This window comes from Malaclemys terrapin, chromosome 17 (genome assembly GCF_027887155.1).
Source record: "Malaclemys terrapin pileata isolate rMalTer1 chromosome 17, rMalTer1.hap1, whole genome shotgun sequence".
NCBI lineage: Eukaryota > Metazoa > Chordata > Testudines > Emydidae > Malaclemys > Malaclemys terrapin.
In genome coordinates this window covers 2573345-2824642 of record NC_071521.1, presented here as the reverse complement: position 1 = coordinate 2824642, position 251298 = coordinate 2573345, and the positions used below count along the sequence as shown (strand labels likewise).

The 251298-nt window shown below is 44.2% G+C and overlaps 2 protein-coding genes across 3 annotated transcripts; one reads left to right on the top strand and one right to left on the bottom strand.

Moving 5' to 3' along the window:
• Positions 1-21290: 21290 nt before the first annotated feature.
• NR6A1 (nuclear receptor subfamily 6 group A member 1) lies at positions 21291-201866 on the bottom strand. Of its 2 annotated transcripts, none has more exons than XM_054007629.1 (11): positions 201764-201866; positions 167849-167890; positions 159823-159882; positions 52845-53075; positions 43674-43729; positions 37562-37719; positions 36376-36603; positions 35414-35668; positions 28494-28615; positions 25750-25902; positions 21291-24680 (listed from the first exon to the last, which is right to left on the bottom strand). In XM_054007629.1, the coding sequence occupies exons 1-11, from the start codon at positions 201834-201836 to the stop codon at positions 24592-24594; spliced, it is 1467 nt and encodes a 488-aa protein (XP_053863604.1). In that variant the 5' UTR covers positions 201837-201866; the 3' UTR covers positions 21291-24591. The 2 variants fall into 2 exon arrangements, with proteins under 2 accessions (XP_053863604.1, XP_053863605.1); XM_054007630.1 differs by having other exon boundaries at positions 36376-36600.
• Positions 201867-213865: 11999 nt separating this feature from the next.
• Positions 213866-245561, top strand: OLFML2A (olfactomedin like 2A). Its single transcript, XM_054007340.1, has 8 exons — positions 213866-214045; positions 232416-232679; positions 234366-234473; positions 235846-236031; positions 236523-236787; positions 238155-238430; positions 238950-239135; positions 241376-245561. Exons 1-8 carry the CDS (start codon positions 213977-213979, stop codon positions 241975-241977), a joined length of 1956 nt encoding a protein of 651 aa, XP_053863315.1. The 5' UTR covers positions 213866-213976; the 3' UTR covers positions 241978-245561.
• Positions 245562-251298: the final 5737 nt, after the last annotated feature.

The window sequence follows — 251298 nt, the reverse complement described above, 5'->3', positions numbered from 1 at the left end:
TCCCCGCACCAGCCCCACGCTCTGCCCCCACACGGCCAGCAGAGAGTTTGCAGTTATCAGACTGAAGCCCAGGAAAGGCAAGGATGGGTCAGGTCCCTTTAACACTGACCCTGCGTGGGCAGGGGCAGCAGGAGACAAAAGGTGGGGGAGCTCAGGGCAGGGGGAACAAGGAGGCCAAGCACTGGCAGTGGGAGATTATGGGGGCAGAGTCTCTGGTAACCAACCTCTCTCTACCCAGAGGGGAGCTGAACACACCAGTAGCTGGCCTCAGTTCCACCCCAGCCCTATGGAAAAGGATGGGATGGGGTGGAGGCTGCTTGGTTTCTTCTCAGTGGCAGCCCTATGAGCTCCATTCCATTGGCCAGGGGGCAAGGGGAGTGCTAGAGAGACAGGCTGGGGCAGGGTTAGGGTCCCTTAGTCTCTTTGCCTGTGCTCCCTATCTGGGCCATGAGGGTAACCACGCTGCCCTGCCACACAGCAGGTGTGTGGATAAACACAGGAACCACCTTGAGGTGCTCACACACCATGCTGAAAGGAGCTAGAGAAGAACGTTAGCTAGCTACCACCTCTGACCTCCTGCCCGAGAACCCGCCGAGACAGGCTCCAAACACAACTCGTCTTCCCCACATGGCTCAGGCACCCAATATGCATCTTTAGGTGCCCTTGGTTCTGGCAGTGCCTGTCCTGGCCTCCCTCCTCCTCTGGGCTGTGAGCAGCCTGTGGCCCTGCTGCAAACAGCCTCAGAGCCAGGAGTCACTTTTCCCTTTGATCCCAACACTCAGTGGAGCTTCCAATGGAAAGGGTCAGTCCTGGTGGGCTAGAGACCCTGGGTGGGAGAAAACACATCCACCTCTCCATGGAAGGCTGGGGGATGCTGCTGGGTGTTTCTGAGCAGTCCACGGCAGGCCAGGCCAGCTGGAACATGGTCTCCCTGCTGGTGCATAGCCTTGATGCTAAGCAAAGCATATCTCCTTCTCGGACTTTATCTCCATCCACTAGTTATTCTCCAGCAGGGCCAGGCCTCTTGCCTCTGGCACGTTCCTGGAGCGTGCCTGCAGCAGGTGTGGCCGACACTACTGTTTGCCAGTTATCTCTGCCTCTACTGTCAGACCCCCAAAGTCCCTGACTCCCAGGCCCTCTGCTGATAATACATGAGCTGCAATAACTTCGCTGATAGCACTCCAGATGACATAACCTTGTTCCTTACATTCTTCCAATGCCACACAAGCCTTCCACTCCGTGGCTGCAGATAGGGCCCTCCGCATCTCCTCGCTTGCAGATGGTGCTCGGACAGTGCTCAGAACTGCTGGTGGTCTTTCCCCGGAGGAGCTCGGGCATATCAGTCACATAGTTCTGTATAATTGGGACTTGGATGCAGCCTCACTTCGTGTGTCCTCTTGGCAGTTGCCAACAGCATGAAGCACTCCCAGGTCAAACTGACAGCCTTTTGTTTACTACTCCTGCTTATGTGCCTCATTTTCTTCAAGGATAAAAGCTCTTTATAGGAATCTTCATTGTGATGAGGTTGGCGGAGGAAAAGGTTTCTCTCCAGCATTCTGTTCCTCTTTCACAGCTGATTAGCTGGGTCAGAATATGCAGCGAGCGGCTGGCGCGTTGCAATTCAGACTCTGCTCAGGGGGTAGCGGGAGTCACGAGCAGTGGCTCTTCCAGCTCAGTGTGACACCTGCCACACCAGGCAGAGAGGCACAGAGTCCCGCATCTCCCTGGCAAACAGGAGCAGCGCTGGGGTGTGCGCCAGGGACAGGCAGGGCCCCTCCGCACACGAGCTGGTTACCGGTGGGTAACTGGACACGATATTCAGCATTACTGCTCACTGCCAGGGAAGTTACAAACGAACAGTAACCAAGGGGTAGTGGAAGGGGCCCAGCCCGGAAGGAAAGCGGCCCAGGAGGGAGTGGACCACATCAGTGCAGTGCAATGCTTTACCACCACAATGCTGGCTTTGAGTCAGAGCTGCAGACTTCCCCCCACGTGCTGCCAGCTTTGCCATATGTCACTGGCTGGTGTCGTCAGACGGCAATCAGCCTGAAGCCGAGAAGCGGCTCCGTGGGTATTATCTCAGCAAACTGGCTCAGCCGACCATCGGCCTGAAGACCGGTCTCTAATGTCTTGTGCTGCACACGTGCCCTGGGCCTGCAAGATCAAGGGAGCTTTTTTCTGCCTCCTGCATCAGTGGATGCAATAAAGCTCCTGCCGTGAGGATTCTGTCGCTGCTCAGGGCAGAGGGGCACCCAGCGCACGCTCCCAGCCCGGTGCCCGTTCTGCGGGATGGATAGGAGACAGCAGTTGTGATCGGCCTCCCACGTGCCCTGGTATAAACCAGGAGCAAACAAGCGTTTGCACTGTTGGGACTCTTGCTTAGGAATAGATCGGAATCTCTAGTGTTTGCTCATTGCCCTCGTGGACAGAAATTGCTTTAGTTTGTCTCTCTCCAAGTATCAATCCGGCCCCATTGCTGCAGAATCTCAGCGAACTCATCTGCCCAATAAATCTGCCGTGGATCAGCTCTGAGCTCCCACAGCAGGAGGGAATAGGCACCTTTCAGGTGGTCACGTTTGACCCTAGGACACCCCTGATGCAGTTTCTGAGAGCAACCCGCCAAACCCCAAAGACAGAGGGAGCGACCGTGTCAGCTCAAGACAGGGGACAGAGCAATGATGCCACAGAATAAGTGACCAGCGAGGGAAGAGCGCTGGCCCTTTAAGTGTATTCTCTTCCCTCCTCCAAGATCCCTGCTGTAGAACCAGAGGCTCTCTACGGAGCAGACCCTACGCTGGGAGCTGGGAGCGCAGGGTTTGGAAGGAAGAGACTGTTAGGAATCATTAATGGAATTCAATGTGTGCACCCTGGAAACCGACCCCCGGGGATGGGGTTGTTGAACGTGATAAAGACAGACAGGGTAAGGGGCATTAGAAATGAGGGGGCCGGGAAGCAGGGAGCTCTGCCCCAGCTGAATGTGCCCCTTTACAGACCCATGGCATTACGCAGGCACCAGTCGCTGATCCGAGAGATCAGCCCGGGAACGGATCCCTCGGGTGCTGATCACCAGGCCCTGGCGACGGGCTAGATGTGCTGAGCTGGCATTTTTAAAGGAGCCGAAGGGAGGTGGGTGCCCAGATGCAACGAGACGTGTGCTCCTGTCGCCCTGCAGCTGCTTGGGGAATCCCAGCCATCGAGTCCACGAGGCGCAGGATAGCGCCCCCGGCGCCCTTCCAACCTTACAAACGCTAGCAGCAGCCTGAGCCAGGCAGGCCGGGCCGATTCCCCTGGGACAAACCGGCCCGGGGACGGCGCAGGTCCCCTGCTCCTATGGGTGCTGGGAAGGAGATGTTTAGTCTTTAGTTCAGGTTTAGACCTGTACTCTCTCGGGTTAGAATGCACTGGCCAGCTGGGGAGGGGCTGGATCTTAGACGGGGGTAACGCGTGACCCCTCTGGCCAAATGCACCCCATGGAGTCCCACAAGACAGCCGACAGCCACCTGCACCCTTACTTGGGAGGTGCAGCACGTGAGAACTACAGTTCCCAGCATGCACTTGCGCATCTTGCCCCAGAGGCTCGCTTTCATATAAAAGAAGCAATGCATGCTGGGAGCTGTAGCCTCCACATGGTGCATCCCTAATAAAGAAAGGGGGCTTTAACCCACTATATTTAATGCAGAGCCAGTAACATCTGCCACTGTCAACAGGTCCCTGTGCTGGGTAAAGTCTGGGCACATCAATGCTGAGTTTTTGCCATCTCTCATTTGTAGGTTCCCTTTGAGTCACAGCCACTGCCCATGGGGGTCTGACCTTTCTGCTCGCTACTGTTTCCTAGAAGCCCCAGAAAAGGACTTCCCTGAGCAAAAGGCCCTGCTCAGCTCCTGGTGCGGCTCCCTGTCCTCCTTCCTTCAGACACACCCCTCAGTTCCCAGGGCCGCTTCGCCCAGGCAGGAGCCAGGCGTCCCCCCACAGGCTGGAGCTGCTGCAGCTGCTTCCGAGTCTCTGAAGACCCAGGATCTGCCTGGATGTTGCCGACTTGCCGGTGAACCGGGTGGCTCCTGAGGGTGCCCTCTGCTGGACTTACCTTTGTTTCCATTAGAAGCAGGGCTACACATGGGAATCCACACAATGGCCTTCGAGTCCCACCCTCTAACCCGGCACCCCAGAGACTCCTGCTAACTGCTGCACATTGCTGCTAAAGCACCACATTTCCCTTCTTACCACGGGGATTCGCCAGCACGTTTGGGTGTAAATCTACAAGTTACCGAACCAGCATCACCGTTGTAGTACCGAGTGTGAGTGACATCGTTCTTCTCTGCCCCAGAAACACACTTCTAAGCAGCCTTCCCCTGGACCGTCCCCAGGCGAGGGGTTTGGCAGCGACCAGCACTTTGTACGGCATGGCTGGAGGGTCCCGCCAATGGATCCCATCTGTGACTGGGAGGGCGCAGTACAATGATTGGGAAACAAAGTCAGGCCAAGCCCTGAATTGCTGCAAAACACCACCTGTCCCCGAGACACGCCCAACCCTGAGCCCAGCAAGGAGGATGAAGTAGGAGAGGGAGAGCAATCTAGTTAGAGACGGGCACTGGGAGCCAGGACTCCTGGGTTCCGTTCCTGAACCTATCGCTAGTTTGCTGGGGGCCTCCTGCTAGTCCCCAATGCGCTGCTCTCTCGCAATGGAGGGGTGGCAGCCTGGGCCCATCGCCTGGGAGTCATATGGCTTCGTCCATGTTTGGGGGGTGCTTGTGAATCCCTCACTGAACAGAGCAGGCTAAGAGCCAAGGACAGTCCGGCTGTCAGGCAGGGCTTCGGTTCTCACGAGAGGTTTGTCGTCGCTGTGCTGTCGGAGAGCTGGCAATTCCTCGGGAAAGTGCATTCAACAGCAATCACCTGCCAGCACCACCAGCCCTCCTGGAGAAGCCCCAGGGCACGCAAGAGCTCCAGCTCACTGGCTACTGAGACTAGGGAGCCGGTTAGTGACCGGCCTGATTTTCTGCTGACACGGCGAAGGGGAGGCAGGCTCATCTCCCACCAAGTCACTCCAAGGAGAAGGCCGGGAACCCGTTTGCATGAGTGACTAGCCTACTTCAACACACAATGCAAAGGACATAACAAAGGAGCAGGCTCCATCTCCCACCATTAATCCAACTGCACTAGGTTCTAGACGACAATTAGTTCAGGGAACCGGACAGCAAGAGGATCAGGAGCCATTCGCCTCTGAGTCGCCAGGTCACACCAAGCCTGGGTTGGGAGTGAACCATCTGGCTGTGTGGTGGCCTGTGCAGAATCAGCCCAGTTTCTCACCATGACTCAGCAGAGACCCAGGCTGTTACAAACCTCCGATTGCACTGAGCACCGGTGCTAAACCCTGCTGTGTCCTGCAGCCCTCGAGGTGCTGTGTGAGCACATTCAAGTCTCTAGGGTACGAAATGGCTCCTGGACATGGCCCATCCAGCCATTATGTGGTCTAGGTGTCAAACATCAAAATGACCACTCAGGGACTTCCAAAGGGATGTCTGGGCAACACTCCCACAAGCACCGGGGAAGAACATCTCCCCAGGGATTTCACACAGGAATAGCTGGGCAGAACTCTCCAGCCAGTCATTGGCCCTCTGCTGGAAGGCTCCACACAGGCAGTAAATTGCAGGCAGCTGAGCCAGGTATGAATGATACAGGCTGACCGGCCACAGACTTCCCTCGGACTCAAGCTTGTCCCCAGGGCCACCAGGACAGGCCATTTCACCGCGGGGCATGACTCGGTGAGTCCAGCCTCACTTCGCTGCGCAGGAGGCTGCTGGCTCCCAGGCACTCTCAAGTGGTGGGATGGGCTGGTGCACACCCTCCGAGAGGGGCTTTTCTAAGAAAGGAAGGCAGCCTATCCTTGGAAGTTACTCCATGAAGGTCAAAGAGTACGACTATGATAGAACAGCCTGACAACCACAGCGCCGAGTCCTTGGGCCTCATAATGTATGTTCTGTGCAATGTTGACACTGGTGATCCACCAAAGATCAGGTTAACACGGCTGACGTTAGTGACAGCATGATTTGTTCAGCGCCGTCTCTGAATTCATAGACCAGCTGGCCTTCGGTGATAAACTATTGCACCGCACACACAATGCAATGGCCGCTGTCACCAGCCCGAGTGAAGAGATGAAAGGCCAGTGGAGTGCTAATCAAAACACAGTGGTCAGGAGAGGTTGAACTGAAAATTAAAATGTGCTGGTACTTTTCCCCGCTCCAATTCCGGTTTTCAAATAGCCCTTTGTGTCGACTCAATATTAACACCACGCAGCCATCACCAGCCCAAGCCAGCGGCCAGGCTCTCAGCGCACTCTACCTTCATTTTAAGGTAGGGACAAACCCATCCTTCTAGATGAATGAAGTGTCGTTAGCCACCCCCTGAGCGTCAGACCCTCCCTAACACTGACCTTCAGCACCCCACTGTGGGAATAAATCCACAACGGTGGCATGTTGTCAAACAAGTCGAGCTGTGTCTCGAAGGAGGAGAAATGCTGCAGAGCCTGGAAGAATTAACACAGTAGAAACAGCAGGAAAAAGGAGGCTGCTAAGGACACAAGCAAAGATGCAGATTCTTTCACTGTTTGGGTTGAAAGAAAATGAACATTTCAATTGCAAGCAAAGAAGGGGAGAGATTTGAACTGCCTGGAGTCCCAAAGGTCCTGGGCTGCGTTCCGTGCAGGGTGCTGCCGTGTAGCAGCAGCTCCGGGGCCTGGAGACCCAGCGAGGTGGCCGTGCTAGGTGCAGATGCGTCTGGAGAAGCCCAGGCTGGTGCAGTGCACCCCCTCCAGGAACACCCTGAACTCAGCGGGGAGGGCTATGGGTTCTTTGAAGCCCTTGTCACACTGGAGCTAGTAACTTACAGTCCATCCTAAGAGGAGAAAAACACATTGGCCCCAACCCCCAGTCCCACCACCCCTCAGCCCTGAGCACAGAGCTCCCCAGCCTTTCAAATTACCCGCAGTCCCCGAACAGCCTGGGGCTTTCTCAGGCAGCGTTCCAGGTTGGTAAAGACCCTCCCCCCCAACTCACTGACAGTCACTCCCTCCTCCGCCTGGTGAACCATGGTGCCCCATTCTCTGAGCCAGCCTGCACTAGCATGAACTGCTCACGCGTCTGCCATGTCCCTGCCCTGAGGGTTAACAGATCTCATCTCTAAACCCCCTGCCATTGCTTCACTCCTCCTGCAGGCTCCCCCATGGGGGAGGGAATTCTGCCCAGCCACTAGGGGAAACCTAAGCACAAACCCTGCTGGGGAAGTGCGATCTGGCCTGTAATCCTCACAACCCACCAGCATAGCCTGGAGGCAGCCAGCATGCACTAGCTCCGCCCTGGAGCCCTGGCCAAGCAGCAAGAGTGCCAGCCACTGAGCCGTCCCAACCCGCAGCACCTTGGACAGGGGGCTCAAACCCCCAGCCTCCAGGCTGAAGCTGCCCCGCTTTGGGTAATTTACCCAGCCCCTGGAGACGCTCATGTTCTGCAGTCTCAGCTTTGAGATGTTTTGCAGTGGGTCTGCCTGAGTCTGCAGAGAGCCTGAGCCCGCAACCTGCAGTGGTGGGTTCCTCCGGCCCCTATTAATCTTACTGGGTGTCCACACAAAGGGTCCAGGAAGGACTGAGAGCTGGGAGCTCCTGCCATGCAGGGAAGGAGAGAGGAGGCTGGGGAAGGCTGAAACACAAAGGACAGAAACAGGGCTGGCCTCAAAAGGGAGTGAGTTCTCCCATCGAGCAATGCTGAACACGGCAGGGCTGGGATGAACAAACGAAGGAAGAGAGCAAAGGTTAGCTACTACGGAAGGGCTTCAACCTAGCTATGAGCAGCTTCAACCTTTGTGCAAATCTCACACTGCTGGCAGCGGGAGAGGGACTTTGTACCAGACCCTGGTTACCGATGGAATCTGGCCTTCTCCATCAAGTGAGACACTTAAAAGGCCACTCAGCCAAGTGCAGGTCCGGCCTGGCCCCGCTTAGCTGAAAAGATCTCCGCTTGAGGCAGGCTGGTGCCAGGAGAGTCTCCCATTGCCAACATGGGGTGTGCTCACAGGGAAATGACATTATACACAAGGAAGGCAGGATTCCCAGTGGTTAGAGCACTAACCTAGGACGTGAGACCTGGGCTCAACCCCTGCTTGTCCACAAACCTCCTGAGTGACCCTGGCAAGTCAGTTAGCCCCTCCGCGGCGCTGCTCCCACCTGGGCAATTTGGAGAATAGCCCTGCCCTGACTCAGGGGCTGTGTGAGGGAAACGCAGTAATCATGGAGAGGCACTCAGCTACTACGGGCTAATGCCACACACCTGCCGCAGCGAGATCCTGGCTCAGCTCCCGGCGACAGTTACCAAAGGGGCCGGGGCAGCAGGGGACAGCACTGGCTGCTGTGGACAGAGCAGCACAGACCCTGGGGAGGCTCAGAGGAGGGCTGGGGCACTCTCCACAGAAGCCACGCCCACTTCACCCAGCTGTGCCACGAGCAGCTGGTCCCCAAAGTGCTGGGTGATCTCAGCACAAGCCTGCTGCGAGCGAGGGCCCCAGAGATCGGCCCGTAGCCATCGCAGACAGACAGCTCTATCTATCCGTCAGGCCAGACCACTGCCTGAAGTAATAGGGGGGCAATTCCCAGCCCGACTCTTCATGTCAGGGAGTTTTTCCTAGTGTCCAGCCTAATGTCCCCTTTCCCAAGGCCAACCCCTCTTCCTGGGAGGCTCCTTCCCACACTGCCCCACGTGCTGGGCAGGTCGAAGAGACAAGGCCCAGCTCTCCAGCAGTGCTCGCAGACGTGCCAGGCCCTGGGCTCGAACAGCAGGTGGCTGCTGACCTGCAGTGTTTGGAGATCACCCCAGGGTTGGGTCTCTGCCAGGCCGGGCCCGGCTGACGGATGGGGTGGGCTGGGTGAATCAGGCCTGGCTGCCGCCCCCAGTATCACACTTTGACTTGCCAGGATTTTCCCCATTCCACTGTGGTTCCCGGAGGGGTCAACAGGGAGGCTGGACAGGAGCCCTTCTGCCTAGTGGGGTGGGGCAAGAGACACAGACACTTTGCCCCCCCCCAAAGCAGGGGCTGAGCTCTGAAGGAGCCACCTTGGTCAGACCCAGCCGCTCTGGCAGAATTTCCTGCACCAGAGCAGGGGCCACGTGGACATGAGGCACCTGCCCCCCAGGCTCCGCTCTCCCAGCCAGCAGCTCCCACAGGGGCTCAGGGACCACGGGCCCAGGGCAATGCTGCGGCTGTAGCTCCCAACACACCAGCGAACGCTGCATCCCACGTGCACTGGGCGACGGCACCACGCCGCTGAGCACTTCAACAGCATCGGTCCAGGCCTATGCCCTGGCCCTGGAGCTCGGCGATGAGACGGGCAGGCTGGGGCTGTGCTGGGGGCTTTGCTGGCGGGAGCACTCTGCTGAGACCCCCACAGATTTGGGGCCAGCCCCCGGCCTGGGGGGAAATAGCTGGACACGCTGGGGACCAGGAGAAACAGGAAAGGGGGAGACAGGAGGGGCTGTTGCTGCAGCAAAGCATTTCATGTGGCTCCTGTTGCCAAGGGAACGGTTTCTGTGACACCACCAGCCACATCTGGCTCCCTTGAATTCCTGTTCTCTGCAGGCTCCTGCGTCAGGAGGGAAAGAGTCGAACCCCAGGGAGGCAGGGAACCAGCCAGGGCAGGTGTGGCGCCCGCGAGTTGGACGCATGGGCTGATCCGGGGCGGTGGAACTCCGGACCAGACAAACCAGGGGAGGGCTTGGCGCATAGGACAGGGACAGAGCACAAAGGAAAATCCTCAGATCCCCGATGGTCTGCTGAAGGGAGCGCATCTCCTCACAGGCCAGGGAGATCCACCAGAGGGCAGGCAGGGAGTCGGGACTCAAGGGCCCTCGTCCTGGCTCTGCGCTGATTCACTTTGTGATTTTAGCGAGTCCCATCACCTCTCAGTTCCGCCTGACGAGCTAGTCACACTGTCGCACTGCACGGGAGCATCCCCAGGCTGAATCATCAGCTGCAAACCACTGGGCTGCTCAGATGGAAGTGCAGGAAGCCCAGAGTGCACCTGCAACATCCCAGGGACGAGGCAGAGCCCCTGGCGGTTCTGGGGGCTGTGTGGTTCTACCCAGAGAGCATGCAGATCTAGAGGCAGAGCAGGTTAGAACAGCCGCTAGGGAATCTCACCATTAGCTCTCTCGGGAACATCCAGATCAGGAAGTTGAAAATATTTAACGCCCCTGGACTGGATCCTTTCCTTCCCCACCCTGCCTGCATTCTCAATCCCCTCCGAAGAGGACGTCGAGCCAAGCCCTAGACTTGCGGATACTGGATTGGGGATGTGAACGAGACCCAGTGGGAGCCAAGACACAAAAGCTCTTTCCAACAACCCATCGGGCCTGGTGCACGATCGGAACAAGACTGCGGGTGAAGCTGAGCTTCTCCCGTCCTGACGGATACTCTGGCGTGTTATTCCCGGAAACGAAGGGCTCCAGTGCCGCGTAGGAATTACCACGGCAGCCGGCTGTGAAGTCCGGCCCAGGGGAGAGCAGGCCCAGGCTCCTACTTCGGCACACTGCCCTTCGATCCTTTGGTTCAGACTGAGTTTTGCGACATGCTCTCCTCTCCCCCCCTTCCAAAGCTAATCCGTGGCAGCAGGCAGCATCCCCGAGCGGAGAATACGAACAGGAAAGAGCCCGGTGGGAGCGAGCAGCCGCAGGGTGAAGGGACCCGAGTCACCAAGGGCACAGCCACACTGCAAAACGCAGCCCCGTGGCAGCCAGGAGTCTCAGAGCCCAGCTCGGCTGACTCAGGCTCTCATAATAGCAGTGTAGACATTCCCACTTGGGGTGGAGCCCAGGCGCCAAGACCCTCCCCCGTTGCCGGGATCTGATTGGAATGAACTAACAGTGCCTCTTCTTACCAGGAGACAAACTCCTCCCTCTCTCTCCAAAGCACAGTTGCTTGCGGGTTATTTGGTTTGTTTGGGCTTTCCTTGCCTACTTTGCAGCAGCTATGAAGCCAAGAGAAGGAAGGCAGAGAGGAACATGGCAGCCCTCGCTGAAAGAGGTGAATTTTAAAATCCTGAACAGCTGGGTCACCAAAGTCTTGGGACAGACCTGGAGAGAATTTTGAGGCTGCCTTTGAGAGCTAGATTTCCCATCCAAGCCCAATAGCTCTCATTGCTACATAGGGTTCAAATGGAGATAAAGCGATGTACTAATATCATATCGACAGCTCAGAGCAACAGATCCTCGAACACTTTTTCAAAGCACAGTGAACCATCCTCTCCACTTTAGAAATGGAGAAACAGTCCAAGGAAGGTGAAGTGACTCACCAAGGCCGAAACGCAGTCAGAGCGTGCTCAGGCCACCGGACCACAGGTCCTGCCACACACAACGTGTAATACAAGTCAATTTATTATTTGCCAAAACAGCAGGTGCCTCCAGCTTATGCTCTTGGGACAGGGACTTTGGGGGGCACTTTTCACCTACTCTCCAGTGCTGTGGACTGGCCATTATGAAAAATATCACATTTAAGGGACAATCTCCCTATAAATGAAACATGTTAAGAACAAAGTCTTCAGTACAACTAGGCAACCAAGTGCCATTTTTATCAAGCTGGTGATTCACAGGCAACAAAAGAGACGAAAACAGCACCTGAGTGCGGGGGGAGCAGCTGCTCATTTGGGGAGCATTGCTACCTTTACGTGGTTCACAATACCATTGTGACAGTGCAGTTGTTTACCACTGAATGGACCCTAATGTACGCACTCCAATATTTATAGAAACAAACATACAAAACACCTCTTCGTCTTTTAGCACTTGTCTGGCTCAGTGGCACGAAAGATCTTTAATTGATTTCTGCAGTTTCTCGCCAAAGCACATTGGTCAAGGTTTTTTGGTGTGTGTGTTTGTTGAGATTTCATTTCTTGCTTTGCAGCAGCTATTAAGGCAAGAATCTTCTCTTGCTGGTTTTAAGAATCTCTTTTCATTGTACCCAACAATGGGGATGATTGCTTATTTAAACTGTTACATGTTCTGAACCCCTCGCAATGAAAACACACAAATCTGTCATTGGTGAGCCAGTGCAGAGAGGACAAAGGAATTCATAACAAGCTGCAGTAATTACAATGCAGAAGATCCGATTTAAGAGGGAAAGTTGTTTTCTCTGAACCTGCTTTCTACACCCGGCTCAACAGGAGAAAGTGCATTTGTGAAGACAATACGGCCTTCTGCATTCATTACTTGGCAGAATCTGAGAGGCCACTAGTATTTGTTCTCTCCTATTCACACCTCTCCTGCTCCCCCAGGCTCCTCCCCATCCCAGTAACCTGCTCCCCCCCCATCCCAGTCACCCACCCGCTCCAAGGCTTTCACAAATCCCACAGCAGTAAAGCTACTGTCACTCTCCTGTTCCAACACACACAGAATTCAGTCTCAGACTGGCCCCTCCCCAGGGGCTGGCAGTTCAGTGGGGCTGTTTAAATTGTAAGCTCCTCAGGGCAGGGGACACTGCTGTCTGTGCGCGGTATGGCATTGAGTCACTTGGGGTGAGACAAGGAGGAGCGACTGCTTTTCCCAGACCCAGGAACCACAGAAATGGCCATTTCCTGCATTATCCTTTAGGACCTTATTGAGTGAAGTATCTTTGGGATCCATTGTATTAAATGAAGGGTCATGACTTATTGTGGGCTGGGACTGTATGTAACCTCGAGGGAAATGTGACAGATGAGGGACTATACTGAACAATGTGCCAGGCAAGAATGGGCTTTTGGAACAAAACGTGGTAAGTGGTTTTCCTGGGGAATCTCTAGGGGGAGGTGAATGCAAATTCCCCCCCTCTGGTTATGCAAAAACCCAGCCTTTGGAAGCTACACCCTGAGAGGTGGGCCATTGTCTGTGATCACCTGTTACATGAGGTTAAGATCAAAGGCTCAAGCTCTATAAAGGAAAGAGAAATATTATTGGTTCTGGTTCTGAATTTGGGACGGTTATGAACTTGTCACCATGGGGAAAACCCAGTTGTGGGTTTTGTAGAACTGCCATGTACTAGAGCCCAGTGCTGGGCTGGGGTGAACTCTGGTAAGCTCGATAGCATAAGAGTAGGGTTTTTTTTATTGGTTTTAATGTTTTCTCTGTAATGCTTTCACTTGAAGAATAAATGTGCTTGCTTTTAAAGAGCTGTGTGGTAAGTTGTTATAGCTTCTGGAGACAAAGCAAAGGGCAGATGCTGGCCCGCTTAGGCAGTCTGGTTTGCAGGCATATCAAAGTATAGGCAAGGAACTGTGCGGACTGGAAAACCTCGGTTGGGAAAGAGGGACGTAGGTCTCTGCCTGAGAGGTGACAGATGGGGAACCAGGAACTGAGAGCAGGTGCCCTTGGTGGCCCACGAAGGGGAAATACAGAGGCAGTTAACCTGAACCATGAACAGCATGAACATTTCAACTACTGGCCTCATCACAAGTAGGAAGGAGAGAAGCAGGGCAGAGGCTCAGCATCACATACTTGCAAAGTAAATGTGCCTAAGTCCAGCATTTGACCTTGTTACCATGAAAGAGTCCCTTTAAAGGCAAGTGATGAGAAAGAACAGGATGGAGGAGGTCAGTGAAAGGAAACACCAGACTCCCAACCTGTGCAGAACAATTCACATTTATTAGTTCAAACAGCTAACACTTGCTAAACATGCGTTTAACACTTATTGGTCACATTTCCACAGGTAGTCAAGTCACAGAGCAGAGCAGCAGAGCAGAGACAGGTGAGACATGAGCAGCCTGCATGTCGGCCCACCAGTGGGTGAAGGGCAGGCCCCACGGCACAGGCAGGACACACCAGGAGAAACATTCATTTGGTCATAGTGTAGTGACAAGAAATAGCCCCTGAGATGGGAAGTGTGCCAGCCCCCCGAGGTGCAGCTGGGATCCATGGGGGAAGAAGGCAGGGACCAGCCATGCTAACCTGTCTATACTCCAGCTCCGAGCATGTTAAACATAACAGCTAAATGCTCACTATTAGTTATGTTGAGGTGACATCCTGCTTCCCTGATTTATGCAAGGGATCATGGGAAAAAGGAGTTGTTTTGCTGTGCTTGACTGAATGAAAACACATCCCCTATAGCACATCTATTGACAGGGCCCAGTCCCAATGTGAGGGGAAGGCACATTGACTACAGATATGCCACGTGGAACAGGTGAGACAAAGGGCCAATGCAATAGGGAGGGCTTCTGGACTGATTTTCTTCTTAAGTTGTAAATGTCTGTAACATAGAACATGTGCACAAGGACCCTGAGGAAATCCCTGGCTACCAATGTAACGCATACATGTCATGCATCTGTTCAGTGCCCGTTGTGCGGCTCTGTTCTAGGGCTTTCGAGATGCCTGTGACAGTCAGAGGAAATTCAATTTAGTTGGTGAAAGCTGCATTTTGCATTAACAGGCTCATGCTTGGTGTGTTAAACCAAACTAGAGGGAGATGTTGGGCAAGGGCTGTAGCCAGCACTTGCAAAGCACAGCAACCGACCCGGAGAGGCCTGGGCACCTTCTGGAGGAAAGTGCAGAGCTTTGGGTTTTCTTGGTCTCTTGCTGTCTGGGGACACGTGGCGATTTGCACCAGTGCAGCCAGCTGGGGACTGTGCCTGCGTGCTAGAGGTTCGCACTGGTGCACTGACATGGCTGACTGACACCATGGGAAATCCTGAAGGTGGCCATGGCCTAAGTGAAACTCTCTGAAGTTCCAGCAAAACCTGACGCCGGTAGGCGTCTCCACCTTGGTGGTGCTTGGAGTTCCAGTTCTGATCAACAGAATCACAAAACGTCACCCGCACATTCAAACGCCGCTGCAGCAACGGTTAAAGGACCAACAACCCAACAACTAAATCGAAACAGCAACCAAACCCAAGACATTTACACTCCACATTTTTCATCAGAAACATGTAAACAGAAAGAGGAGCAGTGTTTTGTTTTTCACACAATCCCTTTGAGATGATAAACAGGATGTCACACAAGAGGTAGTTTTGTCATGGAAATTGAGTCAATAATGTTATTAACTATTACAAGACATTTTATAAAATGAAAGAAAACAATGAATCACAAAAGGCTTTGCTGAGGCTGATCGGCATGTGGTTTGGTTGGTTTATTTCTGCCTTTGGTGGTGTTTCTTCCACCCAACAAGGTTGCTTCTTTCATGCACTTGTTAGAGGTCAGTGCACAGTCAGACTTTTCTTCTCCCAGTGAAAAAATACCTATCGTAGGCGAACAGCTCAGAGCATGGACAGTCCAAGCTCAGGCTTCCAGGTACTGGCACACCCGGCTGCTGACTGTTGTCGGATTCTGTCATTCCGCCCGTCTGACAGCTTATCTGTATGGACCCCCACTGCCCAGAGCACAAGCCTGCTGCGCACAAAGTTTGTGTACAGACCATGCTGTTGTGCACTGAAAGTTCCCTAATTTACTTTGACCTACTGCTGTTTCAACCATCAGTAGGGAAAGTGCACCAGGGACCTTTCAGTGAGCAGGGACAGCTAGTCAGTGCACAGCAGGATGGTGTGCTGTAGATTTATATGAAGCGTCCATATTGACGAGCCCTGAGACGACCTGTGGTGATTATATCATGGAATAGGGCTGGTTTGGATAGTCTCTCAGTACAATTCTCAAGCACTTTGAATGCACCTAGTCCCTAGGAGGTCTGCAGTGAGAAAGCTGTACTTTACAAAGAGCATGACTGCAGAGCCCTCAGGGTGCCATCGCCGAGCCCAGCATTGTAAGGCGTGGCCATGAGCACCCAGATTTTTATTCTCTTCCGTATTTATTAAGTTTTTAAAATGATGTTTTTGCAGGAGAAAGCACAAGCTGTTTGTAAAGTGCTTTGAAGAGGGAAATGTAGCAGTGCCCAGTGTTCCTACAGCTCTGGGACCCCTGTGTTCACCCAGCCCAGCGTGCCGGGAGCTCTCTGAGCACCAGGGGGGGTTTTCTCAGAACATGATTATGTTCTCACTAGGGCTTCTTGATTAATCGGTTAACTCACATGATTAACTCAAAAAAATTAATCATGATTAATCGCAGTTTTAATCGCACTGTTAAACAATAGAAACCCAATTGAAATTTATTACATATTTTAGATGTTTTTCTACATTTTCATATATATTGTATTCTTTGTTGCAGCTGAAATCAAAGGGCACATTATTTTTGATTACAAGTATTTGCACTGTAAAAATGACAAATAGTATTTTTCAATTCATCTCATACAAGTACTGTAGTGCGATCTCTGTCATGAAAGTGCAACTTACAAATGTAGATTTTTTTTGTTACATAACTGCACTCAAGAAACAAAACAATATAAAACTTCAGATCCTATAAGTCCACTCAGTCCTACTTCTTGTTCAGCCAATCGCTCAGACAAACAAGTTTTCTTTACATTTACGGGAGATACTGATGCCCTCTTATTTACAATGTCACCAGAGGGTGAGAACCTGCATTCACATGGCACTTTTGTAGCCAGCATTGCAAGGTATTTACGTGCCAGATATGCTAAACATTCATATGCCCCTTCATGCTTCGGCCACCATTCCAGAGGATATGTTTCTATGCTGATGACACTCGTTAAAAAAATAATGTATTAATTAAATTTGTGACTGAACTCCTTGGGGGAGAACTGTACATCTCCTGCTCTGTTTTACCCGCATTCTGCCATATATTTCATGTTATAACAGTCTCGGATGATGACCCAACACATGTTCATTTTAAGAACACTTTCACAGAAGACTTGACAAAACGCAAAGAAGGTACCAATGTGAGACTTCTGAAGTGCCTTCCAAAATCTGAGAGATGAGATGTGGAGCATGCTTTCAGAAGTCTTAAAAGAGCAACACTCCAATGCAGAAGTTACAGAACCCGAACCACCAAAAAAGAAAATCAACCTTCTGCTGGTGGCATCTGACTCAGATGGGGAAAATGAACATGCATCGGTCCACACTGCTTTGGATGGTTATCGAGCAGAACCTGTCACCAGCACGGACGCATGTCCCCTGGAACGGTGGTTGAAGCATGAAGGGACACATGAATCTTTAGCGCATCTGGCATGTAAATATCTTGCAACGCCAGCTGCAACAGTGCCATGAGAACGCCTGTTCTCACTGTCAGGTGACATTGTAACCAAGAAGAGGGCAGCATTATCTCCTGCAAATGTAACCAAACTTGTTTGTCTGAGCAATTGGCTGAACAAGAAGTAGGACTGAGTGGACTTGTAGGCTCTAAGGTTTTATATTGTTTTATTTTTGAGTGCAGTTTTTTTGTACATAATTCTACATTTGTAAGTTCAACTTTCATGATAAAGAAATTGCACTACAGTACTTGTATCAGGTGAACTGAAAAATACTATTTCTTTTATTTTTTTACAGTGCAAATATTTGTAATGAAAAATTATAAAGTGAGCACGGTACACTTTGTATTCTGTGTTGTAAATGAAATCAATATATTTGAAAATGTAGAAAACATCAAAAATATTTAAATGTTACTCTATTATTAACAGTGTTCACTATTAATTTTTTTAATCGCTTGACAGCCCTAGGTGTCACATTAAAGATACCCATCAAGATTGGCAGATGGTACTGCTGGGTACATTGGGGTTGAGGAGGGCAGGGCATTTCTATATTTTATTATTTTTGTTAAGTTTAGTGAAGCCTTAATGGGGTGAGGGGTGTATTACAGGCCACCTCCAGGCCACACCATGATTTCCCCTGCAGTTTGCAACCATCTTGGACATTTTCTCCTGTCAACACATCAGTATTCTCTCACCAGTTTGCCCTGACAGACTGACAATGCTAATGATTATAATCCATGCAGTCACAGCATCTGACCTGATGTAACTCAGGGTGTCTTCATACAGATTTGCAATAGCTCAGAACAGGCAATGTGGATCTGAAGGAAATTGTTACTTGTTGTTACTGACTGTACACAAACCACTGATGTAAAAACTCCCCACAAACAAAGCCAGACTTTTCTTCCTAAAATCCAGATGTGGAGATGCTTACTCAGATCATAATGGGCTTCCAAACAGGTCATGAAAGAAGCTACTGTTGCAACATCAAGATTAGGGTTTCAGTGGGTCACATTTAAATACATATCCCTGAGCTTCTGTGCGCGTCGCAAGCAACGCACTGAGAACCCAAAGAAACGCCACAGCTTGACGCTGACATCTTATGTATTGTCATCTTTGATTTACACATCATCTAAAACTTACAAATTAGCTTCATACTTAAACTACTTCCCCAAGTTCCCCCCTTCTCCTGCCTTTTATGTGGCAGGGATGATTGCCGCGTCTTATCCTGAGAAATATAGAAATAACATCATCACAGACACCGAGCTTCATAGCTTCAAACCAAAACCAAGGAAGAACCACCAATTGTGATAGCACATTCACAGGAGGGATTTTTGTTGTTGTTTTCCTTTTAAAAAGTATTAAAGATAAAAGAAATTCAAGTTTTTTAAAAAAAAGATTGGTTTGAAGGACTGGACTTTTAAAACCAATAAGCAGAAATGACTTCATCACTGCTTTGTGCTGAAGTCTGAAGAGTTTGTTCATACCAGCACACAGATCCTATAATGCAGCAACATAACGGAGTATGGGACATACAGGGCAGACAACAAGCAAGACTTGAGCAGTCTCCAATCTTCCTACTCAGGAGAAGGAAAAATCCTGTTTGTTGTGAACCTTCTCATTTATGTTAGCAGGTTCTCTGGGTCAGCCCAGTGCTCAGGCACACATATTCAGTAGGGACACAGGAACAGATCAGGCAGAGTTAGCCCCCACAGCCCTTTGCCCACTTCTTGATCTGAGCCTCTCTGAGGGGTTACCTCCAACCTCCTATACCTCAATTTTGCAGCCGTGTTTGCACTTTTGGCCTCCAACAAGAAGCAAAAGCACCACAACATTGGGAAGAGGCTCCCCTGGGGCACTGAGCTGGCTGGAAGCAGGAAGTGAATCTTGCTAGATTCAAGAGTGGCCAATAAATATCTGAACTGACAAACCTGACACAGTAGGGCCATTTTCATGTCAGTGAGGAGGGCATTCAGCTTGTAAACTGTCATATACACACAGCAACATTGAGCATTTAACCCGCAAGAGCTGCATCTGGAAAAGACCTTTTAATTGATAAGTTTTCAAAATGTGTGGTCTGCTCTTTGGTCTTTATGCCTACGCAACTGTGGATAAGAAAGTTCAGTAACTGAAGACATGGAAAAGTGGACCGCTACACTAGCCATTGAAAAGCAAGCGTTATTCTACAGTATTGTCTAAAGGCTTTAGGAGTGAGATGGAAAGGGTTAAAGCAGCCCAGATATTAACATTCAAAGAGTGGCAACTGTGCTTGTGAAATTAATATTTGTAATAAAGACTTCAGCTTCTTCCTAACACATGGTACCTACGAGGTGCTCATCTTTCATCCCTTCGGGCGGTTGGGCACAGCTTAGGAAGAGGCGTTTCATCTCTTCACACAGTGTATGCCCTGTTGGGGCTGCACGGGTAGCTTCCCGGAATGTACTGTGGTTTGTAATGGCCCATGGAAGGTTCTGGTCTTCCCCACAGACAATTCAATACACGAACCTGACAAGCAGCAGGAAATGAGAGCAGGAAAATGCTGTGCTTTGTGGCCTATGCCCCAACCTGAGAAACGAGACTTTTTGATGCACAGACAGTTCTAGATGTTTAGTGTCACGCGCACAGACAACAAAGAACTGAATGCGTTATACATGGCTGTAAGCAGAGGTGACACAGGGGGAGGGTCATGCAGGGTCATGTGCTCTCCCCTCTCCCCCTCCCGATTTGCTCCTTGGCTTGTACTGAGCATGCTCACACGGACTGAGCATGCTCAGTAACACTGCTGAAGCTGCTGCCCTCACTCTGGCCCCCCACTATCGGCAGCCATAGGGTCATCTCTGGTTGTAAATTTGCCTCCTTGAATTGGTGCTGTTGAGTGTAAACCTGATTGGGTTCTCACCAAGGGGGAGGGGCCTAAGTCCCTGGTGTTTATGGAATTAACAATTTATAGATATAACTGGCTTTGAGCTTCTTGCTGGCATGACACACTTGGCTTGTGAGTTATGTCCCCTTCTAGTTGCTGGTCCCCACAGAGGATAAAAGCCTACTACTGCTAAAGCTAATGGAGTAAAAATTTACTCTTTCAGCTCAAGTTGTGCTTCTATGGCCTTATTCACAGCCCTGAGGGCCAATGGAAAGATTCCAACTGACTTCAGCGGGCTTTTAATCATGGCCTGTGGTGTCAGGTCACTGGCATTTAAGTCCAGTACCTTCAGCACTGAAAGCAGTGGCCTTGCCACTTGAGCTAACGGAGTAACACCATTCACTGATAGTAGCAGTTTCTTGGCAATGCAGTAATTAGCAAGAGATGATACTCAAAACCTACAGAGTTTCCTGGAGCAGATTACAATTTTAAATGTGTTCATTTGTGAACTGAGCCCCCTCTGAATATATGAGCATATGCACTTCAAATTTGTATCCAAAAATCTGTTTGGATTAAAAAAAACTCTTCAGATTTACATTTGCACAAATACTATGAGGGAAAGGATGGGGTCAATTGAGTTATCTTTCAAACCGGAGATAAATATTGACTTGTCTTTGCAGAAAATTCCACCAAAAATGATTATTGTTGATGGAGTCTTCTATGACAGAAGGCCAGATAAGCAACAGCAGATACCAAAGATAATCCCCACCCAACTAGCATTAAGCACAAATAAAATATGGTTCCCTGTAAACCGAATGTTATGTGAAGATTGGGACAAACAATTCCAACTTTTGTAGGATGTCCTTCAAACCAAATTCACAAATACATCTAGTGACTGACCTAATGTCGCTACATTTCTAGCTACATTTCTATCTTCTCATCATAATACCTGAGTTTGCAATGCAACACATTCACTTTACCCTGTTTAAAAAACACAAGTCATTAGAGGACTTGGTGCAGAAGACATTAATGACTGTCCAGCGAGTTAGGTTCTGGTTCGGTATGTTAGTCTCGTTCTTGCTTGTGAATTTAACACAGCTTTTATGCTCACTGCGATACAAGGGGGTTTGTTCACAGATACTGCTGCCAATCAACATTTATCAAAATGGTTTACACAGTTGCAAGTAGTAGCACATCCCCTCCCTCCACCCCCATCAAGTTTATTAAATATTTGCTTGCGCAGCATTTTCCTGGGGAGTCAATTTTGGGCCGAGTACAAAATAGATGTTTTTGTCAGGTGTTTTTGGCAAAAACAAGTTTTCTAATTTTAGCATAGAGATCTTCTAATTAAAACAAACTCTTATTCATCAATAATTAATCATCTAATAACTGTGGAATAAGATTACTTCTGTGCAGTTAAACTATTCCTGAAATGTGTAAGCAAGCCAGAAAATAACCCGTAATACAAGTATCATGTGGAATTATTTGAAAATGAAAGTTAAAGCTGGCAATACTTCCTAGCTTAGAAACAAACAGATACACTAAAATCTTCCCAGGTATACTTGAGGTATATACTGTATGCAGAAGGCTTTCCTGAGAAATATGTGCTTGTCTCATTTTATAAACAGAACGCAAATGAGATTCATGAAACTAACTTTGGATTCGTCAAGCGACATAAAAGTGGAATTCTGCTGATCCCAGCAGCTGTTACCCGTAACATCTTATTTTAGGAAAGTGTACATCAGCAGCTAGTGGACTACCTAAAGCAAGGGAAAAAAGTCAAGTGGGAAGATTCACAAAGCAGAATTAAAGAGAGCAACACTGCCTTTGGTCTACAAGGTTAGTCAACAGCTTGTCTCTGCTGAGATGGTTTTGGATGGAGTAGTCTTCATCTCTTGCAGGCAGGACCCATTTGCACTTATTGTACAGAGTAACTGTTGACTAACCTAGAGATGTGCCAAGCTAGCAAGTTCCAATGGCTGTTGGGCTGCTATTACGCTAGTCTGTAGGTAGCATTTGGGGTGGGACTGAATGATATGCTTCTGCTGTTCCTCAATTCATTTCTACCCACTAGCAGGTACAGTACTTCAGTGGCAAGCAGGTGCTTGTTCAGACCACATATTTAATTTGTGCCATATACTATGATGGGTCATGACTGGACAGAGGATGGCAAGGATGTAAGGATGTTTTCTCCCACCCCAGAAGAGCAGAAGTTGTTTCCTGAAGAACTCAAGGTAGTTTAAAAATAGCAGGTTCTTTAACATTCAAAAATGTCTCAATCAGCCTAATGTAACCACTCAAAACAGATTCACAACTAAGGGTCCCAGCAGAAAATTCAGCAAAGGAAACATGGCTGCCTGTTAGAATGAGTGAGATTTCATAAATCTATGAATGATGGAAACAGGGAAAGAAACTCGACCCCAGCTAGCAATCATGTGGATACAGGAAGTCAAGGAGGACACTGAGGCTTAATGGACAGTAATACATGTTAATCAAACAGCAGCAATTAAAGTATTTTTGATGTAATGCAAGTGACTGAAGTTACTGGGTGGAACATCTAAATTCTGTGAGATTTAGAACTAAGTAATATAGATGAATTGTACTAAGAGCCAAGTTTTCCTACTACACTCCCCTCCAAGCAGTAAAATGGTACATGCAGGACTTGGTTAATACCCATATGTTCTCCAAGGTTCAACAGACACCCAATAGCAGAGGATACTGAAATCTCTTCTCAGAAGTCATATTTATTTTATCCACAGGAGGGATAGAAGCTGCTGGGTTTGAAGTGTTCGCTGATGTGAATTGCTTGTAACTACTGTAGTAGGAAATCCTCTTCACTGGAGTAATTTAAAAACTAGGCCAGATCTAGCCATGGAGAACATATATTGCCCTGGCTTCTCAGAATGCTTTTCCAGTTTGTGATTCTAAGAGATAGCATTTAGCCAATAATTAAATGATCTGCAGCCTGCCTGTCGTGAGGGAATAATCATGCATCAGTTGGAGAGAGAGAGAACACAATTCTGCATTGCCCAGGGAAGGGGAATATGGGCTAGGGGCCTTTCTCAGCCTTGGAATGCTGCAATTCTCTTGTGACAGAATTTCAGGGGGACCCAATTTACACCATGAGAGTTTCATTTGAAAACTGATGAAGACTTTTTTTTTGGTCAACTAGTAGACTTCATTTCTCCCTCTGATTCCAGGGAAACTCCATTTTGAAATCTCTAGATTCCTGGCTTCCATTTTTGAATAAGCAAGAGTCACTCCACCACTAGCTGACAGCTGCAGGTCACGTAGCACTAGGAATTGGCAGGAAAAAGAGGGTGGTAAACAACAAATGACAGATCATAACACTGAGGTAAATAATGGTCAAATGGAATGACTGACATGTGACCGTTAGCAAAGTAGGGTATAAAAGTCAGTGGCAGTTGAGAGGTTGAGAAGGCAGTGAGCAGAGAAGGCAGAGGAAGGCGCAAAAGAGGTGAGGGTGGGACGAGGAGAAGCAGCAGTGAGCAGTGGGAGAAGAGAAGGATGCAGCAGAGGAGTGGGAGAAAGAAAACAGGAAAAGATACTGTGCCGTCAGCTGAGTAAGTTTGTCAGACAGAGTAACGGGTATAGTTATAGCATAGCATAGTATAGTGTTTGCATATGTGTGTGTGTGTGTGTGGGGGGGGGGGTTAATACAGATGTATTGACTGTGTGTGTTGACTGTGAAAGGGATTTATACGTGTAAAAACTAATGGACATCTAAAAATGGCTGTTAGCTATCTATGACAGACTGACCATCTGAAGCAGGGAGCATCCACTCAGTATCATGTCAAGCTATAAGGCAATGTGGTTTGAGGTGCTCTTTAACTTGTTATAAAAGGGATTTGTGTTTAGATTGTTACTGTGTCAAGAAATTGTTCAATAAAAGGTGCCTTGTTTTGGAATACTGCTTGTGTCAATAATTTATCCATGGCTGTATCTGTGTCCTCCAAGTATTCCTTTAGCCACCCTGGAGACCCACACTTAATGAGAACAGATTGGTTATAACAATAAACAGGTTGGCTATTCTGGGGGTACCCAAATTCTGGTTTTGGTGTACCACCTTCTCCCTCACTTATCTTTTTTGAAGCTTGGCACTTCTCTAATGCCCACACTCCTCCAATGCACTCCAGCATTTGGGATGCTAACAGCTCTCCCAGTGGAGTGAGGCAGTTTGCTCTCCAGGCAAACACTTTGGATATGAATCATGGAATGATCAGTACATGAACAGCATCTTCTCATTGAGGTAGTCTTAGTCATATCGGCCCCCAGCCCCCCAAATACAAAAGAACTAATCCTAACAAACACTGTAACATTAAACATCTTCACATTCTGTAAACTGCAAGAGAATGCATCTGCTGCATTCATACAGAACCATGTGCACTGTGTTGAAGATCATACATTCAACTCTGTCGTGAAATAAATATATAGGAAAAGAGTTTAAAAACAAAAAAACGAACAAAAAAAGATTCTTGCTACAATGACAGGGCTACCTGACGCCCTGTCTCAGCAGCTCCCTACTGCCTTGATCATGGTTTTCCCTCCCCCCTCTCTTCACATGTGAGCCAGTTCCCCACCAGAAGCACCAGAGTAAGGCATGGGTTCAGGGCAATGAAGGCTCACTCTTTGCTCACGCTTGTCTTGCAGGAATGCAGAACGGCTTTAAAAAGGAGGGGCAGCTGCTCCAGAGGAACATTCACCATTTTTCCTGTTAAGAAAGAATCAGAATTAGCTGCCATTCCTGAGCCAGATTTCAGAAATGCTCATCTCCAACAAGCTGGTGACACTGGAGATGGTTTCACCTTGAACCTTTAGAGAAACAGTAAATCACCCAATTCCTACATTAGACATTTGATATTCTTTTGGAAACAACAGGATGTGTTATATAGTGGAACAGAAGCTAAGTGCGTTGGCGAAGTCAGATGAAAATGATTTCCCCATAATGGGGGCATATTTTTAGAAGATGGGAAAGACTACATCCCACCTCTGTCAACCTCCCCTGTCAATCACAGTGACTAGATTGTGTGGGATGTGTCCACTGGTCCCATTGGACAATTCTGCTTGGTATGACAGAGGAAGGTGAAACACACAAATCCAAATCAACATGCCCTAGGGAAGAACATTTCTTCCCAATCCCAAATAACCTGTGTCCATTATCTTAACATTTAGGTACAAATGTCTGATGTTCTCATGAAGATCCTGGAATAATTCCTCTAGAGCCAATTAATGATGCATTGAGATGGAAAATTCACATGCAGATTTCAGTAACCCAAATTCCAGGGAAGTTCAGATCTGGGGACCTTGGTTCAAGCCTATCTAGGCTTTTATATTGTGATCTTCACCATGGTATGCAAGTGCCATCTCTAGACTCAGTGCAAGCTCCTGCCTGGGAGGCCTTTACCATCTACAGATCAGGGTTATTTCTGCAGCAGAGAAAACACTTCAGAGTTGGGTCTGAAATTAAGACCCTAAGGAGGTTTCGATCAAGATACTAAGTAGAGCTCATTATTTGTGAAAAAAGAATATGCCTTCTTACCAGATGCCAGGCTTCCAAGGCTCAAATAGAAAAGGTCCCACACAGACCCAGCTTTATTACACTGGGTAAGATGAAGGGGGTTTATCCTGGCAGAGAAAGGCTCAAATAGAACAGGTCCCACACTGGCACTGCTGTCCAGCCAAGTAGATAGGAGTTTAATTATAAAAAGAAGAAAGTCTCCTTTAAAGGAGATTTAATGATTCACACAGGGGCCAGCTGGGAGAAGAGATCAAAAAGTTACCTGCAATGTATCGTATCTCTGGCAAACACATCATTAGATCCGGAAACCTGTTTGGCTGATGTGGGTACTTGTATTCTGTAAAATCCTGGCACACGTACCAATACCGTTTATTCAATTGCTCCAGTTGGGATGTATTAGCCAGGCCCCTAATGTCTGAGTGAAAAGAGAAAAACGAAGTGACTGGGAATAGCTGTAATACTAGAACAAAACCAGAGTCATATTTTTCCTCATCACTATTCGAGTCAGCAACTGTAAAATGGAAGGACAAATCCATTTATAAAACTCAGTCTAACAACATCTACCAAAATTATACAATGCTATTGAGCAGAGACTTCAAGTTTATAGTCACCACAGGATTAAAATTTCACCCTCCTCCTTCAGAACATACTGTAATGAATATCTCCTACATATACACACTTCAGATTAGATGTGAGGGTACAAGATCTTCCTTTCATAAGGGACACGGATGAGAACATATAATGTCCTAAGTTGCTCATGCTCAGAGATCATGAACCTTTCAGAAGATAACAGCTCTAGCAACCTTAAATCTCTACTTTCTTTTTATAAAGTAGCTATATGTCAAGGCTTTCAGGCCTAACACAGGGTGCAACATAATATTTTCCATAGAAAGAAGCATGTTGATTCTAGTTACATCATCTCAGCTCTATGGGAAGTGCTCAGATCAGTAATTCAGGGTGTCGTCTGTTTAGGAATTATGCCATGTGAGCTTTATAAACTTGCCAAGCTTTTATTTTAAAATTTAGCTTTTCCAAATGTTTAGCAATGTACACAAAGAAAAAGGGAGATATTTCGATGCTAGCAAAATGATTTGAGAAAGTCCCTTTGAATGTATTTCAGCGTGATCAATGACATTTAGATCCTACTTGATGTCATGGGAGGGGATCCAATAAATTAAGAGTAGGCAAAATATGCAACTCTTCTGAGGCTCAGTATTGTTCTTCAGAAATACTATACAAGGGAAGGAGCATTTATTTGCTGTCCAAAAGCTGACCTTTACAAATAATTTTCAGGTATTCCACATAAAAAAATTGCAAACTCCAACTAAAAATAAAAGAAGACAGGAAGTTAATGAAAATACATTTTGGAAAACAATGGAGACAGCTAAAGAAGTCTATCATCCAGTGTCAGGAAACTGTCCAGGGAAGCAAACCGGAATCTGTGCCGGGGCGCACACTGAAGTGTCAGCACAAAACACTTGGTATAACCAGGGGGAGGAGAGAGATTTCAGCATATCCTTGCAAAGTAGAACATTTCCCTGTGGTACAGAAAACTCCCAGTGGTACTTGTTTATTGAACTGCTTTTGAAACTCACCTATTAGACTAGTGCCATTCAATAGCTTTTTTCATTTATGCACAAGCAATACAGAAAACAGTGGTAACATGCGTCATAGATGTGCAATAACATCATACACACTAGTACTGACATGGGAATCACACCACGGTGTTAGACTGGAGTGACCCATACACAAGTGTTACTGAAGAAAGTGAACCTTCCAAATCCTTTCAGCATGGTAGAGACTCAGAGAAAAGACCAGTAACTTCCCACCTTGGACTACCATTGCAGAATCAATTTGCATGTTATTTCTATGCTGACTTCATGAATTTTGAAGTGTTAGGAGTCTCATAACAGAATTGACTGACAGCTCTAAAATGTTGTGCTTGACCACAAATGGAGTCAGTCCCGTATTAGGCAGCATGCATTACCTGAAAATATTACTGCATTAAGCACCATATTAAAGGACAAAATGCATGTTCTCACTGTCTTAAAAAATGTCAGATAAAGGTATTAGGTGAAGGGAAACATCCTGATGAAGAATCCAGGAAACAATGCCAGTGAGGTTAGCCAACATTTAGCGCACAAAGGTTTACAAAGTTAACAGCTTAAATTGGAAAAAAATGATGCAAATTAGTTGTCTTGATTGCTGCCTGTCAGAAAACGCCTAGAGCAGCGATACCCAGACTGAGGCTCGCAAGCGGCTCTCTAATGCATCTTCTGCGGCTCTTTGCAGCACATGATACTAAAACACTGTGTGATTTAATTATTACCCCATCTAAGTTATTAACCAATCTGGATGCTTTTACTATGTTATTAGCCAATTGTAATTGATAAAATGATACTTGGTCAGTCATTTTACTGGGAGAATAAAATTAAATTACACACACACAGGGAATTCACACGACTGTGGCTCTTTCGGGTAATGTTGATCATTAATTTGGCTCCTGAACCACTGAGGTCTGAGTGTCACTGGCCTAGACCCTTCCACCATGAGCAGCAGTATTTTCAGATGACATGCGCTTGTGCATGGTGAGAAGTTTGCCACAACAGCTGGTAGGTAATCAGTCATTCAGGCCTTATCTAGAAAGATTTCATCAGTCACTCTGCTCTGTTCTTATTCTGCTGCTAGTAAAGTAGGTACGTATTTAAAGTGACGCACATACTGTCCTTGGTGTCTACGATTAAAGGCATTAAAAATTGATTAAGCAAAGTGAATCCTTCACTTCCTCTACAATTGCTTCATTTAGGTGTCTGAAATAGCACACACTGCATATGGCTGTAACTGCACAATGGCAAAAACAAAACCTTTTAATACTCAGGCGTCTATTTCAGTTTGGATTTAGGACCCCTTCTCTCTCTCCCCATCATCCAAAGGAAGCAAAGATTGACAAGATTATTGACTAGCCATTTACTCCAGTGGGACTAATCCCCTTCTTCCACCACTCACCTTGATTGAGGAAGTTAATGGCTTTCATACATGCATACTCCTCATTGCTGACCTTCAATTGGTTAAATTTGCGGTAGAGGTAGATCAGCCGTTCCATCACCTCCATTCCCTCTTCACTGAATCTGAAGGAAAGGGAGACAGATGCACACAACAGGGTACTCAAAGAGGAGAGGCCCTTTGCAATTAAACAGTAGGGAGCTTAGTGACTTACTAAAACTCCATGGCGTTTAAATGGAGGGAGGGATAGCTCAGTGGTTTGAGCACTGGCCTGCAAACCCCAGGGTTGTGAGTTCAATCCTTGAGGGGGCCATTTAGGGAACTGGGGTAAAAATCTGTCTGGAGCTGGGTCCTGCTTTGAGCAGCACGTTGGACTAGATGACCTTCTGAGGTCCCTTCCAACCCTGATATTCTATGAAAAGACCTTAATGCCTCACATTATAATTCAGAGACCCAGATGCTTCAGGTCTGTTGGCACTATTCACGAGAAGCAAAACTGGTAACAAGGTGATTCAGAACATCATATTTGCCAGTTACATCAGACCTTTAAGGAAAATGGGGATTTCACGGGTGCACATCGGCATAGCTGCTTGTGAACAAGTGATGCATGGTCATGGTATGACTGGGAGAAACAGGTATTAGAAGTTCCTGGCTCTGCCAATGATTTCTTGCATGGCCCTGGACAAGTTACTAATCCTCTCTCTCTCTCTCAATTTCCCCATATTTAAATGAAGATGTTATTTCCCCACCTCACAGGCTTGTTGTGAGGCTTAATTCACTGGTTTGTGAAATGGAATGATCCTTACACAGAAAGCTCTAGGGTTGTGCGAAGTATTATTACACACTCAGTAATAGTTACACTATATTTTATGACCCATCAGCTGTGCAGGTCCATCAAGGAAGTTTGGCGAAATCTATACGACTTCCAGCTACATTATAGTTATTCACTATTACAGGGTGTCCATTATAAAATGCAGGCTACAGGGCAAAGGAAGGGTTGAAAACAGGCACAGGAAAACCTCAAAAGATTTAGTGGTTCCTTTCAGCTGATCTTTCTCAGAAGCTCTTCTTTAGAAATCAGTCTAGAAATTTGGAATGAAGAGACTGTCCCTCCTGTCCTGCTGCTCATCTTGGAGCAGACTCAGCAAAATCAGGCTTGCCCTGCCAGGTTCAGTATGTGCTAAGTACCTGATGGTTGGTCCTGGACCCCCTAGGCCTTCACGCTGGATCCAGGGCACTCATTTCTCACATTACACAGCGCTCTGCCTGCTTCAACACAGCCACTCGTTCTTAAGGCTTTATACTGAAGAAAAAAAAATCACACCATCCTCCTCCACTCACCTTCCCAGCACTTCCCCAGTTCTCTCTCTCAGCTCCAGCCCTCTTTTAGCTGCCATGAGCCCTCCCCAGCTTGAACTTTTCTCCTAGCCAGGCAGTGCTATAGGAATAGGGTGTTCGAACATCTCACCTGAGATTTTCACCAGTCACACAATGTGGTCATGTCACGACTACAGGTGATATAAAAGTGATTTGTTTGTCCCATTTGGACATAGGTTTCCTCCCCCATTTCCATCAGCATGGCTGTACCCCACCATGTCAGAATGAAACTGCACATGGAAGGCACATGGATATGTGCTGATGAGCAAAGCTTCAGATGTGAGCTCTAAACTAACAGGTGAGCAGGAGATTACATGCAAACGTGGGAGTCTGATGCACGAGAGACAGAACGTCCAAGCCACTTTAGAGTCAGGAGGAGGAGCTGAACTCTTTCCAAGAAAACAAACACACACAGTGCGGGTAGCTTGCTTACAACAAGCTGCAGATCTCTCTCTGAGCTAGGACACTTGCCCAAAGAACTTGCTAATGGGGTGGGACATGTAATAGTAGGTTGGGAAGGGCTCACAACAGTCCAGTGACTGCAGTCTCTTAAGAACTATGGGAATGAGCTCAATGGAAACTCTGTAGTGAAGAGTCCTAGTCCTGTAGGGAATCCTAGATTTCTGCAGGAGGAGTCTGAGAAGACCCCTGCTTGCAGGTCACTGGATCACAGGACAGTAGACAAAAAGATGGCATAAGTGACATTTGTGAGACTCTGAAGGTACAAAGTGCACATTTCAGAGTGTTCTAATTGTGCAAATGGCCAGGAGCCATTCCTGCTACATGTGGTTTAAAGCAATAAAGGCTAGTTTGGCAGAAATTGGACATTGCATAAATCTTCAGCAGTGAGACAGAAGTGTTCAGGAAAGCTTCAGCTGTGTGTTCTGGCATTACACAGTACACAATCAGAGCACAGCCAGAAAGCCGTCTCTGAACAAAAACAGAACAAAAATAAAACTCCTTTCACTGAATATCATCTTATTTTGGCACGTGTATTTGTTTACTTCAAAGTTATTTGTAAAATGCATGGTGGAGTTTGGCCTCACAGAAGAGAAAACAAGCTGTCTGAACTTTAGGTCAGTTCTTCAGGGAAGTAATATTGCAAGTGATGAAAGCCTTGTCGGCTAATCTAAAGTTGTACAATTTTCTTGCTCTCAACTTGACATTAAAAATCCTGCAGGTGCAAGATTGCAAAGCTCAAGAAGTTAATGAGCACAGAGACCACTCACAATCCTCTGCTGGGTCTAATTGTTTTTTGAGAATGCACATTTTTACCAACCACTCGTCACTTCCATAAATCCAGGAGAGCTCTTCTCTCATGCTTGCAGTAGAAATGGCTTGGTTTTCTGTGCATACATTCCTCCCTTTTTCAAACAAAGCTGTTCTGTTTTGCACAGCCCTATTCCTTCTGGAGCACTGACTCCTCCACACACAGTCTGCCTCTCAGCTTTTACACCAGTCTAATTTCTGGCTATGTATTATCAGGAGTAACAGTAAAAAGTTCAAGCTGCCATGCATTTTATTTGCATTTTTACTAGACTCCGGAGATTTAAACATTAGATCTAGAAAACAGACCATTTTGCCAGCAGTTTAAAACAGAATTAAAACATGAAAAAGTTGATCATATTTATTCATTTTTCATCTACTTATATACTGGCAGTCAGGGTTATGACCAGGAACAGAAATAAACTACAACCTTCTAAGTGCCAGGGTATCTTAGGTCAGCATATTGTTTTAAGTTGTCTAACAGACAACCTGAATCTCAGACTGCAACAGCCATTCCTGAATATTGGAGAATCATTACAGTGAGCTGCTCTACCATGAAAAGAGCCAAACAAAACCCTCTGTTACACCCAGATCATCCCAGTGAACTCACTGGGGTTACATCATGCTTTTATCTGAGGGGGTCATGCAGATCTATGTTTCAACAAAGAATGGTCTTAAAAGCAAAGACATCAGTGACTGCTTCAGAAGAGATGGCCTCTGGTGTTACTTGCTGGAGATGCAATAAACTCTGTGTTTGTACCACCGAAGGAGAGCTGGTTGACAGAAATGACCATTACAAAGCCAACATTAACTTGGAGCAGTACATGCTCATTAGGGCAGCGCTGAGCTGGCCAGTGGCTGGTGCAGCAATCCAGCTTACTATCAAACCTGTGAAATCCCAGAGTCCAGGCAGAGGTTGATTAGAGGAAGAAACACCAGACGTTTGATTTAATATTAAACATAAAAAATGAAAAGGCAAGGCACGGTTTTGGGGGAGAGAAAACATCTAGAGCTTCTTTTTTGCTCCCCAGTTGTTAATGAGCCATGGAGGTGCCAGCCAGGGGCACTTGGCTCTCACAGAAGATAGGACGACAGGAGTGCACTCCCAGGAGCGCATGGGAGAGAGCTGCTAAGACTTTCACTCCAATACAACAGCTTCGTATTATTACTACTGCCCTGCTATACACGGATATTTAAACTATAAATAAAATGCTCTGAAATAAGAGGACTGCATGACTGAATGGGCCCCCAGCTGTGCACCACACACAACATTCTTCCTTCCTCCCAAATGGCCTGGTAAAGTTACATTTCCACTTTTTTGCTAACATCAATTAGTGATACTTTAAATGCTGAATCAGTACCTGAGGTTAAAGGAACCATTCCACTGTCAAAACACATCTATTATTTTAACCCCCTGGATAAATACACAGATCTTCTCTAAAGCATCCCTGAGGCTGGCAGGCTAGAAATTGCCAGTGTCGGAAGGGTTAAGAAGACTCCTTTATTATCTCTTTCATTTCGGGTCTGCCTCATATTTTACACACATGTCAACTTTTGGGGCCTTGAGAGGGAGAGCTTGAGCATAAGCAAACCTGCGCACAGGAGTAAGTGCTTGGCTCTCGCAGAGAGACTCCTCATTGAAGCTGTACTCATTGCACTGTGAATGTCTCTATTAGATCACGGATTATTTATAAAATGACACTCGAGATTTACCATCCTATAATTACCATGGCACAACAACCAGCTCCAGCAAGGGCAGAGCCAGAGGAGGTCAAATATTAACAGGGAGGCTGGGCAGCCAGTTAAGTAAATCCTGCAAATGTTCTGTCACAAGGCTGTCAGTCTCTCTGCTATCCAAACAAGAATCCGTCTGGGACTTGGACTACAGAAGAAAGAAAACTGACCATGATGATGAATTAAGGCAGGTCATCACTTGGAGCATCAGATAGTGCTGTTTCCTCCGCAGTGTCAGCTAAGTTGCAACATCATTAAATTTATGTAATCAAAAACAATGAAATAGCAATTAATAACGTAATATTGTGGAAACAAGGTCACTAGCTGTGTGATCAAGTTCTTCATTCTGCTTCTAACTGGGAAGCTTTGCGAACAAGCTTTTGTCATTTTGTATCTTGTGGTTATTTACAATATTTATATAGTATTTCTTTGAGCCTGAGTAATTGCTCACATAAAGGGGCTCTCCTCTCAATCCTAGGGTGAAGAAAGGAAGAATTTCTATGGGAAAACTGGCCTTGACACTAGGTTATCACACTCTGCTTTTCTTCAGAATGCTGGGAAAACTGTCTTGTCCGAGAGAGATCTTCAGTAGTTAAAAGGAACGACACTGGCGAAGCTAGAACTAGAGGGTACAGCTGCTCAGTCTTGGGCCATATATTCTTTTTTGTGCTACGTGCAGGGATTACTCCTAATTTGTGCCCCTCTTCCTCACCCTCACCACACAGGTTCTGCACGTGCTACAGTGCGTCTGGCAAGGCCCCAGGAGCAAGCTTTTGTTGGTTGGTTGGGTTAAAACATCTAAAAATGGATCATTTTACCCCAAATTTTTGTTTAACGTTCACTGCTCTTTAATTTCATTGGGTTTTAATATCAACCCTGAGGAAACAATTAATAAAAAGCAATCTATTTGAAATAATGCACTGAAGCATTTGAGAGAGTTTCAGAAGAATGCTTAAGAAATCTGCCATATTCCAGTCGGGGGCAAACTTCTGTGAACTATATACGCTCAGACGGATGTGAAGAAAATGAAACCAGCCATTTCAATGACAAAAGTAAACTGAAGTCACGGGATCTCTCACTCTGATAAATCTCACAGGACCTGCCCTTTCTCCTGTCTCGGGTTTCAAAAGGATATTTCAAATTGAGAATTATTTAAGGCCTTGTCTACACAGTTTGAGCACTGAGGTAAGTAAATTAGCACAGAAGTTCTGTGTAGACTAGCTCTAGATGAGTCATCTTACAGGGAGACAAGTTTAAACCCTACCCTTACGTTTTATACAAATAAAAATAGGAGGCTTGCGAGAGGTATAAATCCTCATTTAAAAAAATACAATTCTATTTAAATGAAGAGATTTTTGAACATATCCCTGCATACAGGGAAATCCAAACATAACAGCCATGTGGCAAGAGCATGGGCCATGATTTTCAAAAGTGATGGCAAAGCTGATTGAAATTTTGAGTTTTGAGGAAAAACTATGAAAAACGTCTAGTCTAGTGACTTGTGATTTCGGGTGCCTAATGTGAGATACTTTGGGCACTCAAAACTGAAAGTGAAATGGACTAGTTTCATTTCACAGTCCCAAAGTGAAAAGAAGTGTAAACAAACAGCATAAGTGGTGCTGGTAGGTTGTAAGATCCAAAGAGCATCATGTGTGCTAGGAATGCAGATGAGGCATATTTCACATATCTGGGGTCTGCTTTTCCGAAGCGCTGAGTCTCCATATCTCCAGTGGAAATCAATGAGAACTGTGGGGGCTCAGCACCTCTGAAACCCAAGCCTATGCTATGAATCTCAAAAGGGCCCTTTAACACAAGATCTATATCCCCATTCATAATTCTTCACACCAACTAAGGCTTTGTGGGATTTCACTGTTGCAATGTAACTGACTTTCGATTTCAAGCTCCCATTTATGCCGGTCACCCTTGAGATTAGAGCTGAAATGACATCCCTCAGCAAGCCAGTCTGAATGGAGCACATTGAGACGCCAACCAGTGCACAAGGGTTTCCAGAGGGAGTCTATTTCTATTACAGTTTTGAGTAATCTCCCACCTCCCCAAACAGACTTTAGAAGGTTTCAAATATCTAAATAGCTTTCATGGGCTGGAGGGGGCTAAGAACAGCAGAGGGGCTAGCGCTGCAGGCAGAACAAAGGGATGCACCTTACTCCTTGGGAGTGGCAGGCATCACTCCCTAGGCAACCCTTTGGCAGCTGATTGACAAGATCCAGAGGGTGTTCCACACAACCAACCCCACACAGGGATTTTGAGATGGGTAGAAAGGGAAGATACCCCCCTTCTGCCCACATGCTCCCCACCAAAAATGTTTCATCTTCTCTTGAACAATGATCCCTACACGTACATATGAAAGATTTCAGAGTGATTTACAAGGGTGGGGACTATAATCTCTTCATACCAAGAGGGAAAGTGAGATGCCAGCTGAGAGACTTGTCCATGGATGAACAGTCAGTGGCAGAGCCAGGAACAGACCTCGTCCCCCCATTACCAGATACTGCTACAGCCCCAGAAGATTTAACCCACCACCTCACCTGTGCAGCTCATCGTCAGAGGGAGAGTACTTGGAGGTTACATCAGCAAGGTCACCAAAGATCTGTTTACTGTAAACGGTTAGTGAGGACAGCAGAATCAGCTCCTGCCATGTGGAACTTAGCAGGCAAGTATAGTCCTTGATTGAGAGTTCACAGAAGAATGGCAGCTTCTTTATCCAAGCAATCTGCCTGAAAAGCAACTCATCTGCCAGACGACACAGCAACGCAAACAGCTCTGCCTGAGTCACTTTATACCTGCAGGCACAGTTAATAGGAAAACATAAAAACGGATTAAAAACATTGGAACACAAGGCACCAGAATAACCAGATAAAATTTGTATGTGTCTTGATTCCTGGTGACCACAGTGTCACCCAGTGGTGAGAACAGAGACTGACTGCTGGCTTTTCTGCTCCTGAGCCCGCAGACAGGAGGCGATGAAAGGTACCATCCCTGCACCTGTGTTTCTCCCCGGAGACGAATGCCATCCCTGAAGATGCTGATTGAACTTAACTAGCAATCTTCTCATTCTACCAGCAGCTCTGCTCTCAGGAAGCCTCCTGCAGTCCGGGACACCAGACAGCTTAACAGGCTGCTGCTGCTTCCCAGTTACAAGGAAAGCAGATGTATTATGCAAAAACCAGAAAAGTGATTTCACTTGTGAAATAGATCCTCTCAGCCATCAGACATTAGCATCACAGTCTCAGCTGTAGCCCTTGGGTGACATTCTTTGGCTGCTGGCTTCAGAATCAGGCATAGTTTATTTAATTACCTATACACATGCAAAATTAACAGATCTGTAAATACAATGTTATGAATTTAAATACTCAAAAGTTATTCCCCCAATAACACGAATTTACACAGGTTCCACATGCTGTGCATGTGCAGAGACAGTACACACAGTATCGGCATTACAATGGAGTGGCTCAGGGCAGCCTCACTCCACCAAATCATGTGCACTTACCCATCTTCAATAAGCATTGGAGTGCCAAGTGGTTCCAGGTCCTCAGCTGACACTAGCTGATTGATGAGACTATGTGACTGGGGATCTAGGCTTCGGGTCTGTGGGGGCATCAGAGCTGAGTGAGCAGAGTAGTTAAAAAGGTGCGGTAGGTACTGATAGTGCGTGGACACTGGAGTCCCAATATATTGATCCCTGAGTGCAGTGAATCCATTCAGCTCCACAGACCTACTGAAAAGGGAAGATCTATTTAATGGACTGGACAAACTCCATCTAATTCATTACAATCTTTCATCCAGCTCAGGGACAGATGGAAATAAGAATGCTTCATAGAAAAGAAAAGGGATGAAAAATCTCTTCTGGTTAAATTCTGTGGTGAAAGCAATCACGAGCATGCAGACCAGCTGCTCCATACTTGCATCATGTCCAGCCTGACCTCCAGGCTAATTCCATTGAATGTGACTTTCTAGAAACGCTGCTGCTTAGAAAGCATTCTTAGACTAAATCACATAGCCAAGGTTGATGCTAAGCATTTCCATCTCTACCTACTGAGAGGCCCAGAATTTAGGTTTGTGAATAAAAAGGTTTACAAAACCTATGAATAAAAATATTTTCATTTACATTTTTAAAACAACTGATAATAGAAGTGTGTGTATGCATGGGGAGGGAGGGGGGCATTGGTTTGACATTTAAACATTCTTTCCAGTGTTTGCAACCCAAGTACTGAAACACTGTGCTAGGGGACACAAACCTAAGAGTAACACAAACTATAAAGTAATTAGAAAATCAAATATGCTGATTAGCTCATTTTCAACATACAAACAAAATAAAATGAAAGTGAGCAGACACCATTACTAGGGAAAGGTAAATTATGTGTATAAAATGTTCAGATTTTCATAATCTGAAGTGGTATTAAAACAGATTAAGATATCTGCTTTAAAGGTAAGACCTTTAACCAAACATTCCTTTGCCACTCTTTCATGAGAATTTTATCTCCAATCACACTGGATTGATCTAACACAGTGTATATGTCTCTAGCTAAAATATGTTCACGAAGAGGTCAGCATTTGCAAGATGTGTTTGAGTTACACACGCAAAATGCTTATTTTCACTTTTGGCCCAAAATGTAGCCCTCAGGGAAATAAAGGCAGTTACATTCATCTGAAACTCTTTCAATGGAAACTCCCACCTTGAAGACGGAGTAGAAACAGGTGATGGCTGGTTGCTCTCAGAAACGCCATTCCCAGGAGAACTATGGTCACTGTCTCCATTGTTACTCCAAGAGATGTTTGCCTCCCCCTCAAATTCTTGTCCAGACATAATTCTTTCAATCTCCTCCTCTGATATCTTTTGGGTAAAAATTATTACATTTAGTGATAAAATTATTCCAGCCAAGTACATAACTAAGCAAGACTGAGTTGCACATACCACTGGAGCTACATGTACTGCTACTTTAGCATGGAAAAATTACTAAAACCTAGAATTTTTTGAGAGGGGTCTTTTATATGGATGGAACATTCAAATATACTTCCATGCTTTTTTTATTGTTTTTCTACTTTTTACTAATGAGAGATTTGCTTTTTAAATAAGGATTACAGAATTATCTGACTGCCCAGAGTCATAACAGTACAAGCCAAGTGAAGTCAATGTGGTTCTACTTAGGGGAGGAAGATGGTATAAATGAGGCCAGAATGAGAGCTTAAGGCAGAAAGAGAAAGAAAAAGCTACTGACCTTATAGTAACTGGAGTTCTTTGAGATGTGTGGTCCCTATCTGTATTCCACGGAGTATGCATGTGCTCCACGTGCCAGGAACTGGAGAATTTAGAAAGCAGCATCCATTGGTTCACACATGTGCCCCGGCTCACCTCATGCCTCTGACAGAGGAGATAAAGTGCAGGGCAGACCAACCACCTCTCCAGACCAACCACCTTTTTCTTCTCCACTGCAAATCAGAGAAGATCCGAAGCAGAGGGGAAGGAGGGCAGGTAGTGGAATAGAGATAGGGACCACACATCTCGAAGAAGCTCCAGTTACTGTAAGGTCAGTAACTCTCTTTTCTTCAAGTGCTGGTCCCTATGTGCATTCCATTGTGGGTGATTGACAAGCAGTACTCAAATAGGAGAAGAGTGCTAGGTCATAGATGGCAGAGCCAAATGAAGGACTGCTGTTCCAAAAGATGCAATCAGCAAAGGAGTTCTGCACCAAGAGACAATGTCAAGCAAATGTGTGGACTGAGCTCCATGTAGCTGCTTTCCAAATATTAAATAGAGGCACCTCTTGAAGTGACACCATAGATGTGGCTTGTGCTCTTACCCCATGAGGGGAAGATTAAACACCTGATAGAGCAAAATACAGCCAGAGATCCATTTTGAGATTCTTTGAGAGGATACAGCCTGACCCCTGACCCTTTCTGCTATGGGATTTCTTGATTGTTTCCCTGCTCTGCATGTAAAAAGCTAAGGCTCGCTGAATGTGAAGGGAATGCTGTCTTTCTCCTGAGGATGCGTGAGATTTTAAGACGACCACACGTAAGTAGATACACTGGTTCAGGTGAAATGCAGAGACTACTCTGGGAATGAATTTAGGGTGTAGACATAATGAAACTCTGTTCTTATGAAATACAGAATAAGGAGGACCTGCCATCAATACCCCAAGCTCATCAACCCTCCTGGCTGAGGTGATCGCTACGAGGAATGCAACCTTCATGAATAGGACAGACACGGGGCAAGAAGCTAATAGTTCGAAACGAGGCTTAGTTTAGAGAACAAGGTTCAAGCCCATTGAGCAGTAGGCCTTTTTTTCTTCAATAGGCAGAAAGGTTGACTGACTGACTAGCAGATTCTGGAAAGGCCTAGAGGGTGTGCAAAGATCAAGTAGCCCCGTGAAGGCGGATGGTATACACGGATTGCTGACAAGCAGACCCATAACGAATTGACAGGCAAACCTGCTGTCTTCAAGGAAAAAATATAGTCCAGAATGAATGGAATATCTGTGGCTTCTGGAGAAATAGGCCTGATGCGCCCAGATAAACGCTTCCCTTTGACTAGGTAACATTTTCTAGTGGAATCCTTCCTATGAGAAAAGACATTCTGCACAGCTTCAGAACATGATTGCTCTAAGGACGATGCCCAAACAAAAACGAGGCTCTGAGATGAAGCAGCCATTGCCTGGAATGCCAGATATCGCCATGCCCCTGAGTCAGGAGACTAGAACGTGTAGGAATGTGATCGGTGCCCAAAATGACATGGGTAGGAACCAAAACCATCTGAGCCAGTTGAGGGCAATGAGATTAACTCATGCCCTTTCATGCCAAACCTTGTGCAAAACTCGAGGCAAAGGAGTGGTGGTGGAGGGAAGGCATGGTTCAGATCATCTGACTAGGGAAGGAGTAGAGTGTTGCCCTGTGAGTAGCAACCCAGGGCTCCGCTAGAACAGTATATGTTGCACTTTCTACTTTGTTGGGGAGGAACAGGTCCCTGGTGGGATCCCCTTTAGAGCAAAAAGATTGTTTACCACAGAGCCATGAAGCTCCCACTTGTGATCAACTGCAAGTTGTCGCTGAGAGAGTCCACTAGCACATTCTGGTTTCCTGGGAGGTAGACACTGACAGGGTAATCTGATTGCCAATGCACCAGTTCCACAGAGTGACCACTTCTGCACATGGCAGGGGGGAGGGAGCAGGTGAAGCTTGCTCCTTGTTTGTTGATGTAAAAGCCGGTTGTGATGTTGTCTGACACTGAGCGCATGGTGACCTTGAACAAATGGGGGAAAGGTTTTGCAAGCCCTTCGAACTGCTTGTAGCTCTAGAACATTGATGTGCATCCGGACTCTCGAGCTGTCCAGATGCCTTGTTCTGTATGGTGTCCACGTGGACTCTCCAACCCAACAGGGATGCATTGATGATGACTGTCCTGTCTGGTGCAGAGGCTACTGCTGATTGAAGAACAGTCCTGGCAACCATTTTGCTTTCCTCTATGAGAGCCTGGAAATGAGCTCTGTCAATGGAGTCTGAGTTTTGACTAGTTCAGGAAGTCATACTTAGCCAACAGTGCTTGGGAGCTGGCTATTCTGAACTGGAGGCTAGGAGAAGAAAATACTTTCCCCTTCCCAATAAGCTGAGATGCTTGCCCTGTTTATCAATCAGGGTAGATTGAGGGTGTTACTGCCTAGAACTCTCTACAGCCATTTGGACCCCCCAAAATTAGGAGTAGAATGAAAGAACAGAAATTCCATCACCTTGGCTGGGACAGAGTACCATTTCTCTGCCCTCTTGGGCATGGAGGTGCAGGACGCTGGGGTTTGCCAGACCCCCCCTAGCTAGCTCCAGGATAGTTTTATTAACGAGGAGCACTATTCTACTGGAGACAGAGGACTGAAGGGTGCTTGTGTTGAGGCTCCTGAACCTCCTCAAGAGGAATCTGCAGCTCCCGTGCAATTTTACAAAGGAGTTTCTGGAAATGCTTAGAGTCATTGGAGGAGGCTGGAGACATTGAAGTCACTACCTCATTTGGCGATGAAGACGGCAATCTCATCTGATCTTGTAGAACTGCTGGATCCAGTGTGTACTTCTCTTCCTCAGTAGAATCTGGGGGCAGCTCCAGATGTCCCCTCAAAGGGGAGGGAAGGGGTGACTCTCCAGGAAACCAGACTGACTCTGTGAGATGGTACTGGTCCCATGGCCCCCAGCATGGCCAAAAGGATGGGTCAAATGGGGGTTGTGGTTGTCCCTAATGCATCAATGGCATAATGAGGCAGAGGTTGGTCCCAAGCTGTTCCAGGAAGGTGTTTTGGAGGAGGACGACAATGATTCATCTCCCCACAAGGAAAAAATGACTTTAGTTCCAACACATTTGCCATTGGAAGGAAATCACAGCCCAAAGATGGACAGGGAAACAAACTCCTTCAAAAGGCCGGCTCCCCTGGTGGAGTCATAACCTCTCTCTTAAGAGAGGGAACCAAAGGAGTGGGAGATTCAGGGTCTGGGAGAGCGAAGATGTCGTCAGAAGCAGCATAGGTCTCGTCTCTTACCAAGGAGAGAAGAGTCCTGTTTGCCTGAACCACCAGAGCCACAGTAGAGACAGCATGCCAAAGCCATTAAAGTCAGATGGAACCATGTATGACCAATGCTCTCGGTCTTCATTGGTGCCGGGGGAAACTCAGGGCTTGTGCTCGGGAAATACTGGTACACCTGATCATGATGTGATGTCAATGAAGCTCTAGACTTGTGGGCTGCCTTATCATGCCTCAGACTTAGTATGTACTACGTTCTCTTGGGCTGAGTTAGTGCTCAGTTTAGGGAGGGCCACATACGACTTCTTTGAAGTGGATTTGGAGGAAGACTTAGCCTCCTGCTTATGAGAATGCACCCTGCTCTCCCAACAAGACCCCACTGAGGGATCTGTGGGGGTAGACTCCTTTGCTCCTGATTTAGACCTCATGGACGTAGGCATGCTGCTTGCTGAGTCAAGCCAATATACGGGGAGAGGGAGGAGTCCCCCAGCCACAGTCTGATAGTGGCCTCATGGGCTTTCCATTAGGTGTTTCCTAAGGGGAAGTTCCACCCTTTCAGGATATGGCTGGAGAACAAACAGCAGATACTGCACCTTGCTGCAATGTGGGCTTCCACGAGGCAGTACAAGCAGCATTGTTGGTCATCACTGACAGAGGAGGATCACAGGCAGGAAGCAGAAATTTTGAAGCCCATAGTCCTGGGCACAGTCCAGTACCCAAAGAAAGTCTGGGGAAGGGGTGGTGCTCCCCAGGTCAGAGAGACTGGCTAACTATAAAACACTAAAATGGAGAGATAAAAACTTCAAAACCCTCGAATACTAAAACTATTTAGAGATATCTAAATATACTTTCACAGCTAAAGAAAAAAGCTGAAGCATCAGAAACAGGAGATTCCAGCCCGGATCAGGCCGTGGTGAGAAGGAACCGGAGAGGCAGTCAATCTGCCCTACCTTTATCTCCTCAGTTGGAGGCGCAAGGTAATCCAGGGTGCATGTGCGGAACAATGGACACTGCTTTCAAAATTCTCCAGCTTCAGGCATACCCACTGCATACACACAGTGAAATGCTCATCGGACTAGCACTTGAAGAGCAATTACTAGACCTGGACTGTTTTGCTCCCTTACAGCCCACAGCATTTCCCTACAGACACATGCAGTTAAATCAGAGAGGTGATGAGCTCAGGCAGTGAAATTTGGAATTAATGTTCCAGATGCAGCAGAAGCAGCAGCTGGGCTGGGATCAGTATTATTCAGATATTTCTCTCTCCTTTTTTTCGTATGCAGCCCGTATTTCCTTTCCTTCACGTCCACTCCAGTTTTGTGCTAAAGGGAGTAGAGATTTTCATAGATGCACAGCCATGGACAATGTCATGTCAGGCTCTATCTGTTTTATTAAAATAAATAGTATTTTTAAGATTGCCCTTTTCCAGCCTGCAGCAAGAAAAGCTATCATTCCTCACTTGGTCAGCAGAAGCTATTGTGCCAAATTACCTAGCATTTTATAAGACATCTCCAGACATGCTGCCCCATCAATCAAAACGACATTTATTGGGTGCCCCACTTGCAACAACTTAAGAAATTGTGGTATGGACACTGCAAGATTTACTGGGAGCTTTGCAGGGATTGAAGTGTTTGTCCTGACTTACAAAGGACAGAAGGTTTCCTATAGTCTGATGAAGTAGTTTAGAGATTACATGAATAAAATGACAGCCAGCTGATAACCTATAACCCACTGGGGCTGTGTCTTGTCTCTCTACGGCCAGGCAAGATCTGGGCTTTCTTGACAAATCTGCTGCCTAAATGGAATGCATCCTTAATGACACGGGGCTGGCTGGAAGATTGTCCCCAAATTAATTCAGGCCTAAATCTTGGGCCTTGTTGCTGCCAGGGCATAGAGCCTCGAGATACTAAGTAACCTCCCTGGGTTCTGCAGTGCAGAAGCCAACACGGATCCGAAAGAGAAATATCCAGCACATTCAAGGCAGTCCTAAACGTCTACACAGCCACCCAACTCCACCCCCTCCTGGGGTGCGTTGTTCATGACTCTGCCTCATGCGGCAGTTAGGAGCAGCGGAAATGATGTCCAGGGAAGCTCTGAGCACATGCAGCCTCCCTGCAAGACAGCGACATTTTCCCCCCTTCGAAGACAGTGACTGGTTCACCTTCCCCATTTACAGAAGTAGCATGATGGTGTCTGTGTACAAATGTGCTCTGGTGTCACGTGATTAAAGGCTAATAAACAGTACAGAAGCTGAAGAGCACTGCATTAGGGAAAGTGAAAATACGCTTACCTGAACAGGTCCAATACTTTTGTTCCTGCCTCCTGGCATGCCATCTTCTCTGATTGCTGAAAGGAAAGAGCAAAACACTGGTTAGGAACACCACTATTCTTTCACTTTCTGGAGTACTATTACACAGAGAACACCTGGCCTGCGGGAAATTGCCTGCTGCCTGCTGTCTACAGAGACACTGAATTGGAGTTTTATTTTGTTAAATAAGGCAGCTTATGTATATTTCCCCCAGGGGGAAGGGAGAGGCTGTATAGTATGCACTGAGATTCCCACTTGCAATGAGAATCATAAAAATACTTACTTGGCTGACGGGACAATCAGAGTTTTAAGTAATATTTATATAGCCATTGCAGAGCCTCGAGTGAAAGGTGACGTAGAAATGCAAAGTACCAGATCATCACCAACTGCCTGAAAACTCAAGAAATGATAAAGGGAAAGCACAAGCACCCCACTGTACCACTAATGAGAACTGTGCACAAAACCAATAGCAAACACCTCTTTGGATTAAACCAGGGGCCTGTCAGAGTGTTAACTGATTCCCTCTAGTGTTGAGGCTGCAGACAGCACAAAAGAAAAGACGCTATTGCACAGGGTAAGGTCTCCTCGAGACACCATAGAGCATGGAAAGGATACACTTTACATACAAGTTACCTGTATGTGAAGCAGTGACTTGAAATCCTGGCTGTTTGACTAGTTAAGCAGTTTTGTTCTGAAAGGAGGAAGCCCTTTGGAAGGCTTCTAAATAGTGAGGTGGCATTTCTTAAAGGCTCAAACCATTTATAGAAAGTCTCAACTGTATTCAAATTTAGAGCTAGTTCCACCTCTATTTGGCGTTTTCTCTATTCTCCCACAACCCCACTTTCTTCTATTACCAGGGAAATCCTGCACGGGAAAAAGACCATTGTGCCCAAGGATTTCAACTGCTCCTGCTGCTTATTCTTCCAGATGAAACCCCTCTTAACTTTGTGAAATTGTGATCCAATAACCCCTTAATGCTGGCAAGGAGGTTCCAGGAATGCCCCGATTCTGGTAGGTATATTCTGGTTTACCACAGAATGTCACGTGGGCTCTTTAGTGAAAGCCTGGGACATGCTGGTCATTAGTATCACACTGAAATGTACGTACTGACATAGTATGGAGTTACATATATAGACAGAAAAGAGGCTCCTAGAGCCCATACAAAGGTCTGAGTCTCCAGCAGAGGCGAAAAACAGACAAGAGGTGTTTATTCACCTGTCGCTCTGTTAGCATGCGAATTAAGCACTGCAAGCTAACATTCATTTACCTACAAAGTCAATGGAGAGATGTGAAATCAACAGGGAAGCAGCTCACAGGGAAAAAGCCAGGGGTGGTTATCCTGTCTCTGAGGACAGACAGTGAACATTGGGGAATACAAGTAGAAGACAAAAAGGGGCATCCCCATATCCTGCATGTAGGAAGCAAATGGACAGTGTGTTTACATTCTTGAAAATGAAATCTCAGCCAGTCTTGATTGAAACACTACGAGGCACTTTGGGGGTGAGATAAATGTTTTTAGCTAGGAGGTTAGACTGTTAGTTAACTTTAGTCTCTATAAAGCATGCTATGATTTTGTTTTATATGTAACCACCATTTGTTTCCACTATTCATACTTACTATCACTTGAATCTTGACTTTTTGATAATAAACATTCTTGTTTTCACTATAAACATATCTCAGTGCTGAGATCAAGGTGCTTATCCTGAGTCAACTCATACAAGCTGGTGCGTACACCATGGGCGTAGTTTGGGGAGATGGGAGGGGCATTGTCCCCCAAACTGCAAGCTTCAGGCAGGCGTGACATTTACCCACACATGAGCAGCCCTGTTGGCCTGACTGGTGCTGCCCCCCCCAAATACAGAAGTCAAACTACACCTATGGTGCACTGTACACTGTTCTTTGGGGCAGCAGATCTGGAATTTCTGTGAGTGTTCAGTGGATAAGTCGCTGACCATTACAGGGAAATGCTTCAAAGGGACTCAAGGACTGGGGTGCACATATTGTAAGGCAAAGTAAGAGCTGGCATAGCCCAGAGGAGTGTGCTTGAGTGACTAACAGGTGGCTCTGTAAAGGAGCGGACAGCCAGTTAAGCATAAGCAAGATTCCCTCAGGCTGGAGGGAGGAGGGGTAAACAAGAGGACTCTTAGTCCTGAGTATCCTGAGAATCGTCACATAGGTCACAATCCCTTTCCTGGCCACCCACCGTAGACACAGGTGGATGTGGAAGACGACTCATCCCAGCTACAAAGCAACCTCTTGCTGCTGTGGGGTGCCCTCACTCTCCCTCTGCAGGGGCTGATGAATGACTCACGCAGCCGTGCACACTAAGGGGGCAGGAGTAAAAAAAAAAAAAAAAAAAAAGACAAACTTCAGCCCCAGTACGAATAATCCCAGTGAAGCCTAGTGATGAGTCACTGTTTCAACAGAGGTTCTCCAACATTTTCATTCTTCAGAGCACTTTGTAGGTGCGATGCCTTCAAGGTACGTTTACCTTGCAGCTCAGAGCGCGCCTCGCAGCCAGGGCCGAGAGACTCTCACCTACGGGGCTTGAGCAAGCGAGCTAAGAACAAGAGTGCGGAAGTTGAGGCTCGGAATCCAGCTTGAGCTGTCAAGCCTACCTGACTCCCAAGGCTGGACAGGCCAACCTGCAGCCTGAACCATAAGGCAAGGGAGAAGCCACCACAGCCAAAGCTGTGCAGAGAAAACTGCATCACCTCTGGTCTGGCAGTCTGCGGACTGGCACGCAGGTAAGGAGGCAGCAGCAGCATTCTTCGTTAGCCTCAGGAGAGAGAAGATTCCATCCACAGCCCCATAAAACCAGGCGGAGTTAATGAAATACAGGGTGCCTGAAGGATGCCTGGGAGCTGGCATCACACACATGGGGTCTGTGTTTTGCAGCATGCTGTGTCACTCCAGCACTGCCCACCTCCCTGCTGAACTGGTTTGACAAGCTGCCAGCCACCCTCCAAAATAGGTATGTGGAACCAGAAGAGCAACTACCTCCTACAACCTCCTCTACTCTTGAGCCTACTCTGTCTACCTGCAGTTGAATTGTAATGCTTACCCTGAACACTCGGTCACTAAACTGGATTTTCTCTTCCTTTTGTTTGCTTATCTAGTTTTCATAGCAAAGGTGTAATCCAGATGAGGGCTCTAGCTGATGCCACCACACTACTTGGTATTCCTTTAGGACACTGGTGATTTTTTCCCCAGCACTTGGAGTTTGGGTATAACACCATTATATATATTTTTTTCTGCCAGGCCAGCACTGTGTGGTCACCATGTTCAGAGAAGATGCCCAGGAGTCTGTTGTACTTTAAGCAGAGAAAATCTTAAACTGAGTTCTTCATTCAAATTTTGTCTGCTTCATCTGGTACGCACTCTGTGATCTTGTTCAGCCTTCTTTTACAGTTTTTGAGAAGCACTAAAATTCAAACATTAAGTCATCTCTACGATTACAGGACTACTCCCAGGCTGCAGATCTGGAAATGGGTATCCATGCTTGTATCAGCCCACAGCAAGAGAATTGTGGAGCTGTGCACACTGACAGAGTGCTGCAGACATTTCAGCTGGTGCAGAACCCGACTGCCAGATTTACACGATCTGAACATATTTCATTCATTTCCAAACCTTTGCATTTGTTCTTGGTTTAAACAAGAGACATTTTAACTTAGAAGAGCTGCTAAATCAAGCCCTTGTGATACTTTGTACTTACCAACACTACTTTATTCAGACATCTGCAGAGATGCTGCACATCTGGCAGCAGCAGTCCTTTTTGCTGGTCAGCACCCCGATATTGGACTCCCCCTTTCCTTACGCAATAGTAATTACAAGGTGCTTTGCCTGCCTCAAGGTGGTTTTTTTTTTAATCATGGTTGGAAACGTCATTTATTTAGTATGTTTTTAAGTGGGATTTTTAACAGAGATTGTTGTTACTCCGTGTGAAGTGCTCCCAGTTCTGTAACTAGCCTATGCCTGTAGAAGTGATGTTTGGTGATGGTTCACATGTTGGGAACAGTTCTGTTAACCTGTGTAACATTTCTTTCATGACTTACATGCTAGAAAATACACAGTGCTAAAACAGGCTGCTCTCCAAGCATTCCTGCACTCCCTGCCTTGGTTACGAGGCACTGTCAAAGGCTCTTGAGGAGAGAAATGGCAAGTTGCAAGCTGAACACATAAGAACATAAGAACGGCCGTACTGGGTCAGACCAAAGGTCCATCCAGCCCAGTATCCTGTCTACCGACAGTGGCCAATGGCAGGTGCCCCAGAAGGAGCAAACTTAACAGGTAATGATCAAGTGAATGCCGAGGGGCCTGCCGACCCTACAAAAATATACAGTTAAACATGGTTGTGAAATATATTTGTGGTCCAATCATACTATAACTTCTTTTCTGGCCAGTGAGGACAGAAAACCCCCACAATGGAATTATGCTTTAACCTGGGTTTCTACAGGGGTAAAAGGATGAGCAACTTTCCTGTCCACCCAACAGCCATATTATAACACAGCTGAGCCACAGTTAGCTATGAACACGGTGATTTGATAAGTTACACAGGCCTGGTTTGAAATACCCTCCCCCCACCCCCCAAGTTTAATTAATTTATTTTTTTAAACACACAACTGAAAAGCCATCCAGCCGGGAGTGTCGTAAACAGCTATAAATAATGTTGTTACCAGTCACCCTCTTTTTACCATTCTAAGAGAACATCTGGTTTTCATCTGCAGAAAAAGCCCTGACTATTTGACTTTGCTCTTCAATGAGATTAATTAATGGAGTTTCCCAGGAGAAGGAAGGAAAGAAAGGAAAACTAGTCTGTATTTCAATGTGGTATGCCTGAGCAGTGGCCAGGAGATGTCGCTGTTTCCTTCTGAATGAACAGCAGCTAAAGCCTTCAAATATTGAGACTTACCATTTAGAATAAAACCCTGAAGGACATCGATCAGTACCTTTGTGCAGATCACAAATGAAGGCAACTACGCCCACATAATGCCACAACAGGAAAACCTTCTGTCTGTGTAAATAACAACTCTGCCCATAATCTAATGAGTGGAAAAAGTATCTAAATAGAAGGGCCTATTACAAGGATGACAGTTATAAGGCCGGGCGGGGGAGGTGGGGGTGGAAATGAGAAAATCCAATAATTAAACTGGAGAAAGGGGAAAAAAATCATCAAGGGAATAGAATAAGTACATGCAACAAACACAAAAAGCCACATGGGCCATGATCAAAGTGCTTCAAATTCTAACTCTCTCGGAAGACCTTTCTACAGGTCATACTTTGTAAAGATTGTTTTTAGATGCTTTCTGAACCAGAAAAAACACACATGAATTCTTGTAATAAAAATATTTTCAAATATAGAATCCTTGGAACATAAATGATAAGTTTACATTAGATAATTTATAACATAGGCAAACGCTCCCAGTCTTTGTAACCTCCAGTGCATAATATGGGACACTCAACAGCCCAGTCACACCTTGGGTGTCTCCCTATATACAAAGGCAGATAAAAGGATTCCTGGAATTTACTGGAGCCCACTGAAAACTGGGACTCCATCGCCTATTGCAGGGCCGAGACTTGGAATGAAGTGAGTCCAGGGAAAGGGGAGCTAAGAGGAATGAGGCCTGCATCACTTCACAGTAATCCCCCATCGGCCGCTCAAGGAGCAACGGAGGTTTAAACTTTTGAGGGTCGATATTTAAACAGAAGATTACTGTATAGTTTTGATGATGTCTTTGACAACTGCTAGGGGAAGGTGGTGCATTTCTGGTGTGGCAAGGGCCTCTCACTGATAGACTCAGCATTATAACATCTATGAGAAGGTAGGAGGCAAAGCACACCAACCAGGAGAGTAAACTAACCATTTCTCCAACCCTGGGGAGTTTTGATCATCCAGAACATAAAATTCTCCAAGTTTAAATTTAGCCAGGACTAACCTTTGTTCCTACTGAGCAAAATGCCCTGGGATCTTTTATGAGCACAAATGGTCAGGGCATAATTTTTTTCCATCTCATCTCAAACACCATTTACTGTAATAGGGGTTTCACTATAAAACAGTATTTGTGGAACTCTGGGTTTAGTGACTGTATAACATTCTGTATGAACATCTAAGAATGAATTTGGTGAGTGGCTTTCACATTAGTGATAAAGTCTTAGGAGAATTACTAGCTGGGTTTAAAAGAAACGACATTTCTGCTTCTGAATCCAGGAAGCAGCCTTTCCCACAATGACTACTCACTTGCCTTCTGAGGCCTAATACCCTCTATGCATATCAAAGGAGCAAGCCTGAACAATCACTATATTACAGCTTCACCCAGTTCTACTCAATTTCCTGTTTGTTGTTGCAAAGTTAAAAAAAATCTGCTTTTAAAATTTAGGAGGCCACATTCCCAAGATTTAAATGGTCAAAACGATGTGTCAGTGAACACCAACATTGCATACCGAAATCAAACTAGGAAGGTTAGTTTTTAAAAATCAGTTCTTTATTCTTGGAAAGAGTAAAAACAATCCTTTTCAAGTTAAAACAGGGATTTGATGGGCTAATTAACCACATCAAAACTTCTTTACAAGAGCACTTTTCTATTTAAATTAAAAGCCAGCATCATATGTGCCCTATATTACAAAAACCCTGCCTGGCCCAGTCAACCACACACCAGTCACCTCCTGATCAAAATGACAACCATAGTATCTGATGCTGAATGGCATTTTAGAACAGTTGCTTCTATCAGTGTTCAGCTGAAAGGAAATACAGTACAACAAAGATTTACTTCAGGCCTTTTCATAGACAATGTCTAAAGTGAATATTCCATTATAAAACTGTTGCCCATAACTCCTCTCCCTCCACTGACTGTCAGTTTTTGGACCGTAATTTCTGTGACCATTCCACGATTATTTTAATAGCTATATGATGCAAATGCAGTAAAAGCTACCATACGAGCTAAAACAAATGGATTTTCTCCTCAGTAGTAGAGGGGCAATCACATCAGACTAAATAAGAAGCTAATGTGACAGGTTTTCAAACTGATCAGCGTGGTTCCACACTTTATCTACACCAGGAGATTATAGACAGAGCTCCCCAAATTGGAAGTGCAGAGCTCCTACTCTGCATCACCCTTCCTGGTGAAACTGTACCTGGCAGAAAAGAGGCAAACTATTCATGAACTATTACGACACAAGAGCCACCTCATGAAGAAAGTTTTAAGTGTAAAAGGGCAAATTCTTAGGGGGACGATTAAGGAAAGGTCTAACTGTGGCGTGTGATTACAACATCAGGCACTCCTGATGTCCGTGAAATCTTTTACTGTCCCTAACTTTCAAGGCCTTTCTGTAGTCTCTAGGGATTTTTTAACTGGCTATTTAAAGCTGTTTCAAGGAGGAGTAATCCAGCAAATGGTAACTATAGTAAAAGTCCCTTCCCCTGCCCTTTCCAAAAACATTTGTCCTTGCTAGAACGCCATGTTTGGTTACGTTTTAAAATCAATCTTAGCAAAAGTCACTTTTCTAATTCTAGTAATGGAGGCACAAACACTGGTTTCCTTAGCACGGCATAAACGAGCTGGCACGTATTTCAAAAGTGAAAGATAACATGCAAGGAGGGTGCTGCACTGTTACCCTCATTGAGTAGCTGATCATGGTGAACAATTTTAAATTCCCATTTTTAAAATGGTGTCAGCTCTCAATTCCCTCCCTCCTCCCCCATTGTAACTCAACAGTGTTTTGACAGAACTGTTTTGGAGCAAGCCCACACAGGCCTTGTCTACACTAGCCTCTCTTCCCTAAAGTTTAAGGCAGGAGATGAGTACTGTATTCCCACAGAAAGCAAAAAAGACATTTAAGCAGAGCCCTGCAAATCCGCAGATATCCGCAGATCATTTTTGTGGATAGTAGATCGGATGCAGATACAGCTGCAAAGGACTCTACTCACCGGCGGCGCCTGGCCTGCAGTGTCCAGCTCGGGCAGCCGGGGGGGCATAGCGTGCTCAGGGCCAGCAGCCAGTGGCACCCACTCGCTGCGCCGCTTCCTATCCAGCACCTCGGGCCCCGCCAGCGTCCCCACCATAACATGGCCCAGCAGCACTGGCTGCGCTCCCAGTCCTGGGTCCGGCCTGCCAGCTCCTGGGCAGCAGGGCCCGCCCCTGACCATGGGGATTGGAGTGGGCAGGGCTCCGGCTCCCCACCCCTCCGCCCCACTGTGATGCAACACAGAGCGCTGCCGCCGTGTGCCATCACTCGTGAGCCCCCAGGAGCAGCATGCGATGCAACGCCCCTTCCCTCTGCCCCCACCATGCCTTCTCCTCGAGATCCTGCCCCTTACCCCCAGTCTCCACCCTTGCGCTGCCTCTTCCCCCGGCACCCCACTCGCTCCCTTGCCCTACCCCCAGCCCTTGGGAGATGGCTTGCTGCTGTGGATGCAGATACAGGTAAAAGACAGCTAGCAGACTGAGGGTCGGATCGCAGGCTGACCCTGGAGGGTGCGGATCCTGCGCAGGGCTCTACATTTAAGTAGGGAGGAAATTCACTGGAGCTGGATTAACCCTCTCTACCCGTAGAACACAAAAGCATGCCTATATTTGCCTAGGCAATCACAAGTTTCTCACCCTCTGAGTGGTCAAATAAGATAATATTCTCTCAAAAATTTACCTCTAAAATGAGAAGAAGGTTTGAAAACTTTCACCCCAGAAGATTCGGGGAACATTATAAACCCCTGAAAACTGGGAGTTAAAATGAAAGTGCCTCCTCAATCAGACACCAGTGTGTAGTGTCACTAGCAATGATAAAATGATACATCAGTGTCAAAAGCAGGTCTGTTGAGTGGTTTGACAGGTACTGTTCACATCCAGCACAGATTCCCAGAGCACGGCAAACACTGTTGGTAAACTGAACCAATACTGACTTTTGCACCAAACCAAAATAATGAGTGAAGGGGACATCCAGTCCCCTATGGGAGCACAGAGAGATATTCTTGTTAGTTTTTAACTGACTGTTTAAAGAAACCCTCAAAACAACATTTTGGTTATCGAAAACTCAACCAAAAGAAGAAATCTTTCTACCCTCTCACAGAAAGAGGTGGCTTCTGTCACACAGAGAAACTGGCTGCAATGTTCTGCCCTGTGTGTGCACACTAAACAATGAAAGAAGCTTAATTCTCTTTACCTTTCCTATTCATCCCCATCTGGAGGCACTTGAGCAGCCTGCAATACTGGCATCTGTTTCGCTGTTTGCGTGACATGACACAGTTCTTGTCTCGACTGCATCTGTAAACCCGCTTGTTGCAAATGCTCCTTTTGAAAAACCCTTTGCAGCCTTCACAGGAGATGATACCATAGTGCAGACCTGTAGCTCTGTCTCCACAGATAAGGCAGGTTCGCTGATCAACCCGGTCATCTGGAAGAAAAAGAACAACACTTTGTAGTCAGAAAATGGCATGCCTGAAAAAATAAATGATCTAAAACCTTCCTTATTCAGTGAGATATGCGTGCCTCCACCCTCACCCCCCATGCCTACAACAATGAAAATCAGATCACCATACACCCACAGAGCAGAGCCTTGTGACGCTCCTGGCCTACAGACACACCGCATACTCCTGACAGCACGAAGGCAGCCCTTAGCACCAGTGAGATGCTACAGACTATGGCTGAAGTGTGCATGGGAAAGACATCCCAGCTCAATCTCAGAAATGGCCTAATTTCAAATTAAATATTTAAGAAGATTTTAGCAGAAGTATGTTGATACTGAAGACCTTTAACAAGAAAGGATGAGCATCTAATGGTTTGAAATCCAAGCAACAGATTGTCCTTGGGTAGCCACAGCATTATACTGTAACATTATCGCCCCTAAGAAAGGTGTGGCAAGATTAGATCTATAAAACATGGTGTCTCCTGTAAGGAACTGACAGTCTTCCACTGCAGACTTAAGCATCACACAAGGATCTGAGAGGGGAGTGCCAAACCTGCTTCTTGAAAAAAAATCAAATCAAACAAAAAACAAACAAAACCACACTACAAGAGAGAAATAGGGCAAAGAGACACACTACCTGCTCTTTTGCACTCCCCCTTCCATGTACCACTTACAGACACTCGGTTATTTCCCCTAACCCTGCCATCTGCTACCCACTAATAAATAAGTGACTTAAAAAGTGGCCAAGAGAGATTGCATCACATTTACATCATCAGAATCCAGCACCATGATAATACCATAGCAGAGAGAGATGCTGGCCTCCTTCTCAAGTAACGCAAAGGAAGGAGTTGAAATGAGTAGTGAAGGTTTCTTAACTGTACTAATATTATCTCCACCCAGAGCACAATAATCCAAGAGCTAGGCTTCTCTTCAGTTTCAGTTTCCAAGGGGCAACAGAATAACAGATTACGAGAAGTGATTCATTACCAGCTAATACTTGGGTTTCTCCTTCCACTCCCAGGCCTGAAATCTTCAGTAACATGTTAAATCTCGACTTTCCAGGAATCCCATTTGCAACCATAATAAACAAATAAAGCATTTTATTTCAATTTCAATTTTAGATTATTTCAGGGGAGATCAAGACCAAGAATTCTAATATGATCTGGTGGTGAGAAGGAGGAAGTAATACAGAGCAAAGTCTAAGATTCCCACAGAAGTGCCCCATTCGCCCAGTAAGTTAATTTAACAAAAAAATTATACAAATGTAAGGGGAAGGCTGGCACCTTACTGAAACTTAGTGTGTTTTTTGGTTGGCCCTCTCCCAGTACCAAAAGAAAGGGGAAGGGCCAATGAGCTATCAAGACCCTGAGTCTGACAGTCCCCAGGCCAATGGGGAAAGGCCAACACTCAGGCCAGCAGCCTGACTGACAAGACAGGCAGGCCAATGAGGGAGCCTGGAGCTGCCTGGCCAGAAGGGCTGAGCTAAGGGGAGAGCAGAGCCAGCGAGAACCAGAGGAACAGTCCAGGGAGCTGAGCTGGAGGCTGAGTAACAGCAGCGCTGAAGCACAGTGGAGCTGGAGCAGTCCAGAGCCAGATGCAGTGAGCAGCTGGGAAGCACAAGGGGGACCCTGGCAGAGGGCCGGCCCAGTGCCGGGAGGAGCTGCCAGCCAAGAGGTCTTGCAGGCCGGACCTGGAGAGGGATCCTAACTAGGGCCCTACCAAATTCACGGTCCATTTTGGTCAATTTCATGGTCATAGGATTTTTAAAATTCTAAATTTCATGATTTCAGCTATTTAAATCTGAAATTTCAGTGTTATAATTGTAGGGGTCCTGACCCAAAGAGGAGTGGGGGGGGGTCGCAAGGTTATTGTAGGGGGGTCGTGGTACTGCTACCCTTACTTCTGTGCTGCTGCTGGCAGTGGCGCTGCCTTCAGAGCTGGGCAGCTAGAGAGCAGCGGCTGCTGGTCCAGAGTCCAGCTCTGAGCAGAGCCGGCGCCAGCAGCGGCGGCACAGAAGTAAGGACGGCCTGGTATGGTATTGCCACTGCCACCCTTACTTCTGCGCTGCCGCCTGCAGAGCTGGGCCCTTCACTCTCCGGCTGCCCAGCACTGAAGGCTGGAGCACAGCAGTAAGGACGGCATGGTATGGTATTGCCACCTTTACTTCTGCGCTGCTGCTGATGGGTGCTACCTTCAGAGCTGTCAAGTATCAGGGGGTAGCCGTGTTAGTCTGTATCTACAGAAACAACAAAGAGTCTGGTGGCACCTTAAAGACTAACAGATTTATTTGGGCATAAGCTTGCATCCGAAGAAGTGAGGTTTTTACTCACGAAAGCTTATGCCCAAATAAATCTGTTAGTCTTTAAGGTGCCACCAGACTCTTTGTTCTTCAGAGCTGGGCACTCGGCCAACAGCCACTGCTCTTCAGCTACCCAGCTCTGAAGTCAGTGCAGAAGTAAGGGTAGCAATACCGCGACACTCCTAAAATAACTTTTTGATGACCCCTGCAACTCCCTTTTGGGTCAGGACCCCCAAATTGAGAAATGCTGGTCTCCCCCCATGAAATCTGTATTGTATAGGGAAAAGCACACAAAAGACCAGGTTTCACGGGGGGAGACCAGATTTCAGTCTGTGATGTGGTTTTCATGGCCGTGAATTTGGTAGGGCCTTAATCATAACCCCAACGGAGGAGCTGACGCTGGGGGGAAGGGTCCTGCCACTAGAGCCTGAGGATGTTTGACCTGCAGGGTCCCTGCAGCCAGAGCCGACCCTTGGGTACGGTGAATTGGGGCGACCGCCCCGGGCCCCACGCGTTGGGGGGGGGCCCTGCGGGCGGGGAGGGGAGGGGAGGTGGGAAGGCGAGTGGGGTAGGGAGACAAACGGCATGCAAGGTGGGCGGGGGGGGGGAAGAAGGAGCCCACCTACCAGAACCTCCCACTCCCCCAGCAGATCCCACTGATCAGCGCCTCCCCCTCCCTCCCAGCCCCTACTGCCTGCTGTGGATCAGCTGTTACGTGGCATCAGGAAGTGCTGGGGGCGAGGAGTCAGGGTCAAGCTCGCTTGGAGGAGGTGGAGGAACTGGGCAGGGAAGAGGCGAGGTGGTGTGGGGCTTTGGGGGGAGGGAGGGAGGGCGGGGCCTGGGTGGAGCCAAGGGGAGCACCCCCTGGCAGTTAGGTCCCGAGTTTCTAATGTCTCGGGCCCCGCACCACCCTAGGGACGGTCCTGCCTGCAGCACTGTGAGGAACAGACACTGAACTTCCCCTATGCTCCAGACAGGTCTGGTTTTGGTTTCCCCATGCCCACAGAGTGGGATTACTGGTTTTCTTTAACCTTACCCTTTTTTCCTTATTTTTTCAATTGATTGCTGTTTAATAAATTGTATTGCCTTTGAACTACACCTCTACCCCAATATAATGCTGTCCTCGGGAGCCAAAAAAGTTTTACCGCGTTATAGGTGAAACCTCGTTATATCAAACTTGCTTTGATCCACTGGAGTGCGCAGCCCTGCCCCCCCAGAGCACTGCTTTACTGCGTTATATACGAATTTGTGTTATATCAGGTCGCATTATATCGGGGTAGAGGTGTATATGCAATGATCAGTGGGTCAGGGAAGCGTCTAGAGTGGAGAGAGTACCCTGGACTGGGGACATCCGAGCCCCTGTTCTAAGTGACCACAACAAGATTAGGTGTCGAGCCCCCCAGGAATCCTGGGCCCAGCCTTGTCGGGTTTACAAGGACACTGCCACACAGGAGAGTGGAAGGGGAGTCCTCAAGGTCAGGCAGACCTCTGGGTAAAGAGAGTGGGAATGGGGACTCAGACCCTTCCACTAGCCAATTCCACCAGGCTAATGTATAAGCCAGGAAAGTTCCCCACAATAGTGGGACAATTCCCCCGCTTACACGAGGGCTTGTAAAATAAATTGCAGTTTGGATCCTGGAAAGTGATTATTTTACATTGCAATAACTGTCCTTCTTTATAATACCCTAATCATGTCACAAAAATGTAATTTTTCTTTATTCCACACACTCAACATTACTGCAGAATTTAAACCACCATACTTCAGTGTCAAAATGAGAGACTTCATGGCTTCCCGTGATCCCATTTCATGTGTTTCTTTTAACTGTAGTTAATAAAGAACAGAGTTGAGATCAAAGGCTTGAGTGACACATTTCCTTACTAATGTGGTCCATGGATATTGTATTACCTCCAAGATCCATATTTTATTTCCAATTTTATCTTTGTTTAAATTAAAACTTTCTGCTCAATATCGGATATTAACAGTAAATGTGTGCCACATATTAGAAAAATGCCAATAACTGTCCAAAGCTTGGAGGAAAACACAAGTTTATAACAGATTAATTCTGACAATGATGGATTTCAGATTCTCATGCAGACTCAAGGCACGACACTGGGGAGCATTAGCACATCAATTGAAATACTATGCTGTGTCTTTTACTTCTCCTACAGATTGCTCCTCCTCTGAGGTACTGTCCTAGTAGCACTACGAGGGCAGCAGCACTACCCCTTAGTTCAACAGTAGTGTAAGAGGAGAGGACAGCACTCGGAAAAGCGATACAGCACAGACTGAGTGCAAACGGCAGCGCTACTGTGCACAGGGCAACCAGTGTATGCAGAACCATGCCTGGGGTGGAGTGGGTAGCTTGGTAAGCATGACAGGCTTGCTTCAGTGCTCAGGTTTCCATATGGCAGAAATAAATCAGTGTGACTGAGTTGGAGGTGGCTGGCAGAAGCCAAATTGGACTTCCACATGGAAAGCTTTGCTCTAAGTCAACTGACATGATCAGAGAGCGAAAGCAGAGAAAATTTGGCCAACAGATACACATTGATCTCTCTGCTATATAAACACGAATGGTTATAGCTTGTGTTTTGTTCAGGCAGGTATGAGACACCAGAAAGATGGGGTTGTCTCTCTGTTTTACCCCAGGAGTATCAGCAAAAGCTTTGCTGTGCAACTGACACACAAGAATCCAAATGAACATTATACAAATGATGATAAGGATAAGACACAAAGAAAAAAATCCAGTCAATTCCCTTTACAAATCTTAATGAGAGCCTTTTGGATGAAAAAAATGTAAATTGTACTACTCCCAGCAATAGGAGCTGTCATATTAAATTTGGTGTCTTAAGACGGTAATATTCCCACTGAGACAGAATAGGGCTGATGCATGGCTCAGGAAGGATCGCAGTGGGCATGTAGTAATTTTCATAGACAGAAATGTCAAACTGAAAGGAAAATAAAGTAAATGATGGCTAAAGCAACTGACTTTGTTAACCTAGATGTATTCTCATTATCTCGTATCTACACAGTTAGACCTAAATCTTGCTTCACATTAGAAGTCGGTTGTACTTAAAATAATTCCATCAACTTGTATGTAAAGCCTTTTTCTGCAGAAGGTCCCTACCAGGGCCAAATATGCTTTAACTCTTGTCATCCCATGCAAATCATGTACACAACAGATTTTTAACCATACAATTTTTTCTTGTTATACACAAACTGAATTTAAAACAGATGTTATTCAAGTATGTTCAGAGAGGAAGTACAGAGTTGAACTGGAGTATGTTTAAACTGTTACCGTTTTCAAATTATAATTTAATCACACCAACCTTCAGTTTGAGCAAGTGTAAAATATTCAGAGCAAACCTTTTTCCCCACTGAATTAGAGAAATATAGTCTCCTGTAAGTAGGAGCCTTTTCACATAAAAAGTCCCCATCTCTTCAATTGTGTTGCTAAGGCCCTGAAATTAAAGACTCAAATGGGGGTGGCTCAACTGGAATTGAAAACAGGTGCAAGTGAAATTTGTTTTCTAAATAGTGTTTACAGTGAATAAAGGAATAGGATTTGCCATTTCATTGTACATAACAGCAAACAAGCATGTTTTGTGACCACACCTCCAGTTCAGGAAGGGCAGCTCCAAGAATGAAAGGTAACAGGGGACACATTTTAAAATGTTTCCCACCAGGAACATACTGTAACTCAGCCTGGGTTTAGTTTCGTCTTGATAATCAGCTTAGCACTGTGCACAGGAGACCAGGCATCGGAGCTCACTTATACACAGATTCTATCAGCATCCAAAGCAATCGCCCGTTATATTTTTGATCCTCATAAGGTGGATACTGCCAGTTCTTCCTGAGCCAAACGTGGATCACTAAGGAACAGAGGCCACACACACATACATTTCATTTTGTTTTTACAAAAAGTCCCAGCAGTGTCTATTCATTCTCTTGCTGCTGCTTCGTTCAAATAAATTATCTTAGTCCCAAAGTCTTTCTGCTTTCCTTTAAGTGTTTACATATTACAAGAGGATCTTTGCCTGTAAACCCCCTCACTTAATTTTAATTAGTGAATGGAAAAACAAATGTAAGATGGATGTTTGTCCTGCCTTTTGAACTACTTACATTTCTGGGTGTCCAACTGAGATTATTTGATGGCCCCTTTGCTGAAATCATGGGAAAAAAGTGTGGTCAATGAGTATTAAACATTGCTGAACTCTAACCACTGCTCCCACAGTCTAACCCCATAACTGCTGAAGCCGTATTTGTCACAGCCAGTCCTGAGTATGCTTCCGGGGGAGGGGGGGAATCATTTGCAATCTATCCCAATTTGGGTCCTGTAAATCCCTCATTAATCCAGCTTCCAGCTGTTGTAATTCAGCATCTCCAGTAGGCACAGAATTCAGCAGCTGGGCTTTTCAGCACACACTTGTGAGTGCAACTGGCTCAGGTTAGTTTAGGAGTTTGATCTTTGCAAGATTCCATCCTCTCTCATTTCATTGGCATTAGCTCACTCCTCTCCTTCCATCTTCCAATGGCCTTTGTGTGTTCCACATGTACTGACTATATTCCATGCTCCTCAGCTGGGGAATTGGATTCTTTTTATTCAGAATATACAGCGCTACGATATCAGGGTCAGATCTGAAGGATCAAGTTAAAAGCTGCTTGTTTGATTTGGCTTCTATTCCACCATAGATCCCAAGGCCAGAAGGGACCACTGTGATCATCTAGTCTGACTTCCAGTATAACACAGGCCGGAGACCTGCCCCAAATCATTCCCATGGGAGATCTTTTAGAAAAACATCTCATCTTGATTTTAAAATCGTCAGTGATGGAGAATCCACCATTACTCTGGGTAAATTGTTACAATGGTTAATTACGTTCACTGTTAAAGATTTATGACTTATTTCCTGTCTGAATTTGTCTAGCTTCAGATTCCAGACATTGGATTGAGTTAGACCTTTCTCTGCTAGACTGAAGAGCCCATTACTATATATTTGTTCCCCCTGTAGGCACTTACAGACTAATCAAGTCACCCCTTGACACCTTTTGAAGTGTTACTAATAGAATAACTAATAGTTAATGTGTACAGTGGGATTGAGATCCAGCACATGGTATTCAGAGTAATTTCCACCTGGAGAATACCTAGAAATTGGGAGTATTTCGGGAGGGACTGGGGCCCTCAACTCCAACTGGTGAGATAGCGGAGAAGGGACTGGCGGCTTGGGCATTTGTGGACAAATAGGAGTCTGCCACACTGAAAAGGTTAGACCAATGGCCATAAACTATTAGCAGAGATAGTAGTGATGCCTACAGTTAAGATTGCCTAAAACTCTATTATAAGCCAGTTCTCAGTTGCTTATTCATTTAACCAAACTAACTGTTCGGACTGAAATTTTCCATGCTTGACCCCTGCCTTAAGCTGATTTTCTTTTTATTTCAACCAAAATGGCTCAGCTGTTTCCGAGTACAATGCTAGTGAAAAATAAGTTGTTCTGCCAGAGCTATAGTTTTTCCAACAGTTTCTTTGAAGAGCTCTATCTCCCCCAGGGTTTGAAAGAGGAACTTTAAATTTGTTGGGAGGATTGTCCTTGAGTCAGAGAAATGTCTTTTGTCCTCCCCATGAAAATCCACCCAATTTTGACCAAGATATAAGCCTCTGAAAGCTGCGATTTGCAGATGCTCAGTAGATTTTGTTAGACTCTCTGCCAACACCTGTGAACATTCCATTCACTAGGATGACCATATTTTCCCAACGGGAAAATGGGACACCAAATGGGTCAGCCCAAGACCCCCTGCGCTCCTGTGCGGGGCCAGCCCAAGTCTTCACTGCCTCCCGCTTGTGCCGGCCTGAGGTCTCCCCACCCCTGCCAGTGCGGGGCCAGCCAGAGTCCCCACTCTCACCTGCGCACAGGGTCAGCCCTAGCCCTCCTGCCCCAGGCTGGCCCGAGGTCCCCCCTCTCCCTCCAGCACGCAGGGCCAGTCCGAGACCCCCTGCCATCCTCCCAGAGTCCCCCTCCCCTCAGTGGCCTCCCACACCACATGCAGGGTTGGTTCTAGCCCCCCTGCCACACTCTCGTACCTGGGGCTGGCAGGCCTGAGTTGCTCTCCCTAGCCTTCCCTCCAGTGCAGCGGCTCGCCCCCACCCTTCCCCAATAGGGATCACATCCAACTCATAGGCGTGCGCAGCCCATTTCATTAGGGTGTGCACCCAGGGAGCCCTGTCCTAGCCCCGCCCCCATCCACTCCCTCCTACTTCCCGCTCCCTGACTTTCCCCCTCAGAACCCCCAACCCCCCCTGCTCCTTGTCCCCTGACTACCCCCCTAGCACCTTACCCCCTACCTGTCCCCTGACTGCCCCGACCCTTATCCATACCCCCACCCCCAGACAGACCCCTGGGACTCCCACGCCTATCCACCCTGTGACAGGACCCCCAGAACTCCCAACCCATATAAACCCCCCGCTCCCTACCTGCCCGCCCCAACCCCTCTCCACACCCCTGCCTCCTGACAGCCCCCCCCAGAACTCCCGACTCATCCAACCCCCCCTGCTCCCTGACTGCCCTCTCCAGAGACCCCACCCCACCCATTACTAAATATTGGTAAACATCGATTTCACTATACAGAGACAAACCAAGGAAAAATATTTCTATTGACAATAACTGAAATTTACACGTGGGCAATTGACTGGATTTTTTTCTTTGTGTCTTAACCTTATCATTTGTATAATGTTCATTTGGATTCTTGTGTGTCAGTTGCACAGCAAAGCTTTTGCTGAAATTTACACGTGGGCAAGGTAAGAAAAATACTGCTTCAGAATTTAAGAGTTTGATTTAAGGATATTTACTTTGCCAACATCACATGTCAAAATATCCAATTTCTGCTTTAACTTTTTGAATCTCAACATCTACTGTTAAATAGTTATTGTTTGATGCCCTCCCTTAATTCTTCAAGTATGAAAATTTAAATAAATAAAAAAAAATCAATATTATCCATTGAAATTATAAAAAAATAAAGCCCAATTCTGCCAAGGCTATTTATGATATAGTCTTCATTAAAGTGATCAAATTACTGTTCTACGAGACAGACCGTGAGTGAGGCAGAGGAACTCAGGTGCAGAAGGACTTTCTCTTCTCTTTAAAACCACTGGACTTGGATCTAGGTCCAGAGTTCCATTCCTGGCTCTGCCACATATTTCCTAGGTAACGGTGGGGAAGATCATATCGCATATGCACAAAGGTGCTAATCAAGGTTGCAGGAGCAACCTTATTTCTGGCATTTCTCAACTCCAATGCACGACTTTGCAACCTTAACATTCTTTTAATGTATTTTTTTTAACTGTCATATATACGTATTGATTTAAAATCAGATTAAGGTATTGAGCAGTATTTATTTATATTGTGGTAGCACCTAAGAGCCCTAGTCATGAACTAGGACCCAACTGGACTAGGTGCTGTACAAAAACAGAACAAAGAGGCAGGGCCTGCCCCAAAGAGCTTCAGTTTAAGTAGAGATAGTTAACAGTGGTGGGAACCAGGATCCTAGGGCAGCCAAGGTGTTACTGTTTTTCTCAGGAGGGGAAGGGGAAACAGAATGGCCTCGGTGCCACCTTCCCCTCTCCCCCGGTCAAGTTGGAAGGTGAAGCCAGGGAGCAGAGCTGCTGAGGCTACTGCCCCCTTCCTCAGAGAAGACAGCAAGCTGGGAAATGGAGTAACCTTAGGGCTGTTGCTCCTGTAAGTTGTGTCGGGGGGGGGGGGGGGGGAGAAGAGAGAACAGAAACAAAGTGGCCTAGATAGCAAGATTCTATTTCAGCAGGACCAGAGGCGCCCAGGAGCCATTACTGCTTTCAAGATGGGATCAGAGCAGCTGGAGCCGTAAGGTAGGGGGAGCCAGCATGACACGGCAAGTGGGTGAATATGAGTGCATGTGCTGGTGGGCTCATGCAGGTGGTTGGCTAAGACAGTGGATGAGGATGGATGGCAGAAAGTGAGTGGGGGAATAAACTAAAAGTGGGGGAAGGGTGAGAAGTGGAGCAGAGAAGGGAGAATAAAGGAGAGAGAAAATATAGGGAAAGAGGCAGAACAAAAGGGCGGGGAAGAAAGGCTGTAAAGGGATGAAGAGAACAGGAGGAGGAGGACAGGAGGGAATGGCGTGCACTCCAAACAATGCAGAAAAACAATCCAGCACGATGCATGCTAAGAAAGGAAGCATAGCCAAGGCAAGAAGGGCAGAGAAGACGCAACAAATGGGAGAGGATGTAAATGCGGAACTGTACTTTATTTATCCGCCAACGAGCCACACAGAAACGTCAATGCCTTGAAATTACCAAGATGTGGTTTTGGGGCCATGGTAATCACAGAGATTTTTCTTCTGTGCTAATGGTTTTGGTCCTTGGACGAGTTGTTACTGAACAAGTTTTTCAAGCCCTGCCTAAGGGCTGGTCTACACTGGGGGGGGGGGGAGGGGGAATCGATCCAAGATACGCAGCTTCAGCTACATGAATAGCGTAGCTGAAATCGAAATATCTTGGATTGAATTACCTGGGGTCCACATGGCGTGGGATCGACGGCTGCGGCTCCCCTGTCGACTGCGCTACTGCCGCTCGCTCTGATGGAGTTCCGGAGTCGACGGTGAGCGCCTTCGGGGATCGATATATCACGTCTTAACGAGATGCGATATATCGATCCCGGATAAATCGATTGCTACTCACCAATACGGCGGGTAGTGAAGACATACCTTAAGGCAGACAGAGGAAGTGCACCAACCACCCTTCTTCATGGGATCCTGACTCCACATCCCCCTCTTCTTCTGGCCCCAGGCACAAGGCGATGGATCAGGACTGAACCCTGGTCACCAAGACCACAGTATTATACTGTAAGGCAGTACCTCAAGAGACCACCTACCTAACTTTATTTTACACCACTCTGGACTCTTAGAATACAGAGGATTTTGAAAGTTTTTAGCACAGATTACAAACAGGAAACACTGTCCAAGTCAGAGAACACACTGAAAGAGGTGAATACGCTAATTCAGTTGCTTGACCATTCCTAAGCCAACAGCTTTTCATCAGATGCAACAGAATTGTGAGAAAGTGCTTCATATGGCTGTAAGCTAAGGACAGGGGGAGTGTGGCAATGCTCTAAGAGCTCAATAGTAAGAGAGGGGAGGCACAAACAGAACTTTGGAATGCTATCGAACTAGAGAGAAGAATGAAATCGTCTAAGACATTGCTCTAAAAAGAGGCTCTGTTTCTTTAGCAGATTTTTTTTTTGAGTAGTTCAATTTTGATAAAGAACACAACTAAACCTGCCAAAAAAAACAGAGGCAGGCATTAGAGCTAGGACAGCCATTATTCAGGGGTCTCAAACAAATTTTTTTGCTGGCCTCAGAGTGCGGCCACCAACTCTTGCTGGTGGCCGCTCTGACAATTTCTCCTAAAATACTTAATTTTAGAAAAAACAGATAAATATGCACATATACATGTCCAAATCATTGTAATTTATTAATGTAGAGGGTTTTTTGCAAACTCAATGATAAAAATAATGTACAATTGTTTCTATTCTTTACTGGATCTAAACCGAATAGAAACACAAATAAGATGCTTTGCACATTGTTGTCTTTTGTTGTTTCTTTTGCTTTTCGGTTGCTTTTAAAAAAAAAAAACTTGCTAGGCAGTAAGTCTGCTGTTGCAAAAAGTAATATTTGTATGTTGTTAATATCACTTTTCACAGCAGACGTCTGAGCTGGGAGGCTGTGAAAAGTGATATTAAACATATAAATATCAATTTTCACAGCAGACCTACTCAGCCCTAGCAATCCAGGAGACAAATTAAGCCATGAATGGGGAGGCAGGTGGGGAGGCAGAGGGGGCCGCAGGGGATGGCTGGGGGGGCCGGGGAGGCAGCGGGGGTGGGGGGTGAGCCAAGGGCCGGCATCCATAGCCAAGGTCCAGGGCCAGAGCCCGAAGCCCCACAACTGGGACCTGCTGCCTGCCACTCCAGGGCTGAAGCCCAAAGCCAGAGCCAGACTGCATCCAAGAAGGTGGCTGGCTCCAGAGGAGGGCAGGGCCCAATCCCTGCTGGTGGCCCTGGGGGAGGAGCCACTGCTTTGCCCCCCTTCTTCTCCCAGTCACTGCCCAGGAGGCTGTGGCCACAAGAAAAGCCCCTGGTGGCTGCGTTTGAGACTCACTGCATTACTTCATCATGAAGTAAGTAAAAATATACTGCACAGCTATAATAAAAAAGGAGCAAATCCCACTCCTGGAAAACTAAAATCTATATTTTCCATCAAGGAAACAGGCAGCTACCATAAGAAATTTAAAAGGGAGGAGTTGGTTTTTATTTGCAGTAAACAGCAAAATTGACCACATCTACTAGGATATGATTTGTAACATAGGGACTTGGGAATCTTAGGCTACATTCGAACAAGGCCCACCTGAACTGCTTGTATTAAGTGTCTGCCAACAACATGTTCTGCTTTGGTGGCTTTTGGTAATTTACCCAGTTTTTCCATTAAAACCCCATTTTCAGGGTTTCTCTCGGTCAGTAAAATTTACTCACAGATTAAACCAGACCATACCAGCTCCCTCTTGTCTTTTGGTATCCAAATGGCTTTTATCTGTTCCACATGTGCAGACTACATCTTGTCAAGGAGATTTGCAAATCATGACCCTCAGCCTTGGAATTTGATTCTTTTTATTCTGAATAAACAGGGCTATGGTATCACTGTCATAACTTAAGGTTCAACTTAAAAGCTGCTTGTTTGATTAGCTTTTTTAAAATGCTGCCTGGACAGTAATTGCATTTTTAAAAATTGAACGCTGACAGCATAATTCAACCACCCAGAATACGTCACCCTGACTGCCAGGTATGCTATGCTTGGAACCAGGGAGTGTATAGGCAGAAGGCTTTTTTGTTTTTACCATTCTTTCAAAAGGTTCGTTTCATTTGTAAGCTACACAAGAGCAGCAATGATGATGATGGGTTACTGGATATGGACATTCCAGTGTTTTCAGAAACGCTAGGGGCCAGATGCTGGGGTGCAGGTTAACTGCACAGAGCATAGGTCAGGGTTAGTGTGCACAGAACCCCTTTGCAGTCCCCTGATCCTGCTGCTCCTCCGGGCCGGGCGACTCGCCCTGCACCGCGGCAAGACATTTTGAGGACTGCTCTAGTTTACACTAGGCTGCTTTTCAGCCACTTTTATGGCTCAAAACTCACACCCGAATCAGTGTGGTGCAGAGGTCTTCTTTCCTGGTCCCCCTCCTCTCACCACAAGGAATGACCAAGGCCTTGCAGGATCTGGCCCTCAGGTGGTATGGATTGCTGAAGACCCAGTGTATCAAACAAGCAGCAGCAAGACAACCGGAGTCCTGTTGTTCTCATTTGGATGCTGGTAGGTGTCTTCTGGTGGCATGATGGTGTTCGAACTGGCAGATTTTGGAGCAGCTGGAGGCAAGTGTCACCATGGACTCCTGTTCAACCCTGAGAACTACCTAAATACATAGGTAAAAATACCTCGCTTGTTACTACCACCGAACAGATGGGATCAATGAAAATAATTGTATCCCAGATGGAAAGAGGTGATGCAATGTACACAATTCCAGTGCCAATCACATGAATGTGATCCAGCAAAACACTAGGGATACCATGACATGAGATTCTCACCAAATTTCATAACATCCCACATGAGACGCAGTCCCAGAGGCTAATGCCGTGGGACAAGGATGGAGCTTCAGCCCTTCTTGATTTAAGGTACTTATGTTTGGTCAGTCTCTTAATGCTGCTTATGGGCACACTGAAGTCAAATAACGTATATGCACACACTGATTTGGGGGAGAGGGGTTGTGGTGAATATGACCAACTTAGGCCTCAGGAGTTGTCAGAGGACGTTAAAGGCTAAGAGATCAATCCTGGAGTTCAGTAATAGGCTCATACTTTTTGATTTGACACAAAGCAAACTCTAGATCTCCCCAAGAGTTGCTGAAGTAGATTCTGTGAGTCCATGTAAAACAGAGCAGTGTCTTGTATCCCATCCCATAATATGCACCACAGAATCCTTGTGAAAGTTATTTGCTGTGCCTGCAAACAGAAAAATTCGGAGGTGGAGAGGGGACATGAGCTTAACAGGACTAGCTAACACAGACTGAAGTCACAGCAACTTTTGTCAATACCAAGAGAAACTAGATCACATCATGAAAAATATTAGGATCAGAAGTAAAATCAGTTTTCAGTTACACCGGAAGAGTAAAAAACCTAAGCGAACTGAACTTCTCGGGGTACTCTGTTCACAGTCCTAGATCTTATGGTAAGTAACCTTTGATTTCTTTCGCACTATTTAAAAAAAAAAAAAGTCACTGCTGCACTCTATGTGTGTCTCCATTGCTGTGATTTTACTGCAATTGTTACAAATCTCTAAAAATAAAGGGGTGGATAATGGAACCACTGGCACCTTTAACTGCAGCAGCGTTCATGGGTCTCATTATCACTCCAACAAGACATTCCCATTTTTACAAGACAGACAACTTTAGACATGTTCTTAAAGATGACAGCTGAAGGAATGCTGGTGCAGATCACAGACCACACTCCTAATCTAGTTGAGCATCTTGCTAAAGAGAAGCTACTAAACATGACTTTGTTGTCATGAATTGCATAATCTCTACTTTAGTTATCTGATAAACAGGGAAGGGGATTAACATTGGCTAGAAAAGGGTCCTCTATCTGTGGGGGTTAGCTCAATCTTTGCCTAACTCCACCCCACCCCCATCACCACCCCCATAAATCCTTAGCTGATGGAGAGATCCCATGGTTACAATGAATAGCTACATTCTGCAGACCTTCCCATAGTGAGAATGCCACTAGGCATGCAGTGCTGCTACCGAGGCAGGCTGAGGACACAATCAAGGATCTATAAAACTATTGGTTAGTGCACATTGTGAGAAGCAGGAGCCACAAATTAACACCACTCTGGCAAACTAGAACACCAATATATGGTGCCACAATTTGTAGCATTTTCATAAAAGATTACAGTCGACTCTCATTAGGCTCTCTCATCACACAGTAAAGATTTAAATGAGGGCTCATTTCCAGTCTCATCTTTTTTGTTGCTGCCATTGAAAGAATGGGGGTGTCACCTAGTCAGTGAAGGAAGTGTGGATGATTAAAGCAACCAAGAATCAGGATCCTTCCCTAAGAATAACCCTTCTAGGGTGGAAATGGATAGCAGTGAGGTAGTGTGAATGACCCTGTTGCCACAATAACCTCAGTATGCACATGCCTGATTGCATTAAATGTTAAGTAATTGGTTACAGTTCCAGAATAAAATCCACTATGTGCACAGTGCATGCAATGGCTCCCCAAGTAATCCAGTCTGCAGGAACTTAGGAAGGCCCAAGTGACACCAACGGTTTATACTAAACTATATTACTCTGAAACCAAATTGATAGTTTACAAGCCAATTAATAACCTCCAAAAACCAGCAATATTTTGATGGTTTTAAAAATCCTGCCGGGATTCTGACTGGCCTCTAGACAATCCACTGAGGCCCATGGGTTTGCTGATTCCTGACCTTTGCTATTTTTCACCCTAATTAATGCAAGATTCTTGTATATGTGAACATCAGAATGACCATGGCAGAATTAGCAATGACCTTTCAATTTACCCATGCTTTTCAATTGTGTAAAACATTGGGACTGCTTCATACTGTCCCTCAACCTTGAAATTTGAACAGAATTTCAGATCACATAAAAGTTTATCATAACTTTTAGAGGAAATACAAGAGATTTTGTTACTGCTTACACCCATTAAGAGTCTTTCAGTTTTATAGAGCTGTGTGAGATATAATGTTGATTAAAAAGACAGTGTCAATTGTAGTTTTACATTTTTATCTGGGGGGAGGTGAGAAATTAAGAAGCATTTTTCTGTTCAATTTTCTTGAAGTGTCTTATGCTTAAAGAACTCATATGGGATGCTCTAGCTTTGTTCTCCCAGGCTATTGTAGCAGCGCTAAGTCAAACAGTTGCTGCTACAACAAAAGCACTCACAAAAATCTCAACCTCATCTTGAACCCTGAAGATTTTTATGGCTACTCCCTCACTAAACCCTCCCCCTAAACCACATTAAAGGACCCATTGTTTTCAAAGGTCATGGTAGGTTTCATACCAAATTTTAATACAATAAAAATTCTACGAGAATATTATAATGTTTTACATAGGTGTCATAAGACAGTGTGAGAAAGCAGAAGGAACCTCAACTTGCTTGGTTTTACAGTTTGCATTATAAAAAGCTAATAGAATCAGTATCTTTTAAGATATTCTTATCACATTTCTTAATAGTTGTTTTTCCTAGTAAGATCAGACAGCACTGTGGATGATTTTTAAATGAAGTTGATCTAAGAATGGCCAAAAGAAAATGCTGATACATGTACATAAGCATAAAGAGTAACTCAGATGTAAGTGTATATAAGGAAATCACAAATGTGAACAAGATTATAAAGATACAAAATGTGATTTTTTTAGTAAGTCACATGTTCATCTATAAGCAAACATATCTTGTTTTATTATTACCTGTGACCTGTATTATTCACAACATGAATAAAAGTTGCATATGGGCTACAAAGAATATGTATGGCTTGTTTTTGTTTTCCCAGCATGTCAGTACCATACCATTCCAGGAGCAAAATCTGGATGCTATTATTGTCCAAGCAGAGTTTTCTTATTTGCTGTTCAAAAGTATCATCTAATTTTTTATTTTTATCTAACGAGTATTCTTTTAGTCATTTACTTTTGTTTTGTAGTTTGGTTACAACCACCTCTCTCAACTCACTACAAAGGATTTAGCTTGGAAATAAAAACTAGAGTCTACACAATTACCTTATATTATCAGTGACAATTAGTGCTTCACAGTATGGCAGGCACAAAAACCTGATCTCTGAGAGCAAGGGAAAGAATTGACCCTCCTCCCTAAATACCCAAACCAGAAAGTGATAGAATGAAACATTTTACTGGAATGAAAGAGGGAAAATATACAAAGTAACCAGTTTCAAGACATCTTGTTTATACAGTACAATTTACTGTGAATGCAATTTTCTAATTATGGAGGCTTGTATCTATAAAGATTACAGACATGACGCACCTTAAAAATCACAATTTATAAATAGATTTAGCACATTTTTAACTACATATTATTTTCTCTACTTCTGGTTTAAACTAATCTCAAAATAGCGCACCCTCAAGTATTTGTTTAGCCATGTTTAAATTTCAAGAGCCAATAACAGCTGTTTGGGGGAGAGATCTCACACATGTGTTACTTAAATCTTAACAAAATCTTGCTCCCTTCACACCATCAGCGATGTCTCAAACACCAACAAGAAGGCATCAAGGAAAGATTTTTTTTTTTCCTTCTTTTGCTTGTCTTCACAAATACCTTATTTGGGCTCAAAGCAATTACATTTTATAGTCAAACATTAGTATCAAGAAAAAGGAATTCTTGGTAAACTCAAAATTTCAAGGATTAGAATAATTCCCTTCCCATAACTCTGAATTGTTGCATTGTTCAAATAAGATTACAAAGCTTTAATTAAACCCCCAAATAAATAAATTTGCTTAAGGGGGCTTTATTTAAATTGAAAATCAATGAACACATGCCTTTTTTCTTAAATAATTTTTTTTGCTCTTCCCGAGAAAGGCTCAGTATGTGAAGAATGCATCTATCTTAAAAGGGTGCACAATGGACCAAGGTCTGTCTCTCATACCCTGTTATTGATCTTTACAGATGCTGGAGATTCCCAACCCCCCATTCTGAAGGATAGCTTAAGAAATAAGACTTCCTGCCTAGCGACTGACAGGGCTGAAAGACCAGATTGTGTTGCTCTATGGATCAGGCCTGCCATAGTGAAAGCCTGAATAGAATTAACCCTCTGTGAACTAAAACAAAAACATTTGTATGCCCAGCTGTGATAGAGGTTAATTTAAATGGACAGGGCCCCTAAAGTCTTAAAAAAGACCGCTTACAATCTAATACTCTTTACTGTAAAAAGTGTTAGTCTTACAAAAATACAGAATTTAGTCTTAATTTCAGAGGTATTGGTTAGAATATTTAAAGAAAAACATAAAAGGAAAATACCATTTCTTTGCCACTGTAAATACATAATAGTTTTGTTAATTTTCTCCAGTTATTAGAAACCACTCAAACCAAAAATGATGCCATATCATATTGCTTTTGTTTCTTCAGAGGAAAAATTATATCCTCTGATCATTTGGTATAAAAAAAATAAAGAGGACAAAGGAATCTCTGCTGGGTTCTTTTTTTTTCCTTTTATAAAGTCCAGATAGTGTATTTGATATAAAAACACAACTTTCTCTTGCAAAGCTCAAGGACTGTTCACCATCAGCAAATCAAAAAAGTAATTTATAAAATGCAATTTCTTGAGTGCTGGCTCTCATTAGCTGCCTTACCCTCTCACACAGCTGTTGCACACACAAGTGAGGAAACCATTTATCCTGCAGTTTCATTTGATCAGGCCACTCATATATGTCAAGTAAATATATGCACCAAACATTATTGGCAAACAGTGCAAGTTCTAAACAAACTGTACACAATTCACCTGCAAAGCAAAAAGAACATTCAGAGCAGGAAAGAGTACACTGCTCCAAAACATAATCCATAAGAATTCTACAGGATCTTCAGTGACTCATAGCACATTTATCTTAAGTTAAAAGACATGTTTAACATTTAATTTTATATAAATAAAATTAGAACACTGATCAGAGCCAAATGTTTTACAAAGAGCTTTGAACAAATGCTAGCCCCTAGAATTCTTGTGAAATTTGCCAAAATGACACAGACATGTGCTTCACCTTTTGAGGGTGAAGCTGTATTTTGCAGATGTTATAATACCCACAAGATTCCAAGTAAGATTTTCCATGAGTAGATGTTTTACATTGTTTACTCCTTTCATCAGATTTAATAACTAAACAATTTCTCTGTCCTGATAAAGTCTTTAAACTTTTTTCATGAGCACTCAGTGGAAATTCAGTAGAAGGTTATGTTTTGGATTAAAATTTGACAGACGACGTTTCTTTAGGTTTAGAAATTCTGAAACAGTGAAACAAAAAACTGGCAAAGGCCCATGGGAAACATTTCTCATGGATGCAGTCTATTACCTAAAGGTGTAATTTGCAAGAGTAATAAAGAATTAAAAGGTGAAAAGATTAAAAACCCAGAGGAACTTCAGCCACAATGATTTTAAAAAACAAATACACTATTCTAATACAAAGTACTTTTTTTTTTAAAGTAAGACTAAATCTATTTAAAGAGACTAATCAGTGGAAACGTTGCCAGTGTTTTTAAGCATAGAAAAAGCTGTAAAATAAATATCTGTGAACTAGTATTAGTCCCAGGAGAGATGAAACTGTTATCAAGAGTCCACATAACCCTGATACTATCAATAATTAACAATACTAAATAAAGCATTTCCAGATGGTCAAATGGATTAGGGAATTTAAAATATAAACAAATTAAGTCGCAGAACAAATAGAATACAATTTAAAAAAAATTAAATAATCTGCAATTCAATTAAGCATTTAAGATTTGTGTATAAAACATAAAAGCATTCAATTACACTTTTTAAAAGTGTGGGTTTTTTTAAATAATGAAAACTCTCTGCAACAAACCTTAGTGGCAGGCTTCAAACTGCACACAAAAAGCAGTTGCTGCTCTTGCTAACTCTCCTCCCCTTGAGGCTACTGTTTGCTATAAACCTTCATAATATTTCCCTAATACTGAGATCGTGCTCCCAAAGTTATGAACCAACTCCTTTACCTTCCCATGTATCCATTTCATGCTTCTCCAAGTTTGCTGGGAAGTTCTGTAGCAGCCATGAAGAAATATATTACAAAACAGTCACCAGCCTGATGGTGAAACCTCACGATCCTTATTGCCAATTTCTCTCTAAGCTTTGGATACAACAGTCATCCTCACAGGTCAGTTTACAAGCTGGTCATGTGATTAGAAAGTTCAAGCCCTAAGGTCACAACTTGCATGGACTCCGTTTATTACCAAAGGTTATCTAAGTGGAACTGATAGCCTTATTTTCTTCAGTTAACAATGCTGCCTCACACATATCTCTGAAAACTAGTAGGGTAACATTTGCTCAAAACATCCCTTAGCCCTGACATCTTGGAGATGTAATATGTGAACTGATGGTATCTAATTAAAAAACCATCATTAAGTGATGTGATCATTCCAAAGCATTTCTCATCTTTACAGAAGCATTCTATTTTATTACATAAAACCTGACTGATCCAGGCCTAAAAGCCTCACAGGAGTTGCAGTTATCAAGAAAAGAAACTCTCCTGAAATCATTATATCTGTATTTGTGATAATGACAATAGCAAGCCTTTCCAAGAGAAAAATGAAAAAAAATGTTGTTGCTGGCCTAAAGGCTATTTAATTATTACCTAAAAAGACCCTCTGAACTGATAAGTCCTTAAAAGCACCACAGAACCAGGATAAAACAATCAGGCCTCCACAAAACTACTCCAAACAAAAGACGATATGCAAAAGTCAGTTATTAAAATATATTTGTTAGAAACGTCAATCCACTGAAAAGCACAATCTTAGCGTCATACATTACCTTCCATAAAGTATGAATCTTGCTTCCTTCGCTCCCCCACCCCACCCCAAAGACCGGCAGCTTTTAGAAAAGCATCATGCCACTGCTCTCCAGATTAGAGAGCCATGTCAACAATGCAACAGAGAGCAGCCCATCTCCCTGACATTGCACTGGAGAAAGCCAGGCAGGATCTTTATGCTAATGAGCTGTGATGTCACAGATAAGAGCCTTTCAACATTCAGTTAACAAGAACTTGAAATAAAAATGCATTCAAGATGAAATAGCTTCTGAAAGCCCAACAACACGTCAGGAGCTGGAGGGTCCAATTCAGATCATCTTCAGGTTCGAGAGCCCCTTCTCCCTCCCAAGAGCCTAGCCTTTTTTCTGGATAAGCCAAAACTCCTGAAACATTCCACACCAGCAGGACCCTCATTAAAGGGTGGGATAGTGATTTATCACAAGGTGGCCATGTGATTGGATGGCAAATATTTGCTAAGCCCCATCACTGGTGACTTTCCCTGACCAATGGGGCCAGGAGCTCCAGCTCCAGCTCGTTTTACAGGATGGGGCTCTGCAGCTCAGACAGAAAACAGCAACCAGAGCATGGAAGGAGAGGCTGCAATATCGCCACAAGTAACTTCTTCCCCAAACACCCAATTAGTGCCCAGTGAATTCATCGATGAGCCGGACTCTGAATTAAGGTTTTGTAAATGTTATTACAATGATCACAGGCTGAATGGGGAAAAATATTAGAAGTACAAAAATATAGAAGTAAAAGAACTTGAAAAGTTAAGTTTCAGAGTAACAGCCGTGTTAGTCTGTATCCGCAAAAAGAAGAACAGGAGTACTTGTGGCACCTTAGTCTTTGTTAGTCTCTAAGGTGCCACAAGTACTCCTGTTCTTCTTTTTGAAAAGTTAACTATCCGCTCCTTTCATTTGGAGCCAGGCAAGTTATCAGAACTTAATATCCATTCACTAAAGCGGTTTTCCTCATGTATTATTCTTTGTGAAGTCTCTATGAAATGTGGATTATTTTGTGAGCTGTCAGGATGCACCTTGAGACAGCAATGAAAGAACCTTCAGGGTTTCAAAGCTTAAGGACAGTTCTAAAAGACCTTTTCCTGCACTGAGAATTATTGGTATGCTTAGGAAATTATCTTTTTTATGTATTCATTACCAGCAGGAAAAACAGACTGGTAACTCCTGTGAAAACTTTCCTTAACTTGAAATAAGAGATTATATAATTATGATCTTGCTTTTTTACTTTTTATTTAATCATTTTTAACATACTTTCCATACTAGTATTAACAAATGTTATTCCTAATCTGTACCTACTACCTTTAAAAGACTCAATACTGTAAACACAAAGGTAATGCAGCTACCTCTGTGGTGGAGCAAAGTAGTTAACCAGCGAACAGCATGCTGTTCAAAATTGGGAGGGGAAAGTTTTGGTTAAGGACCCTAGGGTGAATACGGATGTGTCCGAGGAACACACCCCTCTGGTGGTTTAAGGTCTTTTCTGAAGGAACCACAACACAGGAAACTTCGTGGAATGCTCGTTACCCACCTCAGAAGTTTAAGAGGCCTGAATAGATCATGACAGAATTTAAGCCTCTGATTCCAGAGTCTGGCTGTTCCAAACTTAATGCTTAACCCACCAAACCATCTCCTCCAAAACTCAGGAGCACATATGATTTGGTGGTAGAGTACAGAGACTTCCTGAAGTTGTATAGAACACGGGGGGGGGGGGGGGGGGGGGGGGGGGGGGGAGAAGCCACACACAACACAGTACACTTTATATTCTTATAAAAAACAACAACAGGAATTCCCAGACTGGAACAGATATGTGGTGTCCATCTAGTCCAGCCTTCTGTCTCCCACTGTAGAGGTACCAGATGTGTCAAAGGAAGGTGCAAGAAACCCTGCAATAGGCAGATATAGGATCACCTGCCCCTCATGAGAGTTGCATCCTAATTCCTCATAGATAGAAATAGGTTTAAACCCTACAGCATGATGTTTTAGATCCTTTCCAAACTCTTCTAGCATGAACTATTGTGACTCCAGGTATTTTAATTCATAGAAAAGTCCAACTCCTCTTTAAATCTTGCTGAGCTCTTGGCTTTGTCACAGGAAGTTATTGAGGCTATGAGATCCACGGTCTAATTGTGCATTGTGTGGAAATGCATTTCCTTTTATCACTTTTGAATTTTCTGCATTCCTTCTCTGCACCATTCATTATTTTATATACATTTTATCATGTCACCCTCTTAATTGTCTCTTTTTCAAGGTAAAAAATCCCAGTATTTTCAATCTCTTTTCACATACGTTTTTCCAGGTGGCTAATCATTCTCATTGTCTGTCTCTGAATTTCTCTAATTCTGCCATAGCCTTTTTGAGGAGGTGTGGCCAGGCCTGAGCACAATATTCCAGATAGTGGAAGCTATGATTTATACAATGACAGTTCTCTGTATTTTTCACCGTCCCATTCCATATGCATACTAATCTTTTGTTTGATTCTTTTGACCACAGTTGCACACTAATCTTTCCACAGTGATGTCAGCCCCAAGCCTATGTAAGAAACTGAGTCATATGGACAAAGGCTCTACCTACATTCTGTAGAAATGATCAGTTCTACACAGCACTCTGTGCTAAAACACACGGACTCAGCCCCTCTTCTTCAATCTTAATGTTGGCAAGCAGAATAGAGCAGCCGAGAGAGGCAGGAAATACCCCAATTTCATATTTAATAGGAAGTTGTTAGTAACTAGAGCTCACAAGACTTCCAGTTCCTGCCTTGCCAGGGACATTCACCACTGATACTGTGCGAAGGAAAGTAGCCTGAAGGTGACTGATCTCATTGCCTTGTAATTATTTCAGAACTCACACTTTGAATCAAAATAACATCTCTCTTTGATGTAGCCGTATTCATTAAATCGACCACAATCAAGTCAAAGTTTTTTAATTGATGTACGCAACTGAATTAAAATGGTATTTTCAGCTGAAGTGCCTTAGAAGAGCCATTGTCCGAGCTGCACAAAACCTGCCCACAGTTACCGCTTCTCCATTTCATAAACACTGAATTCATCCAGGGCCAATAAGAATGTTCTATATTTATAGCCGTTAGTCATTTTCAAGAGTACATTATAAAACAGTTTCTTACTGTCACAATTAGATCTTGTATTACTGAAATTTAAATTCACCAATTTTCTGTTTTCAGGCTATTTAACAAGTTGGGATTTGGATTTAACATAAGGACTTCGGCATTTTAGCATAAGTCTATTTGTTTACCAGTGACCACACAATAGCTGATTCGATGCTTTGTACCTAGAGTAACATGAAAAAATAAATAGGTTTTGGGACTCTGCAGAAAGGAAAAGAACAGCAGGTAATGGCATATGGAAACTGAACCCCAAGAAAAAAGGTGTGTGCTTTTCTTTCTTCTGTTCAGAAGCACATTCTGATTGGGAACTTTGAATATGTCACAGCAGCATTTCAGTAGGAACATGAAAAGAAAAAAGACATTATGTAAAAAGCAGCAATAGACCAGGTTGTGTAAGAAGTTTATACGTGTGTCTCCAGTATTAGAGAAGCTGTTGCAATCACACCTGGGGGAAGTGGGATTATACTGGTCCTTAATTATTTTTCTAGTAATGCTGGACAGAATTTTTTCCTTGAAACAGACCAAAAATGCCAAATCAAAACATTATTAAAAATGAGTATTTCAATAAGAAATCCACTATGAAAATGATTTTTAAATATTGAACACTGGGAAAAATCCAAAAAATTGTTTTGAAGAATTCTAAATCTTCATTTCACAATTCAGAAATGTCGTTTCAGAAATCATTTTTTTCATTTTTATATTGTTTTTACTATTTTCACATTATTTCTTAACATTGCAGTAGAAGTCATGTATATTATGCATGACTTCTACTAACAATTTAATTTTTTTTTAAATAAAATTTCAAACTAAAATTTTGGAATTTCAAAAACAAATTTCAAAATAATCAAAATTTTGGAAATTCTGTTTTATAAGAAATGTAGAAAATGTTTGTTTCTGTTCTGAATCAGAATGAAAAAAATTGAAATGTAAAAAATTCCTACAAAACATATTTCTGAGTTTGGCCAGACTTCACAGCCATATAGGTGAGGCCCCCCACTATAAACCTCTGAATTCATGCTATCCAAATCAGGCAGCAGCCAAAAAACAAGCAGTTTGTATGATGAGTAAGCAACAAACAATACATGAAGGGTAATATGGTTAGGTGGTGATAGAAACATGCAAGACAAGAGGTCAATGACAGACAGGAAAGCAATCACAGGACTTTAAAAACACATTCCCCACACCACGAAGCACAGTAATGAACCTGACTAATGGAATACAGTCTCCCAAAGGAAGTCATGGAAATACCATAGCTAGAATGGATTTAGAACTACACCGGACATAGCCCTGGAGCGAACAGTCCTGCAACAGAGAAATGGGGGACCCTGGGCTCTCTTTCCCTTCTCTCGAATTTCTATATTTCTTTGTTCAGGAAAAGAGGAACTCTGCACTTACTTATCTATCCCTCCCAAGGTAGTTTAGCAAGTTTATCTACCTCCCTAACTGCCAAGCAGGGCCAGCTCCAGGCACCAGCGCAACAAGCAGGTGCTTGGGGCAGCCAACGGAAAGGGGCAGCACGTCTGGCTCTTCGGCGACGGATCCCTCAGTCCCTCTCGGAGGGAAGGACCTGCCGCCGAAGAATGAAGTGGCGGCGGTAGAGCTGCCACTGAAGTGCCGTCGATTGCGGCTTTTTTTCACCCCGCCGCTTGGGGCGGCAAAAACGTTGGAGCCGGCCCTGCTGCTAAGCTAAGACTAGGGAAGGGTAACTAGCCCAAGAAGCAGACAATAAAGACTTCCAAAGTACTCACAACCCACTTCCTCTGTGCATGCACAGATCTCAGTTTGCTAACAGCAGGTCTCTCACACTGGGCAACATCGAACCCTCAGAACATGTAAAAATTGCAGGACTCTAATTGTTCTGTAAAACGTGAGGCTGGAATGTAGATGGATAGTGGGCAGGAGAAGACTATAGGAATGGGAGGTTTGTTCCATTAGAACAGGGCTAGTGAACAGGCAAAGGTTCTGGCTGGTTCCTAAATTGTCTCACAAAGCCAATGCAAATCAAAAATCCCAATACTATAACTGATGGCTTACATTTTAAAGCAACACCAGCTCATAACAGCAAAAGCCAGATGTGCTGGTTAAAAACTGGCCTGGGTACAATCCTATCTGCAAGCAACTGATTTATTATCCTGACAGCACAGCTATAACCTGCAGGCAAGAGGAAGAGCAGGAGAAAACAGAGTTCTATGAGTATTTAGGGAAGGCTGGCAAGGCCTCCAACAGACAGTGGGTAGAAAAAGCCACCCAAGATTTCTTCAGGCAGCCACCCCATCCCACTTTCACCATGCTTCTCCTTCACCTTACCAACAGGACACACTGCAAATGCAGGCTGACTTTGGCATGAGCGTAGCAATCGACTAGTATGAGTGTACCAGGAAGGGAAAATGTACCCCCCATCCTCAATATATTACAATATCATTAAAACTTTACACTACCACCAAATGATAAAGGGAAAAGCCAGCTGTGCTGGCTAAGTCAGGCTTTTGGCAATACTGTCTGCAATGATTGTCCTCGTACTGACGGCCCAGCATTTTCCTTCTGGCCTAAGTCTGTAGTGGAAGACGACACCATATGGACAAGTTAGAAGAGATGAGAGGTCATGAGAGTTGTAGGTGGAAACTAAAGTGGAGACAGTTGTGCAGAGCATTAAAAGATAGCTTGCAAACAATGAGTGCATTTGTACCTTTTTTCATTTCTTTGTACATCATGAAGTAGGCCTGAAAGATGGAGTGAGGGTGTGTTTTCAGGGTTTTTATTTATTTGGTTTTTACAATACAGAGTATAGATGTTTCTTACCTACCTGTTTTTCTTGGAAGAAATCTCTAAGGATGACTGGAGAACTAGCAGGTTTATGACCATTCAAATAAAACTGACTGATTGAGGGGAAGTTATCTTTATTCAGATTGTTTAAAGCTCTTTATATTTTTAACTGGTAAAGATTCAAGGCTCCTGCCTCTTTAATTTGGAGCTGAGAAGAACTCCAAAATAATGAGTAAGCACCTACCCCATGACCATACCAAAAAAAAAAAAAAATTAAAAGATTTGGAGGGCAATCTTAGGAATATTTAAGGATCTCTCTCAGGGGTGGGCACACTATGGCCCGGGGGCCACATCCGGCCCTCCAGACGTTTCAATCCGGCCCTCGAGCTCCCGTCAGTTTGCCCCACTCCGGTGCTCCAGCTGGGGGCTTGCCCCACTCCTCACGTGCTGTGGCTCCGCGTGGCTCACAGAAGCAGTGGCATGTCACTCCTCCAGCTCCTATGCATAGGGGCAGCCAGGGGGTTCCACAAGCTGCACCTGCCCCAAGCCAGGAATAATGACCAATGGGATCTGCAGGAGCATCGCCTGCAGATGGGGCAATGCGCCAAGCCGCCTGGCTGCGCCTCTGCATGGAGCCAGAGGGGGAACATGCCGCTGCTTCTGGGAGCTGCTTGAGGTAAGCACCGCCTGGAGCCTGCACCCCTGACCCCCTCCCCCAGCCCTGATCCCCCTTCCTCCTTCCGAACCCCTTGGTCCCAGCCCGGAGCACCCTCCTGTATCCCCAACCTTTCAACAAATACAAAATGTGCACCTGCACCAATGCAGACCTCAGCTCCCACTCCCCCTTTCCCAGAGTCTTCTCAGGCTCACACTGTGCCCTAGCAAGGCCCTGGAGCCTCTACTGCCCCAACCCCACTCCAGCAGCTGCTCCTGTCTTGAGCTGACCCCGGCAGGGCCTGACTACAAGGTGGGGGGAGGTTCAGGTCAAGTATAAAAAGAACTCTACATTCTTGGGCACAGGTTGGAGTGCAAGGGTCTAATTCTGAGGAAGGACAACTTGGCAGCTGGTTTTATGCTGTGGTGTCTTTCCTGGGCCTGCAGGTGCCGCTGTGCATCGGACGAGGGCTGTTAACAGCCACATTATAATAACCGCACCCTTTCCCCACTGAGTGGCCAGGAAGCAGCTGCCTGGACTGGAGCTGAGCACGGAGCAAGCTGGGCCCCCATTCCAGGCCTGCGTTGGGCTGGCTGGTGCCATGTGGTTCATATCCCAAGTCATCAGTGGGACCCACCGCCATCCCCCCTTCGACCGCAACTGTTTGCGGGGGATTAGCAAGATGGTCCCATGGCAGGGGTAGAGGATGAGGGGACAGCAGACCAGGCCAGGTTTATCCCAGGGTGGGTAGTGGGCAGCAGGCCCAGGGTGTGTCTCAGTAATGACCAGGAAGGTGAACCAAATCCCAAGGCAGGGATCTGGGGTTGGCCTGCTTAGGCTGTCGCAGCTACTTCCTGTCCAGCCGGTGCAGAGAGGGGGCAGTATTGACAATGCAATGATTTGGAGTCCTGGCCCAGTCTTCCCCAGTGACCTTCTGCAGGCCTGGGGGGACATACCACAGCATAAAGCTGGTTGCCAAGTTGGCCCCCCAACCCACTAGACCTTTGCAATCCAACCAGAATAAATATTGGGGTCAGGTCAGGTATGAAAACCACTGTGTACTCTCAGGCTCAGGTCAGGGTCAGACTTCCTGTGGTGTAGAGGAGTTTGGATCAGGCTTTAAAATCAGGCCCAAGCAGACTTCTAGTCTCCAGCCTGCAGGGCACAGAGCTTCCCCTGGATTCCTACCTCCGTTAATTCCCCTTTCCCGTGCTGTAGTGAGGTAATTATTGTTGAGCTCTGGGCATCTGCCTCTGCTGCATCATACCTGTTCTGGGTCTCTCGGTCTTAGCACATATGCTGCTATTGGGTCACTGGTGCTGCAGGTGGCTACAACAGTCTAGTGGCCAAAGCAGGAGCTGCAGACAACTCAGGCAAAATTCCTAGCCTGCCAGTGTTTTCCACTGAGAGTCCCAATTCCCTCAAAACTGGCCCCAAATCCTGACACTCATCAATATCACACGTGTTAGCAACATTGAAAACTAGACCACACAGACTATCAGTATAATCCCAGCTCAAACCATCTGCCTGCCTGCTCTGGAAAAGGCTGACAGCAGTTAGTCTGATGGAAGAGAGGCAAGCAGCGCTCCGGAGAACATTTAGATTTTCATATAATAGAATTATAGAAACGTAGGACGCGAAGAGACCTCAATAGGTCATCTAGTCCAGTCCCCTGCACTGAGGCAGGACTAAGTATTCTCTCCCTCCCAGTGAAGAAGCCTGGAGTGTGCGGCACAAACAGGCATACTGCATATCCAACAGCCCCATCCATTCTTTTCAGAGATGGGGGAGGGTTCTGGGGCATTTCACGACCTCACCAGACTCTGCTGAAGTGAACAACCTGAGCTATCAAAATGGTCAATTTTAATATTTTGGCTACTGAGGCTTCTCATGTCTACAAGTGTAACCTACTAATTCAGTCTGGCCTCTAGGTCAGCAAGAGCCAGGAAGCTGCCTTGCTATACCCAAGAGTTGGAACCTCATTGTTTTTAGATCAGTGCTTCATTCTGCACTGAATTAGTACAAGGAAACACTGGCAGGGTGCAGCGAGCATGCTCTTATCATACAGTGGGCTACTTCCCAAATATGGAGGGTTTTGAGCTTTCCAAATCCTTTTAAACACGGCTCACATACCAAAATGCAAGGTATTATGAAGAACGAAACTTCAGAGACATAGTACTTATGCTAACACATTGAAAAAACTCATTTGACTATTGTTAGTGTCTTTGCCCATTATCGGTCTTTTGGGGCCAGAAGCGCGTTAATTTCAAGGGCTGTTCACATGGCAGTGCAGTTTGACTTTCACCAACACACTCTTCTCAATTCAGAGAGAGGATTTAAAGACAGATTAATATACATTATGACTAACTGTTTAGCACACAAAAAAATGCACTGGTACATTCAATAAGATACGAAAACTTTTATGTGGAGTTTAATTTCCCTGGTGTTGGTAGGTTTTCAACATCCAGTATTATTTGAATGAAGTTTTTAGTGGCTTGGATTGTGTAAAAAAAAAATTAATCAAGATGAAAAAGAAAACATTGAACGGAATGCAAGCTGATTCTATACAGAGAGCTCCAAACACAAACGCCTATCAATATGTGTATTTCAGAGTTACACACACTTCTTGAGAACTGTCTGACAGCTTTGAGACCTGTCCTTGTCTCTTATCGGAAAGTGTATTTAAAATGGTTAGCTGATTGTGTCTGATGTTAAATCATCCACATTCAAGCAACTATGAAATAGTTATACCTATTAAAATGGGTAGGAAAGGCCATGTGCAATATCCAGTTTTTAAACTTTCTCAGTTGATTTTTTTTAAAAATCTCCAGTACACCCTAATAGTCAAAACGTCATTTAAAAATAAAACCGCTCCCCTATTTTAGGATCATGGTAGCTCCACTGAACAGGTCTCTAATTCCTCCAACCCCAATCATTTCATAATCCTTCACAGCGCTAATGAAGCTTTGCTCATTTTCATAACAATGCAACACACTGTTATGCAGCCTCTGTCTGAGGCACAAACACCTTTGTGGAATGAATGGAGTCGAGGTTGTGGATTACAATACTGAGGACATTTGAATGTTTAAAGCAACTTAAAATGTGAATTTGTTCCACACACTTCAACTTGATTTTTAAAAAACAGGGGGAAAGTATGGCCAGGGCCAAACCAAACACTGAAATACTTTTGTTTACAGCTACAAAAGTATATATAAAGAAATGTCAGGTTCTTGACTTTGCTTTTATATCTCTTTACCAATGCAGATACGTCCACTAACAATGGATACATAAAGGCAAGAATCAGAGGTTCGGAAATGACCACGGCACTTTCCAAACACAAACAGAATGCAACAGCTACTGAATGCTACACAGTTAAAGGAAAAATGTGGCCTAAAAGTCTGATAAATACGTGAAGACGAATGTACATTGGGGCACTCTGTGATGCGGTATGCAGGGATTTATCTACCTGTGTGACTACCCTTGGTGTGTTAGGCCTGGCAAGTGACAATGCAGAATCTAGGCATTGCTTCCTGGTGTTATTTCAACTGAGTCTTACCTGCCAGGGTACTGGGAGTTTGTATGGACAGGTATGAGTTTGAAAAATGGAGGGTTACAGACTGCCAATTAATTCTCTAAAATGTGTAGTAAAAACCTCAAAAATCAATTAAAACCAATATAAATAACTACTTCTGTAACCAAAAATTAATGCAACAGATTGGTAACTTGTAGAATGACAGAAAAATATGGAGAAGAGTAGTAAGCCATTAAAATGCCTTACAAAAAAGCAAGTGTGGGGCATGTACCCTTCAAGGCAAAGGCCATCATTCATTCCAGCCTCCGATCCACAACTCTAGCCATTCTTGTCTGGATATGATCATTGTGACATGCCAGTGGAGCATTGCAAACGGTTCCCGTTTGGATCAGACTATAGCAGCTTTTGTTGGCCTGAAGGAGAACAAGTTGTTTTCAAATTTAAAAAGTATGCTAACCTGGTGAGCACATCATATGCCAATTTCTTGCTCTTGTCCAGTATCAATCCATCTGGTATTTCTGGTAGAGTTAGAGTGAGGAGTTATAACCTAATCGACAACTTGCACAAGTGCTTTATTATACTAAAGTATTTGCAATTCTGTCAGACAAGAGTTTGTAAATCCACAGCTAACATGTTTCAGTGACAGTGATCCTGACAGGGTCACATCTACATTACTGGGTAAGTTACAGCTCTCATCTGATGCAATGGAAAACAGTTCAGTTCCAATGAAATATACATTGTATCCATTTTCCATATACAACTCCCTTGTCCCCCATTCTTTATGGGCACATTCCTTTGTTTTAATCATTGATAAAGAAGAGATTATTGTTTACATTTGAAAAACTGGATTACAAAACTTGGAAAGATCTATAAAGAATGTTAACTAAACACCAGCTTAGTAACTAATCTGCTCTTTTCACTATTAATGCATTGAGAATTAATTAAGTTAATTAACTTGGCAAAAAACCCCATCTGATGTACATGAAGTTAAGACTCTGCCTTCTTAATTAATTTAATGGGGTGTGATAAGTATTTCAGTGCCACTGGTTTGATCAGGGACACGTAGCGGAAGCTATCTCCATAAGAAGGAAGAAACGCAGAGGTGAGGTTAAGCGCTGTTTGAAGAGGTTACTTTTAGAGGAAAGGAAGAAAACAAATGGAATTTTAGGAGTGAGCTGTATATGGTTTTACTGCCTCAGTGAGTAAGTACAAGAAAAGAGATTTGCAAGGATTACATTGCTGTCAGACGATCCGGTTCTTTTCCGTATCTTAATAAAAAGGGCTTTATTTGATGTCAGGACTTTAGTCTAAACCAAAGTTTTTAGAGACTTATTTCTGAAGTTTAGTATTCTGGCTCTCTAAGCTTGGCAATTAGAGGAAGTCATAGAAAACTGGTAGGGTAGGTTCAGGTCATTCTAAAAGAAATTCTGAAGTCTTTGAGCCAGATCCTCATCCCTGATTAAAAAAGCGTATGTTCTGTACTTGCACTTGCATGCAGAGTGCTCCATTTTCCCAGCTAAGCTAAGACACGAAGCAGCCAAGATTGAATTTGAATTGTCCATTCCTCAGACATGAATTTAAGCGTTTCGTTTTCATAACGTGGCCTAACTGGAGTAGCTAAATGAACAAACTCTTATGGAATTAACAATGCGCTAATAATGCTTTGCTACAGAATATTCCATCCTGAAGGAGCATATGACAAGTATAAACTGATATAGAAACACACAGAAATCACTTTATCCACAACTCAGATGCAGCCATTCTTGGTCAAAACACGAGAAACGTGCAATAGTGCAGAAGAGTTAGTCAGGAAGCAAAAAATATCTTTTGCATTTGATGCTGCTAGGGGAATTTTGTTAATTTCCATTTTTTAAATTGCTAAACAGAAAACTGGAAGAGTTACTTTGGGGTCTATTGTGTAACTAACCATACGAATTATACTTGGCTTGCTGCTGTTGCTGGTCTTTTTACTGTTGCTCTGTCTATTATTATTAATGTAACTCTTGAGGATTTCTCCCGATAGCCAGCTGTGTAAGTAAAACAAGCATTTAGGTTAGCATCTCTGGCAGAGCAGCAATTGCAGCACCTTCAAGAGCTGCCCCTTTCCTTCACACGTCAGTCAAAAGTCAAAGCAAGAGAGACACAGGCTGCGGCACTGGGAGATGAGACCTTCAACCAGTAAAAAGGCAAATCCTGTAATGGCACCAAACAGGGATGTCCAGTCACCCACTCAGCTGCTTGAGATAAAAAAGGCCTGGGATAGATGCCCACTGAAATGACACGCGTTATGAAAAAGCACATAGCTTGTGGGGGCGGGGAAGGAAACAGCAATTAGAGCCATCTGGAACAACAACAAGGAAATCTACTTAGGCAGTGGGACAGTAGTTTTATCCCAGGAATAAGTCTCTTGGAAACACGAATAAATGGGACCCAATCCTGGCAAAAGTTCATCGATTTCACTGGTGCAAGCTCATGACCAAAAAATTTACTTGATTGTTTTCCCTCCCAACTATATTCTGCAGATATTTGCACAAACCACTCAGAGGGAAATCCTGTAGAAGAAAATTGAGGTTTTATACATCTTCCCAGCAACAGATCTGAAACAGATATAAAAGGTTATATGGAGTAACCATTAATCCAGCTGGTTATAGTCAGAGCTTTCACAGACTACAACCCTTATTACAGGAAGGGAGTCAGTTGCGGAGAGCAAAATAAAAAACTCATTTCAGAGCTTAAATGACAACCAGAGAAACAGACCAACATAGCAGCCAGCTCCCTGCTCTGGATTAGTTTGCTAGTCCTGGTCTCTCAGCTCCCCAGGGCAGCAGGAATCAAGACTGCTTGTGGAGTGAGAATACCCAGCCAGGGGTTGGACTGAAGGAGGGGAGCAGGCCCCTCGGGCGCATGAAGGAGCAGCACATTTAATAAACACTTTCTGCAGAAACCAACTGTGTAATTAATACACCTCCAAACTACTTAAAAAACAGACCAGCTAGCTCATCTTCACTACCAATAGGCAAGGAGGAAGCAGAACTGAGGGAGACAAGTTTCTGCTCTGAATCTTTCACCTGATATTGGGAAGTGGGGGCTGGGCAGAGATATCAGCTTTTTCTGGGACCAAGGAGAAAAAGGAAAAAAACAGAGGGATACAGTACCTAGGAACCAAAAAGAGCAGAGTTTGCCAGAGCTCAGTCTAAGGCCCAGGTTTCCTTTAGAGGCAGTTGTCTCCAGTGGAGCAAGACCTAGGAACTTCCAAATCTTCCCCTCCCTGTGTGGCTTTAGTCGAATAACCTCTTCCTTGTGCTCAGGATCCTCTTCTCAGGATGTTGTGAGAATTAATTACAATTCAAATTTCCAAGTATTTTTGGGTGCTTGACAATGTTTAATCCACTCTGCGCTTGTTCTCAGGCTATGGAGCAGACCAGGTTTTTCTTGGGAACAGAAGTGTATTTAGATTGGTCTGTTTTTCCGCTGAAATACTGGGGTGTTTGCAAACAGAACACGTAGCACAAGTTCGGCTGTATATGCCTCTCGATGATTCCACTCCCTAGGGCCACAGTAATCCCATAATCAGTGAACACACTACCGCTACATGAATGAGAGATGCAAACATGGGTCACGGACACTAAGCGAGCCACTGGAGTGTTTCTATTTAGCTGTAACTGAGCAGAGAGTTGCAATACCAAGTATATCATGAGAGTACCGAGAGACTATTCCATTGTGGTATACAGTTAGAGTTTGTGCTAGTTCATGAATTTTAACTGGAGCACATGGAACCAGGTTGTTTTGTGCATTTAACAGATAGCCAGTCAATACTGGTAAAGTTCTACCACAGTCAGTTTTGTTCTCTGCAGCTTGGCATCATCCCCCAGAGTTTACATTTAAAACAGAGATGCAATTAATTGAGTGAGACATTGATAAGGTGAACAGGCCCCAAATATAAACTGCCTGAAAACAGAGTCTTAAAATCTGCTTATCAGTCCTGCCCTCACCCAAAATCCAGGCAGCAGCAGTGATAAAATCCCAGCTTCTTTGCTGGGCAGTAGTACAGTAACGGATCCAGAGCACTGGGTGTCTGGATGTGGGCACGGGCAGAGCAATGTACATGTCACAACTGCCCATTTGTGAGCTAACTGGGAATTGAGCCTCTCAAAGGGCTTGGCCTGCATGCCAGGATAGAACAGAAGGGATGAGCGGAAGGAATGTGACCTCAAAGGGAAATTCATTGGAACAGATCAGCAGTCCCTACCATACAGCTCATGCATCTATCACTAGCAGGAGATAAATGTGCAAGTTTTATTGAAAAAAAGTACCTGACTGAGGCTTGTAATCTTCAAGATTTACATTTAATTAAAAAGGTGAAACCTACTGTGAGGAGCACCCTAACCTGGCCTGATCTATGGCACTGGGCCGTCCCAGAGTCAGGAGGAAGAGACACCTGAAATAAAAACAACCTGCTAGCCAGGAAACATTGCATATGATGAACAAATGCATATGCGGGAGCGGGAGGAGGAACAGCTACTTCTCTTACAGGGCTCATTGAAATGAGAGATGTATTACTATAAGACAGTGAATTTCTTTGGTAATTAGGATTTAAACTCATTCTGAATCTGGTACATGCAATATTTTATACTTCCTATCAGAACATCTTGAATCATTTCTGTGCTAAGCTTGGCTAAGTTATTAGGTTTCACTGGATTCCTGAACATACTAGGCTTTCACCATTCAGGTTCTGATGATTAAACAGTAGAGGGCAGCATCCTACAGACTGACAGGGACCACCACTCACAAACCACACGGGAAGAATGGAGGAGAGGGAATAAGGTCGCTACCCCATGGGACCACAGGCATGCCTAATGTAACAAAGCAACACACTGAAGGCAGGTGGATACCCTGCAGAATGCAGTCTTAATCACAATTAACTTAAAAAGTAATCAGAACAATGAAATATCAGACAAGGGATAGCCTTAACACCTCCAGTCAGAAACAATAGTTCACACTTATTTGCAGTCAGAGGATGATGAATACAAAATACAAATATGAATTAAACCTCAGCAATGCCAAGGGTAAGAAACTATTCTTATCTATGTTGAACAGATGGACAAAGACTCAAAAGGTAAATGACTTGTCCAAGTTCACTCAGTCTGTGGCACAGCCAGTAATAGAAACAAGATCTTCTGACTTCCAGTCCTCTGTTCCAATGACTAGCCCAGTAAAAGTTCCCTGATGCTTACAATTTCCATATATGTAGCTGATGTTATTTTTAAGTACATTTTGTTGCAGTGAAAGATGCCAGGCTGACAACCCTAAAGAACCAAGTAGCCTATCCACATAACAGTCATATTCCTGGCAGAAGTTGGAAAACTTTTCTCTGCCTCCTGCCAGTGTGCTGCAAACCTGAAATGGAGGGACTTTTATTTAAAAGTAATAATGAATAAGCAGTACAAAAGTATAAAGCAGGAGCGTGCCAGAGAGTTGGCATCCCTATCTAAGCTCCTATGCCTCTCATTGTAAGAGTCAGCCCAAAAATCCATGCTGAGGTAAGTGGGCCTGAGTACCTCAACCCATTGACCAAGTTGGTGAAGCCTCTCTACTACCCTAAGAGACCAAGAATGAAAAGTCCTCCTGCAGAGGAGAGGAAGTACCAGTTGGTATGCATGGGACACGGAGCGAATGAGTTTTAGCTGTTATTGAGGATGTACTAGGTACCAGAGTTGGGACCACCATCAGTACGAGTGCAAGTAACTTCGCCAATGCTGACAGGGGGAGTCTGAGAAGACTGAGGGGTCTTTGGTAAGGCCAGGTAAGTCTTCCATACTGAGTACAACAGACCTGGTGTTACTTGAGCTACTGGCATCAGTATCGGGGTAGACAGTACCAGACAGATCAGTCCCAGGAGCTTGGCACCGAGGTGTGGGTACCAGGTGATCTCTGGAGAACCAGAGAAGAGGCATGGGCTCCAATACCTGAATGGGTGCTAGAAAAACCCTTTTTGGATCTCAAGCCATCCTTGGTCTGAGGCTTAGGAGGATTTATGGGCCTTAGAAGTTGAAGGGCCTAAAGGAGACCTCTTTTTCTCCCTATGAGCTCTGTGCTCTTCCCCCTCCCCCGCCTTTCACCTGCAGTTTTACCAGATGAGGAGTTTTTCCACCACTGAGACATCTGAGGTATAAGTCTAGGAACAGCAAAAGCACTTCTTGATTAAGAGGGCTCAGAAGTTTCTGCCCAGGCAACCGAGAAGAAGAAGAGGGATACACTGGTCTCGCCAATAGAAACATTTTTAGTGGAGATTCCAATGTTCCTTGAGCTCTTTTAGAGAATGATTTCCATATGGCAGACTTGTCAGTGATGTGCAGACATAATAAGCACCTTGCATGCCCATTATTTAAAAGCACTACAGCCTTGCATGAACGACAGGTCTTGAAACCTGGAAATTTATGTTCAGCCATATTGGTAAACCCGGTACTGAGAGTGCCTCCCAGGTAAATAAAAACAACTTCCCTCAAAAAGGGATAACGAAACCAACCTAATCCTATCTAAGCACTTATTTAAGAACTATTTATTCATGAAAAGAAAGGCTGCACGAAGTGCACAAAGAGCAAAATGTCTAAGCAAAACGGCAGACACTGCAAGTTCCGATTTGTGGGTGGTGAGGAGGAACTGAGAGGCAAAGGGGTGGTCCCATTCTTTATGGAGGGGAGGCTACTGAATGCACCGGTGTGGCCCCAAGGGACACTGTTGACCAAAAGAATCAGTTGATGTGTATGCACTCAGTGGAATCTCTCTCTCTCTCTCTGCAAAAGACGTGCTGCACAAATTATTTTGGATAAATTGTCTGGCCTGCGTCACACAGGAGGTCAGACTACATGATCACAGTGGTCCCTTCCAGCCTGGGAATCTATGAATCTATACGTACTCTAACAAGGTTACTTTATGATCCAGATCACAAGACATTCTATGGCAACTTAAAGATACATAGGATTTATTCATGGATCTGCAGCAATTCTTGGAGCTGGAGACCTACCTGATGATCATTCTGCATTGAGGCCAATCTCCCCCACCAACACAAGCTCACTCAGTGAACGCAGAGACACAGATGGGCAAGATTTCTTGAGAGGATATTTCCTGTGGGAGGGAGACTTTCTTCCCGTGGGCTTTTTCCGCCCCCAGAGGAGGGCATGCTCTTGCCCTATATTTCTACCAGCTGCCTGTAGGTGCAGAGAATGTGTGTGTAAACACTATGAATGCATAAAATACACAAAGGTCAGTTTTGTGAGATGTAGCCCTAACAAATCCAAACTCAATTCTGTACACTTTTTGGTTTTCTGTTCTCCCCAAACCCCAACTATAGTTATCCCTATGGAAATGCTATCTGTTGGTACATGCTTTATTTTCACAAGAATGGGACTGGAAAGTACAGAAGACCATGATGATTATTCTGCATATGCAGATACGGATGGAGATTTTCCACTGCTCCCTGACAATAGCTCTTGGTCTAACCAAGCATATATCAGAGAAGCAACACAGTTTGCTCCATGGTTAGAGCAGAGGAATGAGTCAGGACACCTGGGTTCTAGTCTCAGTTCTGCCGTACACTTCAGTTTGAGCACCGACAAGTGACCACCTCCTCATGCTTCAGTTTATCTTTCTGTAAACTATGAATAATTCTACTTCTTAGGTTGTTGTGGATCTTAACTGCAGTGGTAACATGCTCTGAGGTCCATGGAGAAAAGGTTTCTTTAGAAATGAAGAGCATAATTAATAATAGAGAAAGTGAGATTAGACAGGAAGCTATCAGACAAACTGCCTAGTGTGGTAATATCTCCATCAATAGACACATTCTGAAATAGTTTAGACAGGTGTCTGGTGAGATTACAGCAGTGGAAGAACCAAGGAGGGAGGAAGGATACTGGCCAAGAGAATCTGAGGAGTCGCTGCCAACCTTGTTTGTGAACATGACTGTTAAAAGAGAAGCAAGAGATCTTGACTAGAAAGGTGTGACCCTTCTGGTTTTATAGCTTTAGATCTCGCTCCCTCAGAGATGCCCACCCCATCTCTCTCCTACAGCACTCACTATCCTCAAAACCGTAGAGCTGCTTCTCCATGTGAAGTTATAAAGCTTTGCTTGTGACACCACAACTACTTGCCATAAACAGTGTGATGTCAGAGCATGACAAGACCAGAGAAGGTAAAGGAACGCAGCTGGAGAGTAGGCGTAATAAAGATCCTGTTTTCCTACAGAAATCTGTGGAACTGAAGAACAAAGAAATAGAAACAATGAAAATTTGCATTTAGAAACAAGTATTGCTGATAAATCCTGGAATATTTCATGTTACTTTAATTTATGCCAAGGGACTGAAACTAAGCACATTTGTCCCAGGATTGGGAGAGTGGGAAGGTGGCTTAGGAAACTTTTGCACCTTCCTCTCCCCTCCTCCCCCCTCCCAAGATATCCTGTGCACACTTTGGATAGAGCAAGAATCTAGGACTTAAACAATAACCCTTCTGCTCCCCTTCCGTCAAATTTGGTACTAGTCACTCCCTTCAGCCAAATAAAGCATTTTCTCAATGTTCCCAAAGCGTGCATCTGAAAATGGTGGCAACAGCATCTATCCCTATCCAGCTGTCTCTCTGGTCAGCCAGCATGAAGCCCCAACTTAACATATACCTTAGTGGAAATAAAAGATAATTTTACCAGAACAATTTTAGTGAAATACATTTATCCTTGTTTCTTTTGGGGAATTGTACAGGGAAAATTGTTCAAATTCATATTAATACACAACAAGATCACCACTGAAATAGGTGAAAAAACTGAAATCATAAATATACATTCTTTAAGACAATTCATTTTTTCAAAGAAACTACACAAACATTTCTTTCAGGAGTAATCAAATTATATTAAATCAAACCCCGTAATTAAAATCATGCCATTGGTCAGCTCCTATTTGTTTTCTCTGCACCCTCATTTTTGCTCCAGATCTGTCACATTACATTAACACCTTTCCTACTCATTGCCTACAGAAATAACAGCCTTTGACGTGCCTGCACAATCCATTTGTCCTGCTCTAATTACTTTTTGACATAGCCTTTTTTTCTGTTCTGTTGCCTTTACTGACCTCTGTATATATTAGAGACATTTAAATCAATCTTTAAATCCTGAAATCTAGGCTGTTTATGATGCCATCGATAGAGAAGTCACTAGCATTTTGGAGATCAAATATTTAGTTCTATGTTAATGGGATATTACCTATAAGAGAAAGCTACCACATATTCATAGTGGTTATAATTCACTGCCTTAATGTGGGCTCTCTCAAGACCAAACAGAGGTTCAGGGTTACATTCCCAGTCTGTAAACTTATTATCCAAAGCTGGGTAGCTAAAGGGAAACTGGATTCTTGTGTGTGCATTGCTTGAGAATTTCCTTTTCATATCAGCTTGCTAGCTCTTGGAGAAAATACCAATCAATTTTTTTTTTTTTGGGGGGGGGGGGGGAGGAGAGGGAGAAAGAGGAAAAAATGCATTTTTACAGGAAAGCAAAGTAAAAAAGAATTTTTGCTGGCACCGAATCAGTATATGGATTGCATCTTCTGTTCAGTCTTGGGGTGTTTGTTAAAGAAAATTTAGATTAGTTATTCCATTTTGCAAAGCAGCATAAGACCCCTTATGGGTTGCAGCACAGGCAGGGCCGGCTCCAGGCACCAGCCCACCAAGCATGTGCTTGGGGCGGCACCTAGAGGGGGGCAGTGCGGCGCTCTTGCCGCCGGGGAGAGCGGAGCCCTGGCCGGGCTCGCCGCCCTCCCCCCGGGGCTCCTGCCGGTCAGGGAGAGCGGGCCTGCGGCTGGGCTCGGCACCCTCCCCTGCCGTGCTCCCCGCAAGGGGGCGGCGGGAGGCTTTTTTGCCTGGGGTGGCAAAAAAGCCAGAGCCAGCCCTGAGCACAGGTGCCACGGGGGTTAAGTGAGAAGACTTAAAAAGTGGATTCCCTCAGCTCAGAATCCTATTGCTTTGGTTATTTTTAAGTTGGACTTAAACAAAAATGTTAAAATACCCTTTAGTCTTTCATGTTCTTCAGACACACACACTTCTAAGGAGAACAAAATTAATCCACTTCAGGTCTTTCCATTACTGCATGTATCCATTGATCAAAAATGGAAGAAAACAGCAGAATGAAACAAGTAAATGAAACAAGAATGGTTTATTATTAGGTCACTGAAATTCTATTTTTACCTACATCAAAGCATGCCAAACAGAATTGGCTGAATTATGACAGGAGAATTATCCCAGAACAGAAAGAGTGACAGCACGTTATTTAAAATATCACTGGTATAATTACCTAACTGGCATAATGCCACTATTTTTGCATTTGTGAATGGTTTAAAAATATTACTACATTCCTCTAGCAGAATAGCAAGACAGATCCAAAAAGGGGGGTTAAATTAGCCACAATGTCTTTGTAATTAAAGATAGCCTGCTTAGCTAACAATCTGAGAGAAACTGATCCACCCCTTTTCCTCAGCATGCCGATCTGCATACTCAGGCACAGGCCTGGTCCCCACTGACTGAGGACCTGTATTTACAGCTATCTAAGCATGGCTGCAGAAAAAATGGTGTATAAATCCCATTTGGTCTGCATGCGATTAACGGAGTCAGGAAGGCAAGGCCACACCAGGACATAAAATGGTTTTATGCAACTATGTTTAAAAATGGCAATTTTTAACAATTTCAGTGTGGCCAAACCCAAAGAGCTATGACCAAGATTCAGCTCTGATAAAGATGGGTGTTAGATTACAATGCGTCCATCCTACTCCCAATTCAGGCAACCCAACTTCAAAACTGCATGCTCTTGGTACACTCTCACGTGGCTTCAGGCAGTGCAGAGACCCCTTACTGAATTTGTGCGGTCAATTTTTTTTAATAGTGATCAAGCTCTTTAAATAGTGATCAAGCTCTTTGGATTGGGGTTGCAATGTTTTTTGTCACTAACCGTATTAGCACACTGTGCATTACCCAAGAAAATGTGTTAAGACTTAGGAACTCTTCCTTAGCAAGACTAATTCTTCTCTCTCTCTCTAAGGCTTCACTCATCCCGCAGACACCAAAGGGATGCAGGATCTGTTCAATCTCAGTTCCTTAATCCTTGAGACTGTTAACCAGGGCACCAATTAAAATGAAACTTTTGAGCTGTAGACACATCTGTCCATCGGTGAAATGAACTGAGACCAAGCATACACTTAGTTCATACATGAAAATAAAGTGAAGTCTCCCACAGAGTTCCTAGAGCTGTTCCTGCCTGCGAAAGGCTTAGTTGGTCAGTATAGATGGAACTGGCAGGGTCACCTGTATTTAATGTTGCTCGACACTTCCCATATTAAGATCTAGTTTTCAGTTGATTATAATATCACCATGCTTTAACCATTTGATCTGAAGTTTTCATGCCAGGTTTGTGCCCCAGACGGACTTTTTTGGAAAATTTCAGCAGTTCAGTTGTTTCTGAGTATGAGATTACGGAAAAACATCGCTTTTCCCATGTTAAAAAGTCTTACAGACATTTCATTAAGAAGCTGTAGTACATCTGTGCTTTGTCAAATTTCAAGTCCTTGCTGCAGATAGGTGGTCATGAAAATCCACCCAAATTCGACCAAGTTATGAGTTTCTGAAAAATCTTGGTTTGTACCTGCTCAGTTGAGACTTGTTAGAGTCTGGCAGCTAGATTTTCTGAAGATTCAGTCTGTACTGAGCATGCACCAGCCCAGGGCCGCAGGGCCTGAACAGGACCTTCCCCATCGTTGCTGCTTTCAGCTGCGGGGCACCAAAAACAAAAGCAGGGAGAAGGTCTTTCCTGTGCTATCAATGTTTCCTATGCGGGTGCTCAGGCAGTATGGAGGAAGCTACCTGATTCTAGTGCAGAGAAACAAAAGCTGGACCTAGAGGAAGGGGAGGACGGTAGTAACAGATTGAGACAAGGAGCCTACGATGAGGTGGGACAAAGCAGCCACAACTGTGACTGGCTAGAGAAGAAGAATTTGGGGAAGACTTGGATGAGGAGCCCAGAGAGGTAGCCAGCGCGTGTTAGGGTTGCCACCTTTCTACTCGGACAAAACCAAACACCCCTGCCCTACCCCACTCCAAGGCCCCATCCCCACTCATTCCTTCCCCCCCCCCCCAGAGATGAGGGACTTGGGGTGCAGGAGGGGGCTCCAGGCTGGGAATCGAGAAGTTCGGAGGATGGGAGGTGGATCAAGGCTGGGACAGGAGGTTGGGGGTGCAGGAGGGAGCCCCGGGCTCGGACTGAGGGGTTCAGGGTGTGGGAGAGGGCTCTAGGCTAGGGCAGGGGTTGGAATGCAGGGGGGATGACGACTCCAGCTGGGGGTATGAGCTCTGATGTGGGGCTGGAGATGAGGAGTTTGGGGTGCAGGAAGGTGCTCCGGGCTGGGGCAGGGGGTTGGGGTGAGGAGGGGGAGGGAGAGAGAAAGGATTTCAGCCCAAATGGTTAAAGTTTGATGACATGTAAAGACCTCAAAACAGGATCTCCTAATGGGAAGAAGGGGTCAAGCTTTATTTAACATATTATACAGCTCCCATTATCATAACATCCAATATTGGGGGGAGGGATAGCTCAGTGGTTTGAGCATTGGCCTGTTAAACTCAGGGTTGTGGGTTCAATCCTTGAGGGGGCCACCCCATCTGGGGTAAAATCAGTACTTGGTCCTGCTAATGAAGGCAGGGGGCTGGACTCTATGATCTTTCGGGGTTCCTTCCAGTTCTAGGAGTATCTCCATATATATTATATTATCTCCATCTTTTAACATATTTATCCTCTCACCACCACTGTGAGGTACAGAAGTGCTATTATCCCAATTTTATAGATGGAAAACTGAGGCATGAGGAGTCTAAGGCCCAAATTTATAAAGTATTTAGGTATTTCTATGCACACTGCCTTGCTGATTTAGGAGCCTAAATCCCATTTTCAAAAGGGACCCAGGCACTTGAGTCTTAATCCTATCAACAAGTGATGGGATTTAGACTCAAATGCTTAGATCCATTTTCCAAATGAAATTTAGGCTCCTAAATCAGTGACGCATTGTGACACTTAGCACACTTATAAATGTGTTCAGGAAACTTATAAACATGACCAACTTTTTTTGTTCCACAATGAATCACCTTTTAATTGTACCTGATGTGTAGTAGGGTCCTTCATTTTCAGTTTTTATTTTAATTCTTCCCAGAAATTTATGTTTATTACCACAAGAACAAAAACAGATGAAAATCAGTGCAAAAAACTTAATTTTTCGGATAAATATCTGTTTATTTTGGTGGACTGAAAGACAGCGGGGGAAGTATTCTGTAGATTAATGCTTTGAATTCCGTTCAATGAGGTTTGCTGCAGAACTAAAACAGAACACATACTTTCTTAAACTTAGAGGTGGCATTATATCTCAAATCCCCAAATAAACTTCATTTGAATAAACAGTTTACTGTTGTATGCTTAGAACCATTAGCCTATAATATTTACATTTAATAACTGGGCCACACCATTTGCACTTTTTTTTTTTAAATCTTTTGAATACTTCCTTGTATTCTGTAACTTATTCTGATACTCTAAAATGGGAAGAAAACAAAAATCTGTATCAAATCTTTAAACTGTTATCTGCTAGTAGCATGAAATGTATACATGGTGGGCTTGAGATTCGTCAGTACATTCAGATGTGCACACAGTTCAGAGCTTGTGTGCATGCCTTTGTTTATTGTGTGTGTATCTTCTAGACTAATGCCTAGCTTTACTTCAACATTCAGCTTTGCATATACAGACAATATTATTGTAATACATCTCATGCAAGGTATTGTATTTTCCTAAGAAGGTTTTTTTTTTTAAACACACATTTGAATGATACAAAAGTACGGCAAAAAAATCAGGAAAAAACTGAATACTTTTTGTAAAGCCCGGGAATTTTCGGGCAAAAAATCAGTTTTAACTGAAAACTGAAGGGGCTTATGTGTTCTATGATAATGGCAGATCATTAGTTTGTTCTACTGGCTTTGCGCTTGCATGCATATATACATAGAATGGACGTTTCCATTCAATAGGGGTTCTCTTGGATTTGTCCATACATGCACATGAAAAGTGAGTGCAGTTTCATTTAATATGCAAGGGCATATAAAATATAATCCATGTCTGTGTGTATGGAAAGAGACGGGGTTCTAACTCAGATACACATAGTAGTAGACACAGCATATTACTGCTGTCTTGTAAATAGTTACACATGACAATTTGTTTTTTCTTTTTTTTACATTAGTAAATTACATATAAAAGAACTACACAAAAACATTATGAGAACACAAAGCGGCAAAAAAAAAATTTAAAAGCCAATGGGCGGCACTTTGGCAGCAGCTCAATCGCGCCGCTTCATTCTTCCGCAGCAATTCGACGACGGGTCTTTCACTCCCTTTCTTCCTCTTCAGCGGCAGCTCTAAGAGGAAGAGAGGGTCCCGCCGCCGAATTCCCACCAAAGACCCAGAGGTGCCACCCCGATACCGAACAGAGTGCCGCCCCTTTGTATTGGCCGCCCCAAGCGCCTGCTTCCTTTTCTGGTGCCTCAAGCCGGCCCTGCTTGCCTCATTAAGCAAGTAAATTGGATAGTGATTGGAAAAGACTCATTACTCCTGGGAGAATTCTGTGCCAAAAAGTTAAAAAATTCTGCGCACAATATTTTAAAATTCTGCAAAACTCTGCATATTTTATTTGTCAAAACAACAATACAATCACACCAGCTTCAATTATTTTTCATCATTTATTTCAAAATACCCGTCAGCAAGTATGGCTGTAACAATACAGACAACAAAAAAGATTCAGGAAATGTTTGACAAATAGATTCCTTACGAGGCATATTAATACAGAACTCTGAGTAATAATTCATTTAAACTACAATAGAGAACTGTATTTCCTGCCCCCCTCAGAAGCAGTGCAAAGGCTTGAGGGAGTCAGGGTAACGGAGGAGCTGAGAGAGAGGGAAGTACTGTAAATTGCTGGGAAGGAGTCTGGGTGTGAACTTGGAGGGTTGTTAGGTATGGGTGGGAAAAGTATGGAACAGGTTTTTTGGGGGTTGGGGGAGGGATTGTTAGGGAGCTTCCCCCATGCAGACCCTGGCTGACCCCTAGCTTTTCCCATTCAGTCAGGCACATTACCCCATTCCCATGTGATCCTGCACCTCCATGTGTCCTTGCACCCCCTGTCCACATGTCCCTCTATCCCTCCCCCTGTCCCTATGTGTGTCTGTGCCCCCACTCAACCACCCTATCCCTACCTGTCCCTGCACTCCCCCATCCCCATGTGTTTGTGCCCCCCTCAGCCACCCTCTGTCCCTATGTAGCTCTGCACTCCTTTCCCCATCACCATGTGGCCCTGCACTTCCCTCCCCCTGGTGGACCTGTGCCTCCACTCCCATTCAGCCCTTGACCCAGTCTGTCCTCCCGCACTAGCTCCATCTGACCCCCCCAAGAACCCCATGCTGTGTCTCCGCATAGACAGTCTCCTGAACTGGCCTGACAGGTGCTGCGGAGAAGGCAGGCTCTCTCTTCCCTAGCTGGCCAGGAGTGGCTGCTGTGTTCTATCGGCACAGCACCCTCTGGTGGGCAAATGGCAGAACTGCAGCAACATTTCAACAGCAGCTTTCTGTGCAAAAAATAAAACTATGCATGGCTCAATTATGCACACGTGCAGTAGTGCAGAATTTCCCCAGGAGTAATAATAATTATGAGGTGAACAAAGCTGGGATATCACAGATCCCAGGCCTCATTTCATGTGTACCATCTAACCCCACAATAAATATAAAATAAATATGAAACAGCTGTCTTATTTACTGAATACTACCTAACTTGTGCACTGAATGAGGCAAGGGATCTTGTGCGACATAACATATGATCATGTAACTGAAGTCTATTTCAGTGCGTACTCAAAAAGGGAGAGTTGAGTTCAAGATGCGAAGACAGCCTGAACCTGAGAATCTCCTGACGGTGTTTTGCTCTGGGGCAGCTTTTGTATTTCGGTACAGAATTACACAAGTGCTTGAGACTAACAACAACAGGGGCCCTCACTTTATCAGACAACCCAGCTCTGAAGGCAGCACAGAAGTAAGAGTGGCAATACTGCGATCCCCCTACAATAACCCTGCGACACCCGTCCACAGCCCTCTTTTGGGTCGGGACCCCCAGTTGGAGAAACACTTGTCTCCCCTGTGAAATCTGTATAGTATAGGGTAAAAGTATACAAAAGACCAGATTTCACGGTTTGTGACGTGTTTTTCACGGCCATGAATTTGGAAGGCCCCTAACCATCAATATTCTAGAAGTGACCTCCTGTTCCCAGCCTCCACATATTTCACAACCAAAACAGATTTTACCCTCCCCCATCTTTTGCCATCACAACAGTCCTGCTACTCCACTCGACCAGACATGATAGACTCAGACTCGCTATGATATCTGAAATCAGAATGCACCTTTGGGCAGGCAGCAAGAGGACAACAAACCCATCTGTAACTGCTCTACTTTTAAAGTGCACTTTCCGAAAGCTCTTGAATCCCTGTTTGTAGCTCAACAGTTTCAAATGCAGCTGAATTGACAGTAAGATGCTGAGTGTAACAGAATGGACAGCTGGGGTTTTATGTACCAGATGATGATGATGTGATGGTAGGGCAGGGGAAGAGGGTGGATTTACTCCAGGAGATTAGTAACTATAAGTGCACTACTTCGCTAAATTCAGAAATGTATCCTTTGCTGAAATCACTATTTGGACTGTGAAATGATTTATTGCTTATCCTAAATATAAAAATTACAGAATGAGGGCAAATATTTTTATTGACTTTTTATTATAAACCTGAATTTTTAGAGGACCTGGGATGACAATTATCCACACCAGAATTTGCTGAGGAAAGCAGGATTAGCACCGACTCTTACAAAGAGTACTGCTCTTTGATATCCATAAGGTAGTCAGACCTCGATTTTATACCTTACTGAAATGACAGCACTTCCATTGTCAAAGCATTGTTCCAATGCGGATTCAATAGACAGAATTGACGCATTTAATAATTTTTATAGGGAAAACAGTTTGTGTTAATTACAGTTGGGGTAAAAAAAGTTATTTAAGGGTAAAATAATCCTCATGGCTAAAAGTACATCTACACACTAATCTTTTGCAATCTCCATAAGATCGGTCATTGGTCCTGTTCTGAAGTTCAGTGCTGGCAGTAAATAAAACCAAATGGCTTGGTGTTTACAGGGCTTGTCACCGTGAGTTGGGATCCTCTTGGCCTGTAAATTTCCTTGCAAAACAACCACAGCTGTTTTAGAAGCAGTGTGAATGCAGGGTCAGCATAAAGCAGTTCAGAATTTGTGCTCTATCAGAAAGTCTTCCAACTCATATTTTACATACTACATCCTGCCTTCCTGAACTCCCCACTACTGTAGTGTTCTGCACTTCCTGTTTAACATTAAAAAGCTTTATGATTCATCCCCAGAAATGGTTATAACAATTATTTAACATTTGTATTTCAGTCATGCCCGCAGGCCTTCATCAGGATGCTTTCATGTTAGATGTTGCACAAACCCATGGTTGAGATAATCAGCTCCCCCAAGGAGCTTACAATTTGAGATTTCAAATATGGGGGAGAATATACAATTTTTATACACTTTTTTTAATTACAGTTATCATGCAAATGCTACTTAACCTAGCCATCATTAATAAGCTGATTTCTTATAGGCATCATAGCAGAGGTGGGGGGAGCATTTCATGCAGGAGAGCTGTGGCCTTCCAGATCAGATCAGTGCATTTCAAGTTGAACCAGATAAATGACTTACGTTGCTACCCGAGTCTCCCTGGAGCCAGGTCTGACAGATCACCCAGTGTAATGAAGTCTAGAGTCAGTCGTCGTCTGTGACACTCTTGCAACAAGTCTTGGAGTACTGAACTCCACGAAACAAGAACCTCCGGCTGAAATCTCCAAAGAGGCAATGGTACTCCGATTGGGAGTCTTCCTATTAACTTCAAGAAGGAGCAGATCACAGAGTGAGGCAGCCCCTCAAATAATTAGGTTCCATACCACTGAAGATTTTAAACTAATCAGCACCTTGAATTGCATATGGAAGCGAACAGGAAGACAAGGCAAAGATTCAAATGTGATATATGATCAGACAGGTAGCTCTGCTCTGTACTAGCTGCCTTTATGGGCAAAATTCAGGTGGTCTAACCTACAGGAAGAAGGTGGGGGATGAGGTTTGCTACATCCATATTGCAGCGGGATGTGCAGACTCTTGCTGGTGATAGCTAAGAGACTTTAGGCTAGCACTGCTGAGAATTCAGGAGCAGCACCAGATCCAATAGGACTCCAAGGCCCTGAATAATTTTGACAAAAGGCAGGTATGCACTATCAATTGATGGTGCAGAAATCACCTCCACCTATTCCTCTAATTGCTTTCTCCTGTCAACAAGCAGCACTTGCATCTTATCCAGACTGAGTCACAGTCTATAGCTGTTCATGTTCTCCCTCTGCGCTATCTCAGCCCAGATCCCCGCTTTGCAGTACTTACTGGCTGCCTATTAACGTTAACATAGTGAGCAATAATGTGGCTTTGCATTTCTGAGAGCAATGAGACCAAACAATGTAATATGAGTATTTGCATATTTTCAAATATTTTAGCACTGCTTTGCCTGCCATGAGCCTAGGCGACACAGATGCAGAACTCAGTAATGTCACACTGAAAATATGAGCGAAGACATGGGCAGCTCATTTTATAGTGTAACTATTGAATTGCAAATGTGAACACGCACCAATCCTTTACCAAGTAGAAGTCAGAATGTAACAAATTCCTCCTTATTTCAATACACTTATCAATAGGGTCTTTCATCTGTTGATTTTAAATAGTTTAAACACACGTATTAAGCCTCATATCACCCTTGTTAGGTAAAAAGATACACGGGGTCACGCCATCCACCACTGAAAAAGCAGCCTTCTTCTGGGGATGGCACAAGACCATTCCATAGGGCACACCAATACTGCTCAACAATTTAGCATAGAAACTGAAAAAGAATCCCATGTCTGCATTTTCAGTGAGCTATGACTAAGGCAAAGGTAATTTGTTACAATCTGGAATTTTAGCCAGGACATCAGGCTTGCCACTCTTATTCTTACAAAAAGTGCTAGGAAATGTTAACAACCACGAAGAATCAGAACATTGGTTGTCGTTTTCAACCCAAAAGATGGCCCAAGCAAAAAAAACCAAAAAAAAAAACAAACACAAACCTGCGGCGCGGCCAGAGCCAGGGTGCACAGGGACTCCCTGCCCCAGGGCTCCACACCACTCCGGTTGGCTGGGAGGGAAGGACGCGGGCTGTCCTGCCGGGCTTCCTGCAGGACGCTCCTGTCCTTCGCGCCGCTACCCCCTACAGGGCGGCCGGAGCGGAACACACAACAACAAAAGCAGCCGTGCCACCCTAGGATTGGGCGGAATGCCGCCTCCTACAAGCTGCCGCCCCAAGCACCAGCTTGCTCGGCTGGACATTAAGGCAGGTGTGTTTCAAAGAATAGCAATGATTAGCTTGCTCGGCTGGTGCCTGGAGCCAGCCCTGGATGGCACCAAACAGCAGCATAGTGCCCTGTAAAACCATGCTGGGGCACTGATTCAGAGCTGAGCCAGAGTGAAGAGTGGCACCTACTGAATCACCAGCACCACTTTTTGCTGCACCAGAATGTTCCTTCGAAGTCTCCCCTCCTGAGCCATCTGGACACTGCCTAGTTTATGGTGAAATCGGAGTGGAATACAGCCCAAGGTTTAACAGCTGCATGTCATCATAAATCAGCAATACAGGACTTCAAAGGATCACAAGAGAATCCTAATCCTGAACTGGTTTATTAAAGTGAAGGGGAGGGAGGGGAAGAACGGATAGCAGTCACTTTCACCAATGGCTAGGAAGGAAAGGGTGAGTGTTCAATACACTCTGAAATGGGCATTGGAAGTGGTGCTGGTACGTAGAGTCCCTATGGTTCAGAAAAATAGGGTCAACATGGCATGCCATTTATTGTTATTACAGCTAAATCACAGCTGCTTTCTTTTACATCTGATAACAAGCAGGGCTTTCCAAGTCACCAGATAGCAAACACAGTAATATGGTGCCAAAATCCTTGGCCCCTCAAAATAGTAACTCCCCTAGAAAAAAAGTAGAATCGCCAATAAACATTCTAATGATAAAATTCCTGGAAGCTATGAAAGTCTTCACAACGCACATATGTTCAGAAATTTTGAATGAGGTGCTTCTGTGACAGTATTTTCTTCATAGCCAGTGGACTCAAGATTTTACAAGATGATCTAAATTCTTGATCTTCTGTGCTGAACCGTAGAGATAAAAATGCTAGCAAACAAGACATATCTCAAGTCATGAAGTCTGGACACTTGCTTTTCATTGGCTCCAATTACTAATTAACTTCAGTTTATTTGTATTCTTTCAATTTATATTCAGGGAACTTATCTATCACTCTTGAAGCTTCATTAAAGGTAAGCACCATTAATGAAACCAGCTGTCCACCCAACAAGTTTACCCACCATGTTACTCATTATTAATTCCCTATAACTTACTGCATTATAATCCCTTTAGAATCAAATAGCCGTTCCATAACCTTTTAATTTACTCTTTAAAAACCCAAACGCAGGCCTACTGAAGAAGAACTTTTTCTCAATTATGTGACATGACCTCTCATTTTAGAGATTACACAATTATAATGATGGTGATATGCATTAAACACATGCTAGATGAAAAACTAAAAAATTGTCAGCAACTTAAGTTATCAAGCGTTTTGGACCATGTTCTCAGATCATATACTGCAGTGTAGGTGATTACTCCAAGACGGAAGTAATTTGACTTATGACAATAGAAAGCTAACCATTTTTATAAGACTAAGGTCTGCTTTGTAACAAAGCATCTAAGTTCACAAAAGAGAAAGATAAAAGTTTTGACATTGCAAGCTACTTACGGGCTTTCTGTTGTGATTTATATAGTACCATAACACTACGCAAACCTTAGAGTAGTTAAAGCATGCAAGTCAAAAACCATACAAAACGAAATCCCTGCCTGAAAATGCATAAATAGCTACAGTATAAATAGTGGACAAGGGGCAACACATGGACATTAAGGCAGGTGTGTTTCAAAGAATAGCAGTGATTAGCATAAATTGCAACCATTATCCTGCAGAACAGCACTGATGAGAGAAATTAAGCTGCCTTCTCAAAAGAAGTACAGTCTGTCCATAGCTAGCAGTGAGGAAACTGTAATAGGCACCCAAATGCCACACCTCTTTTTAATTAAAAATTAACCTTCAAATTGTTGAACTGTATGCAATGCTCAACTGCCCCAGTCGGGGTGAGGTGCTTTACGCAAGAAAAAATTACTTGTCCTAATTTTCCTCTGCAAATTTCATACAGTAAGGGGACGTCAAGGTATTTCCAGAACTTCTTACACTGCATAGTAAGAGAACCCCTGCTCCAAAGAGCTAAGAGACAAGACAGAGAAAGGGTGGGAAGAATCAAAGGCCCAGAGAGGTGAAGTGACTTGCCCAGGGTCACACAGCAGGTCAGAATCTGCTGGATTCTGGAAGCTGGAAACAGAATCTAGTGCCCTAGCCACAAGATCATGCTGGCTGTATGATATGCTATGTGCTATTTAGACCAATTTTCTTATTATGCATCTTTTCATATTCTCATTTTAAAACTCTCTGGCCTCAACAACTCAGGAAAATGACCAATATTTGTGCAAGACAGAGATATGGGAATCAGCATTTCAGAGAGCTATTTTATGGATACATGGACCAAATTAACCCTAATCTCTCCCATATCCTCTAACTGAGGTTCTGGACAGAAACAAACTCAATGTCAGGGCAAAACCGTTTGGGTAAAAAGATCCACAGAATTAGCCTTTAAAAATGGAGGCCTGGGGGTTACATCCACTGAGGGTTACAAAAGCTCCCGAGAGGTAAGCAACACTTATCTACATTTTCTGAACACCTGTAAGATGGCACACGCTCAAGCCCGAGACAAGGAACCATCTTAACTCCATGGCCCCAGCATGCTCCCGAAAGACAGCAGCACAATCTGCAGGAGGAGAAACCTTTCCAAGAGACTTTCCCTTCCTACCCAGCCAGCCACTCAAAGGCCACACTTTATCAGCAGGCATGTTGTGTAAGGCTGTTTGTGGGACTCCAGGAATTGTGCGTGGGTTCAATTAATTCCAGTTATTTCTGTAGTGGCTATGTCAAGGTGCCCCAAGCACTAGATTGGGTGCATTTTGATTACACTTTGTATAATCCTAGATAAATAAAAGAAACAAATAAATATACAGCACATCATCTCAGATATCCCACATAAAATGGAAAAGATACCAGGCACACTTTTAGGGTGAAAAAGTGTAAGGCAACTGGAGGGATGCACAAGTAACTTGGCACAGATTCCAAATATTCAACCTAAAGATAGACAAGGTAGGATCCATTTCGTCTCTTTCACCAATACAAAGCCAGCCTATTTACAATATTTAATACATTTCTGAATGGCTTATACTTTCTTGAAGACTCCCCTTTTCTGCTTCTGTACATCACTGACTGTTAGAACTGCAATGCAAATCTCTGACAAAGCTCTAATGAGGCAGTCTCACCAGGAAGCTATCTACATGGTAAATCAGGGTTTCCTTTACAAAAAAGGGCTGGCAGATCTGCAATATTGCTTTTTACTGGTCTTATTTTCAATAGTTAAGGAAAGTGAGGGGGAGAGGTGGCAAAAGGGGCAAATATTAAATAACTTCAGTTACCAGAGGCCTTGCTTTGCCACTGTAATTGAAATGGGAGATGTTCAGACACCATGGGTATATCTATGCTGCAATTAGGAGCATACCACCCAACCAAGGTAGATGGACTTGTGCTAGCTTCGTTCCAGCTAGCACACTAACAACAACAGTGTGGAAGTTGGGGAACAGGCAGCAGCACAGACTAGCCACCCAAACTCAGACCTGGGAGTTCTCCAGGCTTGGATCTGGGCAGCTAGCTGGAGCTGCTGTCCTACTGCTATGGACACATGACTCATCTTAGCAGGCTAGCTCAAGCAGAACTCATGTGAGTCTGTCTACCCAGGCTGAGGCACGCTGAGGCACACTGCCAGATGCAGTGTAGACATGCCCAACGGCAATGGGAGGAAAACAGGTAACCATTATTTTGGTGTTCCCTCCAAACTGTGGGACTGCATCTTTGCAAGTGCCCTAACAAAATACTTTGGCTAAAGCAAAGACATGCTTGTTGGTCTGAAGCAGCTCAAGAGAAGATGAGAGTTGATTTTGAAATTCCAAGATGGGAAACTTGTTTAAACACAGGATGTCCAGGTATTGTAATACCCAGCCAAAATATTCAGATAACCAGTGAGAGACTGGCAAGTATCACCATTCCCTAGGGCAGAAAGGTAGGCAGACCCAAGACTACAAGAAGAATCAGTGGTAGAGATATACTGAGAACCCAGGAATTTTGACTTTTGATCCCATCCTAACCATTAAACTTGTCCTAAGTTGCTTCCTATAAGAATTACTGCACTTCCTTTTGTCCACACTGCCTAATCAAGAGCTACATTTAATTAATTAATTAATGGAGATATCCTATCTCCTAGAACTGGAAGGGACCTTGAAAGGTCATCGAGTCCAGCCCCCTGCCTTCACTAGCAGGACCAAGTACTGATTTTTGCCCTAGATCCTTAAGTGGCCCCCTCAAGGATTGAACTCAACCCTGGGATTAAAAATTCATCAAATCCATTAAAACAGACACGCTGCTACAATTCTTGTTTGATTAGTTCTAGTTTTGTTGGGTATGTGCAAATGGCAGCTTGTTGTCTGGAATAAACAGCTCTGCCTGTTTTTCTCTGGAGGCTGAGGGGGTCTTGGTATCGGAGGCACAGCTGCACAACATTGATGAACCTCTCACAGGGTGAAACATGATGGTTTGTACTGTCTCAGCTTCAGCACAGAAGATGTACAGAAGTACTCTTCCATGAGCAACCTTCAGTACACTCTCACAGTGCAGCGTGCCATGGCTTAGCCTGAGGGATCCTTCAGAAGGAGAGATGCTACAGAAAATGTAAGATTATCTTAAAAGAAAGAAATGTAAGAATTAGATTTGAAACAAAAGTGATCTAGTCCCAACTCCTTGGGATTTCAGAGTTAAATTGTGAAATGCCAACTACATATGTTCCCAGATTTTCAAGGTTGCTAACTTTTTAAATTAATAAACTTGCATTAGGTCATCAGTCAAAAGCTTGCAGGCTTGCACTAATAGTTTAATATTACACATTTGAAAACAAACAAAATAAGAGATCCGTATATGAGAAAATACGCCTTGTCAGCAGAAAGTAGATTTCTCCATAACTTCAGTTGGACTCTATTTATGCAGTGATCTGGTGATTTTACAGCATGCAGATTACAGTAAATCAACAGCCATATTTTCTCCCAATGAATATTGTATTACGCACAGATTTTCTAAATCTTTAGATCCACTCAGCTCCGCTAAGTAGGGGTGTGAGAAGGGGAAAATGCCACGATAGAATGTTAGCCATTAGCAACGCTTCCAGTTCTACTCCAGCTTCAGTAAATTATGCTTGCCCTACACTCAGATGAATAAATCTAACCTCAAAACAATTCTACATTGCAATGGAGCCACTAGATAAAGGTAGCACCAGAATTAAAATGCATCTACATATACAGAATTGTGTTACAGCAAGAGTCAGATTATTTATATAGTATTGTGAGTATACATGTCACTTTATGAAACAAATTATAAAGAGCCTTGGGGCAGTGACCTTAACTATCTGACTAAAAGAAGGACATATCCTTGTGCATGAACTGTCACCTCAGGTATAAATCTTGTCTATACATATTACACATCACTATCAGAAGTAAAGCTTTCCTTCTGCTCTAACAGGAAAGAGCCGTTTCCCTTTCCCTACACTTTAATATGTACCACCAGATGCAATATAGCTCAGAGTACTTTGTATATATAGCATTGTTACCTACTTACTAAATAGCCAGGAACTTTTTCTTGCATATATTATTTCAAAGACCAATGAGCTGCTGCTTTTCACAATGGCAATGCCATGGAGTATACAGTGACAGTCTAACATGGTGTCCTGCTGAGATCCAAGAATAGCGATGCCTTAAAAGGCAGTGATGTTGAGATCACAAGACAAAGAATTAGGGCACAGCTGTGGAGTTCTGTAGGCTAAAACATAGACTCAATATGTCACAGAAAATTAAATCAGAAAGCTGCATGTAATTTTTGGTCTCCTTTGTAACTAAACTGCAGAGTGCTGAATTTATACCTATGTGATGCCTTATCGTGGCTTTGCTCATACAGAAAGCATGCCCCAGATACTGAGATTAAAAAAATTTTTTTTTCAAAAAGAAAAATAAATTTGAGGACATTACATGCAAACAGCCACCATAACACCTTCCTTTCAAATCACATACAATGTGCAATTCAAACAGATGAAACAAGTTTATGCCAGTTCTCAAATCCAATTCTGAGGACAACTGGAGAAGTGGTTCAGCTACTTGTAAAACAATGCTTAGCTCATTTCTTTATGCATAGAAGCATCAGCATACCTGCCATCCGGGAGACCTCAGATATACAGCAAAGACCTTTCTTCAAGCACTATGCAGAGGGAGCCCAAACTGAAAGCAAACCTTAAAAGAGTATTTAAAAAGGCCTTAAGTCATTTTCTTTCTTACAATCCAGTCAAAGGGGCTTTAAGTCATTTTCTTACTTACAATCCAGTCAATGTAACTTTCATCTGAGGCAACATGTAATTTTCAAAAACAATTCAATATGGTTCATTAGGGAGATGGAATGGTGAGGGTGCCAGGTACAGCTCAGAAACAGAGAGGTGGAAATATGGGGAGAATGCAGCCCTTGGAGAGGAACAAAAGCATAAATCCTTGGACAAGAAACGACATGGAAGTGCTAAAGACACTGATTCCTGAGCACATGCACTTTTAAATATATATTTTACTGCAATTAAAACTAATAAAGAAAAAGACACACTGAGGTCAGGGGGGAAATTTTATTTGTTTTTAAAAGAATTATGTGTTAGAGACTCAACCTGATCTGCACATGTAGTTTTTTTAATAAATTCCTCACATGATGCAGAGAGCAATCCCTTAAAGTAGGATGTAAATTGGAGGTTTTAGTTCCCCTAGAATTATATTTGAAAAAGAAAGCTTATCAGAGTTGTACATTATCATCATCCATGTGTAGGTCCTTGTGACCTTCCATTTTCATCACGTTTTCAGTGATGTTTCCCTTTAAGTTAAATTTGCACTGGCTTGGCTGCTCAGGAAGCAGTGCTTAGTTCTGTGACCCACTTTTGCATTGTCCTACTAGGACCTCTGTCACTATGCAGAAATACAAATATAACTCCACAGCACACAGGGTTTTCCATTCCATCTGCTTCATCTGGAAGTAGGAGTGTAACATATTTAGCCCCCCACACAATATATGCAGAATAAGTCTGAGATTCTCAAATTCCAAGAATAAGGAATTGCAGGATTTATTTTCTTACTGTCATTTGTAGGGTACACATGATTTAGTTAGAGTGCTTTGAAAGCTACTAAATGATGCATGCTATGAATCCTTAGTAACTACTGAGAGAAATCTGGGAGTTTATATCTGGTTAAGGCTCATTTAAGAAATTTTGCTTCTCTCTCTCTCATCTGCCTTGGGCATTTCTAATGCACCCAATCAACATTTAATCTATCTGGTGCCTATGTAAAGAGTTCCATTCAATTTGTCCATAAATGATTATTCCTTTATCAATCAGATCTGTAGCTACAGGCATTTCATGAGGACGAATCTGTGCCTTCCCACTTTAAATCAAGTGCACACAGTTACTGTCTATTTGCTATTCATTCCGTTCCCGTAGAGGGACAATGATGACTGTGGATTTGTGGGGTAGTTCTGATGTTGCCTAAAGTAATAGTTTTGGTGAAACATCTACTTTTCCACTTTCTGAAATTTTGTGCTGAAACTATAAAAAAAAGGCTAAAAATCTCTTCAGTGGGAAATTTCACAAACTGAGGATTATGACCACAGCTGAAGAATAATCAGCAGGAGCAGATGGAACTCTTCAGAAACAATTATTCTATTTTCATGCAAATTTCCTTAGTAGTAAAAAAAATAAAGGAAAAAAAGCACTAAGATATCATGAGAATGGTCTCTAAATGGAAGGTTTTAGAATGTTGCCTGCAAGCAAAGAGTCAGCAGCTCTTTAAAATGAATGTATTATAGTCTCTGCAATTCCAATCACTTAGAAATAACCAGGACAGAGCAACAATATGTACAAACTAAGTGTGTCTGCCTGCTTTTGGTTCTGTAAAAAAGGAGACCAATAACAGATGGAAAACAGTTAACCAAATTAAATTTTAATTTTGGTAATGTTTAACACTATAAGCAATGTTAAAATGTGTACTTCAGAGCCCAGTTTTTATGCCCTTTAAGACTGCGCTTCACTCTTGAAGCATTAGGATTCTTTATGCACCTGATGACTACAGAAGATGACAGCCACTGAAACAAAGACAATCAATGTGAAACCAGCAGAGTGCTAAACTGCAGTTTTCCTCCCTTTGGGGCAGAAATCTTTTCCTGATTACAGAAACACGGACAAGTCTTCCACAGCTGACCTGTGGAAAGGGAGCCAGTTTATTGCAACTAATAAAAGGCAGGATAGTCTAGAGGAATGAGTACAGGCCTTGCATCACTTTCAATTCCGGCTTTTCCACTGACATGCTGTGTGGCCTTGGGCAAGTTACTTCACTTTGTCTTAAGTTTTCCTGTATGTAACGGGTTAAAAAAACCAACCCACCATTAATGTCCATGCAGTGTTTTGAACATATAAAAAAACCACTATATAAATGTTAAGTATTATCACTACTTCTGTATTTAAGAAATAACTTGGAAGACTCAGGAAGGAGGCCAGTGTAATTCCACTTGCAAAGACTGAGGGTTCACAGAAGACTGTAAAACATGTTCAGAAAGAGAAGCAAGCATGATCCACCAATGTGTGCTACTCATCACTACATGCAAACTGTACAGTTTACTCAAAAATTCTGGAGTCAAATACTTTCCAATGAAAGCTTAACTTAAAACACTCATGGTTCCATTTTCTCCCAAATACATATGTGCTACTGCCATTAGCCAAGAGGGAGTTATGCATGCAGGTTGCTGGGGAGAGTATGTCATTTATTGTTCTCTCTTTTAAAGGTGCTGGGATTTTTGGGCTAGGGGTATGTTGGAGAAAAACACAGTTCTCACTTTTTGTTTCCTCTGCTTTCACAGGTATATCATCCAATTTCTAACTCACTCCGTTTCTGGTGGCCTATGTAAAGAGAAATGAATTAGCTCCTTTGTATTGCTTTGGGATACATTAGAAAGTTAGCTCTTTAAATTAGGTCACAAAAGTGAGGAAGGCAGACAACAGTTCACTGGACTGAGCATGAAGAACTCCATAATTTAATCTCATTCGGTCACTTACTTACAGCATGGCCTTTAGCATGCCACTGGCCAAGTCAATGAACTTCATTGTGACTATTTCATCACACACCTCTGTCAAATGGAATTCATTTACCTTCCTCACAGTATGGGTCAGATTAATGTTCACACAGCATTTTAAAATTGTAAACCACTATGTAAATAAGTATAAGGGACTGAAATATCAATTGCTTAAGCAAGGTGTGTCTTCTGAAGAATTGTACTAAATACATTTGGGAAGGTCACTTAAGATTGTGGATGTGGCCTAGTAAAGGTATGTTCTTGGATAGATTTACCTTCATGTTTTCTTTGACACACTTTCTAGCAAGCAATGGTGTCAGGGCAGTTTCCCCAAAAGTTATTAAGTAGCAGTTACTCCTATTTGCTCCAGAATAACTCCTTCCTTGACTAACTCTCTTTTCATTGTTATTGGTATTGAGACAGTGCCTAGAGATTCCCAGCAGAACCCCATTATGCTTGGCACTGTACACACAAATAGGAGACAGCTCCAGAGTATGTAGACAGAGTGGGAAAGGAAACAGACACCGTGTGACTAGTCAAAGGTCACATAGCAAGACAGTGGCAGAGCTGGGAATACAACCTAGCTCTCTTGACTTCCAGTTCAGTGCGCTAGCCATTACACTGCACTGCCTCCTTTACGGGTCCTAATCTTCACTCTTCAGAAACACAAGTCAGGGATCAGAACGGCCAAATACCAGCATCACAGTCTGAAGAGAGAAAAGCTTCCGTTCTGTATTCATGAGGGGACAGCCTCAGATATCAAAAAACATTTTAGATGAGGGAAGGTTGGCCTGAACACTGCACTTTAAAAAGAATAGAGTTTCAAGTGGCCTGAATGATAACTGGACAGGCAGTACAGCACCCTTTTACGTCACTATTGTCAATACTAGGTATGATGCTGTGTCCCTAGTATGAGGCCCCTTTTATATTCACCCAAATGCTAGATACTGTAAAGTTCCTCATGCACATTTCAACCATCAGTAATGCAAATGCCAAGCTGCTGGAATACCAGAGATTGTTTTGCCCCTTTTCTGCTGACATTCAAGAATCACCAGGGGGCAGCAGAAGTTTGTCAGCCAAGCAGCCGGTAAAATAATGTATACAAGAATGAAGGCGCTTCCTGTGTTGACACGAGTATGTCCTGTTCTGATTAACACTGTCAGCAAGATCTCTTTGCATCTCTGGAGCGAAATGTTACACTAAGCAAGGACTTCACAAGCAGGCAAATAAGTATCTTATCTAAATCCCACTCCTCTACCTGCTGAGCTTTGGTGATTCAGATGTGAATCAGTCACCTGGGCCCATCTCTGCTACTTACACACGACCTGCACCAAACTTACTGAAATACTCTCCACCCTTTTAGGTCTTCTACAGCTCATCAGTACTGGAAGCAGTGATAGTGTCTTCAGTCTTAAGAAGATAGGAGGCCTTCCCTCTGGGTAACCCACCAAGGCCACACCAATCATTTAGCTGTCTTTTTGATCTCGGGTAATCTTTTTCTATAGTCTGTGTAGGAGGGTGAGGGGGATGGGATTGCTTCTGAATACAGTACATAACAGTGGCTGAAAGGTTGAGGACCTGGCTATCTGAGAAAAAACCTCCTCCCTCTCCCTCCCCTTCCCCCCCATACCCTATCACTTATGTTAAGATCCTCTAGGGCCCAAGATAGATTCCCACAACTGAACTTTCCAGAACCAGAAGATTCTCAACTGAGGGGACCTTGCCTATGGAACTCGTGGTCTGTGACCATTCCATCATAGCCTAATTTTAGCTCACATCAGAGAACAGTGAAGTGTTCCCCCATTTAGTCTGACTTATTACTGATCTAGATCAACAATTTACTTAATACCTTTAAATGCGTTTTTTAAAACTGAAGATGCTCTGATGTTATGGCCACGGGGGCAGTGTAAGTACGAGGGAAGTCACCAAGCGGGACAGAACAGAATTGGGTGAGGGGGAAAAAAAAGTGTGTTTTCTGGATCCTGATTCTAGTTAGCCAAGGGCCGTTTTTTTTTTTTTTCCTTTCTGCAAATCTGAAATTTGTTTCAGTTGTGAAGTCCCCAGAGGACTTTGTGTTCCAAAAGATTAAAATGTCTTTGAGATTATTCTGTTTAACAGACCAAAAACTGTTTGAGGCAGGAAGCACTAATTGTTAGCTAACGTGGGCTTTCTGATGTACAAAATTACAGAGATGCCAAAATGTAGCAGCTGAATTCTGGTCCAACATTCAGCACTAGAAGTCTATAGAATTTACATAGTGAGTAGCAACAACTTTCCCTCAACACTAGGTTTTTCAATAAAATTGACCCTATTTCCCCATTTTCAATGCAAGTCACAAGAACAAAGCACTAACGAAACTGGCACGGGATACTTTTCATTAAGAAACTTCATCACTTGGAAAGTATATACAGGTGTGGAAAGTACAGCGGCTCTATAAGGCCAACTATAGGGTTTTGCAGAAATTAAGACCCACAAGCCATTGAGAAATTGTTCCTACTGAGGGCTAGACAGCCCCCAGACAATTTTAGTTTAATTTTTCCACTACAAAACCAGAATAGTTCTTTGAACACAGATGTGATGACACTGACCAAGGAGCACGACTGACAGCAGCCAAACACATTACCTAATCAACGTGTCTCATGTGTACAGCACATCAGCAAGTTCCAGGACCAGAATGAATCCCTCGCAAGATGCATCAGGGGAGCTTTCTATATCTACATATTGGCTAGCTTTGTTTAGAACATGATTTTCAGGCAACTGAATCACTGAGATTCTATGCAATGGAAATTGGGGCAGGACTTTTCTTTAGAGTGGGGAGAAAGCATTAGCAGTGTGCTTACTGTGAGCGAAAGCTGAACATCCTAGGACACTGGGTGACTAGGGGCTATGCAAAAGTGAGTGTCGCCTCCTTTACTGCTGTGAAAATGAATGGGACCCTCTTTCAGCCACATCAACAACATCTGTGTGACTATTTGATATGGGTATGGATCACTATATGAACAAAGGTTAATGAGTAGTTCAGATCCCCCTGCTTCTGGTAAATGTTTAGTGGTTATTCGTTTGTATATATAAAAATGAAAATCCAGTGCAGTAAAGGTCAGAATAATTCTACTTACATTCATCAGATCAAAGTGATCAGGACTTCCCCACTCACTAAAATGAACTCCATTCCCCAGAAAAGCCTAGTAAAATAAGCTTTGCAGGATGTCCTGAAGACCAACAAATCCAAGTTCTCCTAAACTAAAAATAAAGAGTGGTCTGCAGAAGAGAAAGAATGGGGTCCAGAATAAAGGGCCTCCTCACTGCCAGCATCCCCATCATTTAAACCAGAGGGCTCCAAGTCCATTTTCTCAGCTGACGACAGCAGAATCACATGATGAGAGAGATGGACCCAAATCACATATGGCTTTATAGGTTAAAAAAAGTGAGCCTCCATGTTGACATCAATTAGCAGATAGTGCAGACCCCAGAGCAGAAATGAAACTCTGCTTAACAAAGCAAACAGCAACGGCTTCAATTTCCAAATGTTCATTAGGTGTAGCACCAGGTACAGTGCACTGGAATAACCCAAACTTGAAATTGGAAAGACTTCAATACCCCAGCAGGTACACCACTAAGAGACATTACAGACCTTGTAATATAAAATGATTAAGAACAGATGCAACAGAGAATCCAACAAGCACCCAAGTTGTGACCCACAGTAGCAAATGATAGGTATTCCCACTCAGTCAAGAGTGCAAATAAAAACTCTGCTATTTCAGTTGCTTCCTCCAGATAAGCAACCTTTCAGTCTTTCTTAGATAACGTCACAACAAGCTAGTCCTCATCCAATTGCAATCTATATTAAGAACTGTGCAAATTGCTCAACAGAGGGAGAAATGGGTTTCACCCAGTCTGAAGACAATACAGCCTCCCAAAAGCAACTCAGTTTTTCACTGCTAGATCCCACAGACACATCACTGAAGGCACCTGATCTAGATATTAAAACAGGAAGAGCACAGACTTGTTCTTCATTTATTGGTTAGAGCACAAGACTGGGACCAAGGATTCATCTGTGCCATTAACTTTCTGTGTGGCCTTAGGAAAGTCACTTAAAACTCTCAGCCTCCAGAGAGACCAGATTTATCCTAGTTTATAGATAAGTAAACTGAGTTACCTGGAGGTAAAGTAATATTCATAATGTGCTTTGAGATCCACAGATGAACAGATATGCAAACAAATTGTTGTATGATTCTCGGCACCAATGCCAATTCATACAGCTTTCCAAAAATATCACTGCACGGGATAGAAAAGGAAGCACTAGTTCTAAGCAGCAAGAACAGGAACTTTAAGGGGTTGAATTTTAAACAGAGTATAGGTTCATAAAAAGCCAGTGCACATTTTTCATGAGGACCTATTGGCTTTAGATGTGGGGAGCTGGTATGTGAGTGCAGTGCCTAAATTATTTCTATTCAATAACAGGAACTGGAGAATGGGGAGCCAGTATCATCCAACCATCAATTTTGAAACTTGATCCACTCTCCAGCTTGAAATATGGAATACAAGTGACATGAGTTGCTCAGTGGGTCTCACCTCTTTTACCAGAAAATCCATGGGAAGGTGGGATTGAAGACAAGACCTGGAGGAACCAAGATAAAACCTTTTACATAACTGGTACAGCCACCTTGAAAATCAGTGCTCCTGCTACTGTCATTGTTGCTATTGTAGGTGAGGTTTTCAAACCACTTCAGTAAAATACTATCAAATGAAAATGGCTAATAGACTAGAAAGAGCGATTAAACATGACTGGTTTCCCCACTGTCCTCCACCTGGAGCTATGTAAACATCTGCTCGTTTCCTTCTTTTTTAAATTAATGGAGATATCCTATCTCCTAGAACTGGAAGGGACCTTGAAAGGGCATGGAGTCCAGCCCCCTGCCTTCACTAGCAGGACCAAGTACTGATTTTGCCCCAGATCCTTAAGTGGCCCCCACAAGGATTGAACTCACAACCCTGGGTTCACAGCTGAGCTATCCCTCCCCTCTTCAGATCAACAGATTGGAGTACCATTCAATTGCTTTTTGGAGAAGGAATGACTTCTCTAACTTAAAGGTCTTGAAGGCATGGCATTTGTGCCCAAGGGAGACTGACCTAATTGTGGGGGTAGGGGAAGAATAAGTGGTCAGGCTGCGATATTTTCACGTCCCGTGTCCCACTCATGTTCACGTTCCTCACCTCTTTACCAGAGTAAAGAATGGAAAAAGGGGAACAATTCACTGAGTCACATTCTTCCCTCCCTGCTAGCCCTGCATTCACACTGGAAAAATTCAAATCTTGTTTGGGAAGCCCTCATTCTGCTGCGATACACTGCACACAGAATAGAATAGGATCTGCAGTTCTCCTATCCCAGCAAACATTCAGATTACAGACAAGATAGAGTTTGGGGAAAACTGAGGTGTCAGCAGCTTTCAGTTTTATTAATCTGAAGGGACATGGATTGGGAATAATTTATTACTGGAATTTACCCATCCATTGGGTGGGCACATTTGAAACCATGCTTAAAAGCACTTTCATCTCTGATTTGTAAGAAAAAGCATTCACCTGCCCTTCTCGTATTCTGATACAGGTGGCATTTCTAACAGGGACTCTTAAGGGAGAAAATGGAAAGTTGCCTGGATAGTAAATATCCTTACGAGAAATATTTTATTGAAACAATAGAGTGGGATTACGCCAACAACAAAATGGAGACAATCCCTGATTTTTCAGCAGTCCGGAGAAAGATTTATTTATGTATTGGAACTCTTATGACATTAAATATAAATATGAAATCAACTCATTAAATAAATGAAGCTACTTTAATGCGCTAAACAAAAATGTCACAGCCGACTGCCGTATCATGACCTAGTTTCCCAGTGGCCCAGAAAGACTTGAAATAAATCCTGGGTCCACTAGTTTAGACAAGATGATGAGAGCAAACCCTGACTGTCTTGCATGATTAAAGGCTGTCACAGCTCACTGGGGAGTAAGCTTTCCAAGGCACCCTTGTGGCATTGCTCTACGTGACTTGATACCAAAATAAGGGTGACAACCCCACAAAGGGGGGGGGGGGGAAGACGACAGAGGTTTCAATACTTTTAAAAAAATATGCTGAGCATAAATGAAGTTGCTGTCATATAATTATCAGATTGATTTTCACTGAACCAACAACATGTTAAAATGCTGCAATATGTTTTCTCATGCCAAGAGGAAATATTCATTTCAGGACATTTCTCTCACACTTTTACACAATGATGAAAATATAAAATATATTCCTGTGATAATTGTTACTTTAATTCATTTGGTTTCAAAGGAGCATCTTTGACAAATGCATAGAAAAACAGTTCTGTATTCCTACAAGGCTACTAGTTAATGTCATTGCAATAGAACTCTACATACAGTATGGGAGGAAGACAGGTGTTTGGTCTCAGATACGAGAGAGAATACCAAATAAAACAGACAACTTTAAAGCACTTCACTATAAGTGAAGGCAACTAGACACCCAAACAGCCATTCCTGAATTACAGCCTTTGAATGGTAGGGGCTTCACATTTCAATGATCAGGGTACGGCCCAATCAGGAGACAAACCCCTGCACTGCCAGGGATCAGCAAATAGGCTGTGTCCCAGCCCTGCACATGACTAAATTTGCTTCTGTCCATCATCTGGGTCATATATAGTTCAATTCAAGTAGAGCAGACAGGGCTGCAAGGAAATCTGGAGCAGTTCAATACCTCGTCTAGCCTGCTTTTGTGCCTCTCATATTTAGTGACAAACTCATGGCTACATTTCTTTCTCAGAACAGAATACCATGCTGGCTGGGAGTGCTATTTCTACACTAAACGTGTATTTTGAGCTATAGAGAAGTTGCTCTCCTGTCTGCACCAGCTACAACTTTTTTTGGACAAAGATCCAACTACAAAAAGTCTTTAACCTAACAGTTTGGGACTACTCTGTTTCTTTCACTAGGTAAGATTTTTAATTGTTTAAATATTCTTTTAGATTATACCTGTTAGAGATATTGCGGAGACTTGTGAATAGCTTGTGTATTGAAATAGTCAGTGAATTTTTTCCAGTCTCATTTCTGCACGTGTTCCTTTGTTCTCGGAACAGAAGCTTTTTATATACATCTCATAATAACACACAGCTGGAGATAGTTATGAAACCAGTGAGTGCACGATGAACACAAAGGTTTTCCTGACAGTGTCTGCTTTAAAAAAAAATAGCAAGGGGGAAATTCAAAAAAGAAAAAACAAAGAATTCTGTAAAGTTGGAAGTTTTTATTCTGGTTAAATCTTTAGTTTTATGTAACCAAACACTTCTGTAGCCTGGAGGGTTAGTGGAGGCAAATATAGACAGAGAGGAACTGAGCCAGACATGGACAAAGGCATGAGCCAAAACCAGACAGTCCAGGTCGCTCAATAGGCCAGCAGTGGACGAGACAGGTCAGCCAGCTGCTGTGCAGAAAAAAAATGGATGTGTGAGGTGCTCATGCGTGCAATCGTGACTTGCTTCTCAAAATGCCAGCCATTTTCCCCAGCTGTGCTTTGTGCAATCTGAAGGAATGCAACACTAAAAACCAACTCTCTGCCAGAGCAAAATGAATTTTAAATAACAGTAATTAGAAAAACGGGGGAAAGGGTGTGGAGAATTTGAGAGAGATGGAATGTGTTGAGTGACAGGAAATGCCCCAAGCCTTCCCCCCTTTCCAGTCGCGCCTGCTTTTGTCTAACTCTCGTAATCCCCACACTACTGCTTACAAAGCTGTCTGAGTTTAAGACAAAAAGAAACATAAAAGAGCCCTCTTTCATACTACCTGTGATACAGCAGGGGCATACACAGCACAGTCACTCGAATGGGTGCTAACACTCCAGACTTTCCCTTTTGCTTGCAGAAAAGAGAATAGTGTTCAATAATCTCTTAGCAACAGTTGTTATGAATTTTATTTCTGAAATATTTTTTGGAACAAGTGACAAAAATGCAGGAGAGGAACCTACAAGATTTCTGTCGCTGCTTGATTATGCTCATATAACCATTCGTTTGTTTGTTCAGGGGTTTTGTTTTGGTTAAACTGCTCAGATTGAGTTACTTTCATTGTTTTTTGTAATACTCATAGAAACCACTATGTACATGACTATGGATGTGTTCATCTTACAGTAAGTGAAGTTCTGCTTGCAGTTTTCACTAGATCATGAAATGTTTGCTGAAATGGTCTTTAGCTTATTTTTAGTATACTTGTTGTGCAAAGTAACTGCCATTTTTAGTTATGACTCTCTTTAATTGATTACTTGTATTAGAAAATTCTCAATTAAGGTATCTTTGTAGATTTAATTTGTACTGTGAACTTAAGAAACACTGTTTTCTCAACATTTTCATATCAGTCTCTTAAAGACTGAAATCAGAGTGTTTGTTTTTGTTTATTTAACTAGTATTATTTTAACCAATTTAAGAAATATACCATTTCATCCCCTTCTTCTGGCCAGAAATCTAACACTATATATTAAAAATGATCAACGTGTTTAAAAATGTCAAGTGGAGTACTAAAAGCGTACTTAAAAACATTTCCACCCTCTGCATCTAAAGATTGCAGCTGTGAACCTGCGAGTTAGTTAAGCTTTCATAGCCTGGTTTGTAGCCTTCATGCCGAGCAGAGGTTATTCACATGGCTGTTCGAGAAAGTCCATTCATATATCTGACTACCTGGATTTGAATAGAAACCAGACAGCAATTCTTTAGTTCCAGCCACTATTCGACCCACTGGACAATAGAGATTTGTTAGCACACAGGCACAAGCTATAGGATACAAAGCTTAAAGCAGCAGAGAGATAGGGGGCTTCAGTGAACAGGAAATTACTGCTTTTGATGCACTATTGGCAGGTCTGCTGTTACAAAAAAGCAACATAACTATGCCATGTTTAAGAGCTACTGCTGCCATTTTTAAACCACTAGAATATCATAAAAGCTTTATAGTCACAGTACATAAAATCATGAAGTCCATATGGTCACTTTCCAACTATGAAAACTTCCCAGTGGACAGAAATGGAGAGCAATTGGAAAAGCAAGATATAGTTGGGGATTTTAATTATCCCCAAAAGAGGCTAGAGAGATTTTAGAAGACAAACTAAAGAAGCATTTATACTAACTATCATGAATTCTCCGCTGGTGTCTAGTATGAACAGTTTGCTTAGAAGACTCTTGTTACAACAGATTGATTTAAATCAGTTAATAAGCTTTCACAAAGTTATAGAGAAGATAAGTGTAATAAATTCTTGTGTCAATTATTTAAAGGAACATGTATGAGTTATTTCAGCCTGGTGATTACCAAAATAAACAATCCAAAAGACAAACCTTAGACTTGGGCAAAGGTTTATCAGGTCCCACTGTCCCCTACCCCCAAACCCTTTAGAAGTAGCTCCTCAAAGGAAGGGTGAACAACTCTCAAGTCTGAACCAATGAACGGAGTATAAAGACCAGCAGGCCCACCAGCAGAACTTCTTATATTAAGAGCCTGCTCCCAGGTACTGTCACATCAGCTGAGCACCAGAAGCAATTCCAATCTTTACCTCTATGACAAAGGAAGGTTGGAGGGTCTGGAGTGGAACAGAAAATGTTTATGACTTTCTATTCCAACACCTCTGAAAAAGTCACTATAACTGTTTCATCCACTTGACATTAGATGGAATTTATCCTCAACTTGAATATAAAAGTCAAAAAGAGTATATTAACAGGCATGCTGGTACAGCACAGATAATGTTGTTCACACACATGAACATATGTAGAAAAGCCTATCACTTCAAATACAGCATGGAAAGCTGTTAACATATACCTAGGTCAAGAGAACAGCTATTTAAAAGACTCATGAACTATAGTATGCTGTGGTTGTGAAACTTCCGCTGTAGTCATGAATTGCACTAAAGACCTGGAGTATTGCTATTTTTAACATACAAAACTAGAGTCTCCCACGTTTATCAATCTACATACTGTAGTAACCACCACCGTGATCAGGGAACAAGTTTAAAACTGGGCACACTAGGCCCATTTTACTGCTTTTCAACAACAAAATATCTCCTGGATGTAGCTGCTGGATATTTGTGTGGGCATGCATGGCACCTACATATCAAGTGAACACTGTACTTATTTCCAGAGCTCCACTGCAGTCTGAAGACAAGAATGGGTGACAAAAAGTGTCTCACAAAATTATCTTTGAATACAGAAAGTAAATCATTAATCTTTAAAATGGTATTGGTAGGTTTTAGAGCAAAACACTCCTAAATGTGAGGGCAAGATCATGTCAATTACATCTGCTGTTTTAATGCATCAGATATATGAACAAATAATTTTCATGTACACAGAAGTGGAATCCTACAAAAAGGAGAGATTTTAAAATAAGTTGTATTAATAATGTGGCACAATAGATTGTGTGCATTCCTTATTAGTAAATTTAAGGCTATATGAATTAGGTTAGATTACAACCAAACTGTTTTGACTGATTTTTTATTTATTTTTGCTGAGGTTCATATAGGAAGTTTGTTTGTTTTTTTAAAGCACAAAACCAAAAGGATATAAAAAAACCTCAGCCATATGTGGCATTGTTAGAGACTTAATTTTTAAACAAGACAAAAAATAATTTGATGGTTTTCTCCCCCCTATCCTATCCCTGAAGGATCATCAGTCAAAACAGATGGATTGGGATTCTTAGACAGCAACAGCCTTTATCATCTGTGGTTGGTACCAATTTTTAGTACTCCTAAGAGACTGGCTTTAAAGTCAACCACTACTTTGAGAAAAAAAGTGTATTCTGTAAAGTACATCTTTACTTTCTCGGCCTGTGCCATTAATTCATATTTCAATAAACTGGAATACCAGTTAAGCAAATGATTGACTAGAACAGACTCTTTCAGGCTAACAAAAGGGAGTTCTCCTTCCTTACAGGATAAAAAACCATAAAAGGACTGTCCAGGCAAGATTCTGCCTTCTGTGAACATATCTGTACACTCATCCTGGAGCTGAAAACAATCCTATGTACCATGCACATGGGGAGAGCATGCCTAAGGTAGCTTTTAAAAACAAATTTTAATACATATAGAAATTTCTTCCAGATAGTTTTTAAAAGTCTGAGCTGGGGGAAAAAAAAAACCTAAGTCAAATAATGTCTGTTCTAGGATAAGGTATATAAAGGCATCCAGAGCCACAAAACAAAACAAGAAAAGTATCAGCAGTTAGACTTCGAAAATGAAGCAGCTGCATAGTATCAAAAGGGCAAGCTCTGTTCTTTGAAATACAGAATCCTGTTGGGCGGTTGTGTTCGATACAGTAATACGTTCTGATCACTTAAAAAAAATAAAGTGACTTTTACTTAAGACTTATTTATCTCCGCAGCGATCAATTAATGTATAAACCTTCCAAACACACTAAGAATATTGGCTATTATATAATTCAGTGTTTCAAACCCTAAGCACATTTTCCAAAATAGCAATCAGCTATTGTTCTACTAAAGAACTGAATGGCATGTTCTGCCCTAGGATGCAGTACTGAGGTATGGATTGGATAGAAAGTTTTGAAACAATTTTTGGCTATTCTTCCTGTCTAATGTGCTGGCTTGAAATGGTCTTACTATCATCAGCGGTCCTGGACCATAAACAAAATACAACAGCTAAATGTAATACATTTATGTTCAATAATCATGAATGACTGTAAAAAGAAGTGCAAGTTTCGAGTGAACTGGAAGTGTTGTGTCTTAGTGTTAAGAGGAAGATGCCCTATACCTTTCCTCTGGGAAACCGTTAACTGTACCATCTGCACACCCAAAAATATAAATTATATGCTTAGTATTATGCTAAACTTGTTCTGAGAATAGAAATATAATTAGTTACAAAATCTTGAGTTGACAGTGAAGGTGACCTGTCATTAAGAAAACTGGGTGTGTTCAAATTGTATACAATTTGGTTTTGCAACACCACATTATTCAGATCTATGGTTAACCACAATTTTACACAAAAACTCCACACGGTCCTTGAGATGAGATGCCAAAACATGATTAAGGATAACAGAATGTTCAGTAGGTGGTGCGATTAAGAAGAATGGGCACGGAGCCGCATGGATTGCACTAACATGCCTCCTTATTTGCTATTAGAGAGTCTACTTATGACTCCTCCACATCATGACTCAGTGACTAGTTATCAACTGTAGGACATCAGCTATGTCCTTTGATGACAACTCTGTTAACCATGATGAACATCGAAAATGACTAGCTTGTTCATTTTGTAAAGACATTAAGGCAGAGTCAGTGAGGTACCATAGGTCTGCTAAAAAAAACAATGGATTACAATCTGAAGTTTTCCTTTTCTCCCCCCACCAATTCTTGATACTGTAAGTTGGAACCAACAAATCTAAGATTCCTCAGAATAAGTATCTTGCCACATTGATTTCCCACATTATTTAATTTCTCCTGGCTTCACTGAAGACAAGCCACACTCACTCACTTGGATAGGAAATGGATATCTAGTTTTCAAAACATTCAGAAATTATCCAGTACTTTCACTAACAACTTACTACCTAACGTCAGATTTCACTGATAGGAAGACTTCAGAGAGACAAGATGGGTGAGGTAATCTTTTAGTGGACCAGCTTCTGTTGATGAGAGAGACACAAGCTTTTGAGTTTACACAGAGCTCTTTGGGTCTTCGGCTTGGGCTCTGAAGCCTGGGGATAGGAGTGGGTTTGAGAGCTTGAGCTCCAGCCTGAACCATAACTCCTACACTGCTGTTTTTAGTACTGTAGCTTGAGTCCCATGAGCGTGAGTCTGTAGACCCAGGCTCAGCCTTGCTGCTGTGGGTTTTAAAATGCAGCGTAGACATACCCAGTGTTTCTAAGCCCATGCTTGAACATCCACACTACATTGTAAACCTGTGTTTACAATTGCTGGACCTGAGTCAAACAGCCATGCTAACATGTCCATACTGCACTGTGTAGACCTGCTGACTCGGATCTGTGGCTTGACCTGAGTCACGGCAGGGTTCAGGCTCCGACCCATCCCCCACCAGGGTCCTAGGACCTGGGTCCTGAAAAGCTTGCTGACCCAAGTCAGATTGATTTGTGTGTCTGGATGGAAGAGGGAGGTTGGGCTCAAACGTGAGTCAGTGACTGGGCTTGTGTACAGGGTAGACATACCCTATGCTCCTGGCTTTGCAGAAGCATTCGGTCTCTGGTCAGCCAGGCTGAACTGAAATCTTGCCTAACTTGACAAAAAAATTCTACTTTTTCATGGAAGGCACTTCTGTTTAGAGTCTGACCTATCAATAACTCATGACGCAATTACAGTGTGCATGTGTGTTTATGTATGTATAATAATGGATAGTTACAGCAGGTGAGTTTTGAACAAGCTATTTTCTATTTAACCCAGAGTTTCAGATTTATGGTTCTTTGAAAGGAGTCTGAAATACAGATCTTTAATGTGGCAGCATGTTAATAGATTTGTAGGCAAGATGCAGCCCAGAGAAATCTAGATTCTAGTTATAGAATCTGATACATCAGAGTTTTCCATAGATTCTTTTTTCTGGTAAAGAGTCAACTATCATGTGGCTTTAGCTTTTTCTGTTCACTGAATATCAAGGTCAATTAGGAATGATGTCTGGCTAGTACTCTCAGAGCAGATTAGACAGTTGCATCAAAAATTAGGACCATGTATAGGTCATCTGTTACTGTGACCTAGATTTCTGTAGAATCTGTTCTATTTGTTTTATTGAAAATACTGTACTCAGTTCAGTTTCCCTTAGCAAACCTTTTCCATTCTATTAAGAAAACATGGCTGTTTGGTTATTTAAAGACCACACTTACTTCTTAAAAACATACGAAGCAGTTCCAGGTAGACCGTCTTGTGCTCGTCATCCATTTAATTTTAAAATAACTTTAGGTTCCAAAGATTTATGCATTATAACGTAAAACATTTGTTCCATATGCCAAGAGCAATACACTTTGAAATACATAATGGCTTAACAGCTGCTTTATTTGCCCTGTTTAATACATTTCTTCTGGTGAATCCAATGAATAGATGCATTATATTTGCAACTGTACTTAGCCAACAAAATGGTTGTTAGAAATTTAAGAGAAAAAGTCTAGCTTCCAGTCTTACACGTGCATCATTTTGCATGAACCGCCAAACATCCCGGCAGACATGCTGACGGGAGAGCTTGCTCAGAGAACAGTACAGAGCTGCTGAAAGGGGCACGGGCCAGCAGTCCTGTGCCATTAGGTTTCAGTTTTATGACAAATGAAGATACATGGCCTTGTTTGACTGGCGAGGTTTTTTTGCTCTTTGCATTTTGATGCAGATAAAGCAGCAGATTCACCTGTGTTTAGTAGGCTGCCAGTTTGGAGCCACATAAGAATTCGGAAGAGTTTAATGAGAAGTAAGGTTCCCCTTTTTAATTGGAAAATCATCATTGAATTTTAGTTCACAGCAGGCAATTCCATGTAGACCCTGTATACTCCAAAGTCCGTGCCACAAGTATTTCAGATAAAAATAGGTGACTAAATATGTAGAAAGGTTTTCTAACCAAGCCAATCTTTTTCAATAAAAGACAATCAACTGAGTAACTCTCCATGGAGGAGGAAAAGGTGTTGAATCAATTCAGAATTAGCAGCAGCAACATGCTCACTTTTACTATTTAAAACATTTTAAAACCCAGTATAAAAATCATTACTATCTGCAATCGCTATAGAAAGTACATTGTGGTGGGATAACCAGGGCTCAAAATACATCTAAAATAGTTCTGATCTGACATACTGACCATACAGCAGAACACGAAGGTGCATAAAAGCAAGAGAGTCATACTATTTCAGAACGAACCATTCAGCTGTGAAATACAATAATGCCAAAAGATTATTCCCATGTTAATATCCTCTATGTTATGGTTTAAAAAAAAAAAAAAAAAAAGACTGATCAGTAATCTGAAGTTTAATGAACGATTCCCAATTCTTATAAAATTCTAAAATTCATTCATTCTAATTATGTGCATTTTATGCTGCTTTCATTTGCAAACCTTTCTGTGCAGTTGTTAGCCCATCAACATTATTTCATAATTACAAGGAAAGCAAAACAGAAAACCAGAAGTATTTGGATAAAATAGCTGGACCCAAGACCTTTATACATACATACATAACACACACACACCCCCATGTGTGTATCTTTTCTTGCCATGCTAACCTATGCCATGCTCACCTACACCGATTTAATGTATAATTCAGCAAAGAAAAGCATTCTGCTTACATGGGCTTCATACCAATATACAACCAATATTTACATAAGCACACATTTACAAATGGAAATCATATTTACAAGGAAACACCTCTTGCTTCTCACAGAATAACTACAGTATTGATACTCGCATTGCCACCAGATGTAATTTGTACTGCTTTATTTTCTCAAAATCTTGTATAATGGCAACAAGATGTTTTGAAGATGTTTTTCCTTTACAAAAATGTTAACAGCACAGAAATAGTCACATAAGTACACATGTTCAGTAGCTGAGTGGCGTTTCAGTCATGTGGGGAAAAACTCATTGAAATACCACATTTTCAATGTATTTAGTCATAGTGATATCTGCCTGCCGATGTCTATACATCGTAAGGCCTATAAGTGATGTATTTGCTACTGTAGCTCTGGTAATGCTGTCATATATGCGCTTTCTTCCCTCTTTTCCCCCTGTATGTTTGGAACTGCAGATACCTTGGAGTGCATAAATTTAAAAAAAAAAGTGTTCATTTATGCAGGATGAAAAAGGATCTTGACGCAGAATATATATTCTGCATAAATTATGCAAGAATCATAAAAAACCTGAAAACCAAAAAAAAAAAAAAGTATTTTAGACTGCAAGACTATTCGCTACAAGAAATTCACTAAAGGTATTTTCCTGCAATCTAAATCCTTAGACCGCCTAAATGATTCACTTCACAATTACACTAATTTTTTTTTTTTTTATAAAATCCTAATTTTTTTTTCTTCTATAATTTTGCATAATATATCTTTAGTGTTAATAGGGAAGCCAGATATCTGGGAATCCAAATAATTTTGAATACTCTGAAATGCTGTTCACTTGGTACCAAAGTTTTCCATCGTTGTGAAAACTTATCTAACACCTGTTACAGCCTTGTATTTACAGACTATTTAAAGAAACACAACTGGGGTCTGTTACACTGGCACCCCTTTATGCTGCTCCAGCGACAGAACCAGTCACCAGGGAGTACATCCAGCACAATGCGGCAGTCAGCAAAGAGCTGACAAAGCCTCTACATCAGCCCCCTTGACATCCCTCAGTGTGCTGGACATCCCTGGGGACTTGGCCAAAGCGCTACTGCGTTCTGGACATTCTTGACTGTAAAAACTGCCTCTTGGAGGCTGTTGCAGTTAACGGTGCTTAAGACCAGTTCTGATGATGAAATTGTGTTGGGGCTGGACAAGCCTCAGAAGAGCTGAAAACATTAAAGTGCAAAAGTGGTTTAAAGTTAATTCTTCCCCCAGCCTCTTCCCCATTCCTTTGTTCAGAAGATCTCATCTGGTCTAAAGTCTCTGCATACAAGAAGTTTATTATAAAGTTTATTATCAAGCATTCGTAAAACTACAATACCCACCTGGGGAAGTGAGGAAACAGATTGACAGAGCAAGACGGGTACCCAGAAATCACCTACTACAGGACAGGCCCAACAAGGACAATAACAGAACACCACTGGCCATCACATACAGCCCCCAGCTAAAACCTCTCCAGCGCATTATCCACGACCTACAACCTATCCTGGAAAATGATCCCTCACTCTCACAGACCTTGGGAGGCAGGCCAGTCCTTGCTTACAGACAACCCCCCAACCTGAAGCAAATACTCACCAGCAACTACACACCACACCACAGAAACACCAACCCAGGAACCTATCCCTGTAGCAAACCTCGTTGCCTACTCTGTCCCCATATCTACTCTGGCAACAGCATCAGAGGACCCAACCACATCAGCCACACCATCAGGGGCTCATTCACCTGCACATCCACTAATGTCATATATGCCATCATGTGCCAGCAATGCCCCTCTGCCATGTACATTGGCCAAACCGGACAGTCCCTCCGCAAAAGAATAAATGGACACAAATCGGACATCAGGAATGGTAACATACACAAGCCAGTAAGTGAACACTTCAATCTCCCTGGTCATTCTATCACAGATTTAAAAGTCACTGTCATTGAACAAAAAAACTTCAGAAACAGACTTCAAAGAGAAACAGCAGAACTAAAATTCATTTGCAAATTCAACACCATTAATCTGGGCTTGAATAGGGATTGGGAGTGGCTGGCTCACTACAGAAGCAGCTTTTCCTCTCCTGGAATTGACACCTCCTCATCTATTATTGGGAGTGGACTACATCCACCCTGATTGAATTGGCCTTGTCAACACTGGTTCGCCACTTGTGAAGTAACTCCCTGCTCTCCATGTGTCTGTATATAATGCCTGCATCTGTAGCTTTCACTCTATGCATCCGAAGAAGTGAGGTTTTTACTCACGAAAGCTTATGCCCAAATAAATCTGTTAGTCTTTAAGGTGCCACCAGACTCTTTGTTGTTTTTATTATAAAGAATACATCTTTTATATACAGGCCTCTTACTAAACTTTTCCCCAAAAGGGATATTACCACAGCTTGATAGCTGAAAATCATGGAAATGTAAGGGTGTAAGGGATCTCGAGAAGACATCAAGTCCAACCCCCTGAGCTAAGGCGGGACCAAGCAAACCTAGACCATCCCTGACAAGTCCAACCTATTCTTAAAAACCTTCAATGATGGAGATTCCACCCTTAGAAGCCTATTCCAGAGCTTAACTATCCTAACAGTTGAAGTTTTTTCTAATATCTAACCTAAACCACCGTTGCTGCAGATTAAGCTCCATTACTTCCTGTAATATCTTCAGTGGACATGGAGAACAATGGATCCACATACTCTTTGTAACAGCCCTTAACATATTTGAAGACTTGTCTAGTCCTTCCTTCGTTTTTTTTTTCCCTCCCCCCCCCACAAGACTAAACACGTCCAGGTTTTAACTTTTCCTAATAGGTCAGGCTGTCTAAACCTATCATTTTTGTTGCTCTCCTCTGGAATTTCTATTTGTCCATATCTTTCCTAAAATGTGGTGCCTAAAATTGACCACAGTACTCCAGTTAAGACCTCACCAGTGCTCAGAAGAGTGGGACAGTTACCTCCCGTGTCTTACATACAACATTATGTAACATTCCTGTTACTGTAGCCTTTTTTGCAGCTGCATCACATTGTTGCTACTGTGACCCCTTTTCAGCATTACTACCTCCTGCCCAATTATTCCTCATTTTGTAGTTGTACATTTGACGTTTCCATTCTAAGTGCAGTACTTTGCGCTTATCTTCACTGAATTTCATCTTGTTGAATTCAGACCAAATTCTTCAACTGGTCAAGGTCATTTTGAATTCTAATCTTGTCTCCCAAAATGCTTGCAATACTTCCCAGGTTGCTTATAAAATTTGCAGAAAAAAAAATTATGTATCACTCTCCACTCCATTATCCAAGTCATTAATGAAAATATTGATTAGTACTAGGCATAGGACTGACCCCTGTGAAACCCCACTTGATATGCCTGCCCAGTTTGACAGCAAGCCATTGATAACTACTCTGAGAACAGTCTTTCAACCAATTATGCATTTACCTTTTAGTAACTTTGTGAGAGACTGTACTATATTAATTGAGAAAAAAATATTATAGTTTATATGACCAATGATGTGTTAGTGACCAAGAGTCAGGATACCAGAATCTACATCTAGCATGGTTCATTGAAACAAAATTCTAGATTGCTTCATATGAAGATACAATAGAGATTTTGCATTTCTTCCTTTGTCCCATTTTTATGTATGTACAACACAGTCGATTAAAATATGGCTCAAGCAGACTGTTTTCTGTAAATGAAGACATGAATCTATAAATAGTACATCCAATAGCTGCTCCTAGAGAATTAAGGTTTTCCCTAGCATTTTAAATACTACAAAGGTTGCTTCTAACGTACCCAGAATTTCTCCCCCAGCCTCCCATCCCCACTTTGGTTACATAACTAGGATAGTAGAATTTAGCAGCAGCAGTCACCTGCTGTAATAAGTAACCATTATTTTACACACACACACCTCCCAGGAAATAATCTTCTGTCTCAGAGAAGTGTTATATTTAAAGATAAGCTTTAAATTTTGTGTAAGAACATGCAAGTGATTTTGTACCTTGATCCTTTACTCGTTTTTCTATCCATTGGTAATAGGACAAGTTACTTTTTTTCTTTTGAGCATTTTGCACTTAATTTCCTTCCCCTACTTTTTATTTCAGAATCCATGCATGTTCTGCTCTTTGCAGATATATCTTGTAATGAAAAAGTTCTCTAAAAATTAAACATGATATTGCAGTTTCAGTTCAGAGAATGTATACTTTTACTACAATATACACTAATGCCCCATTAGGTAACTGGGAGCAGTGCATGAATACCGAGAGTCATCTTGGTTTTTCTCATCTTCCCAAGAATACTTCATGCTCTACTGACATCTTTACAAGAAAGATGCAGTGATATCAGATGCATTTTACCATAGTCAAACCCCATTTTAACAGCAGTGAAATCTTCCTATAGAATAGAAAAAGTTCTCTAAAGCTACTGTTCTCCATGCTGAAGCACTTCTGGTTGCAAGGCTTCGAGCACATGGCATCAGGGGAACTATACAAAACTCTTAACTAAGATTCTGTTTCTTGATTAAAACCATTAACCAGGTGCTGTACATGCCTTGAGGATATGAATACTACACCCATTCATTGACAATCAAGTTTATTTTCAATCTAGGTGCTAAGTGAAGCATTAGAGTAAATCAACTGTGTGGGAGAAGATCAGAGTGTGTATCCAGAAATACTCTCCTCACAGACCTTGTGTAACTGATTTTTTAAAAATATTTATTCCTCTATGGCCCCCGACTAGAAGAGACTATTAAACTAGAAGGTTCCCTCCATATTTCTCATATTCTTGCAAAACCATTCTGATTGTTGAATTTTGTATTCATTCTTTGAGAAAAATCTTACCACAGAAGTGAGGTCATAGATCGCATAAATTTATTTTAGCCATAGTTTAGAAAGATTTTTTTAAAGCACTATTAAAAATTGATACTGACCTATGAAACATTAACTGACTAGTATAAGCACAGATATGTCCCAGAATCAGACCGTTCCTACACCAACTGCATGAAGAGAGAATGAGCTGGTCACTCATAATACAAGCTTTTAATCACCTCTCGTGTTAGTCTATCTAGTACAAAGAAAATGCCTACCGGTAAAAAAGTTAAGCAAATTATTAGTAGTAAAGTTAATAGGGGGGAAAATAAGCAGTGAGTGTCCCCCAAATGAGGTTACTTCAGAGAATTCAAGAACTGGCCTAGATAAATCCTATGTGGAAACAAGGAAGGAAGACCGTCAAATACAGAGGAGAGGGTTGTCACACTAGGAGATCCATTCATGGGGCAAGTAATTATATTTGCAAGTGTATGGAAAACTGCACATTGCAACTACACATCTGTTGGCACCAACGTGAAGCTACCAAAAAGAGGGGACAGTCATGTAAGATAGGGTGGTTTCCCAATGTGTTTTCCCCTCCTCTATTCAGAGAGGCCACTTATCTTTATCACAAACTTTAACAAAAGGTATCCATTGTGGATACCCCACTTCCTCCACTTCAGGAGTATTAGTTCCCCCCCACCCCATTACTAGAGGGGAAAACATCACAGAATACAGCCAAGAGTGACACGGTCAATGACGGGGAAGTCGGTCCTAGCAAGATAATTCAGCTGAACCTGGGAATTCCAGCTGGATACTGCCAAATTACAAAAATCTCGATAGCTGCCTGAAAAGAGGGTTTCCCCTTCTTTCTGCTTGTTGGGGTTAAACTGTAGTTTGATTCTTTGCTTGAATGATCTATTGGAGGGCAGGTCTTTATTGTATTTAACTACATCCTGAAATAGAATTCTATTAGATGGTAATACACCTGATGTGTTATTCTCCTTGTGTGCTTGAATCTTCCCTCTCTGATCTACAAGTCCAAGTTTAGATGTATTCCTAGTCAGAAGAACCGAGGTTTTAAAATTTGGAAATCTATTAAATTAGGGTTACAAGACTGCGTGGTTCAAGAATACTGAAGTTCCATCATCTTCAGAGAATAAACCTTATATGCCAAAGAATCACAGGAGTCACTATCAATGCTATCAGGAGTAAACCCTTAAAGTGGCCCCTCGGTGAACATGCTTATGTCACCAAGGAAGCAAAATTTAATCTGAGTCATATCCAGCTGGGACAAGGGATCTCTCAAGTCAATGAGAGCTGGTCAGGTGAGGCTTCACAGGGAACGTATGTTGAACTCTCTCAGGTTTACCTCTCTGGTGCTAGTGATTGGCATTTTCAAGAGAGACATCTGATGCATCTGAAGAAGTGGGTTTTTTACCCACGAAAGCTTATGCCCAAATAAATCTGTTAGTCTTTAAGGTGCCACTGGACTCCTCATTGTTTTTGTGGATACAGACTACCATGGCTACCCCAAATCCCAGCTGGTGTGTGATAATCTGCCAGTCCAATAGTGTTACCCTAGAGTATTCAGATGAGAACACAAATGTACTGCAATAGTAAGTACACTAAAACCGCACCTGTAAACCCAACCCTGCTGAGAAACCTTGTAACAAGAAAAACAGCTTTTTTTTTTATAAGGCATCTAAGCTAGGATAAAATGTTTGGAATTGTATTTCAGAACCAAAACAAATACTTAGCCTTTCTTATGGGATTGCTTTGCAAATAGTTTTTCTAAATTTATGGAGTTTCTAGGCATATATTTACAGTAACTTAAATAAAACAAATCAAACTCCACTACATAAAAAGTGCAGCCTAAGGCAGGCATCTTATTCAGGAAAAGCCTAAATAAATAGGGTTTGAAATATACCCTGAAGGTCAACAACAGAAGTGAATTCCAGAGATTGGGGACTACCTGCTCAGATTGCTCGGATCTCTTCCCCTCTCTCCTATAAAAGCCCTAAAATCAAATCTTGGGACTGATAGAAAGTGATTCCACTTGATCCAGCTGTTGGATTGGAGCATGAGAATAGAGAGAAGTTTCCTTCCTTCCCAGGGAGACACCGTAGTCTAAATCTGATCATTCTTTTCTGCCAGTTCTCCACAATGTGGGAACTATCATTTCCAAGCAGAGGCCTCCTAGATTAACCAGGTTGCTTCGCATACATCAACCTTCAAAACACTATGGTGGAGGAAAATAATTGAGTCTTCACAATCAGAGACAGGTAGGCAGGGTCACCTCCCCCACTTCTATAAATGGAGAAACGGAGGCAAAAAAAGATTAAAAGTGATTCATGTAAGGCCACAGGTGATGTTTGTGTTGAAGTCCAGTCAAGAACTCCAGCCTGGCCATATAGGCATAAGAACTGCACTCCTAGGAAGCATTGATCTCAGATATACCATTGTTAATTTCTGGATTTGTATTGTGTTCACTTACTCAAAAAAAGATGGATCATTGCTTTAATTATTGCCCACGCGCTATCAGCCTGCTTGACACACTATAGAATACACAGCTCCCAACATTTAAAATTTCATGAGTAGTAAGAATACTGGACTGGAGTGTGCGCCTCCTCCTAAAGCATAGGTTTAGTTTGACTTATATTGATGTAGAAAAGAGCATTGACTAAATATTTTAGAAGGCTTTAAAACTTATTGGTGGGCAACTGGAAAGAAGCTAAAGTGAGAAGTAGACTTCATATATCTTCTTCCCTCAATTGTTATGATCCAGTTGCCAAAGTGATTTTTTTTTGGTAAGAAGAGGTACAACCAATGGCACTAATTTTTGATTCCTCTTGCAGCAGACTTAGAACAGGCACAATGCAGAGATTTAGAATAGGAACACTAGAAAAACAGTTTTTGGAGCGGAGAGATTGAGGGAGTAGAACCTGGAGACCTACTGATGGGAAAATCTTGCACGCTGATAAGGCCCCCTATGTCTCCTGAAACCACTTTTCTAGGTCGGGGGTTTTGACATTTAGAGTTCCTTGGGATGTCATAGCATGCTAAGGCACTATTAATCGTATGACTGTATTGTTAACAAGAGGTCAAGGGTCTACAGGTCTTCTCAAAACTATAAAATCTAGGAATAAAAGCATCTTTCATGTGAATGACTCATCTCATCTCAAAAGATGTGAGATAGCTCAAGGAACAAGTCCTGTGTATATGACCGGAGCTGCACATGCCCACATTCAGCCGCAGCAGTACTGTCCTTTATTACTATCAAATGCTTCCTTCAGCTGATGCCCCATTGTCTGTACTCCTTTGGCAAGGCTCTGTTTTTGAAAATATTCATGTTTCTGCTGGAAAGTTCATCATGTTGAGCAAAGTGTTAACCATAAAGGTTTACATGGCTAAAAAGAGCAGGGGTTCAACAAGAGACACTTGCTTTCAAGTAGAGCCTCGTCATGATGCAGAGATGTCAAACCACAAGAGCATCTTGACTAGATCCTCTGTGGATTGTTTATTTCTCAACTAGAATATCGTGATTTCAGCTTCTTCCTTGCCACGTTCCACAGAACAGATTGATTGAGCAATGGTACAAGAATCAAAACTACTGGGAATAAATAGAACTCCTCCCCTCCCTCCCCACATGACATTAAGGGGGGAGGGAAGGGGAGGGGAGGGGAGGGGAGGAAATCTGTCACATGTTGAGTGTGGCATTTATAGTCTCGAATCAACAGCAATACAGTTTTACTTTGAGGGATAAGATTTGACTGAAGTATCAGAGGGGTAGCCGTGTTTGTTGCTTTTTACAGATCCAGACTGAGTCCTGTGGCACCTTTAAGACTAACAGATGTATTGGAGCATAAGCTTTCATGGATGAATGCCCACTTCATCGGATGCATGTAGACGAAGTGGGCATTCACCCACGAAAGCTTATGCTCCAATACATCTGTTAGTCTTACAGGTGCCACAGGACTCTCTGTTGCATTGACTGATAGAAGCTTTAATTGCCCGTTTTTCATTTGAGAACATGTGACCCAGAAGTGTACCTCAACAGCTAATACACATCACTGGGGAAAAATCAACTATTACCGATCTTATAAGTGTGCACAAGGCAAGTCATTCCATTTCAGATTTAATTAAATACATTATTCTTACAATAATCCTTTTATTTCTCCCAGCCCCATAAAAATATGCAATTGTAATATGGTACTTAAAGGAGGGAAAATGTTAAACCATAGGCTCTGGCAGACAGATGGTGCTGAAATTAAACACTGTGGAACCTTGGCAGCTGCACTATGCACTCTTATAAATTCTCACATCATTACTTTGGTGGGAACCCTGTACAGAGTTGGCCTGTGGCCTGTATGGCGTGGTTAGGGATTTTCTTGTTTTCTGGTCACCTTAAAAAGCAGTCTCACTCCATGGAGTGGGGAAATAAGGACTGCTGCTCATTCCACTTCCCAGTTTGCACAAAAAGTGTATATATTCAATTTATTAACCTTAAATTAATAATATGAAGAGATAAAAGGCCTATTCTGCAAAGTCTAAAAATTCCTTGAAAGATTTGTTAAGTATGCTTTTTGAAATATATTGTCTTGTAAAGAAAAAAGCAATTTTTATAGCACATTTGATGTACACAGTTTGCTTAATGGATTACAACTCTGAAAATCGAAAACTGAAAATCCACTTAGGCTCATTCCCACGAAGGAACACTAATAATTTGACACTTGAACTATACTGATGTATATTAAATCAAGTGTACAATTGCTCCCAAAACTAAGCACTGTTGCTATATACAAACTATATGAATAGTTTTAGTGTTGGATTAGGTTGTCATCTCCCTGTATTCAGATAAACTTCAGTTTCCTCATGCTACTGGAACAAACCTTTACATATTAAGTTAGTTAGTGGTGACTCAAAACATTTTACCGGCCAAGACCCAAGTTCAAGGTTTGTTTCTGCAGCAAGAGTGGATGACATTAACAGCAAGACAGAAGTGCTGTGATCTTTCCAATTAAGAAGGAAAAAGAACTTTTGACTCTTAGCAGCTAAGTGACTAGAAGAACTGATCTTAGCTATTTGATTCCAAAGTATATTTGCTTGTAACCCTGAAGACTTTGCATATATGCTCCACTATTCAATTGTGATTTTAGGGTTTGGGGATTGGGTTTTTTTTGTTTGTTTTAAATATAAAAGTCAATTGCAAAGCAGTTGAAGGACTATTTACCTCTTATCAAATAACAAAAGTACTGTATCAGTTTCAAATGTGTGCATTTTTTTGCCACATTCTTTTGAATTTATTTCTCCTCTTAGGAGGTGCATGGAATCCAGATTCATAGGTTATAAGGCCAGAAGGGACCGGTGTGATCATTTAGTCTGACTACCTGCTTAACAGGCCATACATAGGACATCCCTGAATTAATTTGTTTGAATTAAAACATATATCTTTTAGAAAACATCCCATCTTGATTCTAAAATTTCTAGTGTTGGAAAATCCACTACAATCCTTAGTAACTTGATCCAGTGGTTATTACACTCACTGTGAATAATTCCCATTTGTTTAGCTTCACATTCCAGTCATTGGATTATTTTATGCCTTTATTGATAGACTGAAACCTGATGATCTTTCCCCATATTGGTACTTACAGACTGATCAAGCCACCTTTTAATCTTCTCTTTGTTACGCTAAATACATTGGGCTCACAGAGTCTTTCAACATAAGGCAGGTTTTCCAAACCGCACAGTCAGTCATTCTGGTGGCTCCTCTGAACCCTCCCCAATTTTTCAACATTCTTCTGGACTTGTAGACACTAGAATGGAATACAGTATTCTAACAGTGGTTGCACAAGTGCAAATGCAGAGGTAAAATAACCTCTTTACTCCCACGCCATATTCCATTTATATATGCAAGGATCTGATTAGCCCTTTCGGTCACAAAATTCCTCTGGGAGCTTGTGCTCAGTTAATTTATCTACCATTGCCCCTCAAGTCGTCTTCAGAGTCACTGCTTCCCAGGATAGAGTTTCCCATCCTGTAAGTATGATCTTCATTCATAGATTTATGACTATGTTTGGCCACTTTGAAACATTGTCTACTTGGATCCAGCTTACCAAGTAATACAGATGGTTCTGAATCTGTGACCAGTCCTCTTCATTATTTACTGCTCTCCCAGTCTTTGGGTCAGCCAACTTCATCAGTAAAATTTTAATTTTCTTCCAGGTAATTGATAAAAATGTTAAATTGCAAAAGGGCCAAGAAACAACCACTGTAGAAACACACACTCAAGGATTCTCCATTTACAGTTACATTGAGAATGATCAGTTAGCCAGTTTTTAAATCCACTGAATGTGTGCCACATTAGAACGATTAAGAAAATGTTTTCTTAATCAAGATGTTTTGAATTTCCAAGTCAAACGCATTACAGAAATCTAAAACACATTACATCAACACTATTATTTTTACCAAACACATTTGTAATTTATTTTCCATGAACCCATGTTGATTAGCATTAATTACCCTCCTTAAATTCTTTATTAATAAAGTCCCAGATCAGTCCCTGCATTATTTTGCCTTGGATTGATGTCAGACTGACACGCTTAGGATTACCCTAGGTCATCTAATTTATCTTTTTTAAAATATTGGCACATTAGCTTTCTTAGATCCCTCTGGAACTTTCCCAGTGTTCCAAGAGTGATCAGAAATTAATATTAATAGTCCAGAGAGCTCATTAATAGTCCAAAAAGCTTCTGAACCAGCTCTTTTAAAACTCTTGGATGCAGTTTATCTGTACAAGTAAGCTTGGCTCTCAGAGCAGTGGATGCTTCAGTGCAGGCTAGCCCCATGAGTAATTACCCTGAGCTCTGGATGGGTTTGTACAGCCCATGCTAAAGTGCACGCTGTCATAGATCCACTACTCCAGTACCTGAGCTAGATTAAAGCTAGATCAGGTGTATCTACGCAAGCTGCAAGCACACCAAGACTGCAGTACAGACATCTCTTAATTTTAGTAGCGCTGTTTTATATCCTCCTGAGTTACTTTTGGCATGGAAAATATTAATCGTATAATATGACATCTTGTTTTCCCAAATACAAAACCAGAAATATTTATTGATGCACTACATGTTCATACATGTGCAATGCCTAGGATAAACATTTTGTTAATTTAGTTGGCACAAGAAAAAGACACCTTTATAGACTAGCAGTTAAAGTTATTTGTAGGTCAGAGTCTCAAACAGGATAAACATTCATTTTCATATGGCATTTCCATAACAGATAAACTTGGCTCTTACGAGATGCACACGAGCTGATTTCCACATGTTTGGATTATTATACAGCTCTCAAACACAAATACAAGCTGCCTTTACAAAAGGAAGAGGAAGGGAAATGGGAATTCATTTTAGTCTTAAATTCAAGGGAAAATGCACAACTGTTTCTTGAATTAGGCATGAAGCTTGTCAATTTGAATATATTTGACTCGCATATACTCATTTAAGAAAAATCCAACTGATTACTTATGCCCTTGTTAGTATGTTCATTTCTACCACCTGTCAGTTTCTGAATAACTGAATCCCTTCATGTAATCTCCACTCCTGTCACATTACTTGCTGCTCACCCCATTAAAAACACTCTATGAGCCTTTTTTTCGCACAGACAGATGCAAGTTGAGTTTTTGCTCCAAATATATTCAAACAGGCAAAATACATAGACTGACAATTTTCACAAGTACTTCTCCAACCCACACTTTTCTGCCTTACTGCCATGCCGTCTTCTATCGGTAAGACACATCACTCTACGATAGAGTCTTAAAATAGCCACTTTGCATAAGAGACTCCACGAGGGAACAGTGCAATCAGTGAGGCCCAGATGCTCAATGGTATTTAGGTGCCTAATATTGAAATTATTGGGAGACAGGTGTTTAAATATGTTTGAGGACCTGTGTGTCAGTGTCTCATTTTCATAACCAAGGAAAGTACCCAGAAAGCGGACCCACCATTTCCTTTGTTTTACGAGATCAGCAGTTGAGAGGAGACCTGGAATTTCAGACAAAGTACTGTATATACTCATTCATAAGCAGAATTTTTTTTAGTAAAAAAGGGAAGCACCAGAGAAGGGGGTCGGCTTATGAACGGGTTTAGAGAGGGAGAGGTGGGACACAGCCCCTCCCCCCAACAGAGCGAGCAAGGAGAGGCAGCACAGCCAGCAGAGACAGAAGGGAAGAGGCAGGGCCAGAGTCTCTCCACTTATGGCCACGCTGCTCTCCGCCAAGCCTCCAAAGCAGCTGCAGCTCCAGGGCTGGCAGGCTGCAGCCGTGCCGCTCACCCCGCCCCCAGAGCAGGCTGTGGCCACGCCGCCCAGCCCACCGGAGCACACTGCAGCCGTGCCACCTGGCCCAGCCCACTGAAACACGCTGCAGCCGCGCCGGCCGGTCTGGCCCGCCGGAGCGGGTTGTGGCCACGCTGCCCAGCCTGCCGGAGCAGCTCCAGCCAGGCCAGAGACATCCTCCCCTGGCCCTCCCCAGATAAGGTGGGAAGGGATGGAATGGAGAGAGTGTGTGGGTCCTGGACTAGGGGTGGGGTCATGTGGGGGGTGGTCACAAGGGTTATTCCCCTGACTCCCAGCTTCTCCCCCCCCCAAATTTTCCCACCAGTTGCTGTCCCGGCCCATCAGGGTAAGCAGCTGGCACACCAGGACACTTTGTTTACTTAGGTTTACCTCTGTGCCTGCGGATACTCGAGATAAACCATCTCAGCCCACCAGCGGCTTATCCTGATGGTCCGGGAGCCAAAGTTTGCTGACCCCTGAATTATAAGGTCAGCTAATGAACAGGTTTAAAAATGGAAAAATTTTACTTATCCATCTTGGGGGAGGGGGTCATCTTATAAACCAACTGGCTTATGATCGAGTATATACGATAGTCTTTCTTGTATGGCAAAAAGGATAGCCTCCCCTTACACTCCCCACCTCACCTAAAGGCTAAACATAATGACTGTGTTTAAAGCTCAGAACTGGGAACCAGGAAATTCATGTTTTCTTTTGACATTGATTCACTGGGTGAGCTTGTGACAAACCAATCTTTGTGCCTACCGTGTTTTTTGTAAAAAGCAACAGAGTCCTGTGGCACCTTTAAGACTAAACAGATGTATTAAAGCATAAGCTTTCGTGGGCGAATAACCACTTCGTTGGATGCATGTAGACGAAGTGGGCATTCACCCACGAAAGCTTATGCTCCAATACATCTGTTAGTCTTAAAGGTGCCACAGGACTCTGTTGCTTTTTACAGATCCAGACTAACACGGCTACCCCTCTGATACGTGTTTTTTGGAATATTTAAAAAGAGAGAGTGTATGTACGTATAAAAGGAGAGAGACCAAACCAAAAAAAAAACACCTATGCTTATCTGAATAGCAGGGTAGTACTGAGTCTGTTAATGGTTTGGCTACATTTTAGGATCCCAGTATAAAGGTGATAAATGGGCACAGTTATATTATTTCACAGAACGAGGCTAAGGCCACGCTATTAATGCATGTCCAAAAAAAAAAAAAAAAAATCCAACCTGCGCTCCTCCCTCCCCACACACACTTTCCAGACAAATCCTTGTACTTCTCCTGACCTTACATCTTAACTAGTAAGATTAGTAGGTCCCTAACCAACTGCTGTCCTATAGCACTCTTCCAGCAAACCATCTGCTTAGCATGAAGTTTTAGTCCAATGTACTTTAAAGAAAGCTGTTCAGAAGTTAATTGTTTTGACAAACTTTTTGGCACCTACGTAAGCAGAGCATTTTCTCAAACATATCTTATACTTTCATGGAATTGTGCCAGTATCACTAAAACAGAAGTGTAATTAGTAGGCTCTGGCACGGTCAGTCTTTTACTAAGCATCCTGATGAATAGCAATACGCTTTGACTATCCAGCAAGTTTGCATAGGTAGCTTCATACTTAGTAGTAAATAAATGCCTTAGTTTATCATCAGAGAAATTTAAATGGGAAGGAGTGGGACGAGAACGAGGAAGAAAAAATGATTCAAGACACTGTAGTTCTTTTTGAAGCAGCCAGAAATGGCAAGGCACGCATGGAGAACAAGGTCTGTTACAATCACTGGGCCAGCTTCAGGTGGTGAAGGAACATAATATTTAAAAAGCGTCAACTTCTTTAAGATTTGGCACATCAGCGTAAATCACTAGGAAAACTTAGCTTTCACAATAATTGTTTGAAGTGTAAACTAGGCTTTCAGATTTTGAAAATACTCTGTTAAGCTGTACACCTCTCATCTGCAGAGAAGTCTCCTGAATTCTTATTGCACTGTAAGAAGCATTCACAAATCCAACAGTTACTGACATCTTCCTCTTGATCTCTAAGAAAGGTGTATATCTGATGTGTATTTCTTAATCTGTATAAAAATTTCAGTCATTTTAACAGTTAGAGCAAAACAATCCCATGTAGCAAGTGAATGTGCCTCACACAATAGGTGTGATCCTGATATTGGATTTAGCTTTACAAGACAAATTCATTTAGTGCCAATAAATGTCTTTAACATGCCTATGTTACTTTTGGCATACTTGTAACACCTAGTATATATTTTTTTACCTATTTGCCTCATATCTGAGACACTTCTTTCAAAAAGTAAGTAAGTATAGTATTTGCCAAAGTTTACTAATGTCCACACAAATTGTATATGGAACCTCCGTGCATTACAGAAGATTAGTGGGAAATGAAGTATAGCATGTACTTTTTTGCAATGTTAATTTTTTACACTTAAATTCTTCAAACACATTGGAGGCATGAAAAGCAAATTTGTTATTCAACTTTAAAAATTCTTCTGGATTTTTTTAATGCTTAATTTTTTTTAAACAGATTGGAAAACGAAACAAAAAATGTTTGTTTTTTTACTGCTATGACACATATAATTCCCTTTGGCTATTTTTGAATCAACCACTACAAAAATATTAATCTTCAGGTTGAAAATGAGCAAAATAAACTTCTGTCTAAAGGGGCATTTTTTCCACTCATTGCCTGAAAAGAATGACTTAAAATGCACGTCTTCTGAACCATAACTGTGTCACAGTGCTACAATACACACTGGCCAATGCTAATCCTATAAAAGCAATGATGAAATTTATCGATCTTAATACACTGTAACTAAGTTTAACACAATCTAATCTTACACACTTTAGAAAAATCTACAGTCCCAGAGATTACATGACTTTCCATGAATCAATGTTTATTTAAAAAATGGAAGCTTATTAATACAATAGAATCTTAAAAAGCTGTGTTCCTCTATAGTTGCTTACTGTAAAGATCATATACACAGATTAGAACACATTAAATAATAATTTAAAGGTATAAAAAGATTAGTCCAAAAACCTTTCCTGTTGAAGAGCTGAGATTAATAAAAAATCACCACCTGCATGGGTGGCCTACGTCCATTTGCTTCCAGGAGGCACAAAATGTAATCTAGACTGTATTTCACTTGGATTCACAAATGAACTCCGGGAAACCACAGTGCAAGTGATGAGGGAGGTGAGCTGCTCAGTGTTCCTAGAAGTTACAAATATGACTATGTCAAACATGTTCTCCTTAGTACAGCTTGCAAAACATTTCAACAAGAAGAGACTCTTTAAAAATCAGTGTATCCCCCCCCCCAAACAGTTTTATTTCTTAAAAACAGAGTTCCCAGATAGCAAATTGTTAAGTTTGAAGATTGTCACTAATTACATTTTTATATATAAATGAATTGCAATTCTCGCTCTCTCAACTTTAGATAAAAAATTCACTCAAGATGCATGGAAGATGCATTTAAAATCTCACATGAAAATAAGCTATTTCCTTGACTCATGCTTTTTCCTACAGTAACCTTTTTGGGAAGCTTACTTTTATTTCTATTTGGTAACTAAATGCCTCCCTAAAACAGAATTTTATATAAATAAAAATTAGCTGGCATCAGTAGCCTTTGTTTGCTAGGTACATAGGCAAAAAAGCAAGTTGCCTTGGCAGTCAGATTTCTCACATGTCTGCCAATACAATAAATTCATTAGAATTTTGTAAAAGATCTTCACCTGCAATGACCATTTGGAATCAATAACTAATAGAGAGTTGCTGACTGATAGCTAGTGTCTATAAATAGATGCAACACCTCGCAATGTAAGCTTCTGCAATCAGGAATAGCTTAGCATCTTACACTGTATGCAGGTAAGGTCACAGGATACCCTGCTGCCAGAAGAAAGCAATTTTCAAAGCTGGCAATAACACGGTTTTATTGTGGTGGCTATTTTTATTAGACTGTTTGATATACAGTATGTTTAAATCATTTTGCTGATGGATGCAGCTGTAAAAGGAAAGTCATTTGTTGACTGGTTGAACCACACAAATCTGTTTTGAGATAGAGAGCAGTTTATACAGAATGGATATATGGAGATAGGTGTTTACTAAATGCAAGCAGTAAGGCCACGCAAAAACAGCCAGTTAAAGATCAACTGAGCCAGCAGATTGCCAGCATTGGTTGGCTTTAACGCATTAAATATGAGAGAGATTCTGTAACAGGATACAAGGGAAGCAAGTGCACTATGCATCCTCAGAGTTCAATGCAGACAATATCTCCCAACCTTAGAGGGTGTCACTAATCTATGAAGTCATGGACCAGATAAAGTTATACAACCCTGGACCCAGTCCTCCACTACCGCCCACTGTGATAATCTAGCCTTCACCTTTCCTCCATTCTCCTGTGCTGGCTACTAATGCAGATGGCCAAAGAAGCTCACATAGAAGACTCAAAAAGAACAGGAGTACTTGTGGCACCTTAGAGACTAACAAATTTATTAGAGCATAAACTTTTGTGGACTACAGCCCACTTCAGTCCACGAAAGCTTATGCTCTAATAAATTTGTTAGTCTCTAAGGTGCCACAAGTACTCCTGTTCTTTTTGTGGATACAGACTAACACGGCTGCTACTCTGAAACCTGTCATAGAAGACTCAGGCAGCAGTTGTCCAGTCCAAGCTTCTCTTTACTGACCCCAGGTAATTCGCTCAGTAAAGAGAGCACAGATAACAGTACCACAAAGCCATGAAGAAGTCCCCAACTCCAGGAAAGGAATACAAGGAAGGCAAGCCATGAATGGAATACAAAGCAAGGGGGGAGGGGGAGAGAGAACAAAAGGGAGACAAGAAAGAAGAGACCAAAAAAAGAAAATGGATGGAAAAAGAGGACAGATCTCTGCTAAGGCAATAGTGTGAAAGGATGTGGGGTTAAGAGTAGTAAAGCATTTGGGAGCCACTGTCAGAACAGGAAGAGGAAAAGGGTGTCAAAGACAACACAAGATAAAGGAATTCTATAACACGCTCATCTCAGTAGCATACAAGTACCCCTAGAGATTATCTAAAGTAGCAACTTCACATTCTCCTCCCCAGCTCGGGTGACCAGACGTCCTGATATTTAGGTGTTTGCACCCCGATGTTTGTTCGGGACTCAATTTGTCCTGATTTTTTTTTTTTTTTGCTCTGCCGGCGGGACTCCTCCCTCCCCCGTGTGTCCCGATATTTTCTTTATCCCATCTGGTCACCCTATCCCCATCCCACTGCATCCCCGAAGGAGTAATAGGATTTTGGGGGTTGTTTCTACTTTTTCTAAATGGGTGGGGATCTGGGGAAAAGACAGATTTTACATTTTGTTCTAAATAAACATCCACAACCATAGGATAGTTGCAAAGATTACTGCATATCCTTTGTGAACCTTATCTTTGTCACTGATAGTCCCATTGTTTCTATGGAGTGTAGTTTTTGTGATGGGTTTTGATCTCCAACTATATTTGTCAAAACTTAAGCCCAGCTCACAGAGGACTTTGAATTTTATCCTAAGAGACATGGAGCTAGTGCAGTGTCCAAAGCGAAGGAACGAAATGTAGGTTGTTAAAATGTACAGTAAATACCATTGAAATTCAGACCATCAAACTTACAGAAAGAGAGGTGGGGAGATGTGACAGTGACCAGAAGCAGATGGCATCAGCTAGAAAAGCAGGCATACAGGAGACAGGACAAAGGAGAAGAGTTAACTTAACAATATAGCTTAACCAATCCAAAATTGCACATTAAGGTTGAAATTCCATCTTGAGTTTCTTTATTTGAGCTTTGCTCCCCTAGTTTATGCTGCCCGTAGCACCGATCATATACAGCTAATGGTTAAGGGTTCCACATAATTGGTTCTGTAGCACCAGCTTTATTAACACTTCTAATTTCTTGTGTTGGTTGCTATTAACCCAACTTGTTTGCTCTTTCCACCAGAGTCTCCATTCCAGATGACGGCTACAAATGTGCCCTAAACAATGAGAATTGTTAACAGTGTCAGATTTTCAGACTGTTTCTGTATCTCAGTTGAAGTTTGGGATAAGCGTTGCCTGCGAAATGCTGAAACTTACAATGTATAGTTCTAGAATACTCCAAACCATACTCTGGAAACAAGGCCCTTGTTAGTTTCGAAAGGCAGATCTTACTCAATCACCATGTACATAGGAAAAGGAAAAGGTTTAAAATATCTTGTTAGCCAAAATACTCATTAAGTCAGTCTAACTTTCCAAATTATGCCTACTATATTCACGTAGAATCTTTTTTAAAAAACAAATAGTCATTGGGGCTACAGTAAATGTGTTCCACTAAAAATAAAAGCACAAAAAGTTTTAAATTCATGGCATCCTTATTTGACTTTAACGTGTGCATGCACACACTGTAGTCGCACCACAGTGAGTTCAGGTAACGCAACAGATTTCTTTCAAGCCCAAAGCCCTGTCTCTCATATCCTGGGACCAGCACAGCTACAACCCTGCATACAACAATTTAAGCAACTGGCAGAGATCACTTCCAGCTGGCTTGCATAGTTTGAAAGAGTTAGGATAATTAGGCAGATGGAGGAATGTGGCAATTTAGGGAGAATTTAAACAAATCCTTTTGCAGCTAAAAGCTGAATACAAAAGTATGTAATTAATTTAATCTAAATCAGGAACTTTCTAGGCAGAAGTTTTCACATGTTCAACCTAAAACTTAAAGGGATACCAACAACTTGGGGATGGAGGGGGGGGGGAGGGGAGGAAAAATCACACTTCCCTCTGAAAGTTTTGTTGTTGTTTTTTTAAACCAGCAATACCCAAGACTTATTTTTTTCTTCTTTTCAGGTTGTTTACTTTGGGTGGGGTTTCCAAAAGCTTTTAGTATTAGCCTAACTCTGCTCCCACTGGAGTCAATGGTAAGACATCCATTAATTCTTTCTTTCATTGAAGTCAAAGTCCAACATGGTGCACTTGTGGAAATCCCACCCTGTGTGTAAGTCAATCTCACTGTTTCATGGATGGGTAGTTGCTTTTCCTCTCTCATGCTAGCATGGCTACAATGCTCATGTGGAGCTCTAGAAGTTCACCTGCCCACTTCCTCAGGTCCTGCAAGAAGGTATTTAATCAGTAACAGAAGTAACAACACTGAAACCCAAGCAGTACCAGGCAACAGGCAAACACACAGAAGAAGGGAGGGATGGGCTAGGCATGTTTTGTGGTGTTGATTTCACATGTGCCCAAAAGACATTTCCAAACATCAACAGCGGAGCAGAAAAGCCTTTACACATTTTTAAAGAATAAGAAATTCTAGTTGACAGCGTCCTTTTAACTGGAGCCAATAGGAACTATTTCAGGGTAACGTTCTGATTCTCACCATTATTAAGCAACTGCGGAAGCAGTGGTCCGTCTCTCCCTTCCCTCCCCCATTTCATGTTATTTGTAGTAGAGCATGTAGACAAACAAATTGAGACTGGTGTGTTCTGAAGCACTCTCAATACAGTCCTCCACAGCCACTGAAGATCAAATGGTGTTTTAAAAAGGAACAGAACAAAAAAGTTCTCCAAAGAACTGAGACAGGTGTGTGTACCCTTTTAAAGAAAAGGGGTTGTGGTTTTTTTCATCCTGAGTTTGGTTTATAGATTTAAAATAAAAATTATTATATATAAAGCCTAAAATACATTAAGTACTTCCCTATTTAAATATTTAGACTTCTTAATTGGATAAGAAAGGACATTTGTTTACGGTACAGTTACAAATTGGAACATTCAGAGCCATTCTAAGCAGTAGTCCGAGTCATCTTTGTATAAAGAACTGCAGTCTTACATGCCTGCTATTCATTAGCCCTCAGCTACACAGTTCCATTTCATAATGAAAATACTGCTATTTAAGACCTTGCCATAAAGAATGCGGAGCCCTCAGCAGTGTTTCCACTGCTGGCCCAGGGAAAACAGATGCATGGAAACTATGTAGAGCGTATATATGTACGTAGCAGCCTTCAGATAGCTTCAGTGAACATTCAACGCTGTCGGTGAGTTTGAGAATTAGAAAAAACCATCGACCGTTGACTGTACCTTGAGGTATATCACAGACACATTGCTAAATGGAAAACTTGAACGTTTATATATCACATTTGGTTGCTATTAACAGGTCATGATTTATACATTTTACATTGTGAACAAAGACTAGTTGAGATCCCTAACCCCCTGCCGCCCTTATAAGTATCTTTATGTATTTTTAAAAGGATGTCTTTGGTTTTAAACATTAAACTGTTACATTTTTGTTTTGTTTTTTAAGCACATTAAGCAGGATGCGTGAAAGTAATGGAAAGTTTTGCACACAGCTGATACAGAAGCAATAACGTGTCCACAACTGAACAATAACATTTGGAAACGAAATTTGAGAATGTTGTGCTAAAAGAAGTGTGATGCAAACTAGTTCAGAATGGAAACCTACTTCCCATTTGGGCTGGCAATTTAAGCTTTGCTGGAAAAGCTTTGGAATGTCATTTAATTTGTTCTTGTGAACCTGCTTCCCCTAATCACCACCAGCTGCTCACCAGGAGTATTAACCAAGAATAGTGAATTCCATATTACTAAACCCAGCTGTCCTCCGTCTTACACGGTCACAGGACAACTGAATGGGGAAGGAAGTTCAGCTCCTTTCATGGGATAGTTAAACGTAAAATCACTTCAGCAAGCCACCAGACATAGGGCACCCTGTCCACCCTGCTTAGAATGTCATATATAGCACTGTACCCACAAAGTGCTTTAAAAAGAAGAGAGACAGAGAGGGTGGGTGGCTGGGTGGGAGGGAGAGGTTTATTTTTGCAAGGATTATGGAAGCCAATAAAGAGATTATTTTGGTGAAAAGTTAGATTGTTATACCAAACAATCTTAAAATGAATACCTTGTGTCTAGCATTGCAGGCTGCGCCTTACAGAACTTCGCAACTGAAGATCCAACAAAAATTAAACTCAATCTTTTACTGCTCCTCCCTCCTTTTAAAGCAAACCTATGTTTTAAAACTGAAATAGGCTAGGAATTATGGAGCGAATTCCAGAGGATGTTTGTCTTTGCTTCTGAATATTCTAAATTTGTATAAAATTTCTTCTCAGTAAGTGGCCAATTAACATGCAGCATCCTTACAAAAAAAAATATGAACACTTATTCTTGGCACCAAAGAAGTTTTAGACTATCATGCTAAGACAGATCCATATTCTTTATGCCTTTAAATATGAAGTCTCAGAAAATGTGTTTTACTCCAAACTTCTGGTAAAGACGACAGAAGAGCAAATTTTTCATCAGAAGCATTATGTGCTTTTCCCAAGTATGCATCACAATACTTCCATGAGTAAGTAAAGCATCGTCAGACCCTTTTCCAAAAGCATATTCGCCATTCCCCTTTCTTTTGTTTAAAAAGGAAAAAAAAAAAAGTGGTCAACTGACCTATAGCGGTCAATTAAGGCCAGATCTACACAAAAAGCTTTTGCCAGTGTATTAGTGTCAAACTGGGTGTGATTTTTTTTATATTTCTACATTTGCAAAAGCCTTAGTGTAGACAGTTATATCAGCAAAAGAAGTGCTTTTGCCACTGGAATACACAACAAAAGCACTTTTGACCGGATAAGGTGCATCTATATCAGGACAGTTTGCAGAATAGCTATACTTGCAAGCATTTTTAGTACAGATCAAGCCTAAAAGAATCTTTAGCTGGCCAGAATCTGGCTTCTGAAATGGCTAGACTGAAAGGGTAAACTGAGAACTTAGAGAGAGTAGTTGGCATATATAAATGCAGCTGTGATCACCCATGATTTTTTTAGTAGCCAAAAAGTGAAGAAACAATGGGTGGGATTTTCAAAATAAACAAACAAAAAAAAATCTTTAAATTCCTTATGAGCACACATCTCATTTAAAGTAAATGGGATTGAGGCACCTGAATAATTCAGGTGCATTTGGAAGTCCCACCCTATGTTCTTAAATGCAACAGAGCAAACACTTACGAGAACGTATCTAATTGTAAAGCCTTAGAACAATTCAAAGACAATGCAGGTAGGTAGATGCCCGAAAGATCTGTGGCACAAAAATAAAATGGTTGTGCAAAACAACTAAGTCATTACTCCATTTTGCATAGACTTTAGAACGAGTTAGTCAATTGTTCTTCTATTTTCTCGATCTACATGTACTTTACACACTGTACCAAGGTAATAAGACCTTTATTGGAATAATGTGTGTGTCCTGGAAGATAGAAGAGACACAAGGTAAGTGAAGCAATATCTTTTACTGGACCAATTTCTTTTGGTGGAAGAGACAAGCTTTCAAGCTTCACAGAGCTCCTCTTCAGGGCTTGGGATGGTAACCAGAGTGTCTAAGCTAAATACAAGTTGGGACAGTGTTGATGTTTTATGAATTACTGCATGGAGGGGGGACTGGACTGTATCTGAAGAAATACTACTGCACAGCTTAAGTATCTAATGGCTGCAATCAACATTCATTGCTGTCGGTGGGTTTTAGTTTGTATCAACTCACTGATCAATGAATGCAAACTGCGGACCAGGTAGCTAAGAGACTGCAACTTCATGCAAGTGTTTTGTGCCAAGAAAGGATGGCTCATTTTCTATTCAATGGGGCGACAGTTTGGATTACTGTATTTTTAAAGCTGTGTCTAGTGGTAACAGCACAGGATGGATCAGGACTCCTGGTTCTGCCACTGGCTCATGGGAGAACATCAAGTAAGTTACTTAAGCTCCATCTGTCTCTGCATGAAGTTTACCAACTAGCTGCCAAGGAGGTTGTAAGGTTTAATGTTTATAAACAACTCAAATTTTTTGATGAAGGGAGCCATTGTAACCCTTGCAGAGAGCAGGCCCCATAACTGAACATAGGTATGTTCATTTGAAAGTATGAACTATTTGGTTTAAAACCCTTCAGACACAAATTCTCATGCAACACTGCAAGCAAGAGGCGCCTTTCATACTTTTTGATGCAGTGTAAAAAGTATCTTTTAGCCCCCAACATGCCAGATTCCAGACTTGAGCCTGCACACAAAGGCAGACACTTCTCTCAGGATTCTTTTCACAAGTAGACTGAACTGAAGCAGTTCTCCCAATCAGCTATCTTCAAGCAATATGTTGCTTCAAGAGATTTATGAGGGGAATACCCCACAACATACTTATGAAACACAAAGTATGGGATATGGCCAAAATAAACTGTTGCTGCTCATACAGTTCTGTATAGGTCTGGATTTCTCGCTGACACACAGCACTGAAGTACTGTACATCTTGCACTATATGTATGCTGCTGTGCATTAAGAAAGGTTTTTGAAGAGAAATGACACCTGTGTAAAGCGTATTATTGATAGAGAAGTGAAGCATAAGAATGGCTAATTGATTAACTTTAGTGCTAAATGCCACACTAGAATATTTTTCCACGCATCAATTAGTTTTGAAATGTTACCTACGAATCTCACATCTAAAAAAGCATTGAGAGGTTTTCATCTACTGCACCAAAAGAGAAGGCCAGACAGACTCAGGACAAGAAGCAGACTCTGCCAGTCAGGACTCCACTTCATGACAAGTGAATACAACAGGTTTTTGTTTTTTTTCCCCAGGAGATGCAGTAATGAGAAAATCCAACAGTTTTGATTTTTAATAGTCAATTAAAACCATTATAAAAGCCCTACAAAACCTATATTAGGGTTCCAGACAAGAGTATAGGTGGCTGCTTGTAGTCACACAAATATTTTGTAGCACTGCTCCCCAAAAATGTATTTTCCCTCCCACAAACTGAATTGCAGTGACACTTTCTGCATCCCAATGAGACTCCATGGAATTGCTGGTGAATGCACTGTGAACTCCAGCAGCTAAGAGCTCTTCACAACAAGATACTCCCCCAATTGTCACCTAACAGAGCTGTCAGCCTGGTAATGAACAAACTCATAATCACTTGCAACTGCAGAGGAAGTTCAAATTTCATCCCAATGAAAGACATTTTATTTATATACATACATTAGTGCCTGTACAGTAGATTGAGGAGACTGAAAGTTTAAGCCTTCCTCAGAACTATAATCTTTGTGCCAGGTATGTTGGATCTGCAGACTTCCTGCCAGAAGAAAGGAAGTTTTCAGTTAAATTTCCCTATTTAACAGATCCATCACAATGAGATGTCGAACAGCAGCATGTCACCAGGACAAGAAACAAAGAATAAATGGATTAGACTTTTTAAAAACATGTATCAATTTACTGAGTAAACATAAGATGCAGCGCCCTCCCTCCAACAGCAGGGACCGATCAGGCCTATACCCTTAATTTTTAAAAAACTTACTGAAGGTATGTAAACATGACCATTTGGCCACCATACACATCTCTGTGTTTTAAATGATCATTCAGGCAAGGAGGCTTCCATGGCTCTGAATGAATGAGCACAAATGTTCAAAGGGAATGCAGTTTCTAACTCTGAATGCTTCTGAAGTGTGCCACTTGGCAGCTTTTTCCCCCCCTCATTTATTTATGATAGCTGTTGCAGGCCAACAGAGCTAGAGATTTTTCTGAATTGGGTACTTAGCATTAAATGTTGATTTTTAGAGCTCTCTTGACAGCAATGGGTGGGGGGGCAGGTTTTTGTATTTGTTTTGTTCCATTGATTGGGATTTTTTTTTTAAATGGTCTTTTGCATGTGAGCAGAAAAGTATGGAAGAAAAAATTTCTTGTAATTAGGTTTGTTTGGGGAATCAAGGCTGTGTTAAATCTTAACACAACTTTGCTATCATGAGAGGTGCAGGACTGCTGTTCCACAATAAGACCTTACCCCCCGAAAACACTCTTCGCCAAAGATATTGAAACCAAGATGACAACATTTAAAAATAAAATCTAAGTGCATTTTTTACAAGAAATTAAAAGGATGCTTTAGATGGTATTTAATACAAGATTTAGGTCCCAAGAGGGAGATCTCATTGGTGTAGAGAGGTGAAAAACAAGGGAGCTCTGGGAAATCATATGTCTGGTTAAGAAGACAATCCTGACATCTCTAGTGAGCTAGAAACGTCTACCACTTTGATTTTAGAGCATCTGAAGTTTTGGCCCATATTAAGACTATTATAACATCTCCAAACAAGACATGTTCCCTTGTCTTGATTAGGTTCATCCATACCAATACTTAGCACTATGCCTCATTTACGGACCTGGCTCTTGAAGATGCGCTGTTTATAGAATACTTTCTCAGGAATGAAGATGATACAAACAGCTGAATATCCTATTTAAATTGATACCTTTTAAATATCTTGTAGCTAGATTAAATTACTCTGGGTTTGCATGTGGAATTTGACCCGAGAACAGATCCTTCTTGTGAGCTAGGTCTAACTTAGCGGTGGTCACCTCCTGAATTGGATACAAGAGAACCAGGATCTCTGGACAAGGCAGGGACACTCCAGCTCATTTCTGCCATTTAACTTTTTATTTAATGGTCCTGGAGAACATTATGAACAGAAAAAAAAGTGATTCCTTTGGCCACGGGAGAACAGGCTGTAGCTACAGCCTATTAATCTCCATTTGGAAAAAGACTTTTGCTGAAAATAGGCCCTCCTCGGGGAGGGAGGGATGACAGATGAACAAGACAGAGCCTGAACCTCCACTTGAAGAACTTGGGATGTACACTCTAATATCCTTTGCCTGCTTAACCACCTGCTACAAAGGTAATTATCTACTTATTTTTAATGCTTGAGAATACAGAGGATTCTCCCTTCCCTTCTTTTCTTCATCCAGGAAGAGAAGAATATTAAACACCCATAGTATGGTTTCACAGAGTTTAAGGCCCACCCTCCAAGACATTGCCTATACCATGGAGTTGAACATCTCATGGCAGAAGACCAAGCTCCAGAACCCTTGGAGCTGGGCCACCAGAATCGCCAGTGCCGAACGGGGGGGAGAGGAGGGGTCACGTACCATGGAGAGTGTTGATGAAGCAGAGTTCAACAGTTGCAGCAAACTGGACATTCGACAAATAGGGCTTGCCACCGCCGACATGAAGTACAAGGCTTGCTAATGGATGTGCTGAGACAAAGTTCAGGGTCCATCAAACCTGCATACTACAGTACTTGTATTGCTATATAGATCAGAAACCTACAACCTCTTACAGTCACACTTGGAGTGGCTAGAGGCATTCCATATGTGCAGTCAGCACCAGAGCCTGAGCATGAAGTGGTTTGACTGTGAGAAAAGTCAATCTCACAGATCTGGCCTTCCTTCAGTTGCTCATTACATTTAAAAGCAGCATTGTGTGCTTCAGCCCCGTCTCCAGAATGGACAGAAATACCTGAGCACACTGTGCTCTCAAGCTCTCCATCAAGGGGTGAAAGGGTGCATGCCCTGACCCCACCCAGCACCACCCATAGTGCTGCCCCAGAGATTTGTGAATTCACAGGATTGAACCAGATCTGGGCACTTCATTACACGATGCCTGGAGTGACACCATCAACGATGGTCATTCTGACTGACGCAACTGTCCTCAGTAGACTCGGCGTATTTGATGTTAGCATGGTTGAGGATCTGGTATCTTTTCTCGTTGATTAAGGCCACTGATATCTTGCAACACTTTCACAGGTACATCTTGGCTTATCAGGGCTGAAGTTAGCTCTTAGAACATAACTGATTGCACTCTGACTGTGATCAGCTGATACTGCATTGGTCTGTTCTTCCAGTACACTTGAATGAAATTGTTCCCTGCATGGGCTGGAATTCCAAGGGGTAGTGGCTCAGTGCTGATAAAGGTTGTCAAATCTCAGGCCTTCAACACGGTGTGTACCCTGACCTTACAGGGTTCCCTCCCCCTTCTGCATAAGACAGAAGGAGAGTGGCTTCCATGTCCTGAGATATCACTGAAGAGAGATCGGAACGGAAACACACACAAGCTGCTATGCTATAGAAATAAGTAATATTTGAAAAGTTCACTCTTGAAATGATCTCTAAGTGAGCTCCTTGAACTTTATAGAGGTTTCCTAAGCCCCTGCTCAAGGGAAAGATAAGGGAAGCCTTCACGTGGAGCATGCATGTTGTTCCACTGAATATCATAATGAGCAAGGCAATCTTACATATGCAACCACATGACCACAGTCAATAAGACAGTCACTTAAGGGCTGACTCACACCTTAAGGGGGAGTGGAAAAGCGTTCAGAAATAATGGACCAAAAGGCCCTTACCACCTACTAACTGTCTGAAAGACTCTCCCTTTTGTCCCTCCAGAGCTGGCGGTTCAGAAGCAAGCAATCAAACAGAGGGGCACAGCTGATCCCCAGATAGTCCAAGCATTTTTGCACCCTTCTGTCTGCTTCTCTACTCCTCTGGTTGTTTGTGAGGAGCTCCAAGCAGAGAAACCTACCCAGAAAGCTGGAGCCAGCAACCTTCTCAGAAGGGATGTCTCCAGGAAGCTTGCTGCAGAGCTCCTCAGGCGAAGTAATGGCCCAGTAACTCTTAGAATCCAATCAGCCAACTATTACTACAAATAATCCTGTTTTGGTTTGTTTTCTGGTTCATCTGAGCAGCAGGTCTCAAACCTTCTTGCAGCTGCTGGTGACAGACTGATATGGTTAGGTTCTCACAGGTGTGGCCACTCCCAGACTGGCTTTACTGGGAAAGTGCCACATGGTCAAAGGCTTTACCAACTAGCTAGGGAAAATAGTGCATAATACTTTGTAGTTGTTCATATTACCATTTTATTTACTACAACATGAATGATCATCCTGAAATGGACTGGAGTTCTTGCTGTGCTTACTTTTCCAGAATTTTATTCAAGGATAGCTAGTTTACTTAGAACTAGGTGAAATCTAGTCACCTGGTAACAGATTAGTAAAGGACATGGTACTTGTCTTATCTGCAATCTGTTAAATTGCCTGAACCTGAAGGTCCTGCAATCTAATAGAATCATTTATCTAAACACAGATGAGCAGACTTTCACAATCCCCTCCACACCCCACTAAAGAATTCTGACCATTTTGTCCCTTCATCTCTCAAACACTAATCAAAACACACTCCTCTCCCACACCCACAAGAAACTACACACGGATTTCTTTTAAAGGTTTAAGACCCTTGAAAGGGCCTGTTTCTCAGGCAGAATGGAAGACGCTGCTCTTTTTAAAGGCACATACTGTACTTCCCTTTGGTTGGAATTTCTTGAAAACAAAATATGTCCCAAGGGGACAGGAAACTAGAAAGTACTGCTGGATGCTTTGCACAAATTCTTATTCCAAATACTCTTACAAGCATTTGGAATCTTTAGCTCTGACCCTGCAAAGAATTATGCATGTGATTAATTTTACACACATTAATATCCTCATTGAACTCAATAGGACTGCTCAGGTGTCAAGATAACCAGACGGAACTCTGCAGAATTAGAGTTTTAAAAGATCTTCTTTCCCCAAGCCTCAGACACTGAAAGGCCCTGCTCACTTAATGGAACCACCTCAGTACAGCTCCAGTGAAACACCCTATTTTCAAGGATTTATAACAGGATATAAATATTTCAGCATGATTGGACAAAAAAGCAGCCTGCAAGGTCTCAGCGGGAGAGCAGGCATGTTTTCACATACTTAAAAATTCAAGAAGTGCAAAACAAATGACAGAAGATTCCTGGGTTTAGATACCATTTTTGCCCTTGTGCAATTTAAAACCAGCTTTCTATAGAAAGTTTGGAGGATCTTCATTCAAAATATGGCTGTTCCCTTTAGACGTTTTCAAGGACGTTGTAAGTGATGTTGACCCACAAGGAAATGAAGACAGCACACACACTAGTGCTTTCCATAAGGAAATTACAGTCCCTGTACACTGACAGTCCTGCTCTACCTCAGGGGAGCACAGAAGAGGTGCAGTCCCAACACAACACAAAACATGTTCATCTCAACTGCAAAGATGCATTAGTAAAAAATAATTTAGTCAGGGACACTGAGTAAAACAAAAATCTGAAGCAAACACCTAATAACCCAGGAGAGTTGCCGCAAAATGATGGCCCAATTCACTGGCACAATAAGCCGCAAAAAGCCAAGGATAAAGTGGGTGCTCTGCAGACCTTAATTAAAAGTTTTGGATGCATAAACAAGTATCTGGGAACGGGGAGTTTTATCTTCTTCTGCATTCATATAATTCTGAAAATTCTGAAAGGATTTGGTAAAGCAGCAGCAAAGTAGGAAGCCTTCCCCATTTGATCAACTAAGAAAAACAGATGACAAGTGTTGACAAGCACATCGCCATCATACCACAAAACACGGCAGCCATAGTTCAATTCTTGCTATTAGGCAGCCTTACCTTGAGCATTCAGCACATCTATCCAGATGCTAGGACATTATACAAAACAACATTCATCTTAATACACTTTGTGCCTTAAGGAGATGTGGCACCCATAAATCTAAGTAATGCTGGGCAATAAAGATTTAATGTTAAACTATATTTTTAAATTGTCATAGTTGACGATTCCCTTTGTGCGCCTAGTTTGCACATGCAGTTACAACTATACGTGTAAAACTGCCAATTTGTATGTGCAAACAATCAAGATGCAGGCCTCACCACTTGTACACAAAAATCTGATTTGTCCATGCAATCACTAATTATATAGACTAATTAAGCAAGAAATTCCACATATGCTTTCAAAAGTCAGGCCGTAGGAGCATATGTTAAATGCTCAAGCCACCAAAAATAATTATAGCTAAAAATACTCTCCACAAACTACATTGCTATGTGAAAGCTTCTTCAAAGATTTCAATGATTTCTAGGGTGCAAGCAGGTGCAATCCCCCAGCACAATGAGGTCAAGGAGATAGAGCATCTCTGGACTTTGAACCTCGGAGTTTGTGTGGTTGCCCCTGAAACTTATTTGAACATTATCTTCTAAATAAACTGCCAGTTAATTGTTTACCTATTTTGAGAATGCCCCAGGGAGTTTCCAACAAATTAAATACATTGTCTTAAAGCAGGAGAAATCTGCACTCAATTGCTATCTCTGTTTAGAATTAGATATTTAGAATTTACACCTATAAACTCCTGTCTCTGATAAGGACTTATTGCCACCTAGTGGATTACTTACATTTAGTCCTCAGATATACTAATTACCACTAGATGGAGACTAAAAATAAGCCATTACTAGTGAAGCAACTGGATTCTGAAAGTCCTAAAGCTAAGATTTTCAAAGTAGCTTAAGGGAGTTAAAATGCCCCAAATCTATTTAAACTTAAGCCTGGGCACCAACTCCCTTCATCTCCTTTGAAAATCCTGGTCTGCATGACTATGAGAACGTCTGCATACAAGACCATTTAAACCAGCAAACTCTATAGGGTGGATGCAGTTATATTGGTATAGAAGTGCTTGTACCAGATCAAGTGAGTCTACACTAAGGTTTTTCCCCAGCATAGCTGTATCAATCATAATAAATAAATAAATAAATAAATAATCATGCCCATAGCTGACATGGCTATGATGGCAAAACTTAGTATAGACCAGGTCTAGGGCACTTTTTTTTTTTTTGGGGGGGGGTGGGGGGTGTAGAGATAAGAATTCTTCCTGAAAGTGGAATGCCCTGCTCCTTCAGTGAACTTTTTTTACTGCATTGCTGTTCATAACTTCTACACTGAAGTATTATTTCAATTCACTGGCAACCTCAAAACAAAGGAAGTGGTCAATGAAAAAGAAATGCAACCTGGTCTTGTGGGGTAAGAGAAAGAAAGGTACTTACTGCCCACAGAGTTCATGGGAAGCCCAGGAGATGAGAAACTCATCTGATCGACATCTGTAGCTAATAAAAAAAAATAATTGTTTAGGCACTTGCATTTATTTAAAATAGAAATTGCAATATTTAATTTTGAAAGTTAAAATAAATGTATGTTTACACTCATGATGAAGGGGGGGATGGACAGATGGACATGTTAGTTGCATATAAAGGCTAATTTCAATTTTGTTATATCTGACAAAACAAATTTCAGTATTAATTTTTTCCTCTCTAAATCCCCCTAAAATTGACATACATCTCCAAATTATAGAGACTACACACATGTATGCTGCCATGTTGTATATGCATGCATGCATGGGCATAAAAATATTGTAACATTAACTTGGTATTTCGAGACTTTTGAGTGCTTATTTATGCAACCTGAACATTCTTGTAAATGTATCTTTTTGGGTGGAGTTTTCTAGATTCTTATTTTTAAAATAAAAATATGAAGAGTACCTTTACTCTACAATGTTGCTAACATACAACAAGCAGCTAAATTCCATAATCTCAACTATACAGTTTACCTGTGAAAGTGCATTGTAATCCCAAATTTTCAGAAGTCACAAATCATACTCCAAAAGTCATGACACTGGCTTAAAAATTATGATATTAAAAATAATATATTTGTGGGATTTTGATATGCCTGGTTTTGAGACTTTGGAGGGAAGCCACTAACCCTTAAAATGTTTACAACCATTTCTGGTTCAATTTTGAATCTTACATACACATACAGTGCTGGAAGGGAGACTGCACTTACCCTACTAAACCCAGAATGCAGTCTCAAGCAGACATGGCTGCAATGCTCCGTTGTGCCTGATTCAGGTTTTCAAGCTTCTGTTTAAATATCTAGAAATTTAGTCAGGTGTTGGGGTTTGAATAAAAACACTAAGTATAACAAGACTTGCACAAAAATCTGAGAAATGACAAAATTACTGGAACTCCTGCTCCCATGAATTTCAGGAGGTCCTTAGGAGTTAAGTTTGCCCTTCTGAAAACTTCAGAAGTTGTACAGAGCAGTCTTAAACCTTACAGAATGTAGCAGCCCACCCTAACCATTTCACACCATCAATATGCCACAGGTGCACGCACAATCTTAACTGTACTCTTTGATCTTACTAAAAATATCAAAATGGACTTAGTACACATTCTGTGAGAGGGTCATAGCTTAATCATATGCAAACCAAACGTTGCCAGAATAATCAATTGTGGCTACTTCAATGCAAGTTAACTTTCTGCAGTAGAAAGTGCTGGGCTAGAAGTATTCAAAGGGAGCTCAACAATTCTTTCGCATGGAGAAAAGTATTTCACTCTCCTTAATAACAACTTAGACAACTGAACCAGTTTTATTCCAAGTTTGCAAAAAAACAAAAAACCCGCCTTTGGGCTGAGACTAAGACTGGAAAAAAGTTCAGCAAGTTATGAGCCTCTGGAAACAGGTTGGGTGAAAACAGTTATGCAACGGTAAGTACTATAGCAGCCAGTGCCACTCTCCCGATGATAAACATACAAGCACAAATACACAGTATATTTAGTTTGTCACCGTCATGTATTTTTAAAAGTTTATTCTTCAGACATTACACAACAAAAAGAAAGTTACCTTTACTGTATTTATTCATGTCATTCTATTAATATCTCAATGTATCAAGAGACACTAGCACTAAAGTTAGGATTTTTATGTAAGAAATTTTATAATATCCATCCCCTTTAAGAGATTTCTGTCTTCCATACCCACATGTGCTATTGTTTCAAAGCATTCAAAGCTTGTTAAAGCATTCGTTTCTCTAGTCAGATAACAGGCATGTGTAACGGTCTCTGAAAACAACCATGTTTTCATCAGTTTGCAAAGAATTCCTAAACTCTAGGCTCCATCAGCTTTAAATTCTACATATTAACCTCTGAAATGGATCAGCTCTAGAAATGGCAGAAGGGGTCAAGAAGAGGAGATCCAAACAGGGTCTGGAGCCCCTTCAAAAGGATCCTTATCAGAAAAGAGATTCCCTTCAAAACACTGCATAATGCAGGGGCCCTCTCCCAACATTTGATCAGCAGCTGCACCAGAAGTAGTTTCCCTCCAGCACAAGGAAGCCCTGAGGGTGTATCAGATACAGAAGAAGATTATGCATTTGGGAGAGGAAAGAGGATCCAAGGTTCGAGAGGAGTAACTCCAGACAGGAGCCCTAACTTTGGAGAGGTTTACATCTAGGAAGGACCCATCTACAAGCAATAGGTTCAGCTGTGATCATGCCTTCTATTCTCACCTTAGAAACCACTATCAAGAGATTTGTTTTTGAAAAGCATGTCCAGGATTCCCAGGCACTGTGTCATATTCCGTCCCCCGTTATACTTCCTATATTTTACCTTTTCATTATGGTCTGGATATACAGGTTTGTGACTCTGCTTTTGTAGGGTTATCATTTGAGTTTGTCTCTTCCTCACATCTCCGTGATCTCCCAAGGCCAGCCAGCCGGAGAATCTCAAGAGTATCAGTTTTCTTGCTAGTAGATTATGTCCCATATCTACCCTTAAGACCAAAAACAATGCAGCAATATACAACACTACATTCCTAAACCGCAGAACTCACTCCTGGCAGCATACCTTCATCGCACAATACAAGGGTCTGTCTTTGGCCAAGTATCTCCTGCATTTTATCTTCCTATTTTTCCAATTTATTCCCTGGTGGACTAAAACAATTGAAAAAGACAGTATTGCTGCTCCTGGTGGGTGTTTATACATCTGTTTGTAATGTGAAATGTGTCCCAATGCTACAGTAATGAGGTACACTACAGCTACAAATAAATATTTAAGCATTTACAACAGACCATTCTTGTAGGAAACAGTGGATGTGCACTGTGGGCAGAGCGCTGTAGTTATACTGCCCTTCATTCCCTACTTTACTCTAGCTTCACTTATCAAGAATGTTTTGTTTATACCCCTACTTTGTCTTAGTACATGGAATGAGAACAGAGATAACATACTGTATGACTCAGCAGTCATGGACCAAAAAGTGTTGAGATGAAGACTATTAGTGGGAGCAAAGGGTTCTCAAAGGCATCCTGCTACACTCCAGTGGGAGACAAGAGACATTTTACTGCCGAGATCTGTTGAGTATTCATTTATATCCGAGTTTATTCTCGCTGGCATTCCGATACCAATATTTTGGAGCACTGTTTGGTGATACTGCACTTTCAGTCTCAATGATCACATGTAATGTTGCATATTTTTCCAAGTTTTCTAGATATATATATTTAATATAAACTGTTTTTTTCTACCTTATGTCCCCCCATCTCCTCTCAGTGACTGAAGTGTAAGCCTATAAAAGTGCACTAACCATACCGTTACTGTGTTACCTATAAACTAATTTAATACATATAGATTTACGTTAGATGACTGGGAAGAGTTTCATCTAAGACCATCTCCTGTTACAGTTGTGTGTGTGTGTGTGTGTGTGTGTGTGTGTGTGTGCGCGCGTGTGTGTCTTCATATACTGCTGAACTGTAACATGAAAAAACTAAGCACAAGTGTAAAAGTGACAATTTGCTGAAGATGTTGGAGGGGTAAGTGCACACTAATATTTAAATTGGCACAGGGACAACTCCTTTAGCTTTCAAAAAGGCTAAAGTAATGGGTCAACAGATGGCCATCTGTAAGTTACCTGCTGCTGTTTGCAGAAGGAGGGGTCAGCTGCCTTCTGAGTAAGTCAGATGGCAGAGAACAGTCTCAGTTAGAAGGGAAATGACATCTGAATAAGTGAATCACTTAAAGCAGTAAGCTATACCTGCAAACATCTGTAATAATTTATCGAGTTTCATTCTACAATATGCAAGCTTACTTGATTAAATTAAAACTACCCCTCTTACAAGACAAATGCCGTAAGAAGTATGCATTTCTTTAAGGATCTTTATTTTAGATTTTCAAGTCCACGAGTTTTATGGGTTATTCGGTTTAATGCCACCATGATATTGCTCTCCTAACCTTCAAATATAACATTAAATAGTTTGTTACAACGATAATTATAGTTCGTAGTAGATTTCCTTGAACACTGAGGCTAAGGTACTGTGTGCACTCTTGTTCCATCTAACAAGTTTAAGGATGTACAGCAATCACATTATTGCTGAAAATACTTTACACATAGTAGTACAACAAAATTAGTCCTGCTCAGCAATTGGACTACATGCCAAACTTATATACACAGAAAATCTGCAGGTTTTCCGTACAACATATCAAAAATTAAAATGTTTAACATTTAGAGCAAAGTTTCTAGTCTTGTACAATTAGCATAGTGATGTTCAGAGCAAAACCAATTCCTGATATTGCTTTTAAATCATAATAAAATTATGCACTTTAAAGTTTCAATTTCAATAATGTTTTATTATGCTCGCCTGTATACAAGCACAAATTATACTCCACTTTCTCAAGAAGTGTTGGATTTTAAGCATGTATCATTTATACTAAGTTAACAAAAAAACCCACAAAACTCCATTTTCAACACAAAGCTCCTAAATACACAAGATGGCTCGTTCTTCCTCCCCCTCGCTGTACTCCTGTAATTCATTACATGCAACATGCTTAACTTCTAAAAATGGCTTAGCTAAGAAGGGATGAGGTGGAGAAGATCTGGATTTATAGACAGTTAAAGTTTTGGAAACAGGTTTGCTCTAAAAGATGATGAGAAGGACAAAATAGCTCCTTGATTATGAAGAGCAGCTGTTGCCAATCCAACTACTTACCCTATGACCTTTCCTCTGGCCAATAAGCGAACAGTGCCAATTGTTTTCTTGTATTATATCCTGTTTACAAGCCCAAGTGGCATGAAAGGAATTAATAATTTAGCTCATGGAGCTGATGACCTTTATTACGGTACCTCCTATTTGCTGAACAGAAATCAGAGCAAAGAGCTGCCTTTAAGCCACAGGGTTGCTTTAAGCGTTTCTCACTTTACAGCCTAATTGGGTACCATAACATAAATCAATTATTTCTCCTGTTTTAAGCAGCAATACTATCTATTCTTAAACTGCTAGATTTCCAGCTTCCCTTGTATTAGGCCAGGCCTTGTTCTTCAAGTTTTACAGCTGTATAGTAAACATGTTGATGAAGAAAAGCTTGGTGAGCATTGCAGGATTAGGGCCAACTGGTAACACAAGAAAAGGTTATGCTATTTTGAACTTCTCTTGACCTTTGATTGCCCTTGTCCCTGCTTATGCTAATCAAAGGGATATATGGAGGCTACTCATAGAAATGAACTTAGCCTGAACCTGTGACATAGCATTGGACTTTGAAGATCTCAGCTCTGAGAGTGTCTTAGTAATGCTACATAAGGTCATCATCTTTCTAAGTGTAGAGAGGCTATGGTAGTTAGGACACAGCACTCTGAGCAGATGTTGGGTATTTCTACATCAGCAGGCAAAACAGTATGCCACTTACACTGCCCCCCCCTCACAAACGGAGGCCCAGAATGTTGAACATTTACAAGGCTCTCACACCTACATCTGTATTATGCATCTGTGGTTTGGCAAAGAGACTCCCACACACCAGGAATCAGTGCAGGAATCCTAAGTATTGATAGCAGCAGGAAGGCAGTTAAGATGCCAACCCTTCTGGAATATAGAATGTAAACAAATGTTTAAATAGAAACATTCCAGCCATACACACTGCTAAAGTGGAAATATGCAACAGCATAGCAGCCCAAGGATATCTTAAGAGCTGAAGTTGATGGGCACACATATACCCTGGCCTACATCATGGTGGGATATCTAGTGTCGCCTGATAAATATAAAGACAAGTGATAATTTGGGTTATTTTTCACTACATGATAAGCTTTTTGCATTACCTTCCACTAATACGGGATCTCTCAGAGGCAGGCTTACTTCCCATTTATGAACATAATGGAAAGGAAACAGATCCATAACAGGTTTGACACACCCCATAATGGGTGTAGAAGTACATATCTACACTTTGTTCTTGAAATTATGTATTGCATTGGAATGCAAATGAAATAAAAGCTACAGGGCTACTGGCTTCACTGGAGCTTAGTACAGAAGCTATGGACCAGACTTTCTGAAGTGTGCAGTACCTCACTGAACATTCTGGGTCCTTAGCACTTTTGACGTTGTGACCACTGTGCCACCTAAGTAGGAGTAGTTGGGAAGTGAGCTCTTTTGAAAGTTTGGCCCACACGTGCAAATGCTCTGTGTTTTGACTTCGTCATCACTTGATATAACAAAGCAAAGACAGAGCTGCTATGGGTTTGAGTTAAATTAGTAATACTATATCTAAGTGCCCTCTAATTAGGGACTTGTGTAGTCCACAATTCTGCAGAATATGCTACGTTTTCTAGAATCAAAGCTTTCATTTAAAAAATTAAGCCACTAGCCATTATGGTTGCCACACGAACTTTCAACTGTGTCCTCAGTGTAAATCAATGCAAATTCAGTCATTTATCACCACAGACAATGCGAAATAATCACTCTGAGATGTGCCCTGGGCATTCAGCTATATGGAGTGAGATCTCTGAAATCCTATTAGGATAATTCAAATCTAAACAGTTAAATATTTCACTGCTGATCATTTTAGCATAAACACCCACTAATTTTCTTCCTCTATAAATTGGAGGCGATACTAATGATGTTGCAGATGGCAGGTAATATACAGAAATGTAAAACACTTCCCCAGATTTCTCAGCAATATTTGTATTCATGGCCCACTAAGTGATTACTACTATTATGTTATCTTAATAGCAAGTCTTATCAGATGACTTCCTGTAGAAGTCAGTTACTTAAATATTTCATGGCAAGGAAACGGTTCAACAGTGATTTTTGTATCCATTGATCATGAACATGTGGACTCAAATATAGTGAAGTGTCACAGGCCAGGAAACAGATGTAGGATTCAGTCTCTTCACACACTCATAGAATTTAAGGCAAAAAAAAAGGACCATTAGATCTGGCCTTACCTCCTACATGTCACAGGACATTAAATTTCACCTAGTTACCCTTGTATTGAGCCCAATAACTTGGGTTTGGCTACAGCGTATCTTCCTGTAAGGCACCCAGTCTTGATCTGAAGACATCAAGAAATGGAGAAACCACTGCTTCCCTTTGTTGTTTGTTCCAATGGTTAATCAACCTCACTGTTAAATTGTGCCTTGTCTCTAAACTGAATTTGTGTGGCTTTAACTTCCAGCCACTCCCTTTTAACTATATTGAAAGGGAGGGTAGTTTCAACACCCTATGTTGGGAACACAGGCTTTAAAAGATTTGGGAAAATACCATAAAATCTTGGAAAGCAATTAGCTTTGCAGCCATTACAAAATACTCTTTGTTTGTAAAACACCTACTATCACTGCACTAAATAGGATTTTCACAAAGAGCATAAGCCAACATTAAGGTATCAATCAGCCATAGTTAGCTATTCAAGAAATGTGTGCAAATCCAAGTTAAGCCCTCTTTGGTAATCTAGTAATAGTACAACATGATGCCATGCAGAACATACAAGTAGTTCAGATCACAAGTAAGCCCAGCATTCCCACCGGTCTTGAGGGCAGGGGACTAGACTAGAAGACCTCGAGGTCCCTTTCAGTCCTCAATTCTATGACATGAGAGCAAGACTAAGTATAATAAAGCAAGAGCATATGCAGCCCGTAGGGGCATTAATGGAGCTAGCACACTCCTTCTCTGTGGGGATCAAATGCCCCACTGATTCAGCAGCACCCTAAAGCCACTGTATGGAATGGCACTGATAAGCTGTGGTAGGAGACATCATCAACCAGAGGGGGAGGAAGCCATTAGCCATGCAAGGAGCTCTGGAATACCTTCCTCTCCTGATTCCAAAATAATCAAGCAAAAGGCATCTACGGCCAAAGGAGAGTTAGCAGACATTTCATGAAGTTTAAGACTTGTAATATAATCTGCATCCCATTGATACCTACTAGAATACTGTTCCTGCACTAATCCTTTTCTGGAAGGGAACAAGAACATTTATATCTAGTACTTACTAGGAGGTGGCTCATGTTCTGTGGAAGACTCTCGACAAAATCCTACAAGGGGAAAAAAGTAAGTATCAGCACTGAATGTTTTTTGTTTTTTAAAACTGATACATCTTATTTACTGCCACCGTGAAAAGGCTGAGCAATTCACCTCCGCTTTTAACAGTTTAAACCATTATACATATACAACATTAAACCAGAATTAAGTAATAGTTGCAGAAGCATTACATCTTCTAGACTCCAGATAGACAATGCTGCTGTAACTCAACTTTATACATGAAGATCCGGCTGCTGAATCACATCAAGTATCAAATAGTGATGCTTAGAGGACATATTACACCATATTTAGGCTACATATCAGTTACCCATTTAGAGACAACCATTCTTCATATTAAACACAGTGAAATACTATTTCTTGGGAATATCTATATATTACACATATATATACACACACACACACACACCCCTCTACTTTGATATAACGCGACCAGATATAACACAAATTCGGATACAACGCGGTAAAGCAGTGCTCCAAGGGGGGGTAGGGCTGCGCACTCCGGTGGATCAAAGCAAGTTCGATATAATGCAGTTTCACCTATAACGCGATAACATTTTTTGGCTCCCGAGGACAGCATTATATCGAGGTAGAGGTGTATATGATATGATCCATCTGTGCAAATTTGCAAAGTAACTGAGGGGGGCCACAAAGTTTCCTCTGCTGATTCAAGTGAGTATGTGACAATTTAATCTGTCTCCATAGTCATAGTCCAGTGACAGCCACTGGGAATGTGCTGTTACAATAAACTCAGATTGTGTGTCTGGTACATAGCAGAACTACACATCTTGTTAGAACTGCTGTTATGTATCTGAACACAGACCCGTTAAAGCCTGCATGTCTGTAGTCCCAAGAGTACACATCAGGGATTACGCAACCCTTCTGCTCAATTATTTTCCAGAAAGATAAGGAGCAAGATGGATGCTACTGCATTGAAATATTGTATTGATACAGACACTTATCAGACCATATATATAGTGCTAAGTATGGAATCCAAAACATTTCCACCTTCTTAAGATACTTCTTCCCATGAAATTTCTTCTTTGATTAAATTGCCACATCTTGAGAGGCAGATGGGGAATAATTTACAAGTTCAAGTTATTATTTATCTCCACTCCCAGTCAAACATTAATTGGGACGGGGGAGGGAAAGAGAAGGCGTTTTGAAGAGTAGAACTCTACATGATTACAAAAATGTTTTCTCTTTGTGAATTTTCTCCATAGATGACTAAATAATGTAATGCAGGCTATTTTTTGTAGATCTCATTTTAGCCTTCTCCTAACTCATCATGCCCTAAAACTAAAACACTAATATCCTCAAGCAACATGTCAAAAAGAATAAGAGCAGTGCTGCTAAATCTTGTTTAAATCATGTGGGAAGTCATAAGGATTTCTCATATAATTTCCATAATCCATCTTTTAATCTCCTATCCAAAACCATTACTTTATTTCCCTGGATAATTATTCTTTAAATAGAACAAGGCACATAGGACACAATTTAGTCTCCACTATAACATCTAGCTAGACCTAGTTCTTTCATAGTAGCCTTCAGATATTAATATTGTTTGCTTTTTCAAAAATTCTAGTACTTTACAAAGTTTCAACCAAGCCAGTCAGAATGTGCTAAAAGCCATGTTCCACTGAAAAAACAACAATTTGAGATAAAAATTCAATATTCTGCAACCAAAATATCTCAATGGTGCTAAAACGTTCCCAGTATCAACACAGCCACGTACTAGTTTATTGCAAATCAGTGACACCATTACCCGTTAAATGGACTCTGAGGCAAGCCTTATATACACGCTCTTCTACAGCTTACCAATATTACTGGAACCCTTCCTACTTTATTGTTGGTCTTCCCAACACAAGTCTTTCAGGCTTCTATTGTTAAAGGGAGAAGCTTACATTAAGAGTTCAGCTACCCTGGGATTGTGTGATAGACAAGGAGAAGTGTCAAGGGAAATCCAATTGTTGTCACCACCTACCTCTCTGCCTACTTTCCACCATGTTTACAAATGGTATTAGCTCCTGCCGTGTGCAATTCCAAAAGCACTTTGTCTTTGTGGCTCATTCCATCCACATCTGCCTTCTGCTATTATCTCATGTTTGTAGGATGCCATCTCTGTCATTAGCTTTTCTTTTAGATATGGTGACACCATTCTAAAACAGTCTTGATAACAAAACACTTGAAATCATTCAAAGCAGAAGTAATTTTTCCAGTTGTACCTGTTAATCATTTTTCCTCACACTAATTTAATCTAAATGTCCAAATACTTTTTTTTTTTTTTTTAAACAGCCATTTTTAAAAACTTGGGGAAAGAATTTCATAGTAAATTTAGTACACACTTCTGCTCCAAATAGAGAAAAATCTGTTATTATAAATGCAGTTCTATTCGGAACTGTGACTTTATTTAAAAAATAGCATAGTGATCTATGTTTTTCCTCAGTGATTTCTTTATCAAATACAGACAACAAGTTTAAAAAAAAGATGTTTTTTCTAACTTAGTTTTCAAGCTTGTTTTTTTTAAAAAAAGCTTAAATTTTATAATACTGAAGTGATTGTAACATCAAGTGTTGCTAAAATAAATCTTTCCATAATTCATCTCACTGTAGCTGAATTACCTATAAGGAAGACAGGAAGATGGTTGAATACATAGAAATGCTGACTTTTAAACATGTTTTTAGAGAAACAGACTAAAAGGTCAATTCTTGTATATTATAGCTTGACTGATACATCACAGCAGATGAAAGGCAGTTCAGGAGGGTTATATGCTCTGGATACTTGCCTAGCTCCCACAAATGTGAAAGAGGATTAAGTGCACCAGTGAGAATAGACTCACTTTTGTACCCAGGTATAGTATGACATGGATATAGTTCATTTCAAAAAGCATCCACTTACTCTGGGTAATCAGCTGAAACGTACGACTAAAGAAAAATCATAACTCCACGTTTACAATACATTTTTCCATCAACACTTACAGAAAGAGCATGCCTACATAACATACTGTCACTTACTTCTTTTGAAAGAGATCCACAGAATCCAGTGAACTACAAAGGTTAAAAGGGGCCCTATTAGTTCTGCACTGAGCATACTATAATTCTCTAAATCTGCCTTGGGAGCTCCTGCACCTTTATATCCTGGCAAATTCAATTTAACCATTCATTGAGTTCAGCACTGATGCTCCAACCATCTCCCCCAACTCCACCCTGACATCTGGGGCACTTCTGACCCAGCACACGCCAAACAGCAGCTACCATTCAACCGTTACACACCAGTGAACAAGAACATATGCTTATAAAGGGAAGTCTGTGAATCACCAGAATCAGAGGACACTCTTGGACAAAGGTCCACATAAAAATGAATTGTCATTAAGCCTAGAAGGGGTGTGTGTGTGTGTGTGTGTGTGTGTGTGTGTGTGTGTGTTTTTATTTACTGTTTGATAGGAGATGGCCCAAGCATCCTGAGAAACTAAGTCCTATTAATAGCTTGAAACAAGAGATATTACAGAATGGCAGTGTCCTCAAAAAGACAAGGAGGCAGTTTAACAAGAGGCAGGGAATATTTGTATTATTCATGGTAGGCAATTGAGACTGGCATACTACCTGGGCATACAGTAAGAGGGAAAAAATTCAGGGATACAGTCAAAGCTTCCAGCAATTAAATCTGTAAGATGCTAGTTTGCAAAACATCTAAATGCATCACAAAACTATACTACCTCTGATTAAAAATCTAGAAGAGAGCCAACCAGGCTAAATACACAGAATTTCAAACTAGTCCAGCAGAGCCACCCATCAACTGAAATGGTCAATCTCCCACTGGTACCAAGAATCAGAAAAAAAGAATAAGATGTAAACTAAACAAAAAAAATCCTCCCTCCTCTCCCTAGATAAAGTGGTCAGAAGTAATCTGGCTAAAATAAAAATGACTTCCAGCATTCGCTAAACAAAGAACTCTGGTGCACCTCCAGGTCTCTGTATGGAAGGAGTCTTGACCCCAGTTCAGCCCTTACTGAACATGGAGATACAATAGAGAACTGAGGGTAAGTCTACTATGCAGATGGGAGCAACCCCCTGCCCAGTTAGACTCTAGCAGGGCTCAAGCTAGTGTGCTAAAAATAGTAGTGTGGATGTTGAGACTCTGGCCAAGAGCCAGGTTTAGCCATCAAAGCTCAGGCCCAGAGGGTTGGTCAGTGAGCTTGAGAGCCCAAGCTGCTACCCTTAGCACACTAGCTCAAGCCCTGCTAGTGCACGTCTGTCTACCTGCGCTGCAAGGCTTGCTCCTACCTGGAATGCAGAACTACCCTGACTGAGCCAAGCAACTAACTACTAAGCACAAATGGAGGAACTCAAGTAACCAGGCCTAATAAGTTATAATGGGATTCAGTAATACTACTTAGCTCCCTGAATCATACCCTGACACACTGCAAGCTGCACAGCTTGCACCTGGTGGGCATTACAGATTCCCTTGCTCCCATCTGAGGAACGGAGCAGTTATGTTCTGCAATTATCATGTGACCTACCCAGAATTTAAAAAATAAAAATAAAAAGGATAAAAGTATTTTTTCTCCAAGGAAAAACCCCTTTTGATAGTCTCCCTGATGCTCAGTGCCCTCTATCTTAGGCCTGGTCTACACTAACCCCCCAATTCGAACTAAGGTACACAACTTCTTCAGCTATGTTATTCACGTAGCTGAAGAAGTCGACGTACCTTAGTTCGAACTTACCGTGGTCCAGACGCGGCAGGCAGGCTCCCCCATCGACTCCGCGTACTCCTCTCACCGAGCAGGATTACCGGAGTCGATGGCGAGCACTTCTGGGTTCGATTTATCGCGTCCAGACAAGACGCAATAAATCAAACCCAGAAGTTCGATTGCCTGCCACCAAACCAGCATGTAAGTATAGACAAGCCGTTAGACAATTGCCTGTTACACCCCTCAGCATCAGGTACAGTACTATTACCCTGTGTAATAGCACAAGCTACTCTGTAGCTAGGAGAAATTAGAGAGATTCTTACAGATCTAGTGACAAATTTTCATTCGAAGACAAGGAAAGAACTTCACCCGGAATTGATAAGAGCCACTACTCGCTATTACTTCAAACAGACAGATTGCTGTGGAAGAGGAGCCCAGAGCTTTGGAAACTCATTAGCAGAGAAACAAGACAATGGGATCAGTTTCTTTCCTCCTGCTGTTCTCATACCTTATCAATGGGCTCCCCTCGAAGTATCAATGGGTTAACCCTGACGTAGCCACCCTGAATGGTTACATACTTAGTGTTTACATGCAGTGCCTCAATATAGAGCAAACAGATGCTGAAGTATGAACTGAAAACCCTGTAATTCTATTTGTTTATCAAATGAATTTATACTTCAGCTGCATCCATTTTGAATGCGAGATGCTCTCTGGGTTAATTGGGTTATTAGAAAAAAAATGTATGCACACTAATCCTTCCAATTTCCTGGTTAGTCATTAATGCCTACAGCACTGTACCCATCTCCTTGTTTCAAGCTAAGGAAATGCATTGTATGGCAACAAAGACATACCACATCTTTAACCTTTCACCCTAAAGGCTTTCAAGTCAGAAACAGAATAACTTAATCATACATATGAAATAATCCCAGGAGAGATTTTTGTTGTTTTGTTTTAAAGATTATAAAATCCTGGCAAGTTGTACTAGGGCAACAACCAAACATGCTTAAAGTTATTTTCTGTTTTGTTTTTTTAAAAAAGATCAGTTATGTTTCAGCTTTTATTTATCCTGGAAATCACAAGGTATATAATATGTTCATATCAGAAGTAAATGTCATCCACAGCAAATTTGCCTCTGCTGGTAAATAGAAGCCAGTCTGTAGCTCAACACCGTGAATGTACATTGGAGAAGACTTCTCAGACCGCATCGCTCCTCACCTGAAAAAGGAGTGAGGATCTACGGGTGAAATATAGGGTCATCTATGAAATATTTTACATTTACTGAATATAGAGACTGCCACTACATGATCTCAAAGCACTTTATCACATTAACAAATTAAGCCTCATACACCACAGGAGGGTAAATTATCCCCATTTTAAGAGAAACTTAGGCATGGAGACTCCTCCATGGTCCCACAGCCAGTCTGACCGAACTTGAAACAGAGCCCACATCTTCTGGTTCCCACTCATGCATTATAAGCGCAAGACAATCTTCCCTCCCATTTAAAAAAAAAAAAAAGTAGGAACAAGACTCCAAAATCTGAAATGCAAAATCCTTTTCCTAGGTACACAGAACAAACCCCTCCCATTAATAATTAAGCCCAGAGCAATGATGGTCTTGACAATTGGAAAAGAAATCTCACGCAGAAACTTAATATAACTTTATACTCCACCATGGAACAGACATGATTTTAAATTTAAGGAATCTTTCAAATATTGAGATCCTAGTGTTTACTGGATCTCAAATACTTAAGGTTCTATTTTTAAATATTAAATATATATCTCTTATTGTGCATATGGCAATAATTTACAGAAACTACTAATGCTGTCATTTCTAAAACAATAAATCCTTCCCTGTAAGTTTTATTTATTTTATTTTATATGTATATATGTATTTTATATTTTAATTCTTACTAATGGAAATATCTTCAACTGGTATTGCTGCTGCTTTGATTTCCCCTCCACCCCCCACTTCCTGCCCACATACGGTGCGGAAACCCTTATTAAGTCATCACTCAGTGCTACCATTAAGATATTTCCTCTTTATGAAGCTGTATCGTTCATTTGAAAACTGACCTAAAGGTCAATCTTTCAGGCTTCGAACCAGCCAGCAATTGAAGTAAATGGACATAGGCATGTTCATTAACTGCTACTTATACCCAGAATACATTTTCAAATATTATACTTCTGGTTAGTAATGAAGCACTCTTAGCTTAGCCAATTACAGTCAGTGGAAACACTCCCACTGAAGTTCACGGACTTTGGATCAAGTCCATACATTTTTGTCGTATCTGAAAGGCCAAAATGGGCTTCCTAACCCAAAAGTGGTGGATAATTCCAAGAGAGCTTAGTCAGTTTCAAGCAGTGGTTTATCTTTCAATCATTTTGTTTACTTTATCTTGTAAAATGCTATGGAACAACAATGGGTAATCCTGTCTTTGTGTTTATTCTCTGCACTCAGCATTGTAGGAGGAGAGGGAGAGGGTTATTCCACAGTCCACATTTGTTCTGATTTTTTTTCCTGATAATCAACTCAAACGCTTTGGAGCCTTTTACCTTACAGTTCAAGGATGGAATCACACTCTCACATGCAATTTCCTCTCCTAATTTGTTCCTTAAAAGGAGTCAGATTAATCACTCTATAAGAACAAAATGAGAAGACTTTCTTCCCACTGAACCACTCACTCCTTCACTCTTCATCACTGTCACATTTCACAGATGGCCTGTGTTCCGCTTGACCAACAATGTAGTTCCAAGGCTTGTCATCTTAGCATAGGCCCAACTACCCCTCCTCTGAGGGACTGCTCTGACCACAAATTGTGTCCAAACCCAAGACATCTTTCTTCACTTACCAAAAAAACCCACCACATAACCTTATTCCTGCTGTGATTTCTCATTTATTAGCCGGAGTAAGGCAAATGTCAAAGAATAAGCCTTAATGGAAAAATTAGAAAGTATGAAGAGACAAGAATAAAGACAGTCTTTTGAAACATACATGCCTTTATTTAAATGACTCTTGGCTATGAGACAACTTCAGTTATAACTGATTCAAAATGAAATGCAGATGGATTAGCTGGTGTTATAATTTACTTAAGTTATAGCTTATAGTTTTTATATGAACTTTACTTTGTAAACATTTCACAAAGGAACACTCCTTCCATTCTGTCATTCTATTCTCCCACCTCGTCAAAATATGTATCCAACATAATTCTCCTCTTTAGCAGAGAAAGTCAGCCATATCTGGCCCTAAAGTCCATCAATTCAAGCACTAGGCTCACATTGCACAACTTGTTTCATTCACTTCATTTACTGTAATTTTATTCCTCAAATAATCTAAGGGTAGGCTCTAGAATTGGACAGAACAAAATATAGTGCGTGGAGAAACAGCCCATCAAGTTCTAGACTGTCCTCTGACCAATCCCAGGATGGGGAGTGGGAAAGCAGGTTAATATGTAACATTGCAAAGGCCACAGTTCTATATAAAGGAGAGGACAAGTACAACCCTTTTGAAGAGAAGAGTGGCCCTTTAAGAACAGATAAATCAGCATTATTTTGCAAAACCAACAGGTTTAATATATTCCTTTCAAGCCTTATTCCATATTACTGAGTATGCAGGGCTGGCGCAACCCATTAGGCGACCTAAGCAGTTGCCTAGGGCATTAACATTTGGGGGGCGGTGACCGCGGCGGCCGGATCTTTGGCCCCCCCCCGGCGTCAGCAGTATTTCTGGAGCGGGACCTTCCGCCATCTAGGGCGGCAAAAAAGCTGGCAGCACTCCTGTGAGTATGCAAAAGTTCTTGGCATCTATAGTCCAAAATACCATCTATATGCCTTTGTGTAGAAAGATATGACCTACATAAAAACATTGTTAGTCAGACCTTCTACCTAGTAAAAGTCAGTATAGTAACTTTGAGTGTTTTGCTACATTCTTATTCATTTAAAATATTTATTATGAAGAGCTGAAACTCCAAGAAGCAACTGTTGCTCTTTACTATTCAGTATATCCCATAAAGAAGCTATAGAAAAAAGTGCCAACTCCCAAATGAGAGTTTTAAAATTTGCCATCTTTTGTAATGTATGCACACACTTGGGCTCTGTCCCAGAAGATAAAAACATTTTCATTTAGAAAGTTATCGATGCTGGATGGTAACCTCTCATGACTGACTACACAATCAGTTTTAAATCAAGCCATTTAGATTATTCAAAATCAGGGGTTCTCAAACTGGGGGTCGCGACCCCTCAGGGGGTCGCAAGGTTATTACAGGGGGATTGTGAGCTGTCAACCTCTACCCCAAACCCTGCTTTGCTCCAGCATTTATAATGGTGTTAAATATATTAAAAAGTGTTTTTAATTTATAAGAGGGTGTCACACTCAGAGGCTTGCTATGTGAAAAAGGTCACCAGTAAAAAAGTTTGAGAGCCACTGTTCAAAAGCTTGCCAGATTTTTTCCTTGCTGTTTATTCTAATTAATTGTTGGAGGTACTCTACTTTTAAGAACCATCAGAAACAGTAAATGCAATATAAACTGAAATCTAAAGTTAGTCTGGTAAGCCTTTCACATAGAAAATGTTGGTGGAAATATTTCTCTTTAAATAACCATCCACATTTTGTGTTGCATCAATACATATTTCCATTGTCCCTTAACAGTAGTGAATATAATAGAATAGAATACTAATTTGATCTGTTCTTGATTCATTTTTTTAGTCACAGTGATTAAAAAAACCAAACTGACTTTACATTCCAGATAACATCTGTTTCAGAAATTGCTCGAGCAGGAAGACAATCTAACTTTTACGATATAATCTAATCAAGAGCCCCAGGAAGGTTTATGATGCACTTACAATTATTTTAACAGAAATGCTGTACGGGTAGGAATATGCAGCATCAACACGATTCAGCACATTGGACACATGATTTAGAGCATTTTAATAAGTACTGGGAACCAAAGAAGAAACAACCTTGCTGGATTTCTTAAAACAAAGCTCATCTGAAAACTGCTACATTAAGCCAGGAGGATGTTAAAGCTTAAGTACAAAACCTGAACTCCTTAGATCCTTGTTTCAGCGGGGCAACCTAGGAGCAATCCTATAGCAACTATGCATGGAAGAAAGTGTTTAGCAAGGAAACAGTCTAATTTAAAGCTTACAAGTGGGACAGCAAGTTTTCATGGGAGCACTGGTTACAGTTCAATAGTTAGAGGTAAAATGAGATTTGCACCTAAGATGGGATTCAACCACTTTATGTATGAAGACTACAGAGTAGCCTCCCCAAAATTACAGCTCTTAGAATACAAAATGAATTTTCTGGGAATTTACAAGTAAAACTTTCATTATATACAAAACTCACCAAAATATCATGCATTGGCTATATTTGAATTTGAGGCTTTTTTGTTTTTAAGGATAGAGGTCATCTTTGGTTGCTAGTCTTCATAAAATTAAATTTTCTTCTTAAGCAACTGCCTTCTTTCAAAATGGCTGCCATTTTCTCTTGTTCTCAATAGGATTGATGCACAAATGCAGGATTCCCTCTTTCAACAAGCCACCACTTTTTATTACTCGCAATAAGGGTGAAGCCAAAACCCATTTAGGGAAGATGCAGTCATGTGATACCACGGGGGGGGGGGAGGAGAATGAAAATATATATTTATGCCTGTATCTGTAATTTTCACTCCATGCATCTGTAGTGGGTTTTTTGCCCATGAAAGCTTATGCCCAAATAAATCTTTTAGTCGCCACTGGACTCCTCAAAGTTATTTTAATCTAAGATGGGGTTAAACATTTGTGCACTAATTACAGTTGTACAAGTTATTGCATGGCATCACTACAGAGTGAAGTTTAATGTTGTTGAGGTCCCTTAACTGTGTTTCCATACATTGACTATGTTTGTCTAAGTTTAATCTTAAATCTGAATATCTTGTGTTTGTAAGGCTTGTTTTAAAGACCTAAAACATTCATACAATGTTTTTATCCTTAATTTATTGATCTATTCTCAACTTTAAATAGTAGTTAATGTAGTTTTTATCTGGGAATAGTTGTAGATTATGAGGGGTAATTTGACCATTTTTAGAAAGTGACATGGAAAAAAATGTACATTAGCATCATCTACTTTGAAGGACAGCTGTCAAGTGAGGATGTGCTTGCTGGATATTTAATGTTTCTATACTTATTATATGGATAATATTACAGGCTGTTATTTTTGAGTCAATTATAGGGTGTCTAATGTTAGTATTGAGCACCTTACTACACAGTAGAGATGTACATTTAGTATGTTACAGTACCATTAAGTCTAGGCTTTGTTTTAAACTTATGACTGCCTGCTAGTTGAGAAGAAAAATTTTTTTTTTTTTTTTTTTTTTTTTTTTTTTTTTAAAAGAACATGTGTTTTCCTTCATATCCAAGATACTGTTCTTATCTGGATCTTCAACATTAACAGAATCCTGAAAAATATGACTGTTTTTGAGACAAACAAGTCTCCTTATTGTGGACAGGAAGTGATATTTATTTCCTTTAAGTTTTAAAGTAAAGGTACTTTCCAACTCATGGCCTATGGGCTAAACCTGGCACCCCATGACAAATTCAGATTTTGCAGAATACAAAATTTAAATGTAGACTACTTCTGGCAGCAAAGAACTGTCAAAATGTGACCTGACATAATGACAATAGCAATTATCCTTTTGTGCCCTCCTCATACTCCCCTGTCTCCACAAGTAGTGCTGAATGCAACAAAGGGCATATTCTGCCCCACTGTCTGTTCAAGCCTCCCATTGTCACGTGGCTCAGTGCTTTTGGTAGGAGGCTGGTTCTGTTACAGTATGTTATGGAATTTATACTCCCTCCACTACTATGCTTTCATTAGATACCAACTATAGTGATAGGCTCATTCAAAATACTTCATTATGTGTACTGGAGTTGCACATAGGGGCTTCAAGCATGGACCAGGGCCTCATTGTGCTAGGCACCATAGATACATGTGACAAAAAGATGGTTCTTACCCTTGCCCAGAGAGATGACAATTTAAGAGCTTGTTTACACACAGAAGTTGCACCAGTTAACAAAAGTGAGCAACTAAACAGGTATAATTTGTATGTGAACTCTCATTAACATGAGTCTTATTGGATTTGTCTTGTGTCTGTAAGTTTACCAGGGCAAACTAATCCAGTATACCAGTCAACACACAGTTGTTCCATTTAACAACATTAGTATAAAAAACTACAACATTAGTCAAACTGGTACAACTGTTTGTGTGGATAGGCCTAAGTAACCTACATAAACAGAATTAAAGGGTTTTTCTGTTCCATGGCCTAGAACCCTTTTACCAGGTGGTCTTGCCCTTTCCATTACTGCTGGTCCTCCATCTGTTATTCTGCACTCAAATCTCACTGGTAACATTAGACACACTGCATCTACCCCTTTTTGTAAAACCGGGAACAGCAAGAAGTTCCTTCTCAACAAGATTTGATTCAAGTTTAACAAGTTTAACATGCTTTTGCCAAGGGATTGAATGCTTCAAGGAATTGGAAATGGGGCCATTTCTCTCAAAATAGGCTGCCTCCATCCCAGCCTTAGGTCAGCAGCAACCGATGGCTGTTTAGCAGTCTATGTGAAGTGAATCAATGGTTTCATTCCAATTTCTGGAAACCTTTTGCTAAACATGAGTCCATTAAGGAAGGTAAGACCCTATCAGCATGCCACTGACACCCAGCACTGACTTCTGATCTAATGCAGAAGCATGTATGAGTTGGACAGGGATGGAAAGCAGTTGGCTCAATTTGAGCAAGATGGAAGTGATGTTGGTTGGTATCTATTTATAGCTACATCCAACAGTGGATAAGCATATTAGTCTGAGGATTCTGCTAAAATGATCAGCAGTGAAATGGTTGATAGACATTAAGTGTCATCATTAGATTGAGTTAGCCTTCAGTTGTGACAAATAAGAGCTTCCTGTAACGTTCTCTCAAAATACATAATGTTCTTTGCAGTCAAGTAATCATGTCTTTAAAAAAACCCATTCATTTTACAACTCAATGTCTTCAAAAACTGATTCAAATATTAATCAAAAACTTATCCCTCTGCCAAGATGCTGGTGTCTTTGCCCTTAGTTTTCCAACTCAGATCAAAATTGCCTAAAATAAGTAACTAGTTTATACTTTCACTGATCTACTATCAACATTAATGTAATTTTCCTTTCACTTTGTTTTTCACTAGTACCTCTTCCAGTGTGTCCCAAACAGTCTCCTGCTTTCACACACAACTAGTCCTTTAGCAGCTGTAGCTTGTAAGTTATGTTTATTTGTCAACTAACTTGGTTTCTAAATCATGTTTCCTGTGAGAGTCTGCACTTTCACAATCACCACACAAAAGAGTAAACAAAACAGGAAGTGAAGTGTAGCTGACACAGTTTTAATCAATTTTTCTGTGTGGCTTAACCCCACCACCACACACACTTTCTGTCTCTCTTTCAATGAGTGATAACTTTGGCAGATGAATTTTGTTTGCGAAACTTTTGTAGATAACACTACGTGTGTGTGTGTGTGTATATATATATATATATATATCCTCAATATATGTTCCATTCTATATGCATCCGAAGAAGTGGGCTGTAGCCCACAAAAGCTTATGCTCTAATAAATTTGTTAGTCTCTAAGGTGCCACAAGTACTCCTGTTCTTTTTGCGGATACAGACTAACACAGCTGCTACTCTGAAACTACAGAATCAGTACACAGACATGAATTTTATAAAGCCAATTTTTAGCAAAAATATGTGCAAGTTAGACAAAGTCTGACCCACTCTGAAGACCCCACATAACTCCAATTCACTACTTTACCCTTTTCACAGTGCTACAGTATGCATCTTGTCCCACCATACAGGCTCATCATATGTTGCTCACTTTAGTGTGGTTACATAGCTCTTGCACTCTAAAAGGAACACCCCACTGTAATATAGATGGACTGCTCCTTCCTTAAGCTAGAGCCGGGCAGTCAGAAAGCTGATCACTTACCTACTCAGGCTGAGGACTGTCTACAGTTTCCCCTCTATAGTGTAATGCAGAAGAGACCAACATGTAAAATTTGCTGCATCAAGGTAAGTATTTTAAGAATGAGCTCCTGTCTGATGGCATTACTGCTACATAGCCTCAATGAATTTGTTACAAAGCAAGCTTCAAGATATCTGTGACAGTTTTGCTTTACTTGTAGGTTTCATATGTTATCCTATTACCATGAACTGTCTTCTCAGAAGAATCTCTGATGCAGTTTTTTGACTGAATGTTAGTTCATTCAAAATTCACCATCAACTAATCTCAAAATCAATGAGATTGCTAAAAAGGGATTTTGGCCAATAAACATAAAACATAAACTGGAACAACAAATCTTAACTACACAAAATCACTTCAGAAAAAGCTATTAAAAGACTATGGGGGGGGGGGCAAAGTAATATATTTTATTGGGCCAACTGGAAGGTACAAACTTGCGAGCTTCACAGTGTTCTTCATTAAAAGAGACTGACATTTCTATTGCCAAGGCTCAGCAGTGGAGGGCTAACAAGTTATTTCTTGCAATTTACAACTCCATGTGGCTTGCACAGGTTCTAAGCCAGAGAAGGAAAGAAAAACAGACTTTTGCCAAAAGGTATTTATCGGGGCTTTTTTCTTCTCACCTACATTTCTAAAACATTAAAGCAAAGGCTTCTCCCAAAGGACATTAACACAGAAGGCAGTCTCAATTCAACTCTTTTTAAAAAGGGCTTTCCTTGCAGTCCATGAAATAATTTTAAAACTTAAGGTAAAAGAGATTCCAAGTATCTATCTTCATTTCTCATCTTCCATATTAGAAGAATCAGGCACAATGTATGTTTCTTCACTATGTCTTTACATCACTGTTTAATTTACACTCTGTCCTGACCACTGATTTTTATCATTTAACTTTGAAGTGTTGTGATTTTTGTAAAGTATGTACAAAAGTTCATCTGCCATGTGTGTGTTAGCCTACCTGGAAGCCTTTTTCTAGCAAGTTTACTGATATAAAACAAGAAATAGGACAGTTACAATACAATACATTGTTTTTGAAATTGGCCACTTGCAAGAAAAAAATTAACTGTATCATTTCAACATCATGCTGGTCTTCTGTGTGACAAGACCCATAAGGACTCAAAAGTGGCTATTACATTAGGTTAAAAATTGTCCCAGTTAAAAAAATAGAAGAAAAAGGAAGCAGGATGTCATGGTTCAGTCTCTGGACAGAAAGTGACATGTTGCACTAGAAAGATTAAGCCAGTCTGAATCAAATACTACCTCATACCTTTCCTTTCTATACAGTAAGGATCAGTATTACTAGGAGATAACCTCGATGGATACAGGACAGTAATAGACAAAGTGTACTGTCTTGACACCCCAGGCTACATTCTGACTCAGTGAAAGAGTAGACAAGATATTTAGAATTAACTAGCTTTGGATGAAAAATGGGTTTGTTTTTTATCTATTTTAGACAATCCTGATCTCTGAATAATTTTTATTCCTGTTTTTCCTTCAATTGCCTTTTTTTTATAAAAATGAAAAAAAAAATAGATACATCTAAGTCCACCCATCTTAAACAGCATCATCTTAAACACACACACACCCATATTATGTGTTGCAAACAGAAACTAGGTTGACTGGCAAGTTAATATTCAGCTCTAATACACATTAATTAAAATCTTAGATGGAGGAACTTCTGCAAGACCAGAAAAAATTAAATTCGTTGTCCTAAAATTCTACAAACTGGCTACAGAAGTCAAAACACTAAAACAGCCATAGACAAGAAAGCTGATGCACTAAATCCATATACGCACACCACACCTTGGGGTGGGGGAAATACTCCCTATGTCATTGTGGCATTTGTTTTGTAAGAGGCAATTACTATTAAAGAGTAAAGGAGAACACCAGAGAATGTTAGGTACAAGGAACAAGTCACTAGTATTCATTAACCATGGGCTGCCCCATGTAGCCACCACACTGCTAACCCTCATGAAGATTCAACTGCACAAATATCTCCAGGTAACATGGAGACGAGGGATTTAGAAGCATACTATACTATTCCAAATCACTTACATTTAAATGTGTCTTTTGCACTGTTTAACAAAAAAAAAAAAATTACAAAAAGGATGTACATGTAACAAGTCCACCATGCACTGCATTGCATAACACTTTGCATACAAAGAACCTTCCATCCAATGACTGAAATCACCGGATATAGAATTTTAAATGTACACAGCACCTTACCAAACATGTAGAAAAGGTTGGGTCTTCGACCCAAGGGAGTTTACACTAACAGAATACACAAAACAGTTCAGATGCATTTAGAACTTCATAAAGGAAGTGGGGGAAATAATTTGTAGGAAACAAAAAGAAGAAAAACTTGATCCATGGAAATGGGAAACTGTTCTCAGTCTAGGTAGCATCTGAGAGAAGGTGTAAAGTGGGAAAAACCCAAAGTAGCAATTATAGAAGATATGTAGGAAGAAGTGAAACAGGAGAATGAAGTGACAGCAGAGCTCTTCAGTGCACTGAAAATAGGGGCGCAGAGCTTGAACTTTATACTTAGAGGGACGTCAGTTTATAAAAAACAAATTGAGCTTCAACACCTCTGGTGAGGAAGACCACCACTGTTCTACAGTTGGGGAAACTGAGCCACAGAGATTAAGTGGGTTAGTCAAGATCACGGAGTACGATAAAGCCAGGAACAAAAATCAAATATCAGCTTCCATTGCTCTAACCCTCAGACTACACATGTTTTATTAAGTAACAAAGCAGAAAGATCCATGATTTAATAATATGCTGAAGTAATAACTTCTGCAAAATATTTACAGGCCCAATGACTTCCTAGTGTTCAATGGAAAGACTAATCTTTCTGCTGCATGTTTTACCTGACTGGGACCATCTCTGTAACATATTGCTTTAAAATATTTGCATAGTGGTAGAGCTACAAATTGGGAGTCAAGACTCCCAATTTTTATTCCCAGCAGACCCACAGATTTATACCCTAGATAAATGACAGTTTCAGCACTTCACTTTCCTCCATCTGTATATTTCAGCCAAGTTTCAGAAGTGACTGCTTTATTATGGACACCTCCATTTTTAGGAGGCGCAATTGGAGACATTTGGGGCTTGAGTTCCAGCAGTGGCACCCACGCTCAGTGCCTATTCAACTAGAATAGTGGGTGGTCTCTACTTCCACCCTCACCAAGCCAATGGTGTCCCAAGTTAGAATCCCAAACCTAGAGGCCAAGGTTGAAAATTTAACCTTAATGTTTATGAAGCATTTCACCAATGCAAAGTACTGTGTAGCAAAGTAAGCCCATCAATTTCATGCAGTTAAAACCCTGTTATTCTCCTTAGCTCTTTATTTGTATATTTTAGATTTCATTAATTTTTTCACCCTCTAGTCATCCGGGGCCAGTTCTACATTTCACACACAGGGAGCGCCTCTACAGTAAGGACTTACAGTTCCTCTACCTTCCTGCTTTCTCTTCTGAGCCAATTTATTCAGCCAATTTGATTATTTGCTTTGTAGACAGAAGAACCAGGCAAGTAGTATCCTTCAGAGCTGCAGCTACTTCGCAAGCTGACCACAAGGAATTAAGTCCAATACACTACCATCCAATCGGCAGCAGGTTCCTCTTCAATGCACACCATAACAAAACCAGGAAAGCCAGCATTAAAAAAATCCCTTCAAACTCACATTTGCATGGCATGTTGCATTGTATTTAACAACCTGTAGTCATTTGCTAGCATGGACTTAACCATGTTAGGCTGTTCTCTGCAACTAAAACTCAGTTGTAGGCATCAAGTCTACTAGCTGAAACATGGCAGTAGGAAATGGACTGAGTTTCTCTTCACAGGAAACCACATCTTGTGGCAAAAAAGTCACATTGGACACGAAGCATAGCTTACCAAGCAGAAAAAATAATTCCGTCTTTGAACATAATGGACAGCTCATGATTACAAGAGTTAGGGTATGTTTACACTTAAAACGCGGCAGTGGCACATGTGCACCACTGCAGTTGTGCCACTGTAGCACTTCTGCGTAGACACTGTCTCTGCCCATTGGCGGGCTTCTCCCATTCGCGTAGGTAATCCACCTCCTCAAGAGATGGCTGCTAGGTTGACAGAAGAATTTACACTGGGGATAGGTCAGTATAGCTACGTTTCTCAGTGGTGTAGCTATACCAAAGTAAATCTGTAGCGTAGACAAGGCCTAAGACACTTGACTCGTCACAACACCATCAAAAATGGAGTCTCTCCTATTTTAAAGCAAGTAACTCATGTTTTTAAAGGTCCCACTTTTTAAACACTCAAGTTACTTAACCTAAATATATCATCCCGCAATACAGCAAACAGCAAAAAAGTTTGCCAGACTGCTGCTTACATGGTGGACTTTGCTATGACAGATTATATGCTCAAATTGCAAAAATAAATATCAAGAGTAAAAACTAATAGTATTCTTTTTAAACTGAGTGTTAACATGCCATTAAGTTGATGGAAGAGAAAGGAGTTTAACATATTGCTCCTTACGGTCTCAAAATTATCCCAAATACTTAATTTGAGTTTGATAACCACATATGGAATGCAGGTAAAAGCAAGAAAAAAAAATACATGCTCAACCACTAACATACATATATTAGAGGAAAGATTTGCAATACATACCTAAGGGATCTCCAAGCACAAAGCCCACTGAATTAAGGGACTTGTGCTCCAAAATCCCTTAGGCAGTTTTGTAAATCTCCCGTAGAGTTTTATTAAAGGGAAATGCTAGCCAGGACATTAGGTAATGCCCTAGACTATTGCCAACTAATTTTGTTTTCAAAAAGATTCATTTCCACAGTTACCACAGATACGACAGAAGTGATTTTGGTTTGATTTTTACTGGCTCTAAGCTAGGATATATTAATCTTGAAATACAAGTTCAATTGTCTAGGTCCTGTCCATCGTTTCATAATTGCATTCTCATGATACATTACTCAGTTAGAACTAGTGTTCCTGTATGTGCACTTATGCCAAAAATATTCTTATTCTGTATCCTTAAAACCCATCTTAACAGCTCATCTAGCCATAGTGTAATACATGTGTATGTTAAATACATATATGTGCTTTCTAGCTCATCCTTCAGCAATTGATCGTCTTTATGATGCTGTGGACAAGGGTTATCTCCTCTATTGACAGAGAAGCCTAGTTCTTACAGAGACCATTTCAAGACTCCTAATCATCAATAAGATAATAGTTCAAGGCTAAACCTGAACAATGAAGTGTGGGATCCAATATGAACATTAACAGGAGTAATGCTCTTTACCTATTTGCTTCCTTTAGCATGAAACAGAAGTGGTTTTAAACTGGGGGAGAGGGGGGAGAATCAGCTTCTGCAAATAAACATTCCAAAGTATAGAAGAAAGCCACAGAACTGGGACAGTTAGCTTCAGAGTAACAGATCAGGTCTAAGAACACTGTCTATGCTAGAAAATTAAGTCCGCTTATCTACATCACTCAAGAGTGTGAAAAATCCACACCCCTGAGTGGTGTAGTTAAACCAACCTAACCCTCAGCAAAGACTGCACTAGGGGGACGGAAGACCTAGCTACTGCCTCTCTGGGAGGTGAATTACTTCCCGGTCGTGATGGGAGAACCCCTCCCTTCAGCACAAGTAGTATCTGCACTGAAGCAATGCAACTGTGACACTATAGCATTTCAAGCTTAGACAAGCCCTTACAGTTTTCATACATACAAATACTATTTAAATATTCAAAACTATCACAGTTTTTACTAGGAAAAAAAGGAGTTGCTCCCTATTTAAAAAAAAAAAATCTATTAAAACTGATTGGTTCCTCCCTGAATGCAAACTTACATTTAAAAATGAGAAATAGTAAGTTTTTAAAAGGGAATTTATTTCCAGTCAGGTAAGACTGGAACAAGCAATTTTACAATCTTTGGTTCTGAATTCCACACAAAATATTCTACTTTTCCAGTCATTTAAAAAGAAATGGCTTGCAATCATTCTGTGCTGCTCTTTTGTGCTTTAATGGCATTTCTTATTAATTATTTCTGATCTTCAGTGTTCACCCAAGGCTACCACTTAATATTTTAGCAAACAGTGTAGTACATAATTCTACCTAACCTCTTCTGCAATGAACAAAAACCATACATTTACTTTCAAGACAGCTTTTGTAGTTTAGTTGGATTCAAGGTCATTTTAAGGCTTTTAATTACTAACTAGGATTTGGGATTTTGCTCTCAGTATTTTGAAAGAAAACACAGCTGGCCTGCTCACTATTAAATATGTTAAACATCTGCACTGGCAACATCCAAGGACAGTCATTTTTAATAGGAAACAAGAGTTGCAGCTTTTAACTCTTGTTCCTTTTTATATATTTGACTAAAATATTGTCAATTACATGTGCAGACACACTGTAGTTTAGGATATTAACTAGACACATCTACATGTGTAAAACATTGTCTTAGACTGCAGATCTGCCAGAGTTCTGCAGTTTAGTCTATTAACATTCTGTATTTTGTAATTAAGCTTTCCTTTTACAATTATGCATTGCTAACGTAACTCTTTAATAAAGTTCTGTTGAAGAATACCCTGTGACAGCTTCTAATGTCTTTATTACAAAAAACACATTCCTCCCCAACTAATATGGAGTATATTTGACTATGACTATGCCCTTGGGTGTTTTAGGGTAGTGAACAGAAGTGAGCCCAGTATATTGTATGCTAGGCAAATGCATTTAGTGTCCTACTTCAATTGCCAAAAAAGAAAACCATGCTCATCTTTTCCACAAAAGACTGCAGAGTGATTTTTTTGCAAGCCCAGTAGCAGCAGCAGCAGCTGCTATCTGCCAAGAGAGAAGCTTGAGTCTGAAGTCAGCTTGAGGTCTCATGTTCTCCAGGCTGCCAGACCAAAAAAATCCTCTTGTCCTTACCATCCACTACTTGACACTACACAGAGGGAGAAAGAGCAACCTCAGAGCAGCCCATGTGTTCTGCTCTCCCAGCTGGAGGTAAGGCTCTGCTGGCCACTACTGCAAGTGTGGGAGAGGTGGGGGGGAGGAAAAGAAAAAGAGGAACAAAAGGCACCTACATACGTAGGCTTAGACCATTTTGTTCTCCCCACCAGGCCACCCACCAGATGAAAAATCTGTCATTTTCCTGACCATTTAGTGCCCTATTCTGGGCAGAGGTCCTTTCAAAGTGGCTACTACATTTTTTTTTTTTTTATTTAAAGAATACTCAAGAGTGATGTAGTGGGAGGAAAACGAGTTATAATAAAGGGTACCAACACATCATTCTAACGGATTAGTCAAACTGTTCACTTAGTGTAGTACTAATATTCAAACTAAATACACCTTCAAGCAGAGAACACTGAATCCTTACTATACACCTAAACACCAAGAAACCCCTCATCTCTACAAGCAAACTGTCAACTGAAGCCTCTCTCTCTGCCACCATTTAAACTCACTGGGCCAAATTCAGACCCAGCATGAACAGCTGTAACTCCATAAACATGTCTGAATTAGGCCCGGTAGCCTCAAAGTTTCTTTGCAAACAAAAGTCAATGAGCAACACTCTCTGCAGAGACCCCAGGAACTCATTTCTCCAACCAATGAATTCCAGTAATTGATTAGGCAGTTATTTCTAGTAGTAAATACCAGTGTCACATTCCTGTCAGTTTTTATTGTAGACGAGGACAAAATTATAAGCCACTCACTCATTAAAACTTGCAGCATCTTATCAGAACTCTTTTCCAATAACCTCTTACCTGCTTGTAGCAATATCTTGCACAATATAACATACTGTACATATTGACAGTGACTGACTAGTTATAATTGTGAATCCTAGATACAAAACTTTATAGCTAGAATAGTCTTTAAAAAGATCAAGATTTTTATAAACAAGAAGATACAAGTGTCGGGGTGCAGTTCTGCCCTATTGTTGCCAATATACATTGAGATATATAAAGTTATTCATAAGTCATAAGAACCCCCACTGCATGGTGTTGAAACAGGAGTAGAATCCTCCATTCTCTTATGACAAAAAAGCACATATATATTGAAAGTTAGATGCAATTAAAAAACCAAAAACAAACCACCACACACACACACCCCAAACCAAAAAAATCCAACCATTCTGCATTTCCTGCAATATAAATATATCACATAACAGAGGGCTACAGGGAGAATAAACTCTGGATCAGACTAAAACCTGTTCTAAAGATGTCAAAGTTCTTAACGCAAGTTTTATACATGGAATGCTAAATAATTTTATTCATTAAAAAATCCTTTACACCAAGAGCTATATGCAAGTCTTTAGTTCTCAATAAGCACCAAGACAGCTAGCTACCTTTCCGACTCACTATCAGCACGACGACATCATTTTGGGTAGGGAAAATTATTGTAATTTCCCACATTACGTGATTGATCATGTTCCACCCACTAAAAAGACTGATTCGTTTCCTGGTGCCAGGAAAATGATTGATGAATATTTCAAGATGTGGGCCCCTCTTCCTGCTGGGTTGTCCCTTTTACTTGCCAGCAAACAGACCTGAAGGTTTTTTCTGTTAAGCAGTTTTCTTTAATACATGAAGAGTTTTGACTTTACGCATTCTGCATTTGAAATCTTAAAGGTGATCATATCCTAAGGATATGGAGAGCTCAACATATAAAGCTTCTGCACACATCAAAATGAGCAGAGAATCCTAAAACCAAGCCAAAGTTGGTGACAAACTAATACAGTACATACCAGATAAATAAGATGATGAAAATGGACTTAAAACTTCATAAGTCATCGAGCAACAGTGAGGTACAAAGTGTGATTACAAAGATCCTTAAGACGGCAGTCACATTCCATGTGTACAGATACAGGACTGAGATTACATTCAGTGCTCAAACTGCATAATTCCATTAAGTCCAATAATTTCAACCTCAGATTGCAATTTAATATTTGTACTTAATTGCAAAACATCTCATTTTAGGAAAAAATGCATGTTCTTTATAAAAAGCCAAAAGACAACACAAGAGACTTTATGCCGATTCTCTTGATTAGCTTCCCAAATGTTCACCTAAGTATTACAATATACCGGTTTTACCAAATAGATGTCTCCTGATTACCGCCCTGAATTTTTTTCCCCAGCTCTATGAAACACTGTCATGATGTTGGCCACTGGCATTTTATAGGACTATTTAAATTACACATTAAACATTTATTATGAAGTAGATTCCCAACATTCCCTTTGTTCCATTTGATAAGCACTGAATTGGTACTGCGTTCCCGAGGGCAAAGGAGTGACTATACTGTGACTCTGTGAGATGACTTCCTTGTTTCCATACAGAATCAGTGTCATCAGCATAGGCCTGTCAAAGAGTTATGTGAATTTGCTACAGACATCAGCTCACTCACTCCCCAAACTCTTTTCAAGGAAAGGACCCTGTTTAAATGAATATCAGAGCCTCTAAGTATTATGCTGCTATCACAATACTAACTTTCAAGGGATGCAAAGAAAGTTTCAAACACTTCTTGTCCAAAGGCAGAAAAACTGCCTTTAGAAAAAATAGGCGAAATTAGTCTTTCAATAAATGGGTGCATTACATATAGAAAGAATCACAAGCATAGGTCTCTACCATCTGATACCTATGTCAACTAGCTCATCCTCAAGACAGGGAAGAATTGTTCATCACTGTTTCTAGGTCTTCGTTGCTGTCTGTATACGCTGACTAAAGCATTATTATATTTACACCTTAGGTCAGTGATTCTCAAATCAAGAGTCCGGGGCCCCTGGGCATGTTTCTGGGGGTCCACCCAGCAGGGCCAGTATTAGACTCGCTGGGGCCCAGAAAGCCAAAGCCCCACTGCATGGGGCTGAAGCCCAGGGCCCTACCACCCAAGGCTGAAGCCTGAGGCAATGTAACCTTGTGTGGGCCCCTATGGCATGGGGCGGGGGGGGTCCAGGCAATTGCCCTGCTTCCTACCCCCTAACTAACCGGCCCTGGTTTTTGTATGCAGAAAACCAGTTATTGTGGCACAGGTGGACCGTGGAGTTATTATAGCGGGGGGGGGGGGGGGGGGGGGGGGGGGGGGAGGAAGGGTAGAAATGCCTCAGAAAGAAAAAGGTTAAGAACCCCTGCCCTAGGGTACTAAGGATTTCCATCAACACTACCTGTTCTGTTAAAGACAGGAGTGGTAAGGGAAAATTCAAGCTTTATGGCCTAGTGATGATGTACAGAAGAAAAAAGAAGTGCCCTCGCCTTACCCCAGAAAAAGGAAAAAAAAAAAAAAAGTGGTAACAAGCAAAAATAAACTTGGTTCTTCCCTTTATACCTAAAAGAGAATCTGACCACCAAAGATCCAGGTGATTTTTGGTAATTAGCCTATTCTCAGAAATTATGTACACAGCACACACAAAAAGGTACTATTTTGATGATCTATAAAAGGAACCTAACCTTAATCATGATGCCAGGGACTCTATAAGCAAACTTTGGTTAAGACACTGTTGCCTTTTCACCACACACCAGAGTTTTAGACTGATCTTGTAACTGTTAATCTAAATAACAATGATGTGACATTAGATCAGTTAGCTACTTTACTGTGGAATGACTTCTACCTAGCAACTATTGTGTAGAATAATCTGTAACGCCTTAACAACAGAGTAATTGACTTGTACTTAACACCTTATTCTCACAACAAAAATATATTCTCGGAAGTGGTATTTTCAGTGCAGTCTGCAAGTTTTATATTACTTTATTTCACTGAAAAATGATTTTATAACTAATTACAAAGTCATAGTGAGAAGTTATATTTTAAAATAATTGAGTTATTAAAAATATAATGTAAAAGGTTAGTATGTGAAAATGAAGGTACATCCACTATGAGAGAAAGACAGGATGGAAATATATTTACTAATATAAAACAAAGAAGCTAACATTTTCTTCCAAAGTTAGAATAAAAACATTAAAATATAGAAAGTTTGCTTCATTTTCAAAGGCTCATTCTTCCCCAATTGTAACTCTATCCTTTATGTTAACAGGTGTTGTTACAACAACAGAGAATTATCACATTTGAAGTATGTAATGAGGTTTTCTGTGGCAGGGAACTGAACAGTGTTAAACATCATAGATGCCCTTTAAGGTTAAAGGGCATCTATGATGTTTAACACTGTGGCAGAGGAATATGTAATTAAGAAGTGTTGCACGTTTAAATCTGTTCTCAGTATAGCTCTGCAACAACAAAAAACAGATTCAACTGTTCTCACTAAAATAGGCAGTTAAAAATGAGGAATAGGTAATAAGGATCTTTCTTACAGTTATTTAGTTACGCAAAAGTCAGACTTCTCCAGCCCAAACCTCTGCAATCACCCTTTCTATTGTAAAGACTAAACTGTTTCTGGTATTTGGATGACATGATAAAAAGAGTACAGAGGGTAGCTTAGAGTATAGCTTCTGCTAGCTGACTCATCTCTTTTTATCTTTGCTAACAATCTTAGGCCTGAGAATTGCTATTCGCACCCTTGAGAGTTGCTTCCAATTTTAACTTGTGAAGGGGAAGCAGGATGGCTAAGGGGTCAGCCAGTAAATCAAGATTAATCTAGTCAAGGAAATAATTACCTTTAGTACAACCTGCCTGATTATTTAGCAAATATAATTAAAAGCTAAAACTATTGATAAATATGGGTAAACATTCTAAAACTATTAATTTTTTAACTTTTTACAGATTTACAAAATCTCAACAGCACCAAAATACAATGGCTTCTGCAGTGCAACACAAAAGCCATTGGAACATCTGACAGGAATACTACACAACAGGACCGGCTCCAGGCACCAGCTTGGCAAGCAGGTGCTTGGGGCGGCCACTCCGGAGAGGGGTGGCACGTCCAGCTATTCGGCGGCAATTTAGCGGACGGTCCCTCACTCCCGCTCGGAGCGAAGGACCTTCCGTCGAATTGCCGGCGCAGATTGCGACTTTTTTTTGGGGGGGGGGGGGGGGGGGCTGCTTGGGGCGGCCAAAACCCTGGAGCCGGCCCTGCTACACAATTGCTTAAAATAACTACTGAAGAGTATATTATCCAACTGATGCAACAATTCATGGAGACAGAATCCTGTTACTCAAATTGAAATCAACCTGGACCCTGGAGTTAGCACTTCCACATTTCTGGAAGTCACCACTGTACTTCCAAGAGATGCAAATGATCAGGGGCTTGGTTTAATATTTCAAGGGGAAAATAAGGGTTCATATAATGACTGAATTAGATAAAGTTTAAATTTTGGTAATAGAAGGTTTGTTTTAAAAGTCAAAATTCATGTGTTTCAGTCAGGGCTGTCAAGTGATTAAAAAAATTAATCTCAATTAATCACAGTGTTAAACAATAATAGGATGTTTTCTACATTTTCAAATATATCGATTTCAATTACAACACCGAATACGAAGTGTACAATGATTAGTTTATATTTAATTTTGATTACAAGTATTTTCACTGTAAAAAACAAAATAGTATTTTTCATTTCACCTGATACAAGTATTGTAGTGCAATCTCTTTATCATGAAAGTTGAACTTACAAATGCAAGTTCACTCAGTCTTACTTCTTGTTCAGCCAATCGCTCAGACAACCAACTTTGGTTACATTTGCAGGAGATAATGCTGCCCGCTTTTTGTTCACAAGGTCACCTGGAAGTGAGAACAGGCGTTCTCATGGCACTGTTGTACCCAGCGTTGCAAGATATTTACGTGCCAGATGCACTAAAGATTTATATGTCCCTCCATGCTTTAACCACCATTCCAGAGGACATGCGTCCATGCTGATGAGGGTTCTGCTCAATAACAATCCAAAGCAGTGTGGACTGACGCATGTTCATTTTCATTATCTGGGTCAGGTGCCACCAGCAGAAGGTTGAATTTCTTTTTTGGTGGTTCGGGTTCTGTAGTTTCTGCATCAGAGTGTTGCTCTTTTAAGACTTCTGAAAGCATGCTCCTCCGTACCTTGTCCTTCTCAGATTTTGGAAGGCACTTCAGATTCTTAACCCTTGGGTTGAGTGCTGTAGCCATCTGTAGAAATCTCACATTGGTACCTTCTTTGTGTTTTGTCAAATCTGCAGTGAAAGTGTTCTTAAAACGAACATGTGTTGGGTCATAATCCAAGAATGCTATAAACATAAAATATACAGCAGAATGCCGGTAAAACAGAACAAGCGACATACACTTCTTCCCCAAGGAGTTCAGTCACAAACTTAATCAATGCTTTTTTTTTTTTTTTTTTTTTTTTTTTTTAAACAAGTGTCATCAGCATGGAAGCATGTCCTCTGGAATGGTGGCTGAAGCATGAAGGGGCATACGATTGTTTAGCATATCTGGCACGTAAATACCTTGCAATGCTGGCTACAAAAGTGCCATGCAAATGCCTGTTCTCACTTTCTGGTGACACTGTAAATAAGAAGAGGGCCTGTAAATGTAAACAAACTTGGAGACTGGAGGTATACCTATCTCATAGAACTGGAAGGGTCCCCGAAAGGTCATCAAGTCCAGCCCCCTGCCCTCACTAGCAGGACCAAGTACTGATTTTTGCCCCAGATCCCTAAATGGCCCCCTCAAGGACTGAACTCACAACCCTGGGTTTAGCAGGCCAATGCTCAAACCACTGAGCTATCCCTCCCCCATTGGAGGAACAAGAAGTAGGACTGAGTGGACTTGTAGGCTCTGAAGTTTTACTTTTTTTGTTACGTAACTGCACTCAAAAACAAAACATCTACATTTGTAAATTGCACTTTGAAAACAAAGATTGCACTACAGTACTTGTACGAGGTGAATTGAAAAATACTCTTTATCATTTTTACAGTGCAAATATTTGTAATCAAAAATATATACTTTGATTTCAATTACAACACAATTAACTGTGATTAATCGACAGCCCTACTTTCAATTTATGTAATCATCAATGTACAGATCCTGCAAACTTAGTTATACAAGTAGTCCCAATTCAGTCTGCAGCAATACCAGCTGAATAAGGCATAATAAGAAGTGAGTTTGCAAGATCAAGCCCTATCAGTAAATTAAGGATTCAGGAACCAAAGCAGGCGTCAAGGGTTATTCTCAGTCCAAAATCCTAAGCACCTAAATCCTTAGCCCTGTAAATGAAAAATATCCTTATTTTCAGCAAACAAAATGTTATTCTGTTGCAAATCAGTAACGCACAAAAACTAGAGTTAGATCACTACACTTCTTACAGATAAATTAAATCAAGGACACTGCATTACTTTTTTTAGAAGTCATTTGATACTACATCAAATGAAGCTACCCGTGGACAAGAGTCCCTACTTGGAAGCTTTCCCTAACTCATACATTTCACAGAAAGTCTATGCACTTAATGCTTTTAACTACTTTTAACTTTCTGCAATATTATTCAAGTCACCCAATTAACTAATTCAAATGTTAAGATGCAATTTTGTACAACAAAATTAGTAAGTCTGTTACTAAACTGCCAACCCCAAATATGAAAAAAAAAAAAAAAAAATCATGAGCCCCTACCCCCAATCACAAGATTGGCTTAAACAAGAGATTTTTAGAAAATAATAAAGTTTGGGTTCCTGAGCATTTTAGGGGGAACTCCAGTCATATATTCAACTTTTCACTGCACCATGAAGGTTAGAATTTTTTTTTTTTTTTTTTAAAGAAAGTTTAGAGCCTCATGTAATCACTTAGCTCCATGAATGGCAGTTTTAAAGAACACAAATATCACAAGAATTACAATAAAGTTGTGAACTCAGGAAACTGTCACTTGAAACACGAAATACAAACTCAATGGAACTTAGCAAAAACCTCCACAATTAAAAAAACCACGGTGCTGAGCATTTTTTCCAATGTTGGCGATATTACACCTGCCAGCTGATCAATTGACAGTGTATAAGGAATGCCTCACACTAACCTGAATACAATCTCAGCCTCCAAGACAAATATATACTACTACTGCCATCTGCGGTTTCTTCTTGAACAGCTTCTGTGATTCAATGTAACAGGAGAGTTTGTTGTGATTAGGTCCCAAGGGCTGGGCAATTCCAGGATATATTTACAAGATATTTTAAAATACTCCATGTACACTCTACAAGATAAACTTACTAAGAAAAGTGCACCACAGCAACTCATCCTCAGTCTGACACAAGAAAATTGGTCTGTTTTTCAGCATATTTAAGGAAGAAAAGGGTCTACATAGTCAACCTAAGGTGCCCATCTCTCTACAAAATGAATATTGATACGAAGCATTAAGCGATACATTTCTAGTTAAGCAACTATGAGTCCACCATTTCTATAGAAATAAATAGTTGAGATTTTCAAAGGTGTCTAAGGGAGTTAGGTGTTCAACTTGCATTGAATTTCAACAGAACTAGGGCATTCCACCTTTCAAATCCCAGCCTAACTTCCTGGAGAGTCTGAAATTTAAGAATATTTCCAAGACAATTCTATGGTCAACAATATATTGTTTTCATATCAGGCAAGGGATGAGAATTATTTACAGAGTGGGGGAAATTAAAGCTCTTGATTCTACCTAACCAGTCAGCAGCACATTTTTCTTTTAAAAAACATCACTGGCAGTCATTTCTTCATTAAAAACCTCTGAAATTCTCTCATTTGGATAACTGAAAATATTAAGATTGAAGACCAACCTGACAGGGTTTCCCCCCTAACTAATTTCTCTCCTCAATTAACTTTCCAAAGTGATAACCACTGTAGCTTAAGGGCTCAAAAGAAGGATCAAAAGGCTAGTTTAATACAGCTGCAGGGAAAGAATGCATTTGGCTCACCAGCAACCATCTGATGAAACCCTGAGCCTGTCTTTTATGTAAATGCCTGTTAATTAGAATGACCAGATTACACTGCTAAAGGCTTTATTTAAATAATCAGTTTATCAACAGGATAAACTCTGTTCTCATTCTTGGTGAATGCTGTTATGATGTAAACCAGAAAGTCATTTATAACGACAAACACTCACGTGGTTAAGGCATTTAATAACAATTCAGAAATTTACATTGTGCATCCACACAAAATAGCATTTTAAGACAATCCATAAATGCATTTTGAAGATGAAGTTACTTCCCTATCATTAAGAAAGTATAACTGAAAGTTTTCCCTCATTTTCTCATCACCTTGCAACTTTGAAGCACTTCATCGGATAACAATACAAGGTTTTTCAAACTATGCAGTTAGTTTCAGATATTGCTGACATTGTACCTCTGCTGAATGTACACTGCTACCTTCATTTATTGGTATATTCATTCATAGAAGACACTTAATCATTTTCTTGATTACAGTATAAAAAAATCAGGAATTTCAACTTAATTGATCAGGGAAAATACTGTCCATTTTTATATCCTCAAATCAAATTATATGAGTGTTAAATATTGTCTAATGACTAGTAATAACTTACATGTTTCTCATACCATTCCCAGCTTTCACTCCACTGTTCTGTTATTGGGTCTGCTTTCTCAAAAAAAGAGACCCACCCACATTCAACAAGCAAATCTGATCTGTTTAAAACAACATAGTAACTTTTGTTTATTCAGAGGCAGTGAAGATAGCATTGCCACTGTACAACTCACCAGCTTCATTTTTTTTTTTTTTTTTCAAACTTCAAATAAAAGTTGTAGAGCAAGTAAATTAAGATCTTACTACACCACAACAAATTCGTCTGTTTATTGAATGCTTTCTCTCAGATGCAAAATAGTCAATAGCTGAGAAGTTGCAAAAAGAATGTCTTGGTGTATATGTAATGAAGTTTCCAGGAAAGCTATGGAACTACAAAATAAATTGTCATTGAAAATCCTGCACACACACATTCACTAGTCTCCTTTCTTCCCACTCTAAGCATCATTCAAATAAAAAGTTTGTCTGTCAACAAATTCCTTGAATTTTTGTTTTATTCAAAATGTGACAATATTCTAATATATAAATACATCTGTTTTAGAACTATAATCAAGAAGTAAAGGTCTTTAGAGATCTTATTCACACTACAATGGATAGTGTTCAGAAACCATTTAAAAACCGTTTTGAAATAAATTTCAGCTAGCACATTTTGTGATTAGTACAGGCAGGGCATAATGGTTTTCACAAACTGTTTTAATTATATTATACATTGTCTTCACTCAGGGGCAAACAATGCTAGTTGAAATCATTTTTTTTTTTAAATGGTTTTTAGAAGTGGTTTTTCAACAGCCTTTTTTTATTAGTTCAGAAGGAATCCATGCCACAATATAATGCCCTAAACCAATTTTCTAAAATCAGTTGTAATCATAAAGGTATTGGTCAAAGTCCTGTATGATTGTTAAGTTCTCTTATATAGTTATGTTCTGGCACTTAAACAAGTTGTGAAGATAAATGAATTTTACCTATGTTTCTCTACTCAGTTTTACAATGGTAAGAACATGTTCTCTAAAGGGTAAGAAAAAAAAAAATCGCCATCTGTCTTAAGTTTTGAAATATGCAAAATACTCTAAAGAGTTGTAACTTTAATTGCTTAACTGAAGTTATACAACTGCACATCCATATGCTAACAAGGCTTTACTCATGAAAAATGTTAATTAAATTATGATGCAAGTTTTTATAGGTTACCACAGTAACAAACTACATAAAGAGTTTATTTCTCTAAACATGCCAAAGCCACCAATAATGCAATCCTATTTAAATATTCTTAGTATTTCACCAAGTATGAAATATTAGAAAACAACCGTAAATTTCTAGATTCTGTTTTTGTAGAAAATGCAATTAAAACAATCAAAATATTGTACCTCAAGGAATTAATCAAGCTAAGAGTGATATCAATCTTTATTAGGAAATAAAATATTCAGATTATCAATATTTTCAATATTGTTTACTGATATTTTTCAGTTTACAAAGTGACAAATCAATAATCTCCTCCTCCTCCCACTCCTGCTGTAGGATTTAGAAAGACTGAAGGTCAAGCAATGTCTCAATACTATGCCAGCATTTCACATTTTATTGCAAGAAAAAAAGTAATAGATTGTTATATCATCCATTCAAAACACTTCTAATATGGTAAGCTCACTAGCTGTGGCTGCAGTTAAGAAGACTACTACACTTGAATTGTTTAAGGATCAGAATTGCTTATTTAACTATTTTAGTAGTCTGTAATAAACAAGGTTATTCAAAATGTGCATTGCTTAAGGGCAAAAATTTGTTCATGGGAAAGACATTTTGAACACTGTTGTGCTACTGAGGATGCACACATACAGCAATAGACATTTCCCAAAACAGAATCAAAAAGTTAACTCTAATATAGAGAAGTGGCAAAATATTAAAGGTGTAATAATATATATTTGACTCAATCCAGTATTTCCTTAAGAGGAAGATTTGTTTTTAGCAGTTTTAAGAAGAGGTACTCTATTTAAAATCCCACTGAATTGTTTTAAAAACTTACTGTTACAAGTAACACCTATATTACTATTACAAAAATCAGAGAAAACGGTTTCTTTTTTAAATTATTTTCTTTGTGCATTTTACTGCAATGTGTGTCTGGTTAGTATCAACTGTTTCCTCTGTATAGTCAGCTTCTCTTATTTGTGTGGGTCCTTCACCGACACAGGGAAGATATACTTTCTTTTAAAAACAAATTTAATTGCAAACCACAAAAATTGGTAGGGGAATTCAGATGCAGGTTTGGTACCTGCTACTTTTAGCTGTTTTTTAAACTGAATAGATTTCAAGTTGAAGGAGTTAGAATATTTTCTAACAAGTCTTTCTTCAAAAAAAGAAATGAATATTGGAAATTGAACAATGTCCAAAACTGTGCCTTTGAAAGTCAAAAGATGAACAGCATAGACGGGAAGAAAAGGCATCCAATATGCTCAAAGAACAATTCCATGCAGCCTAGAAATTCAGAAATGTCTAAGGAGAAATTTTTGAACCAGACCAGCTTCAGCATATAGAGAGGTACAGTAGAAGATGAACACACACATACAAAAACAAAAACACTATTTTATCACTTTAAGAGGGATAAAAACAATCAGAGAGGTTTGCCAAAAGTGAAATTGTGAAACATTTCAGGATTTATAAAATTGTTTCCTCTTTTGCATTTTTAGCTAATATACATTACACTCCTACCCCTTCAGTATGGTTTAGAAACAGCTGCATAAAACCAATTGACTTATTTTTGGAGGGAATTAATATCTAGACATTCTTCTTCATCATCAGAGAAGAAAGTCAGTAAACTTCACCCACATTTCTACAAGTCACAATGTTCCATGAACTTTACTGATTTGAGTTACCTAACCAAGTTATTATCTTTAAAAAGGTCACCAAGATTAGTATCTCTTGTTAAACTCCAGTTTGAGTTGTATTACAACCTGACAGTGATAATAGACCTCTGTATACAAGGAAACTTGTTGCAAAATAAGCCACAAGGAATTTTGCCAGGCAAGAATTGAGCACACGTGCAGAAAGAGCCCACGATTTTTGCATTTGTTACTACAGGTTTCTTTGTCAACTTTCACATAACAATATAAGGTTGCATTTGTATAGAGTTTATTGATTCACGGTTTAACAAGAGGGAACACCACTGAACTCTACAGTTATAAAATATTCAAATACTATTTACACGTGAGATTGATCACTGACATCTCAAGCTGGTTCTGGCCGGGGGAGGAAGTAGCAGGAGGAAGCATTCAAAGAGAACTGGGAATGTGGTTAGGAGTCAAAAATCACCATTATTGGTGTTCTTTAAATCCCAGCGCTGAATGACGGGTACAAAGGCTTAGGGAGCGAATGCAACTGACATAACGAGCCAGGCTCCGCGGGCGGCGCCCCGAGTCCCTGGCAAACAGAGTCACCGGGAGCTGGGGAGCCCCCCAAGCCCCCCAGCCCAGGCAGCCCCCACCCCCGCGCTGCGCCCCGCTGCTGCTTCCCAGGCTCCGCCCTGCCCAAGCGCCCCGCGGCAGAGCCCCGCCAGGCGGACACAGCCCGGGCCGCCCCCCCCAAGTTCAAAAGTTCAACCCCCGCCCCCCCCCCACAAAGGCCGCGGAGCCATAACCCCCCCCCCGCGGGCCCCGCCTGGCGCCCGTCCCCCCGGGGTGGGGGCCCCGCTCGCAGCCCGCCCCGCCCCGCGCCGCGCCGGGCCCCGCGGAGCCGCAGCCCCGGGACCCGGCAGGGGGGTCTCGGCGACACCTACCGTTGCGGGGCGACCCCTTGCCCCCGGCGGCGGCGCGCGGCTCCGGGTGCTCCCCGGGCTGCTCCAGCTCCATGGCGGAGGCCGGGGCTGGGGCGCGGCGGGGTCTCAGGGGCCCCGGCGGCCGCGCTCCCCCATCGCTCCCTCCGGGGCGCTCCTGTCAGCCAGCCCGGCAGCCGCAGGCAGCGCTGCCTGGGGAGCCCGGCGGCGGAGCCCCGCCCCCCGCACGCACAGCCACGCTGCCCCAGGGCATGCCGGGAAATGTAGTCCCCGGGCTTGGCGGGGCGGCACCACCTGGGATCTGGGGACAGGGGGAAGAGAAAGAGCAGACCCCACTGCCCCCGAAACCTGCCTATGCGCCAGCCAAGCACGGGCCAAGATTGGGCACAAGGGGCACGCTGTATCCCAAAGGGCGGTAGGGCCACCCCATGGAGGACACCAAAAGCCTCTTTTGTGGTTGTGAGCCTCAGTGATCCCCCCCATGCTTGGAGCGCAATGGACTGTTCCAGGATGCTCCTCCTCAAGGGCAGAACCTGGGGACCCAGGTGCCCATAGGCACAGCTAGTGGCTCATGAATATGCAACAGAGTTTATGAATAGGCACAACCAGCTGGTGACTGTGCAATGGGGCTGATGCCCAGAGTCACCTTCACTGGGCGTTTAGCATGTCTACAGAGTGTTTTATTGCTGCGTTGATCCAGTCTTGGACCATACATAAAAGGTTGTTACAAGGAGGAGGGAGAAAAGTTGTGCTCTTTAACCTCGGAGGGTCAGACAAGAAGCAATGGGCTTAAATTGCAGCAAAGGCAGTTTAGGTTGGACATTAGGAAAAAACTCCGAACTGTCAGGGTGGTTAAGCAGTGGAATAAATTGCCTAAGGAGGTTGCGGAACCTCCATCATTGGAGGTCTTTAAGAGCGGGTTAGACAAACACCTATCAGGGATGGTCTAGATAATACTTAGTCCTGCCAGGAGTGCAGGGGACTGGACTAGAGACCTCTCGAGATCCTTTCCAGTCCTACCATTCTATGATACTGTGTCAGTTTTGGTGGGAGGCGGGCACGAGAAGTGAGAGGCCAGGGACTCTCTCCCATCGTCCTCCTGAGAGTTGCCAGAGGGAATTTTGTGAATGAACTAAATAAATTCTTCTTTGTCTTTCTGTTAATCCCATGGAATGGGGTCCCCTCTATGAGTCCTCTCCCTCCAAAGGACTCCTCTGTTCAATGCCATGTCCTAATTTATACCACATGCTAACATTTTCCTTTATGACATCCCACCAATTCTTCCTGGCTCGCTCACTCTCTTTTTCCTTCATTCTTAATTTGTTGAACTCTCTGACCGACGCAGTTGTCAGGACTGCGTTTTATGTGACTAAACCATCTGAGCCTGCACTCCCTCATTTTCTTGTTATGGGTGTTACTTTGAGCATATCTCTCATGTACGTATCGCTTATGTGTTCTTTCTTGCTTATACCACTCATCCATCTCGACATTCTTGCTTATACCACTCATCCATCTCGACATTCTCATTTCTGTGAAATAGATCATTTGTTCATGTTTCTTCTTTGTTGCCCAACATACAGTGCCACACATTAAAACTGGATTGATCACTATTTGATAGACTTTTCCTGGTAATCTTCATGTCACATATTACACCACGTATCTCTCACCATTTCAGCCAGGTATTTATCCTAGCTAATTTTGTTCTCCATTTCCACCTTTTCCTGGACTCTGGAACTCAGAAACGTGACATTTTGTATTGTTGGTATTGTCTTCCCAGCTAGATTCAAGGCTAAGTCTTCAGAGTTCCCATTATTGAAATTGCATTCCACAAACATTGCTTTTCCTCTGCTCATTTTGAACCCATGTCCCTGCAGCACATCTCTCCCCTTATCAAGATCTTCTTCTAGACTATCTTTCTCCCCAGTGCATGGAATGGTAGCATCTGCAAACAGCAGGCCCACGGTGCCTCCTTCTGTATCTTCCTTGGGAGGGTATCCAGGATAAAGATAAACAAGAAAGGGCTCAGTACTGATCTCTGATGCACTCCCACCTCTACTGACAGTTTGTGTTTCACCACTAGAAGTTCTGACTGTTGACATTGCACCTTGAGCAAGCCACACACAAATCTCCGGTACCATTTTCTCCCCCGTACACCACCAGATGACTTCTCTTGGAACTCTGTCAGGGCCTTTTCCAGATCAATGAACACCAGGTGACTATTCTTTCCTTTTTTCTCTACGTTTGTCCACTAGCTGCCTCAGTGCATCTATTGTCAACCTTCCTGGCATGAAGCCATATTAATTAGCTAAATTAATTCATTAATCTAATATAGATTAATGTGTTTATTTACCAAGAAGGCAGTATGGCTGTCCCTTACTGCACTTAATCTTTGCATGCTCACCTTGCAGTCAGTTTTAAATAATAATATAAACACTTATATTAGACAATTAACTGCATCATCATCATTGCAAATCCCAAAGAGAAGTGACCTTCCCCGCAAACACAGCAAAGTTGAATAGTTAAATTAACTACAGCTTAGCCCATACGTTAATGTATGATAGCAATTTTTTTGTTTTTATAAGATGAAGGGCAATAGAAGTGTTTCCATACTTGTTTAAGATTCTGAAAACAGTTGCTTGTAAACAAATGAACATGCTTCTGCATTGTTTAAACACAGACAGTGCTGCAGAGACCCAGAAAGTTAAATGGATTACAAAACAAAACTAAAACTTACTTCGTTGATGTTACTTTTTCCTAACTTTGACAAAGATAAACAAACAGCATAATAACTACAAGGGAAGTGGCTGTTTTGAAGTTACAGTATTACCTCTGAAGATCGAAAGTGTTATTACTAAGTAACATGAGCAAAAGGAGTTTCATTGTTCACACTATAGGATTTTAAAACTGACCTTTTAATTAATGGGCCCAATCCTGCATACTTTAGCAAGGCAAGGCTTCCATTGACTTCAGTGGAACTTTGCACAAGCAAGGAGTGTGGGAATTGATAGTCTTAACGCCAATAGCTAACCTTGAACAGTACTATAGCACAATTTGGTCAGCCCTCCCAACCCACAACCCAGGACACCATACCCCTCCAGTGGGGTCTAGGCCACAGGTGGCCCTCAGCCAGGAGGTATGAACACAGGCCCATCTCACAGAAATGGCACATAGCAAGATGGCCCTGGAGTGCTGGTGAATGATTGTGGCAGGCTCGGTCCCCGTGTCAGTCATGTTTTTACATGAGGAGGGCCTGATTCAGGTCAAAAGGATCGTTGGGAGCTAGCTTTGAAAATAACAGATCTCACTCTCATAGAGATAATGTGTGTGCAAGACATTTTCTTTAACCCAGGCCAGAATACAGATCATTGTCCTCCCTCTAGTGGCTGACCCACATCAGAGAATGAGTCCTTCTCTCTGCCAGTTAAGAAACTAAGAGCTCGTCTACACTTGAAATGCTACAGCTGCACCGCTACATCTGCACCACTACAGTGCTTCAGTGTAGACACTACCTATGCTGGCGGGAGGGGGTTCTCCCATCAGTTATAGGTAACCCATCTCCTTGAGAGATGGTAGTTAGGTCACTGGAAGGATTCTTTTTAGCACTGTCTACACCAGGGGATTTTTCATACCCCTAAGTGATGTAGTTAATCCAATTTAATTTTCTAGTGTAGACCAAGCCTTAATCTTTTAGCGCACATATTATTATTTATTATTATTTTTTATGATTATTATAGCAGTCATATCTAATGGCCCCACTGTGCTACACATTGTACCCATAATAAAAAAAAATGACCCTGTCACAAGGAATTATACCTTTGCACCCATAGAACCAGTGTACAGGTTCCACAGGACAGCCCAGAACCAGGGTCTCTGTGTACAGTCTGCATTTACCCATTCCTGGGGTTTGGGTTTAGTAGTAATGCAAATAACAATCAAACATACACCTCAGTATAATCTATCTATCCCTCAATTTTAGCTGCTCCCAGTTGCCCTCCCTGTCCCAGCACATTGGCCTAATCAAAGGGCTGGGACTCCATGGATTATGGGACTATGAGGCTAGTGCAGATATAGGGCAGAATGATGCATGCTGCAGCCCATGCTGCAGTGGGTCCTCTTTCATTTTGTGGCACACACATAGTCCATGATCCTCCTTCCATCCTGCACCCATTACCTGGTCTAGCATCCTTATCTCAGTGACTCTTCTTATTTCTCCATGTGCTTGGTTCCACCTTCTCTAGTAAAATGATCAAGCCTTGTTACTGTGATTAATCATTCGGTTTGAAACTTGGCCATCATAACCCATTTCACCTTCACCCTAATCTACACAGACTGTCTGCAAATAGAGCCATTCTCCATTATATCTTAGTTGCCTTTTCATGTTAGACTGTAATAGGCCACGAGATGTCTAGGACATTCTTATATTAAAGCTACTATACCAAACTACAGCATTCTGCATTGGGACCTGGAAATGAAAAGAGGCAGAGCCTTTTACATTGCCATTCACATGTTCTCAGCATGGCAGCTCAAGGATAAACTCAGATGAATCTACTCTGTTACCTCTTTGCTGACGCTTTCATTGAGGAAGCAGAAACCCCTCTACTATTCCTATTGGCAACTTCCGCTAGTAACTAACTGTATGTGTAGAGCGATCCATTAGGGAGTGTGTGCTGATGGGTATAGATTGCTGTCTTGCTACATGTCTAAACCTGAGAAATCACAGTCAGACGAAAGAATGCATGGCAGGTTTTTTTACAGGGGGGAGGGAGTGATGATAAAGGAGAGAAGACTGTCACATGGACTCAAAATTAGCTGAAACAATATACATCTCACAATCTATTTTAGATTGTTACATAACACATATCACCATGGTACAAAATTAAGTAATACAAAAACCCAGAAGAAAAGGGTAATGATGAATAGCAATGTATGCAGATGGGATATGTATACAATGTGATACCACCACATAGCTTTACGTTAAACTTCATCTTAATTAAAATCTTCCTTAATGATATAGGAGAGGAGGGTAGATAGCATGGTAGCTCAATTTGCTTAGGGTAATAAGCATGAAGGGTTCTGAACCTTGGTGAGACAGAGAACTAGAAAAAGGCAAAGTCAGAAATATGGGCAGGAAATAAATTGAGGAATGACACTAATACACTCAGGGACAAACCATCCCAAACCAGACATCCAATAGCAGAGGAAAATACTTGGAAAACATCGCACAAATATTACACATAAGTTTAAATTTTGGTTTAAACGGAATTACTCACATTCCTAAAATTAAGAATGTGCATAAGTATTTGCAGGATGGGGGCCTAACAGCGAAAGAGACAGACTGATAGAGCTGGCAAATTAGTTACAAACTTGCAAGGTCTTATGGTGGCTAGAAAAGTCATTTGCATCACAGCACACACCAGGGAGGTGAGAGTCTATTTCTAAAAGGCATTAGTGAGGCCAGGGCCAGATTTAGGGACAGGCGACCCAGGCAACCACGTGGGGTACCCAGCTTGGGGGAGCACTGGGTTGGGGGCGTTGTTTTTGTTGTTAGCAACAAAAGAGAAAATAGAATGTTTGAAGTAAAATGTTTCAGGTATTCCGTAGGAGGATGAATTTTTCACTAACCTCCTAGAATGTTCTGGATCTTTGTAGAATCTCATGGAACCTTCCAGACTTTCTGAGAACTACCTTTTCCTTGACCCTCCTAGAATGTTGTCCGCCATGCCCTTGCGGGTAAATAAGGGGTGGGGTGTCGCCAGTCAGCCAGTGAGATATAAAAACAAAGTGAAGTGACAGCCCAGCTGCAATATTGTGAACCTTGTTTTATTGTGTAATTGTGAAAGTATACTTGTGTTTTAAGACATGAAGATTGCAAGTAGCGACTAATAAAGGACATATTTAATGAGATGCCATAGATATCTATCAAACCACAAACAATATAAAAGAAATACTGTTACTTCTTTTGCCATGATTAACACATAATGTTTGATGACTTTCTAAGACTGCGGAACAAAGATTTTGCTCTCCCTAATACCATTTGTTTTCCCTCATAGAAAATAAAAGATGCCCCCAAAGAAGCCTTCAGGAGCTCAGTATAGGAAGCACTATTAATACTGGTCAATTTCTTGATGTTAGTACATGTCAGTTATTCTTAAAATTAAAAAGCTTCTATAAGCTTAGAGGAAACAATTTTTATTTGCTTATATGTGACATGAATAAATACAGATTTACAGTTCCTAGCAGGCAAATGTATAGTCTTATATGACAGGGATAAATCATGCATGCAAGTTGTGCATCAAAGTTGTGAAATGGGCTACAAATGCAATAAAAAATAAGGTATTCAAAATTTAACAAATGGGAGGGCACCAAAGACACTCCTCGCATGGTCTAGAGCCGGCCCTGAGTGAGGCTGAAGGTAAATAAATTATTCACTGCTGGGCACTTTAATACCAGAAATTGGACAGAATTCAGAAAAAGGAGAACAAATGATTAAAGGGGTGAGGGAGTGACCGATAAAGAAAATTTAAAAGGAACAAATATGCATAACTTTGCATATAGTGAATAAGGTGGGGCTGGAGTAGCAAATAACTACAGAACACCATTAAATACCAGGACCCATTTCTTAACAGCAAGATTTATTAGGCTGCGGAGTGGTTTTCCAAAGGGAGTGATGGATGCCCCACTGCTCAGTGATTAAATACTGGACTGGATAACATACAGTAGGGAACAATCCTGCAGTGGTTGAAGGGGATTAGCTAGATGACCTTAGTATCTTTTTATTCCTTATTTCTGCAGTTCTGTCATTTGATTTTTCTGTTCTTTGACTGTTCTGCACAAAAGCCACTAGATGGCACACTCCCAATTGGAACAGAACCAATTTGGTATTGTCAGACCCCAAAACACTGTAAACTCTGGTCCGACTAGAGAAGTAACTGGATGAAGCACTCCCTTCCTTAGGCACAAGATCCTCCATAGTCCACTGTCACTTGCAGTTCTTCCACTAAAGAACATAGAATACTGACCCAGTATGGCAGCTCTCGTCTTGGACCTCTTCTCCATGAACTTATCTAATTCCTTTTTGAGCCCAGTTATACTTGTGGCGTTCACAACATCGCCTGGATGTTACCTCCACTGGGTATTAAATTACCAGTTGCCCCCATTGCTGATCAGGTGTCCTTTGCTTCTCTGAGAAGGGGATTGCTCATCCCATTCCTTGAAGAGGTCTCCTAAATAAATACATAAACAAAGTTTACATTTGTATAGGAGTTTTCATCCCAAAGGATTTCACATGCTACATAAGGCAGGAATCACTTCACCCACTACTGAAATGCATCCATCTCTGGTGTGGAATACTGCATCTGTTTTTAAAAGTCGCAAAGCAACACTACAAGGAGATAAACCCCTCTGCAGGGAAGAAGGGGAAGGATCCCTGGAAAGCCCTGAAGTGTGACATGAGTTTTATTTTTCTGCAAAATAATGTAAGAAAAAAAATCCTTCCCAAATGCACTTGATTGTAAAAAGCAGGAGGGGGTCCTTTCTTGCATTCAGCACTTCATGTTCTATTGTGCTATAAAATCTGGTGGAAATTCTGCTTTTGCTTTTACAACAAATACATAGAGAACTCATTCTCTGATAGTATTTTCTTGGCTAAAATGTAAAGCGGTCTGAAATGAACAGGGCCAGCTGCAGCCACCCTCCAAGAACCCAGAGAATAAATTGTTAAATTAAAACAAGGCCCACTGGTGATTTTAGTTAGATGTTTCCAAAATAGCTACTTCCCAAAGCAAGCCACTTAAAATACAATAAAATCAAACAACTTTGCGTTAGTATTGCATGTGAAGGTCTCAAATGGCATTTCTAGATTTTAAAAATCAGTGACTTCTCTCTTTTACATTTTAGCCACACGCATTTTTAATAGTAAAATGTATACTTCTAATTGCCAAGTGAAGCAAATGTGCCCCTTCCCATTCTGGGAAGCAGATGGATTGGCTGCACTCAGTTAAAATGTTTGGTTCATAATACAACATCAATGTCTTCTCTGGGGGTCAGACTACATGAAGAAGGTGCAGCAAAATGCATAAGGAAGCTTCATTTTAATTTCAACCTGATTTTCACCATCATATCTCCAACCGCCCAATTACTGAACTCCGCACATTTGAAAAGGCAAAACCAGTGGTTTCTTAGTTAAACCCACATACCATTCTGGAACAGGAAAAACTTATAAGTGATGTTACAGTAGCTGGCCAAAAAATGGAAGTTTTTGCAAAATAAATAGGATTTTTGTTTTTAATCTGCAGGTTTCAAAAAGGAGCACTTTGTCATTCACTGAAAATGTGTATTGAAAATTTGCAGTTTCAAAAATGGCTTTTTGTTTTTCCAATTTCCCCTTCACTTTTTTTCATTTTCTATTTTGCCCCTGAAGAAGGGAGATAGGAAAATGGGAGGATAGGGGAAAAAAATAAAAAAATAAAATATTTTTCATTTGGGGGTTTCATTGAAAACCAGAACATTTTTAATTTCCCTCCCCCCCAAAAAATTCCAGTTTTGAAAAATGGTCAGTTTTCTAACCCCTACTCTCCAAAAAATATCAAAAATTGTTGGCCCGACCAAAAAATTACAACAGCAAAGTATAAATAAGTGAAGGAGTCACTAGATGGCAGTCTTAATCTTTTAGAATATTCATTTCCTGATTTTACCTAAAACCACAAGTTACTTGTCATGAGCAATGTTGACTATAATTTAAGTAAAGTGCCATTTGCCCCCTCTACCATGTCATTAATGAGGATGTTAATAAAACTAGACCTATTGCCAATCATTACAGCACCCTGTGGATGAAGTGGTAGATACATGCAAAGTATTATCAGTCTATTCTTCTTCTGCTATACATTGCTGTTTAGCACTACCAAGGCTGGTTGTCTGCAGTGAGAAAAATCCTGACAAAAATGCAGAAGTCCCAGTATTAGCTAAACAAAGAAGCATGGCACAATATATTAAAATAAATACTAAGTTGTTTGTCATGAAAAAAAATAAATTGCCTAAAATCATCCAGTACCAGTCAATTGATAGTTTAAGGCCCCAGTTCAGCATGGTACTTAAACAGGTGTCTTGGGCTTGTCTACACTACCCACCGGATCGGCGGGCAGCGATCAATCCAGCGGTGGTCCATTTATCGCGTCTAGTCTAGCGTTCTCCTGTCGACTCTGGTACTCCACCAGAACGAGGAGCGCAAGCAGAGTCAACAGGAGAGCGTCAGCTGTCGACTCACTGCAGTGCAGACACCGCAGTAAGTAGATCTAAGTACGTCGACTTCAGCTACGCTATTCACTTGGAGCATATGTGTAGTCAGGGTTGAAGTTAGGCACCTGCGTTAAGTACGTGACTGAATCAGGGACATAAACTATTTTTAAAAATACCTGGACTTGCAAAAAGCCCCATTTGTGACAATTCCTGGCAGAACCTTGTTCAGAAATAGGCCAGCTGGTGTGAAAACGCCCATAGCTATATGGCTGTGACATACACTCAGCCTATGGCTCTGGTCCTGCAAGAATCTGTGAAAGCTGCACTGAAACCATGGGTCCAGATGCAAGGTTGGGCCTCAGTCACCCTTTGTTTCTGGTCCTTGAGTCAGTTTTCCTTCCATGTGACAGCGCTCAGCTGGGTCACTGCCAAACCACTGCATGCAGTTCTCAGACAAAATTGTATCTCTGCCTTTTTACACCCGGGAGATAATACCACCACACTCCCATGAACAGCTGATATCATAATTCTATAATCAAGTTGCTCTGGCCTGATGAGTTCATCCCAACCGCCTCTGGCTCCATTACCATCTATCTAGTTACGATGGTTCCTCTTAATCCTTGCTCCATAGAAGTGAAGTTATATTTACGTCAGTGACCATTGCCAGAGATTCTTTTTATAAGACTGGTGCCCTACTGCCTCTCTCCCATGCTCAGATTGGTTGTCCACCTCCTAGCTGATGTTCTGTGGCTTTCCGGATACAGTTGCTACAAACGTCGTTTTCTCCACTGCATGTGGGACTGCCCTGTTAGTAATAACATCTGGCTTGAAATGCAACATGTCTACTAGGGGACAATGGGAACACCACAGCGATGCATCCCTCTCCCATCTTGGCACCAGGAACAGGGACAGGGACATGTGGGGGACCAAGGGAGAGTCAACAGAACAGCTTTCTCTAATTGATGAAAAATTGAGACTTATCCTCTGCATCTGCGGCCACATCCCCTGTTGGCAAAAGACCTGGTTAGCCTCTAACCCTAATCTACACACTAACAAGCAAGCCAGCAATGGGGTATGGCTCCTGTACAGGGCTTACCTGGGGTACCAAGCTGAAACCCAAAGCCCTTCCCACGAGGACCGTCCCTGGGGCACTACATTTCTATTGGAGCTATACAGGAAACTTTCCTAGCAAGAACATTTCCACCCAGAGGTTCTTGCTCGGCTCCTGCAGAGTTTACAAGCTCCCCAGGAGAAAGGCTCCTTCCTGCAGACCTAGTATGCTCCATAGAGGGCCAAGAGCATTTTAATGACATCAGAGTTTGGGGCAGGAAAATCGCAGTCAAGGTTGGGAAGCCATCCTATTACGAGCCTGCCCCTCTCACGAATTATCCCTCTGGCTTGGGTGGTCAAAAGCCTGTTCCCCTAGTCCGACAGACACACAGGCAGCCAATGGAGCAGGCATAGAACCACCCAGTGCCATGGGGACTGGAGTGAGAGTCTCAGCTCTTATTCCTGGAGCCAAAAGTGATACCAGCAATGGCCCCATGGAGGTAGCAGCAGGGCACAGTCCTGTGGGCATTGCCACCTGGGAGATGCCTTTGGAAGCAGCTTTGCTGGTTTAATGCCCTGCCCCATAGGGAGGCTCTCTCGAAACTTGCTTGGCTGGGGGGATTCCCCAGCATAACCTCCCATGCAGAGACCCCCCCCCACCCTACCCTCCAGCGGAGCTCTGGGCAGCCTGGGCTTCCATTCGGGCCACTGCACACATAGGTTCTCAGCTTGGGGGCTTCTCTGGTCGAGAGAAGCAGCAGGAAGGAGTTCAGCCCAGGTCTAGCCGCTGGGCCTGGGGCAATCCTGTACTGTCCTGGTGGTGAGGTGACACCCCCTCAATCAGCTGTAGGGCCTGGCTCCCTGTGTGTGTGTCTGCACCTCTGGTCCAAAGCCCAGAGCTGCCCGTTCCCGGAGTGCTTGGCCGGACCCTGTGCACTGGGTGCAGGGGACATGGGGCATAGGGGGCCTGGGTGCAGGGGACCCGGGAGGCACAAGGTGCAGAGGGCACTGGGGACATGGGTACAGAGGACACGGGGGACATGGGTACAGAGGACACGGGGTACAGAGGACACAGGGGGCACAAGGTGCGGGGGGTACAGAGGACACAGGGCACAGGCTGCTGAGGGCACTGAGTGCAGGGGCACTGGGGACATGGGGTACAGAGGATACAGGGGGCACAAGGTGCAGGGGACACAAGGGGCGAAGGGTGCAGGGGCAGAGGCTGCTGAGGGCACTGGGGGCGGGGAACACAGGGTGCAGGAGGTACTGGGGGCACAAGGCACTGGGGGCACAGAGCTCTGGGGGCACAAGGGGCACAGGGCGCTGGGGCAGAGGCTGCCGAGGGCACTGTGGGCACTGGAGACATGGGTACAGAGGACGCAGGGGGCACAGGGCGCCGGCTGCCGAGGGCACTGGGGGCACCGGAGACATGGGTACAGAGGACGCAGGGGGCACAAGGTGCAGGGGGTACAGAGGACACAGGGTGCCGGCTGCCGAGGGCACTGGAGACATGGGTACAGAGGACGCAGGGGGCACAGGGCGCCGGCTGCCGAGGGCACTGGGGGCACCGGAGACATGGGTACAGAGGACACAGGGGGCACAAGGTGCAGGGGGTACAGAGGACACAGGGGGCACAAGGTGCAGGGGGTACAGAGGACACAGGGCGCCGGCTGCCGAGGGCACTGGGGGCGGGGGCCCCGGGCAGAGCCCGGGCCCTGAGCTCTGCGGAGCGGCGGGCGGGGCCGGGCCTGGGCCGGGAGCCCGGCGGGCGGGCGGGCTGCGGGGGCAGCGGGCTCTGGGCTGTCACTCGTGGCTCCGCCTCCCGCTGCCCCCGGTGGAGCCGCCTGGAAGGGGCCGGGCGGCGCAGAGCCCACGAGGCTGCCGTGAGCGACGGGCTCTGCGGCCGGGCCGGCCCCGCACCTCCCCGCGGCCATGGGGGCGCTCGGCCTGGCCGTGCTGCGCCTCTCGCTCCTCGCCGCCGCCGCGCAGGCCGCCAGCCAGGTGAGGCGCCGGGCCGGGCCGGGAGCGGGCTCCGTACCGGGGCGGGGCGGGGCGGGGCCGGGCAGGTGCTGCGGGCTCCGTACCGGGGCGGGGCGGGGCCGGGCAGGTGCTGCGAGCTCCGTACCGGGGCGGGGCGGGGCCGGGCAGGTGCCCGCGGGCGCAGGGTGGCAAAGCCCCGACGTCTCGCTCGCTGCTGGTGGGGGGAGCAGCGGGCAGGGCCCCGGCGTGTGTCCACACGGGGCTCCCTGGGCCCGGGGCCGTGTCCCGGCTGCAGCGGAGGGGCCCCGGGACGGGCCCCGGGACTGGGCCGTGGCAAGCGGGCAGCTGCCCGGTGTGGCTGAGAAGTGGGTCCGGGAGGGTGGCGCTGCCCTTCGGAGCTAGCGGGTGCGGGGTGGGTGCGGTGCGGAATAACCCCGGCTGCGTTGGAGTGGATGGAGAACTGGCCTTCGCGCGTGTGAACGGACAGACCAGTGCAAACACACAGAAAAAGAGGGGGAAACAACCCAGGCATCCCTAAATAAACACGCGGTGTCTGTGCTTTACAGACCAATGTGTTTCTGATTCACACAAAGAGGCCAGAAAGGCTCTTCTTGCTGTCCCATCACAGCTCTGACTTTACTTCTCCTCCCTCTGGGCTGGGTATTTTGTGCTTCCCTGCTGAAACCGGAGGAGCTGAGACCCTAATGAACAATGTGTGAGGTTATCATGCCCTTTATATACTCAAGGCCAGCTTCACCACCAGACCGCCTTCATTGGCTGAGTGGGAGCCCCCGCTTACCCCAGTTCATGCCAGGCCATTTTCACTTTTCAGTCTATTCAGACTGAGTCACCAAAGTGCAGATTTGGGACCAGTGAATTCCAATGGGATTTATTAGTTGCCTTGCCAAAGACAGCTGTGAGCCAAACGAGAGAGGCTGTGGTTTGTTGTCATGCTGCGGTTTGGGTTAATGGCGCCACATATTTTGTAGCCCCAGCATTCCCACTCTCCCCACTCCCTGCGCTGCCCCAGAAAGAGCTGCAGGAAAGCCTGTGCCCTGGCATAAAATGCCCCTATGCGGCCTTCTCCCAACCAGCAGAATCAGGGCAGTTCTACTGCTTTTCATCCCAAGTTGGGCACCCACATGAGCATGTTCACGTGAAGCACGACTTGCTCCTGTGCCCTGTCACTGGGAATCCGATCCTACCGTTGGTAGGGTTCGCTCGATGCACTCTTGTCTGAACGGCATTGTATCAGGCTCGCTTGACTGGCCCGAGCTGCGCTTTGAGGCATTCTGTGTTCGTTCTGTCCTGGGTTTGTGCTGAGACCCACACCAGCCCAGCAGACCTTCTTCCTTTATAGCTGCACGGCTGCCCCGGGCTCAGAGAGCAGCTGTGGTGCTGGAGGGATGATGTTCAGACACAAGACACTTCAGGGTGCTCTGGAGTCACTGACCCTCCATCCACTCAGAGGGTGCAGGTTTCTGGCTGCCCAGTGCAAGAGAGGCCAGAGAAAGCTCAGGACAGGCAGCCACTTGCACACACGTGGTCTGCTGGCTCCTAAACGCATGTGGGAAACCCTGAGTGAGGATGTTCCAGTCACTTCAAAAAGAACAGAAGCAAATCTTGGCTGTGCTTTAGCTTGATGACCTTAATTGTGCTGCGAAAGAAAACTGGTAGGCTCAGCCCCTTGTGGGGAAGGAAAACCTTGTAACACATCTTGGGACCTCTTGTGCTCATGAGTGGCCACTAGTTCTGGATTTGCAAATATAAGTTCTGGAGCTGTCCAGCTGTCCTTGGAAGTGTGAGCCCCACACAAGGCTTTTCATGGAGAAATACAGTGCATCCATCCCTGATCCCTGACCTTGGCCTCTAGAACCCCCATCTTCCTCTGAAAAAATGACATTGTGGAGCTAGACATTCTGCTTTAGTTTAAGTGAAACCCCGTGGCTGTGTGATGCGCTCACAAGTCCCCTACACAGCAAGCCCAGGCAGTGAGGAATGAGCTTTCTTTGATTGTGAAACAACACCCCCTGCTCACACACAGTTTTCCGGAGGAGGGGGGGAGAGAAATGTTGGAAGCTGCTTAAACAAACTGTGCCTGGAATTGAACTACAAGAAAATAATCCCACTATCAAAACATTCCGGCTGCTGGTTGTGCAGTATTGTGAGGTGAACTCTTTGATACAGTGATTTGGCCCTAGCAAACGTTTAATCTTACTGCCCCCAGCGCAAGATTGAATGAAAGGAGTGTGAGCAAGTCCATGAGCATCCTGACATCCACAAAGGACAGACTGTGGAGTTGAATGTTTGGTGTGAGACCAAATTCCAAACAGAGTAAGAATCAGAATAGCGGCTGCTTGTTTGTCAAGTGTGTATTTGGCTAATTGGAGATAGCGGCTACTCAGTTTGCATGTGCAAAGATGTAAAAAAAAGACTGACAAGCTGGTCGTTAGATGTCAAGATGGGGACGTTTGTTGGGTTAGAAAGTACCAGGATCCCTTAGTACAGCGGTTCTCAAACTGTGGGTCGGGACCCCAAAGTGGGTCACGGCCCTGTTTTAATGGGGTCGCCAGGCCTGGCTAAGACTTGCTGCGGCCAAAGCCTAGGCTTAGGGCTTCAGCCCTGTGTGGCAGAGCTCAGGTTACAGGTCCCTGAGCCCCCCCCGTCTTTGTCTCCCACCCACCCCCCGGTGGGCTCAGGCTTCGGCCCCCACTCCTGGGATCGTGTAGTAATTTTTGTTGTCAGAAGGGGGTCACGGGGCAGCGAAGCTTGAGAACCCCTGCCTTAGTAGTTGGGGTCTGCAGTTGTAAGCTCTGTTGTTAGACCCTTTTAATGTCAAAATAGAATGGCCTGCATCCTGAGACACTTCCTCTTGGGGGAGGGGGAGAGCCCTGGGGATGGGAAAGGTCTGTGTGGAGAGGAACCAGACGTGAATACCAGGCACGCTGTTCTCTGGATTTCCCACTGCCTCTCACTCTTAAGGAGCTGCTGTTGTACACTGACACGGCTCCAATCTACTGCCCAGGACTGGGCTGTAACAATTACGCCCCAAGAAGCCGTGCAAACCAGCAGAGTCACTTCAGAAATGACTGTGAATGCCGGCACGCCTGAGGAGAATTACAAAAGCCAAAGGCCTTCCCAGAACAATTAATGCCATCAGGCTAAAGCACAGCTAGTACTGGCATCTGTTCTTTTTGAAGTGACTGGAACATTGCTAACATGGGCTTGCGGGGGTTGCTTAGGAGGGAATAGGGACTTCGGATGAGATTTTCAAAAGAGTCCACCCACCCCCTGCTGAAGTGTGCACCTAACTGCCAAAGGTGCCTTTGAAAATCCCATCCTGCTGTTTATTAAGGACTTCAGTTGCTTTTCATATGAAGTTAATTAAGCTGAAAACTGCAGCCATGAGAATATTCTTCTCATGTGATTTTAATAGGAGTCAGTCATTGGCCACCCACATGGGAGATGGGTTAGGATTTAAATATTGTCCTTGCCCAAGTGCCCACAGCATCTGAAGAGAAACAGCATGGCCCCTTCGTGCAAGGAGCATGTTAGCCTGTGGCAAGCTTTGCAGAGGGCTGTATAGCAGTGCACACACTACTTTGTCTTGTCTTGCACTCGGGTATTTCAGCTTGTGCAGTATTTCGCTGGCTACGGCAGCTGGTAACCAGATGTGTCACTTACAGATGTTTCGCAGATAGCCAGGATTTAGTCCAGGCTTCAGGAATAAATTTAGTTGTCCAAGCTGCCTCCCAGGTACCTCATCCTCTGAGGCATAAGTCAAAAGATGGCAGGTGTATAAACAGGGAAGTTTTCCAGATTCCTCTTTAAGGAATCCAGGCACTCGAAGTTGGCTGCACTTAGCAGATTCTCTTGCTCTGTAACATTTGGCTTTCTTATGCCCAGCACAAAAGAGGGATTCTTCTCCAAGGTAGGCAGATGGAGTGAGTCTGGAGGGTCTTGCCCTCATGGACTGGTGAGAAAAGGCCTGAGCTTTCCAGGTGCTCTGCACCTGAGGACACCATGCAGATTAAGGTGGTGCTGCTGCCACTTCTGGTGTCATTGAGCCTGCCTCTGTTGCACGTAGTCTCTCTCATAGACCCTGGTGGACCATGACGACATGGCGTTGAATGGTTTGTGCCAAGCCTGCATATGAATGCTGGGTAGGAGGTGGAAGAGGAGAATTACACGGTTTCCACCACATGATGAGAACATCCTTCCAGCAGCCCACAGCTGCACGGGATGGGAGTACAGCTCCTTGCTTTGTGCTGCAGAAGTGTCAACACAGTGTTTGTTCCTTTCAGGCAGTCCCCTGCCTGTGGAATAAAAGAAGCTGGGGGAGATTTCATTACTAAGGGCGCCTCTCAAAAGAATGGCGTCTCTTAGATGTTCATGCTGAGGACTGAGAACCTAAACACCACTTGGCTAAGTCACTAGAGTCCTGCAGTAGAAAGGGGAGAACCCTAACTACAGTGGCGTTCCCCACCTGGAACTTCTCCAGAGTGAGGGGCATCTGGTCTTCTGTTGAAGAAGGCAACGTTGTAGGATCTGGAGCAATGAGTGACACAAAGTAAAGAGGGAGCACTGATTAGTTGGATCCACTTCCAGCTGCATTACTCTTATACTTACACAGGATGGGAGAATTTACATACCACGTAACAAAAATCTGCCAGAAAGCCCCCAAATTCTCATGTCCAGAGGACACAGGACAAAGCATTGTTCTTACCCAGGCTCTTACCCATGCCTCATGTGATACCACCGTTACTGTGGGAGCGTCTCCATTCAGGAATAAGCAAGACACAAAGATGTATCTCTTTGGGGGGGAGGAGGGGGGAAATGGGGTGATAGTGAAGTGCAGGGATCAAAAAGGATGAGAACTTCTTCTCACTAAAATGAGTTGGACACTGTCCTGTCTGCAAACCCCTTGCACACCCAGGAGACCTTTCCGACTGCCCATTCTCTGTGGCTTTGCAGGGAGAGGCATTGCAGAAGGGTTTCTTTCAACACAGCTCCGTTGTCTGCTGACTTTTCCTCAGCAAATAATACAAGCAGCCAAGTGAGCAACATGTAGGGGACAGAGCTGAGTTGCTTCTCTTTCTTCACTGTCAGTTTGAACAGCTTGACTTTGCAAGTGCTCCACCTTCCCATCAAGGGAACCCTGCCCAGGGCGCACGCTCTCCTCCTTTTGTTTCAGTCTGAATCTGAGAATCGGTTTTATTTCTGTTCTTGGGCACAAAAGTCCAGCCTGGGATTCCCTTGCCACCAGGGATGACAGCTGGCTAAAAACACCTGTACCAGTGTAGGACACCTTAGTCTTTCCTATTAACCCCCCAAGTCATTTGGAGTAAATGGCGTGGGAGAGTATCCTACTCCACATGTCTGTGGCTCCCCAGACTTGCTGTCTGGCTCCGTTCTTTTCAGTCATATGTGCTGGTTGTATAGGAAATAAGCGGTCTGCGGCTGGCTCTCAGAAGGAATGGTTTGGGCCCAACAGCGGCACTGCTTACTCCCCAAACAGTCGTTGTTGAAAAAAGTTGGGCCAAATTTATTATTTGTGCAGTTGGGTTCGGCTCCCACTAGCTTCAGCAGAAATGGCATCTGCTTATGTCAGGGCCCTTATGGTTTAATGGCCTATTTGCGTATTATCAGGGAGAGGGGGGGCTTTAATACAACCATCTGAACACAGGGTTCGGGTTTATAGTGATATCAGCTGAGCTCAGCCCCTCTGCGAGTGTCCACTGCAGCCTCCCAGACGTCTCTGAGCGGGCGATGTGCCCAGGAGGAGGCTGTGCTCAGAGATGCATTCTCGGGTGGGTGCAACGCACTGCAGCTGAGTGACCTTTGTGGAATAAACTTCAGAGAGTTGTTGTTTTTTTTAAGGCTTCCTTGTTTATAGGGAGGCCTTGTTGTATAAATAGAACTCCTGGTTCCTGTTGAAGGAAGCTGTTTAAAAGGCAAAGCCTTGCTTTCTCTGTAAAGGGAAGCAGAATGCCCTGGTTCCCTACCCAGAAGCAGTTTACACAGCAAAGGTGGAGGGGGCAAAGTTTAGCCAGAGGCAGCCTACGAGGGGCTTTGGCACCACTTGCAGTCCCCCTTCTCTTTGCCACAGGTGCAGCCAGCGGAAGCTACAGGGCCCAATGTGCCAAACTCCGTCTTGATGTGAGCTGAACAATGTTGTCCCTTGCCTGTGCGGAGGTATGGTCGGAAGGGCTGCTGAAAATTTGGTGCAGCCCTTGGGCTCCTGGCAAGTGGCCCTTGTCTGTCTCAGCCGGAGAGAGCCTGTGGGCCCCGATCCAGGCAGCGATTTACTCAAATACAGGTTAAAAGGCACTCGGGGTGATGGCTGTGGCCAGCTCTACACTACAGACATCTGCTGGCAATGCTCTGTTGGGCAGGGCCCTCTCTAGCGCGGCGGGGCCCTGATCTCAGCTGGGTCCTCTAGTGCTCTTGTAATGCAAGTAAAAACTCACTAAACTCACTCCTGGCAGGGGAGCCAGCGGAAGGCCTGTGCCCCACGTAGGGCCCACAGACGTGCGATGGCTGGTCTGGCTCTCCGTCCGGGGGTGAATTTCACCCTCGAAGGACAAAGCTGCCAAGGAGATCTAGTAGCAAACAAGGGCAGCCCAGCCCAGCCCAGCCGTGAGAGCCAAGAGCTGCTGCTCGACTCCTCCACTGAGAGTGGGTGGCTTTAGTACAGGAAGCTGGAGTCATTCCTCCCTGGAGGTGTTAATTGAGACACCACATCCATCCTGACAAGGGGCGGGATCCGATTCAGATGTTCCAGGGGTATTTTTGTTGCACTTTGTTAGTTTCAGCTCTGTTCATCATTGGAAACATGGGCTCTAAGCAGGAAAACCTGGAGCTCCCAGCGTACCCAGTCGGCACTGACTGTGTAGAGCTGGGAGGGAAGCTGGCCTCCGGCTGAATCGCTCATGCAAACTGATCCACGTCAGTCAAGTCCCCGTGTGAGATGATGGACAACGTTGATTAAAGCAAAAATAAATAACCTCTGAGCGAGTGGAAGGAGCGCCGGCTGTTTGTGCCAGGAAGGACGAAACGGCCCTCTGCGGGATTGTGAATCGTCATGGCTGTTTGTATAAACAGGCCCTATTGCCATGGGGAGGGCAGAGGGCCACGCACAAGGAAAATATTGGAACCGTGAGAAGTTGTGTTTGTGTAAAAGAATCCCATTGACCAGCTGCGTTATCCTGTGTCTCCCCCCGCCATTGTCCTCCTCCTGCTACACTCCTGGCAAGGGGCTTATTAGAGCTTGTTAAAATTTACAGCTCTCCCCGCTGGTTTCATTCTATCTAGTGACATGTCCCCCACTCTCCTCTTTTCTGGGGTTTCCAGATGAAAAGGGGGAGGCTTGTTTGAAATGCAGAACACAGAAAACATTTTGCCTCTGTTCAATGAATGAAAGCTCCTGGCACTGCAGTTTGTTTACTAGAGATTGTGGGAATCTTGCAGACATTTTCTGTGCTGCCCTGGAAGACCCAACCACGCAGGGGAAAGTAATCCCTGGGTTACAATTTCTTGGCCATGATGATCTCAGTGATAGTGTAAACATGGTGAGATTGGCATGGAAATAGGGAAGGGCTTTACATATGAGTCATAGCAATAAGGTCTCTGCCTACTTAAGATCTGAGCCCTGCTCTGGCTGTTTTAATGAGTCCTGCTGGAGATAGGCTGAAATAGTTCCAGTGAGTCTGAGGTTTGTATATTGTTCATGGATCTGCCTCGGTCAGCACCACATCACCTGCTATGGGCGGGCCCAGAAATCTGGAGAACTTCCAAACACCTATCTCCTGCCCGCATGGTCTGCAGATGTTCACAAGGGAGGGAGGGGTCTAATGGAAGGGGGGTCTTGGGGTGAAGGGCCTATACTGGGACTTGAGACCCCAGGTCGGTTCCCAGATCTGCCACAGACTCCCTGTGAGACCTGGGGCAAGTCATTTTAATCGCTCTGTGCCTCAGTTTCCCATCCGTAGTATGGGGATAATAATGCACCTTTTCCCCCACCCTTTGTCTCCCTAGTCTCTGTAGACTGGGTGTCTGTACAGTACCTTGCACAATGGGGCCTGAGCTTGGCTGAAGTCTCTTGGTGATAATCCGTGTCTTGGAACCGGCTCTTATTACCTTATATCCACATACCCCTTAGAATTCCTGTCCCCCAGGTGAGTTCAGTTCTTATTACCAGTGTGAGCCACCCTCCCTTTGCTCGACCCCGGGGAGAGCAGCAGGATGTACAGGCTTTGGCTGTTTTCTCAGCCAGGCATTAGAGAATAACTCCGGATAGGTGAGCCCTAAGGAGCCAGACCCTCGTGGTTACAGCACCCTGGTCAAAGAGCCAGCACTGCCGTCTGTGCTGTGTAGGATTCAGGTCAGGCGGCTTTCTGAGCAAAGCCCCCAGCAAAGCTCGCGTTTGGTCACCGATGCTCTCGCTGACCCAGACTGAGTCTTCCTGTAACTGTTCTCTCCCGTATTAAGGGCTCGTGGCTCTGGTGGAAGCTGGATACACGACGTCTGTAGGTTTTAGTCACTTGTAATGAGGGACAATGGTGCCGCCTTACATGGTGACCCTGTGGTCGCAGTGTCGTCTCCAGCACTGTGTCCTGGCTTTACTGCCTCCGCAGTTTAAATCATTGAAGCCAACAGAGTGCTTGGAGTCACACCACGTAATGTGAGATGAGAGGGAAGCAGCCCCTTGGCGCTGTCTGGCGGATGTGATGCCTCCAGGGCTCGTGTGTGAAACGGGGCAAACCCGCGCTGGGCTGTCCCCCGGAAATGGCTGAGGCAGGCAATCTGCTCCAGCATCGATCCCGCTCTCTCCCGTGGGCACAGCTGACTGAAGATGCTGATGAGAGGTGCAGGTGGGTGTCTTTGCTCAGCACCCAGGAGCTCCGTTATCCAGCCGTTGTTTGCCCGTGGGTGCTGCCCAGTGAGGGAGACGTCGCTTCAGTCACCTTATGACACCCGGTGCCCAGTGACAAGAGGAGAAGCAGCCGCACATGGACACTGGGCACAATGTACATTCATTTCAAGGGCAGCAGTGGAACACTGCGGCTTTGCTCCCCTGCCCTTGGGGGCCTGCACCAGCCATCATCCTACTGCCAGAGCACTGCCAGTGGGGCGCTCAGCCGAGCCGGGGTGCAGGGCTGGGCGCCCAGTGCACTAGCCAAACAATGGTGGTTTGGCTCTTTTCATTCAGTAGAACAGGTAACTGGACGGCTGTCAGTGGCATGTAGCAGAGGAGAGGGGGCCAAAAAGCCCTGGCCAGCTACCAAAGAAGGTGGCGTATGGCTAGATTTGTCATCGGATTAACTCCATTGGCTTCTGTGCAGTTACTCTGGAGATGGATTGGGCCCAACGGGGTAGCTTTATTGGTTACCATGTGCGTGTGTGTAAAGTTATGATATATTACATATCAAAAATGACGTTAAAAGGTTTCAAAGTCAAGCAGCCTCAATCCCAGTCTCCCTCGCTCAATCTCTGTCTCCCAGCCCAAAGTCCCCTCCCCTCCTCATCCCAGGGGATTTTACCCGTTTACAGCATTGGTGAGACCAGTCCTGGAATATTGTGTCCACTTCTCATGTCCACGTTTTAAAAAAAGTATTACTCCCCCCAGCCTGGGCATCATCCCTGCCTTCCCGGGTCTCCGACTCTTCTGCGTGATCCGCCCCTTGTTGGCTCTTCGGAGCACTGCTTTGGCTCCAGTCTCTTTTTGTAAGATTTTCAAGCAGATGCATTTCCGCCTTTCACCAGTGAGATGGGAGCCAAGTGCGGAGTGCCCTGCAGTGCAGCCCAGTGCACTAGGCACTGTCCGTGTGAAAGGCCCCAGCTGCTGGGTCTGTGCAGCCAAGCTCAGCTCAGCCCCTTTACATGAAGCCCTGGCTTTAAAACATGTTTGCACATGCACAGCTGCATCAACCTCCCTGCAGAGCGCACACATCCACACTCCAACACACTGCCAGCTACACACACAGTTCTGAACACACTCCCAGCTACACACACAAGTATTTGCTGATTGAGGCCTGCACAGACACACACAGGGCCTCACTCAAACACCAGCATGAACCTCCCCACACTGAAACACACACACCACACGTGCCATCAATTGTCCACCTGATCTTTTGTAAAAAATTAAATACATTTTAAAAACTGAGGACTATTTACCCTCCTCCCTGAAACACTCTGATGTCATTTTTCAAGATCCTCCGCAGAGACATTCAGTGGCATGGCAAGGGCATGAAAATCCCAACAGCTGCTAGGAGACTGGCCTGCTCCTGGCCAGGGCGGGCTTGGGATCGGGTGCCACAGACCGAGATAAAAGGTCGGTGCGTTTCCTTTAGGCTGAGCGGTGACGTTCAGAAGGGCTGTTGCTATGGCACCACTTCAGCAAGCTTTGGCCAGCGGGTGAGGATCAGAGTGGGTGACAAATGGTTCCAACTGGGCTCCACGCAGATTCCAGCTGTTTACTGAGGGTTTTATGTCTCTTCTGAGGACAAGACTTAAAGTTAGTTTGCAAGACTTGGCAGGAAGTGGCTCCGCACTTAATATGCTGCACTGCTTAATCTCTCTGCTAGAAAGGGTCATGGACTCAGGGCCAGCTGTGACATTTGGATCCAAACCCAAATTCCCCGGAAGTTCAGGTCCATCTCTACTCAGCACTGATAATGCCGATGTTCGTTGTAGATCTGCTGCTCTGGGCAGCCACAGCTTCTCCTATCCAGAACAAGTCTTCACACTGGCACCCAGTTAGAAGCTGGCACCTCCCTCTCCTGTCTACCGCAGTTCAGCGTGCTCCTGCTGGTGCCAGCTGTACTCCACATGTGGGCTGTGCTGGGGACAGCTAGCGCTCCATGCCTGGGCACTCGGATGCTTTGGCCAAGGAGGGGACATACCTACAAGTCTTGCTCACCCCTGGCGGGAGGCTCCAAGCTCCGTTCCTGCTGTCAGCTGAGAGAGATTCTCCACTAAGGTTAACCAAGCCAGAGATGTTGCTCTATGATGAGCCAGAGTGAGCCAGGACAGAGTCCTCACAGTCATAGAACTGTCTGACTGGAAGGGGCCTCGAGAAGTCATCTAGTCTAGCCACCTGTGCTGAGCAGGACCAAGTAAACCTAGTCCATCCCTGACAGGTGTTTGTCCAGCCTGGTCTTAAAAATCTCCAATGACGGGGATTCCACAACCTCCCTTGGACGCCTGTTCCAGAGCTGAGCTCCCCCTAGAGTTCGAGAGTTTTACCTAATATCGAACCTAATCTCCCTGCCTGCAGATAAGCCCATTGCTTCTTGTCCTATCTTCAGTGCACATGGAGAACAACTGATCACGTTCCTTTTTGTAACAGCCTTTAACATAGTTGAAGACTGTTTTCAGGTCCCCTTTCAGGTTTTTTTCCTCAAGACTAAACATGTCCAGTTTTTTAACCTTTCCTCACAGGTCAGGTTTTCTCATCCTTTGATCATTTTCGTTGCTTTCCTCTGGACTATCTCCAGTTTGTCCACATCTTTCTTAAAGTGCAGCACCCAGGCTTCACAGTGCTCCAGCGGAGACCTTACCAGTGCCGAGCAGAGCAGGACAGAGTCTCGCATACCACATTCCCGTTAATGCACCCAAGAATGATGTTAGCCTTTTTCACAACCACATCACATTGCTGACTCGTATTCAGTTTGGGATCCACTCTAAGCCCCAGACTCTTTCCGCAGTTCTGCTGCCTAGCCAATTATTCCCCATCTTGTACATTGGATTTTCCTTCCAAAGCGAAGTGCTTTATACTTTCCTTTATTGAATTTCATCTTGCACTTGACAGGCTGCTTGATGTATGATATGAAGGCAAAGGGCTCTATCCAGCCCCACTGCAAGCTGCCATAATACCACTGAGATTTGTGGCTGAATCTGGCCCAATGAGAGTGACTTCTCAGGCAAAGGACATGCTCGAGCCGCGGGTATAAAGACCTCTGTCGCAGAGGAATTGCTGGCTGCAGCCTTGGAAGTCTGTCCTGTGTTTGTTGTTCCCAGCCAGGGAATGCTGAGCCCAAGCCCAGCTCTGACACTGGCCTTGCTCAGAAGTTGGGAGGACAGAGATGAGCAAAATATTTGCCTCCTTTTTTTAATTTGTCCATGAACGGACAGGAAAATTCTCCTCATGGTTTGGGGACTTGCCCCCCCCCCCCACCCCAATGGGCTAGGGGCAGTGTTTGAAGTTTGAGCTTGGATGTTGGACTTGGTGCAGCTAACCAGTGCCGATCGAATGTCCCAGCTCAGAATTTGAGTGGAATTCACCGCTGGGTCGGGGGACAGATCACAGCCGGGACAGGGATGTAGTGGGACATAGGTGGTACCTAGACCTTGTGCTGGCTCTAGACAGCCTTCATGAATATCTGAGCAGTTGACCTTAACCTCAGCCTTTGTGCTGCAGTGCCTGACAGCCCCTCTGTTTGTGGGAAGCAAATACAAAAGGGTCACAAATGCCATCCAGTCGGAGCTGGGCTTTGAATGCTTATGAATTATTTGCTGGAGGCTTTTTCCCACTGTCCCCCCATTCCACATGATCCTTCACCAAAAGTGTGGCACCGAGCTACGGGTTACTAAGTCTGCGTTTCTCCTCTGGAGTGGCTTAGACCGGGTCGCTCTGAATGACCCTATTGGTGACTTGCTTGTCCCACGCTGGTATTCCTGCTTTCCTTGTGGTCTCTTGGCACTTCTCTGGGTATTCCCTTAGGGCAGCTCAGTCACTGCTGTTTCTGCCGCCCACCAGGCAATTCCAGTATCTGGACAGGCCTGGGTTTTCCCAGGACTCTGGATAGAAGATGTGCACATCTGTTTCCAATCCCCTCGCAGTGCTACTCCACTGAAGCACATCAGCAGTGAAGCCCGCTGCATGGCATAATGTCAGCATCATAGCTCAGCACTCCCGGAGACTTGCACCTTTTGGGTCTGGCCTGTTAGCTTCAGTGTGGTGGGGAAGTGTCAGGAAATGCAGCATTGTTTAAAGGCCACGTGAGGCCTGGTTCCTGGGAAATGCAGGTCATTTGGAGATTAGGAGGTGGGAGTTCCAGTGAGCTCTTCAAAGGTCAGTAAGCAACCCTACCAATTACTGAGTGTCACTTCATTATCTGAAAGGGATGGAGCTCACTCCGGCTGCTCCATGATTTTGCTGTTGATTTCAGCATGAGTCAAGCAGCTTGTTACATACATAACTATGAAAAATGTCAAGTTTTATGTAGCACGAGGTGTGGTTAGTGGCTTGGGGAAACCTAACAAAGATATGAGGAAAACACTCGCTGGCTGTGCATGGACGGTTTGCAAGAAGAGCAGCTGTAATGAACCCAGATCCTTTATTCAGAGGAGCGGTCCTTGTGCTGCATTCCCACAGCAGCTTCAAAGCTTCAAACCTGACAGGGAAAAGAATTCCAATCCCCATCCCTACAAAACACACACACACAGACCCCTGCACTCCTTGGGGAAATTGTCTGTCACTCACCCTTTTGGAACTAGGCCATAATTGCGATAAAGAAAAATAATGAAGGTTGAGGGCATGGAAACTTTTACACCCCCTTAACTCCTCTCCCCTCAGACATATGGCCAGATCCTCTGTTGCCACAGTGGGCCCAGCTCCATGGAGCTGCACCCATTTACCCCAGCTGAGAACCTGCTTACGGCTGGGGAGATCCTCCAGGCCATGAGAACACAATGTGAAGAGGCTGGACTCTGTCCTTGGCTGGGATTTACGGATTCACAGTTGTGAAAATGACCTTGGTGCCAACCCAGCGATGTGTGTGAATTGAGATGATATTGAGGAATGCAGAAAGATTCCAACTCCCTCCTGCCCCTGCGCTGGTCCCTGAGGTTTCTCTAGCAGCCTTCACTCTAGGATCTCTTGCCACTGAACAGTATTCTCTATAAACAGCCGTCTGCAGGGCAGCCTTGTGCCGCAGGAGTGAACGCCATGTGCAATAGCAGCCTCCATACCCTCTTCTGCTCCCAGTGGTTTCTGTGCAATACCCTGGGAAGGGACCTACTCTTCTTCAGGCATCAGCAGACACTGTAGGCCTGGGACAGCCCTTAAGCTTTCACTCTGCCTCGCCTAAACTAGGAAGCCAGTTCTGCTGACCAAGCCTGGGACCCTGGCATCTCCTGAGACTAGCAAGTCCTTTCAAAGGTGCAGTGCCCTTTGCTGGGCCTGGCCTGCTGCCTAGCTGGCTTTGAGAGTTACACAGCAGTCTGAAAATGGGCCTTTATCAATCATGCCTACTCCCTACAGTGCTGGAGCCTGAAATACCACTGTCCTGCAATGGGGTTCCACTGAAAAATGAGCCCCTGTATGAATGGGTAGGGGCTAGTGCAGCTCCATTGATTTCAATGCGCCAGGTCTGACTTTTCTCCAGTGCAAAAGTGCTCGGCTCCCAGCAACTCCCATTGTTCTCCGTTTGGAGGCGGAGGCATTCTCCGGGATCCGTAGTGGGATCTGCTGGGTGCTGAGCTCTTTTGAAAGTATGGCCAGTAGTTTTTGTTCCTGCCGGCCCTGCAGTGCAGACCTAGCCATGGAAAAGGCACTTGGATTCTGTTCTGCCTCGGGTATGCCGGCTCCCTGCTGCCTCCTGAACCCTTATGGCTGGGCCCATGGTGTGCAGCAGAGGGGTTAGGAACCCTTATGGCTGGGCCCATGGTGTGCAGCAGAGGGGTTAGGTCAGTCGAGGCTCCACCACTCGGTTTGAGCCAGCAGCTGGGAATACCTGTCTGAAGCTGAGAGGCCACTGAGGGGATAAACGTGAGGCACTGACATGCCATTTTTTCTGGATCACTGGCTTGAGCAGAACCAGACTTTAAACATGGTCCTGTGGCACTGAATGCTTAAAGCTAAACCGCCAACTCTAAATCCTCTGCCAGTGTCACACCTCATCAGCTAGCCAGTGAGAGCAGCAGCTTGTTCCGCCTCCTACAGATCATCGGAGTAGCTTTTCCAGGCCAGTAATTGAGAGAAGCTTGAATGTAGCTGATTAGGCCCCAAGCCCTGTGTGATTTGTGTGTGCGCACACATCACTCTCAATTACTGGCTCCAGCTCAGGTTTTCAGCCAGGGAGGCAAGGCTGGAACCAAGAAAGGGGAGAGGGATCTGACAGAAAACAGAGGTCTGTGGGCCCCGCATGCTCCTCAGAGAGGTGCCACATTGGAAGCCTTTGGAGTCTCCATTCCCGTGCAAGTGGCAAGGGGGTGAGGAATGTGGAGGACACACAGCTTAGTGCTAATAATTAACAGGTGATGAATACTGAATGTCCATTTCCTAAAGCAAATTACAGACAGGGAACTGGGAGTAATGAGGGTCTGAGCTGGATCTCTCCAAGGGCAGTAATATTCCCATATGTCTCTAAGGGCAGGTCTACACTAACCCCCCAATTCGAACTAAGGTACGCAACTTCAGCTATGTGAATAACGTAGCTGAAGTTCGAAATACTTTAGTTCGAACTTACCTCGGTTCAGACGCGGCAGGCAGGCTCCCCCGTCGACTTCGCGTACTCATCTCACCAAGCTGGAGTACCGCAGTCAACGGCGAGCACTTCCGGGTTCGACTTATCTCGTCCAGACAAGACGCGATAAGTCGAACCCAGAAGTTCGATTTGCTTGCTGCCGAACTACCGGGTAAGTGTAGACCTACCCTAAAGCACCTGCTAACCCCCAAACCTCCCAAGTGCTTTACAAATCATATAGAATGGCAGAGATGCATACTGGAATCACTTTGCCCACCACTGAAATGCAGCCACCTCTGGGGTGAAGCATAGCAGCTGTTCAGCCGGCGCACAGCCCTACACTATAGGTTAGGGCAGGAAGTGATGATGAATATTGTTTCCAATTGAAATAGCAGGGGGAAATCCGAGGGAATTCTGGCCAGAAAGTACTCGGAGATCTTCCCTGAACAGAATCAGTCAGGACCTTGGCTGGAAGCAGTATGATCTTCGACTTCCTGCCTTAAACAGTAGCGTGAAGCTGTTCGCTCTCAAACAGGAGCTGATTTCCATCCCACTGGTGGTTGTATTTTAGTGGTGAATAAAGTTTCCTGTGTATAGTTTGTATTGGTTTAAGTTTGTCAAGGCTTTGGAATCATTTGATATGAAAGGTGCTACAGAAACGGAAGCTTAGTATCCTTGTATCTGGGAATGCAGGCGCTTTCTGCACACGCTGCCCAGTTAGCTAAATCCTAGAGTAGGCTAGAAAACGCTTCACAGAAGTAGGTCAAATAAATGCTAACCGTAAACCGCACACACAGCCACAAGGGGTGGTGCTGTGTGGTTTAACTGCTGTGACCCGTGGAGCTGGGACGCTGGGGCAGGTGGATTTCCCTGTCTGGGTCAGAGATGATGTGCCATGTTGTCAGCCAGGCTAGGCAGAGAGAGATCCAGGGCATCAAAGGAGATTAAAGGTCCTTGCTTTAGATCGTGGTGTGTGGGAATCGTCTCTACGACAGCCGCACACGTGCCCAGGATTACACTGCAAGAAGGGATGCCTGCTGGCAGGGGAACAAGAGGGGAACATGGCCGCAGCCTTGCCCCATCCCCCAGCGAGTGAAGCAGAGTTGGCCAAAGCAAGGCCTTCTGAGCCCTACGTGCAGCCAAGGGCCACCCACCGGTTGTGGCTGTAGGGCAAGGACAAGCTGTCAAAGGCAGGAGTTCCCCGCTGTGCAGCGCGGCTCAGCCGTGGCTGAGAGACACAGGCAGGCTCTGGGGAGAGGGCACTGGCCTCTGATTCAGACGGGGACGTACATTTATATGCCAACTCGAGTGCTGGGAGAAGCTCGGGGTGCCAGTCTGAGCCCCCCATTCCCGCTGGCCTGGTGCACAGGGGGCAGGGCCCCTTCCTGGGAGATGATGAGACCGTCGTGCCCTAGAGCGCAAAAGTTTTTTCCCTTTCTCCAGAACAGCAGCTCAAGCCCCCGAAATGTACCAGACGTGCCGTGCCCAGCCCCCGGCAGATGGGCAGCCAGGGACCAGAACGAACTGGCTTTTTGGAGACCCATAGAGAGTGGTTTCAGACCGGCTGTTCTGGCCGGATGAGCCTCTCGGTGGCTTTTCTGAGCAGTATAAATGAGCTGCTTCCGCTGCACTGCGTGTGGGTTACTTCATGAGCATTGGGTTAGGGTTGCTGGGCAGCAGCCCCAGTGCTTTATAAACACAAGGAATTGCTGCTGTTCTTAGTCCCCCGTAAATAAAACCAAGCTGCTGCCAATGGCGCGGGACCTGAGGGGCACCGGTGACCTGTGCTGGGCAGGAGGGCAGATTAGAGGATCAGCTGGGCTCCCTTCCGGCCTTACGCTCCTCCATCTCCTCCTCTTGCTTTCCGAGCTCGCCCCGCAGTCCTCCCAGGCACTGCTCTGGGGCCTTGGAAACACCCCCAGCAGAGGAGCTGGGGGAGGGGAATTAACCATAGACTCCTTGCTCAGAGCCTGGCAGCAGCTTGTTTGCCAGTCTCCTAGGCTGGAGCTCCAGGCAGGGACTCGGTATTTGTGTCTTGCGCAGAGCTGAGCCGCAATAGTGAGTAATGCCAGTTTGCTCCTTCGCTCTGAGCAGCTGCCTAGGGACGAGGCCGCTCCACCCTGCACGAGGTGGCTGTCGCTGACTGGCCAGGCCTCGCCCACCTCCCTAGGCTCTGCTCCTGAACAGTCGGGGCTAAGGCTGGGGGTTCTGATGGAGCCTAAGGGACTTAGGTGCCCAGATTGGGAGTTAGGCCACTTTGAAAATCCCTGTTCCTCACGCCCAGCCAGGTGCCCTGGTGTCAGAGGAAGAGGAGGAGGAAGGCCCCACTCCCAGCCAGCCACCCTGGCATCTGTTGGAGGAGGAGAAAGGCCCTGGAGGGTGTCAGCAGGGGAAGGAGAGGTGCAAGCTCCTTTGTGCTCCCCTGCCCCTCCTCTGCCCCCCAACCCATCAGCGTTTAATGGGCTGAGCTGAGAAGGCGAGAGTAACGAACGGGCTCCCTGCACCCCCGGGAATGTGCTGCGACAGAATGGGCATTCCCATGAAACCCACTTCCCAGAGAAGCCACCTGGGGAAGGAGACTCTCTCTGCCCTGGGGTAACGCAGGCCCCGGAATGGACCAGGGGGTGGCAAGTCCGTTAGCTCAGGCTGCAGAGATCGTACCTGGGCCCTAGAGGAGCCAGGGTCCATCTCTGGCGATGGCCGAGAGGATGGTTATGGCAACTCTTCCAGCAGAGGCTTTGGCCCTTCGTTCGTGCTTGTGGGTGGGGTCTTTAGGACTCCACGTTGGTGCACCAGAGAGCAGAGACTTTCCTGGGGGAGCCTCAGCCTAGGGTCACGAGGGATATGCAGAGCCTAAGGTGTGACCCAGGACAGGCCAAGTCCCACCTGTCCTTACACGCCTGCTTCTTGCCCTTGCCCAGGTGTTTGGCGACATGGACCAAGTGCGGATGACGTCCGAGGGCTCCGACTGCCGCTGCAAGTGCATCCTGCGGCCTCTCAGCAAGGATGCCTGCAGCCGCATCAAGGATGGCAGCATGCGGGTGGAGGATTTCTACACGGTGGAGACGGTGAGCTCGGGGGCCGACTGCAAGTGCTCCTGCACGGCCCCGCCCTCCTCGCTCAACCCCTGCGAGAACGAGTGGAAGATGGAGAAGCTGAAGAAGCAGGCGCCGGAGCTCTTCAAGGTACCTGGGCTCAGGCAGGTCTTGGACACCCGCCTCGGCCTCCGCCCCACGGCTCGCTCCCCCACGCTGACGTGTCCCTGAACGCTACGGTCGGCCCTTGGTGCATGGAACCCCCAGTGACGCATGAGCTGCAACCCCCTCCCTTGCACCATGCGTGTTTAACCCTTCGTAGCCCAGCACCAGAGGCTGGTTCCAGGGCTCCTGCTCTAGAGGCTTATGTAGTGTCCTGGTGGGAAAAGGCCATTTCTTAGGAGGGCAGAAACCTGGGGGCTGGAAAGAAAAGAGGCTGACTCCCGATCCCAGCCAGACCCATCATGGGCTGATCGCAGCCGCAGCACAGCACAAAGGGCCAGGAGCACCGCCAGCCTTTTTGCCGCCCTAGGCGGCGGAAGGTCCCGCCCCCGAAATACCGCTGACGACCGGGGCGGCTGAAGATCCAGCCGCTGCGTTCGCCGCCCCCCAAATGTTAGCGCTCTAGGCGACCGCCTAGGTCACCTAATGGGTTGCACTGGCCCTGCAAAGGCCCTTTCCGGCCCAGCCCCACTGGGGCAGATGTCAGGCGGGAAGGGCTGGGCCATGTGGCAGCAGTGAGGTCTGGGGGGAGGGAGGGAGGGAGAGCCGCCAGCTGGCAGTGACTCCACGGTGCAGGAATCCCTGCTCCCCAGAGACCAGACAGCAGGTTCTCCCAGCAGCGCTGAGTCCCTGACAAGAGCAGATCTGTGCTGGGGCCTACAGGCTTCCCGGGCGGCTGTGGCTCTCTTGGCCCTTGTGCGTGAGAGACGGCGCAGGGTCGAGAGCTTCTGGTGGCTAAATGTCACCAGCTAACAATAGGCAGTGTGTGCCCTGCTCACTCCCTCCACACAGCTGTGCGAGGCTGCCGGCTCGGCCTGCCGGGCTCCACATTGAAGGGGTGGCCAGGGAGGACCATGGGCTGCCCTGCACCCCATGGGCAAGGTCTGACAGACCAAGGCCGTAGGGTCACTCAGTGAGGGTATGAGTCACCTCGGGCAGTTTCCAGGCCTGGGCTCATCCCCACCCAAGGATACATTTCACCTTGAATGCTTCCAGCTCCTATGCAGCTGCACTGCAAGGCACACGACTGATCCCAGCTCCCAGCGGGCCGAGGTACTATAGACTCATCGGCGTTAGAGACGGGAGCAGTGCCTGTGGTGTCCCCTCCCTCGATCATTCCTCAGCCCGCATTTCCCCTTCCTTAAGTCTGCCTCGGTTCTGTAACACTCTGGGGCGGGTGGGGCCCTTTCCCTGGAAGTGGGTGTATGTGGGCAGGGTGGGGGCACGGGGAGAGATAGAAAAGTGGCATGAAATTAAAATCAGGGTTGGGATTATTGGTAGTGAGAAATCCCAGAGGATATTGTAGGTGGGTTTCATTCTCTCTGTGTGGGTTCCTGCGCTGGGTTTGCATTCTACACTGCGTCTCAGCCCCACACAGCTGCTGCCTACCTATATTGCCTTTATGGCATCGTGTGCTGGGACCGTAGCAGTCCCGTGGTGCTCCCAACACTGAGTCCTGTTGCATTCTATCATTCGGGTTGCTCTGCCCACTAGTGTGAATTTGATCTGCAAGAAGCCACGTTGAATTTTCCTTCCTTCTGGGGTCCCTGTTAATGCAGCCCCTATTGTCACCTGCTGCTCTTGGAATTCAGCTTCAAGGTTTTTCCTTCACAGCTGCAGTCCATGGTTGACCTGCTGGAGGGAACGTTGTACAGCATGGATTTGATGAAGGTCCATTCATACATCAACAAAGTGGTCTCCCAGATGAATACTCTGGAGGAGGTAAGAGCGGACCCCGTGCACTGCAGTTTTGGAGCCATCCCAAAGCAGTGCAGCCAGATGAGCAAACACAAAAGCCAGCACCTGCTACTGCTGCCCAGCCACCGATCTGCCAGGGGACACAGAGACGCCCCCGACCAGCAGGAAACGAGCTCTGCTAACTTACTTCCTCCCTGTCCTCTGGCTGGGGATGGAAACATCCACTGAGGCCATTAGAACCCCTGGAAGAGTTAACCCTCTCCTGGCCTCTCCTCGCCGTTGTCAGGGCAGATGCAAGACAGCCAAGTTTCACTGTTTCAGTGAGCTGCTGGCTACAGGCGCCTCACACTTCAGTTGTGCAGGCATCCGGGCTTTGGCCAGGGGGTGGGCTGACAGTAGGAATGTACATCTGCACCTGGGGATGAATCTGATCCTGCGAGACTGGGCCCTGCCCAGCACAGGTGCGTTGGGTTGTGCGGTGATTGTGAGAGCATGTCCTTGCCCAGGGCAGCTAAGGAGTTAATGGGAGTCTGCCCTCGTTCACCCACCAGACTGAGGGAGGGCTGGTCACTCTTACACTGGGCCCCGCCCAGCGCTGATTCTGGTGGCTTGTGCGTCAGCTGCTCCAAGCTCCCCGCACCAAGGGCGTGATGGGCCTTGCTGCGCTGTGAGCTGGGCTGGGAGCGCTCCCAGTGGCTGAGGGCTGGCAGACAGGGCTGGGGAAGCAGAGGTTGTAACCTGCGGACGTGGCTCTGTCACCTGGAGAGTCGGGGAGCCTGGCTGTGCTGCCCCTCAGGCCAGTTCCTTACCTGGGGGAGGAGGGGACGGGCACTGCACCAACACAGGGGGAAATGTGGGTCCTGCCCTAGAGCTCACCATGAAACTGACACAAACACAGCCAAGGACGGGGGAAGGGACCCAGATGGGGGTTGTACTCTGCCTGGTCAATTGCACAGGCTGGGGGCTATTGTGGGGGTGTCGGGGGAGTGACTGTGAGCAGGGAGTAAGAGAATCGCCTACCAAGAGAGCCTTCAGCTGCCTGCTGAAGCAATGCTTCCCAGTCACCGCCAGGAATCGCCTGAGCGGGTTAGCAGCGCTGGCTCCCTCACCCAGCTGAGAGGCTGTTTGCATTGGGCTCTGGGCCCTGGGACTTGAGCAGGACAGTACTTCCCGGTCCCGCCCGGTCCCAGCCCCCTCCCAGAGCTGGGAATAGAACCCAGGAGTCCTAGCTCCCAGCCCCACTGCTCCAGCCAGTAGACAGAGTTGTCATCCCTGGAAGTGGGATAGGTTTCGGTTTGTAGAGAAACGTGAAACTTTTTGCCTGAACCAAAGGACAATGGAAGCCCGATCAGGTCTCAGCTACTCACGCCCTGTTCCCTTCCCGCCTCTTGCTCAGACCATCAAGACGAACCTGAGCAGGGAGAATGACTTCATGAAGGAGAGTGTTGTGCACCTGACCAACCAGATGAAGCGCTATGAGAACTACTCCGACATAATGATCAGCATCAAGAAAGAGATCTCCAACCTGGGCTACCAGCTGCTGCAGAAGGACGCTGCTGCTGTCCCCGAGAGCAACGCCCAGGTACCTTCCTGCCCTCATCACCACGCACACACTCGCAGGTGCCAGCCTGGTCCCCTTGGCGCTGGCCCGCAGAGCTGAGGGGGCTGCACGCTGGGCGGAGTGAGGGCCCAGAGGTGATGCTACGTTGTAGCACTGCCGGGGCGGCAGCACCTGTGCTAAATGATTAACTCCCTTTGGCCCATTGATAGAGTCTGTCAGGGCCTGTTGCATACTCTGGTCTCCCTTCCATCCCGTCTTTGCTGCCCTGGGCACTGCCATCTTGCAGGTAGCCTCTGTTCTGTTCAGAGTTCATCCCATGCCCATCACCATGGTATCTGAGCCCCTGGCTCATACAGAGTGCCCATTGCTGGACTCCTGCTGGCTGCGCTGCCTGGAGTCCCTCTCTTTGCAGCAGGTGCTTTGTGATCCCAAGCCATCGGCCCCACTCGGTGCAAGAGCCTGGCCGGACACGGCACCACTGGGGTGCCTCTGAGCCTGGCTCTGTCTCCTAGGACACGGCCAGGGGCAAAGGCAAGGAGGCGAGCAAGTATCCCAGCGCCCGCAAGAGCCTGGGGGACAAGGCAGCTGTGAGAGCCCCCAAGGAGAAGCTGCCGAAAATGGAGAAGCCCAAGAAGGAGATTCTGAGGGTCAGACTGGGCACATCGCAGCCCACCCCTAAGCCCAAGCCCTCTGTCCACCAGCAAACCGTGATCCGGGGCATCACCTACTACAAGGCTGCCAAGCAGCAGGAGGCCGAGGGCCTGGTCATCAACCGAGGTAAGTGCCCAGGCCCCTTGGAGTGGGCACAAGCACCTCAACAAGCCCAGCGTGGCTTGAGAGGACAGGACTGTCTGCTGGCCAGGGAAGCCAGAGGGTGTACCTGGGAGGCCCTGCCAACCCATCCTCGGGGAGCCTCAGACCCTTCCCCACCAGTCCGCCATGTTACTCCCCCTCAGAGCCACCTGAGCCTCACAGCCACTCCTGTGAGCGCCCGGCCCCTGTGTGCCCCCCGCCCACACACCCCTGCTGGGCCTGGGCTGCATACTGCTCCCAGCTCTCTCCTGTGGGGCAGGAAGTGCAGGGGGCCAGGCACTCAGCATTTACCTCTTGGGATTTGGCTTCAAGGCCTGGTCTTAGGGCACAGGAGAAAGTGAGTTCCAGCATTTGGGCACATCACAAAACCACCTCAGCGACCAAGACGGGCACGGGCTCTTGTCAAGGGGGGCCCAGGGATGGGATAACATCCCTGGGTCTGGACTGAGGAGCACCAGCAGAGCTGGGTGTGGGTGAGGGTGAGGAGCCCAGGGCTGGGTTAGCAGAGGGGCTGCAGGACAAGACCAAAATGCATCAGGAAAGCTGTGGGGAGCAACTCTATGTTTAGTGGCATAAAAGGTTGAAAAGCAAATCCCACACTTAGCCGCTGGGAAGTTTCCTGGCCTCCAGCCTCGGGATAAATCCATTCCCTGGACGCTGATCCTGGCCCCGCCCGCGCTGCACTCCCTGCTCCTCTCTCAAACACAGTGTGTGCACACTCAGTGGAGCGAGTGGGATTTCAGAGGGAAGCAGCCCCCATTTTTACACAGCTCCCGGGCAGATGTGGGGCCCGGTGGGCTCAGCCCTTCTCTGAGCCCCACAGTGTGTTCCTAGATCCGGGGCAGCTGGTTTAGTTTAACGAAGAAGGTGGAAAGGAAGGTGCATGTAGTTAAATGCTGCAGAAATCCAACCTGGGGAGCCCAGGCCCTGCATCCTGGTTCCCCTGGCCTCCTGCCTTGCCTCTGTCCCCCCTGCCCCCAGTGTGCTGTGGAAGCAAGGCAGAGGGGGCCACAGGTGGGAACTGCCACACTGCAGATGTAAGGGAGAGGCGGGACTCTCGGCATCTCCTCCCCTTCACGGTCAGCTCCCCAGCGGGGTGGGACATGGGCAGCCTCGGAGGGGGCGAGATGGGGTGGGCACAGAGGGAGTCAGATGCTCAGCGCAGGAAAGAGAGTAAGGACTGGGGGTGAGGTGGAGGAGGGGGGAGACAGACTCCCCACAGCCCTGGCCTGTTCCTCAGCAGCTCCCGGCCCACCCTCCTGGCACTCCTTGCCAGACCGCACCAAGCCCAGGGAAGGCAATGGCAGTAAGGGCTCTGCTTCTTTCCTTAGAAAGCCCCGGGAAGGGGAGCCCTCGGATGGACCGACCAGAGGAGAGGAACCCCGAGTCCTATGCTGCTGCGGAGGCCCAGGGGAGAGTCGGCGAGCAGGCAGAGACCACTGCTGCCCGCTCCACTCAGCCCCCCAGCACCACCCGGGCCCCCAGCACCACCCGGGCCCCCAGCACCACCCGGGCCCCCAGCACCACTACCCGGAGCCCACCGGTCACCGTCCTCTCCATGGGGGACAATGCTGAAGGCACCAAGGAGCTGGAAGCGACTAACCAAGGTGGGTTGGGGGCACCTCACAAGTCCCTCAGGTGGGTGAGTGGGGCCAGACCCAAACTGCAGCTGGGGGACTTGTTCTGTGGACATGCCACAACTGGCACGTAGCTGAGTGGGCCCTGGTGACACTGCTGGAGCTGTGGTCCCTCCAAGGTGGGGCTGAGGGGCCCTGGGAAGGTAGGGGGTGGGCCGGGAAGCCGTGCGTGCTGTATCTGTCCTGTGGCTAGAGGGGTTTGGTCCCTGGGGCAGCCGGGCAGCACGAAATCCAGTCACACGGTGAGGAGAAGGCAGCATCTCTGGACTTGTTGGGCAGGGGGGCTCCTAGCAGCAGATGTTTTGAACCTCTGTCTGGGCCTTTGAAACAAGCCAGCAGGCAGGATAAAAGGGGGGAGCCTCTCCAAGGGCGGGGAAAGGTCTCCTTGAGGGTGGGCCTGACTGGCGGCTCCGAACGCTGGCTGGGAGAGCAGGACATGGTCAGCAGTCAGCGGAGACCAGCAGTCAGCTCCTCTTGTTGGCTTGGCAGTGAAAGAAGTGCAGTGTGAGGGCACCATCGAGTCTGTGGAGCCACCCGTGAAGCACCACAGCTACGGGCGTAACGAGGGGGCGTGGATGAAGGACCCTGCGGCCGGAGACGACAGGATCTACATCACCAATTACTACTATGGAAACAACCTGGTGGAGTTCAGGAGCCTTGACAACTTTAAGCAAGGTGAGGTGCTCCAGGGACGCCTGCCGGCGGGGGGCTTCCCCACACAGCCTCAGAATTGCAGGGAATGATGTACCCAGTTAGCATGTAGAAACAAGATACAAGAGAGACTGGTACTTTCAAAAGTTCTGGGGCTTGGACAGCGCCTGGGAGACTGGAGCAGCGCCTCCCCGATAACTCAACACGTTGGGGGTTGGTTTGGGGGTGGGGGATCGTGACTAGGGGATTCACACTGTGGTGCTTGGTTCTTAGAGTCTGGTCTCACTCCGGTTTTATTCTGGTAGCACCCAGAGGCCCCAGCCAAGTTCAGGGCCTTGCTGCGCTAGGTGCTGCACACCCCAGAGCGAGAGGCTGACCCTGCCCCAGAGAACTCACAGCCTCGGTGGGCAAGACAAGGGAGTGAGGGCGGGCAGAGCTGCAGAGAGGGGGAGGGACTTGCACAGGGTCATCCAGCAGGCATGGGGCAGGGCTGGGGCTAGCTCCAGCCACTAGACACACTGCCGCTCAATAGGTCACACGGTGCTGTTTCCGTCTCCTGATTGGATGAGTATAACTACTAATTGCGTGAGAATATAAAATGTGTTTCCCAAGGGTCCCCTGAAAACCCCAGTGCGAGGGCAGCTGCAGGGAGCGCACACAAAGGGGGCAAGGCTGACCTGCAGTGAATTCATGTAGCACCTTGAATGACCCATCGGAGAATGGCTGACATGCTTCCCTCGCCCCCTGCTCGGGCAGGGCAGGGGTGGGCTGGGGGCCAGGGGAGCTGTCCTCACTTACCCGGGCTGTTCCCAACCTGCACACGGCCTGGGGAGGGCTCAGCAATAAGCTTCGTGGAGCAGAGAGCACATCTGGAAACATACACTGTGCCCAGCGTATCGGATTCCTCTTCCCACCGATGGCGTCTGGATTGCTGCCGCTCGACAGACCCCGCGTCCCCAGAGCTGCGTTTGCATGTCAAGGCAGACACCGAAATGCTTTTCCCAGACAGCAGATGAAGCCAGCTGAGGGAAGCTGAGCAGGGTGACTGGCACGACTGCGCCATTAGCGGCCCAGGGAGGTCAGCGCTGCCGGGAGCCGTACACACAGTCTGCATGTAGAAACAAGATACAAGAGAGACTGGTACTTTCAAAAGTTCTGGGGCTTGGACAGCGCCTGGGAGACTGGAGCAGCGCCTGGGTAATCAGGCAGGTCCTGGCACCTGGATGTCGGGTTATACAAGTTCACTTGGCTGGGGAGAACATCCCAGGAATGAGGCCTGGATGCTGCAGATCTGTGGAGAAACGGGGCTGATTTCCCAGGGCTGAACATGAGAAGCCGCTCCCGTCCCATTGCAGGGCTGCAGTCTGAGCCCCGCACCTGCCCCAAACTGAACCCGCAGCTTTCATCAGCCCAGGTCAACTCAGGAAGAGACTCCCGGGCGTGGCTCTTTAGCTCACCTTGTGACCCCCTCAGCCTTCCCTCCCTGTTATCCATCCCCCACCTATCCTGGGGCTTCTCTGAGCACAGCCTCCAGACCTGTCCATGTTCATCCAGCACGGATGTAGCCCAGGATGAGAAACACCAACAGACCCAGACTCTTTCCGAGCCTGCCCCAGGCCGGAGTCAGTAGCCAGAGGGAATCTCTCCCATTAGGACCATGGGAATCACCATCCTGGGTCAGAGCAGGGGCCACCTGCCCAGAAGGTCTCTCCTTAGCACCAGGCAGGGAGTGGTGAGCCTGCCTGTAGCAGGACTTACCGCCCTTATCAATGCTGCACGGCTCACAACCCTAAACACGAGGTTCTTCCGGCTTGAACAGAAGCTGGTTTATTCTCTTCCCAGGGTTAGTGCCTATTAGGCAGGCGGGAACTTGTGCTGGAGCTTTGCCAGCAGGTTTATGGGCTTTGGTTTATCGAATGTTCTGGTCGGGTCTGGAACTGCCTCGGTCAAAGCAGTTTGCTCTCCCTAGAATCCTTCTCTAGTCGCCCTCTGCTGAGCCGCAGTAGCTCGTCACATCCTCACTCCCAGCTTCCATTGCTGCCCCCTGGCCCTGCCCAGACAGGGCTGGTGCCCACAGAAACCTGCAGACAGGTGAGTGCAGGTTGGCCCCTCAGGCCCGCCTGGCAGGAGCAGCCCGCTGGCAGTGCAGGAAAGGAGTGTGCAGAAGAGGCCAGTAGGATGTGGGGGAGGGAATGTGGCCCGGGGGAGGTAAGGGTCCATTCCTGGCGTATTTGTGCCTTAAAGAGCTTTCACTTTCACCACAGGGCGTTGGAGCAACCTGTACAAGCTCCCTTACAACTGGATCGGGACCGGCCATGTGGTCTACCAGGGGGCGTTTTACTACAACCGCGCCTTCACCAAGAACATCATCAAGTACGACCTGAAGCAGCGCTTCGTGGCTGCCTGGGCCCTGCTTCATGACGTGATGTACGAGGACACCACGCCCTGGAAGTGGAGGGGCCACTCGGACATCGACTTTGCAGTGGACGAGAGCGGACTGTGGGTCATTTACCCCTCTGTGGACTATGACTACTCCCAGCTGGAGGTGATCGTCCTGAGCAAGCTGGACCCCAGCGACCTCTCCGTGAAGAAGGAGACCACCTGGAAGACAGGCCTCAAGCGCAACTCCTACGGGAACTGCTTTATCGTCTGTGGCATCCTGTATGCCGTGGATGTGTACAACCAGAAGGATGGGCAGATCTCCTATGCCTACGACACCCACACGGACACTGAGGCCAACCTCAAGCTGCCCTTCCTCAACGAGTACTCCTTCACCACGCAGATTGACTACAACCCCAAGGAGAAGGTCCTCTATGCCTGGGACAACGGCCACCAAGTGACCTACAGACTGCACTTTGTGGTCTGAGCAGCAGGCCCTGTGTCTCGGCGTATGTTGGTCCTACCCTATCAAGCCCTTTTAGCTGTGTGTCCAGGGGCAAGGCGCCTCCGTGTGCCTCACACCTCTTCTGCACTTGGGCTGCAAACAAATCCACACACTCGCACACCCACTGCCACAGACCTCTAACAGCCTTTGTGAGTCAGTCGTTGCCGGAAAACAGGCAAACTGGCCTGGTGCAGCCAGGCCTTGGCCTGGATCAGTGCCTTGCAGGAGAAGACCTCTGTGCTGTCCCAGCACCGGATCCAAAGAGCTCTCCAACCAGCCAAATCCCGTTCCCCTCCTAAGATCAGTCTTAGCCATTCTCCCTGGATCCTCCAGAACCAGGTGGTAGCTGGGGGAAGGTGCAAATGGGATCTCTCCCTAGGTTTCTAAAGCCAGCCATTTCCTCAGCATCTTGGGCTCAGCTTTCCACCCTTCTTGTCTAAGTCCAGTGCTAAGTACTGCGCATGCAGATTTTACATGGTGGGTGGAGGTAACAGGGACGTCGTTTCCCTACATTCCAGCCCTAGGTTGGAGGCCAGGGAAAGAATTCCCCATACACCCTCCACTAGAAGCACAGCCATTGGTGGTATTAATTCACTCAGTCCCCACAAAGCATTGGACCCATTCTCCTCCATCACCAACTGATGGCTTTAAGCCCCTTTCATTCAAGGGTCAGTGTGTTTCAGCCTCCTAGATTCATTCCTGAAAGCCACCTCAGCATTTGCTGAAATTGCTTGTCTCATGTAACCAAACCTAAAGGGCCAGGGGATCTCTTTCTGTAAGTCCTGGTGCTGACTCCAGGGATAGTGCCAATGCATTTCCAGGCTGGTCCACGTAAGGGAAGGTCTTATTTAAATGATCCGCCATCTGGCCACTGATCTGTACTCTGCATTGTCTCCTGTAAATAGTGACCCCGTGTATTCCTGTACGAAGCTGTAGCTTGTGGTGCCGGGTGCCAGATTCTGGAGTGGTGTTGCTCCCTTCTCCCAGCTGTCCACTGCCCAAGCCTGTGTGGGGTGAGCAGAGCTCTCATTGCATGTCAGTCTGGACGGGACTGAGCTCTCTCTGAGCGCCCAGCGGGAGGGAGGGGTGTGCTCTGGCTCTGCACTGCAGCTGTAACCCCAGGGGGTGGAACATCTTGGGTTGCTAGCAGGAGTTAAGATCCTTTTCCTGTATTCCCCTTTCTGCTGCCAGTCGCTTTGTTACGTTCACAGGGTGAGCAGCACCTGCTGCAGCCCACCAAGCAGAAACGCAGGTGCTGTGTCTCCCAGTGGCTTGGTGCCATGGGCATCCTGCCCCAGCCACAGAGCACTTGCCATGCAGCCTGCATGGTGCCCACTCTGCCCCGAGCCTGCCTGCTACAGTCAAGATATTTCATGTGCATAAAATTTGCTACATCAGCATTCTTTGTAGCAGGACATCCCCTGAGGTCCCACTATTTCCCTTCCCCTTACAAGGTCTAAGTCTTGGTTACCTTCCCTCAATCCTGTCTGCGAATGGCTAGCTATATGGTCTACTCCAGAGCCCAGCCCCTGGTGACATGGCTGCCTGTAGTAGAGACCCCAAAGGGGAATGAAAGACACAGCAGATCATTAGATGAATTCAGCTACTGGAGCAGAAGAATCTCTCAAAGCTAGAGATTAGCTCAAACCAGCTGGCCCAGCACTTCACCCAGCGCGCAGACTGGCAGCACCCACAACTGATTACACTTCCTAGAAGCATTCCATCCTCAGAACTCCCTCTCGCTGGCCCAGGGCAGAACCTGTGCGAACGTTGGGTAAGAGCTGGCTTTGCCAACCTGGCCTTTCGGGGGTCTTGCACACAGCACGGTGCTCCTTGCCCCCTCTGCTGAAGCCCACACCAAGCGCCCCGCCGCAGCACCAGCACCGGGTACTCCCCAGGGACAGTGGTCGAGAGAATATTTTGTGTCTGTGCAGCTGCCTTGTAACACAACTCAGCAAGAAGAAGGGAGCAGCCCCACATGTCCATCCAGTTCCCCATGGCCCTGGCAAGCGGTGTGTGCTTTGGGCCATCCGCATGCTCCCCCATGGCTGGGCGTTCATGGGATGAGCTTGGGACCGATGTGGCCTTCCCCACAACAAAGCGCATTAAGCAGACAGTGCTGCTGTGTTTGACAGCGATGTGCAGGCACGAGAGGCTGGCCCACTCTGTGCCATAAGCCCGAGGGACCAGCACAGCCCAGGCCCCAGAACCGTCAGGTATTTCCCACCCCCAGGCTCACCAGCAGGGTCCAGACAGACTTTCGAATTCTGAGACGGGTGCTACGTTTTATTTCTAGCTCGTGGGAAAGTTATAAAGCCAAAGCTGGCTGAGGCAAGAAGAGCAGACATTGGCACTGACTCCCACCCCCTGAAACAGTATTAGCCTGTGACACAGATGGCTTTGAACTTGCCTGGGGTTGGCCTGTTCCTAACACCGAGGTTTGCACCGAAATGCCTTTCCCAAGGGGAAGGGTCACTGTGCTTCCCAGCATGGAACACGGGCTGTTTTCCTTTGCTGGCCATTGCGAAGAGCAGAGTGGGGTTTGTAATCTCTCTGCTCTCCCTGGCACAGGTCTGAGTTCACAGCCTGTGCCTGATCCTCCAGCTGAGGGGAGTGGGAGCGTGGCCAGGCACTCAGACAATCTCTGAGGGTTTTGCCTGAGCCCTGCTAAACTTTCCCCCATCGTTGATCTCTCCAGTGCATCGGGGGGGGGGGGAGATGCTGTTAGGTCTCCTCCTCCCACTGCTGGCGTCAGTCAGCCCCAAGCTGTCCCCTGGTGTCTCCAGGACCGTGGCAAGGTGGAGGCTGGGAAGAGAGCCGTGCTGGGGAAGGCCAGGAGGAGGAAGTGGGGTGTCGGGGGGCTGGTTGCATGGGGAGGCTGCTCAGAGCAGAGGGCTGCGATCAGACCTCAGCTCTCCTGTGCTGAGCACTAGAGGCAGATGACCTGCACCATTCCAGGGTGTGCAGCACCCCTTCCAATGCCCCCTTGCACCTCTCAGCAGCTCTTCCAGGCCGGGCTGCTCCTGGAGTCCCACAGCCAGTGCAGTGAGACCATCGTCAAAATGCATTTCCTTCAATGTCCCAGCGGCTCAGGCGTACAAGTGCCTTAATATGCCACTTACAGGTGCTGCTGTCCCGCAAATCAGCCTTACTCTAATGCCCCAAGGGCAGGGGTTTGAGCGCGCTCCGGCAAGAGGGGTTGATTTGGGTTACTTCGTCCCGGCATAAGCAGCAACCATCTACTGTAGTTTAGAAGATGTGATCAAGCCATCCAGGCTTTCTGCAGCTCCTTAGCTTACCACTGATGTGCACTCAGGGCAGCAACCCAGAACCCGCTCACCTGGCAAACAAAGGCTCAGCAGTGCTGGCTGTTAACTCCACTTAGGGTAATGACGCCTGGAAAAGGAACAAGGCTGCAAATGGCAAGCCGTGTACGTTGTCCAGACAGTGTTTGCTGTGTTCACGGGCTCCCAGCCGTTGCGGGAGGGCTAGAACCAGGGAGTGCTTGGCTTGATTTCCAGTCATTCTTAGACATGAATAATATTAAAAAATAACAGGATGAAAAACCCAGTTTCTGTCTGTCATTTCACCAGGGAGCACTGGTCTGGGGACCCACCCCACTACTGGCATGGCCTGGTCAGTGCCAGCCTGGCCTTGCAGAAGACAAGCTCTGCAGCTGAATAACGGTTCAGAAGAGCTCCCTGCAGCGGCTTGGGTTCTCTGAGCCAGACTCTGATCCGCTGGGGAACCCTGTGCCCCAGGGGCCCAGCTCCATTCTGCCCCTGGAGAGCTGTGCAGTCCCATGTCTACAAACATGCCTCCCCAGGCAGTGCCCATAGCTTAACACAGCAGCCAAAGAGACGCATTCACCTGTCTTTGGGCTTCTAATTAGCTCATAGACCTTGTGCTCATTCCCAGACTGGGCCATCAGCCCTTGGGGTGGAGCTCCAGATTCTGCTGCCACTCGGACAGGGCGTTTCGGTATGACCCACCCAATATTCCTGATTCGGTCCCCAGTTGGTGGGGATGGCGTCACGGTGCAGCCACAGCCCAGTCACCCTGGTTAATGGGAAACGACTCTAAATAAATCCGGGAACGCTCCAGCTACAGGGGAGCCGCAAGCTCCTTGCCATATTGTTTTCCAACAGCGAGGGGCTTGCGATGCCTGCGCCCGGCCTGTCTCTAGTAGGTGGCTGCGAATACAGGCGCTTCTGTCCATGGAAGAACAGAGGGACTACAGCCATGTGCTGCAGGCTGGATTATCAACAGCCCAATGCTTGAGCCCGGGGCACGGGTGCTGGTTTGGCTGAGCATCTCGTGGCGACGCACAGTCGTCTTGCGGTGTGAGCACATGAGAACTGGATCCCAAGGACATATTCCCACCCGCCCTGGGACCTCCCCCCAAAGAACACACGGAGCTTAAACAATCCCCTCCGTGCCCAGGGCAGCCCCATACCAGCCTGGGCTGCCTCCCTCTGCTGACTGAATTGTAAAATCATTCTAAGCAAAAATATTCCCTCAGCCACGAGCGTGGAGCACAACCCCCTGCACTGGCCCCAGCCCTGGCTTCTCCAGCATGTGCCCGTTCTCACCCTGCAGTGGGAGGGGCCTGCCACCCCTGCACTTTGCCAGAGCCCCCGAAGCCCTCCCCAGAGCCCTACAGGAAGCTAGAGCCCTTGACACCCGTTTTTGCTGCAGCTGCGTGTTCAGGTGATAACGCTAATAGTGGTGACATAATATGCTTTGCCTGGTGTAAGGCACCTGACTTGGTACCACACGACATTTTGATTAAAGAATGAGAATGCTCTCAAACGAACCTGGCACACATTCAGTGCGTTAAAAGCTGGCTGACTGGTAGGTCTCAAAAGGGAACTGTAAGTGGGTCTGTTTCCAGTGAGGAGTCAGTCTTGTCTCTACACTAACATGTTTATCGATGACCTGGCAGGAAACATAAAATCATTGCTGACAAAGTTTGCAAATGACACACGACTTGGGGGAGTGGTAAATACCGAAGAAGAGAGGGTCCTGGGGCAGAGCGATCAGGATTCCTTGGTAAGCTTGGGGCAAGCAAACAACATGCTTTTTACTATGGTTCAATGTAACTGTACATGTCCAGGAGCAAAGAATGCCGGCCATACTTACTGGCTGGTGCCACTCTCCGGGGACGCAGAGAAAGGCCTGGGAGTCTGTGGTGGGTGAACTGCTGACCATGCGCTCCAAGTGCAGCACAACGGCCGAAGGGCTAATGTGATCCTCAGATGCCTGAATGGGAATCTCGAGTAGGCGGTGAGAGGTTCTTTTACTCTGTATTTGGCACTGGTGCAACCTCTGCTGGCATCCTTGTCCAGTGCTGGCCCCCACACTGCAAGCAGGACAGGGATAAATTGGAGCGGCTTCCCAGAAGAGCCGTGAGAGCGATTAAAGGATGAGAAAACCTGCTTTACAGGGATAGACTGGAGGAGCTCAGTCTATTTAGCATAACAAAGAGACGGTGATGGGGTGATGTGATCACAGTCTAGAAGTACCTACACGGGGTACAGACATTTAATACTGGGCCCCTCCGTTTAGCAGCGAAAGGTCAAACACAATCCAACGGCTGGAGTGGAAGTTAGGAGGGCGTGCGCCGTGCCTGCCTCTTCGCCCCCAGAAACGGCTCAGACTCTGCTGATCATGTGTCCACTGGGCCATTTGTTTGAGTTCCCGCCACCAGCACCCTCATAGTCACTGGCTCTTTACAATCTCCCCCGTGCTCCCGGCCCTCTCCGCAGGACCTGCGAGGTGCAGAGAGCTCCCTTCCCTGACGCCTCTGTGAGACAGCTCAGCTAGTCCAGCTCCTCTCCCCCCGGCATGTCCTTCCTGTGCCCGGCCTGTAGCAGGGGATCCAGGCTAGTGACCCCAGCCTTGGCCGAGAACCCCACAGTGCCAGCCTAGAGCCAGTTCAGCACCAAGGCTAAGGCCAGGAGGCTACTGGGCCCCGGCAGACAGCAGCACCCTCATTTCCTCCCCTCTGACCTCATCCTGTCAGGTGCTGAGGTATGGAACACCCTCCTCTCCCACTGGCATCCACGTGGCTGCGGAGGCACTCAGCACCTTGCAGGAGCGGGTCTTTGTAGCCACATGTATTTGGCCTGGTGAGTGCGAAGGTCCCATCACTTCCACTTTCCTTTCAGGCCAGGTTCGGACAGTTCAGACGCTCAAATGCTGTGGTCAGGCTGAGCATGAGGCAATGACACGGTCTTGCCAGGGAAGCAAACGGCTGTGCAGCCAGGATGCAGGGTGATACCGTCTGGGCAGCTCTCAGCTTGTCCCTGCTGCAGGGCTGGAGGAGGGTATTTCCCTGGGTATTTCTGTCCTGGTCCGTGTTTGGTGCGGGAGGATGGATAAAGCCATTGTATGGGAAGGAGGGGAGTAGGGGTCACCCTCCAGGAGAAATGGCAATAACTGCTCTGTGCTGCATTCAAAAGACAGCGCAAACGAGTCCTGCAAAAAGATCTTCATGAGCTGGGCTAGGGCTCCCCTCCACAGGGCTAATTCAGCTGTTTCCGGAGAGGGGCTGACCTCTCCTTGAGGCAGGACAAGCCATTCCCTGCTCATGGCACCCTGCGGGCCAACCACTGTCCTGCCCAGGGAAAGGGTAAGTTACACCAACAGAGTCTCTCTTGGGCCCTGCAGCTAGTTTGCCCGCTGAGCATTTGGACACTCCTGGTGGGAGGTGCAACGTTTGTCCATGGCCTGGCCCCAAGCACCCCGAACCGTCGCTGGGGAGCTTTGGGTCCAAACCTTAGCCCCGTTCTAGTTACAGCTGTTACACTGAGAGCCAGGCCTGCCTGCAGTTTAGTGCAGAGGACTTGTTTTCAAGCCGTGGTCTCATCAACTGAGAGGAAACGTTGACACGCATGACCTCATTGCGTCACCAGCTCATCTTCTGAAAGAAAACTCAGCGCCTCAGTGCAACCAGCAGGAGAAGTGACAAGAGAGGGGGAGACTCAGAGACAGAGCGGGGTTGTGTAACTGTTCCATGGTGGTAACACGCTGGGGCAGCTGTGCACAGCAAACCGTTGTTGTTTTGCCTGAAGACAGGCAAGGTTTTGTGGGAGAGCACGCGGTGCCTGGGGGAGTCTCTTTTGTGCACTGCACAATCAAACCTTCTCAATGAGAAGAGACCCATCAGATGTGGTTGTCGCCCCATCAGAGAGGGTCTGTACGCTGGGGAATGCAACTCCCACGTGCCTGCTGGGAGACGAGGCAGCAGTTTGCTGCAGCATGGCAGGGCTGCCAGCTCCGGTAGCGTTTGTAAAGAGCCCTGTGCCCCCAGGGTGGGGTTAGTGCAGTGTGCGAATGAGGGACTGTCCTAGCCTTCGCCCAGTAAACACTGAGCCGGGCAATGCTCTGCATGCACAAAGGTGAGCACTGAACATGTGTGGCCTTGCTGCTGGTGTGTAGGCAGCAGCTTTGTCCCCGTCTAATCAACTGGACTCTGCTGGCCGCATTTGGGGGACCCACCAAGCCAAACAAACCTGTTCCTTGGGTCTCTAGTTGCCAGTTGCCAACTGGAGCCCTTTCAAGTGGAATGCCCACTCAGTAAGCAGCCTCCTTCTCTCAGCCTGCCTGGCACATTCAGTCACGGCTCAGCCAGCGGCTGGAGATTTGGAAAGGCTGAAAAGCGGTTTGCAGTCCTGGCCTGACAGCTCCTAAATGCACCATGTACAGGGAAATGCGTAAGGCAGATGGCTTCTCCGGTGCCAGAGGATCTGTGGAGCCGGGATTCATGCTGCCTCTGTCAGTGTTCCTGAGAAAAAGAGTTTTGCCATTTCCAGATCTGATTTGCAACATGACGAGTAACAGCTGGGAGCCAAAACTTTGTTCTGAGGAAATCTAATCTCCCTTTAATCGGGAAAAAGAAAAGAGACCAGAGTTCTGGCTGACCCTCTCCTACATCTATGTATGCGTGTGCGTGCACATATGTGTGCATGCACATATGTGTGTGCACATATGTGTGTGCGCATGTACATGCATTAGCAACCTGCTTCAGCTCAGGAGGCAGCTGAAGCAGAACTACAAGCGTGTGTGAAACAAGGGGAACACTAATAAGCCAAGGGAAGGAGCCGCTTGATCAGCGCAAACTGCCAGGTCAGGAAGAGCTGGGTTAGTACCGAGCAGGGGGCCTGGAACAGTGTGTAGTGGGGGCGCTGAGAGCCATTGAACCAAACTGTAAACCCTGCGTATGATGGAAACCACGGCAAGCCAGGGGGTGCTGCAGCTCCCCCAGCACCGCTAGTTCCAGCCCCTGCGACCGAGCTCTCCCCACAGCAGGTGACCCTGAGTGCTAGAAACGTGACTAAAATGACACCAAAGCTGTCACGTGGGCAGGTGCCCAAGCCTGGTCCTTCGGGGAGGAAGTGGCCAGTATTCTCCAGCACAACAGGATGTCCAGAAGGCGCTTCAAGTCTTTCTCCAGCAATTTGCTTTTCAGCACAATAGGCAGCGCTCACTGAAAGACAGACGCCCTTATCCCCCCTGCTCTGGATCCATATGTCAGCCTGGTGCCTGGGGGGCCCTGTGCTAGCCCCGCTCCTGCCCTCTGCCCTCTGCATGCCAGGGTCTTTACCACTGGGTGGGCGGGAGGCCAGTGACAAATGACATCTTCAAGGCAAGTTCTCTTGTCGCTCAAGGCTAGAGGCCTGTGCCTCAGCAGCTAAAGGCCCTGGCCCGTGTACATACCAGACCCTGTGTGCTGGAGGGTTGGCAACCAGTGTGAAATAGAAAGGGGGGGCCCTGCTTTCATTGCTCTCTCGTGTGTTGTGCTGCTTTCGGGGGAACCCGTCGAGGTCTCTGCCCAGAGCTGTACACCCAGGCTGCACAATACAGCTCAGGCCGCCAACAATACGGTTTTGCAAATATGTTTGATGTCCACATTCATTCTATTAGTCAGTGCTCATCACCACCAGGCGGCTGAAGGCTTCGCTAAGCATATATCCCCACGACGGAGAAGCACCTCGCTAAGCCAGCTAGGCAGAGTTGACTTTACGCGTGGTTTGAAATATCATTTCCTGTTGGAGTCGTTCCACATCCGCACCAGACTTATCGCAGAACCGCTGTCAGCTCACTGGGGAGATGGCAGCTGCTGACACTACCGAAAAATGCTGAGATTTTCCCTTTCTAAACCTTGTGTGAAAGCCTCTCTTCCCTTTAACCTGGAAGCGACTCCCTAGCGAGCAGCATGTGAGGCTCGGTAGGACAGGTGCTAAAGCGTCATGCGTTGCACCATCACAGCGCCCTATGGCACCTTTCGTCTCAGCAGTT

What these genes read in the sequence shown, in the direction of transcription:
- NR6A1 (XM_054007629.1), bottom strand. Translation starts at nt 201,836, where the DNA reads ATGGAGCTGGAGCAGCCCGGGGAGCACCCGGAGCCGCGCGCCGCCGCC. An exon ending in AGAACATGAGCCACCTCCTA is followed by an intron (nt 159,883 to 167,848) that starts GTAAGTACTAGA and finishes TTTTTTTATTAG; the next exon opens with CTACAGATGTCGATCAGATG. An exon ending in AGAGATACGATACATTGCAG is followed by an intron (nt 24,681 to 25,749) that starts GTAACTTTTTGA and finishes CTTTCTTAACAG; the next exon opens with GAAAAATGGTGAATGTTCCT.
- OLFML2A (XM_054007340.1), top strand. Translation starts at nt 213,977, where the DNA reads ATGGGGGCGCTCGGCCTGGCCGTGCTGCGCCTCTCGCTCCTCGCCGCC. An exon ending in CCGCGCAGGCCGCCAGCCAG is followed by an intron (nt 214,046 to 232,415) that starts GTGAGGCGCCGG and finishes GCCCTTGCCCAG; the next exon opens with GTGTTTGGCGACATGGACCA. An exon ending in AGGCGCCGGAGCTCTTCAAG is followed by an intron (nt 232,680 to 234,365) that starts GTACCTGGGCTC and finishes TTTCCTTCACAG; the next exon opens with CTGCAGTCCATGGTTGACCT.